The sequence below is a fragment of the Mobula hypostoma genome, chromosome 10 (assembly GCF_963921235.1).
Source record: "Mobula hypostoma chromosome 10, sMobHyp1.1, whole genome shotgun sequence".
NCBI classification, from domain to species: domain Eukaryota; kingdom Metazoa; phylum Chordata; class Chondrichthyes; order Myliobatiformes; family Myliobatidae; genus Mobula; species Mobula hypostoma.
This window is the reverse complement of record NC_086106.1, coordinates 40,608,455-40,852,587: the sequence shown is the minus strand read 5'-3', so window position 1 is coordinate 40,852,587 and position 244,133 is coordinate 40,608,455. Positions and strand designations below refer to the sequence as shown.

Sequence of the window (244,133 nt, the reverse complement as noted above, 5' to 3'; positions counted from 1 at the left end):
TGCTACAGTGATCCTTGTAAATGTGCTCAATGGAGAGAGGGCTTTTCTTGTGATGGACTGGGCCGTGTCCACCACTTTCTGTTGAGTATGCTGTTCCTGAGCATTATCCAATATCAGGCTGTGATCCAATCACTGCTGATGCTCTCTACTGTGCAACTATAGAAGTTGTGAAAGTTTTAGGTGACTTTCCAAATCTACACAAACTTGTAAGAAAGCAGAGGCCTGTCATCCCTCATTTGTGCTGGCATATGTGCTGGTCCCAGGACAGATCCTCTGAAATGCTAATGCCAAGGAATTTAATGTTCCTGACCCTCGCTACCTCTGATCCCCTAACGAGGGCTGCTCATGGCCTTCTGGCTTCTCCCTCCTGTAGTCGATAATCAGCTCTTTGGTTTGTTGGGTGAGAGGTTGTTGTTGTGGTACCATTAAACCAGATTTTCAATCTCCCTCCTATACACTGAGTCGTTACCATCTTTGATTCCAACAGTTGAAATTTAGGCAACATTTTTAACGTAGCAGAAAGGGTCAGGCCACTTAATAAGACATTCACAAATAAGTATTTTGATACTGAACTATTGAGGACAGATTCTGCTGATGTTTGAAATCCAGAGCAACGCTTACAAAATGCTGGACGAATTCAGCAGGTCAGGCAGTATCTATGGAGGTGAATAAACAGTTGATATTTCAGGCCCAGACCTTTCAAGCAACATTACAGGAAAGACTGAGGTGGAGAGGAGGAAAGGTTCAGTAGGGAAATTCTATGGCCTGTGTACACATCTCCTGATAAGGCAGCTGATGAGTTTAAAGTTTCAGTGTGATCATTAAAATGCACATTTTATGTTACTGTGCTGCATAATATGAAGTGCAAATTTATTTGTACTTATATTGCAGATCTGCACGGCTGCCATTTTTCTCATGTATTAGTGGGAACTCTTTTGTGAATTCTTCATCACCAAGTGCATTTTGTGCCTTTTTTTTTCTGCTTCCTTCTTTCTTATTCAAGTCAGAGCTGGAAATCCTGGTTTGGGCCAATGTTGCAATCAGCTAGATCAGGTCACAGCAGCCCAGGACACCTTGTCATTCAAACATTACATCACATACCTTCCACCACCCTGAATTACATCACATACATGCATTGCTAGTGACATTAAATAAAGAGAAAATTCTGCAAGTAGACAACAATTGGCAAAGCATCTGTGAACATACTACAATTATAAAGGACACACAAGGGACTGCAAAAACTCAGCAGGTCGAGCAGTATTTATAGAGCCCCAGACTGCAAGTACATGCTCTCACACCAGAACCAATAACGAACAAGAGAAAATCTGCATATGCTAGAAACACAAAATGCTGGAGGAACTCAGCAAGCCAGCAGCATCGATGGAAAAGAATCAACAGTTGACGTTTCGCCTGAGACTCCTCAGTAGGATTAATAAAGTTGATTTCGTTGGGTCTGCCGTAAGGGATTTTGGGCGATGTAGTTTATTGACGGCACCTGTATCCGTAAGGCATGCGCAGTGCGACGAGGCTGCCGTTTGGCACATGCGCATTGTGATGATGCAAGTCAAGTGATGTATGCGTGGTGCCGCTGAGGCCGAGTTTGGTGTGAATTGCGGTTGGGATTGTGCTGTAGGCCCCGAAATGGCAGCGGCTGCGCCGGCCGCTGATAGCGGCTCCTCCCGCCGTTGCCTCGCCACACAATACTTCAACGAGGAAGAGAATAATGCGATCGAGAGTCTGACAACCAGTGAGAGGGTGAGGAGGCAGAGGGTTGGGGGCCATGGCCGAGATGGGATGGTATGCGGTAATGGAAAAAGATGGGATGAATTGGTCAGGGATCTTGAGGTGGGAAGTGGCTCGAAGGTGCAAGGACGGAGCTCTGGGGAATGAAATTGACGAGAAATTTGGATTCAGCTGGTGGAGTGACAGGGATGAAGGGGATGGGAGATTTGATGTAGTGGTGGATGGGGGGGGGCGGGGAACGAATTATGTGGCCAAATATCCAAGTCTTGTAATATTTCACCCCTACGTCAATCTTCTCCAAGTCCTCTTTGGTACGGTGCAGTCATAAAACAAGATCCTTTGACCCATGATGTGCTGAACAAATTAAATTAATCCCTTCTGGCTGCACATGATCAATGTTCTTTTAGAGAGGGCGTATAAATCCTAGTATATAATAGGATTAGGAAACTTTATAAAAATCAACAAGGTAACTAAGAAAAAGCCATAAGGAGGGAAAAGTTGGAAGGTAAGCTAGTCAGTAATATCAAAGAGGATACCAAAGATTCTTTCAGATATATAAAAAGTAAAGGTGAGAGTAGTTGTTGGACTGTTGGAAAATGGCACCGGAGAGGAAGTTATGGGAGGGAAAGGAATGGTGGGCAAACTGAATAAATATTTTACATCAGTCTTCACTATGGAAGACACTAGCAGTATGCTGGAAGTTTGATAGTGTCAGGGGTCGGAAGTGAGTGCAATTGCTATTACTAAGGAGGAGGTGCTTGTGAAGCTAAGAGGTCTGAAGGAGGTAGCTGCAGAGATTGTGGAGGCATTAGTTATGATCTTTCAAGAATCACTAGATTCTAGAATGGTTCTGGAGGACTGGAAATTTGCAATTGTGACTCCACTCTTCAAGAAGGGGAGGAGGCAGCAGAAAGGAAGTTATAGGCCAGTGAGCCTGACCTCATTGGTTTGGAAGATGTTGGAGTCAGTTGTTAAGGATGTAGTTTAGGGGTACTTGGAGGCACATGGTAAAGTAGGCCAAAGGCAGTATGGTTTCCTTGAGGGGAAATTTGCTTGACAAATCCTTTAGAGTTCTTTCAGGAAATAACAAGTAGGATAGACAAAGGGGATTCAGTGGATGTTGTGTTCTTGGATTTTCAGAATGCATTTGACAAGGTTTCGCACATGAGGCTGGTTAACAAGATAAGAGCCCATGGTATTACAGGAAAGATATTTGCATGGATAGAGCATTGGCTGATTGGGAGGCGGCAAAGAGTGGGAATAAAGGGAGCTTTTTCTGCTTGGTTGCTGGTGACTAGTGTGGTTCCATAGAGGTCTGTGTTGGGACTGTTTCTTTTTTCATTGTATGTCAATGATTTGGATGACAGAATTGATGGTTTTGTGGCCAAGTCTGCGGATGATATGAAGATAGGTGGAGGGGCAGATAGTGTTGAGGAAGCAGGGAGGCCACAGGAGGATTTGGATAGATTAGGAGAATGGACAAAGAAGTGGCAGATGGAATACAGTGTCAGGCAGTGTATGGTCATCCATTTTGATTGAAGAATGAAAGGGTTGACAATTTCTAATTTGGAGAGAAAGTTCAAAAAGCGGAGGTGCAAAGAGACTTGGGAGTCCTGCAGGATTCCAAAAAGATTAATTTGCAGTTAGAGTCGGTGGTAAGGAAGGTAAATGTGATATTAGCATTCACGTTGAGAGGACTGGAACATAAAAGCAAGGATATAATGTTGAGGGTTTATAAGGCACTGGTGAGGACTAGCTTGGAGTATTGTGAGCAGTTTTGGGCCCCTTATTTAAGAAGGGATGTGCTGACATTGGAGAGGGTTCAGAGTAGGTTCATGACAATGTTTCGAGGAATAAAAGGCTTATCATATGAGGAGTGATTGATGATTCTGGACCTTTACTCACTGGAATTCAGAAGAATGGGGGAGGGTATCTCTTTGAAAGCTATCGAATATTGAAAGGCCTCGATAGAGTGGATCTGAAGAGGATGTTTCCTATGATGGGGGAGTCCAGGACCTCTGGTCACAACCTCAGAATAGAGGGGTATCCATTTAGAACGAAGATGAGGAGGAATTTCTTTAGCCACAGGGTGGTGAATGTGTGGAATTCTTTGCCACAACCAGCTGTGGATGCCAGGTCATTGGGTGTATTTAAGGTGGACGTTGATAAATTCTTGATTATACCAGGCGTAAAAGGTTACAGGGAGAAGGCAGGAGAATGGGGTTGAGGGGGAAATGGATTAGCCATAGCAGAACAGACTTGATGGGTTGGATGGCCTCTTTGTGTTCTTATTTCTTATGCTCTGCATTTATTTCTGTGTCTATCAAAAAAACTGTAGTTATACAATAGTTTGAAAGAGCATGTTTATTAATAATGCTGTTTGAGATGAGCTAAATCTCATGACCGGTCTCACAGTAAACAGCATTGTCAGCAAAGAGAGTCCAATTAAAGAGCGGAGAAAATAAAACCCTTTTAGGCATCTTAACGGATCATCGCTCATCTTCTTTGCTGCATGTGTGATAGATATATTCTGGATTCTGCTTAGCTGGGACAGCTGCTTATTTGGGACAACTCTTAAACAAGAAAAAGTAATGGGGCAGGATATTGTGCTGAACAATTTCTAACTAGCATCAGTTGTGTGGCTTTGAGACACTACATTGTGCTTGGAGTGAACGGTTTTTAAGTAGCATCGGTTGCATGTGTTTGTTCAAAAATCAGTGATTTTTTTCACTGATAGGTGAGAAATAAGCAGTAAGACAATTCACAACTATTGCTCACTGTGGTTTCAAGTATTCAGGGTTAGGGATGCAAGAAACGGTCTGAAAATGAATTGATTTCACTACTTCAGCAAATTAGGAACTACGGAGAATGTAAAGTTATTGCCAATTATCATGAATGTTAGAATGAGAATGAAGATTTGGAGGATGTAATCATCGAAAGCATTATATGAAGACAGTCCATTATCTACAAGGGGTGTCTACTTTGATTTTGTTCATGTACAGCATACACTGGATGAATTTCTTTATCATTGATAACTCTGAAACTTTGGTTAATTGGGGAAGCCACTTAACTGGGCCAGAATGTACTGATTCCCAGTGTATCCCAATTAACTGGAATCCACTGTATAAACGACTCATAATATGAATCAAATTGTCGATGGGTAGGTTTGTAGGTTTTCAGATGATATGAAGATTGGTGGTAATGTAGATGGTGTAGAAATCTGCAAAGGATACAGCAGAATGGTGTACAGAGTTGCTGCTCTGGGTGGAGAACTGGCAGTGAGGTGTTGCTATCGTAAGTGATGTTACTCTTGATGGAAGGAGTCTTAAAAATGTTGATGTACAAAGGAATCTTGGAGTCCACGTCCATAATCCCCCGAGTGGCAAAGAAGGCTTATGGTATGCCTTTATTACATAGAATAGTACAGCACATTACAGGCCCTTTGGCGCACAATGAATTAGTTGAGGTATTGAGTTTAAGAGTTGGAGCTTTATAAAACTCTAGTTAAGTTGCATGTGGAGTATGGCATTCAGTTGTCACTGACACATTTTAGGAAGAACGTGGAGGCTTTGGAGAGGATGCAGAAGAGGTTTTCTAGATACTGCTTGGATTGGGGAGAGGTGAGACAAACCTCAATTGTTTTCTCTGGAGTGGTGGAGGTTGAGGGGGGAGACCTGATAGTTTATAAGGTTATGAGAGGCATAGATAGACAGCTGGGATCTCTCTCTTGGGGTTAAGATGTCTAATACTGAAGGACATTAATTTATGGGGACGGGGTAAATTCATAGGAGATGTGCGGATGATTTTTTTTCTGCACCCTCTCTCTTTATCTCCCCTACCTGCTTCTCCCCTGCCCCAATGAGGAAAGAGGCTAGAGTGGGGAATAGACGGGGTTTTCCTGGCAGGAGAAATCAGTGCTCATGCCTTTATGCAAGTTTATGTATCCTGGCCTCAGGCTGACGCTTCTTATTATACTTGTAATTCGAAAACAACTAATGTTTCTGTTATCTGTGATAAAATTAGGGAATAATCAATAGACTTTTTATTTTGCAGGTAGTGGATCTGCTGAATCAGGCTGCTCTCATTGTTACCGACAACAAAATCACAATTCTCAAACAGGTCAGTAAACCAGGAGAGACTACAAAGCAGGTTTTTATTTTAACCGATTTTTAGTGTTTATCTAAACACTATCCCAGTGCATCACTGGCACCAGTTGACTTGCCATCAAGGATGTATATACAGGGAGGTCAGTAACATCATGATGGATCCCAACAATCGTGCTCAGAATCAGGTTTATTATCACCGGCATTTGATGTGAAATTTGTTAACTTAGCAGCATCAGTTCAATGCAATACATAATCTAAAAGAGAAAATAATAATAATAATAATAGACAAGTATTTTGAATAGATTTTTTAAGAAGTGCAAAAATCAGAAATACTATATATTTAAAAAAGTGAGGTAGTGTCCAAGGATTCAATGTCCATTTAGGAATCGGGTGGCAGAGGGGAAGAAGCTGTTCCTGAATTGCTGAGTGTGTGTCTTCAGGCTTCTGTACCTCCTACCTGATGGTAGCAGTGAGAAAAGGGCATGCCCTGGGTGCTGGAGGTCCTTAATAATGGACGCTGCCTTTCTGAGACACTGCTCACTGAAGATGCCCTGGGTACTTTGTAGGCTAGTACCCAAGATGGAGCTGACTAGATTTACAACCCTCTGCAGCTTCTTTCGGTCCTGTGCAGTAGCCTCCCCATACCAGACAGTGATGCAGCCTGTCAGAATGTTCTCCACAGAACATCTATAGAAGTTTGAGTGTATTTGTTGACATGCCAAATCTCTTCAAACTCCTAATGAAGTATAGCTGCTGTCTTGCCTTCTTTATAACTACATTGATATGTTGGGACCAGATTAGGTCCTCCGAGATCTTGACACCCAGGAACTTGAAACTGCTCTGTCTCCACTTCTGATCCTTCTATGAGGCTTGGTATGTGTTTCTTCGTCTTACCCTTCCTGAAGTCCACAATCAACTCTTTGGTCTTACTGACATTGACTGCCAAGTTGTTGCTGTGGCACCACTCCACTAGTTGGTATATCTCACTCCTGTACGCCCTCTCGTCGCTACCTGAGATTCTACCAACAATGGTTGTATTGTCAGCAAATTTATAGATGGTATTTGAGCTATGCCTAGCCACACAATCGTGTATACAGAGAGTAGAGCAGTAGGCCAAGCACATACCCCTGAGGTGCGCCAATGTTGATCGTCAGCGAGGAGGATATGTTATCAACAATCTGCACAGATTGTAGTCTTCCGGTTAGGAAGTTGAAGATCCTATTGCAGAGGGAGGTACAGAGGCCCAGGTTCTGCAACTTCTCAATCAGGATTGTGGGAATGATGGTATTAAATGCTGAACTATAGTTGATGAACAGCATCCTGACGTAGGTGTTTGTGTTGTCCAGGTGGTCTAAAGCCGTGTGAAGAGCCATTGAGATTGCGTCTGCTGTTGACCTATTGTGGCAATAGTCAAATTGCAATGGGTCCAGGTCCTTGCTGAGGCAGGAGTTCAGTCTAGTCATGACCAGCCTCTCAAAGCATTTCATCACTGTCGATGTGAGTGCCACCAGGCAACAGTCATTAAGGCAGCCCACATTATTCTTCTTAGACACTGGTATGATTGTTGCCTTTTTGAAGCAAGTGGGAGCTTCTGCCTGTAGCAGTGAGAGGTTGAAAATATCCTTGAATACTCCAGCCAGTTGATTGGCACAGGTTTGCAGAGCCTTACCAGGTATCCTATCGAGATCTTCTGCCTTGTGAGAGTTCACTCTCTTTAAAGACAGCCTAACATCGGCCTCTGAGACGGAGATCATAGGGTCATCAGATACAGCAAGGATCTTCACAGCTGTAGTTATGTTCTCCCTTTCAAAGCAGGCGTAGAAGGCATTGAGTTCATAGTCAGTTTGTCCCACTTTCCCACTCCATTCAGGAAGGAGGTAACACAGCATCCATGCCAAGACCAGCAGACTCATTAATATTACTTTCCACAAACAGTATTTTTGATCAGTACCTCAACCCACTAACCCACACCCCCAACCACCACTTCTTTATTACTTCCCATCAATCATATGTACATACACTGCTGTACATACATAGAAACATAGAAAATAGGTGCAGGAGTAGGCCATTCGGCCCTTCGAGCCTGCACCGCCATTTATTATGATCATGGCTGATCATCCAACTCAGAACCCTGCACCAGCCTTCCCTCCATACCCCCTGACCCCTGTAGCCACAAGGGCCATATCTAACTCCCTCTTAAATATAGCCAATGAACTGGCCTCAACTGTTTCCTGTGGCAGAGAATTCCACAGATTCACCACTCTCTGTGTGAAGAAGTTTTTCCTAATCTCGGTCCTAAAAGGCTTCCCCTTTATCCTCAAACTGTGACCCCTCGTTCTGGACTTCCCCAACATCGGGAACAATCTTCCTGCATCTAGCCTGTCCAATCCCTTTAGGATTTTATACGTTTCAATCAGATCCCCCCTCAATCTTCTAAATTCCAACGAGTACAAGCCCAGTTCATCCAGTCTTTCTTCATATGAAAGTCCTGCCATCCCAGGAATCAATCTGGTGAACCTTCTTTGTACTCCCTCTATGGCAAGGATGTCCTTCCTCAGATTAGGGGACCAAAACTGCAATCAATCTATGTCTATAAGCAATCTAGCATATTTGTATTTATTGTGGCTTTATTATTATTGTGCTGTTTGTCTTATTTTGGTTTGTTTGGGCTGCTTCCAGAGTAACAATTATTTTGTTTTTTACACTTGTGTATTGGAAATGATATTAAATAATCTTGAATTCTGAATCCCTGGTGCTACTTGGTAGTTCAATAATATACTGCTTTCCAAAGCAGTTGTGATACTGCACACTATTTAACAGAGGTGGTTTGTTAAACTTGTCTCTTTAACATTGCTTACTACTTACCAGATGTGCAATCACAATTAATTTAACATTGCCATGAGGTTAGGATAGATATCCAAAAGACTGGTCATTGAAATAGGTTTTAGTGTCTTGAAGAAAGAGTGGCTGAGATTATAGAGGGAATTTTTAAAATCAAGATGCTCTGGAATCCTGAATTGTATCTACAGTAACTTAAGGGTTAGAGCAGCAGAGGAGAGAGAGTCCATGGAGAGATTTGAAAGCAAGGCTGAAAATTTAAAAAAACTGCTTAACCAAACAAAGTTCAACAGCTAGCATAATTTGATTTTGAATAAAATTGGAGCTCATGAAATTGGGCTTAGTTTATTGATCTCAGTACAAGCAGTGGGTAGACATCACCAGCTCAGGTAGACATCACCAGCTCAGTTACATCAAGCAGCGGGTAGACATCACCAGGTCAAGTAGACATCACCAGCTCAGTTACAGCAAGCAGCGGGTAGACGTCACCAGCTCAGTTACATCAAGCAGCGGGTAGCCATCACCGGCTCAGTTACATCAAGCAGTGGGTAGACATCACCAGGTCAAGTAGACATCACCAGCTCAGTTACAGCAAGCAGCGGGTAGACGTCACCAGCTCAGTTACATCAAGCAGCGGGTAGCCATCACCGGCTCAGTTACATCAAGCAGCGGGTAGACATCACCGGCTCAGTTACATCAAGCAGCGGGTAGACATTACCAGCTCAGGTACAGCAAGCGCGGGTAGACATCACCAGCTCAGGTACGGCAAGCGGTGGGTAGACATCACCAGCTCAGTTACATCAAGCAGCAGGTAGACATCACCAGCTCAGGTACAGCAAGCAGCAGGTAGACATCACCAGCTTGGGTAGACAGCACAAGCTCAGTTACATCAAGCAGCAGGTAGACATCACCAGATCATTTACATCAAGCAGCGGGTAGACATCACCAGCTTGGGTAGACATCACCAGATCAGTTACATCAAGCAGCGGGTAGACATCACCAGATCATTTACATCAAGCAGCGGGTAGACATCACCAGATCATTTACATCAAGCAGCGGGTAGACATCACCAGCTCGGGTAGACTTCACCAGCTCAGTTACAGCAAGCAGCAGGTAGACATCACCAGCTCAGTTACATCAAGCAGCGGGTAGACCTCACCAGCTTGGGTAGACATCACCAGCTCAGTTACATCAAGCAGCAGGTAGACATCACCAGCTCAGTTACATCAAGCAGCGGGTAGACATCACCAGCTCAGTTACATCAAGCAGCGGGTAGATATCACCAGCTCGGGTAGACATCACCAGCTCAGTTACATCAAGCAGCGGGTAGACATCACCAGCTCAGTTACATCCAGCTTGGGTAGACATCACCAGCTCAGTTACATCAAGCAGCAGGTAGACATCACCAGCTCAGTTACATCAAGCAGCGGGTAGACCTCACCAGCTTGGGTAGACATCACCAGCTCAGTTACATCAAGCAGCAGGTAGACATCACCAGCTCAGTTACATCAAGCAGCGGGTAGATATCACCAGCTCAGGTAGACATCACCAGCTCAGTTACATCAAGCAGCAGGTAGACATCACCAGCTCAGTTACATCAAGCAGCGGGTAGACATCACCAGCTCAGTTACATCAAGCAGCAGGTAGACATCACCAGCTCAGTTACATCAAGCAGCGGGTAGACATCACCAGCTCAGGGTTACATCCAGCAGCAGGTAGACATCACCAGCTCAGTTACATCACCAGTTCAGTTACATCAAGCCGCAGGTAGACATCACCAGCTCAGGTACAGCAAGCAGCAAGTAGACATCACCAGCTCAGTTACATCAAGCAGCGGGTAGACATCACCAGCTCAGTTAGATCAAGCAGTGGGTAGACCTCACCAGCTTGGGTAGACTTCACCAGATCAGTTACATCAAGCAGCGGGTAGATATCACCAGCTCGGGTAGACATCACCAGCTCAGTTACATCAAGCAGCAGGTAGACATCACCAGCTCAGTTACATCAAGCAGCAGGTAGACATCACCAGCTCAGTTACATCAAGCAGCGGGTAGACATCACCAGCTCAGGGTTACATCCAGCAGCAGGTAGACATCACCAGATCAGTTACATCACCAGCTCAGTTACATCAAGCCGCAGGTAGACATCACCAGCTCAGGTACAGCAAGCAGCAAGTAGACATCACCAGCTCAGTTACATCAAGCAGCGGGTAGACATCACCAGCTCAGTTAGATCAAGCAGTGGGTAGACCTCACCAGCTTGGGTAGACTTCACCAGCTCAGTTACATTACGCAGCGGGAAGACATCACCAGCTCAGTTACATCTGCAGCTCGGGTAGACATCACCAGCTCAGTTACAGCAAGCAGCTGGTAGACATCACCAGCTCGAATACTTTATACTTTATTGTCACCAAAACAATTGGTACTAGAACGTACAGTCATCACAGCGATATTTGATTCTGTGCTTCCCACTCCCTGGATTACAAATATTAAATACTAAAAATTAAAAATAGTAAAAATTAGTAAATATTAAAAATTTAAATTGTAAGTCATAAATAGAAAAATGGAAAGTAAGGTAGTGCAAAAAAACCAAGAGGCAGGTCCGGATATTTGGAGGGTATGTCCCTAATCCGGGTCAGGATTCGTTCAGCAGTCTTATCACAGTTGGAAAGAAACTGTTCCCAAATCTGGCTGTAGGAGTCTTCAAGCTCCTGAGCCTTCTCCCAGAATGAAGACGGATGAAAAGTGTGTTGGCTGGGTGAGTCGTGTCCTTGATTATCCTGGCAGTGCTGCTCTAACAGCGTGCAGTGTAAAGTGAGTCCACGGATGGAAGATTGGTTTGTGTGATGTGCTGTGCTGTGTTCACGATCTTCTGCAGCTTCTTTCGGTCTTGGACAGGACAACTTCCATACCAGGTTGTGATGCACCCTAGAAGAATGCTTACTCTGCTGTATCTATAAAAATTAGTGAGGGTTTTAGGGGACAGGCCAAATTTCGTTAGTTTTCTCAGGAAGTAAAGGCGCTGGTGGTCCTTCTTGGCAGTGAACTCTGCTTGGTTGGACCAAGTCAGGTCATTTGTGATATTGACCCCAAGGAACTTAAAGCTTTTGACCTGTTCCACTTGCGCACCACCGATGTAAATTGGGTCGTGCGGTCGGCTACTCCTGAAGTCAACAACCAATTCCTTCATCTTCCTGACGTTGAGGGATAGGTTATTGTCTTCGCACCATGCCACCAGGTTCTTAATTTCCTCTCTGTACTCAAACTCATCATTACCCGAGATACAGCCTACAACTGTGTCATCAGCAAACTTATATATTGAGTTTGATGGAAACTTGGCTACACAATCATGGGTGTACAGTGAGAACAGCAGGGGGCTGAGTACACAGCTCAGAGTGATTGTAGAGGCGAGCTTGTCCCCTATTTTTACAGTTGGGTCCTGTCTGTGAGGAAGTTGAAGATCCAGCTGCAGATCTGAGTGCTAAGGTCCAGGTTCCTGAGTTTAGGAATCAGTTTATTTGGAACGATGGTATTAAAGGCGGAGCTGTAGTCAATGAAAAGGAGCCTTATGTATATGTCTTTATTCTCCAGGTGTTGACCTGTTGCTCTGGTATGCGAATTGCAAAGCATCGAGGTTGACTGGTAGGCTGTGGTTGATGTGTGCCATAACCAGTCTCTCGAAGCACTTCATAGCAATTGATGTCAGAGCCACAGGTTGATAGTCATTCAGCCATGCCACCTTGCTCTTTTTCGGCACTGGGATTATCGTTGCCTTCTTAAAACACAAGGGGATCTTAGACTGAAGCAAGGAGCAGTTGAAGATGTCAGCAAACGCTCCAGCTAGCTCGCTTGCATAGGCCCAGCGACCCCATCCTGGGATGCCATCTGGGCCCGTTGCCTTCCTTGGATTTATCTTCAGGAAGGCCCTTGTAACGTCCTCCTCGGTGACGATGAATCTCGATGCCACCAGGTCCGGTTCATCCGGAGGGAGCAGGATGCTCCTCTTCTGTTCGAATCTTGCGTAGAATACGTTAAGTTCATCAGGAAGAGAAGCACCACAGTTATTGATATTCCCAGCCTTTTCTTTGTGCCCAGTGATTTCATTTAGACCTTGCCATAGTCTACTGGCATCCCTTTGGTTAGCCTGGGTTTCTAACTTGGCTCGATATTGCCTCTTGGCACCCTTAATGGCTTTCTGGAGTTCATGCCTGGATTCCGTGCAGCGACTGGTATCCCTGGAAATAAAAGCAGCAGTTCTAGCCTTTAAAAGGGACTTGACCTCATAATTCATTCAAGGTTTCTGGTTAGGGAATACCCAGATCGTCTTGCGAGACACACAGTCCTCCGTGCATTTCCAAATAAAGTCCGTGACAGCTGAGGCATACTCATCGAGGTTAGCTGCCGAGTCCTTGAATACTAACCAGTCCACCGATTCAAAGCAGTCACGGAGGACCTCATCCGTTTCCTCCTTCCAACGTGACACTACTTTTGACACCGTGACTTCCCGCTTCAGTTTCTGTTTGTAAGCCAGGAGGAGGAGTATGGCCTGATGGTCCGATTTTCCGAAGTGAAGTCGTGGGACGGAATGGTAGGCATCCTTGACTGCTGTGTAACATTGGTCAAGTATATTCGGGCCTCTAGTGGGGCAGGAGACATGTTGGTATAACTTTGGCAGCGCCTTTCTGAGGTTGGCCTGGTTGAAGTCCCCGGCTGTAATGAGCAAAGCCTCCGGATACCTGGTCTGAAGTTCACTGATGTTGGCATACAGTATGTTCAGAGCACACTCCACATCCGCCTGGGGGGGGAATGTAGACCGCTGTCAGTATGACCGAGGTGAATTCCCGTGGCAGATAGTAGGGACGACACATCACTGACAGGTGTTCCAGGTCCGGGCCGCAGGAGCTTGTCAGTGCCACTGTGTCCGAGCACCATCCAGTGTTGATCAGTAGGCAGACACCACCTCCCCTCGTCTTGCTTGAAGACGCCGTGCAGTCCATCCGATGGATCGAAAATCCCTCCAGTTGGATGGCACAGTCGGGGCTGGCAGGGGAGAGCCAGGTCTCGGTGAAACAGAATACGCAGCAGTTCTGCATCTCCCTGCAGTAGGTGAGTCTCCCTTTAAGATCATCCACCTTGTTCTCTATGGCTTGCACATTAGCTAGTAAGATGGTGGGCATAGGGACCCTGGAGCCCCTCAGCTTCAATCTGACCAGCAGCCCAGCTCTTTTCCCACGCTTCCTCGGTAAATAGTGCATCTTTCCAGGTTTCCATTGATGCAGTGTTTTGTTGTCAGCTCTTTGATGTTGGTGGACACGTCCTGCAGGAATCGATCGACGGGTCGCGTCGTTGTGCGCTCCGGGTCGGGCCGAGTAACGGGGGAGGCTCCGCTGCCACTTCCAGCTGCCGGGGGCCCGGGCTGTCGATTGGGTTGGGCCCCGAAGCTGACACTTAATCCCGGATGGCCGGGCTCCTGGCTGAAACAAGTCCTTAAGCTGAGTCACGGTTGCGGAGGCCTCTGCTCCAGCCGAACCTCGGGCTTGATTTCCGAGGTCGGTGGCGGAGGCCTCATTTCCGGCAGCTGTGGATGGCCACCAACGGGGCTTTACGGTGGTCACTCCGGGGAAGCGTCTGGGGCACCTTGAGGTCTCTGCCGTCACTTCTGTGTGGTCGTCTGCTCCGGAGAGGCGCTGGTCGAAATGGGTCGTGTCTCCAAGCGCTCCGGCACGGTAGCAGACCACGGGTCTCCGGGAACGTTGGTCGGGTCCAGGTGTGGTCCAGAGTTTAAGAAGCAGTTCTGGATCGGTGGTCTCCAGCTGGGTCAGTAGCTTCACCTGGGTGTTGTTGATCTTGATCTTGCTAAATTGGAGGTTTAGAAGGGTTTCTCGGGTATAGGATAGTGGAGAGGGCAGTTTGCTTGGGAGAGCACGCGCAAAGTTGCCAGTTACCGGCGCCATCTTTAACAGATTATTCACCAGCTCAGTTACATCAAGCAGCAGGTAGACATCACCAGCTCAGTTACATCAAGCAGCAGGTAGACATCACCAGCTCAGTTACATCAAGCAGCAGGTAGACATCACCAGCTCAGTTACTGCATGCAGCCAGTAGACATCACCAGCTCAGGTCGACATCACCAATGGATGTAAAATGAAACTGAGGAATATTGGAATACTGGGGAGTGTAGGGTTGGGGTGACATGGTACTGTAGCGGTTAGTGCAACGTTATTACAACTCTGGGCGTCAGAGTTCAATTCCAATGGCATCTGTAAGGAATTTGTGTATTCTCCTTATGGAATGTGTGTGTTTAACCAAGTATTCTGGTTTCCTCCCACAGTCTAAAGACAGACTGGTTAGTAGGTTAATTTGTAAGTTGCCCCATGATTAGGCTAGGTTTAATTCAGGGGATGCTGGGTGGCATGTCTCGAGGGGCCGTAAGGGTTTATTCTGAGCTGTACGTCAATAAGTAAATATATAATTATATAGGTCAAGCTACATCTATGGTAAGAGAAGCAGGCCTAGTGTTTTGGGTTAAAGATTTTTGTCAGAACTAGAAAGGTGACAGAGGCTTGTTTAAGTGGTGGCAAGGCAGTTGTTGCTGATGAGGTAAAGCTGGAAATACCACAGGGATAAACTGTAAACACACTTGTCATCTCGAAGAATGAATGGATGCAGTTTGAGAGTGAGAACAGAAACTAAAGAATGTGAGACTTGGAAGAGTCTTCAACCTGAAATACTAACCCTTGTTTCTCTTCTCAGTCTACTCTGGTATCTACTTCTAATATCTTCAGTTCTTACTTTAGATCTCCAGCACCTGAAAATCAAAAATATCTGCCTCCTTGAACAATTGGCCTTTTGTTTATTGCAGGGAACTGTACATTTTATTCTAATCTTTGTTTCTTCCTTCTCTAGGTTCAGGAGCTGATTGTCAATAAGGATCCCACACTCCTTGACAACTTCCTAGATGTGAGTAATCTTGTGCTTCCCAGAAGACAGAGAATTTTCCAATGGTATTGCTTGAACAGCAGTGCTCTCTCATGACTGGAGAGAAATGGGAATGGGGTTTGCAAATCCGTTCTGAATATGTAGGCCTGGTGTTGGTGTTGAAGGGTGAAGGGTGACGGGCTGGAGATGTGTCTCTACCAAAGGAGGTGCTAGTTTGCAGGTCTGCCTTGGGCAAAGTGTAGCACTGCTTATTACCCCCCCCCCCCCCCAAATCAGGGAGCCATGGGAGCAGGTGGTGGACGGTTGTATGAGCATATCACAAGTCCTGGTTGTGTGACCACTGATGCCAGGCAGACAGTCTCTGAAGAGTTTGATAATGGCTAGGGTCATGTGTCTTTTAAAGACACTGTTTGGAAGAAAGCAATGGTTTTGAGCTAGTGTTTGGAAATGTGAATGGAGTCTGCATCCCTTATAGTTTTAGGTATTGAGTTCCACAGTTTAGGAGTGTAGTTTAAAAAAGCCGACCTGCCAATTATCTTTTGAGGGAGATTATTTAAATTTAAGAAGGCCCAAGAGCTCAAGCAGGATTATAAAACGGAAGGATTCTATGATGTACTACGGTTCCAGACCATTGAGAGTTTGAGAACTTTAAAATTAATTCTAAAAGATACAGGAAGCCAATACACCATAGCTAGGATGGGAGTGATGAGCTCCCTCATTCTGGTTTTAATTAAAAGTCTAGCAGTGGTGTTTTGAATGAGTTGAATCTTGTTAACAGATTACTTTGGAAGGCCAGTAAAAAGTACATTTCAGTAATCTAGTCTATTCAATATAAAGGTATGTACTAGTTTTTCAGCATCATTGTGACAAAAACAGATGTACCTTTTCAATATTTCCTAAGTGTAAAAATGCCTGCTCTGGTCACTTTTTTTATGTGGGATTTTAAAATTCAAATCTCAATCAAGGATAAGACCCAATATTTCTGTTGCTTCGCTGCGCCTGGGACAATCTTCAATCTCTTTCCCTGTCCAAGGAGTCTTGGTGAGTTGCTGTAATGTATATCCACAGCATAAGATTCAAAAAGGTAGCTCACCACCACCTTTTCAAGCAACTAGGGATGAGCATTCAAGCCCGTGTAGCCCACATCTCTTCACTGAATATATTAAAAACTAAGTGACTACTCAGCTCAGTCAGAGTCCATTAGTATCTGTAATGTTAGGTGGAATCACGTTTTGTATCCATAACTAAGTTGCTCTTATTCCAAAAATGCTATAAAGTCGGTTTAACTTCTCATTTGGAAGACAACACTGCTAGTGCAGTGGAGTGTCAGCCCAGGCTTAATGTTCCAGTCTCTGAATCAGGGGTTGAACCTAGAACCTGAGTGCAAGATGAGAATGGCGGTCCACAACCACACCTTGTGAATATTTCACAGTCCACTCAGAGTGCCCACTAATCAAGGTTTTCAAATAAATACAGTGGATTCCAATGAATTGGGACATGCCAGGACCAGTACATTTGGCCCAGTTAAGCGGCTGCCCCAATTAGCCCCAGTTTCATGGAAATAAAAGACAAACTATTGTTTATCTGAGTAGCATTTTACATATTTAAATGAAATACACAACAAATTAGAACTCTACCAATAGTAGTGCAGTACTATAAAACTGTACTAGTACCTAATAGCTATTGACGGATGAATTAATCTGCCATGTTCTTTTGAATGACTAAATAAGCAAAATCAGCAGACAACTCGTGTAGATAGTGGACTACCTTTATACAATGCTATCGACAATTGCGTCCTCTAAATCTTCATTTTTCTTGTAACATTCAAGATTATTGTCGATACCTTCATAATTCCTAACTTGTTGAAGTAGTGAAATTGTTTCATTTTCACTTTTGGCTGTTTCTGGTATTTCTATGCCTGAATGCTTGAAAGCGCAGTGATTTAAACAGTTCTGAATTACTGCTTATTTCTTGCAAAATGTCAGTGACAAAAATCAATGCTTTTTGAACACAAACACATGCAACTGACACTATTTAAAGCTGATTGCTCTAAGCATGGTGTAGTGTCTGATAGCCATGACTGGCACTAGTCAGAAACTGTTTAGTATTGATCTCCCGCCTCAATTCAGTGGCAGAGTGTCCCAATTAAATGAAGTGAATCCCGGCTATTTCCTTGATTTAGTTTTTGTGTCATTTGACCTAGTACGTGTGTACGGTTGAATGACATTAACCTGACCTTGAACTTGAGAACACTTGACAATGAACCTAGTACATAGATGGTGTGATTGCTTATTGCTGTAATACTGGTAACTAACAAATCCATGTAATTGTTTTTAGGAAATGATTGCATTTCAGTCAGATAAGTGGATTGATGTTCGTAAATTTGTGATTGGATTCATGGAGGAGGCATGGTTAGTACACCTTCTACTATTTTAAAACTCCTCTTCCTACTTTTAAAATTGACTTCATTGCTGACCCTGTCTCCACCCTGTCTTCATCTCCCCCCCCCCAGTAAGCGTGACAATGAGCTGCTGCCGAAACTAATTGCCAACCTCAACATGTTGCTGAAGGATGAGAACGTCAATGTGGTGAAGAAGGTCATTTTGACCATGACACAGCTGTACAAGGTGGCACTGCAGGTAAGCAATACATGTGTCATCATGTTTCAACCTTTGTGTCTCAGCCACAGAAAGTTTCAGTATCGAGAGCTGCTCTTCTGTTAAATCAGTAGCAAGAATGTGACTATGTTCTGACTGACTAAAACTGAAACACATGGGAGCTGCAACCAGGAAATATAAAAGTCTTTATTCATACAGCAGAAAAATGGTGGGGGGGAGAGGGAGGGAGGGAGGGAGAGAGAGAGAGAGAAATAGAATGAGAATGAATCCTACTCACCCGACTTACAGTTTAGACCATAAGACATAGAAGAAGAATTAGGCCATTTGGCCCATCAAGTCTGCTCTGCCATTCAGTCATGACTGATCCTTTTCTCCCCTCCTCAGCCCCACTCCCCTGTCTTCTCCCTGTAACCTTTTGATGCTGTGTCCAATCAAGTACCTATCCAGCTCAGCCTTAAATAAATCCAACAACCTGGCTTCTGCAGCTGCCTGTGGTAACAAATTCCACAAATTTACCACCCTCTGGCGAAAGAAATTTCTTTGCATCTGTTTCTGTTTTAAATGAACACCCCTCTATCCTGAGGCTGTGCCCTTGTCTTAGACTCCCCCACCATGGGAAATATCCTTTCTACATCTACTCTCTCTTGGCCTTTCAATATTCAAAAGGTTTCAATGAGATCCCCTCTCATCCTTCTAAATTCCTGCGAGTACAGACCCAGAGCCATCAAACATTCCTCGTATGATAAGCCTTTCATTCCCACAATCATATAACCATATAACAATTACTGCACGGAGCAGGCCATCTCGGCCCTTCTAGTCCGTGCCGAACTCTCACCTAGTCCCACCAACCTCCACTCAGCCCATAACCCTCCATTCCTTTCCTGTCCATATAGCTGTCCAGTTTAACTTTAAATGACAACATCGAACCTGCCTCAACCACTTCTGCTGGAAGCTCGTTCCACACAGCTACCACTCTCTGAGTAAAGAAGTTCCCCCTCATGTTACCCCTAAACTTTTGCCCTTTAACTCTCAACTCATGTCCTCTTGTTTGAATCTCCCCCATTCTCAATGGAAAAAGCCTATCCACGTATCTATCAATCCCCCTCATAATTTTGAACACCTTTATCAAGTACCCCTTCAAACTTCTACGCTCCAAAGAATAAAGACCTAACTTGTTCAACCTTTCTCTGTAACTTAGGAGATGAAACCCAGGCAATATTTTAGTAAACCTCCTCTGTACGCTCTCAATTTTATTGACTTCTTTCCTATAATTCGGTGACCAGAACTGTACAGAATACTCCAAATTTGGCCTTACCAATGCCTTATACAATTTCAACATTATGTCCCAACTCCTATACTCAATGTTCTGATTAATAAGGGCCAGCATACCAAAAGCTTTCTTCACCACCCTATCCACATGAGATTCCTCCTTCAGGGAACTATGCACCATTATTCCTAGATCCCTCTGTACAATGCCCTACCATCATCCTTGTGAACAGCCTCTGGGCCTTCTCTTCTAAGATGAGGAACCCGAAACTGTTCACAATACTCAAGGTGAGGCCTTAACGGTGCCTTATAAAGCCTCAGTGTCACATCCCTGTTCATGTATTCCAGACCTCTTGAAGTGGAAATGAATGCTAACATTGCATTTGCCTTCCTCACCACCAACTCAACCTGCAAGTTAACCATCAGAGTGTTCTGCACAAGGACTCCCAAGTCCTTTGCATCTCAGGTTTTTGGATTTTCTCCCTGTTTAGAAAATAGTCTGCACATTACTACCAAGGTGCATGAACGTGCATTTTTTAACATTGTATTTCATTTGCCACGTTCTTATCTATTCTCCTACTCTGTCTAAGTCTTTCTGCAGCCTACCTGTTTCCTCAACATTACCTGCCCCTCCGCCAATCTTCATATCATCTGCAAACTTGTCAACAAAGCCATGTATTCCAGCATCTAAGTCATTGATACACCACATGAAAGGAAGTGGTCCCAACACCGAACCCTGCAGAAAGCCGCTAGTCACTGGCCGCCAACCAGAAAAGAATCCTTTTATTCCCACTCACTGCCTCCTACTAATTAGCCAATGCTCTAACCATGCTAGTAACTTTCCAGTAATACCATGAGTTCTAACTTGGTAAGCAGCCTCACATTGGGCACTTTGTCAAAGGTCTTCTGTAATCTCCTCAAAGAATTCCAACAGTTTTGTCAAGCAAGATTTTCCCTAAAGGAAACCATGCTGACTTAGTTCTATCTTGTTCTATGTCACCAAGTACTCCATAACCTCATCCTTAACAATTGACTCCAACATCTTTCCAACCACTGAGGTCAGCCTAACTGGTCTATAATTTTCTTTTGTGCTGCCTTCCTCCTTAAAAAGTGGAGTGACATTTGCAATTTTCCAGTCCTCTGGCACCATGCCACAGTCCATTGACTTTTAAAAGATCATTGCTAATGCCTCCACAATCTCTGTCATTACCTCTTTCAGAACCTTAGGGTGCAGTTCATCTGGTCTGAGTGACTTATGTACCCGTTGCGTCTTTCAGCTTTTTGAGCACCTTCTCTCTTGTAATAGTAACTGGACTCACTTCTCTTCCTTCATACATTACAACATCTGGCACATTGCTTGTGTCTTCCACAGTGAAGACTGATGCAAAGTACTCATTTAGTTCATCAGCCTTCTTGCCCCCATTATTATTTGTCAGGCCTCATTTTCGAGTGGTCCTGTATCCATTCTCATCTCTTATTTTTTCCATACTTGAAAAGCTTTTGCTATCCACTTTGAAAATGTTTGCTAGCTTGCTTCATATTTCATCGTTTCCCTTCTAATGATTCTTTTAGTTGCTCTCTGTAAGTTTTCAAAAGCCTCAAAATCTTCTATTTTCCTGCTAATTTTTGCTTTGTTATATGCCCTCTCTTTTGTCTTTATATTAGCTTTGACTTCCCTTGTCAGCCACGGTTGTACTGTTTTTCCATTTGAGTATTTCTTCATTTCTGGAATACATCTGTTTTGCACTTTCCTCATTTTTCCCAGAAACTCATGCCATTACTGCTCTGCTGACATCTCTGCCAGCAGCTCCTTCCAATTTATTTGGCCAACTCCTCTCTCATACCACTGTAATTTCCTTTATTCCACCAAAATACTGCTACGTCAGACTTTACTTTCTGCCCATCAGATTTCAATCATATGGTTGAACTCAATCATATTGTGATCCCATGCTCCTAGGGGCTCTTGTACCTTCAGCTCCCTAATTCATTACAGAATGTCCTATCCAGTACAGCTGATCTCCTGCTAGGCTCAATGACAAACTGCTTTAAAAAGTCATCTTGTAGGCATTCAAGTAGCTCACTCTCTTGAGATCCATTACCAACCTGATATCCCCCAATGGTCCTGCATGTTAAAATCTCCCATGACTATCCTTTTACACACACCTTTTCTATTTCCTGTTGTAATCTGTGGTCCACATTGCAGTTACATTTGGAGGTCTGTATATAACTGCCATCAGCATCCTTTTACCCTTGCAGTTTCTTAACTCAACCCACAAGGATTCAGCATCTTCTTCTGATCCTATGTCACATTTTTCAACTGATTTGATGCTGTTCTTTACCAGAAGGGCCTTGCCACCCCCTCTGCCAATCTTTCTATCCCTCCAATACAACCTTGGACGTAATATTTATACTACTTCTGCACGAAGATAACAAACTATTAATTACAGTTTCTGAGGAGGCTGAAGAAAGCTAGATTTTGCACATCTATACTCAAGTAATTGTACAGGTCCACAGTAGACAGCAACTTAACAAGCTGCATCACTGCTTGGTACAGAAACTGCACTGCAGAAAGACTCTATAACGGGTAGTCAAAACTGCCCAACACATCATTGGCACCAGCCCACCTGCCATCAAAGACAAAATGAGAAAGGTGCCAGAAAAGGGCCAGTAAGATTCCCACCTACCCAGCTTGTTGACCGTTTGTCCAACGGGGAGGAGGCTAGGATTAACAGACCCAAAAACAGCTTCTTTCCCCAAGTAGTAAGGCTGATCAACAACTCCACTCACTACTTCACCAAGACTTTATTATTCCCATCAGTCACCTGATGTACAGCCTAGTGTCACTTTATGGGCACACAATCAATCTATCTTATGTAATTGTATTTATTGTATGTTTATTATTATTATTGTGTTCTTTATCTTTTGTGTTTTATTTTCTGTGCTGCATCAGATCCAGAGTAACAATAACAGTTATTTTGTTCTTAATACACTTGTGCACAGGAAATGACATTAAACAATCTTGAATCTTAAATTGCTTTAGTCACCTACATTAATGTTTTGATTATAGTCAAGTAAACTTACAGAATGACATACTTACAATGGTAGCACATCTTGACTAACAGAAGCCCTTTGAATGGTGTCTTGCAAAAGCAGCCAAAGTATACCCCTTTTGTTACAGCGTCGAGGGATGGCTCCGTGAATATACAACTAACCAGAAGGTTAAGTGACAAACAAATTTGTACTGAACTGTGCATTAAGTCGCAAGATATATCTTTAACAATGCGCTAACAGGAAAAATTCATCTGGGGCGTGTGGTAGCATAGCGGTTAGCATAATCCTATTACAGCATCCACAACCCAAAGAAGTTTTTTATGTTCTCCCCTTGACTGCCTTGACTGTGTGTTTTCTCCGGGTGCTCTGATTTCCTCCCACGTTCCAAAGATGTATGGTCAGCTAGGTATAATTGTGCAGCTCCAGCTCGTTGGGCCAGAAGGACCTGTTATTGTGCTGTATCTCTAAATAAATACATGTGTCTTCCCCTATGTAATTTCAATGAGACAATCAGAATGTCCCATATCAAATGATAGCTTTCAGTAGCTACAAGTTATCAGTTGGAAGTTGCACTACGTCAGGTATTATTTCCTGAAGACGGTTACTCATTTTAATTAATCCATAAATTCACAATATGGATTAACTCACAAGTTCCATAATCCACAAGTTTGTGAGTACCATGGTAGTATTGTGATTAGCGCAATGTTTTTACAGTTCGTACATGGAGTGTGTGGATTTCTTCCTGGCACTTTAGTTTCCTTTCACAGTCCAAAGATGTTCAAGTTAGTAGGTTAATTAGTCATTGTAAATGGTTGCGTGATTAGGCGAAGGTTAATTCAGTTGCTAGATGGCACAGATCGAAGAGCTGGAAAAGCTATTATCTCTGAATAAAATAAAAATAAATAATAATAATGCTATCCATAAATGCCGTAACTCCAGAATGATTCCTAGTAGTGTTCTTTTGCATAGCAAAAAAAAGTCTATCTGAGAGTGTAAATAATTAGTGAATGTTGTTGAAGGGAGGATGTCAGCTAGCGGGTGCAAATGTATGTAATATTAGACTCAGAGGTCTGAAAAATTTGTTAGCAAGTTCAATAATAATTTTCAAAGTTGTATAAGAACTTAAATGAGTGAAACTTTGTGGAGTTCAGGGGGAGGAAAAGAAGTTCAGGCTACTTGGATATCTTATCCAAGTGCCAACAAAGACAAAATTCATTGAAGAGCCTGTTCCTGCACTGGAAAACCTTGGCTCAGGCGCATATCAGGGTATTTACTTTTTCTTCAGGTCACTTTGAATTCCATCCAGCATGTTTTATTTTCTAATTCTTTAGGCTGTACTTGATCTTTCTTCCCTTTTGTTTTGTGCTTTTGTCATTCTCTGAATTTGCTAAATTAGAAAAGGTGACATTTGCAGATGTGGGACAATAGACAATAGGTGCAGGAGTAGGCCATTCGGCCCTTCGAGCCAGCACCGCCATTCACTGTGATCATGGCTGATCATCCACAATCAGTATCCAGTTCCTGCCTTATCCCCATAACCTTTGATTCCGCTATCTTTAAGAGCTCTATCCATCTCTTTCTTGAAAGCATCCAGAGACTTGGCCTCCACAGCCTTCTGGGGCAGAGCATTCCATACATCCACCACTCTCTGGGTGAAAAAGTTTTTCCTCAACTCCATTCTAAATGGCCTACCCCTTATTCTTAAACTGTGGCCTCTGGTTCTGGACTCACCCATCAGCGGGAACATGCTTCCTGCCTTCAGCGTGTCCAGTCCCTTAATAATCTTAGATGTTTCAATAAGATCCCCTCTCAGCCTTCTAAATTCCAGAGTATACAAGCCCAGTCGCTCCAATCTTTCGACATATAACAGTCCTGCCATCCTGGGAATTAACCTTGTGAACCTACGCTGCACTCCCTCAATAGCAAGAATGTTCTTCCTCAAATTTGGAGACCAAAACTGCACATAGTACTCCAGGTGTGGTTTCACCAGGGCCCTGTACAGCTGAAGAAGGACCTCTTTGCTCTTATACTCAATTCCCCTTGTTGTGAAGGCCAGCATGCCATTAGCTTTCTTCACAGCCTGCTGTACTTGCATACTTGCTTTCGGTGACTGATGTACAAGAACACCTAGATCTCGTTGTACTTCCCCTTTTCCTTTCTTGACTCCATTTAAATAATAATCTGCCTCCCTGTTCATACCACCAAAGTGGATAACCTCACATTTATCCACATTAAACTGCATTTGCCATGCATCTGCCCACTCACCCAGCCTCTCCAAGTCACCCTGCATTCTCATAACATGCTCCTCACATTTCACACTGCCACCCAGCTTTGTGTCATTGGCAAATTTGCTAATGTTACTTTTAATTCCCTCATCTAAATTATTAATTTATATTGTAAACAGCTGCGGTCCCAGCACTGAACCCTGCGGTACCCCACTGGTCACTGCCTGCCATTCCGAAAGGGACCCATTAATTGCTACTCCTTGTTTTCTGTCAGCCAGCCAATTTTCAATCCATGTCAGTACTCTGCCCCCAATACCATGTGCCCTAATTTTGCCCACTAATCTCCTATGTGGGACTTTATCAAAGGCTTTCTGAAAGTCCAGGTACACTACATCTACTGGCTGTCCCTTGTCCATTTTCATAGTTACATCCTCAAAAAATTCCAGAAGATTAGTCAAGCACGATTTCCCCCTTTTAAATCCATGCTGACTCGGACCGATCCTGTTACTGCTGTCCAAATGTGTCGTAATTTCATCTTTTATAATTGACTCCAGCATCTTTCCCACCACTGGAAACTGTTCTATAATTCCCTGTTTTCTGTCTTCCTCCCTTCTTGAAGAGAGGGACAACATTAGCCACCCTCCAATCCATAGGAACTGATCCGGAATCTATAGAACATTGGAAAATGATTACCAATGCGTCCACGATTTCTAAAGCCACCTCCTTAAGTACCCTGGGATGCAGACCATCAGGTCCCAGGGACTTATTAGCCTTCAGACCCAACAGTCTATCCAACACCATTTCCTGCCTAATATAAATTTCCTTCAATTCATCCATTACCCTAGGTCCTTTGGCCACTATTATATCTGGGAGATTGTTTGTGTCTTCCCTAGTGAAGACAGATCCAAAGTACCTGTTCAACTCATCTGCCATTTCCTTGTTCCCCATAATAAATTCACCTGTTTCTGTCTTCAAGGGCCCAATTTTGGTCTTAATTATTTTTTTCCTTTTCACATACCTAAAGAAGCTTTTACTATCCTCCTTTACATTCTTGGCTAGTTTACCTTCGTACCTCATTTTTTCTCCACGTATTGCCTTTTTAGTTACCTTCTGTTGCTCTTCAAAAGTTTCCCAACTCACCGGTTTCCCACTTGTCTTTACTATGTTATACTTCTCTTTTATTTTTATACTGTCCATTACTTCCTTTGTCAGCCATGGCCTCCCCTTACTCCCCTTAGGATCTTTCTTCCCCTTTGGAACGAACTGATCCTGCACCTTCCGCATTATTCCCAGAAACACTTGCCATTGCTGTTCCACTGTCATCCCTGCTAGGGTATTGTTCCATTGAACTTTGGCCAGCTCCTCCCTCATAGCACCATAGTTCCCTTTGTTCAACTCTAATAGTGACACTTCCAAGTTTCCCTTCTCCCTCTCAAATTGTAGATTAAAACTTATATTATGGTCACTACCTCCTAATGGCTCCTTTACCTCGAGGTCCCTGATCAAATCCGGTTCATTGCACAACACTAAATCTAGAATTGCGTTCTCTCTGGTAGGCTCCAGTACAAGCTGTTCTAAGAATCCATCTCGGAGGGCCTCCACAAACTCCCTTTCTTGGAGTCCAGTACCACCCTGATTCCTCCAGTCTACCTGAATGTTGAAATCCCCCATAACAAGGGAGTATCGCAGAGCAAAGAGCTAGCACAGTGTGATGGACAATGGCCATCCTTATTTATTTTATGGAGAATCATTGAGGGTAGGCACCAAAATTCAAGTTTATTTGTCACGTGTACATTGAAATATACAGTGAAATGTATCTTTTGCATTGACAACCGACACATTTGATGTGCTGGGGGCACCCTGCAAGTATTGCCACTCATTCCTGTGCCTACATAGCATGCTCACAATGCTTGGAAGAACACAACAAGCAACAGTAAAACCAGCCCCATTTCTCCCTCCCACTTATGTACATATTCAGTCCTTTAACCCCCGGAATGGCCTCTAGCCTCTAACGGACTTGGACTGCAGAAACTGGGCTTTGACCTCCTCAGCTGTCAAACTAAACCAAAGGGAAGGAATTCCTAAGAGACTGAAAGTATAGAAGTGGGGTTCAGATCTAGAGTAGTAAAAATGCCAAGTGCTTTTGAGTGGTGTGGAGGAGAGTAGCAAAGGAAGTGGTGATCCTGAGATGAATTTGAACTGGAGTTTAATAATCCAAATGGGATGGCCGCCTTGGTTCATTCTGTAGTTGTGTCTAGATACCCTCTGGATTGGAAGGAAAAGTGAATTTACACAAAGGTAAACATGATGAACATGAACATGTGGCAAAAAGTAGCACAGATGGCTTGAGACTGACATGGTTCATTGCTCTTCCCCTTACTTCTTAATCACAAAAAGTTGCAAAGCTTGCAAGAAATCACCTAGTATCTGTGTTCGACAGAAGGATCATGCATTCTGCCTTCCACCAGTGTGCCTGCTGCTGCTTTAGTTATACTGATAGAGTGATTATGCGGTTACTGCTTGAAACCGCTTCAGTGTTTCTGTGCAACACGCATAAAAGTTGCTGGTGAACGCAGCAGGCCAGGCAGCATCTCGAGGAAGAGGTGCAGTTGACATTTCAGGCCGAGACCCTTCGTCAGGACTAACTGAAGGAAGAGTGAGTAAGGGATTTGAAAGTTGGAGGGGGAGGGGGAGATCCAAAATGATAGGAGAAGACAGGAGGGGGAGGGATGAAGCCAAGAGCTGGACAGGTGATAGGCAAAAGGGATACGAGAGGATCATGGGACAGGAGGTCCGGGAAGAAAGACAAGGGGGGGGGTGGACCCAGAGGATGGGCAAGGGGTATATTCAGAGGGACAGAGGGAGAAAAAGGAGAGTGAGAGAAAGAATGTGTGTATAAAAATAAGTAACAGATGGGGTACGAGGGGGAGGTGGGGCATTAGTGGAAGTTAGAGAAGTCGATGTTCATGCCATCAGGTTGGAGGCTACCCAGACGGAATATAAGGTGTTGTTCCTCCAACCTGAGTGTGGCTTCATCTTTACAGTAGAGGAGGCCGTGGATAGACATGTCAGAATGGGAATGGGATGTGGAATTAAAATGTGTGGCCACTGGGAGATCCTGCTTTCTCTGGCGGACAGAGCGTAGATGTTCAGCAAAGCGGTTTCCCAGTCTGCGTCGGGTCTCACCAATATATAAAAGGCCACATCGGGAGCACCGGACGCAGTATATCACCCCAGCCGACTAATAGGTGAAGTGTTGCCTCACTTGGAAGGACTGTTTGGGGCCCTGAATGGTGGTAAGGGAGGAAGTGTAAGGGCATGTGTAGCACTTGTTCCGCTTACACGGGTAAGTGCCAGGAGGGAGATCAGTGGGGAGGGATGGGGGGGACGAATGGACAAGGGAGTTTTCCAGCATCTGCAGAATTCCTGTTGTCAGTGTTTCTGTGACAATTTTTGCTATGCAAAAATTTCTTGTGCTTCACTGATTCTTCACACTATGTTCCATTGGCAGTCATTTGCACTCTGAGGTGCTGAGCTTTTTAATTCAACTGCTGAAATTTTTCTGTCCCTCTCTCCCACTCCTCAGCACTTTTTTCCCAATGTTTCGGTCACCTGCTCTTTTCTTTATGGCAGTCTTCATTCCCTTTATTAGCATGTTAATCCCTGGAGTATAGAAGAACGAGAGAAGATTTGATGGTGGTAGACAAAATATTGAGGGGCATAGAAAGGGTAAATGCAAGCAGGCTTTTTCCACTGAGTTTGAGTGAGACGAGAGTCAGAGATCATGGTTAAGGGTGAAAGCTGAAATGCTTAAGGAGAACATGAGGGAGAACTTTATTCAGAGGGTGGTGAGTGTGTGTAGTGAGCTGCCAACGGAAGTGGTTTGATTTCAACATTCAAGAGAAATTTGGATAGCTAAGTGATAGGAGGGGAATGGAGGGCTATGGTCCAGGCGCAGATCGGTGGGACTAGGCAGATTACTAGTTTGGCATGCCTAGATGGGCTGAAGGTCCTTTTTCGATGCTGTACTGTTCTATGACTGGCTGTGTCTGTTAAATTCCAATTGTTTTTGTATTTGTGCTCCCTTACCATGTTAACAATGTAAGTTATGTTCAGAGCATTGACTACACGTTATAAATGCCTTGTGATTTATTTGCCAAGAATATTTTAACACCTGTTTTGTTTTAATCAGTGGATAGTAAAGTCAAAAATCATCAGTGAAATGGAGGAGGCATGCTGGGATATGGTTAGCGCCATGAAAGATGACATCGTCATGATGCTGGATTCTGATAATGATGGAATCCGGACTCACGCCATCAAGTTCATTGAGAGTTTGATCATCACCCTGTCACCTCGCACACCTGATTCTGATGTTCCACGACGGCAGGAGAATGACATTAGTCTGGATCGCATTGTGAAAGACCACCCTTTCATTAAAGCATGTGGGTATCTGAAGAGCAATTTGCTACCTGTTGTAGAGTGGTAAGGATAAAACTAGATTATGGCTTTTCTGCAGCTCTGAACTGTTCCCTCATCAAGCCTGTGTGCTTTGTGTCAATTTGTTAGCTTGACAGAATCTGAATCAGGTTTAATCTTACTAGCATATGTCATGACATTTGTTGTTTTGCAGCAGCAGTGCATTGCAATATATAATAACAAAAAGTACAAATTATATCAAATAGTATACATATTAGGTAAATATATATATGAATGTATGTTTGTACATACAGTGGCATGCAAAAGTTTGGGCACCCTGGTCAAAATTTCTGTTACTGTGAACAGTTAAGTCAGCAGAAGATGAACTGATCTCCAAAAGTCATTAAGTTAAAGATGAAACATTCTTCTCAACATTTTGAGCAGGATTAACATTATTATTGTTTTGCACAATTTTAGAGAAAAAAAAGGAAAGGAGCACCATGCAAAGGTTTGTGCACCCCAAGAGATTTGAGCTCTCAGATGACTTTTATCAAGGTCTCAAGCCTTAATTAGCTTGTTAGAACATAGAACATAGAATAGTACAGCACATTACGGGCCCTTCGGCCCACAATATTGTGCTGACCCTCAAACCCTGCCTCCCATATAATCCCCCACCTTAAATTCCTCCATATACCTGTCTAGTAGTCTCTTAAACTTCACCAGTGTATCTGCCTCCACCACTGACTCAGACAGTGCATTCCACGCACCAACCACTCTCTGAGTAAAAAAAAACCTTCCTCTAATATCCCCCTTGAACTTCCCACCCCTTACCTTAAAGCCATGTCCTCTTGTATTGAGCAGTGGTGCCCTGGGGAAGAGGCACTGGCTATCCACTCTATCTATTCCTCTTATTATCTTGTACACCTCTATCATGTCTCCTCTCATCCTCCTTCTCTCCAAAGAATAAAGCCCTAGCTCCCTTAATCTCTGATCATAATCCATACTCTCTAAACCAGACAGCATCCTGGTAGATCTGCTCTGTACCCTTTCCAATACTTCCACATCCTTCCTATAGTGAGGCAAGCAGAACTGGACACAGTATTCCGAGTGTGGCCTAACCAGAGTTTTATAGAGCTGCATCACTACATCGCGACTCTTAAACTCTACTCCTCGACTTATGAAAGCTAACACCCCATAAGCTTTCTTAACTACCCTATCTACCTGTGAGGCACCTTTCAGGGATCTGTGGACATGTACCCTGAGATCCCTCTGCTCCTCCACACTACCAAGTATTCTGCCATTTACTTTGTACTCTGCCTTGGAGTTTGTTTTTCCAAAGTGTACCACCTCACACTTCTCCGGGCTGAACTCCATCTGCCACTTCTCAGCCCACTTCTGCATCCTATCAATGTCTCTCTGCAATCTTTGACAATCCTCTGCACTATCTACAACAGCACCAACCTTTGTGTCATCTGCAAACTTGCCAACCCACCCTTCTACCCCCACATCCAGGTTGTTAATAAAAATCACGAAAAGTAGAGGTCCCAGAACAGATCCTTGTGGGACACCACTAGTCACAATTCTCCAAACTGAATGTACTCCCTCCACCACGATCCTCTGTCTTCTGCAGGCAAGTCAATTTTGAATCCAGCTGGCCAAACTTCCCTGGATCCCATGCCTTCTAACTTTCTGAATAAGCCTACTGATATAGATCACATCCATATCACATCGATCCCTGCGGAATGCGGGGGGGGGGAGGGAAAGATGTGCTTAGTGGTGGGATCCCATTGGAGGTGGCGGAAGTTACGGAGAATAATATGTTGGACCCGGAGGCTGATGGGGTGCATTCCGCAGGGATCGCTCTCTACGCAACTCCCCTGTCCATTCGTCCCCCCCATCCCTCCCCACTGATCTCCCTCCTGGCACTTATCCGTGTAAGCGGAACAAGTGCTGCACATGCCCTTATACTTCCTCCCTTACCACCATTCAGGGCCCCAAACAGTCCTTCCAGGTGAGGCGACACTTCACCTATGAGTCGGCTGGGGTGATATACTGTGTCCGGTGCTCCCCATGTGGCCTTCTATATATTGGCGAGACCCGACGCAGACTGGGAGACCGCTTTGCTGAACATCTACGCTCTGTCAGCCAGAGAAAGCAGGATCTCCCAGTGGCCACACATTTTAATTCCACATCCCATTCCCATTCTGACATGTCTATCCACGGCCTCCTCTACTGTAAAGATGAAGCCACACTCAGGTTGGAGGAACAACGTCTTATATCCCGTCTGGGTAGCCTCCAACCTGATGGCATGAACATCGACTTCTCTAACTTTCGCTAATGCCCCATCTCCCCCTCGTACCCCATCTGTTATCTATTTTTATACACATATTCTTTCTCTCACTCTCCTTTTTCTCCCTCTGTCCCTCTGAATATACCCCTTGCCCATCCTCTGGGTCCCCCCACCTCCTTGTCTTTCTTCCCGGACTTCCTGTCCCATGATCTTCTCGTATCCCCTTTTGCCTATCACCTGTCCAGCTCTCGGCTCCATTCCTCCCCCTCCTGTCTTCTCCTATCATTTTACATCTCCCCCTCCCCCTCCAACTTTCAAATCCCTTACTCACTCTTCCTTCAGTTAGTCCTGACGAAGGGTCTCGGCCTGAAACGTTGACTGCACCTCTTCCTAGAGATGCTGCCTGGCCTGCTGCGTTCACCAGCAACTTTTATGTGTGTTGCTTGAATTTCCAGCATCTGCAGAATTCCTGTTGAGAGCGTTTACAAGTTGTGATAGCCATAGTCATACTTTATTGATCCCGGGGGAAATTGGTTTTCGTTACAGTTGCACCATAAATAATAAATAGGAATAGAACTATAAATAGTTAAATAGTAATATGTAAATTATGCCAGTAAATTATGAAATTAGTCCAGGACCAGCCTATTGGTTCAGGGTGTCTGACCCTCCAAGGGAGGAGTTGTAAAGTTTGATGGCCACAGGCAGGAATGACTTCCTATGACGCTCAGTGTTGCATCTCAGTGGAATGAGTCTCTGGCTGAATGTACTCCTGTGCCCACCCAGTACATTATGTAGTGGATGGGAGACATTGTCCAAGATGGCATGTAACTTAGACAGCATCCTCTTTTCAGACACCACCGTCAGAGAGTCCAGTTCCATCCCCACAACATCACTGGCCTTACGAATGAGTTTGTTGATTCTGTTGGTGTCTGCTACCCTCAGCCTGCTGCCCCAGCACACAGCAGCAAACATGATAGCACTGGCCACCACAGACTCGTAGAACATCCTCAGCATCGTCCGGCAGACGTTAAAGGACCTCAGTCTCCTCAAGAAATAGATACGGCTCTGACCCTTCTTGTAGACAGCCTCAGTGTTCTTTGACCAGTCCAGTTTATTGTCAGTTTATTGTGATGAACTGAGATCTTGGATACATACATGGAATTATGATGTAGTGGCCATTACAGAGACTTGGCTGGCACCAGGGCAGAAATGGATTCTCAATATTCCTGGATTTCAGTGCTTTAAAAGGGATAGAGAGGGCAGAAAAAGGGGAGGAGGGGTGGCATTACTGGTCAGGGATACTATTACAGCTACAGAAATGGTGGGTAATGTAGTAGGATCCTCTTTTGAGTCAATATGGGTGGAAGTCAGGAACAGGAAGGGAGCAGTGACTCTACTGGGGGTATTCTGTAGACCCCCTGGTAGCAGCAGAGATACAGAGGAGCAGATTGGGAGGCAGATTTTGGAATGGTGCAAAAATAACAGGATTGTTATCATGGGTGACTTTAACTTCCCTAATATTGATTGGCACCTGATTAGTTCCAAGGGTTTAGATGGGGCAGAGTTTGTTAATTGTGCCCAGGATGGATTCCTGTCACAGTATGTGGACAGGCCGACCGGGGGAATGCCATACTAGATCTAGTACTCGGTAATGAACCGGGTCAGGTCACAGATCTCTCAGTGGGTGAGCATCTGGGGGACAGTGACCACCGCTCCCTGGCCTTTATAATTATCATGGAAAAGGATAGACTCAAAGAGGACAGGAAAATTTTTAATTGGGGAAAGGCAAATTATGAGGCTATAAGGCTAGAACTTGTGGGTGTGAATTGGGATGATGTTTTTGCAGGGAAATGTACTATGGACATGTGGTTGATGTTTAGAGATCTCTTGCGGGATGTAAGGGATAAATTTGTCCCGGCGAGGAAGATAAAGAATGGTAGGGTGAAGGAACCATGGGTGACAAGTGAGGTGGAAAATCTAGTCAGGTGGAAGAAGGCAGCATACATGAGGTTTAGGAAGCAGGGATCAGATGGGTCTATTGAGGAATATAGGGAAGCAAGAAAGGAGCTTAAGAAGGGGCTGAGAAGAGCAAGAAGGGGGCATGAGAAGGCCTTGGTGAGTAGAGTAAAGGAAAACCCCAAGGCACTCTTCAATTATGTGAAGAAAAAAAGGATGACAGGAGTGAAGGTAGGACCGATTAGAGATAAAGGTGGGAAGATGTGCCTGGAGGCTGTGGAAGTGAGCGAGGTCCTCAATGAGTACTTCTCTTCGGTATTCACCAATGAGAGGAAACTTGATGATGGTGAGGACAATATGAGTGAGGTTAATGTTCTGGAGCATTGTTGTTATTAAGGGAGAGGAGGAGTTGGAAATGTTAAAATACATTAGGACAGATAAGTCCCTGGGGCCTGACGGAATATTCCCCAGGCTGCTCCATGAGGCGAGAGAAGAGATTGCTGAGCCTCTGGCTAGGATCCTCGTTGTCCACGGGAATGGTATCGGAGGATTGGAGGGAGGCGAATGTTGTTCCCTTGTTCAAAAAAGGTAGTAGGGATAGTTCGGGTAGTTATAGACCAGTGAGCCTTACGTCTGTGGTGGGAAAGCTGTTGGAAAAGATTCTTAGAGATAGGATCTATAGGCATTTAGAGAATCATGGTCTGATCAGGGACAGTCAGCATGGCTTTGTGAAGGGCAGATCGTGTCTAACAAGCCTGATAGAGTTCTTTGAGGAGGTGACCAGGCATATAGATGAGGGTTGTGCAGTGGATGTGATCTATATAGATTTTAGTAAGGTATTTGACAAGGTTCCACACAGTAGGCTTATTCAGAAAGTTAGAAGGCATGGGATCTAGGGAAGTTTTGCCAGGTGGATTCAGAATTGGCCTGCCTGCAGAAGGCAGAGGGTGGTGGTGGAGGGAGTACATTGAGATTGGAGGATTGTGACTAGTGGTGTCCCACAAGGATCTGTTCTGGGACCTCTACTTTTCGTGATTTCTATGAACGACCTGGATGTGGGGGTTGAAGGGTGGGTTAGCAAGTGTGTAGAAGACACAAAGGTTGGTGGTGTTGTAGATAGTGTAGAGGATTGTCAAAGATTGCAGGGAGACATTGATAGGATGCAGAAGTAGGCTGAGAAATGGCAGATAGAGTTCAACCTGGAGAAGGACAAACTCCAAGGCAGAGTACAAAGTAAATGTCAGGATACTTGGTAGTGTGAAGGAGCAGAGGGATCTGGGGGTACATGTCCACAGATCCCTGAAAGTTGCCTCACAGGTGGATAGGGTAGTTAAGAAATCTTATGGGGTGTTAGCTTTCATAAGTCGAGGGATAGAGTTTAAGAGTCGCGATGTAATGATGCAACTCTATATAACTCTGGTTAGGCCACACTCGGAGTACTGTGTCCAGTTCTGGCACCTCACTATAGGAAGGATGTGGAAGCATTGGAAAGGGTACAGAGGAGATTTACCAGGATGCTGCCTGGTTTAGAAAGTATGCATGATGATCCGAGATTAAGGGAGCTAGGTCTTTACTCTTTGGAGAGAAGGAGGATGAGAAGAGACATGATTGAGGTGTACAAGATAATAAGAGGAATAGATAGAGTGGATAGCCAGCGCCTCTTCCCCAGGGCACCACTGCTCAATACAAGAGGACATGGCTTTAAGGTAAGGGGTGGGAAGTTCAAGCGGGATATTAGAGGAAAGCTTTTTACTCAGAGAGTGGTTGGTGCGTGGAATGCACTGTCTGAGTCAGTGGTGGAGGCAGATACACTAGTGAAGTTTCAGAGACTACTAGACAGGTATATGGAGGAATCTAAGGTGGGGGCTTATATGGGAGGCAGGGTTTGAGGGTCGGCACCTATGTTCTATGTATCCCCAGGTATCTGTAATCCTCCACCATGTCCACACTGACCCCCTGGATGGAAACAGGGGTCACCGGTACCTTAGCTCTCCTCAGGTCTACCACCATCTCCTTAGTCTCTTTCAAATTGAGCTGCAGATAATTCTGCTCACACCATGTGACGAAGTTTCCTACCATAGCCCTGTACTCAGCCTCGCCTCCCTTGCTGACGCATCCAACTATGGCAAAGTCATCCGAAAACTTCTGAAGATGACAAGACTCTGTGCAGTAGTTGATGTCTGAGGTATAAATGGTGAAGAGAAAGGGAGACAAGACAGTCCCCTGTGGAGACCCAGTGCTGCTGATCACTCTGTCGGACACACAGTGTTGCAAGCACACGTACTTGTGGTCTGCCAGTCAGGTAATCAAGAATCCATGATGCCTGGGAAGCATCCACCTGCATCGCTGTCAGCTTCTTCCCCAGCAGAGCAGGGTGGATGCTGTTGAACGCACTGGAGAAGTCAAAAAACATGACCCTCACAGTTCTCGCTGGCTTGTGCAGGTGGGCGTAGACAGGGTTCAGCAGGTAGACGATGGCATCCTCAACTCCTAGTCGGGGCTCGTAGGCGAACTGGAGGGGATCCAAGTGTGGCTTGACCATAGGCTGGAGCAGCTCCAGAACAAGTCTCTCCAGGGTCTTCATGATGTGGGAGGTCAATGCCACCGGTCTGTAGTCATTGAGGCCGCTGGGGCGCGGTGTCTTCGGCACAGGGACGAGGCAGGACGTCTTCCACAGCACAGGAACCCTCTGGAGCCTCGGAGCCTCAGGCTCACGTTGAATACATGGCGAAGTACTCCCCATAGCTGAGGGGCACAGGCTTTGAGCACCCTGGTACTGACACGATCCGGTCCTGCAGCCTTGCTTGGGTTGAGCCATTTCAGTTGTCTTCTCACCTGTTCAGCTGTGAACCCCACCGTGGTGGTTTCGTGTGGGGAAGGGGTATAGTCATGAGAGCAGGGTGGGGGACTGTGAGGAGGGGTAGGAGGGGAGAGTGGAATATGATACTTGCCAAAGGGGGTGTTACTAAGTACTGACCGTGCAGAGTGCCGAAACTTTTGCTTAGGGCCCTTTTCCTTTTTTGTTAATTTGAGGCTGTAAAAGATGGAAATAAAAAAAAGTAAACACGAGGAATTCTGCAGATGCTGGAAATTCAAGCAACACACATCAGAGTTGCTGGTGAACGCAGTATATCACCCCAGCCGACTGCAGGTGAAGTGGCAGTAGACGCAGTATATCACTCCAGCCGACTCACAGGTGAAGTGATATACTGCGTCCGGTGCTCCCGATGTGGCCTTCTATATATTGGCGAGACCCGACGCAGACTGGGAGATCGTTTTGCTGAACACCTGCGCTCTGTCCGCCAGAGAAAGCAGGATCTCCCAGTGGCCACACGTTGTAATTCCACATCCCATTCCCATTTTGACATGTCTATTCACGGCCTCCTCTACTGTAAAGATGAAACCACACTCAGGTTGGAGGAACAACACCTTATATTCTGTCTTGGTAGCCTCCAACCTGATGGCATGAACATTGACTTCTCTAACTTCCGCTAATGCCCCACCTCCCCCTTGTACCCCATCTGTTATTTATTTATATACACACATTCTTTCACTCTCCTTTTTCTCCCTCTGTCCCTCTGACTATACCCCTTGCCCATCCTCAGGGTTTTTCCCCCCCTCCCCCTTTTCCTTCTCCCTGGGCCTCCTGTCTCATGATCCTCTCATATCCCTTCTGGCAATCACCTGTCCAGCTCTTGGCTCCATCTCTCCCCCTCCAACTTTCAAATCTCTTACTAACTCTTCCTTCAGTTAGTCCTGACGAAGGATCTTAGCCCGAAACATCGACTGTACCTCTTCCTAGAGATGCTGCCCGGCCTGCTGCGTTCACCAGCAACTTTGATGTGTGTTGCGTTCATTAAAAAAAAAGTAATCTTGCTTAACATATTAAAGAAAAGTGTCATCTTTAACTTCATGCTTTTTGGAAATCAGGTCATCTTTTACTCGCTTAGCTATTCACAGTAACAGAAATTTTGACCAGGGGTGCCCAAACTTTTGCATGCCTGTGTGTGTGTGTGTGTGTGTGTGTGTGTGTTATATAAAATTAAATAAGCAGTGCAGAAACAGAGAAAATCTGTGAGGTGATGTTCAATGCCCAATCAGAAACCTGGTGGTGGAGGGGAAGAAACTGTTCCCCAAACATTGAGTGTATCTCTTCAGGCTCCTGTGCCACCTCCGTGATGGTAGATTTAAATGCATTTAGTTGAAATCTTATTATTAATTGCACTGGTGCATTTACCATTGGATTTGAGCCTTACAAATTCATATTTTTCACTTGCATGTTTATAATACAATAAGCATTTATTGACATTATTCCCTAATCCCAATCAGTCTACTAAAGTTCAAAGTAAATTTATTGTCAACGTTCTTGTGTATATTAAGTACAGTGTCCATAAAAAGTGTTCTCCCCCCTCCCAGAAGATTTCATTTTTATTGTTTTGCAACATTGAATCACAGTGGATCTAAGTTGGCTTTTTTGACATTGTTCAACAGAAAAAGACTCTTTAACATGAAAGTGAAAACAAATCTCTACAAAGTGATCTAAATTAATTACAAATTAATTTGGTTAATTTGGCTCCTCTGGTTCGGGAGCCTGATGCTTGAGGGGTAATAACTGCTCTTGAACCTGATGGTGTGGGGCTGAGGCTCCTGTATCACCTCCCTGATGACAGCAGTGAGAAGATGGTGGGGGTCCTTGATGATGGATGATGCTTTCCTGTGATAGCGCTCCGTGTTGATGTGCTCAGTGGTGGGGGAGGGCTTTACTAGGAATGTAGTCACATGGATTGCTTATTATCTGCATCTTTTTCCAGGTGCACTTCAGGAAGAAGGCAAAATGGCACTGGATCACCTCTTGAAATTTATGGTTCACCCTGCCATCTCCAGTATCAACCTTACAGCTGCCCTGGGTTCTTTGGCAACCATTGCTCGGCAACGGCCCATGTACATGTCTGAAGTGATTCAAGCATACGAGACTCTTCATGGTGAGGATGTGAGAAAAAAGATGGTTCCTGTCATGATATTTCTGATGAGTCATTCTTGCACAAGTCAGCTCACAGTGATTTGTGAACACAGTGTGTAGTTTATCCAGAGGTTGGTGAATCTGTGGAATTCATTACCACAGATGGTTGTGGAGGCCAAGTCATTGAGCATACTTAAAGCGAAGGTTGATAGGTTCTTGATTAGTCTGGGTGTCAAAGGTTACATGGAGAAGTCAGCAGTACGGTGATGAAAGGAATAATAAATCAGCCATGATGGGCAAACCTGATGGGCTGAATGACCTAATTCTGCTCCTATGTCTTATGGTTTTATGGTCTTGCAGAACTCAGGTTGTGGCAGGGTTCTTTTTCCTTAGTAACTGAAACTGTTCACGAGGTGGAACTGGACAGACAGCTGTGATAGGAGAGCAAGCAGCCGGATGGCCAGATGAACTGATCAAAATCAAAATAAGAATAACTGCAGATGTTCGATATTCAAAAAAAAGCAGAAAATTTTGGAAATACTCAGATCAGTTAATTTTTATGGAGGGAAGAACAGAGTTTAATGATTTTGGTCAATGTTGGTTGAAGAATTCTTCTCCAAGAGATCCTTTATAGTTCAGCTATAGGGGCCTAGTTCAGCATCAGTCCAAAGAGCAGAATATCTGAGAATACGATTCCTTCAGTAGAATCCTCCAACTCTACATTGGAGAGGGTCCAGGGAAGGTTCATGAGAATGATCCCAGTAATGAAAAAGTTAATGTATGATGACTGTTTGGCTCTGGGCCTGTATGAGCTGAAGTTTAGAAGAATAAGGGGGAGTCCTAATTGAAACCTACCAAATATTGAAAGGCCTGGGCAGAGTGGACATAGAGCGGATATACAGTGGGGGAGTCTCACAGCCGCCGAATAGGACATCCCTTTAAAACAACAAGAAGGAATTTCTTTTAGTCACAGGGTGGTAAATCTGTGGAATTCATTGCCACAGATGGTTACGGAGGCATTTGAGGCCACTGCTGCCACTGCCTGGAGTGTCCATGACCCTCAACACTCACTTTGAGGATTACTGAATCATGTGATAATATAAGAATTAAAAGAAGCATGGTCTGTGAACCCCTAACTCTCACTGGACCATTCAGTAAGACATCAGCTTATTTATTTTTAGAGCCTCAGTGTCACTCGTGCTTCATAAAACTGGGCATCAAGTAGTCTCTGTTTTGAGTATTCTTGGAGACTGAGCACCCTTGTGAGTAAAGAATTCACAAAATTCACCACCATAATGTTCAACTTCCAAGTATTTGGGAAATTTAGCAAAGCTCCAAATTTCGTGGTTGGTCTGGATTTTAATGGCTTTTCTTCTGAAAGTTAACAAATGTAACAGGATGTTGAGAAAGTTTTGGTACAACAGTACAAGATGTTGGTGAGACTGCACTTGGAGTACTGTGTGCTGTTCTGGTCGCCTAACTAAAAAGATGGCATTAAGTTGGAATGAGTACAGAAAAGATTGACAAGCATATCACTGAGATTGGAGGACTTGAGATATGAAGACAGAATGATGGGCTGGGACTGTTTTCCTTGGAGCTTAGCAGGTTGAGGCTGAGGTTTACAAAATCATGAGGCACTCAGTTAGGGGAAATGTTCTTTTTCCCAGGGAGGGGGAGTTGAAAAGGGAAACCAGAGGGAATATGATGTGAGATGAAAAATTATAGGGAACCTGAGGGGCAAGTTTTTCCCATGTGGGGTGGTACGTATATGGAATGAACTGCTAGAGGTATTGGTAGTGGCAGTTACAATTACTATGTATAAAATACATTTGGATAGGAAAGATTTAGAGGGATATGGGCCAAGTACAAGGAAAATAGGATTAGCTCAGGTATACAACGAGGTTGGCACAGATGAGCTGGGTGAGGGGCCTCTTTCTGCGGTGTATAACTCTGGTAGTTTACAAGCTTGTGTTCAGTAAGTTTTGCTGAATTTACTGTGGTTACTCAACTTGTGTTTAGTGTGATTTGCCCTAGCTACTGATGACTGGCACATCTCCACAGCTAGCTTCAGTGCCAATTGTTTATGATTCAAGCCTGTTCCTTCCCAGTCTCCTAGGTTTGATAAGCATAGCTGATTGTGGGGCTTGTGTGATAAGCTGCTCTCCTGGTTGTGAGGGAGGAGTTTGTGCTGTGCAGGTGTCACATCTTTCACACCTGATTTCTGGTTCCAGCCAACCTGCCGCCGACGCTGGCGAAGTCGCAGGTCAGCAGTGTACGAAAGAACTTGAAGCTGCACTTACTGAGCGTCCTTAAGCATCCATCCTCTGTTGAATTCCATGCACAAATCACTACGCTTCTGCTGGACCTCGGCACACAGCAGCAGGAGATCGCTCGCAACATGCCCAACCTGAAAGATATGCGGAAACGTCACCGCGAGGAGACTGACCAGGGCCTCAAGAAAATCAAAATAGGTAAGAGGGCTGTCATCCAAATTCATGAACTCGCTGTGCTTCTGTTCAGCCTGGGGAAGAGGTTGAGGTAGTAAACTGTGATTCAAAAACAATTAGTGATGCAGAAAATCTGCATTTAGTGTGACAGTTGCTTTATAAATGCTGCTTTAGGTCTGCTTTTTATTAAATCCTTGAGAGATGTTCTTACACTGAAATATTTCTAACTTTGAATTCTTTGAAATTACCTATTTGATCTTGGTATTTTTAATCTTTTTAATCAGTTTTTACGGAGAAGGATTTCTTTTGTGAAACCATTTCATTTAATGAATTGCACCAATTATTCAAACTGGTGTTTGAATTCAGTAAAGTATGAGAATGCATTTGAAGAGGAACAAAGTGAGTGTGCGTCCAAGGGTCCTTCAAGAATTCATTCGTTTATTAGCCAAGGTATAGAATATACCTCCTCCTTCCCCTTCTCCCACGGCCCACTCTCTTCTATCAGATTCCTTCTTCTCCAGCCCTTCATCTCTTCCACCCATCTTGTCCTCATCATCGCTCCACCTTTTTATCCTGGCGTCCTTCCCCATTCCTTTTACTAGTCTTGAAGGACCTCAGTTCACAATGTTAACTGTTTTATTCAGTTTCATAGCTGCTGTCTGACTTGAGTTCAAGCATTTTGTGTGTGTTTCTCAGCTGAACCTCTTGTGTTTATAAAAGCAAGTAGTTGAGTTAAGATTGTTTTAGACCATGGCTGACCACTGCTTGCAGGCCTGGTCACTTTACAACAAGGCTTTTATTACACTGGAGAGGATGTAATGCAGCTATACAGGAATGGAACATAATATGAAAACAGCTTGTGTAAGCTAGGATTAGTTTCTGTATAACAGAAGATACTAAAAGGAAATCTGAATTCAAAGTTGAGGAGCCAAAATAAATTTCTTTTAAGAGTGGTCAAAAACTAAGAGGCATAAATTTAAAGTAATTGATGTTGTTGAGATAAAAACAAACCTTTTCAGGGAGTGTGGGTCTCGAAGACTATAGAGGTAGAATCCTCCATATTGATGTATGCTTGAGCACTGATAGTCAGGACTGTGAATGTAATGTTGAAAGATGAAAGTCTGGTAAAGGCAAAATGTGCTGTGTAGCCCTAGAACAACTGAGCACAGAACAGCATGGCACAGGATAGGCCATTCTGCCCACGATGTGCCAATTGTGATAGAGTCATTGTGAAGTACAACACAGAAACAGCCCCTTCAAGCTAACTAGTCCAAAACCACTTTCACTGCCTACTCCATCAACCTGCCCTGACCATAGCCCTCCATACCCCTACTGTCCACCTACCTATCCAAACCTCTTAAATGTTGAAATCGAGCTATTGCGCACCACGTGCTGGCAGCTCAATCCACACTCTCGCAACCCTCTGAGTGAAGAAGTTACTCTGGATGCTGCTCTCTTGTGACAGTGCTCCACGTAAATGTCATTTATCTGTCTAAAAGCCCTGAAATCCACCAAGCTACCTACTTCCGCTGCTGACCATGATGACCCGTTCTGCCCCACATGTCACCTTTAAACACTTCCCACTCCCACCCTGCATACTCAACACACATCCCCTGGTGCTTGCCATTTCTACCCAGGGAAAAAGATTCTGTCTATCCTATCTGTTCCTCTCATCTTTTTCAAAACTTCTATCTGATCTCCCCTCAGCTTTTTACACCCTCTCCACCGTCTCAACGTCCTTCCAATAATGGGGTGACCAGAATCGCAAACAATACTCAAAGTGTGGTCTCATTAAGGTTTTATGTAGCTGCAGTATGACTTCAGAATCAGGTTTAATGTCACTGGCACGTAGTGAAACCTATTGTTTCGTGACAGCAGTACTTTGCAATATACAATAATAAAAACTACATACATACATCCATCCATCCATTCAGAAATCTGATGGCGGAGGGGAAGAAGCTTTTTCCTGAAATGTGTGTGTGTGTGTGTGTCTTCAGAGTCCTGTACTACCTCCTTGATGGTAGTAATGTGAAGATGGCATGTCCTGGGTGATGGGGCTCCTTAATGACGGATGCTTTTTTTCTGAGGCACTGTCTTTTGAAGGTGTCTTTGATGTTAGGAGGTCCAGTGCCCATAATGGAGATGGCTGAATTCACAACTTCCAGCAGCCTTTTCTCTCTTTAAATCTTTTTATTGAATAAGTATACAAAAAGGTAAGCCATATAGACACTAATACACTGTTAGAATATAATAAAATTACAGAAGATATTAATACAAAAAAAATACTACAAACAATGTAATTTAAACATAACATACCAAGGTAACATAATAGTATACTAATTTTTATATATCTATCAATAGAGAAAAGGAAAAAAAACCCCCCCCAAAAAAAACCCACCGTGCAACTAACTAAAAGCAAAGCAAAGCAATGGGCTAACTTGAAACCAAACAGAGTTAAAAAACTTAAAATCACGTCCTCAATCCCGACCTCCATTAAAAACAGTAAAAAAAAACAAGAAGGGTATATATTACATTAAATGAAAATATTGAATAAAAGATCTCCAAGTCTGTTCAAATTTAAATGAGGAGTCATAAAGATTGCTTCTAATTTTCTCCAAATTCAAGCATAATATCATCTGAGAAAACCAAAAGAAAGGTAGTTGGAGCATTAAGCTCTTTCCAATGTTGTAAGATACATCTTTTCGCCATTAAAGTAAGAAATGCAATCATTCTACGGGCTGAAGGGGAAAGATTACTGGAAATTTTAGGTAGTCCAAAGATAGCAGTAATAGGGTGAGGAGAGATATCTATATTCAATACCTTGGAGATAATATTAAAAATGTCTCTCCAAAAAGTTTCCAGAGTAGGGTAGGACCAAAACATATGAGTTAAAGAGGCTATCTGCCCCGGACATCTATCACAAAAAGGATTAATATGAGAATAAAAGCGCGCTAACTTATCTTTGGACATATGTGCTCTATGAACAACTTTAAATTGAATTAGGGAATGTTTAGCACAGATAGAGGAAGTATTGACTAATTGTAAAATCTGCCCCCAGTCATCCACGGAAATGATAAACCCCAATTCCTGTTCCCAATCTACCCTAATCTTATCAAATGGAGCTTTCCTAAGTTTCATAATAATATTATAAATCATAGCCGATGCACCTTTCTGACATGGATTAAGGTTAATTATAGTTTCTAAAATGTATGTAGGAGGAAGCATTGGAAAGGAAGAAAGTATAGTACTTAGGAAATTTCTAACTTGTAGATATCTAAAAAAATGTATTCTTGATAAGTTATATTTATTAGATAATTGTTCAAAAGACATAAGGGAACCATCTAAAAATAAATCCAAAAACCGTGAAATACCCTTAGTCTTCCAAATTTGAAAAGCACGATCCGTAAAAGAGGGAGGAAAAAATATGTTACCTAAAATAGGAATCGCTAACCCAAATTGATTAAGATCAAAAAATTTTCTGAATTGAAACCAAATACGTAAGGTATATTTAACTATCGGGTTAGACACCTGTTTAAGGCGTTTCAAATCAAAAGGAAGAGAGGAACCTAAAATAAAGCCAAGTGTAAAACCCTGAACAGATTGTAATTCCAATGCTACCCATTTAGGAATGGATAGTATATCCTGGTCAAGTAACCAGAATTTCATATGTCGAATATTAATTGCCCAATAATAAAATCTAAAGTTAGGTAATGCTAAACCTCCATCTCTCTTAGCTTTCTGTAAATGTATTTTACCCAGTCTCGGGTTTTTATTCTGCCAAATAAATGAAGAAATTTTAGAGTCGACTTTGTCAAAAAAAGATTTTGGAACAAAGATTGGTAATGCCTGAAATATATATAAAAATTTTGGCAAAAAAAACATCTTAACTGCATTAATACGACCAATCAAAGTTAAATATAAAGGAAACCATTTAGATGAAAGTTGAATAATATGGTCTATTAATGGTAAAAAGTTAGTGTTAAATAAATCTTTGTATTTACAAGTAATTTTAATCCCAAGATATGAAAAATAATTATTAATCAATTTAAATGGAAATTTATAATATAAGGGAAGTTGTTTATTAATTGGAAAGAGTTCACTCTTACTAAGATTTAATTTATAACCTGAAAAAAGACCAAATTGTGCTAATAGCTCTAAAACAGCCGGGATGGATTTTTGGGGATCAGAAATATATAAAAGTAAATCATCAGCATAGAGTGATATTTTATGGGACTTTAAGCCCCGAGTTATCCCAGTAATATTTGGAGATTCTCGAATGGCAATTGCAAGAGGTTCTAATGCAATATCAAATAATAAGGGACTAAGAGGACAACCTTGTCGAGTACCTCGAAAAAGAGGGAAAAAAGGTGAACTTAAAGAGTTAGTACGGACTGAGGCCACAGGAGAATGATATAACAGTTTAATCCAGGATATAAATTTCGAGCTAAAATTAAACATTTCAAGCACCTTAAATAAATAAGGCCATTCTACTCTATCAAAAGCTTTCTCAGCATCTAAAGAGATAACACACTCAGGAACATTTTGTGAGGGAGTATAAACAATATTTAACAGTGTGCGAATATTATAAAAAGAGTAACGACCTTTAATAAAACCCGTTTGGTCTTCCGAAATAATAGAAGGAAGTATTTTTTCTAATCTATTTGCTAATAACTTAGAAAAAACTTTAGAATCAACATTTAATAAAGATATTGGTCTATAAGATGCACATTGAGCAGGATCTTTATCCTTCTTTAATATTAGAGAAATTGGCGCTCTATTGAAAGATTCAGGAAGTTTACCAAGTTTTAATGAAGCCTCAAAGACCCTACAGAACCAAGGGATTAATGAAGGGATTAATGAATTTATAAAATTCTACGGTAAACCCATCAGGGCCAGGAGCTTTCCCCAAATTCATAGAGAAAATAACATTCTTAATCTCATCCGTGGTAATGGGAGTATCTAACATAGAAGACATATCCTGTGAAATCTCAGGGAAGTCTAAATTATCTAAAAAATCATTCATATATTTAGAATCTCGAGGAGACTCTGATTGATATAAGGAAGAGTAAAAATCACAGAAGGTTTGATTAATCCCCACATGATCAAGTATCAGTCGATCATTTTGGTTATAAATCTGATTAATTTGAGATTTAGCATAATTTGACTTCAGTTGATGAGCCAACAGTTTGCCAATTTTGTCACTGTGTACATAAAATTCACTTCTTGTTTTCTTTAATTGGTTTACAATCGAGGACGAGAGTAATAAACTGTGTTCCATTTGAAGTTCAGTTCTTTGTTTATATAACTCCTCAGAAGGAGCTATAACATATTTCTTATCAATTTCCTTAATCTTGTCAACAATTACCAACTCCTCCTGCTTCAGCTTCTTCCTCAAAGCAGCAGAATACGAGATAATCTGACCACGAATATAAGCTTTAAAAGTGTCCCAAAGAATGTTGACAGAAATATCCTCTGTATAGTTAATTGTAAAAAAAAAAGGTCAATCTGTTCATTCATAAAGTTAACAAAGTCCGAGTCCTGAAGCAACAGCGAATTAAAACGCCATTGTCTATTATTTTGTATATTGGCCAGAATTTTAATAGAAAGCTTAAGTGGAGCATGATCCGAAATGGTTATAGAGTCATAATCACATTTAATCACTGAGGAAATAAGACGAGAATCAATAAAGAAATAATCAATTCTTGAATAGGAATGATGAACATGTGAAAAAAAAGAAAAATCTTTTTCCTGAGGATGCAAAAAATGCCAAATGTCCGTCGACCCAGAATCAGAAAGGAATGAATTAATCAAAGTTGCAGATTTATTAGGTAAGGTCTGTAGAGGAGCCGGACGGTCCAAAGCTGGAGACAAACAGGTATTAAGATCTCCGCCCCAGATCAATGAAAACTCATTCAAATTCGGAAACTGATTAAATAATGATTTATAAAATTCCGGACAGTCCATATTAGGAGCATAAACATTAACCAAAACTACTTTTTTATTAAATAGTAAACCACTAACCAATAGAAATCTACCATTCGGATCAGAAATAATATCATGTTGTATAAAAGTAACTGAGGAGTCTATAAAAATAGAGACGCCTCGAATCTTAGCATTGGAGTTCGAATGAAACTGTTGTTCCTTCCAGAATTTAAAAAAACGTAGTCTGTCCCTCCTCCGCACATGGGTCTCTTGTAAAAATAAAATTTGTGCTTTAAGTCTCCGGAACATTTAAAAAACTTTTTCCCTTTTAATAGGATGATTAAGACCATTAGTATTCCAGGAGACAAAATTAATAATAGACTCCATAAACCCTAAAGTCAACCCGCAACAAGGAGGATTGACGATAGGCTCGACCCACGAACCCGGAAAGGGAACAGAACATACAAGAGATACCGGGAAGAAGAACGCAACCAATACTTCAATAATGTATATAGCCCAAGAAGAAAGAGACTAAAACGTGAAGCCCCTCCCACCACCCTCCACCCCATGACCCCAAGGCTAAATCTAACGCAGACCAGCCCGAAAGAAGCAAGCACTAAAACTACCCCCATGACTTCCGGTATACGCTCCCTAAAAAAAGTGTAAATATAAAAAAAGATCAGCTGATTATAAAACAGTAAAAGAATAAAAAAAAGATAACTCAATTAAAATAAACACATAACAGAATAAAAGCCAGAAAATATAAAAAAAAGCGCAATAAACCCCAGACCCATGAGTAAACAAAACAACAAAAATAATGAGATTATTAACATAAACTAGTTATAAAAACCTACAAAACAAAATAGATTTTAAAAAAACTACAAAATTTAAGGCCACAAAGGAAATACGTAAAATGACGATGAGGAAGTAACCACCCAGAATCCCCTGGGAAAAAGAAAGAAATGACGCAGTTAAAAAAAAAGTTTAGCAACCATATTAAATAATGAAAAATAAACTTTTCTGCCCAAATAGGGCAAAAAAAAATTAAGACCGACAAATTCACAGCCTCCGATCAACGGAGATAGTTAAAATATTACGATTAAGATGTTGAAGGTGAAAATTGATTCAGATAACTCTGGGCATCCGATGGAGATTCAAAAAAACGGAGGGCTCCTTCCAGCGTACGAATCCTTAAACGTGCAGGGTGAAGCAGCGCTGGTTTTAAATCCATCTTGTAGAGTTCCGACATCACAGATCTGTAACGAACCTGTTGATCCCGGATTGGTTTACTGAAATCCTCCACGAATCGGAACTTAAGATCCAGAAAATCAATGTAACCTTTAGATCGAACGAAACGAAACCGTTTCTCCTTGTCTTGAAAGTAATGAAAACGTAAAATGACATGTCTAGGTTTATCTGACCTAGGCGAGTATGATGAAACTCTGTGAACACGATCCAATAACGGTGGTTGGTCAGGAAATACAGTAGGAAATGCATCTTTTAAAAGTTGAGAAAAATACTTCATAGGGTTATCGGATTCAACAGCTTCACGCACCCCAATCATTCGAAGATTCTGCCGTCGCATTCTAGATTCTAAGTCAGAGTTTTTAAAGGTCAGAAAGTCGAGTTTCTTCTTCATTACATTAATTGTTTCTTCGATTTTCTCCATCTTGAGCTCACTTTGTTGCGTGGATTTTTGAAGATCAAATATAGCCGACCGATGTTCCGTAATAGATATCTGTATCTTCTCGATTGAATCGGCAACTTTCTGGAAACTAGTTGAAATTTCCGCATGAATCAGCTCCGTAACAGAGGTTGAAATTTCCCTTTGAATTAGCTCCGATATAGCTTTCAAAGTCACCGGTGGTTCACTCGGAGGGAAATCAGTACTTTTCGGTCTAACCGGAGGTTTGCCATCCTTCCCATTTTTTCCATTCTTAGACGTAGCAGACCTTAAACGCATCCAATTATCGGAGAGCCCAATTTATTTCAAAGTATTGTAAAAGTTGATGCCTTAATGGTTAATTAAATTATAGCTGATCATAAGAAGAAAAACTCAGAGGTAATGGAGCGAGTCAAGAACGCGACTTCACTCCATGAGCGCTACCGGAAGTCCCCGCAGCCTTTTCTAATCCTGTGCAGTGACTCCTTCGTAGCAGATAGTGATGCAACCATCTAGAATGCTCTCCACGGTACATCTGTAGAAATTTGCGAGTGTCTTTGATGATATACCAATTCCCCTCAGGCTCCTAATGAGATTTAGCTGCTGTCGGGACTTCCTTTCTCTTGTACTCAACACCTCCTATTTTGCACTTTTTCCGTGATTTCTTGAATGTGACACAACTGGGATGGGTTAAAAGAGCAGAGGTTTACTGAGAGTTGAGCAGAACTATGCATCGTGTGCAGTGTTACCCAGGGGCAGCTAACAATATATTTTCCATCGGAAAGTAGTTATGTTGAGTTTTCAAAAATGGTGGCAGGAGCTTCGGTAGTTTTACAGCTTAGAGGAGGAAGCTGTTTCCCATCCTAACAGTTCTTGTCTTAATGCTACAGTACCTGCTACCTGATGGTAGGGTGTCAAGGAGATTGTTGGATATTGACAATGCTAAGGCTCTTGGGTAGAAATTGATAACAGCTTGTTTTGTGTTCTTAGTCTGAGCAGAAAGTTGGTAATTTATTTATAATTAGGTCTGATATGAATTTTAAAACCTTGGAGAACTCATTCTGTATCTAGATCAGCAAGTGCATTATTAAAATAGACTTCACAGACCCTATATCCCAATGATTTTGGCAGGCAAATAATCAGCGGAGAGGTTGGGAATTTGCTGAGGCCATCACAGTAAGGGAAAAAGATGTTTAATAATGTCATGAAGTTAATCGGAGCTCTTATCTAGAGGAACACTGGTCAAAACATACTTCTGTGTTTTTCCGGGACATTATGGAATTTAGTTCAAGTGATGTTGAGCAAGAATCTGACTTGGTGTCTCAGTAATTGAAAGTGGGGGAAAATGCATATGGTGGACAGCTGAAATAAAAACAGGAAAATGTTGGTTGGTGAATTAATTGGGCACTGTTAAATTACCCTTAGTGTGTGGGTGAGTGACAGAATCTGGCTGGGGAGGAAGGTATGGAGTGCATAGGATTGGAAAAAGCTACAGAGAGTTGTAAGCAACATGCACAAAATGCTGGAGAAACTCAGCAGGCCAGGCAGCATCTGTGGGTGGAGAAAAGCACAGTCAGTCTTTTGGGCTGAGACCCTTCAGCAGTTGTAAAATGCCTCAAGAAGAAGGCATCCATCATCAAGGATCGCCATCACCCGGGACATGCCCTTTTCTCATTGCTACCATCAAGGAGGAGGTACAGGAGCCTGAAGACACACTTAATGTTTCAGGAACAGCTTCTTCCCCTCCACCATCAGGTTCTTAAACCTGATTCTAATTCTGCTGGGAACATGGAGAACAAAATGGGTTGGGTGAAAGTTAGGATTAACGAAAGTGAGCTCTTGTTGTTTGGCAAGGTAGGCTGTAGGGCCTTTTTTTGTGCAATATTACTCTGAAAGTAGAAAAAGATTCAGGATTCCTTCAAGGATTACTATGGGGAGAAACACGTGGAAAATAGAAGTTAATGTTTTGGATTGTCAAATGAATTTGGTTTCCACAGATGCTGCTCTGGGATTTCTTATTTGATATCACTGCACCTTTCATTGTGGTGCCCAAGGATGTACTGAGCAGCCATTCTGTTCCATGGTCTTGCCTGCAAACCTGAAATTTCAAAAGCCTAGGCACCCCAGTGGAGTATATTGCTGCATTCTATAATGTATATAATGCTTATATAATGCATTCTATAAGCAAGGGAGGGATTCACTGAGCCAAAGTTGATGCATAGCTGCCCTTTGCCCCAGCTTCACAAGAATTTGTGCATATTGTAAGTGGTAATTGTGTTCCTGACAGAACCTTTAGGAGAAGATGATGAAGACAAAGATCTTGAGCAAGCGTCAGTTTCCACTGTTAAACCGTCATCGTCCCAGAACACACAGTCTGCCATTGACGTCACGGCACAGTTTCTCATGCCTCTACTCTCGCCAGAGAATGTGGCGAATTTGGTGAGTGCAAAGTTACCAAAGATCCTCCCCTCCGTGGTCTCTGTCTATACTACTTATTGCCTCAGTAAAGGCACCGGTATAATCAACCTGCCCAGACATTCTCTCTTCTCCATTCTCCCATTGGGCAGAAGGTGCAAAACCTTAAAGCACATATTCAGGATGTGCTCAAGCTCAACGATGGCTACCCCACTGATATCAGAGTCTCGTATGATAAGATTGACTTTGAGTAGTTGTATTTCAAGGCTTTATTTGGGGTAAAGGCGATGTGGAATGTACAGGATATGTTTATCAATTCCTGTGACAAAATATGGTAGCCATGTTAGCATAGCAGTTAGAGTGATGCTATTATAGCTTGGGGCATCGAAGTTCAATCCTGACATCTTCTGCAAAGAGTCCGTATTATGCCCTCCCCATGGCCACGTGGGTTTTCCCCAGGCACTTCGGTTTCCTGCCACACTCCAAAGATGTACCGGTTAGTGGGTTAATTGGTCATTGTAAATTGTCCCGTGATTAGTCTAGAATTATATTGGGGGTTGCTGTGCTGTGTGGCTACTTTCAGGGTACCAGAGGGGCCTACTTCGTGCTGAATCTCATCAATAAATAAATAATGTTTAGGATTTTTCGGGTATAATACCAAGTACAGTAGATGCCATAATGAAGCCCTTGCTCTTTGTTTCAGGTTCTGATCAGCATGGTTTATTTACCTGATGTGATGCCAGCCTCCTTCCAGGCTACCTATACCCCTGTGGAGTCAGCAGGAACAGATGCACAGATTAAACATTTAGCCCGACTCATGGCCACACAGATGACATCAGCAGGCCTTGGTCCAGGTAATGAGAAAGTGCTTGGACTTTTCATGGATTTTGTTAGCACAAGGCCGGCATTCATTCATTGCTTTGTGCTCACATTTTTATTTAGATGACGTTGCTGTAAATACTACCAGCAGTAATTGATACATTAAATTGAGAACATAAGAAATAGAATCATAAGAGAGGCACCAAGTCCTTTGTGCTTGTTTTTCAGTGAGGTCACGATCTTTTACCTCTGCAATGTTTCTGTACCAATCTCAAATTCCTTGATAACCTTAATATCATAAGATGTAGAAGCAGAATTAGGCCATTTGGCCTGTCATGTCTTCTCTAGCATAAAATCATGACTGATCTATTATTCCTGTCAACCTCATTCTTCTGCCTCCTCTCCTTAACCTTTGATGCCCTGACTAATCAAGAATTTATCAACCTCCACTTTAAGTATACCCAATAACTTCGCCTCCACAGCTGCCTGTGGCAAGGAATTCCACAGATTCACCACCCTGTGGTTCAAGAAGTTCCTTATTGCTTATCTAAAGGGATGTCGTTTTCTGATGTTGTGCCCTCTTAATTTTATGATGTCATACCACTTGGCGACAGCTGTGAAGGGACAGGATTCGTATTCTGGAGATGGAAAGAACAACCAGAAGACAGCAGAAGAGAGCCAGGAGAAATGCAGCCATGGTTGCCATGTCCCACCTGCAATAGAGCTTGTAGGTCCAGAATAGGATTGTATAGTCATGAAAGACTCACTGTTAAAGGAGTGGACGTCATCATCAGATTTCGATGGACAACCAAAGAAGAAGAAGCCCTCTTAATATCTAAAATCTCGCTGACAGCATCTCCATTGGCTTCTTGGGAAGTAATTTTCAAGGTTTTCCATGCTGTGGGTGAAGATATTTCTTTTCATCTCTTGTTGTGATTCAGGAGTCAGTAGTACTGGACAATTCTTTCAGAGCCAATTAGCACAGAATCCCAATCATGCTGGGTCCAGTGGGTTGTAAAACACAAACTGATGAAGGAACTCAGTGATGGCCTAATGCAGGGTCCTGACCTGAAACATCACTTATCTCTTTACGTCAGATCCTGATTGACCTGCTGAATTCCTGCAGCGGTTTGTTTGTTTATTGCTTCAGGTTCCAGCATCTTATCTCCTTGGGCTTCTGTTCATTCACTATCAAACAGGAGAGGATTCTTTACAACAGATGGTGATGGTCACTGGTTCAGACATATATGTTGGCCGCTGATTTTAGATTTTAACTGTCCGTCTTGTATTGCACCAACCCATTATGTACCAGTGTTGTACGTAGGACCAACCAGAAAAAAGTAATTTTACATTTGGTGCTCTGAATTTTATTTGGAAAGATTCCATCATGATCAAAATTCAAAGTAAAAATTTATTATCAGAGTACATGCATGTCACCATAAACAACCCTTAGATTCTTTTTCCTGCAGGCGTAGTAACTGTAACAGGATCAATGAACAACAAACTGTGAAAATGCAAATATAAATAACAAGTATGAAGTAAAAAGATAGAGTCTTTGAAGTGAGACCATCGGTGTGGGAATGCCAGGAATAGAATGAGTGTATTCATCCCCTTTTGTTCAAGAGCCTATTGGTTGGGGAAAATAGTAATTGTTCTTGAACCTGTTGGTGCGAGTCCTGAGGCCCTTGTATCTTCTACCTGATGCCAGCAGTGAGAAAAGGGCATGGCCTGGATGGTGAGGATCTTTGAAGGATGCTGCTTTTCTATGGCAACGTTTCACGTAGATGTGCTCAATGGTTGGGAGGGCTTTACCTGTAATGTACTTCCTTTTGTAGGATTTTCTGCCCAAAGGCACCGGTGTTCCCAAGCCAGGCCGTAATGCAGCCAGTTAGCACAGTTTCCACCACACATCTATAGAAGTTTTGCCAAGGTTTTTGATGATATGCCAAATCTCCACAGACTCCTGAGGAAGCAGAGGTACAGTCGTGCTTTCTTTGCAATAGTGTTTATATGATGGGTCCAGGACTTAGTTACTGATCCTCTCCACTTTTGATCCTCCAATGGTTACTGGCTCATGGACCTCTGGTTTCCCTTTCCTGACGTCTACGAGCAGTTCCTTGCCCTTACTGACGTTGAGTGAGAGTTGTTGTTATGACACCACTCAGCCAAGTTTTCACTCTCCCTCCTGTATGCAGTTCCTCCCACCTTTGATACGGCCCACAATAGTGGTGTCATTAACAAACTTGCATATAGTGTTGAGCTGTACTTAGTCACACGGTCATGGGTATAAAGCGAGCAGAGCAGGGGCTGAGCACACATCCTTGTGGTGCTCCTGTGCTGATGGAGATTGTGGTGGAGATGTTTTTGTCAATCCGAACTTTCTAGGTGAGTAAATCTGCGATCCAACTGCACAAAGGAGTACTGAGGCCCAGGCCTTGGAGTTTACTGATTAGTTTTGAGAGGATGATGGTGTTAAATGCCGAGCTGTAATTGATAAAGAGCATTCTGATGTAGGCATCTTTGCTGTTTCAAGGTTGTGTGAAGAGCCAATGAGATGGCATCTGCTGTGGACGTGTTGCTACAGTAGGCAAATTGGAGTAGATCCAGTTGCCATTCATACAGGAGCTGGTATGCTTCAAAACTAACCTCTCAAAACACTGTGGCAGGTTACCATGCTCTTCTAAGGCACTGGTATGATTGAAGCTTGCTTGAAGCATGTGGGTACCGCTCGCTGCTGGAGCGAGAAGTTGAAGATATCCATGAACACACCAGCCAATTAGTCAGCACAAGTCTTCAATACTTGACTAGGTACTCCATCAGGACCGGATGCTTTCCTTGGACTCACTTTGTTGAAGGAAGCCGGCACATCATCTTCAGATACCGCGACCAAAGGATCATTGGGAGACACGAGTGTGCGAAGGTTCCTCTCTGTTCTGGTGCTCAAAGTGAGAATAGGAGGCTTTGATCTCACTCAGAAGTGAAGCTATGCCATCTTCTATATCACAAGATGTAACTTTGTAGGAGGTTATGGTATTCAAACCCTGCCACAGCTGTCGAGCATCCCTTATTGATTCTAGTCTAGTCCAGAATCTCCACTTTGCCTTTGAGAAGGTTTTCCAGAGATCATACCTGCACCTCTTGTAGCATTCTTGATCTCCAGACATGAATGCCTCTGATCTGACTCTCAGCGAATTCCAGATTTCATGGTTCAGCCAGGGCATCTGATTGGGTTAAATCCTGACCGACAAACTCATCCACAGCTGTTTTAATAAAGTCTTCTATGACCCTTCTGTAGTCATTCAGGTCCTCAAATGTATTCTTGAACATGGCCCAGTCCACTGACTCAAGGCAATCCTATAACCATTCCTCTGTCTCCCGCGACCACCTGACCAGTTGCCCTGATCTCTGGAGCCTTCCTTTTCAGGCTCTATTTATGTAGGTAGTCAAATAACACCGTGGGGATTTCTTGCAGTAACCTGAGGGAGTCTCAGTTTAACTGGTGACTGAACACAGCTCACTCAGTATTACAGTGAAATGTCAGGTTGCAATTGTGCTGATGTTTCTGCAGAGAGTACAAGCTGCCTGTCATTGACCATGCTGCTTTTGTCATTGCTATTTGGTTTGATCTGGAGGTAAAATGTCAGCCTTCTCTCTCTAGAATGTGGTTGTTCTTACTGGCCAAACGTTTTTTTCCTTAGGTGTTGACCAGATAAAACTTCAGGCAGATGAAGACATGAAACAAGGGAAAGATGGTAAATCTGACATTAGACGACGTTACTCCATGATGCGGGGGCAAGGCCAAGCTATCTCTGTTGTTGGGGCACCTGTTCACTTCTCACAAGAGGAGACGCAAACAAAGAGACGACCAGAGCCTATTATGCCTTCAAATCAGTCCAGGTAATTGGTCAATGCACCGATTTGGGGAAATCAGTGTTCATATGGGTTTGTTGCACAGGATTCAAAGATACATTTAATGTCAGAGAAATGTATACAATATGCATCCTGAAATGCTTTTTCTTTGCAACCATCCACGAAAATAGCGGAGTGCCCCGAAAGAATGAATGACAGTTAAATACTAAAACCCCAAAGTCCCCCCCAGCTTCCCTCTCTCCCACACGTAAACGGCAACAAGCAACAATCCCCCCCCTCCCCCCATTGACAAAAAAAGCATGGAGGACTCAAGCGTGAGCAAAGCAACAGCAAAGACACAGACCTGCAGTACCTCAAAGACTACTTGTTCACCCGGTATTCGACATACCACAGGCTGTCTCTCTCCCTAATAAGGGAGAAAGAGGTGTCTCTGTTTTCACATCGAGAGGGGAGACATAAACAACTCGCTGGGTTACGATGTTAAAAGTCCGTCGCCTTGCCTTTTCCAAGCTCTGTGCCCAAAGATTTCGGGTCTCTGGGCACACAGCCGTAGGTCTTCCAACTCTTCCGATAACACACTGATCTGCCATGACACTGACCTTCGATCCGCCCGTCTCCAGAGCCACAAGATCCCGGTTCTCCCAAGGCGAGCTGAGCTCTTAGGCAAAGCCCTTGGTGTGCCGAGAAATGGCCAGTTGTGAAACCCTGAGGGCGTGTCCCATTCCCTCAAAGAACCGTAGTCAGCATGTAACTTCAGGTCATGGTCTTCAAAAGAACCCTGAAAGGGAAAAATAGCGATATTAAAGATGGGAAATAGAGCTGTTTCTGAAGATGCAAGCAAAGGAGTTGCTGTTAGGTGCTTTTAATCGTCCTAAGCTCCTCCATGTCTTCCTATCCTTTGGTTACACTATCAGGCTGATCTGAGGCTGTGTACTTGGAATGTGTCAAGCTGCATCTCAAGTTTGTAATCTGACACAATTTGATACTGAGCCACATAGAACTGTTAGGACTGGTGACGAATGGCTGGACCAAGATGTATTTTAGTGAGTGACAGCAATTTCGGGAGGGAATTCCAGAGCTTGGGTATGCTTGCTGTAACCATGATTGCCAACAGTAGTGCGGGGCTTTTGAGATCTCTCGAGATTATCAACCAGAAATGAAGACAGCACTATTAAACTAACTCACAACCCTAGCAAAGATCTGCAATCAATTGGGATTTTGTCAAGAGATTGAGAGTTTATTTTGACATGCAATTTCTTAAGTGGAGCTAGGAACCGAAATATTTAGTCACCTCAAGACATGCTACTTGATGTTTTACAAACAGTAATGTTCTGCAACCTCAGTCCTGACTCTCCAAGACAAATGCCTCTTTCTTCCATCAACTCAGCTGGTTGACCAACATTAGCTCCTGTTAACAAACTCAGGTTTGAAGTTTTTATTCTTGTTTTCAAATCACTACATGGCTTTCTTTAGTAGTGCACATAAAATGCTGGTGGAACTCAGCAGGTCAGGCAGCACCAATGGAAAGGACATTTTGGGCCGAGTCTCTTCAGGATGAAAAGGAAGAAGCCAGAATAAGGTGGTGGGGGAGAGGGGAGGACAATCTAGAAAGGTGATAGTTGAAGCCAGTTGGGTGGGAGGGAGTGATAAAGTAAGAAGCTGGGAGGTGACAGTGAAAAAGGCAAAAGGCTGGAGAAGGAGGAATCGGATAGGAGAGGAGAGTGGATCATCGGAGAAGAAGGAGGAGGGGCATCAGAGGGATAGACAGGTGAGGAGTAGAGGTAAGAGGCCAGAGTGGGGAAAATGAAGACAAGGGAAGTGGGTGAGAGAATAAAAATTCCAGAAGTTGTACAAATTGATGTTCATGCCATTAGGTTGGAGGCTGCCTAGAAGGAATATGCAGCGTTACTCCTCCAACCTGAGAGTGGCCTCATTGTGACAGAAGACGCGGCCATGAACCAACATGTTGGAACAGGAATGGGTATAGGAATTGAAATGATTGGCCACTAGGAAATTCCGCTTTTTGGGTCCTCCTCCCCCTCCCCTTTCTTCTTCCCTCTTTCTTTCCAGTCCCGATGAAGGGTCTCAACCTAAAATGTCGACTGTTTATTTGTGTGTAGTGCTCTGGGTTTCCAGAATCTGCCGGATTTCATGTGTTCATGATGTGATGCCCATCTTTATCCTTTAATCTCTTTCAACCCTCAGTGTTCCATTTCCAATCTTTGGATCAGCATTCAGTCACAAGACATTTAGCTCCAGAATCCCCTCCTCCATCCACTTTGAAAATGCTCCTCGAAGCTATCCTTTTTGACCAAGCCGTCTGTTGTCTCCATGTGTGGTTCAGTGTCAAATTCTGTGTCGTGCTCCTGTGTGAAATCTTGGTATGTTTTGTTGCAATAAAGATGCTACAAAAGCACGCAATTTTATTTTTGTTTTTTTTTGTAATTTATTTTTTATTGAATTTCATCATCAAACAAACATTTCCATAAGATGTACTTCAGATACTGTACATATATATCATAGAAACATAGAAAATAGGTGCAGGAGTAGGCCATTCGGCCCTTCGAACCTGCACCACCATTTATTATGATCATGGCTGATCATCCAACTCAGAACCCCACCCCAGCCTTCCCTCCATACCCCCTGACCCCCGTAGCCACAAGGGCCATATCTAACTCCCTCTTAAATATAGCCAATGTACTGGCCTCAACTGTTTCCTGTGGCAGAGAATTCCACAGATTCACCACTCTCTGTGTGAAGAAGTTTTTCGTAATCTCGGTCCTAAAAGGCTTCCCCTCTATCCTCAAACTGTGGCCCCTCGTTCTTGACTTCCCCAACATCGGGAACAATCTTCCTGCATCGAGCCTGTCCAATCCCTTTAGGATTTTATACGTTTCAATCAGATCCCCCCTCAATCTTCTAAATTCCAACGAGTACAATCTAGCCCAGTTCATCCAGTCTTTCTTCATATGAAAGTCCTGCCATCCCAGGAATCAATCTGGTGAACCTTCTTTGTACTCCCTCTATGGCAAGAATGTCTTTCCTCAGATTAGGGGACCAAAACTGCACACAATACTCCAGGTGTGGTCTCACCAAGGCCTTGTACAACTGCAGTAGTACCCCCTGCTCCTGTACTCGAATCCTCTCGCTATAAATGCCAGCATACCATTCGCCTTTTTCACCGCCTGCTGTACCTGCATGCCCACTTTCAATGACTGGTGTATAATGACACCCAGGTCTCGTTGCACCTCCCCTTTTCCTAATCGGCCACCATTCAGATAATAATCGGTTTTCCTATTTTTGCCACCAAAGTGGATAACTTCACATTTATCCACATTAAATTGCATCTGCCATGAATTTGCCCACTCACCCAACCTATCCAAGTCACCCTGCATCCTCTTAGCATCCTCCTCACAGCTAACACTGACACCCAGCTTCGTGTCATCCGCAAACTTGGAGATGCTGCATTCAATTCCCTCATCTAAGTCATTAATATATATTGTAAACAACTGGGGTCCCAGCACTGAGCCTTGCGGTACCCCACTGGTCGCCGCCTGCCATTCTGAAAAGGTCCCGTTTATTCCCACTCTTTGCTTCCTGTCTGCTAACCAATTCTCCACCCACACCAATACCTTACCCCCAATATCATACAAACATATTTGTCACAAATCTCCACATAATATTTATCTGAGGTATACACTTATAAAAAAGGAGAGGAAAGAAAGAACAATCAAAAGAAGAAAACTATGTGCAGAGTAGAAAGTGATTGTTTTTTACAATGTATTCATTGACTTGTGAGAGTAAAATCAGACCTATGAGGTGTTATGTAGTTAAACCATTTTTCCCAGTATGTATAAAATTGTTCCAACGTATGATTAACAGATGCCGTTATCTTCTCCATTTTATGTGTCCATTGTAATTTCCATCCATACATTTAAAGTTGGGCTCTCCTGTGATAACCATTTCCTGGTAAGGGTCTTTTTACCAGCCACCAGCAGTATATTCATTAAATATTTGTCTCTTTTCAACCATTCTTGAGGTATATACCCAAAATATATGGTCTTACTCTCTAAGGGTATTTCACATTTAAAGATGTCTTGTTGGGCATTATGTATCCCACTCCAATAGTCTTTGATAACGGGGCATTCCCAGAAAATATGATAATGGTTTGCAATTTGATTTCCACAATTTCTCCAGCAAATGGGGCGGGGGGGTGTCGGTGGTTACTATGATAATGGGATTTCTGAGAGGGTGTAATAAAATATCTTACCAAGTTTTTCCACCCGAACTCCCTCCATTTCTGTGAACTGGTACACTTCCATTGATACCTCCATATTATTGTCCAGTCTTCCTCAGGAATTATTATCCCTCCTTCCTTCTCCCATTTTGTTTTAATGCATGAAGTTGAACGTGTTTTAAGATTTGACAAACCCTTATACATGCTTGAAATTATTCTACTACTGTTGTCTGAATTGTATGCTTTTCTAAATAGCTCTATCAGACATGTACTTGCCTTGGTTATATTTTTAACCGTCCTATTAACATACTGTTGCATCTGTAAATACCGGTAAAAGTCTTGTTTTTCTAATAAGTGTTTCTCTTTGATCATTTCAAAACTGAACAGTGTTCCTTCTTTCATTATATTGCAAGTCGCTGTTATTCCTTTAGCTGTCCAGTCCTTAAATCTAGCACCCAGTTTATTCAGCATAAAAATCCGAGTCATATGCACATCATTTAAGAATTGCAATGTCTCTCTCTAGTTTATATTCTTTTACAATAGTTTTCCATATTTTAAGAGCCCATTTCACCCACTGGTTGTCAATATTATTTATGTAACTTTGTTGGTTATTATCAGCCAAAATTGCCTGTATGGGATGGAAAGTATCCTCTCTTCAATGTTTTTCTATTGAGCGTTATATGATGGGTTGCACCAGCACATCACGGCTCTCAACTGTGCTGCAAAATAATAATCTCTAAGAGAAGGTAGGCCCCATCCCCCCTTTTCCTTGGCTAATTGCAAAGTTTTGAGACGAACCCTAGGCCTTTCACCTTGCCATATATATCTTGATTGCATCTTGTTCCATTCATTGAATTGATTTTGGTTAATCTCTATTGGTAGGGTCTGAAAGAGATACAGTAGTCTGGGCAGTATATTCATTTTAATAGATTCAATCCTTGAACTGAGACCAAGAAAAGGAATTGGGTTCCATCTTGTTATATCTTTCTTAATTTTTTTATATATAGGCTGATAATTGCATTCTGATAATTTTGCCAAATCTTTTGGCATAATGATGCTGAAATATTTGATGGACTCTGTTTTCCATGCCCAAGGATATCTACCTTCAATTTCTCTTGGTGGGCTATAGGTATATGAAAGTAGTTGGGTTTTATCTATGTTGATCTTGTATCCTGATAATTGGCCATATTGTTCAAAGGATTGCATCAATTTAGGTAAAGAGTATGTTGGTTGCCCTAGATCAAAATGTCATCCGCGTAACAGTCCAATTTATGCTCTGTCCCTTTAATAGTAATTCCCCTGTTATCTTCATTTTGTCTGATGTATTGAGCTAATGGTTCCAGATATAATTGGAAGAGTAGCGGTGACCATGCACAACCCTGTCTCATTCCCCTTTCTAGGGTAAAACTATTAGATAAATATCCATTGATTTTAATCCTAGCAGTAGGATTGTCATATAGTGCCTGTATAGTTTTAATAATTGTGTCATGTAGACCAAGTCTATGTAAAACTCTGTAAAGAAAATTCCAAATAACTGAATCAGATGCCTTTTCAGTGTCCACACTTATCACTATTGCTTCAATTTCATTTTTTAAAATATGATCCATAATGTGAAGTGTCCTTCGTATATTGTTTTGTGTTTGGCATCGTTGTATAAAACCTGTCTGATCATTATGTATCAGTGTGGATAGAAACTCTTCTAATCGTTTGGCCATGATGGAGGTAAATATTCTATAATCCACAGTAAAAACAGATATTGGTCTAAATGACCCACATTCCATTTTATCCTTGTCTTCTTTCGGTATAGCTGAGATTATTGCCTCCTTCCAGCTGGGAGGCATTTGCGCCTTTCTTCGGGCCCAGTTCAGTATGGGGAGTAAAACAGGAATTAACTCACTTCTAAACTCTTTATACCACTCTGCCGTATATCCATCTGATCCTGGTGACTTGCTTAATTTAAGCCTACTAATTGCAGTTTTTAGTTCAGCTTCAGTTATGTCAGCAGTCATCGTTCTATTTTGTTCTTTGCTTAAAGTGGGTAACTCTAAAGAATTCAGAGAGGTGTCAACTTGGGTTATGCTTCACCCGGAACTTTGAAATATAGAGTTTTGTAAAACATTTCAAAAACTTCTTGAATTTCACTTAGCTTATTTTTTATCACTTTTGTTCTTGAATCCCTAATTCTATGAATTGTATTTCTGCTGTCTTTTTTTTCAGTTTCCACGCCAGTATTTTCATAGATTTAGATCCACTTTCATAGTGTCTTGTTTCAGAAACATTAATTTTTTTCTAATTTCTTGTGTAGCCAAACTATTAATTTCATTCCTAATTTTTAAAATTTCCTCTAGTGTATCCTGTGCCAAACTCAATTTGTGTTTTTTTGAATTCCTTCAGCTTATTTTGTAATTCCTCTAATGTTTTATTCCTTATTTTTTATTCTTTTTTTGGCGTGTGCCTGCATGCGTGCGAGTCTGTGCATGCGCGCCTGTGTGTCCGTGCGTGCATTCGTGTTGATGTCTTTTTCATGGCTTTTACAAGGCGTGGAGCGAGAGAGAGAGACTGTGTGGCGCACCACTCCACACACAGACATTTTCGCAGTATTTTCCCTTTATTTTACGAGATCGAGTTGCGTTCTCGACACTCAACCTGGCACGGATGGAAAGTGTGCTCGGGGGCGGACCCTTCTAGTTTCAAACCCGGGAACCTCTGCTCCTGGGTCCGGCGCCGATGTTGTTGCACCACCAGCTGGCCCCCTTATTTTTTTTCTTATATGAAGATATCGCTATAATTTTCACTCTTAAGACAACCTTCAGAGTATCCCAAAAAATGGGAGGTGAAACCTCTCTATTATCATTGAATTCTAAGTAAAGACCAATTTCTTTTTTAATTTGTTCCTTAAAATAGGGATCATTGAGCAGACTTGAAGTTGGTTTCCAAATAGTATTCTTTGGTTGTAGGTCAAAATCAACGGATAAATATATAGGTGCATGGTCACTTACATCTATTGTCCCAATTCCACAGGTGATTATTTTGTCTCTATCTTTTCCAAATGTTATGAAATAATCTATTCTTGTATATATGGAATGGGGGGCAGAATAATGAGTGTAATCCCTTCTGTTGAGGAAAAGGTCCCAACATATATCAGTTAGACTAACATACTCAAAAAGAGTGTTAACTTTCTTATGTAAGGACTTTGTTTCAGAAGTTTTTCTATTGGAAGAGTCTAACTTTGGTTGTAATAATAAATTTAAGTCTCCCCCACATATCAAGAGACCTTCTGTTTCTGCTACCATAATATTAGTAATTTTCTGGAAAAAAATAATATCACTTCCGGGGGGTGTGTACATATTCAATAAAGTAACTGGATTTCCATCTATATTCCCCCTTACCAGAATATATCTGCCCTCCTTATCTCCCATTTCGAATACTTTTTCAAAATTTAGCTTGCTTGGGATGAGAATAGCAACTCCTCTTCTATGTCCTGATTTATATGAGGAGAAAAACAAATTAGTGAAGCCCATTCTCTTTAATTTTCCATGCTCATTATCACTAAGTGAGTTTCCTGTAAATATACCACATGGGCTTGTTCTTTTTTCATTTTTGATAGAATTTTACTGCGCTTGACTGGATTCAACAGCCCATTGACATTAAAAGAAATGAATTTTACTTTGTCCTTAGCCATGTGTATTTATCTGTTAGTATATCATTGAAATTTGCAGAATATAACTTAATCAATCTACTCCCTGAACAAATAAGAGCCAGGAAATGTGAATATTAAAAAAAAAGGTAACGAAAGTGTGATTCCAAGGCTGGAGTCTCCAGATGACCCTGGGTTGGGCTAGAAGAAAAGTCTAGCCGTGGGGGATAGCCCCTCCTACCTGTGAATTGAGGGCCCCTGCTGCAGTACCTATAAAAGTAAGTAGAAAAAAATCTATATCCATTACACAGAAATTATTTCCCTGTGTATTCCTCCCATGTACATATTCTCATTTAGGTGGGGAAAAAGGAAAGAATGAATGAATTAAAAAAAATTGAGTAATATAAAATCCACACTATAATACCCATTTCTCGAGATAGGTATATCACCGTCTATTTTTGCTTCTGTTTAGTTTATCAGCACTTTCAAAGTTAGCCGAACCTTATGGCTCTTCTGGAGGAGGTGAGGGCTGTCCTCTGAGAACTCACAGTCTCTTCCTAATATCTTTCTCTTGTCCTGCTGCTGTCCCCTGCTGTCCCCTGCTTTCTCGGTTTTCTTACTATTTTCCAAGCAGATCGGGATAGCTGCTCAGCCAGACTTTCCCTTGGTTTGACCACGCTCATGGGCTGTCCTCTGTTGTTCATGTCTGTGGTCGCCTCTTCCACTGTCGATGTAATCGTATCTCTCCCTTCTTGGTAAAATACCCTCAGTTTAGCAGGGTACGGGGTTTGGAATTTAATCTTTTCTTGCTTTAATATTCGTTTTGCTTCAGAATATTCCTTCCGTTTCTGTAGGACCGCTGGGGGGTAATCATGGTCGCAGTATATTAACTTCCCGTTCCAAAAAAACCCTCTTCTTACTCCAGGCCCTTTGTGGAATCTCCACCTTGCTCTTGAATCGAAGGAATTTAAGTGCTATTGAGCGCGGCTTACTTTCTATGTCTCCAGAGGGCCGCGGGACGAGCGAACAATGGGTCCTCTCAAATTCAATCTTCATAGTCGGGGGAATCTCCAGCGCGTCCCGTAGCAGCTTTTCTACAAAGTCTATCATTGACAATCCCTCCGCTCCTTCGGGAACATTATAAATCCTGATATTTTTCTGTCGCGATCTTCCCTCCTGGTCAAGCAATTTACTTTCCTATTGATTTAATATTTTTATTGTCTTACTTAGTATCTGTCCCACGTTTTGCACCCAATCTTCCACCTTCTCAATTCAAGTCTCTGCCACCGTTATTTTCTGATTGACGTTGGCGAGCTCTGACTTTATATCCTTGAGTTGCTGTTTTATATCTTTTTGGACTTCCCTTATCTCTTCCAGAATCTTTATCATATTTGTCGCTTCGCCTGAACGAGGCCCAGCGTCAGCTTCGCCACCATGCGCACGTGTAGGAGAGCCGCTCATTGTACCTCTCTCTTCCGTAGGCTCTGCAGTGGTGCTTTTTTATCTCCATTCTTTTCCCCCATTCTTGCCCCCCTTATCAATTCAGATATTTCGAAAGATCTTATATTTGACGGATTAACGGGGTAAAATATGCGTTTTTCCAGAGGAGCTTTTGATTTAAACAGCCATTCTGAACGATGATGTCATCGGAACCGCAATTTTATTTTGGGTTTAGAGCAAGTTGGGTCCTTTCCAATTGTTGATCGGTTTCTCTATCAGTTTCAGGCCGATGGGACAGAGTGGGCGAAAGAAGGTTTTTCGTCTGGGTGACGTGGTGCAGCAATTGCCTGCAGATAAGATAGATAAGCTGAAAATTGGTGCCCTGAAGCGCATCCTGAACTCTGAGAAAGCAGTGGCACGAGGTGGAGCTGGTCCGGTATGTATAACATGAAAGCAACTGCCTTCACCTATCACCTTCTAGCTTGTCTTCCTTTCCCTCCTCCCATCTTTTTATTTTGGCATCTTCTCCCTTCCTTTACAGTCCAAAACATCAAAGATTCAAAGTACACTTATTATCAAAGCATGTATGCAGTATACAACCCTGAAATTCGTCTTCCTCACAGACAGTCATGAAACAATGAAGAACCATGGAACCAACCCGTTCGAAGAGAAATATCAAACATCAAACCCCCTCCCCTACATGCAAAAAAATTGTGCAAACAGCAACAGAAAACATGAGTGAAAACACAGAATATTAGAACGCACAATCAAAAGGCTCAGTTCAGCTCAGTGTTCATTATCTGCAGGCCATCCTGATTCAAAAATCACCCAAAGCTAGTAACAAAAAAGAGCGACCAGAAATAGAAACTATAGCATATCATAAATCTGAATTAATCCAAATCTACAATCCACGTTGACTAAACCTTGCTCCGTCGACTGTTTATTTATTTCCATAGATGTTACTTGACTTGCTGAGTTCCTTCAGCATTGTAATGCAGTCCTGATCAGGTAGCTGAGCAGCATTTTAAAAGGTGTGCAGTCGTAACCACATACTGAAGGAGGCTAAGCGAGTTTCCTGCTGCGTAGCTGGACTGCACAGTAGTTTAATGATTAATTCCACGCTTTGCAGTGCCAGCTGGATCGGGATTCAATTCCTGCCATTATCTGTAAGGAGTTTGTACAGTCTCCCTGTGACTGTTTGGCTTTCCTTTGGATGCTCGGGTTTCCTCCCACATTCTAAAGGCATGTGGAATGAGGTTAGTAAATTGTGGGCATGCTATGTTCTGCCGGAAGCACGGTGACACTTGTGGGTTGCTTCTAGCACATCCTCAACAGAAATGACTCATTTCTCTGTGTGTTTTGATGTACATGTGACAAATAAAGTTGATCTTAATTGTTGGATATAACCAAGATTGGAGACTTGTATATAATGCAGAGAAGCAAATTTTCATCAAAAGTTTTGCGATGCTTTCCCTTCCGCTGACTGCATGTGAAGTTTATTGATTAATTTTTTACCCAGATCCGTGTGAAGATCCTGGCACGTCTTGTGACGCAGTTTGATGGGAGAATGAAAGTCGAGATGCTGGATTTCATCCTTGAGGATATCCGAAACCGTGTCGACCTTGCATTTGCATGGCTTTACCAAGAGTATAACCTGTATCTCAGCCAATGGCCCAGTGGCAGTCTTGAGAATTATGATGAGTGTCTGACTAGCCTATTGTCCGGCCTGCAGGAGAAACCAGACCAGAAGGACGGGTCAGTAGGAGTGGCAGTGGGAAATTTGCTTGCTTACTTGCTGTTTGTGTTGCTTGTTCAGCTTTCTCCTTGCATCTCTCAATGGGTTAGATCACTGGTTGTTTGAACTTGATTCCAGTATTCTGATCACAACTAAGAACACTGACTTGTGCCAGGCTAAGAAGCAAAACTGTATAGAAAAATGAAGGATTTTTAAAATTCTGGTTGGTTACACCATCTTCCATTCTACTCCATTTGGTTCTCTAATAACATATCTTTATTGCTGTCTTCTTTATTGTACCAAATGTCAATTTATCCAATGGGTGACCTTGAATCATTTTTACTGATCCACACTATTTAAAAATAGGCAGTGAACCAAACAAAAAAAAACTTCTTATAGTTTTGCTGCCAATGAAATACTTAATATAGGAGACAACTGCAAATTGTCTCCTATATTATTGACAGCAAAATTTGTGAAAAGTGCTATGTAAATACATTTCATTCCTCAAAGATGATTCTAATGGAAAAGCTTACAGTTTATTTTGTCATTCTGACTTAGCTGCGTGACTGCAGTTTTGGGTAAAGAGTCCCAGAGAAGTTCAGCACAGAAACAGGCCCTTCAGCCCAGGAAGTTCATACCGTAATTTTTTAAGCTGCCTCCTTCCAAAGACCTGCACCTGGACCGTAGACCTCCATATCCCTATCCAAACTTCTCTTAAACAAAATTGAACTCATATGTGCTGGCAGCTCATTCCACACTTTCACGACCCTCTGAGTGAAGAGGTTTCCCCTTGTGTTCCCCATAAACTTTTCACCTTTCACCCTTAAGCCACGATCTCTGGTTGTAGTCCCACCCAACCTCTGGAAGAAGCTTGCTTGCATTTACCCATCTGTAACCCTCATAATTTTGTATACTTCTATCAAACCTCCTCTCAATCTTCTACATTCTGAAGAATACAGTCCTAACCTATGCAATCTTTTCAAATGTAAACTCAGTAGTAATTTCAGCATACTATATGAATAGCAATTTGGCAAGCTTTGTTGGGCTGAATGGCCTGTTCCTGTCAAAAACTTTCCAATATCATATAACTTGGGTCCTCCAGACCTGGCAACATCTTCGTAAATTTTCCCTGTACTCTTTTAACCTTGTTTACATCTTTCTTGTAGGTAGGTGACCAAAACTGGACACAGTACTGCAAATTTGGCCTGGCCTATGCCTTACAGCGCATCAACATAACATCCCATCTTCTGTACTCAATACTTTGATTTATGAAGATCAATGTACCAAAAATGTTCTTTACGACCCCATCTACCTCTGATGCCACTTACAACAAGTTATGTATCTGTATTCCCAGATCCCTTTGTTCTACCACACTCCTCAGCGCCCTACCATTTACTGTGTAAGACCTATCCTTTTTGGTCCTACTAAAATGCAAAACCTTGCACTTGTCTGTATTAAATTCCATCTGCCATTTTTCAGCCCATTTTTCGAGCTGATGCAGATCTCTCTGCAAACCATGCAAGCCTTACTCACTGTCTACTACATCCCCCATCTTGGTGTCATCTGCAAATTTGCTGTTCCAGTTAACCATGGTACCATCCAGATCATTGATGTAGATGACAAACAACAGTGGACTCAGCACCGATCCCTGCGGCACTCCAGTAGTCACAGGCCTTCAGTCACAGAGGCAACCCTCAACTACAGCACTCTGGCTTCTCCCACAAAGCCAATGTCTGCCTCACCCTGGAATGCCATGTGGGACCTTGTCAAATGCCTTACTAACATCCATGTAGATAACATTCATTTTCCTGGTAACTTCCTTGAAAAACTTTATAAGATCGATTAGACGTGACCATGTGACACAAAGCCATGCTGACTATCCTCAAGCCCATGTCTATCCAAATACTTGTATATTCGATCCCTTAGAATACCTTGCAATAACTTCCCCACAATTGATGTCAGGCTCGCCAGCATATAATTTCCTGGTTTCGGCTTTTTTAAATAGCGGAACAACATTTCCTGTTGCTAAGGATATTTTAAATAACTCTGCTGGGGCCCCAGCAAATTCTGCACGTGCCTGACAAGGGAACACCTTGTCAGGCCCTGGGGATTTATCTCCTTCTTCTCTTAAACAGGGCCTCAATATCTCTTGAAAACCAAGGTTCACTACACTTGTTATCTTTACCTTTTATTCTTACAGGCACATACAAGTTTTGTACTCTCAAAATATTGTTTTTGAAGGCCTCTGACTTTCCAAGTGCACCTTTGCCAGCAGACGGCCTGTTTCTCATACACACTTGCCACATTTCTGATGCTATCAAAATTAGCCTTTCTCCAATTTTGGGAAGAGCTGTTCATTCTGCCGTACATTCTCTAAAGTAGAGGCCACGTAAAATACTGCTGTCTGTACCCTTGTTCTTCACTAAGTGCTGTGCACTCTGAAACTCTAATCATACTGGCTCCCATGGTAGCATTGTGGTTAGCACAATGTTGTTATAGCTTTGGGTGTCAGAGCTCAGGGTTCAATAGTGACGTCCTCTAAGAAGTCCGTGTTTTCTCCAAGCCCTCGGAAAATGTTTCAAGTCAGGCAACATCTGCGGAGAGAGAAAGTTAACCTTTCAGGTCTATTATCTCTATTTAGAGCCTTGGGATGTTTTGCCCTACACAAAAGGCACTATTTAAATGCAGGTTGGTGGTTTTTATATTCATAAGCTTTAGGTCTTATAATTCATCTGCAGACTCTCCTTTAATCAGTTGGAATGTTTCCTGTAATTTCTTTGGTGTTTTTTAATTGTACATCTGCTCTCATTAGGCTGTTTACAAAGCTGGTCCTGGAGGCTCCATCTATAACTGACAATGCATTAGAAGTGATCCGGAGGTATTGTGAGGATGAGGTAAGTCGCAGCTCATTGTTCTGTGGCTGCTGGCCACGTTGTTTAACCTGTTCCAATGAGAAGCTGACTTTGGTCTCCTCACTACCTTTCCTTAGACTCGGATCTACCTGGGAATGTCGACACTGAGAGATCTGGTCTTCAAACGCCCCTCGAAACAGCTACAGTACCTTCATGTGCTACTTGATCTGAGCTCCCACGAGAAGGACAAGGTGAAGTCACAAGAAACAGCTGTTTTCAGCTTTCTGTGGGGTTTTGGGTGGAGTATGGGAGGAATGGACCAGGGATCTGTTTCCCACTTTAAACCCTTAACAATTAAGTGCTTTCTTTTAGTACTCAATTTACTTCCAGATCTCTTTTCTGAAGACTGGAGTCGTTCTAGGTGTGAGTAGGTAATGGGACTCCTTTTCTGGAAATTCATGAGCTGACTTTCTTGGTGTCATGCATGGTTCAGAGGATAAACATGAGATTCCGCAGGTGCTGATGAAGGGTCTCGGCCTGAAACGCCGACTGTTTATTCCTCTCCATAGATGCTGCCTGACCTGCTGAGTTCCTCCAGCATTCTTTATGTGTTGCTATAGTTCAGAGGGTGACATTGTTATCGTCTCTTGTAAGGTGTGGATTTGTCCCATTCCAAGTAATCTGTGTGGCATCGTCTGTGGAGCCAGTTTTGATCCTGATCTTGGGTGGAGTTTGCCTGTTCGCCCTGTGATCTCGTGGATTTCTTGTGTTCCAGTTTCCTCCCACTTAAGATTGCACGAGTTGGTAGGTCAATTGGCCATGGTAAATTACTCTTCATGTATAGGTGAGTGGTTGAAGATGGAAGGAATTGATTGGAATATGGTAAAAATGAAATGGGATTTGTGTAAATGGGTAAAAGACGGCTGTAGAAGCAGTGGGCCGAAGGATGTTGTTTTGCGGTATAATTATTCTTAGGATTGCTCTAAACCCTAAACACAATCCAGGCTAGTGCTTAGGTGTTAAATGAGTTTTCCTCGGTATCTACTTCTCAACTAATGTAATTTGGATCATTAATTAGTTTTTAGTGTGAGATGTGAGCACATCATCTCCAGTACATTGCAAAGTGGCTGCACTTCAGAAATGCTTCATTGGCAGTGAAAGCTTTGAGACCAGCCCAAGGTTGTGAATGACCAGAATTAGATTTATGACCACTGACTGATAAGATGTGAAATTTATTGTTTTGCTGCAGTAGTATTGTTTAAAGACATAGAAGTGACAAAAGTAAATAAATACCTCAGGAAATCAGAAAGTGAAGGGGAAAAAGTTGTTTCTGAATTAGGAGTGTGTCTTCAGGCCTCTGTATCTCCTCCCTGATGGTGGAAACGAGAAATGCGCGTGTCTTAGACGGTGAGGGTCCTTAATAACGAATACCACCTTCTTGAGGCCTTTCCTGCCCTCTTGAAGATGTCCTTGATGGTGAGGAGGGTTGTGCCCACACAGGAGCTGGCTGGGTCTACAATCGTGTGCTCCATACCAGGCGGTGATGAAACCAGTCAGAATGCTCACAACTGCACTATGTCAAAATGCAAATTTACTCTTCTGACTTGGCATTCGCTAACTTGGCAGCTGACATTGGGTAAATCTGCAGACATGGAGGAAGATGTGGAGTCTTTCTGACCTCTGCCTAGAGTGGTGATCCATTTTCCCCTTCAAAATCAGCTTGTTTATGTGCTTTAGGCATCCAGTAGCGATAGCACGCTCCTAGTGATACTCGGTTTTGTCTCTAGGTCCGTTCACAGGCATTGATGTTCATTAAAAGAATGTATGAGAAAGAGCAGCTGCGTGACTACATTGAGAAGTTTGCCCTGAATTATTTGCAACTGCTGGTGCACCCCAATCCGCCTTCCATTCTCTTTGGGGCTGACAAAGATACAGGTGAGAGCTCTGTGTTCACTCTGTCATTCTGGACTCTTTGAGGTTGAAATAAAGAAGGCAGTTTGCCTGTAGTGAGCAGATCTTAAATGTGCAACTCCAGGACATGTTAACGTAGATGGGTGAGAAACTTTGCGGTAGTCTTGCTAGGGTTTTACTGTTTCTTATGGATGGATGAATGTCAAAAGAAATGTTGCATCTTTATGAAATTACAGTTGGGCTGCATCTGGAATATTACATTTAATAGAAGAATTTAAGAGGCTGTTAGGCATGTGAATGCAGAGAATGGAGGGATATGGACTTTTGTAGGTATAAGGGCCTTTTTTAATTAGTTCTGCATAACATCTAGGGTCAAAGGGTCTGTTCCTGTGCCATACTGTTCTATGTTATACCCTATACCCTCCCCACCATCAAGGCCAGTTCATTGGCTATATTTAAGAGGGAGTTAGATATGGCCCTTGTGGCTAAAGGGATCGGGGGTATGGAGGGAAGGCTGGTACAGGGTTCTGAGTTGGATGATCAGCCATGATCATACTGAATGGCGGTGCAGGCCCGAAGGGCCAAATGGCCTACTCCTGCACCTAATTTCTATGTTTCTATGTTCTAGTTTTGGTCACTCCCACTATAGGAAGGATGTGAAGGCTTTGGAGGGGGTGTAGAAGAGGTTTACCAGGATGCTACCTGGATTAGAGGGCATGTGCTCTGTAGAGAGGTTAGACAAATTTATGTTATTTCCTCTGGATTGGCTGAGGGGAGACCTTTCAGTTTATAAGATTATGAAAAGTTTAGAGGTTAGAGGGTATTTAAGTAAGAAAGGGTAAGTCCAAAGTAGATGTTTGGCCAAGTTATTTTACACTGAGTGGTGGGTACCTGGAATGTGCTGTCAGGGGTGGTGATGGAGGCAAATGTGATAGAGGAATTTAAGAGAGTCAGGTTTAATATCATACGACATACCATTTGGCCCATCATCTCCATCATTCCATCATGGTTGATTTATTATCCCTCTCAACACCATTCTTTTGCCTTCTCCCCGTAACCTTTGATGTCCTGATTAATCAACAATCTAACAACCTCCACCTTAAGTATAGCCTATGAACTGGCCTGCCACAAATTCATTAACATCTGGCTAAAGAAATCTTTGTTCTATATGGAAGTCCCTCAATTCTGAAGCTGTGCCCTCTGATCCTAGACTCCCTCATTACAGGAAGCATCCTCACCACATCCACTCTATCTGGGCCTTTCAGTATTCGAAAGGTTTCAGTGAGATTCCCCCCTCATTCTCCTAAACTCCAGTAAGTACAAGTCCAGAAATATTAAGTGCCTCTTATATGTAAACACTTTCATATCCAGGATAATTCTCTGACCCTCCTCGACCCTCTCCAATGTCAGCACATTTTTCCTTAGATAAGGGGCCCAAAACAGCTCTCAAATCTCCAAGTGCAATCTGATCAATGCTTTATAAAGCTTCAGATTTACATCCTTGCTCTTATATTCTAGTCCACTTAAAATGAATGCTAGCATTGTACAAATGTTTGTATATTCCTTCCTTACCGCCGACTCACTCTATAAGTTAGCATTTAGTAAATCCTGCACGAGGACTCCCAAGTGGTTTTGCACCTCTGATTTTTGCACTTTCTCCCCATTTAGAACGTAGACCTTGCTTTTATTCCTTCTGCCAAAGTTCATGACTTCCTTACACGATATTCAATCTGCCGCTTCTTTGCCCATTCCCTAATCTGTTCAAGTTCTGCAGACACTCTGCTACCAACCCCTCCATCTATCTTTGTACTGTCCACAAAGCCACCAATTCCTTCATCCAAATCATTGACATATAATATGAAAAGAAATGGTCCTAACACTGACCCCTGCTCCACAACAGTAGTCACCGTCAGCCAACCAGAAAAACCCCCTTTAATCCTACTCTTTGCCTCATGCCTGTCAGCCAATCTTCTGTCCATGCTAGTACCTTTCCTGTAATGCCATGGGCTCTTAGTAAGCAGCCTCATGTCAAAGGTATTTTGAAAATCTAAATAAACAACATCAACTGATTCTCCTTTGTCTTTTCCACCTGTTATTTCCTCAAAGAATTCCAAAAATTCTGTCAGGCAAGATTTCCCCAAGAGAAAATCATACTGACTGGCTGGCCTATTTTATCGTATGCCTCCAAGTACCCTGAAACCTCATCCTTAATAATAGTTTACAACATCTTTCAGACCACTAAGGTCAGACCTTTAATTTCAATTCTTCTGCCTCCCTCTTGGAATGGCATTTGCAATTTTCCAGTCCTCTGGAACCATTCCAGAATTGAGTGATTCTGGAAAGATCATTACTAATGCTTCCACAATCTCTCCAGCTACCTCCTTCAGAACACAGGTATCGAACATTAGGTCCGGGTGACTTGTGTACCCTCAGACTTTCTAGCTTCAGAAGCGCCTTCTCCTTACTAGAACAACAATGCTTCTGCCCTGACACTCTGCTTGTGTCTGTCATATGAAGACTTCCACAAAATACTTATTAAGTTCATCCATCATTTCTTTGTCCCCCATTGCTACCTCTCCAGAATTATCTTCCAATGATCTGATATCCACTCTCGTATCTCTTTTACTCTTCGTGTCAGCCACAGTTTTCTCATCCTCCCTTTAAAATACTACTACATCTTTATGTGGCATCATTCCTGTGCCTTCCAAATTTCCCCAAGAAACACCAGCCAATGCTGTTCTATCATCATCCCTGCTAGTGTCCCCTTCCAATCAACTTTGGCCAGTTCCTCTTTCATGCATATGTAATTCCCTTTACTCCATTGTAATATTGATATATCTGATTTTATCTTCTCAAAAGTGCAGGGTGAATTCTACAATATTATGAATACTACCTCTCAAGGGCTCCTTTACCTTAAGTTCCCTAATCAAATCTGGGTTATTACATAGCCCTCAAGCCATAAGACCATAAGATATAGGAGCAGAAGTAGGCCATTCAGCCCATTGTGTCTGCTCTGTTATTCAGTCATGGGCTGATCCAATTCTTCCAGTCATCCCCACTCCCTGCTTTCACCTCATACCCTTTGATGCCTGGCTAATCAAGAACCTATCTATCTCTGTCTTAAATACACCCAATGACTTGGCCTCCACAGCCGCTCCTGGCAGCAAATTTCACAAATTTACCACCATCTGACTAAATTAATTTCTCTGCATCTCAGTTCTAAAAGGACGTCCTTCAATCCTGAAGTCGTGCCCTCTTGTCCTAGAATCCCCTACCATGGGAAATAACTTTGCCATATCTAATCTGTTCAGGCCTTTTAACATTTGGAATGACGCCACCCCCCACCCCCCGTTCTCCTGAACTCCAGAGAATACAGCCCAAGAGCTGCCAGACGTTCCTCATATGGTAATCTTTTCATTCCTGGAATCATTCTCGTGAATCTTCTCTGAACCCTCTCCAATGTCAGTGTATCCTTTCTAAAATAAGGAGCCCAAACCTGCACAGAATACTCCAAGAAACATACATCAAAGTTGCTGGTGAACGCAGCAGGCCAAGCAGCATCTGTAGGTAGAGGTGCAGTCGACGTTTCAGGCCGAGACCCTTCGTCAGGACTAACTGAAGGAAGAGTGAGTAAGGGATTTGAAAGCTGGAGGGGGAGGGGGAGATCCAAAACGATAGGAGAAGACAGGAGGGGGAGGGATAGAGCCGAGAGCTGGACAGGTGATAGGCAAAAGGGGATACGAGAGGATCATGGGACAGGAGGTCCGGGAAGAAAGACGGGGGGGGGGTGACCCAGAGGATGGGCAAGAGGTATATTCAGAGGGACAGAGGGAGAAAAAGGAGAGTGAGAGAAAGAATGTGTGCGTAAAAATGAGTAACAGATGGGGTACGAGGGGGAGGTGGGGCATTAGCGGAAGTTAGAGAAGTCGATGTTCATGCCACCAGGTTGGAGGCTACCCAGACGGAATATAAGGTGTTGTTCCTCCAACCTGAGTGTGGCTTCATCTTTACAGTAGAGGAGGCCGTGGATAGACATGTCAGAATGGGAATGGGATATGGAATTAAAATGTGTGGCCACTGGGCGATCCTGCTTTCTCTGGCGGACAGAGCGTAGATGTTCAGCAAAGCAGTCTCCCAGTCTGCGTCGGGTCTCGCCAATATATAAAAGGCCACATCGGGAGCACCGGACGCAATATATCACCCCAGTCGACTCACAGGTGAAGTGATGCCTCACCTGGAAGGACTGTTTGGGCCCTGAATGGTGGTAAGGGAGGAAGTGTAAGGGCATGTGTAGCACTTGTTCCGCTTACACGGATAAGTGCCAGGAGGGAGATCAGTGGGGAGAGATGGGGGGGACGAATGGACAAGGGAGTTGTGTAGGGAGCGATCCCTGCAGAATGCAGAGAGAGTGGGGGAGGGAAAGATGTGCTTAGTGGTGGGATCCCGTTGGAGGTGGCGGAAGTTACGGAGAATAATATGTTGGACCCGGAGGCTGGTGGGGTGGTAGGTGAGGACCAGGGGAACCCTATTCCTAGTGGGGTGGTGGGAGGATGGAGTGAGAGCAGATGTACGTGAGCAGAATACTCCAAGTGTGGTCTCACGAGTGCCTTATAGAGCCTCAACACCACATCCCTGCTCTTATATTCTGTACCTCTGGAAATGAATGCCAACAGTGCATTCGCCTTCTTCACAACTGACTCAACCTGGAAGTTAACCTTTAGGGTATCTTGCACAAGGACTCCCAAATCTCTTTGCATCTCTGCATTTTGAATTTTATCCCCATCTAAATAATAGTCTGCCCGTTTATTTCTTCCACCAAAGCATATGACTGTACACTTTCCAACATTGTATTTCATTTGCCATTTCTTTGCCCATTCCCCTAAACTATTGAAGTCTCTCTGCAGACTCTGTTTCATCAACACTACCCGCTCCTCCACCTTTTCTTTGTATCATCAACAAATTTAGCCACAAATCGTTAATACTGTAGTCCAAATCATTGACATACAGCGTGAAAAGCAGCGGTCCCAACACTGACCCTTGTGGAACTCCACTGGTAACCGGCAGCCAGCCAGAATAGGATCCCTTTATTCCCACTCTCTGTTTTCTGCCGACCAACCAGTGCTCCACCCACGCTAGTAACTCCCCTGTAATTTCATGGGCTCTTATCTTGCTAAGCAGCCTCATGTGCGGCACCTTGTCAAAGGCCTTCTGAAAATCCAAGTACACCACGTCTACTGTGTCTCCTTTGTCTACCCTGCTTGTAATTTCCTCAAAGAATTGCAGTAGGTTTGTCAGTCGGGATTTTCCTTTCAGGAGATCATGCTGGCTTTGACCAATCATGTCATGTGCTTCTAGGTACTCCGTAATCTTGTCCTTAACAATCAATTCCAGCAACTTCCTAACCACTGATATCAGACTAACAGGTCCATAGTTTCCTTTCTGCTGCCTCCCACCCTTCTTAAATAGTGGAGTAACATTTACAATTTTCCAGTCATCCAGTACAATGCCAGAATCTATCGATTCTTGAAAGATCATCATTAATGCCTCCGCAATCTCTCCAGCTACTTCCTTCAGAACCCTAGGGTGCATTCCACCAGGTCCAGGAGAATTATCCACCCTCAGACCATTCAGCTTCCTGAGCACCTTCTCAGTCGTAATTTTCACTGCACAAACTTCACTTCCCTGACACTCTTGAATGTCCAGTATACTGCAAACGTCTTCCACTGTGAAGACTGATGCAAAATACACATTCAGTTCCTCTGCCATCTCTGCATCTCTCATTACAATATCTCCAGCGTCATTTTGTATTGGTCCAAAATCTACCCTCAACTCTCTTTTACCCTTTATCTACTTAAAAAAGCTTTTCGTATCTTCTTTGATATTAGTTGCCAGCTTCCTCTCATAATTCATCTTTTCCTTCCGAATGACCTTTTTAGTTTCCTTCTGCAAGTTTTTAAAAGCTTCCCAATCCTCTATCTTCCCACTAGCTCTGGCTTCCTTGTGTGCCCTCTCTTTTGCTTTTATTTTGGCTCTGACTTTACTTGTCAGCCACGGTAGTGTCTTTCTTTCATTTGAAAATTTCTTCTTATTTGGAATATATCTGTCTTGTACTTACCGTATTTTTTGCAGAAACTCCAGCCAATGCTGCTCTGCTGTCTTTACTACAAATGTCCCTTTCCAGATCACTATCCTGGAGGTCCTGCTTTTCAGTTTTCTGCTTCATTCCTCTCTCTCTCTCTCTCTCTCTCTCTCTCTCTCCTCCCCTCTCTCTCTCCTCCCCTCTCCCTCTCCCTCTCCCTCCCCCTCTCCCTCCCCCTCTCCCTCCCCCTCTCCCTCCCCCTCTCCCTCCCCCTCCTCCCCCCCCTCCCTCTCTCCCTCCCCCTCTCCCTCCCCCTCTCCCTCCCCCTCTCCCTCCCCCTCTCCCTCCCCCTCTCCCTCCCCCTCTCCCTCCCCCTCTCCCTCCCCCTCTCCCTCCCCCTCTCCCTCCCCTCTCCCTCCCCTCTCCCTCCCCCTCTCCCTCCCCCTCTCCCTCCCCCTCCCCCTCTCCCTCCCCCTCTCCCTCCCCCTCTCCCTCCCCCTCTCCCTCCCCCTCTCCCTCCCCCTCTCCCTCCCCCTCTCCCTCCCCCTCTCCCTCCCCCTCTCCCTCCCCCTCTCCCTCCCCCTCTCCCTCCCCCTCTCCCTCCCCCTCTCCCTCTCCCTCTCCCTCTCCCCCTCCCCCTCCCCAGTACCTCCGCCCTTTCTTACCTGTGTTGTTGGTACCAATATGCACCACAACTTCTGCCTGTTCACCCTCCCCATTTAGAATATTGTGGACCCAATCTGAGACATCCCTGACCATGGCACCTGGGTCATGACATACCATTGAGTTATCTTTTGCACATGTACAGAATCTGCTTTCTGCTCCTCTAACTATGGAATTCTCTATCACTACTGCACTCCTTTTCTTCCTCCTTCCCTTCTGAGGCACAGAGCCAGATGCTGTGGCTTCCCCCAATTAGGCTACAGGGGTACTCTGCACTGGCAGCCTATTCCCTTTCCTGACATTCACCTAAGTTGCAGGAGGTTGGTACCTGGGTGACTGCCCCCACTGCCCCGTAGTTCCTGTCTATCACCTCCTCAGTTTCCCCTGTGACCCGAAGGTCGTCCAGCTGTGTGACTGCTCCCCCAGCCGCCCCGTCACTCCTCAGTTGCCCCTCTGACCTGAAGGTTGTCCCGCTGCAGCTCCATTTACTGAACACGGTCTCTAAGGAGCTGCACCTGGACGTAGTGCACTTCACACAGTTATCAGGGAGACTGGAGGTCTCCCAGAGTTCACACATCTCACACAAAGAACGTGTTGCTAGCTCCGAAGCCAGTATGCAATGTCACTGGCATATGTTGTGGGGTGTGTTGTTTAGCGGTAGTAGTACTTTACAATATGTAATAATATAAAACTATAAATTATGGTGTGACCTCTATATTAAAAAATTAAATAAGTGCAAAAAGAGGGGGGAAAAGATAGAGGTAGTATTTATGGGTTCATTGTCCATTCAGAAATCTGATGGCAGAAGGAAAGAAGCTGTTCCTGAAATATTGAGTGTGTCTCTTCAGACTCCTGTACCTCCCTGATGAGAAGAAGGCATGCCCTGGGTGATGGGGTAATAGATGCTGCCTTTTTGTTTGAATCCTCTCCACTGTACATCTGTAGAAATTTGCAAGTATTTTTGGTGGAATCGCAATTGGATAGGCATATTAATGTGCAGGAAATGGGGTGAACTGGACATTGTATAGACAGAAGGGACTAATTTAGTGCGGTTTTAATTAGTTTAATTAGTTTGGCACAACATAGTGGGCTAAAAGGCTGGTTCTTGTGCTGTACTGTTCTAAATCGATGAAATTACTCTTAAGAGAGGGAGAAGCTCAGCTGTCTATATGCAGGAGTGATGGGTTAGTATCTGCTGTCTATATGCAGGAGTGATGGGTTAGCATCTGCTGTCTATATCCAGGACTGATGGGTTAGTATCTGCTGTCTATATGCAGGAGTGATGGGTTAGTATCTGCTGTCTATATCCAGGACTGATGGGTTAGCGTCTGCTGTCTATATGCAGGAGTAACGGGTTAGTGTCTGCTGTCTATATGCAGGAGTAACGGGTTAGCGTCTGCTGTCTATATGCAGGAGTGATGGGTTAGTATCTGCTGTCTATATGCAGGAGTGATGGGTTAGTACCTGCTGTCTGAATGGTGTGCTGTTTTTACCTGCTGACTTTGTTTTTAATTTCTTTCGATATGACAGAGGTGGCAGCTCCTTGGACAGAAGAGACGGTGAAACAGTGCCTGTATTTGTACCTTGCTTTACTTCCCCAGAACCATAAACTCATCCACGAGCTTGCTGCTGTCTACACAGAGGCCATTGCTGACATCAAGCGCACTGTACTGCGTGTCATTGAGCAACCGGTAAGCCCAAGCCTGAGTTCAGAAAGAAGTGCACTTTCCTCTGAATTAGCCCTCTGTCTAATGCTGAGATCTGGCTTTAATGACACCAGTGCTTCTACTGCTTTTCTCAGGGAGGGGGAGGGCTGGTTCTAACTGGGACTTTGTGTGGTCTTCGGGTGGGTGTGATGGATTGGGGAATGTGAGGTTAGTGCAGATGGCAACGCTGAGGTGCACTAAATCTCAAGTTGCTGACAAAACAGGCCCTTTGACTTACTGAGGTTTCACCAACCACTGTCCACCCATTTACTCTTCGCCAATGCAAACCTATTTTATTCTCATTAAACTCCTCCCTCTGCCCACTCTATCATTCACCTGCACATTAAGGAGAATTAATAAACTAACTTGCCTGACTGGGATGTGGGTGGAAACAGGAAGCCCACTTTGTCACAGGGAGAGCGTGCAAACTCCACACAGGTGATACTTGAGGTCAGGGTTGTAGGAGCTGAGAGGCAACAGTACAGCTACACCAGTGTGTCCTCCATCTGCAAACTTGCCATTCACATACTCCTGATGTGTTGCTGCAAAGCCCTCTGCTGTGAACATGTTTGCTGAGAGGGCTGCACTTGATGCTTTGTGCTGGCAGGTGGTGACATATCAGTGATTGGTATCTGATGGGGCTGGGATCAGGAATGCTGGGCTGTTCGGAGCATGGGTGCAATGTACAACCGAGGCCAAGATCCCTTGTGCTTGATATGACAAGCTGAAGCTTACCTAAAGGTTATTATTGCACGGACAGTTTTAACCACCGCTCGTCATTTCAGTCTAAAAATCATTGTCACTGCCAAGCTGATATCTGCAGCACATCAGTAAGAAGCAGGAGCAGAATTATGTCATTTGACTCGCTGAGTTTTTTTCCACCATTGGCTCATGGTTGATTTATTATTCCTCTCAACACCAGACTCTTGCCTTCTCTCTGAAACCTTAATGATCAAGGATGTATCACAACAAATTTCATGACATATGCTGGTGATATTAAACCTGATTGTGATTCAGCTTCTATTTAAATATAACCAATGACTTGAATGTTGCAGCAATCTCTGGTAATGAATTCTACAGATTCACCATCCTCTGGCTTAAGAAATTCCTCATCACCTCATCTCTGTACTAAAAGGATGTCCTTCTATTGAGGCTTAACCCTCTTCTCCTTGACTCTCCCACTATTTGAAATATTCTCTCCTCTTCCACTCCATCAAGGCCTTTCAATATTTGATAAATTTTAATGTGATCCCCCTCATTCTTCTAAACTCCAGCGAATAAAGGACTGGGCCATCAAACCCTCTTCATATGTTAAACCCTTTCATTCTCAGGATTATTCTCATGAACCTCCTGTGAACCCAGCTCATCCTTCCTTAGATATGGCGCCTAAAACTCCTCACAGTGCTCTAAACGTGGTCTGACCAATGCCTTATAAAACCTCAGCATTACATTCTTGCTTTTATATTCTGGTCCTTTTGAAATGAATGCTAACATTGCACTTACCTTTCTTACTACTGTCTCAACCTGCAATTTAACTTGAGTGAGACCTGCACTAGGGCTCCCAAGTCCCTTTGCATCTCCATTTTCTGAATTCACCACACTCTTTTAGAACACGTGAGAAGGACACCCGCATGGTTTGTTGCCTCCCGGATGCCAGGGTCCGGGATGTCTCTGACTGGGTGCATGACATCCTGGTACGAGAGGGAAAGCAACCAGAAGTCGTGATACATGTTGGGACCAACGACATAGGCAGGAAGAGGGATGAGGTCCTGAAGTGTGAGTTTTGGGAATTAGGCAGAAGGCTGAAGAACAAGACCTCAAGGGTGACGTTCTCAGGATTGCTGCCAGTGCTACGTGACAGTGATGGTAAGAATTGGAGGAGATGGCAGTTGAATACGTGGCTGAGGAGTTGGTGCAGGGAGCAGGGTTTTAGATTTTTAGATCATTGGGATCTCCTCTGGGGAAGGTGGGACCTGTACAGATTGGATGGGTTGTACCTGAACTCGAGGGGGAGCAATATCCTTGCAGGTAGGTTTGCTAGCATGGTTCGGGAGGGTTTAAACTAATTTGCAAGGGGGATGGGACCCAGAGCGATAGAGCAGTGAAAGAAGTGCATGGAGTAAAGCCAGATCTAACATACAGAGAGGCTTTGAGGAAAGAGAAGCAGAATAAATGGTGTAAAGACAGTAAGGTAGAAGGGCTGAAATGTGTGTACCTCAATGCAAGAAGCATCAGGAACAAAGGTGATGAACTGAGAGCTTGGATACATACATGGAATTATGATGTAGTGGCCATTACAGAGACTTGGCTGGCACCAGGGCAGGAATGGATTCTCAATATTCCTGGATTTCAGTGCTTTAAAAGAGATAGAGAGGGCGGGAAAAAGGGGAGGAGGGGTGGCATTACTGGTCAGGGATACTATTACAGCTACAGAAAGGGTGGGTAATGTAGCAGGATCCTCTTTTGAGTCAATACGGGTGGAAGTCAGGAACAGGAAGGGAGCAGTTACTCCACTGGGGGTATTCTATAGGCCCCCTGGTAGCAGCAGAGATACAGAGGAGCAGATTGGGAGGCAGATTTTGGAAAGGTGCAAGAATAACAGGGTTGTTATCATGGGTGACTTTAACTTCCCTAATATTGATTGGCACCTGATTAGTTCCAAGGGTTTAGATGGGGCAGAGTTTGTTAAGTGTGCCCAGGATGGATTCCTGTCACAGTATGTGGACAGGCTGACCAGGGGGAATGCCATACTAGATCTAGTACTAGGTAATGAACCGGGTCAGGTCACAGATCTCTCAGTGGGTGAGCATCTGGGGGACAGTGACCACCGCTCCCTGGCCTTTATAATTATCATGGAAAAGGATAGACTCAAAGAGGACAGGAAAATTTTTAATTGGGGAAAGGCAAATTATGAGGCTATAAGGCTAGAACTTGTGGGTGTGAATTGGGATGATGTTTTTGCAGGGAAATGTACTATGGACATGTGGTCGATGTTTAGAGATCTCTTGCGGGATGTAAGGCATAAATTTGTCCTGGTGAGGAAGATAAAGAATGGTAGGGTGAAGGAACCATAGGTGACAAGTGAGGTGGAAAATCTAGTCAGGTGGAAGAAGGCAGCATACATGAGGTTTAGGAAGCAGGGATCAGGTGGGTCTATTGAGGAATATAGGGAAGCAAGAAAGGAGCTTAAGAAGGGGCTGAGAAGAGCAAGAAGGGGGCATGAGAACGCCTTGGCAAGTAGGGTAAAGGAAAACCCCAGGGTATTCTTCAATTATGTGAAGAAAAAAAGGATGACAGGAGTGAAGGTAGGACCGATTAGAGATAAAGGTGGGAAGATGTGCCTGGAGGCTGTGGAAGTGAGCGAGGTCCTTGGTACTTCTCTTCGGTATTCACCAATGAGAGGGAACTTGATGATGGTGAGGACAGCATGAGTGAGGTTGATGTTCTGGAGCATGTTGATATTAAGGGAGAGGAGGTGTTGGAGTTGTTAAAATACATTAGGACAGATAAGTCCCCGGGGCCTGACGGAATATTCCCCAGGCTGCTCCATGAGGCGAGGGAAGAGATTGCTGAGCCTCTGGCTAGGATCTTTATGTCCTCGTTGTCCACGGGAATGGTACTGGAGGATTGGAGTGAGGCGAGTGTTGTTCCCTTGTTCAAAAAAGGTAGTAGGGATAGTCCCAGTAATTATAGACCAGTGAGCCTTATGTCTGTGGTGGGAAAGCTGTTGGAAAAGATTCTTAGAGATAGGATCTATAGGTATTTAGAGAATCATGGTCTGATCAGGGACAGTCAGCATGGCTTTGTGAAGGGCAGATCGTGTCTAACAACCCTGATAGAGTTCTTTGAGGAGGTGACCAGGCATATAGATGAGGGTAGTGCAGTGGATGTGATCTGTATGGAGTTAGAAGGCATGGGATCCAGGGAAGTTTGGCCAGGTGGATTCAGAATTGGCTTGCCTGCAGAAGGCAGAGGATAGTGGTGGAGGGAGTACATTCAGATGGAAGGGTTGTGACTAGTGGTGTCCCACAAGGATCTGTTCTGGGACCTCTACTTTTCGTGATTTTTATTAACGACCTGGATGTAGGGGTAGAAGGGTGGGTTGGCAAGTTTGCAGACGACACAAAGGTTGGTGGTGTTGTAGATAGTGTAGAGAATTGTCAAAGATTGCAGGGAGACATTGATAGGGTGCAGAAGTGGGCTGAGAAATGGCAGATGGAGTTCAACCCGGAGAAGTGTGAGGTGGTACACTTTGGAAAAACAAACTCCAAGGCAGAGTACAAAGTAAATGTCAGGATACTTGGTAGTGTGGAGGAGCAGAGGGATCTTGGGGTACATGTCCACAGATCCCTGAAAGTTGCCTCACAGGTGGATAGGGTAGATAAGAAAGCTTATGGGGTGTTAGCTTTCATAAGTCGAGGGATAGAGTTTAAGAGTCGCGATGTAATGATGCAGCTCTATAAAACTCTGGTTAGGCCACACTTGGAGTACTGTGTCCAGTTCCGGTCACCTCACTATAGGAAGGATGTGGATGCATTATGATCAGAGATTAAGGGAGCTAGGGCTTTACTCTTTGGAGAGAAGGAGGATGAGAGGAGACATGATAGAGGTGTACAAGATAATAAGAGGAATAGATAGAATGGATAGCCAGCGCCTCTTCCCCAGGGCACCACTGCTCAATACAAGAGGACATGGCTTTAAGGTAAGGTGCGGGAAGTTCAAAGGGGATATTAGAGGAAGGTTTTTTACTCAGAGAGTGGTTGGTGCGTGGAATGCACTGCCTGAGTCAGTGGTGGAGGCAGATACACTAGTGAAGTTTCAGAGACTACTAGACAGGTACATAGAGGAATCTAAGGTGGGGGCTTATATGGGAGGCAAGGTTTGAGGGTCGGCACAACATTGTGGGCCGAAGGGCCTGTACTGTGCTGTACTATTCTATATTCTATGTTCTATAACATAGCCTTTATTCCTTCTGCCAAAGTGCATGATCATACACTTCCCTGCACTGATGGGAAGTCTGTACATAATTCCTTTGTGAATAAGGATGACTGAGTACAAAAGATCAGCAAAGGGGACCCAAATGGTTACTCCTTTTCAAGTTCTGATGTTTTAGAGAAGATTGAGACTGAGGGGTGATTGATAAGTTCGTGGCCTAAGGTAGAAAGAGTCAAGAAAACCTAGTGCATTTATTTTTCAACATAGTCCCTTCCTACGTGTGCACACTTAGTCCAGCGGTCGTAGAGCATAGGGATCCCTTCTTTGTAGAAGTGGTCCACAGCAGGGATGATTGATAAGTTTGTGGCCTAAGGTAGAAGGAGATGAGTTATTAGCTTCACACTTTCTGCATTATCACTCAAAGAGTTGAACTGCACGTGCATGTAATGAGAACGTCTTGGACCTCCAGGTGGTCCACAGCAGGGGTGATTGATAAGTTTGTGGTCTTGGGTAGAAGGAGATGAGTTATACAGCTCTTGTTCAAGGGTTCAGTGTCCATTTAGAAATTGGATGGCAGAGGGGAAGGAGCTCTTCCTGAATCACTGAGTGTGTGTCTTCAGGCTTCTGTACCTCCTACTCGATGGCAACAGTGAGAGAAGGGCATGCCCTGGGTGCTGGAGGTCCTTAATCATGGACGCTGCCTTTCTGAGACACTGCTCCTTGAAGATTTCATGGCTACTTCGTAGGCTAGTACCATAACGGAGCTGACTAGATTTATAACCCTCTGCAGCTTCTTTCAGTCCTATGCAGCACCCCCCCAGTTACATATTGTTGTAACTGCATCAATATGTTGGGACCAGGTTAGATCCTCAGAGATCATGACACCCAGGAACTTGAAACTGCTCACTCTCTCTACTTCTGATCCCTATCTGAGAATTGGCATGTGTTCCTTCTTCTTACCCTTCCTGAAGTCCACAATTAGCTCTTTCGTCATACTGACGTTGAGTGTCAGTTTGTTGCTGCAGTACCACTCCACTAGTTGGCATATCTCGCTCGTGTACGCTCTCTCGTCACCACCTGAGATTCTACCAACAATGGTTGTATCGTCAGTAAATTTATAGATTGTATTTGAGCTATGCCTTTCCGCACAGTCATGAGTATATAGAGAGTATAGCAGTGGGCAAAGCACACATCCCTGAGGTGCACCAGTGTTGATCGTCAGTGAGGAAGAAATGTTATCACCGATCCGCACAGACTGTGGTCTTCCAGTTAGGAAGTTGAGGATCCAATTTCAGGGGGAAGTACAGAGGCCTAGGTTCTGCAACTTCTCAGTCAGGATTGTGGAAATGATGGTATTAAATGCTGAGCTTCATTCTAGTCATGACCAACCTCTCAAAGCATTTCATCAGTGTAGATGTGAGTGCTATTGGGTGATAGCCATTAAGGCAGCTTACATTATTCTTCTAGCAGACAAATAGTTTGCTTGCTAGAACAGTTAATGTCGCATGTAGTCGTGCTACTGTGGGTAAGGATTATATTTAGTGTGACCAGATAAGGACAGCGCTTTTCCTTCCTGAAATAATACTATTAGTGCAACAGGTGTTTTTTTACAAAAAACTATTGGGTTGTCTGTTGACAGCACTGATTTCATATCTTCATTTAAGTTCTTCACCTGCCATGGTGGGATTTGAACTTGTGTCTCTGGGTCACTGGTCCAGCATAAGTCAAAGAGTTTAATGCTGCAGGTACACTACCATTCTTAGAATTGGGTGTGTATGGCAGGCCAGACAGACATGCACTCCTTCCCCTCCCCTCAACTTCCTATTTTGACTTCTTCCTCCTTCCTTCCTGATGAAGGGACTCATCCTGAAATGGCAATTGTTTATTCCCCTCCACAGATGCTGCCTGACCTGAGTTCCTGCTTCATTTTGTTTGTGTTACGTTACTTTAATAATGGAATGGTGTTGAAGCAAAACTGAGAACTTTGGACCACCAAGTTTCCATCTCAATGCTGTTGGTGTTGTTTCAGATTCGAGGAATGGGAATGAATTCTCCTGAGCTTCTACTGTTGGTGGAGAACTGTCCCAAAGGTGCTGAAACCCTTGTGACCCGCTGCCTGCACATTTTAACAGACAAAGGTAATCACTGGGATATGTAATCATTTGACATAATTGTCTACAGACTGCAGAATTTATCTGGATCATAAGTAACGTGGGAAATATTTGCTCCTGAGCCGTGAGCACAGGGAGGAATTATACGAAATAAATCTCTGCTCTCCGGCTGTGTTGAGCATTTGGGCATGAAGACAATTACATAACTATATTTTAGAAAATTAAAGCTTAGAGTTCGCTCTATAGTTCCTGATACAGTTTTCTGATAATGCAGAATATACAGTACATCACAGGATATACACTTGATGGCCACTTCATTGGGCACAGGATTGGAACATGGCGTGGTCTTCTGCTGCTGTAGCCCATCCACTTCAAGGTTGGATGTGTTGTGCATTCAGAGATGCTCCTCTGCACAGCACTGTTGCAACACGTGGGTAGTTGAGTTCCTGTCGCCTTCTTGTCAGCTTGAACAAGCCCGGCTATTCTCCGACCAAAAAGGGCATTTTTATCCACAGACTGGATGAGTTTTGTTTTTTGCACCATTCTCTGTAAGCTCTCGAGATTGTTGTGTGTGAAAACCACCCTATCTAGCACCAACAATCATTCCTCGTTCACTTAGACCACATTTCTTCCCCATTCTGATGTTTGGTCTGATCAAAACTCTTGACAATGTCTGCATGGCTTTATGCATTGAGTTGCTGCCAATGATTGCCTGATTAGATATTTGCATTAACAAGCAGTTGTACCTAATAAAATGGCCACTCAATGTATGTTTCATGTTGTTGAGTACTTTGTTTCATTGGCCAACATAAATATCTGCCATATTGTAGTTTTGTCAAGGTACTTCTGTTCTCTGCTGGATTTTCCTTTCCTAGGGTCAAACACTGAGCTATTGAATTCAGTTTCACAGTTGGATTTGGGGCAACTTTGAAGGCTCAGTGTAGCAAAGGGATCCTGGTGGGGACGGAATATTTATCCACCATGACATGCTTGTCCTTTTCCTTCATTGGCTTGTTACAAGGATTCTTTCTCTATAATAATGATCAGTTCGGCACAGAATATTTATTTATGGGCAAGTACCTTTATTGTCTCAAATAACAAGCATGTGAACTTACAAATTAAATACACCAGGTTTCCCTGACCCTCCATGATCAGTCAAAGAGAAAAGGTTGGTCTCCACAGAGTTCTCACTGATTTTGCTTTTAAAATCCATCGTTTTATTCTTTTCCTTATCAATCAATCTATGATATTTCAATTCTGTTGGCTCAAGGCCATCTGACTGACCTGTGTCAGTTCTCAATGGATATAGCCGGAGCTATAAGCGGTATTGTTTTATGGCTGTTTCCTTTAGTATTGTGGCTTGCGGGATTTCTTTTGTTCAACTCAGACTGGTTCAGATCAGGTCAACCAAACACTGGATCTAGATGACCAGATCACATGTTGTTCCTTCTATAAGCTGCATTTTACGTAATGAAAATCTGCTTGACTGAAAATGGTCTCTAAAGGAAACTCATTGTATCCATATTCAGTTGCTCTGATTAAGTTATCACTGAGCAAGAATCAGTTCACCAAACAGTTAACAAAATGGTAGTTGCAAGGACAGTCTCTCAAAATGGCCGTGTCTTCGTGTAACAACATGGCAAGAACAAAGACTTCAGCATTGTCTGTTTCCACCTGCCTCATTCTTATTCACTGATTTGTAGTTTGCAGTTCTTTCTGGCTGATAGACTCCAGTATAAAACTGTTAATAGAGCTTGAATGTTATCCAGTAACAATCCAATATAATTTCAGTTCCTCCGTCACCGGAGCTGGTGAAACGAGTCCGTGATCTCTACCACAAGAGGGTTCCAGATGTCAGATTTCTGATCCCGGTGCTGAATGGCCTTGAGAAGGTACTGTAATATTTTCAGACTGAAGTTATGGCAAAGATGGCTCCTAGTAGGAAAATGAGTAACAATGGAGGGGCAGAGTGTTGGAAGGAGGGGGAGGGTAGCGTGTCAAGTGAGTGAATCCAGTCCCGATGGATATGAAATAGCAAGAGGCTCCCATTGAAGTTCTAGTTCAGTTTATTGTTATTCAAGTGTATGCATGTATACCGTCAAAGGAGGGGTTTCTCTAGACCAAGGTGCACAACACAGTACATAGAACCCAAACACAACACAAAGTAATATTACCACAAATAAATTCACAAATAATAAGATGCATATACGATACAAGTTTGAAAGAAAACAGTTTTAACACGACTGGCACTTCATACATGATGAGTCGCGGGTGGTGGAAGGGGTTCAGTAGTCTTATGGCCAGGGGAAGAAGTTGTTTCTCATCCGAACAGTTCTTGTCGAAATGCTATGGTACCTCCTGCCTGGTGGTAGGGGGTCAAGGAGGTTGTAGGATGGATGGGAGGGACCATTGACAATGCTAAGGGCCCTGAGTACACATCACTCCTGATAAATATCTCAGACAGGTGGAAGAGAGACTCTTACGATCCTCTCAGTCTTTTGTAGGGACTTGCGGTCAGATGCCTTGCAAATGTCGTACCAGATGGCGATGCCGCTGGTCAGGACAATCAATCGTCCTCCTGTAAGCAGGGGTACAGGGAGAAGAGCCTCCCTCACCTCAGTCTTCTAAGAAAGTGGAGATGCTGTTGTGCTTTCTTGACCAAAGAAGGACCAGGTGAGCTCGCCTATTATGTGCACTCCCAGAAACTAGGTTCTCCTAACTCTCCGTAGTGGAGCCATGGATGTGCAGTGAGGAGTGGTCAACCTGTGCATTCCTAAAGTCAGCAATCATCTCTTTGGTCATGTCTGCGTTGAGATTCAAGTTGTTATGCTCACTCCATTCTACCAGCCGCTCTACTTCCTCTCTTGGCATCAGTGAACTTAATTCAGTTTCAGCTGAATCTAGAATGCAGCCATAACTCAGTAGTGGGAACAGCAGCAGGCTCTGGGGAGTACTGGTGTTCAGCGTGATGGAGCTAGAGGTGTTTCTGCCACAATGGACTTTCTGTCAAGAAGTTCAGGATCCAGTTACGGGGAGAAGTGTTGAGACCCACAAGGACAGTTTTCTTTCTAGTCTCTGAAGGATGGTGGTATTAAACCCTGAGCTCCTGCACCTTCTGCTGGCTGCAACGAGAGGGAGACTGGTCAAGCACAGGCAGACGGCACTGAACACGTTGGTTTTCTGCTCGTGTCCTCATCATTTTTAATCTTTCTCAACGCTTTAATCAGAGGAGTGTAATGGACCCGACCACAGGTTTCTGTTCTGCTATTAGGGATCGATGGCCTTCACATCTGTCTGTCACCATATCCCCAAGGAGATCGCAAAAGCACCAGCTCATTTAGTTGGCTCAAAAACACATCCTCAAATGGAAATCGATCGCAGTACAGGAGAAGTATATTTCAAAGCGGAAAAGTGTCTAGTAATTTCATGAGCTTTCTGCAGGATGTCACAGTTGGTGTTGGCACCATCTTACAACCAAATAATATCTTAAGAATGTCTTATGTCACTAGTGTGTCAGCCTTCAACAACACTCCTGACAATGTCCCTCTACTTTCATCCAGACACATTAAAATTATGCCCACTCATATTAGTCTTTTCTGCTCTTGGTGTCCGCTGGATCTATGCCTCTTAACACCTTGTACACTTTTCCACTTTTTTGCTTCCTTTCTGACTGCTTTGCCTTGCTTTACTTTACCTATAGAACCTTCTGTGCCCAAACCTGTTGACATTATTGGTTAATTTAATATGATGGACAAAGGAGAGACAGTGGATGTCATTTACTTGGATTTTCAGAAGGTGTTTGATAAGGTGCCACACGAGGCTTCTTAACAAGATGAAATCCTATGGCGTTACAGGAAAAATACTGGCATGGATGGAGGAATGGCTGACAAACCAGTCACTTGTCTGTGACTGGGAATAAAAAGGGTCTTTTCTGGTTGGCTGCCAGTGACTAGAGGTGTTCCTCAGGGGTCAGTATTGGGACCGCTGCTTTTCACATTATTTGTCAGTGACTTGGATGATGGAATTGATGGCTTTGTGGCAAATTTTGTGGATGATACGAAGATAGGTAGGGGTAGGTAGTGCTGAGGAGGCAATGCGATTGCAGCAAGACTTAGACAAATTCGAAGAAGGTGCAAAAAAGTGGCAGTTGGAATACAATGGTGGGAAATGTGTGATAATGCATTTCAGTAAAAGGAACAATATCTGCGCTATTGTTCCTTTTACTGAAATGCATTATCATGCATTATCTAAATGGGGAGAAGGTTCAAACATCAGAGGTGCAGAGGGACTCATGCAAGGCTTCCAGAAGGTTAATTTATTGAGTCTGTGGTAAAGAAGGCAAATGCAATGTTGACATTTATGTCAAGGGGAGATAATGCTGAGCCTTTTTAAGACACTAGTCAAGCCACCCTTGGAGTATTGTTAACAATTTTGGGCATCATATCTCAGAAAAGATATGTTGTCATTGGAGAGAGTCCAGAGGAGGTTCATGAGGATGATTCTGAGAATGAAGGGTTAACATATGATGAGTATTTGGCAGCTTTGGGCCTTTACTCACTGGAATTTAGAAGAATGCAAGGGGATCTTATTGAAACCTACCAAATGTTGAAAGGACTAGATAGGGTGGATGTTGACAGGATATTTCGTACGGTATGGGTATCCAGAACTAGAGGGCACAGCCTCACAATCGAGGGGCGACCCTTTAGAACAGAGTAAGGAGGAATTTTTGTAGCCAGGTAGTAGTAAGCCTGTGGAATGCTCTGCCACAGACTGCACTGGAGGCCAAGTCCAGCATGTATTTAAGGCAGAAATTGATCGTTTCCTGATTAGTCAGGGCATCAACGGATATGGCGAGAAGGCAGTTGTATGGGGTTGAGTGGTATCCGGGATCAGCCATGATGGAATGGTAGAGCATACTTGATGGGCTGAATGGCCTAATTCTGCTCCTGTGTCTTATGGTCTTAAGGACCTTGCATGAAAACTCAATTCTCCTTTTGAGCAAGGGTCATCTAAAAAGAGGATCTAAGATAAGTGCTAACATACAGTACATCAGGGGTCGTTGTGGTCAGCTTGCTGATTTGAAAATAGCTAGTGTCCAAGTCTAAATGTTATGCAACCTCTAAACTCTCTTGAGTTTTAAAGCTAATTTCAGTGTCCTTCCCTCAACAGTAGAGCAACAGAAGTTCCCTGATAGAGCAGCGAGTGTCACGTGTGAAGTTGCTTCAGTATGTTTCTGGAATAATAAGTAACCTTGTACTAACTCTTTTACAGAAAGAAGTAATCCAGGCACTGCCCAAATTAATCAAACTGAATCCCATTGTGGTGAAGGAGGTCTTTAACCGGCTTCTGGGAACTACACACAGTGAGTCATGGTGATGTTTGTGGGGTGGGGAGGGGGTGGTAACGGAGGAGAAATTGTGTGCTGTGGTGGGAAGTGAAGGAATTTGCCTGCGTATGATGGGAGGTTGTAGGTTCTTTCATTTTCAGTGTCTTGTAAGTGCACCCTGGAATTGTACACTGCCTTTTACCAGCCTCCTTTACATTGACTCTGGCCACTCTTCCCGCTGCCTTGGGGAAGTAGGCATCCCACCTTCCATCACCCGACTCCCACTCTGGTCAAGGATGCTTCTCACCCTATCTTCTCAGGAGAGGAGAGAAGATAGAATGTCTAAGGTGGAAGCATCCTTGACCAGAGTGGGAACACATACCACCACGGTCAAGGACAGCTTCTATATCACTAATATCAATCTTCCTGCACTGCAATTTCTCAGTAGCTTTTATTTCAAATTAACTTTTCTTTTTATACCTTGATATTCATATATACGGCATGATCTGTCTGAATGACATGCAAAAAAAAAAGCGCTTTTCTGTATCTCGGTACCCGTGACAATAATAATAAAGCAAGCCAAATCTTTAGGGCGGCATGGTAGTGTAGTGGCTGGTGTAATGCATTACAGCCCTAGTGACCCGGGTGCACTGTCTGTGAGAAGTTTGTACATTCTGTCTGTGATTGAGTGGGTGCTCTGGTGTCCTTCCACGGTCCAAAGACATATGGTTTAGTGCGTTCATTGTTCACGTGGGTGGAACTGGGCCATATTAAATGATGGGAGCTGCCCAGAATTTCATTGGATGGGAATAAGGTGGAGATAATTTTTTGTGGTGGAATTTTACTTGCTGGAGGTGATTTGCTGTTACTGAGCATAAGACGGGGTGTACGTGAATGCTACCTTCTCTGCAAGACTTTGAAGACTGAATAATGTAATATTTCTTCTTCTCTTCTAGTGGGTGAGGGAGGCTCAGCAGCTATTTCTCCGTTGACCCCTGGTGATCTTCTCATTGCTCTGCACAACATAGACTCTACGAAATGTGACATGAAGTCAATAATCAAAGGTAACTAATACCCATAATCTTCATATTTCCTCCTTATCCCTCACTGCACCCCCCCCCCCCCGCTGATTGCAGGGCCCTGGCAAGGAACCCAATACTCTCATTGATGAATCTCATGTCCTGAGGTCAACTACATTAAACATGGGATGGTCTGAGAAAGCTGATTTTGAGTTAAATGCTTATTCCCATTTCTCTCAGGAAAATAAGCTGAGCTGTCTGCTTTTGCTATGGGATGTCGGTTTACATAATTATATAGCATGGAAATGGATTGCAGAGCATAGAACAGTACAACCCAGGAACAGGCCCTTCAGCCCTTAATGTCTGTGCTGAACATGATACCAAATTAAACTAAATCTCTTCGGCCTGCATGTGGTCCATATTCCTCCATTTCCTGCAGAGTCATATGTCTAACAGTCTCTTTCTGCTTCCATCGCTACCCCTGACAGCCCATTCCAGGCACCAATCACTCTCTGTGTAAAATAAAACTTGCCTTGCACATTTCCTTTAAAGTTTCCCCATCTCACCTTAAATCATATCTTCTAGTATTTGATAATTATAACGTGGGAAAAAGATTCTGACTGACTGCCCTATCTGTGCCTCTCTTAATTCCATAGACTTGTATCAGGTCTCCTCTCAGCCTTCAGTGCTCCAGAGAAAATAAGCCAAGTTTGGCCAACCTCTCCTTGTAGCTCAGACCCTCTAATACAGGGAGCATCCTGGTGAACCTCTTCTGCACCCTTTCCAAAGACTTCACATCCTTGTAATGGGGCAGCTAGAATTATGGATCTTCTGCTCAATGAGCATCTAAGACCAATGATATACAATAAGGCCATTTATACCAGTCAGTTGACCTCCTTCCTGATGGTAGTAATGAAAGGAGGGCATGCTGTGGGGTAGTGAAGGCCCTTGATGTTAGACACTGCCTTTTGAAGATGTTCTCAATGATGGGGAGCTGAGGCCCGTGAGTCTACAGGCTGAGCCAATAACTGTCTGCAGCTTTTTCTAAACCTGTCAATTGTTTTCTAAAAGTTCTTATTAGTCCCATTTCCAATTAATTTCACTAACAAGCTGTTTATGCCCACTCTGTGGAATTTTATTTTTCGTTTTTGCACCATTCTCCAAAAATTCTAGAGATTGTTGTGTGCAAAAATCCCAGAAGATCAGCAATTTCTGACATACACAAACTGCGCCTTCTGGCACCAACAATCATTCCATGATCAAGGTCGCTTAGATCATATTTCTTCTCTAGTCTGAACAACAACTGAACCACTTACGTGTTTTTGTGCATTGAGCTGCTGCCACGTGATTGGATATTTCCGTTAATGAGCAGATGTACAGGCATACTTAATAAAGTGGCCACTTAGTGTATATGTCAATGAGCTACACTTTGTAGATGAGCATTCTGGATGGTGCTTTAGTGACCTGTACTTTTCCTAATTCCCTTCACCTCTTCATTCTCCCTAACCCTCTTCCTTCAGTTAGTCCTGACGAAGGGGCTCGGCCTGAAACGTCGACTGCGCCTCTTCCTATAGATGCTGCTTGGCCTGCTGCGTTCACCAGCAACTTTGATGTAGGTTGCTTGAATTTCCAGCATCTGCAGAATTCCTGTTGTTTGCATTCTCCCTAATACCTAGTTTTTCTGCTGTTCTCTCCAAATGATTCCTATCATCTGGGGGTTGAGTGGCTTCAGAAAGGCAACAATTATACCAGTGCCTAAGAAGAACAATGAGAGCTGCCTTAATGACTATCGCCTGGTAGCACTCACATTGACAGTGATGAAATGCTTTGAGAGGTTGGTCATGACTAGACTGAACTCTGCAATTGGATCCTCAACATCTCCTCCTCGCTGACGATCAACACTGGTGCACCTCAGGGATGTGTGCTCAGCCCACTGCCCTACTCTCTACACATGACTGTGTGGCTAGGCGTAGCTCAAGTACCATCTATAAGTTTGCTGACGATACAACTATTGTTGGTAGAATCTCAGATGGTAACAGGAGCAAGATTTACCAACTCGTGGAGGGGTGTCACAGCAGTAACCTGGCATTCAACGTCAATAAGATGAAAGAGCTGATTGTGGACTTCAGGAAGGGTAAGACAAAGGAACACATACCAATCCTTATAGAGGGATCAGAAGTGGAGTGAGTTAGCAGTTTCAAGTTCCTGGGTGTCAAGATCTCTGAGGATCTAATCTGGGCCCAACATATCGATGCAGTTATAAAGAAGGCAAGACAGCGACTATAGAAACATAGAAACATAGAAAATAGGTGCAGTAGGCCATTCGGCCCTTTGAGCCTGCACCGCCATTTATTATGATCATGGCTGATCATCCAACTCAGAACCCTGCACCAGCCTTCCCTCCATACCCCCTGACCCCCGTAGCCACAAGGGCCATATCTAACTCCCTCTTAAATATAGCCAATGAACTGGCCTCAACAGTTTCCTGTGGCAGAGAATTCCACAGATTCACCACTCTCTGTGTGAAGAAGTTTTTCTTAATATCGGTCCTAAAAGGCTTCCCCTCTATCCTCAAACGGTGACCCCTCGTTCTGGACTTCCCCAACATCGGGAACAATCTTCCTGCATCTAGCCTGTCCAATCCCTTTAGGATCTTATACGTTTCAATCAGATCCCCCCTCAATCTTCTAAATTCCAACGAGTACAAGCCTAGTTCATCCAGTCTTTCTTCATATGAAAGTCCTGCCATCCCAGGAATCAATCTGGTGAACCTTCTTTGTACTCCCTCTATGGCAAGAATGTCTTTCCTCAGATTAGGGGACCAAAACTGCACACAATACTCCAGGTGTGGTCTCACCAAGGCCTTGTACAACTGCAGTAGTACCTCCCTGCTCCTGTACTCGAATCCTCTCGCTATAAATGCCAGCATACCATTCGCCTTTTTCACCGCCTGCTGTACCTGCATGCCCACTTTCAATGACTGGTGTATAATGACACCCAGGTCTCGCTGCATCTCCCCTTTTCCTAATCGGCCACCATTCAGATAATAATCTGTTTTCCTATTTTTGCCACCAAAGTGGATAACTTCACATTTATCCACATTAAATTGCATCTGCCATGAATTTGCCCACTCACCCAGCCTATCCAAGTCACCCTGCATCCTCTTAGCATCCTCCTCACTGCTAACACTGCCACTCAGCTTCGTGTCATCCGCAAACTTGGAGATGCTGCATTTAATTCCCTCATCCAAGTCATTAATATGTATTGTAAACAACTGGGGTCCCAGCACTGAGCCTTGCGGTACCCCACTAGTCACCGCCTGCCATACTTCATTAGGAGTTTGAAGAGATTTGGTATGTCAACAAATACACTCAAAACTTCTATAGATGTACTGTGGAGAACATTCTGACAGGCTGCATCCCTGTCTAGTATGGTGGGGGGGGGGGGTGCTACTGCACAGGACCGAAAGAAGCTGCAGAGGGTTGTAAATTTAGTTGGCTCCATCTTGGGCACTTACAAAGTACTCATGACATCTTCAAGGAGCGGTGTCTCAGAAAGGCAGCGTCCATTATTAAGGACCTCAAGCACCCAGGGCGTGCCCTTTTTTCACTGATACCATCAGGTCACTGAGTTTCTAAATCTTTGGTTTATAGTAATAAAGTCAATTTGATTTCTGGTGTTATCACCTGGATTTTTCCAGATCCACAAGCATCTTGGATGGTTTTTAAAGTAGGTATTCATAATGACCTGATTATTCATCTAGCACCATTCTACCCATTTCTTGCCTCTTTCATTTCTTTCCCCTAGTCCAAATTTTCCTGTGGTATCTTGATCAGCACCTTGTCCTACTTTAGCATTTAGATCTCCCATGACAATAACAATATCTTGAGATTTGCATCCATTCTTTGCTTGTTCAAGCTCTTCATAGAATTTATCTATATCCTCATTTGTTCCATCTGTTGTTGGTGCATATCCCTGTATAATTTCTAAACCAAATGGTTGTCCTCTGAATCTAACAAGGAGCACTCTTTCTGATACTGCCCAATGCCCTAAAACACTTTTGTTTGTTTGTTTTATCGGCTACACAAAATTATTTGATAAAGTGAAGCACAATAAATTATTTGAAATATTACAAGAAACTCTTGATCTAGATTCGAAAGACCTCCACCTAATCAGAAATCTATACTGGGAACAAACAGCCGCTGTAAGAATAGATGGAGAAGTGAGTCAGTTTACGAAAATCAAGAGAGGTGTTAGACAAGGGTGTGTTTTCTCCCCTGATTTGTTTAATGTGTACAGTGAAACAAATATTACGAAAAATAAGAGACATATTGGGATTCAAAGTTGGCGGTGAAAACATAAATAATTTCAGATATGGAGATGACACTGTGTTAATTGCAAGTACGGAGGAAGAACTACAAAACTTAATTGATATAGTTGTTGAAGAAAGTGCAAAAATGGTTCTATCAATTGCAAAAAGACAGAATGTAGGATGATATCCAAAAAGAAGGAGAATCCTATCTGCAGGCTGAGAATAAATGGGGAAGACATAAAACAAGTACAGAACTTTTGCTACTTAGGAAGCTGGCTGACATCAGATGGCAGGTGCGACATGGATATCAAAAGAAGAATAGGGATGGCAAAAGGACCTTTATGAGAATAAAGAGTATACAGACCAACATTAAACTAGACATGACAACCCGCCTCAGAGTACTGAAATGTTACGTTTATCCAGTTATGTTATATGGCTCAGAATGTTGGACAATATCTAGTAACATGAGGAAACGAACTGAAGCAGCAGAGATGTGGTTTTTGAGGAGGATGCAAAGAATATCATGGATGAAGCGAATATCTAACGAGAATGTCATGAACAGAGCAAGCTCAAAAAGAGAAATGTATGAGATCATGAAAAGGCAATGTAACTTCATTGGACATGTGATTAGGAAAGAGGAGTTAGAATGCACAGTATGGGAAAGGTTGAAGGGAAGAAAGCAAGAGAAAGGCAAAGACAAATGATGGAGATAGCAGCCAGAGAATTGGAAAAGAATACCAATGAATTGATCCGCTTTGACCCGAAACAGGAGCGTGTGGGCCATGGCAGTCAAAACTCAAACTGGGCATGGCACCTGATGATGATGATGACCATCAGGTAGGATGTACCTGAAGGCACACGCTCAGTGATTCAGGAACAGCTTTTTATTTTATTTCTTTTTTCTTTTTTTTTTATTATGTATTGCATTGAACTGCTACTGCTAAGTTAACAAATTTCACAATGCATGCTGGTGATAATTAAGGTTCGTCCATCGATCGTCATCGACGAAGACCTTGACACCATTAGTACTTTTTACGAGGTCAGGTTGCTAGCTCAACACTCAACCTGGCACAGATGTCAAGCGTGCCCGGGAGCGGCTTGACTGGATTCGAACTCGGGAACCTTTGCTCCTGGAGTCTGGCGCTGATGTCACTGCGCCACCAACTGGCTTGATGGTGCCGAGACTAGTGCTTGACTTGGATTTAAGTGAGGTAGAGTTGTGCAGCGTCAGCCTCACTCTCTCTTCCCAAATCCCATCTGGATCCAGTGGCAAGGGAAGAGTCGAGACGGCTGGAGATGGGACTAGGCGCGGTGGATGACCAGGATATCTTCTGTGCCTCGTCCTGCTCTACACGTTCCACGACGCTTGCAGAGACCGCCTTCTTGACCGTTGGACCTTCCATTGGTCTCGTCTGCTCAATCTGCCGGAGTCTATCTTCACATGCTGAGATAGACAACTCCCTATCTCACCGAGGGGTTGAGACCCATCGGCTACCCTCACCTGGTGTAGCCGGCTTGTCAAAGCCGTTGCCCGGGGTGTGGCTGCTGTCGCAACTATGGGGAGCCACAGGTGAGAGCTGAGTTCGAGGTGGGGACCAAAGGTGGACAAACCACCCTGCAAAAGATGCAACATGTTCCCCCACCAGAATTACTACCCCTCCCTGACACCCCATACTCTCCAATGTGGTGATATTAAGAAACTTAAAAACATAGAAAACCTATAGCACAATACAGGTCCTTCGGCCCACAAAGCTGTGCCAAGCATGTCCTTACCTTAGAACTACCTAGGCTTTACCCATAGCCCTCTATTTTTCTGAGCTCCATGTACCTATTCAGGAGTCTCTTAAAAGACCCTATTGTTTCTGCCTCCACCACCGTTGCCGGCAGCCCATACCACGCACTCACTGCTCTCTGAGTAAAAACAACAACAACTGACCCCTGACATCTCTGTGCCTACTTCCAAGCATCTTAAAACTGTGCCCTCTCGTGTTAGCCATTTCAGCCCTGGGAAAAAGCCTCTGACTATCCACACAATCAATGCCTCTCATCATCTTGTACACCCTATCAGGTCACCTCTCATCCTCCGTCGCTCCAAGGAGAAAAGGCCGTGTTCACTCAACCTATTCTCATAAGGCATGCTCCCCAGTCCAGGCAACAAAAAAAATATGGAATGCTTCATGAATTTGCGTGAACCTGATTCTGATTCTATTCTGTGAAAGGTTGGGACACTTTTCTAACTCTAAGGTTCTTGTATAAATAGATATTGTTTTCCCTTCAGAGTTGAAAGTAAGTATTGTTCCCACAACCTATGGATTCACTTTCAAGGATTCTCCATCTCACGTTCTCTATTTATTGCTTATCTATTATTATTTATTTTTTCTTTTTGTGTTTGCACAGTTTGTTGTCTTTTGCACATTGGTTGTTTGTGTATCCTTTTTGGTATGATTTTTCAGTGATTCTCTTGTGTTTCGTGCATTTACTATGACTACCCGCAGGAAAATGAACCTCATGGTTATATATGGTGTACATGTACTTTGATAATAAATTTGCTTCAAACTGCTTATGATTTTTTTCCTTTTAAGCTACAAACCTGTGCTTTGCGGAGAGGAATGTGTACACGTCAGAGGTCCTTGCTGTTGTGATGCAGCAGCTGATGGAACAGAGCCCACTGCCGATGCTGCTAATGAGAACAGTCATTCAGTCCCTCACCATGTATCCACGTCTTGGGGGTTTTGTTATGAACATCCTGTCCCGCCTCATAATGAAGCAGGTAATGGGAGAAGGAGGTGAATTTGACTTTTCTTTGGCAATGGAATGAGTATGTCACTGAGTTGCATTCAATTCCCTGCAAGGTTATGTTTTATTTTTTTTAAAATTTACTTAGAGATCCAGCACAGAACGGATCCTTCTAGCCCTTCGAGCCACACCGTCCAGCAACCCCCAACAACCCTGATTTAATCCTAATCTAATCATGGGATAGTTTACAGTGACCAATCAACCTGCTCGGTCTGTCTTTGGACTGTGGGAGGACCTGGAGAAAACTCATGCATTCCACAGAGGCTGCTTGCAGAGGGTGCAGAATTGAACTCCAACACCTCGATCTGTAATAGTGTTGCACTAGCCGCTATGCTATCTTAAGTTTTTTTAATTCCCCTTCCAAGATGCTCAAACTTCTTAAACTCTGGCTTCCTGATCATCCCCAAATTTAACTGGCGGCAATATCTTCAGCTTTCAATCCTTCGAGGTTGATAAGTTCCTGATTAGTAAAGGAATCAACGTTTATGAGGAGAAGATGGGATAATGGGGTTGAGAGAGAAAATAAATCAGCCATGATTGAATGGCAGAGTAGGGTTGATGGGCCAAATGGCCTAATTCTGCTCCTATGTCTTATAGGCTTAAGCCTCCTCTCTGTTTTCTGCTTAAGCCTGTGACCTGTTTTTCTCTTTAACCAAATATTTATTCCTCTGCAGTAACACACACAAAGTGCTGGAGAAACCTATGGAAATGAGCAAATAGTCAACGTTTCGGGTGGAGTCTGTTCATCAAGATTTGAAAGGAAGGGGAAGAAGCCAGAATAAAGAGGTGGAGGAAGGAGCACAAGTTAGAAGGCGATAGGTGAAGCCAGGTGGGTGGGGAGGGGAGATGAAGTAAGAAGCTGGGAGGTGATAAGTGGAAAAGGCAAAGGGCTGGAAAAGAAGGAATCTGATGGGAGAATGGGAGGGAGGAGGGGAACCAGGGGGAAATTTCAGGCAGGTGAGGAGAAGAGGAAAGAGGCCAAAGTGGAGAAATTGAGAAGAAAGAACGATTGTGTGTGTGTGTGTGGGGGGGGGGGGCGCAATAACTCCAGAAGTTGGAGAAATCAATGTTCATGCCACCAGGTTGGAGATCACCAATGGAATATGAGGTATTGCTCCTTCAGCCTGAGAGTGCCTCATCATGGCAGAATAGAAGGCCATGGACTGACTTGTCAGAGCAGGAATGGGGATAAGAATTGAAATGGTTGGCCACCAGAAAAACTTTGCATGTTGTGAATGGAGCTGAAGCACTCAATAAAGTGGTCCCCCAGTCTATGTCGGGTCTCACCAACGTTAAAGTTCCAGTACTGATGGTCCTGATAAAGGTTCTTGGCCCGAAACGTTGACTGTTTATTCCTCTCAATAGATGCAAGAGTTCCTCCCACATTTTGTTAGTGTTAATCTGGATTTTCAGCATCTGCAGAATGTCATGTTTATTTATTCATCTGCCCCAGTATCTCCTCATGAGATGGTATCAGTTTTAGTTTGTAACAGAGCCCTTGGGTTGTTTTGTTATATTTATTGTACTGTACTGTATAAATACCAGTTGACTGGCGATGTTGGGGTACTTGGAACCTGGTTATTGAGCTGGAGCTTCTCTGTGCTGATACAGGTTTGGAAGTATCCCAAGGTGTGGGAAGGCTTCATTAAGTGCTGCCAACGAACAAAGCCTCAGTCTTTCCAGGTGCTGTTGCAGCTTCCACCCACCCAACTCGCCAACGTTTTCGAGAAATGCCCAGAACTCCGAGAACCACTCCTGACACATGTGCGTTCTTTCACACCACATCAGGTAAGTATATGCCATTTGGGTTGTAAAGAGTTGCTTTCCTGTAACTCTCAGCTTTTTTTAAGATCCAACAAACAATACCTCTACTGTTTCCGAGTAGCTTAGTGGCTGAATATGATTGACACCAACAGAGTTAATCAGAGTAGCACTGTACAATGCCATTGGAAATTAGGAGAAGAGGAGTGGAGAGAGCCGTTACTAGTGTCTTCAATAGCTTTATAGCTTGCTATCTATCCCTGTGTTGATAAGTTAATTGCAACAGGCTCTTCTGGCCTAATAAGCCTGTGACACCCACTTACACCCATGGAACTGATTATCCACTAACTAACCAGTACAACTTTGGAATGTGGGGGGAAACTGGAACATATGGAGGAAACACGTGGTCATGGTGAGAAGGTATAAACTCTTTACAGGCTGCAGTGGAACTGAACCTGGCCGCTGGCACTGTGATAGTGTTATACTAACCGCTATTTTACTGTGCTGCCTCTCCATGAGCCTTATCTGTGTCATAAACGTTTTAGTACAACATTAATGTTCCATTTAAAAATCTACACTACATCTATAGGACCCTTTATCCACTTTGGACTACCACTACTGTGATCCTGCCATTCCTTTGTATTTCTTTCTTTAATTCCTCTTCAAATCTAATACAGTTTGATCACCACGATCAAATAGATGTGGTGTTTTACCAAGGGAAGCTAATCACCATACAGTAGATTCAAGTTTACTAGGACACATAAGGACCAATGCACTTGACTCAACTGAGAGGCTGAATTTTCATGGAAATAGTTAGGATCATATATTTAAAAAAAGACACACTGAGGTAAAAATTACATATTTCAATGTCACAAAGAACAAATTAGAACACTACCAAAATTACTACAGTACTATAAAACTGTATTTCCTGATATTTATCAACGGAGAGATTCGTCTAGTGTAAGCAAGGAACAAAATCAGTGCAGACACCTATTGTAGATAATGGACTGCCTTCATACAATGCCATCGATGATTGCATCCTCCGAATTTTCATTTTCATTCTAACATTCAAGCTGATTTTGATACCTTTAAATTCCTCATAGTTCCTAACTTGTTGAAGTTGTGAAGTTGTCTCATTTTCAGTCTTAGCTGTTTCTGGCATCTCCAAGCCTGAAAGCTTGAAACTGCAGTGAACAAAACAGTTCTGAATTGTCGTGTTGCTTACTTCTTACCAATTATCAGTGACAAAATTCATAGCTTTTTGAACACAAATACACTCAACAGACGCTATTTAAAAACTGTTCACTATAAACACAGTGAAGTGTCTAACAGCCAAGCAAGGGCTGCTCGCAACTGACACTAGTTAGAAACTGTTTGGCAACAGTCACCTGGCCTAATTAAGCAGCACAGTGTTAACAAAGGGTATCCCGGCAATTTTCTCAATTAATTTTTGCTCTTTTAACAGTTACCCCAAATAAGCAGCTGTCCTGATTAATGATGGCCTAATTAACCGGAATCCACTGTATTTGTGTACGATTTGTTTAATAAGACAGAATATCATACATTCATGTTTACTATGACATATTAGAACACTGTAAAAGCAAGATATAGAATACAAAGAAACATTGGCTAAAAGTGTGGCAAATGGAAGAAAGTGCTTTATGGTGATAAAAAAGCATTGAAGACTTCTTTCTAAATAGTAAAAAAGCTACAAGCAGTGAAACAGGTGAATCTTTAAAATATCTTGTACTAAAGGAATGGACTTGGGGAAAAAGAATGAGGCCGGGTTAGGCTCTTCTTTACTATTTTGATTTGTGGTGACAACAAAGAAAAAAAAGTGGGTTTTGGGAGGAATGCAGCATACATTTATCAAAATATATCTGGTATTGAAGGTTCAGTTTACAAAGTGTTGGATCCCGATGGTTTTTCAACCCATGGTTCTTTGGATGTCAAGAATGAAGCTAAAAATTGTTGCTTACGGTCGTTTATTAAGGGTTACAAGAGCAAGGAAGTACGAGGGGAAAGGAAGATAGCAAAGAGCAGAGCCTAGTGGCAAAGGAAGGAGCAAAGACATAGAGAGTTTGGTCCTCTTGAACCAGATTGCTAATGGCACACAAACCAAATATCATCACTTACATCAATCAATAAGATAGGCCTTATGTAGTATCCACTACTGAAACTGAGAAGTTTCCAGAAAGGCAACTGCAATTATGAAAAACACACTGAGCAGTTACATGTACATAGATAATTATGTACAAATTCAAACAAAAATAAGGAAGCTGAACTACAAGGAAAATAGCAATTGTGTCCAAACCAACAAAAGAGACACAGAATGTAAGATGGTATTGCTGTAATTTAAAATTTTCAAACTACTTAAACAAACTAATATAGAGTGGATTGAGAAGAGCCATTTCCTGTATTGTTTAGATTTAGGGGGCACCATTTCAGAATAGAGCCAGGCTTTTCAGGACTGGAGTTAGGAAACACTTCTACACAATTCCAGAAATATCCTGCACATCCTCAAACAGCAATTCCTGCTAAGTCGATTGCTAATTTTAAACCTGAGATTGGTACATTTAGAATGAAAAGACGTGTATATTGATTGGGGTCACCAAGGAGCATGTTCAGTGTTGCTAAAGGTCTGAGAGACTAAATGCTACCATTCAGTGTTCAATCAGTTGACACGGTGAAGGTACTTAATGGTAAGGAGTCTAGAATTTTGATGCAGCATTGATGAAGAATGGTGTTTGAACCGGAGAGGGGGTTTAACTGTAGTTTCCAAGTGCCTGCTCACCTAGTCTTTTGAATTGACATATTTGTTAGTCTGTACAATGTTTCCAGTGATAACAGGATGTGCAACTTGTTCAGAATTTACTGATCAATGGAAGAATTAGATAGAAACACGGGTTGAAAGGTATTGTAGACCTTGGAATTAGTCAGTTATTGGAAATAAGCCTGCAGTTGTAGCTCCATTTGCCAATTATGCGGTGTGCTGCTGCCAGAGAAATCATCATTCACTATTTTAACTTTACTTGCAGCAAAATCACATTCCAAAATCCATAATGATTGTGCTGGAGGCCAATTCGAAGTCAGAAGTGGAACCAATGGAAGCTAAACCCATAAATGAGGTGAGTGTCACTGAACGCTACCATGGATTGAATTTTATTAGCTGGGCCTGAACTCCTTCACATAATGAAATAAGAAATCAGATTCTTAAATCCACATCTTTAACCTTATCACCCCTACAGCAGCTTGCTAAAATCCTCCCCTGGGCCAGTTCTCAAGTTATCCCAGGTATAGCCCGTCTTTTTTCTTCTTCCCCGGGATAAGGTGTTTGGAGCTTCTGTTGGCATTTCTCTAACCACTGGGTTTTGATGGAATGGGGTTGCTCGCCCCATGCCCAACCCTCCTCCTTTCGCAGCTGGGCTTCGACTGTGGCGGAGTTCCTAAATCCACATACCCCTTGTATAGTTCAGTGTCCAATGGTTCCTACTTCGTTTATCCTGTCCATGGAACTTGGGCAGCTCAGATGTGCAATAATTAGTGGTGCTTCAGTGATCCAAATTTGATCCTGACCTGTCTCTAGAATTTGTGTCTTTTCCCTTGGTGCTATGGTTTCCTCCCACCTCTAATTACACAGTGGGTTAATTGGTTATTGTGAATTGTCCCAGGTAGGGGAAATCGGATCAATGGAATTGCCCTGAGAGCTGACATCGACTAGATAGATGGAGTGGTTGCATTCAGTCACTATTTTATGACAAAGATAAGTACTAAAATTGTACTTTGAGGAATTATTATGGATATATTGTTGTAGCACAGAGCTGTATCCAAGGTTTTTGCACTATTGAGAGACTAAAGTTCTGCTAACCCAACTGGCTTGTTCCATGATCCATTTAAGCCACAATTACATACAAAATAGGACGGACACAATTACATACAAAATAGTGTTGGCGTGTGGCCAAGCGGTTAAGGCGTCGGTCTAGTGATCTGAAGGTCACTAGTTCGAGCCTCAGCTGAGGCAGTGTGTCTGTCCTTGAGCAAGGCACTTAATCACACATTGCTCTGCGACGACACCGGTGCCAAGCTGTATCGGCCCTAGTGCCCTTCCCTTGGACAACATCGGTGGTGTGGAGAGGGTTGACTTGCAGCATGGGCAACTACCAGTCTTTCATACAACCTTGCCCAGGTCTGCGCCCTTGAAACCTTCCAAAGCGCAAATACATGGTCTCACAAGACTAACGGATGCCTAAAGAAAAAAGGATGGACACAGGATGAAGGGTCTTGATGAAAGGTCTCTGCCCAAAACATCACCTGTTCATTCCTCTCTATTGATACTGCTTGACCTGCTGAATTCCTATAGCATTTTGCATGTATTCTGGATTCCTAACATCTGCAAAATCTCTAATGTTCAAGACACTATCTCTTTCTCACTAGATCAGTTGAATTACTGACTTGTTCAGCTGTTTTAGATGCTGTATTTTAAATTCCTGTGATTTTCAATGTAATGATTCTGTTTTGTGCAAGGTTTTGTTCACTCAATATACGAAGGATTTTGTATTCAAAGTGGCTAAAAGTTTCAAGCTCTGTTTATGAGGAACTTTGGTTCACAGTTTGGAACTGAAAGGTGCTGGGTATTGAGAAAGGACTTGCAGTTATAGATATCCTTTGGTTATGTTTCTCTAGCCGTCACAAAATGATTCGCAACAACATAATTACTTATGGAGACAACCCACAATATCATCATCTGTTCTTAAGCTTGTTACCCTATTGGGGGCGTAGCCTTCCGACAGCAGCTTGACAGAGTCCTCAGGCGTAGCCCATCTGTACATCTTCCAGGCGAAGGTCCTTTCTCTCCCCAGAAAGAGGCCTTTGAAGCTTTTGCTGGCTTTTCTCTAGCTCTGTGTTTTTACGTTATGGCGTTGCTAGCCCCATGTCCAATCCTCCTCCTTTTGCCACCGGGCGTAGGATTATCCATGACCTTCAGTATACAAACAAAAAGTCGAAATCCAGAAAATATTGGAAACACTCAGGGTTGGGCGGGGGGGTGGTCAGGCAGTATCTGTGGAAAGAGAGACAGAGTTAACATTTCAGGTTGTTGTCATCGTGTCTATCCCTCGAGGTCGAGAATGATGGTCTTCGTTCTGAAGAAGTGGCCCACAGAGTGAAGATGCCTGTGCATGTATTTGTTTAACGTGTACTTGATGTTGCACTCCAAGAAGCACACGATACTTCACAAATCAACCAACTGATTCCAGTGACATGGAAACCACGACGATTGGAGCTGATGGATTTATTGCAGCCTTCATCCACCTTCACAGCCGCGAAGTAACTTTGGCCGCCTGTTCCACCGTTGAGGTCTTGGTTGGATTGTTCTTTGTCAGGGACCTCACCCTCGACCTTACTGCCATGGGTGACCCTACCAGGAGCATAGCTCCAGACGGTATTGCTCTCAGGATCACAGGACCACACACGCTTCTCCACCACAACAAGGTGACAATCTACAGAGAAGTTTTCAGGTTGAAGACCTTTGGTCATGGTGCTTGACATATAGCCAGCAACAAAGAAGCAGACCCTTTGGCCCACAGAGTCCATGCTAACCGCCATGCACCATTTACACTGATGCCATTTATTTTTACTTATCTGTATTCCATCACCTCTGCTACTCATCTACATATTAGGAGTTAGTTACAGTGGTCAATCAACTTGTCACCCCTGCATATCTTTAGGATATGGGAAGAAGCTGGAGCACCCAGAGGAATCCACAGAGTCATAGAGAACGTGCAAACTCCACACCGAGAGCATCATAAGTCAGGTTGTTGGAGTTATGATGCCGTAGTTTTACCTGCTGCTCTAATGTGCCTCCCAAGTATTTAAAGTATTTTCTGTTAAAAACATAAGAGTTTCTGCAGATGCTGGAAATCCAGAGCAGTACACATAAAACTCCAGCAATATATAGAACGAAAACTGCCAGATGTACAAGCTGGTTTTAGAAGAGGCAGAGAGAGGCACCAGAGACCAAATTGCTGACCTACGCTGGATAACGGAGAAATCGAGGGAATTCCTGAAAAGTATTTATCTATGTTTTATTGACTACTCTAAAGCCTTCAACAGTGTGGATCATAATAAACTATGGCAAATTCTTAAAGAAATGGGGATACGTGGGCATCTGATCTGCCTTATGAGAAACTTGTACGAAGATCAAGAAGCAACAGAACTGAATGTGGAACAACAAACTGGTTCAGGATTGGGAAAGGAGTACGACAAGGCTGCATACAGTCACCCTACTTATTTAATCTATATGCTGAACACATCATGGGGAATGCTGGTCTAGAGGACTCAAATGTTGGAATCAAAATTACCGGATGAAATATTAACAACCTCAGATATGCAGACGATACTGCTGTAATGGCTGAAAGTGAGGACAATCTGAGGAAGCTTCTAATCAAAGTGAAAGAAGAAAGTGTAAAAGCTGGCTTGTTGCTCAATATTAAGAAAACCAAGATGATGTCAACCAGCCCTATTTACTCTGTGGTAATAAATGAAAAGGAAGTGGAAGCAGTGATGGATTTTGTCGTCTTCAGTTCAAAGATGGTAATTGAAACCATGAAATTAAATGGCACTTACTTCTGGGGAGGGCAGCAATAGCAAATTTAGATAAAATACTGAAGGGCAGAGACATAACTTTGTCTATGAAGATCTGTATCGTCAAGTCTATGGTATTTCCAGTTGTGATGTATGGCTGTGAGAGCTGGACTGTTAGTAAGGTTGAGTACAAAAGAGGCAACACCTTTGAACTTAGATACTGGAGGAAAGTGTTAAGAAGATCCAACAAGTCAGTACTTGAAGAAATATAGCTGGACTGCTCACTAGGAGGCTTGATTATGAGAAAAAGCTCAAAAGTATTGGCCACATCATGAGAAGACAGGATTCCTTGGGGAAGACTCTCATGTTAGGTAAAACAGAAGGTAAAAGGAGGAGAGGACGACAGAGGCTACGATGGATAGATAATATTACTCAGACAATGCGTATGACCATGGGAGATCTTAGAGAGGCAGTTTCCAACAAGAAGGCTTGGTGTGCAGGAGTCCATGAGGTCATGAAGAGTCGGACTCGATTTAACGACTGAACAACAACACAAGATGCTGGAGGAACCCAGCATGTCAGGCAGCATCTATGAAAATAGATGAATGGTCAATATTTTGGGCCGAGGCCCTTCTTCAGAACTGGAAACGAAGGAGGAAGGTGGTCTTGTGTTATGTTCCAGATTTTCAGCTTTTGAATTTCTACACAAAAAATACCAAATTTCCTTTCTATTTGGTTTATTCCACACAGCTGTGAAGCCTGTTAACTGCATTGTCTTGCTCTCCACATCTTCGGGGGAGATGGGGGCCAGGGAGATTTTAAATAAAACAATAGTCAATTCTGGGAGGTGTGGGCAGTTGGTTTAGCATTTTGGGAAATTCCTATCCAATCCATGTAGTTGAAATTAACCTGGGATATCCCCCTGGCATTGAATTCCCTTTGTGCAGCTCATGCTTTGAGGCAGAATCGGGTTTAATATCACTGGCTTGTCATGAAATTTGTCGTTTGTGGCAGTAATACATTGCAATAATAAAAACTAACTGTGAATTACAGTAAGTACTGTATATAAAAAATTAAATACGTAGTGCAAAAAGAGCGGGGGAAAAATAGGTAGTGCTCATGGTATAAGGATTACCCCTTTGTAAAAATGATCAGTTAGTCACAGTGAGAATTTGTATTTACTGACAAGTACCCTTATTGGCTCAGTTCACAAGTATGTGAATTTACACAACCTACTATGTGCACATGACTCCCCTTTGAACAAAGAATAAGTAATATCCAGGAAAGGGCTCTACATTGGTCAGGTGTTCCTCATGTTCCTGATCTAATCTCCAAGTTCGAGATTGAAAAAGCAAAGCTTTACGGCAGATTTCCCTACGTTGGACAATCAACGTCAGGGCTGCATAGAAAGGGTGGCCTTTTAATCAGAACAGCAATTAAGGCTTTTAAAGGCAGAGTTTTGCAGCAGTTTCTCTGAGTTGAGGAGTGACCAATCAGCAACAGGAATTCATTAGAAAGAGCCAATAAAAATAACTCTAGTGCAAGCAGAATGACCACCCTTCTGAGTGTGCCAGTCTTTCGAGTGGCTCTGGCTCATCAGGCTTGGGCAAGATCAGCCTTGGGTGAGGTAAGGTATCTTGCAAGTTGCTCTCTCTCTCTTCTTATTTGTTCAGCCCTCATCTGTTAGGGCATAGGAATTAGTGAGAGTAGCTCCAGGCTCAGACCTACAGTCTCCCAGATAAATACCGAGTTGCGGCTCCTGAGAGAATGTGTTAAGGAACTGGAGCTTCAGCTCAATGTCCTTTGATTCATATGGGAGAATGAGGAGGTGACAGCCAGGAGCTTTAGGGAGGTAGTCATCTCTAGATTGCAGGAGACAGGTAACTGAGTGACTGTCAGAGGAAAGAGGGGAAATGCACAGCCAGTGCAGAGTACTCACGTGGCCATTCCCCCCAGTAATAATTATACAACTTTAGATAGTATTGAGGGGGACGACCACTGGGGTAGCCACAGTGATGGGGTCTCTGCTGTTGTGGCTCAGAAGAGCAGAGGGATGAAGAGAAGTGGAGTGTTAACAGGAGATTGCTTAGTCAGAGGGACAGAGATGAGGTTCTGTGGGCAGGATGGAGACACCCAGATGGTATGTTCCTGCCAGGATTGGGGATGTCTCAGATCGGGTCCATGGCATTCTCAAGGACGAGGGTGAGAAGCCAGAAGTCTTGGTACATATTGGCACCAATGACATAGGTAGATAAGGTGAGAAGGTCCTGAGGAGAGATTTTAGAAAACTAGGATGAAAGTTGAAAAGCAGGAGCTGCAGGGTAGTGATCTATGGATTGCTGCACATGCCAAGTGCCAGTAATATCCAATATCCTTGCGGGCAGGTTGGCCAGGGTTTTCAGGTGGGTTTAAACTAATTTGGCAGGGGATGGGAACTGGAGTGATAGTGCTGAAGATGAGATAGTTGATTTACAAACAGAGGCAATGTGTAGTGAGACTCTTTGCAAGGAAAGGCTGATGATAGGGCAAAATTGCAGTCAACAAGGTGAATTACAACATAAAAGGAGACAAAATCGAAAAGGGCGAATCCCAGATTGAAGGTGTTATAATGTATGCGTGCAGTATACGGAATAAGGTACAGGAACTTGTAGCCCAGTTGTATATTGGTATGCTTGATGTTGTAGACATCACTGAATCATGGTTGAAGTAAGATTATAGCAGGGAGCTTAATGTCCAAGGATACACATTGTTTCAAAAGGGCAGGCAGGAAGGCAGAAGGTGTGGTGTTGCTCTGTTGGTTTAAAAAAAAATGAAATCTAATAATTAGCAAGAGGTGACATAGGGTTGGAAAGTGTTGAATCATTGTGGATAGGGGTAAGGGGCTACAAAGATAAAAAGACCCTTGAGTTATATATAGACACCAAAACAGTAGTATTGATGTGGTCTACAAATTATAACAATTTGTAATTACAAATTAGTGCTTGCCAAAAGGACAATGTTACAATAGTCATGGGGATTTCAATATGCAGGTAGATTGGGAAAATCAGGTTGATGCAAGATTCCAGGAGAGGGAATTTCTAGAATGCCTATGAGGTGGCTTTTTAGAGCAGCTTTTGATTGAGCCAACAAGAGGATCAGCTATTCTGGATTGGGTTTAGTTCAACGAACCAGAATTGATTAGAGATCAATTAGGTAAAAGGAATCTTTGGGGGCCAGTGATCATAATATAATCAAATTCGCCTTGAAATTTGAGAAGGAGAAGCTAAAGTCAGATGTATCAACATTACAGTGGAGTAAAGGGACTTACAGAGGCATGAGGGAGTGTGTGTGTATGTATTATAGAAATTATAGGCCAGTTAGTCTGACCTCAATGGTTGGGAAGATGTTGGAGTCGATTTTTAAGGATGTGGTTTCGGCATACTTGGCACATGATAAAATAGGCTGTAGTCAGCTTGGTTTCCACAAGAGAAAATCTTACCTGACAAATGTGTTGGAATTAGAACCATAGAACCAATGAAATTGCAGCACAGAAACAGGCCTTTTGGCCCTTCTTGGCTGTGCCGAACCATTTTCTGCCTAGTCCCACTGACCTGCACACGGACCATATCCCTCCATACACCTCCCATCCATGTATCTGTCCAATTTATTCTTAAATGTTAAAAAAGAACCCGCATTTACCACCTGGTCTGGCAGCTCATTCCATACTCCCACCACTCTCTGTGTGAAGAAGCCCCCCCCAATGTTCCCTTTAAACTTTTCCCCCCTAACCCTTAACCCATGTCCTCTGGTTTTTTTCTCCCCTTGCCTCAGTGGAAAACGCCTGCTTGCATTCACTCTATCTATACCCATCATAATTTTACATACCTCTATCAAATCTCCCCTCATTCTTCTACGCTCCAGGGAATAAAGTCCTAACCTATTCAACCTTTGTGCAGGAAGATTGTTCCCGATGTCGGGGAAGTCCAGAACGAGGGGTCACAGTTTGAGGATAAAGGGGAAGCCTTTTAGGACCGAGGTTAGAAAAACTTCTTCACACAGAGAGTGGAGAATCTGTGGAATTCTCTGCCACAGGAAACAGTTGAGGCCAGTTCATTGGCTATATTTAAGAGGGAGTTAGATATGGCCCTTGTGGCTAAAGGGATCAGGGGGTATGGAGGGAAGGCTGGTACAGGGTTCTGAGTTGGATGATCAGCCATGATCATACTGAATGGCGGTGCAGGCTCGAAGGGCTGAATGGCCTACTCCTGCACCTATTTTCTATGTTTCTCTGTAACTGAGTTTCTCAAGTCCCGGCAACATCCTTGTAAACCTTCTCTGCACTCTTTCAACCTTATTTATATCCTTCCTGTAATTTGGTGACCAAAACTGAACACAATACTCCAGATTCGGCCTCACCAATGCCTTATACAACCTCATCATAACATTCCAGCTCTTATACTCAATACTTTGATTAATAAAGGCCAATGTACCAAAAGCTCTCTTTACGACCCTATCTACCTGTGACGCCACTTTTAGGGAATTTTCTATCTGTATTCCCAGATCCCTCTGTTCCACTGCACTCCTCAGTGCCTTACCATTAACCCTGTATGTTCTACCTTGGTTTGTCCTTCCAACGTGCAATACCTCACACTTGTCTGTATTAAACTCCATCTGCCATTTTTCAGCCCATTTTTCCCGCTGGTCCAAGTCCCTCTGCAGGCTCTGAAAACCTTCCTCACTGTCTACTACAGCTCCAAACTTTGTATCATCAGCAAATTTGCTGATCCAATTTACCACATTATCATCCAGATCATTGATATAGATGACAAATAACAATGGACCCAGCACTGATCCCTGTGGCACACCACTAGTCACAGGCCTCCACTCAGAGAAGCAATTCTCTACTACCCACTCTTTGGCTTCTTCCATTGAGCCAATGTCTAATCCAATTTACCACCTCTCCATGTATACCTAGCGACTGAATTTTCCTAACTACCCTCCCATGCGGAACCTTGTCAAAGGCCTTACTGAAGTCCATGTGGACAATATCCACTGCCTTCCCTTCATCCACTTTCCTGGTGACCTCCTCGAAAAACTCCAACAGATTGGTCAAACATGACCTACCACGCACAAAGCCATGTTGACTCTCCCTAATAAGTCCCTTAGTACTCCCTCCAATAATTTACCTACTACTGACGTTAAACTTACTGGCCTATAATTTCCCGGATTACTTTTCGATCCGTTTTTCAACAACGGAACAACATGAGCCACTCTCCAATCCTCCGGCACCTCACCTGTAGACAGCGACATTTTAAATATTTCTTCCAGGGCCCCTGCAATTTCAACACTAGTCTCCTTCAAGGTCCGAGGGAACTCCCTGTCAGATCCCGGGGATTTATCCACTTCAATTTTCCTCAAGACCTCCTCCTTTTCGATCTGTACAGTTTCCATGATCTCAGTACTTGTTTCCCTTAATTCCATAGACTTCATGCCAGTTTCCTTAGTAAATGCAGACGCAAAATACCTATTTAAGATCTCCCCCATTTCCTTTGGTTCCGCACATAGCCGACCACTCTGATCTTCAAAAGGACCGATTTTATCCCTTACAATCCTTTTGCTCTTAATATACCTGTAAAAGCTCTTTGGATTATCCTTCACTTTGACTGCCAAGGCAACCTCATGTCTTCTTTTAGCCCTCCTGATTTCTTTCTTAAGTATTTTCTTGCACTTCTTATACTCCTCAAGCACCTTATTTACTCCCTGCTTCCTATACATGTCATACAACTCCCTCTTCTTCTTTATCAGAGTTGCAATATCCCTTGAGAACCAAGGTTCCTTATTCCTATTCACTTTGCCTTTAATCCTGACAGGAACATACAAATTCTGCACTCTCAAAATTTCCCCTTTGAAGGCTTCCCACCTACCGATCACATCTTTGTCAGAGAACAACCTGTCCCAATCCACGCTCTTTAGATCCTTTCTCATTTCTTCAAATTTGGCCTTCTTCCAGTTCAGAACCTCAACCCCGGGACCAGATCTATCCTTGTCCATGATCAAGCTGAAACTAATGGTGTTATGATCACTGGAACCAAAGTGCTCCCCTACACAGACTTCTGTCACTTGTCCTAACTCGTTTCCTAACAGGAGATCCAATATTGCATCCCCTTTAGTTGGTCCCTCTATATATTGATTTAGAAAACTTTCCTGAACACATTTTACAAACTCTAAACCATCTAGACCCCTAACAGTATGGGAGTCCCAATCAATATATGGAAAATTAAAATCCCCTACCACCACAACTTTATGTTTCCTGCAGTTGCCTGCTACCTCTCTGCAGATTTGCTCTTCCAATTCTCGTTGACTATTGGGTGGTGTGTAATACAATCCCACTAATGTGGCCATACCTTTCCTGTTTCTCAGCTCCACCCATAAGGACTCGGTAGACAAGCCCTCTAAATCTGTCCTGCCTGAGCACTGCTGTAATATTTTCCCTAACAAGCAATGCTACTCCCTCACCTTTCATTCCTCTGCCTCGATCACATCTGAAACATCGGAACCCTGGAATATTAAGCTGCCAGTCCTGCCCCTCCTGTAGCCAAGTTTCACTAATTGCTATAACATCATAATTCCACGTGTCAATCCACGCCCTCAACTCGTCTGCCTTCCCCGCAATACTCCTAGCATTGAAATATATACACCTCAGAAGATTTTTACCACCACTCACAACCTTTCTATTGGCGGATTTGCTTGAACTTTTAACATCATTTATTTTCACCCCAGCCACACTGTCAGCTCTGGCACTCTGGTTCCCATCCCCCTGCAAATCTAGTTTAAAGCCTCCCCAATAGCACTAACAAACCTCCCTGAAAGGATATTGGTCCCCCTGTAGTTCAAGTGTAACCCGTCTCTCTTGTACAGGTCCCACCTGCCCCAGAAGAGGTCCCAATGATCCTGAAATCTGAAACCCTGCCCCCTACACCAGTTCCTCAGCCACTTGTTCATCCTCCAGAGCATCCTATTCCTACCCTCACTGGCACCTAGCACAGGTAGCAATCCTGAGATTACCACCCTCGAGGTCCTGCTTTTCAACTTCCTACCAAGCTCTCTATACTCACTCTCCAGGACCTCCTCACTCTTCCTTGCTATGTCATTGGTACCGATGTACACCACGACATCTGGCTGGTCACCCTCCCACTTCAGAATGTCATGCAATCGATCAGAGACATGCTTGACCCTGGTACCCGGGAGGCAACAAACCATCCTGGATTCTCTGTCACGACCACAGAACCTCCTATCTGCACCTGTAACTATCAAGTCCCCTATCAGTACCACTCTCCTCTTTCTCCCCCCTCCCTACTGCACTGCAGAGCCAGACTCAGTGCCAGAGATCCGGCTACTGCAGCTTGTCTCAGGTAAGTCATCCCCCCCAACAGTATCCAATGCGGTATACTTGTTGAGGGGAATGGCCACAGGGGAACCCTGCTCTGCCTGCCCTTTCCTCTTCCCTCGCCTGACAGTGACCCAATTTCCCGTCCTCTGCTCCTTTGGGATAACTACCTCCCTGTAGCTTCTATCTATAATTTCCTCATTCTCCCGAATGATCCGGAGGTCATCCAGCTCCTGCTCCAGTTCCCTAATGCGGTTTGTTAGGAGCTGCAGCTGGATGCACTTCTTGCAGGTGTCGTTGTCAGGGACACTGGAGGGCTCCTTGACTTCCCACATCCTGCAAGAGGAGCATTCCAACATCCTGCCTGGCATTCTCTCTACTCTAAACAATCTGAACAAAAAAACTTAACGGAACCTACCCTGGCCTTTGCCTGTTCTCGCCGAAGCCTGTTTGAGCCAAAGCCGTCCCACTCTGACTCAGTCCACTCCGACGATGGCCGCTACAACGATGGCTGCTGTATATGGCAGTCTGCTTTTAAACTTTGGCGCGCTACGTCACGCGCCTGCGCAGTGCAGACCCTTCTCCTCGAGCAATAACAAGTAGGGTAGATGGAGGAGAATGGATTGATGTTCCGTACTTGGATTTTCAGAAGGCCTTTGACAAGGTTCCACACATGACTCTGCTTAAGCTATGAGCCCATGGTATTAAAGGAAAGATTCTAGTAGGGATAAAATGGTGACTGATTGGCAGGAGGCAAAGAGTGGGAATAAAGGGAGCCTTTTCTGACTGGCTGCCGGTGATTAGTGGTGTCCCACTGCGGTCTGTGTTGGGACCAATTCTTTTTTTCACTATATGTCAATGATTTGGATGATAGAATTGATGGCTTTGTTGCAAAGTTTGCAGGTGATACAAAGATAGGTGGAGGGGTAGGTAGTTTTGAGAAAGTAGAGAAGCTGCAGAAGGACATGGATAGATTAGGTGAATGGGTAAAAAAGTGGCAGATAGCAAACAGTGTCATGAAGTGTATGGTCATGCGCTTTGGTAGAAGCAATGAGCTAGAGAGAAAATACAAAAACCTGAGGCACAGATGGGCTTGGAAGTCCTTGTGCAGGATTCCCTGAAATTTTCAGGTGAGGAAGGCAAATGCAATGTTAGTATTCGTTTCAAGAAGACTAGAATATAAAAGCAAGAATGTAATGTTCAGACTTTATAAAGCACTGGTGAGGCCTTACTTGGAGTATTGTGAGCAATTTTGGGCCCCTTACCTTACAAAGGATGTGCTAAAACTGGAGAGGGTTCAAAGGAGGTCGATGAAAATGGTTCCAGGAGTGAACAGCTTGTCATACCTAGAGCCTTTGACTCTAGGTCTGTATTCACTAGAATTCAGAAGAATGAGTATTGACCAAATTGAAACTTTTTGAATGGAGAAAGGCCTTGATAGACTGGATGTGGAGAGTATGTTTCCTCTGGTGGGAGAGCTAAGACCAGAGGACATAGCCCCAAAATAGAGGAGTGTCCTTTTAGCACAGAGATGAGGAGGAATTTCTTTGGCCACAGAGTAGTCAATCTGTGGAATTCGTTGCCACAGGCAGCTTTGGAGGCCAAGTCTTTATGTACATTTAAGGCATAGGTTTATAGTTTCTTAATTGGTCAGAGCATGAAGGGATATGAGGGGAAGGCAGGGGATTGAGGCTGAGAGGACAAAAGGATCAGCCATGATGAAATAGCAGAGCAGACGATCGGTCAGATGGCATAATTCTGGTCTTGTGGTCTTGCGTCTGTGAGTCCTCCACATCTGTGATGGTTACTTTCTGGAGAGTTGTCGCCCCCTTGTATTCGAGTTCCTTACTTTTAAACAGTTGAAATGTCACATTTTCATCTTGTGGCTCGAGGTCACCGAACCCACCTCGGTCACCTTATTGGTTCCGGTGCAGTTACAACCAGCATTGCTCTGTGGTCTTTTCCCTCAGCCTCGTGCCTTTTGTTCTTTTCAACTCTGACTGGTTCAAACCAGGTTACTCAGACACACAGCCTCCTCCCCTCCCTGTGTTACTAAGGGGTAAATCCTTGTAACAATGGATACACTGTCCATTTAGAAATTTGATGATGGAGGGAAAACACTGCGCTCCTTGAGATGAATCTGCGCTGAACTCTATAGCAGGACGAATTCATGAACTTCTAAGACGTAAACCAACACTTAGACACCACTCAAGCCAATACTGTAAGGTGTAATAGTTGGCACGTGTGAGAATCTGTAATAATTATTGTTGCTTAGTCTAGTAACTGTGTGTTTGTTGTTCCTTGGTTGGGTGCTGGAAGTCATAGAATGAATACAGACCTTTCATCCCATTGAGTCGGCACTTGCTATTAACACTAATGCCACATTAACCTCATATGGGTAAACTTAAATGTTCAGATGATTCTTTCAGAAAAAGTCTGCAGATGCTGGAAATCTAAAACATAAACAGAAGAATATTGAAAACAATGTTGTTTCTCTCTCCCTTGACGCTATTTGACCTGCTGAGTGTTTCCAGTATTTTATTGTTATTTTAGAGATTCAGATATCTATTATTTTTTTATTTAGAGATACAGCACAGAAACTGGCCCTTACAGTCCAGTGAACCCATGCTGTGCAGTTACTCCTGTGTAACCAGTTAATCTGTATACTCCTGGAATGTGGGAGGAAACTAGTCATGGAGAGGACACGTAAACTTCTAGAGAGTCGCAGAATTGAACCTATGTCGCTGGTGCTGTAATAGTGTTAGGCTAACTGCTATAATAGTGTTAGGCTAACTGCTATGCTACCGTGTCGCCTCCAGCCTGCGTTGTTCGTGTGCTTGCTAGAATAAGGAAATTACCATGCTTCAAAAAAGCAGCATCCATCATTAAGAACCCCCATCACCCAGGACATGACCTCATCTCATTGCTACCATGAAGAAGATGGTACAGGAGCCTGAAGACACAAACAGCATTCCAGGAACAGCTTCTTCCCCTCTGCCATCAGATTTCTGAATGGACAGTGAACCCATGAACACTGTCTCAGTATGCCTATTTAATTTAAATATATAGTTTTCACTATTATGTATTGCAGTGTACTGCTGCCACAAAACAACAAATTTCATGACATTTGCCAGTGATTTTAAACCTGATTGCGATAGTGATGTATGTGTCGTCCCCCTAATGACTCACTGGGTTGTTGATCAAAAACTTCTTTAGTTCTAGTTCTGCAAGTTGTGTTCTATAAATCTGCTAATTTGGGGACTGAAAACAGTAGCTCTAAAGCTACCTCAGAGCTAGCTCCCTCATTGATGACGGTTTGGACTGTTTCCCATTGCTTTGTAGGAAGAGCTGCAGCACCTGACCGTTGCTCACACGCAGAAGGATATGATCACTATGCGCCTGGCTCAAGAAAAAGCCCTCAAGAGGAAGCTGGAGGAAGAGCAGAAGTTCAAGCAGATGGCAGCCCAATTACACCCCCATCATGCTGCCCTCACTCCACCAAAGCTTGGAGTTTTGAAGTCCCCTGGACAGACTGCCTCCACCTCCCCAAGCCTGAAGCCTCCCACCCAAGCTCCGAGCCCTGCTGTACAGGTTCCATCAAGCTCCCCTATCCAGAGTGTGCCAAATGCCCCTGCTCAGGCTCCTCCAGACTCTTCCAGTAAGCCTGCTGCCAGCCCACCTGTAGAGACCTCCCAAGCCCCTGCCAGCCAGCCTGCTGTCAGCCCTGTGGTAGAGATGGCCCCGAACACGGTCGACCAGGCTGTGCGTGCTCCGCCCAGTCTGGTGGCTGCGTCCTCCACAGTGCCACCAAAGGACGAGCCGATGGAAGTTGGCGACAGTGTCAGTGATCCTGAAGGTATTGGAGACACCTCACAACCGACGATCATCATAAACGTGAAGGAGGAAGAGGAGAGGCCGATGGCGTTGGATGAACCATCCCAGGGAGTAGTTGTCATGGAGACTGGACGTGAAGGACAGATTGTACTCAAGGTAAGAGAACTTAATTATAAGCCTATAGCTACACAATGTAATACATAGTCATACAACATTGGAATCAGGCCCTTTGGCCCATTGAGTGTGTGCTGACCATCAACCTCCCAATGACACAAATCCCCCTTTATTCTCCCCACTTTCCCATCAAATTACCCTGAATTTTACCCACACACTAGGTGGCCACTGACCCACATTCCTTTGGGAGGTGGGAGGAGAGTGTAGCACCTAGGGGTAATCCTTATGATTAGACCACAGAGACAGCATCCAAGATTCAAGATCGTTTCATGTCATTTCCTGTACGTATGTGTACAAGGGAACAAAATAATTGTTACTCCAGATCTGATGCAGCACAAAAATATCACAGAAGATGAAGGACACAATATTAAAACAAACAAATTATACATAGATTTGTTGTATGACCATAAAGTGACTCTAGTCTGTACATAAGGTGATTGACAAGAAAAATACAGTAGTGGAGGAGTTAGTGATTGAAGGTTTTGATCAGCCTTGCTGCTTGGAGAAAGTAGCTGTTTTTAACCTTGGTAGTGCTGGCATGGATGCTACGTGGTCTCCTCCCTAATGGGAATGGGACAGACTAGACTGTTCACGAGTAATATATTGGTAGGATCTTTCATGATGTTACTGCCCCTCTTCCGGCACCTTTCTGTGTCTAGGTCCCTGATTGTGAATAGGCCAAGGTCAGGAGCGAACCAGTCTCTTGTGCTTTGAGGCAGCGGCTCTACCCACTGTGTCACCCACACACCGTCTGGAGTGTTAGAGTTGCAGTGTGCTGGTGATCAGCGGGGCAACTGAATCTGCATTGTTCTACCTGCTGACCATCTGAGTTGCAGGCAAGATAAAATCTGCAGATGCTGGAAATCCGAGCAACACACACTAAAAGTGACTGGAGGAACTCAGCAGGCCAGGCAGCATCATCGAGAACCGTCGACGTTTTGGGCCGAAACCCAAAGGAGAAAAAAGCTGAGGAGTAGATTTTAAAAGGTGGGGGAGGGGAAAGAGGAATACAAAATGATAGGGGGAAGGATGAAGTAAAGAGCTGGGAGATTGGTGAAAGAGACAGAAGGCCATGGAAGAAAGAAAAGGAGGAGGAGCATACTTCTGATTTTATTTATTAATTGAAGGGTGTAATGAAATACAGTACAACATGTTTCATAAAATTTTCTCATCTGTTTTACAAATCCATTGTCTATAAACACTGTACAGATTAATTGCACATCCAGATGAAAGATGCATCTTAATTGTCATTAGATCATCCAAATGTTCCACTTCTAGTCTGTTTCTGGATTAACATTTAAATGAATCACTAAGATTGAATTCACATTCGCAGTCAGCGCTAGGAAATGTTCTGACAGTCAACAAGAATTGATGGTTCAAATTCTTCCTCATAGCTCAACATATCAACATCTTAATTGAACCAGTGTTAACTTTCTCAGAAATGATAAATTTGAAACCACAATATTGTTAGGATATTTTTGAGGCAATGCTTTCGTCGTAGTTCGTAATAGTAGCTGAGTATTATTTTGTCAGTTGTACAACATTCTCTTTTCCAAATTCAAAATTGGTTTCATTTGTAATAGCAACAGGGTCTAAAGCTTGCCGGCCATTGTCAGGAGATCTATTATCCAAGTGGTTACACATACTTTGAATGAATTGATGCACAGACATGCAAACTATTCTGTAGAAATGAAATTTTACCTTGTTCTAACAGTTTTTAATTTAAAAATTTGTATCAGATTATGATTTTTTTTAAAGATGCTGATCTAAAATATCAGAATATAGGATTTTTCACATCAAACAAACACATACTCACAAGTAAATGATGTCAGGCAGTCAAAACAACTGACAGGCGCAATGGCAAAAAAAATGTTTTGCCTAGATGGTGTTGGCGCTCAATGCTTTTTTTTAGCAGAGCTATCGAATTCCATTCTGTGTTTATTGTTGCAATTTGTAACAGTTTTATAACTTGAAACATTGATAATGTAACAACATCGAAGTGCTAAAATGTTTCAAAGTAAAGGTTGGATTAATTGCAGGATATTTCGTAATTATATTAGCATAATTTCAAAATTATGTTAACATATGGAAAGAAAATTCTAGCTATGTGTGTGGGAGCGTTTTAGTTCTTGCGCAGCTGTGCACCCACGCAGCTTGAACAGTGAGCCAGGAGATGGTGAATCTTTATAATTCATTTCCACAAATGGCTGTGGAGAACAAGTCATTGGGTATATTTAAAGTGGAGGTTGATAGGTTCTTGATTAGGAAGGATATCAAAGGTTATGGGGAAGAGGCAGGAGAATGGAGTTGAGGGAAAATAAATCAGCCTTGATGGAATGGTGGAGCAGACTAGATGAACCACATGGTCTCATCCTGCTCCTTTGTCTTATTGGTCAATCTCTGGAAGGTGTGGGTGGAGCTAGACTGTTGGGGGTGTGGTGGAGGGAGGAGAGGAGATGGGGGTGAGGGAGGTGGTTGGGGTGAGGAAAGGGGTGGGGTGTGAGGGATATGGGGTTAAGTGGTGGTGGTGGGCGGAGAGAGGGAGGGAGTTGTGGGGAAGGGGGTGACGGAGGCGGTGTGGTTGGAGGGAGAGGGTAGTGGGGTATGAGGAGGTGGTAGGGAGTGGGGGGTGTGCATTGGAAGAAGGGAGGGTATGCTGCAGTGTGGAAAGAGGGTGGCGGGGATGGGCGTGTTGGTGGGACATTATGCTAAGCCTGGTCTGCACTGTTGTTGTCCTAAACAAGCTGTTTCTGGTGATTGGGGAGTTGAGGTGTGGGTGATGGTGGTGGTGGTTGAACAAGCTGCCCTTTGACTGGCATCTGTCTAATTTGATTTTGGAACAGGATCCAAAAGCCAGCGAACAAACCGGTCAACAGCCACTGCTCCACGAAGTGGGACAGCTGGTAGCACCAGATGTCACGGAGCAGGTGATCCTGGTCCGCGATGACCCACCGGTGGCAGAGGAGGAGCCAACGTCCGGCGGCGGGCAATCAGCCAGCCTCCCAGAACAGGCAAACGGGCAGGGCTTGTCCAGTGCGGCTCTTGAGAAGAATGGCGAGGGGGCTGAGAAGAGCCAGGCAGCAGGAGACAGCGATCAACAGCCCATCACCAAACGCAAATCTGCTGTGAGGAAAATCAGTTAAGAGCGATTCGTGGTACATATCCATGTTATGCAAGCTGATTATTAACAAAATACAAGCTTAAAAGGACAAATAAAAGTTTCACACTTCAAAGGAAAGTGAAAGATGTAGTTTGTCACTGAACTTTCCTGTTCCAGGAGTTGTGCCAGGGATCTGATTTGATTTTTATTTTTTTAAAGTCCAGTTAGGTCCATATTGGGCTGTAATTGAATAACCAGTCACTGTTTAGATAGTAATGGTTGAAGAAAGAGCAGTGGTTGGATACCTTGCTCTTCTTTGACCAGTAGCTCCAGTACACATCAGTTGTGCTAGCTCTCTGTATTGTCATTTCCAACTGTCGGACGTGCCCAGAATTGGGATTGAACCCACATCTTTTACTTCACTCTGCCCAGCTGCTGAACTCAAGTTCCCGATATTATCCAAGCATGCCAAGCAGATTCTGAACACTGGTAATATCCAACTCATCCCATTTTCTGGCACCTCATGTAAAGCGCCACTGATGTGATGGGGGAGAAGGAAGACTACCTATTCTACTTGTATTTATGCAACAAAGAAAGTGGAGCCTACCTTGGAATCGGAGATGAATTTGGAAGGAGCTGTCTTCAGAATTCCTTATGTTTACTGTGTGTTCAGAGACTTGAACTTATTTCTTAAGCAATTGCACCAATGTAATAGACTTAATTTCATTCTGATTGATGTTCATTTGGCAAAACCTGTTCATATTTCCTTTGAAATTCTACAAAGAATGTTTTTTTATTTCGAAGTGTTTTAAGTATGGCTCTTTGACCTTGTGTAATGTGACTGTGTCATGTGCAGTGGGCCGGCTGCTGGGGAGTTTTACATCTGAAGCTGTAAGAATGTGAAATGAATAAAAGTTTGGAGAGTTGGCAACATGTATATAAAAGTTAGTGTCTGTATTTAAACTCAGATTGAGAGGGAGTTACTTAGTGCAGCTCTGGGTCTGTACAGACACAACTGTGATGTTACACTCAGTGGCTACTTTATTAGGTATAGGAGTGTACCTAATAAAGTGGCCACAGGATTGGAACCCGGTGTCATCTCCTGCTGTAGCACGTTCAAAGGTCAAGTTTAATGTCAGAGAAATGTATACAATATACATCCTGAAATGCTTTTTCTTCACAAAATATCCACGAAAACAGAGAAGTGCCCCAAAGAATGAACGACAGTTAAATGTGAGAACCCCAAAGTACCCCCCAGCTCCCCCCTCCAGCGTGCGAGCAACGATTCCCCCTCCACCCACCAGCAAAAATAAACGTGCATCAGTACAATCACCAAGCCCAAGTGTGTGCTAAGCGATAGCAAAGACATAGACCTTGCACTTACCTCAAAAGCTTCGCATTTCATCCAAATTCGACAACCCACAGGTTCTGTTTCTCCCTGGCAAGGTAGAGGGAGGTGTCCCCCATTTTCACAGCGAGTGGGAGACATAACAACAACCTGCTGGTTTACAATCTTAAAAGTCTGTTTTGTTGCTTTTTTTGAGCCCTGTGTCCGAAGATCGTAAAGACCTCGGGTCTTCGGGCCCACAGCAAAAGATTTTCCAGCCTCCCCGATGACACACAAGTTTCCGGCCGTGACACTGACCCTTGATCCACCCGTCTCCAGAGCTCCGAGATCTTGGGCTTCCGAACACGATCGAGATTCTCAGGCATGTCAAATAGCGGCCAGTCGTGGAACCCCGAGAACGGGTCCTTTTCCTGCAGAGAACCGAAGCCTGTGTGTAGCTCCAGGTCAGGGTCTTCAAAAGAACCCAGAAAGGAAAAAATAAAGATATTAAAGGCAGAAATAGAGCTGTTTTCGAAGATGCAAGCAAAGGAGTCGCCACTAGGCGCCATCATCCCTCCTAAGCTTCACCCCCACTTCAAGATTCCGCATGTTCATTCAGAGATACTCTTCTGCACACCACTGTTGTGACGTAGTTATCTGAGTCACTGTCATCTTGCTGTCAGTCTGGCCATATCCCCCGACCTCTCATTAACAAGGCGCTTTCACCCACAGAACTGCTGCTCGCTGGATGATGTTTTTGTTTTTGGCACCATTCTCTGTAAACTGTTAGAGACTGTTGTACAAGAAAATCCCAGGAGATGAGAGCTATACAGTGACACTCAAAGGTTTGGGCACCCTGGTCAAAATTTCTGTTACTGTGAATAGCTAAGCGTGTAAAAGATGAACTGATTTCCAAAAGGCATAAGGTTAAAGATGACACTTTTCTTTAACACCTTAAGCAAGAAAACTTTTTTATTTCCATCTTTTACAGTTTCAAAATAACAAAAAAGGAAAAGGGCCCGAAGCAAAAGATTGGGCACCCTGCACGGCAGTACTTAGTAACATCCCCTTTGGCAAGTATTAGAGCTTGTAAATGCTTTTTGTAGTAGCTAAGAGTCTTTCAATTCTTGTTTGGGGGATTTTTGCCCATTCTTCCTTGCAAAAGGCTTCTAGTTCTGTGAGATTCTTGGGCCGTCTTGCATGCAGTGCTCTTTTGAGGTCTATCCACAGATTCTCGATGGTGTTTAGGTCAGGGGACTGTGAGGGCCATGGCAAAACCTTCAGCTTGCACCTCTTGAGGTAGTCCATTGTGGATTTTGAGGTGTGTTTAGGTTCATTATCCTGTTGTAGAAGCCATCCTCTTTTCATCTTTGGCTTTTTTACAGACGGTGTGATGTTTGCTTCCAGAATTTGCTGGTATTTAATTGAATTCATTCTTCCCTCTACCAGTAAATGTTCCCCATGCCACTGGCTGCAACACAAGCCCAAGGCATGATCGATCCACCCCTGTGCTTAACAGTTGGAGAGGGATTCCTTTCATGAAATTCTGCACCCTTTTTTCTCCAAACATACCTTTGCTCATTGCGGCCAAAAAGTTCTATTCAGAAGGTTCAAAGGAGCATCTAAACAAGCCTGATGCATTTTGGAAACAAGTCCTCTGGAGTGATGAAGTTAAAATAGAACTTTTTGGCTGCAATAAGCAAAGATATGTCTTAAGTACAGCCATGCAGGGTGCCCAACCTTCTGCTTTGGGCCTTTCTCCTTTTTTGTTCTGTTGAAACTGTAAAAGATATAAAGAAGTTTTCTTGTTTAAAATATTAAAGAAATGTGTCATCTTTAACTTTATGCCTTTTGGAAATCAGCTCATCTTCTACTTGCTTAGCTATTCACAGTAACAGCAATTTTGACCAGGGGTGCCCAAACTTTTGCATGCCACTGTATACAGGCCCCTGAACAGTACCCAGGAAGTGGGATATAATTTTCGTTGGGAAACAGAAAAGGCAATGTTATGATTGTCATGGGGGATTTCAATATGTAGGTGGATTAGGAAAACCAGGTTAAGAGGGAATTTGTAGAATACCTATGAGATGGCTTTTTAGAATAGCTTGTGGTTGAGCTCACTATGGGATGGGTAATTCTGGATTGGGTGTTGCAGGTTTGATTAGGGAGCTTAAGGTAAGGGAACCCTTGGGAGACAGTGATCATAATATCATAGAATTCACCCGGCAATTTGAGAGGGAGTAGCTAAAGTCGGATGTATTACAGTAGAGTAAAGGGAATTGCAGAGGAACGAGAGAGGAGCTGGCTAAAGTAGATTTGAAGGGGACACCAGCAGGGATGACAGCAGAACAACAATGGCTGGAGTTTACGGAGGCAGTTCGGAAGGCACCGGATAGCTACATCCCAAAGGTGGAGTATTCTAAAGGAAGGGTTCCCAACCTGGGCTCCATTGTGCCCTTGCTTAATGCCCATGGTCCATGGCATAAAGATGGGAACCCCTGTTCTAAAGGGAGGATGAGGAAACTGTGGACGACAGTGAAGTCAAAGACAGCATAAAAGCCAAAGAGAGGGCATATAATAGAGGAAAAAAATAGTGGAACGTTGGATGGAGGATTGGGAAGTTTGAAAACCCAACAAAATAACCAGGAGAGAAAAATGAAATATGAAGGTAGCTACCCAAAAATATCAGAGAATACAGAAGTTTTATCAGATACATTAGGAATAAAAGAAAGGTGAGAGTTGATAATGGACTGCTACAAAATGATACTGGAGAGGTAGTAATGGGGCATAAAGAAACGGCAGATGAACTTAATAAATATTTTGCGTTCAGTCTTCACTGTGAAAGACACTGTGGTATGCCAGAAGTTCAGAAGTGTCAGGACAGAAGTGAGTGTAGTTGCTTGGGAACCTGAAAGATCTGAAGTTAGGTAAGTTACCTGGACCTGGGACTACACCTCTGAAAGATGTAGCTGAAGAGATTGTGTAATGATCTGAGTTCTTGAATGGTTCTGGAGGCCTGGAAAATTGCAAATGTCACGTTAAGGAGGGAAGCAGAAGAAAGCAAATTATAGGCCAGTTAGCCTGACTTCAGTGGTTGGGAAGATATTGGAGTCCATTATTAAGGATGAGTTTTCAGCGATCTTGGAGGCACATGATAAAATAGGCCAAAGTCAGCATGACTTGTTTTGGGAAACTTGCCTGACAAATCTGTTGGAATTCTTTGAGAAAATAATAAGCAGGATAGAGAAAGGAGAGTCAGTGGATCTTGTTTCCTTGGATTTTCAAAAGATCTTTGACAAAGTGCCACACATGAGCTGTTTAACAAGGGCCCATGGTATTAAGGGAAAGGTATGAGCATGGACACATGATTGGCAAGAGGCACAGAGTTGGAATAAAAGGGGCCTATTCTGGTTGGCTGCTGGTGACAAGTGGGGTTCCACAGGGGTCTATATTGGGGTCGCTTCTTTTCATATTGCATGTCAATGATTTGGATGATAGAATTGATGACTTTGTGGCCAGGTTTGCAGGTGATATGAAGTTGGGTGGAAGGGCAGGTGCTGTTGAGGTAGGAATTTTGCAGAAGAATTTGAACAGATTGGGATAATGGGCAAAGAAGTGGGAGATAGAATATTGTGTAGGGAGTGTATGATTATGCACTTTAGTAGAAGGAGTTAAGGTGTGGACTATTTTCTAATCTACAGAGGGAGAAATTTCAAAAATCAGAGCTACAAAAGAATTTTAGGAACTCTCTAAAGCGTAAAGTGCAGCTTGAGCCAGTGGTAAGGAAGGGAAATGAAATCTTAGCATTTATTTCGAGAGGACTAAAATAGAAGAACAAAGATGAGACTTCATAGGGCTTTGGTCAGACTGCTCTTGGAGTATTGTGAGGACGTTTGGGCTTCTTATCTAAGAAAAAATGTGCTATTGGAGAGGGACCAGAGGAGTTTCACAAGAATGATTCTGGGAATGCAAGGGTTAACATATGAGAAGTGTTTCATGGCCCTGCACATGTACACACTGGAGTTTAGAAGAATGAAAGAATCGGGGGAGGGGGGGTCTCATTGAAACCTAATGAATATTGAAAGACCCAGTGGAATAGAAGAGGATGTTTCCTATAGTGGGTGAGTCAAGAACAGAGAGTTCAGCCTCAGAACAGAGGGACATTCATTTAGAATAGAGATAAGGAATTTCTTTAGCTAGGGCCGGTGAATCTTTGGAATTCATTGCCACAGATGACTGTGGAGGCCAAATCATTAAACCAGAATTTGATAGGTTCTTGGTTAGTCAGTGTCATATATTATGGGGAGAAAGCAGGAGAATGGAGTTGAAAGCCATATTGGAATAGTACTGCAGACTCTGGGCTGAGTGGCCTAATTCTCCTCCCATGTCTTATGAAAATCACCTGTTTCTGAGATGCTCAAACCATCTCGTCTGGCACCAACACTTCATTTCATGGTCAAAGTCACTTAGGTCATACTTCTCCCCATTCTGATGTTTGGTCTGAACAACTGAATCTCTTGACCATGTCTACATGCTTTTATGCTGTCACTTAATTGGCTGATTAAATATTTGCAGTAACAAGCAGATGTACTTATTAAAGTGGCCTCTGAGTGTTTATTCCAGACCAAGATCAGGTCTGGTTGACTTCATTCTTCCTCCTCCCACCCCATTGTCAGCTCCTTCAGCCCCACTCTCGGTTCCTTCTCTTGCTAACATTATCTCCTTACCCCCCCCCCCCCCAATCCACCATATTCTCTCGCCTCTTATATCTGGTTATGGATGATGTTTCACCATATTTATTGAGTATTTTGAATTTTGTGCTTTCAGTTAAGTTATACAAATCTCATTACAGCGCAGAATGGACTAAGCAAATGGCTACACCTCAAATTCTCCAGCTTGAATTCCTTTAGTTAAGGGAAATATGATTATTTAGTAAATCAGTTAAGTTTCCCGATCTGTGAATTTCTGGATCCTGAAAATTAAATGACATGTTGGATACCTAAAATTAAACCGGGAAACACTGGAAAACGACCAAAGGTCTTCAGCCTCAAACACGAACTGTTTCTCTCTCCAGAGACGGATCTGCTCAGTTTTTTTTGGTTTAATTTCTGGATTTTGTCATATATCTGATTTAACTCTAAAGGATTTTCCATTCAAGACCTTTTGGGACTTTCATGGGATGATCAGGTGCAAGTTTGATAGAGGGAATCTCAAGTCCTAGTGTGCATTATTTATCTGGCGATTTACCAGATTGAACGGTTACCAAAGTCCCAAGACTAAAATTAGTTGCTGAGGCCTTGAATAGTGTAATTTGAAGATTTACACAAAAACTTGAGTATTGTGCTTGAAATAAAAAGTGTTAGAAATTCTCAGCAGGTCAGGCAGATGAGAAGTTGAATGTTTCAGGTGGAAGAGCCTTCATTAAAACCTGGAAATAAGTTTTAACTTGCAGTGAGTACAAAGTACACTTATTATCAAATTATATATGTCACCACATACAACCCTGCAATTCATTTTCTTGCAGGCATTCACAGTAAATACAATGAAACAGAATAGAATCAATTAAAATTTCACACAAGTGACCAACAAGCAGCCTGTGCAGATACAAAAAGTAGATAAATAAGCAGTAAATATTGAGAATATGAGTTGAAGAGTCCTAGAATGTGAGTCCAAAGATCGTAGGATCAGTTCAGTTTTGGGGTGAATGAAGTTGCCCCTCTGGTTCAACTCTGATGGTTCCAGAATAACTGTTCCTGAACCTGGTGGTGTGGGTCCTGAGGCTCCTGAACCTTCTTCCTGATGCCAGCAGTGAGAAGAGAGCATTGCCTGGATGGCGGGGGTCCTTGATGATGGATGCTGCAACAGTGCTCGTTGTAGATATTGTCAATGATGGGGAGGACTTCACCTATTATGGACTAGGCTGTATCCACCATTTTTGTAGACTTTGTTCAAGAGCATTGCTGTTTCCAGACCAGATGTGATGCAACCAGTCAATATTCTACAGAAGTTTGTCAAAGTTTTAGCTGTCATGCTGAATCTTCACAAACATCTCAGGAAGTGGAGCCTCTGCTGTGCTTACTTGGTAATGGCACTTAAGTGCTGGACCCAGGACAGCTCCTCTGAAATGATAATAAGTCATAGAAAAGTACAGCACAGAAACAAGGCCTTTGGCTATTCCTATCGACCTGCATCCATGTACCTACCCAAAATGACCTTAAACGTTGAAATCAAGTTTGCATGCACCACTTGTGCTGGCAGCACGTTTCACACTTTCACCCCCCTCTGAGTGAAGAAATTTCCCCTCATGTTCCTCTTAAACTTCTCACCTTTCACCATAATGTTGCAGAATTTAAAGCTGCTGACCCTCTCCACCTCTGATCCCCTGATGAGGAAAGGCTCGTGGACCTCTGGTTTCCTCCTCCTGAAATCAACCATCTGCTTACTGGTCTTGCTGATATTGAGTGAAAGGCTGTTGTGTTGTTTCAATCTCCCTCCTTTATTCTGATTTGTCACCTTTGATTTGGCCAACAGCATTGGTGTCAATCAGGAAACTTAAATGTGGCAATAGAGCTGTGCTTAGCCTCTCAGTCATGAGTATAAAGCCAGTAGAGTAGGGGGCTAAGCATATAGCCTCATGTGTGGATGGAGATTGTGGAGGAGATACTGCCAATCTGAACTGACTGTGGTCTGCAAGTGAGAAAATTGAGGATTCAATTACACAAGGACTTGAGGCCGAAGTCTTGAAGTTTATCGATTATTTTTGAGGGGATGATGGTATTGAATACCAGGTTATGGTCAATGAAGAGCTTCCTAATGTATTATGCATCTTCGCTGTCCAGATGTTCAAGGGTTGAGTGAAGAGCCAATGAAATGATACCTGCTGTGGCCTACATGAAATAAATCTGCTAATGGGGATTGGGCGAAATGTTTGTGGGTGTGGCATGCTGAACCACAAGTTGCTTTGAGCGTTTTGGAAAGGATTTATTAGGCAAACCTGTACACTTCTGCCCCTTCCAGCCATGCTGTGCAGTCCCTGACAAACCTGATTAACGGGACAATTTACAATAACCAATTAATCTCCCCTTACCTTTTTTAATCCCCCTGCCCCATCTTGTATCTCCTGTGATATTCCTTCACCCTGTCTTCCTTTACACCTTCGCCCATTACATTCCAATCGTTTCTGCTCCTCCACCTTCTCCGTAAGCTTGATGACGTAGATTGTGGAACGCTCACCTTGAGGCTAATCGGTCGTTCGCTGTACGCCGCGATGACGTCGGGCGTACGTTATGGCATGCTCACCTTGACGGCGTTGAGACCTTCGCTGTCGTCCGCAATGACGTAAGACGTACAGCTCACCTTGACGCCCAGCAGTAAGCTCCAAAGATGTAAGACGTAGGTAATTGCACGCTCACCTTGACGTCGGCTGTCCTTCAGTGAGTCGTGATGACGCAAGACGTTCGTACTGGAACGCTCTCCCTAGCAGCGAAGCATTGGCGTTGTTTGGTTTCACCTAGCAACGCATCGAATGACAGCAACCGTCGCCCTGGAGATTGGTAGGCCCGGCCTGCCTGGGCCTTGGAGTAGAAGAAAAATAGGGTGGTGACGGGAGGAGGGAGGGAGTTCATTATAGGGTGAAAAGAGTGTCAATTTTTAAAAAAAAGGTATTAAACGGGAGCATTTTGTTACTGAGAGGAGAGGCTAACAGGTGAACACACTCTGATGTAATCGAGTTGTAGGGGTTTAAGTGATAGATAATTGGAAGTGTGATTAAAGAGAACGGATCTGTATTGCAGTGTATTGGAAAGATAGGTGAAAAGTAAAATAGTGGGAGAGTACAATAAAGTAGCGAAATAGAAGCAGAATTATATGGAAATAATGGCAATGGAGAAAATAAATTGAAGGAAAAGACAAATTAGAGAAGCAGAAGGTGTCAGAGGGAAAAGAGGGGAAGGAAATTACAGGCAGCTAAAGAGGATACAAAAATGACAGAGACTACAGGTAAAGTGGCTAGCCCAAAGCGGAGAGAGTCAGCGCGACAGAGCGAAGCGCCCAGCGCCGAAAACAGCGAGGAGAAGCTGGTGCAAACGGAGCCTGATCTAAAGCTGGATTTTGCAAGTCAAACTATGATCCGAAATGCAAAGGCTTATTTTTTACAGAAAAGCACTATATCTAATCTGAATCTGTGAGTACTTAAATGTAAAGCTTGAATTACCAAATGTCACTTTTGTTCATTTCTTCACCTACCCTGCCATCTCCCCTTCCTTTATTATTATTGTTTTATAATTGATATACAGCGTGAAGTAGACCCTTCAGGTTCTTCGAGCCACCCAATTCTAGCCATGTCACAATTTACAATGACCAATTAACCTAACAACCGGTATGTCTTTGGGACGTGGGAGAAAACCGGAGCACCGGGAAGGAAGCCACAGGGATACAGGGAGAGCGTACAAGCTCCTTACAGGCAGCAGTGGGAAGTGAACCTGGACTGTACCTCTTCCTAGAGATGCTGCCTGGCCTGCTGCGTTCACCAGCAACTTTGATGTGTGTTGCTCACCTGTACTTTAGCCTCATTACTTCTTAGACCATGACATAGGAACAGAATTAGGCCATTCAGCCCATTAAGTCTGCTCTGGCATTCCATCATGGCTGATCCTGGATCTCACTCATTCCCAAACACCTACCTTCTTGCCATATCTATTTATGCTCTGACTGATTAGGAAACAATCAACTTCTGCCATGGATTTGGCCTCCACCGCAGTCTGTGGCATTCTGCAGATTCACTACTCTCTGGCTAAAATAATTCCTCCTTACCTCTGTTCTAAAAGGTCACCCCTCAATTTTGAGGCTGTGCCCTCTAATTCTAGATACCCCCTCCCCCACCATAGGAAATATTCTCTCTACATTCACCCTATCTAGTCCTTTCAACATTCAGTAGGTTTCAATGAGATCCCCACACATTCTTCTAAATTCAGTACAGGCCCAAAGCTGCCAAACACTCCTCATATGATAACCCCAAAATCCTCCTCGTGAACCTCCTCTGGACTCTTTCCAATGACAACACATCCTTTCTGAAATATGGGGTTGAAAACTGTTGACAATAATCCAAGAGTGGCCTGATCAGTGTCTTATAAATCCTCAGCATTATCTCCTTGCTTCTATATTCTATTCCCCTTGAAATAAATGCAAACATTGCATTGCCTTTCCTACTACAGACTCAACCTGTAAGTTAATCTTCTGGGAGTCTTTCATGAGAACTCTTTTCCCTATTGTATCACACATCTATACCTCATTTCTCCTCAGCCATTTTCCTCAATATCACTCCTAATAAATTCCCATGTCTTCATCTTGCTCTGTCCCCATGACGGAATTTGGGTACAATGAGAGAATCACAATGTCATACACTGTACAATGGAAACAGTCTCTTCAGTTCACTGGCTCGGTGTTAATCATCAAACATCTACTTACACTGGTTCCATATTACTCTCCCCATCAACTCCCCCTTGATTCCACCCCTTTATAAGTGGCAAAATAATCCACATTCCTGCAGGTATTTTGGATGTGGGTGGAAACACTGAGAATGTGCAGACAACAATGGTCAGGATTGAGCTTGGGTGTACTGGAGCTGTGTGTCAGCGGCACAACCCCATATCATTGTGCTTGTACATTATCTACTTTACTTCAACTTCCAATTCATTGTCATTCAACTGCACACATGTATATCTGCAAATGAGGCCATGTTTCTTCAAAGCAATGGACACAACACAGTGCATATAACTCACACATAACATATACTTTATTGTTGCCAAACAATTGATACTAGAGCGTACAATCATCACAGCGATATTTGATTCTGTGCTTCGCGCTCCCTGGAGTACAAATCGCTAGTAAATATTAAAAAATCTAAATTATAAATCATAAATAGAAAAGGAAAAGTAAGGTAGTGCAAAATAACCGAGAGGCAGGTCCGAATATTTGGAGGGTACAGCCCAGATCCGGGTCAGGATCCGTTCAGCAGTCTTATCACAGTTGGAAAGAAGCTGTTCCCAAATCTGGCCGTATGAGTCTTCAAGCTCCTGAGCCTTCTCCCGGAGGGAAGAGGGACGAAAAGTGTGTTGGCTGCGTGGGTCATGTCCTTGATTATCCTGGCAGTACTGCTCCAACAGCGTACGGTGTAAAGTGAGTCCAAGGATGGAAGATTGGTTTGTGTGATGTGCTGGGCTGTATTCATGACCTTCTGCAGCTTCTTCCGGTCTTGGACAGGACAGCTTCCATACCAGGTTGTGATGCACCCTAGAAGAATGCTTTCTACAGTGCATCTATAAAAATTAGTGAGGGTTTTAGGGGACGGGCCAAATTTCTTCTGCCTTCTCAGGAAGTAAAGGTGCTGGTGGGCCTTCTTGGCAGTGGACCAAGTCAGGTCATTTGTGATATTGACCCCGAGGAACTTAAAGCTTTTGACCTGTTCCATTTGCGCACCACCCATGTAAATTGGGCCGTGTGGTCCGGTACTCCTTCTGAAGTCAACAACCAATTCCTTCGTCTTGCTGACGTTGAGGGATAGGTTATTGTCTTCGCACCATGCCACCAGGTTCTTAATTTCCTCACTGTACTCAAACTCATCATTACCCGAGATACGGCCTACAATTGTGGTGTCATCAGCAAACTTACATATTGAGTTTGATGGAAACTTGGCTACACAATCATGGGTGTACAGTGAGTACAGCAGGGGGCTGAGTACACAGCCTTGTGGGGCACCGGTGCTCAGAGTGATTGTAGAGGAGAGCTTGTCCCCCATTTTTACAGCCTGGGTCCTGTAATATTACCACAAATAGATTAACAAATAATAAGATGCATATACAATACAAGTTTAAAAAGTAAACAGTATAATGCTACCCCTGATTCCTATGTGATGAGACCTGCATGGTGGCAATAGTCTTATGGCTTGGGGGAATAAGCTGCTTCCCATCCTAATAGTTTTTGTCCCAATGCAATTGGCCCTCGAAACCACACTCGAAAGAAGATCTTAGTGCTTTTCTTATTAGCATCTGCAGCTGTTGAGTTGGGTGGTCACCCACTCAAAGATTTCCTTCTTTGCAGTTGGCATTGATATCTTTAGTCCAAAATAGCCCTCCTTAACACAAACAACAGGAATTCTGCAGATGCTGGAAATTCAAGCAACACACATAAAAGTTGCTGGTGAACACAGCAGGCCAGGCAGCATCTCTAGGAAGAGGTGCAGTCGACGTTTCAGGCCGAGACGAAGGGCCTGCTGTGTTCACCAGCAACTTTTATGTGTGTTCCTCCTTAACACAAAGCTCTTTGACCAGGCTGTTCATTACCTATGCAAACAGCTTCTGTGGCTCACTGTTGAGCCCTGCTGTGGCTGTTTCGCCATGTTAAAGGAGTGATTCAAATGTCAGCTGTTGTACTAGTAGGACCTCCAGCACTCAGTGTCAATTATCAGCTGTTCTCCCTCCAGCATTCAGTGTCAATTGCACCAGTTCCCCGCCACAGTGTTAATTTGGTCTTTTGCTATGAGCTGTTGCTTCTTTGCACTTTGGACCACATAGCCAAATGTGCTCATGTTATTCTTATTTCCTCATGCAAGAGAGGCCATTCATCCCATCAAGTTCATTCAACTTATTTTCCCCATTTATTTCCCTTTAACCTGCTTTGCTCCCATACCCATTTACTCCCCCCGATTCAATTAATATTCCAACCAGCACGACTTCTAGGTGTGGAAGGAAACTGGAGTAGCTCTAATATCCAAAAGGCAAGTGCAGCTCAACTTTATCATCCACAGATGAGTTGTAAGTGGGCCAGATAGTCTTTCCAGATGGTGAATTTTGATTCATAACTCAGCCACCTGCTATGATTTTACAATTTCCTTTGTCATTTATCCCAGCTAACTGGCACTCTTGCTATCAGATCCCATGTTTTTAATTCTCCATTTGAGCTGTGGGCAAAGGTTTCCGTGATGGTTTTTTTTGTTATATCTTTTGATCTGTAAGAAGTTTTCCAATTAACATCTAGAATGTAATTTTCTTTTACTCCACATTTAAAGCAGTTTTGCTGGCCTTTACTCAAAAAGGAGGGTTCTTTGTAACACAATTAGTGAGAGGGAGACTGTTCCCATTCAAGGGAGAGTTGAGAACTAGGGGGTGGGGGGTTGTTTAAGTTGATTAGAGGAAGTACCAAAGGTGACATTGAGGGAAAACATGCTTTGCCTAACAGGATTGTAGTGAAAGAATCAAATGTGACTTTGGAGGGGAAAAAAAGAACATGGTATGGGTGAGGATGGGCAATTAACTATTGCCCTTACAGCAGGCAAGTACAGACATAGGGCTGAATGGTTACCTACTGTTCCATTATCATACTATGAAAGTCCTTTTATAATTTCTCTGACTCTTCCTTTTTATCTGTTCGGTCCTGATGGTACAATCATTCATTATCACAAGGACTTAGTCAACAGTTGTGGCTTAGATTGCTTCATCAAGGTCCCCTTCCATCCAGGTCATTCTCTCTTCTCACTGCTGCCATCAGGAGTACAGGCGCCTCAGGACCCGCACCACCAGGTTCAGGAACAATTATTCACCCGTCAGTCTCCTCACCAGCACGGACAACTTCGCACACCTCCACACTGGGCTGGCTCACTTTCAAAGACTCTACAATTCATGTTCTCAGTATTATTTATTTATTATTATCTGTGTTGTATTTGCACAGTTTATCTTTTCCACATTGGTTGTTTGTCAGTCTTTGTTCATTGATTTGATTCTATATCTTTGTTCTCCCATGAATGCCACAAGTAAATGAAACTCAGCATGACACATTGATAATTAATTTACTTTGAACTTTCAGCTTTGACTTTCATTACTCCTTTTGCTGAACTTCCACTGTCTGTTGAACTGTCATTTTCAGATCACCAGGGATGTGCCTAAACTCAGTCCTTCCATAGAGCATTGATCTAGGATGGCTTGGTCTTCTAGTTCAGCGATTCTTTCACAAACAGTACTACAGTTCCTGAAAACACGTACCATCAGGTTCAAGATCAGTTTCTAACCGGCTGTTATAAGACTATTAAATGGTTTTCTGGTATGATGAGATGGACGCTTGACCTCACAATTTACCTTGTTATGATCTTGCACTTTACTGCTAACCTGCACTGCAATTTCTCTGTAGCTTTTACACTTTACTCTGCATTGTTATTGTTTTGCCTTATTCAACCTCAATGCACTGTGTAATGAATTAATCTGATTGAACAGTATGCAAAACTTTTCACTGTTCTTTGGTACATGTGCCAATAATAAACCAATTCCATTTCTGGTATGCCATAGGTGGTATATTTTTGGTCCATTTTTTTTAGATTATGAGGACACTCAGTCCTCGTTTATTGTCATTTACAAATGCATGCATGCTTTAAGAAATGATACAATGTTCCTCCAGAGTGATATCACAAAAAAAACAGGACAAACCAAAGACTAACACTGACAAGACCACATAATTGTAACATATAGTTACAGCAGTGCAAAACAATACCATAACTTGATAAAGAGCAGACCATGGGAATGGTAAAAAAAAGTCTCAAAGTTCCGATCGACTCCCGATAGTCCCCAATAGCAGGCATCAGAAGGGAGAAACCTCTGCCATAAACCTCCAGGCACCGACAACTGTCGATGCATTGGAAGCACCCGACCATAGCCAACATTGAGTCTGTCCCAAAACCTCCGGCCAGCCCTTCGACACCGAGCACCATCTCTGCTGAGCGCTTTGACTCCGTCCCGGCCGCTGAGCAACAAGCAAAGCTGAGGATTTGGGGCCTTCCCCTCTGGAGATTCAGGATCACACAGTAACAACGGCAATTGATTGACCTTGTGAAACTTCTATCCATATATCTTTTTGCTCCAGAGAGGCTCTGTTTCCCTTATAGTCAGAACCAAGGCCTTTGTATTTTAGTGGAAATTGCAGATTCTCCATTGATGGTCCCAAATGCCACCCCGTTTGTATCCTCATACAATAATCTGCTGTTTCTTTCTCTCTCTTCTGTTTTCTCATAGAAACGTGCTGACTTCAGAGAGAAAGGGCAATTGCATTGAGATAGTGGCAGCAATATTAAAGTCTATGACATAGAAGCCGAAAAAGGCCACTTAGCCCACTGAATCTGCTCTGCCATTCCATCATGGCTGATTTATTATTCCTCTCAACACATTCTTCCCGTAACTTTTCACGCCCTTTCTAGGCATTTCAATACTCGATAGGTTTCAATGAAATCCCCCCCCCCCATTCTTCTAAATTCCAGCAAGTACAGGCCTAGAGCTATCAAACATTCCTCATACATTAACCCTTTCATTCCCAGGATCATTTTCATAAACCTCCTGTGGACCTTCTCCAGAGGGGGTTCGTGAAGTAATTGTGTCAGGGGCCAGCCATTGTCAGTGAATGGGAGAAGTTGGAGGAGTGATGGATTGTTTGAAGAGGTTTTGGAGAGTTGTCTGTGACTTGAGCAGTGAGTGGGCCAGTGGGATGTGCTCCTGAGTCATGTTGGGGGCCTGTGAGAGGGAGTGGATTCACCGATTCTCCTTGCATCCAGGGCTAACTGGCTGAATGCTCACTGCTGCAGAAAAACAGCTGAAAAAGGAGAACAGTTGGTTCCCAATGCAGCCACAAGACAACAAAAATATTTATGTGCTTTTCCCCTGCAACTGAATATACCCATTGAATTTTATTAACATTACCACTATTAATAAAAAGTCAATATTAGTTTTCCACAGTTTTCTCCATCTTGTCTGCAACCTAGTCTCAATTTTATGGAACCCAGCATAGTTTGAGTAGATACCTTACTTTTCCTCAGTAGCTCTTTAGAAACACTAAATTAAAGTTACATACAATAGAGTTTAAGAATAGAGCTTCATCAAAGAGGGGCCCACCTGGCACTCCAGGGTTCAGGAGCCTCCTCCTACCCTCTTTTATCTAACTCTCTGCATATAGTAAATCCTCAGTTTACAACTGTTTGACTTAAAGGTTGATTATTTGGGATACATGTATTTTATTTGCAAAGCTAATTTTTACTGTAACAAATAGCATGCCCCTTTTTGTACAGAGAAGTAGATGAAAACTCTTTTAATCTGACATGGTGGTGTCAGCAGATTTTCTGAACTATCTAATAATACTTTTTAATGAAGTAGAACAATAGATTTTCCAGTGAATTTGCTCATCTTAATTGTAATGTGAAAAACAGAACCAGGAGAGTGGGAACTAGGGCCCTGGTGTGTGGAAAGGAGCTCAGCAATTGAGACTCAGTCCCTGGAAGGAAGCACAGGGAGCCAGGCACTGGTGATCAGAAGGATTGGATTAGATTAGATTAGATTATGAGGACACGCATTCCTCGTTTATCGTCATTTAGTAATGCATGCATTAAGAAATTATACAATGTTCCTCCAGTATGATATCACAGAAACACAAGACAGACCAAGACTAAAAAACTGACAAAAACCACATAATTATAACATATAGTTACAACAGTGCAAAGCAATACTGTAATTTGATAAAGAACAGACCATGGGCATGGTAAAAAAGAAGTCTCAAGTCCTTTTGAGACTTGCTGATTGAGAAGGCTGGTTTTCGTCCTTTTGTTCCCATGTCTGTGTGTAATCCAAGGTATGGTAGCTTCCTTCCTTCTGACCCCATGTCCCTGTGTAAACTAAGGAATGTGGTTTCTGTCCTTTTGTCCCCATGTCTGTGTGTAATTTTTAACTTAACTGCCCCTACCTTACCCTTGTGCTCCTTTTGATGTCAAACATGTCACTCTCAATGACATTCTCCTGAGACCGCTTTCTCGAGCACTTCTGTTCTGTCCACCAAAGTGGAATTTCCCTGTGGCCCACTATTTTAATTCCTGCCTCCATTCCCATTTTTGACATGTCAGTCCTCTTCTGCCATGATGAGGCTTCTTTCAGTGTGCAGGAGCGAAAACTTGTGTTCTGTCTAGGTAGCCTCCAACCTGATGACAGGAACGTCAATTTTTCCTCCTCCTTCTTTTCTGTTTTTTTTCTTCTCCCCTCTCCGTTCCCTCTTCTTCTATTCCCCACTCTGGCTTCTCACCTCTTCCCCTTACCTACCTTCACTTCCCCTGTTGCCCCACTCTCTTCCCTTTCTCCCTCTCCTATCAGATTCTTTCTTCTCCAGCCCTTTACCTTTCCCAGGCACCTGGCTTGACATATCAGCTTCCAGCTTGTCCTCCTTCAGCTCCCCCTGCCCTTATATTCTGGCATCTTTCCCCTTCTTTCCAGTCCTAATGATGAGTCTCAGCTCAAAACGTAGACTGTTTGTTCATTTTCATTGACCTGAGTTCCGCCAACATTTTGTGTGTGTTACTCTGGATTTCCAGCATCTAAAGAATTTCTTTTGTTTATGTCTTCTGTAAACCAAGGAATGGTGGTTCCTTCTTCTGTCCTATGTCTCTACTTAAATGCATCTACCCATGTTGACAAATACCATGTTCTTATCAGTCTTGGGCAGCAACATCGTCCTGAATTCAGTAAAGTATTTGCTTAATCTGTGACATTGATTCCTACTCCAGTGTGTGGGGAAGTTATAGGATTTACGGTGTTCTTTGGTAGTATAAAATATATAACAAGAAACCTTACTTTAACCTCCAAAGTTTCTTTTATGTGCTATCTTTCCTGTGAATGTATGTAGCTAACAGCTATTCTTCCAGAGTTTTGATCTTTGTTCTAACTACATTGACATCATTCTACATGTGCTTCCTACCAATACACACTACCCACTGTCCTTCCCAGAATCTCAACATAGTGGGTGAGACTCTTCATCCATGCAGCCTTCCTGAAAGGCAATGACTGCTCACGGCTTGGTTGATACCTTGCACTGATTCCTGTGCAATGTATGAATTTTAATCTGCACTACTGAATAAGAGATAGAAAGCCCCAAGATTTAATTTCTAAGAATCAATCTGCAGGCAGTGAGTATCGGTGTTTATAGTCCCCCTCCAATTGACCTTGAGAAGATGGTGCTTATCAGCTTATTTGGACTGCTGCAACCCATATTGAAGTTACAGACTAAGGTTTATAATGAGGTCATAGTGTGTAAAACTGCACTGTTCCCACTTCAGCTGCTTTGACCACTGTACAAACTAGGGGGAGAAACTGCATGTCAGGCAGCATCTGCAGAGGAAGAGGGATGGTCGAGATTTTGGGTCAGACCCTGTGTCAGAACCAAGAGTGTGCAGGATAGTTAACTAGTACAAAGAGATGGGCGGGGGGGGGATGGGGCGTGGTGAGGTGAAGATTGATGGGCAGATGGAGTGAAGAAGGAGAGGGGCGGAGTTAGAGATCATGGCTGTTGGGTCATAGGTGAAATCGGGTAAGGTGTGGGATGATGAGCTACTGGAGGAGAAGTTAGAGATTGTGGTTGGTGATAGGCAGAAACAGCAAAGGAAAAATACATAAACCCAAGGTTTCTGCAGATGCTGAGAAGTATCATACCCACGTCCGAAAATCGTGCTCAATAGTTCCTAGCTTCATTTCCAAGCTTCCTAGTTTAGAGCCAATGAGGATCACAGGTACCTGTGTTTGATTTTGTAGAGTTCCTTTAGCATTTTATGCATGTTTTTCAAGAAAACATATGTATATATTAGGCAGATATTCCAGAGGGAGAAAGAAAGCAAGAAAACGGAAGGGAAGGTTTAAAAGAAGTAAAAAGAAGGTATCCGGTAGGAGGTAACATGAAATTCTTTAATCTCTTTGTTACTTCCCTTTTAGCTATGATCATCTCTCTGAGTTGATAACCAAGGTGCTGGATGAAAGGCCTGTCAATGCTGTGGATATCATCGAAGATATCAGCAGAAGAATCAAGAAGTTACAGTTCTTCAAGAAGATAGACACGCTGCGAGATGAATATGAAATTTCATTGGCATACAGTTTAGCAGAAGTTCAGAAATCCCTCTTTATCAAGGCAGTGGAGGAAGAAGAGGGAGTGGATCATGAGGAAGAAGTGGTAAATACCGTTTTCCTGATCAAGTGATTTAGAGTCTTTGGTGATAATTTAGCCCAGAAATTCCTGGAAATGTTCTGCCCACAAATTACTTTTATTTACACAACACTAGTCTTCGTTATTCCCTTTTCTGTCCTCTTCACTAAATTGTCACTAAGTAGATATAACAAATTGGGAAGACAGCAGATGCCAGGTATTGTGGAACAGAGATGTACAGAGGCTGAATGAGTGGTGTAGCGTGGAGGATCAACAGTAGGTACCAACAGCTCACTTATGACTCATTTGTATATCACACCAGGGAGTTCATTCCTGTACTCTAGTATCCTGACCAGTTGCATCACAAGCTGGTATGGAAGCACCAAAGCCTATGAATGGAAAAGTCCAGTCCATCACAGGCAAAGTGCTCCCCAGCACTGAGCACATCTACAAGGAGTGCTGCCACAAAGAGGCAGCATTCATCATCAAGGACCCCCACCATCCAGGCCATGCTCTTTTCTTACTGCTGCCATCAGGAAGAAGGTACAGGGGCCTCAAGTCCCACATCAGCAGGTTCAGGAACAGTTATGAACCCTCAACTATCAGGCTCCTGAACCACTGTAGATAACTTCACTCATCTCAACCCTAAACTGATTCCACAACTTTTGAGCTTCCTTTCAAGGACTCAATAACTTATGTTATCATAACAAGACAGTTTGCATTGGTTGTTTGTTGTGTGTGTAGTTTTTCATTGATTCTGTTGTATTTCTCTGTTCTACTGTTAATGCCTGCAAAACAATGAACTTTTTTGAAATTTGAGTCAACTGATTAATGTCAGGGTAATCAAACAAGAACAATTAGTTAAGGGTAAAAGGACCTTGATGGCAGTTATATACAGGCATGCAACAGTAGCTGGGATGTGGACCACAGATTACAACAGGAAATAGAAAAGGTGTATCGAAAGGGCAGTATTATGATAATCATGGAAGATTTCAACATGTTGATTGGGAAAATCAGATTGGAAATAGATCTCAAGAGAGTGAGTTTGTTGAATGCCTATGAAATGGCTTTTTAGAGCAGTTTGATGTTGAGCCTACTAGGAGATCAGCTATAGTGGAGTGGGTGTTATGTAATGAACCAGAGGTGATTAGGGAGCTCAAGATAAAAGAACCCATAGGAGACAGTGATCACAATATGACTGAAATTTTATAGGGAAAAAGTAAAGTCTGACATAGTGGTGTTTCAGTGGAGTGAAGGAAATTACAGTGGTATGAGAGAGCAGTTGGCAAAAGTAAACTGGAAGGAGATGCTGGCAGGGCAGCAATGACGTGAGATTCTGGGAAAAATCAGGACAGATGCATTCCAAAAATGAAGAAATACTCAAATGGCAAAATAGTACAACTGTGACAGACAAGGGAAGTCAAAGCTAATGTAAAAGCAAAAGAGAGGGCATCCAACAAATCTAAAATTAGCAGGAAAACAGAGGATTGGGAAGCTTTTAAAACCCAACATAAAAGAATTATGAGGGAAAAGATTAAATATTAAAGCAAGCTTGCAAACAACATCAAAGTGGATAGTAAAAACTTTTTAAGTATATATATATAAAAAAATAAGAGCGATGAGAGTGGGTTTAGGACTGTTAGACAATGAAGCCAGAGAAATAATAACGGGGGCCAAAGAGATGGAAGATGAACTAGATGAGTATTTTGCATCAGTCTTCACTGTGGAAGACACTAGCAGTGTGCCAGATGTTGAAGGGTGTGAGGGAAGAGAAGTGGGTGCAGTTACTATTACAAGGGAAAAGGTGATCAAAAAGCTGAAAGACCTAAGGGTACATAAGTCACCCAGACCAGATGAACTGTACCCTAGGGTTCTGAAAGAGGTAGCAGAGGAGACTGTGGAGGCATTAGTAATGATCCTTCAAAAATTCATTGGACCCTGGTATAGTGCCAGAGAACTGGAAAATTACAAATGTAACTCCACTATTCAAGAAAGGAAAGTGGCAGAAGAAAATAAATTATAGACCAGTTAGCCTGACCTCATGGTTGGGAAGATGTTCGAGTCAATTGTTAAGGATGAGGTAATGGAGTACTTGGTGACACAGGACAAGATAAAGCAAAGTCAGCATGGTTTCCTTAAGGGAAAATCTTGCCTGATGAACCTGTTGGAATTTTTTGAGGAGACTACACGTAGGATAGATAATGGGGATGCAATGGATGTTGTATATTTGGACTGTCAGAAGACCTTTGACAAGGTGCCACAGATGAGGCTGCTTACCAAGTTCAGAGCCCATGGTATTACAGCAAAGCTAATGGCATGGTTAGAGCATTGGCTGATTAGTAGGAGGCAGCGAGTGGGAATAAAAGGATCCTTTTCTGGTTGGCTGCCAGTGACTAGTGGCGTTCCGCAGGGTTCGGTGTTGCGACTGCTTCTTTTTATGCTGTATATCAATGATGGAATAGATGGCTTTGTTGCCAAGTTTGCAGATGATACGAAGATTAGTGAAGGAGCAAGTAGTGTTGAGGAACCAGGTAGGCTGCAGAAGGACTTAGACAGATTAGGAGAATGCCAAATGAAATTCAATGTTGGAAAATTCTTGGTCATGTACTTTGGTAATAGAAATAAATATGTAGACAATTTTCTAAACAGGGAGAAAATCTAAACATCTGAAATGCATAAGACTTGGGAGTCTTTGTGTAGACACCCTAAAGGTTAACTTGCAGGCAGAGTTGGTGGTGAGAAATACAATGCAATGTAGCATTAATTTCAAGAGGTCTAGCATACAAGAGCAGGGATGTGATGCTGAGGCTTTATAAGGCACTGATGAGGCCTCACTTTAAGTATTGTGAACAGTTTTGGCCTCCTCATCTAAGAAAAGATGTGCTGGCATTGGAGAGGGTTCAAAGGAGTTTCACAAGGATGATTCTGGGAATGAAAGGGTTATCATACGAGGAACGTTTGATGGCTCTGGTTCTGTATTCACTGGAATTTAGAAACCTTTTGAATGTTGAAAGGCCTAGACAGAGTAGATGTGGAAAGGATGTTTCACATGGTGGGGGAGTCTAGGACAAAGGGCACAGCCTCAGGATAGAGAGGCATCTATTTAAAACAAAGATGAAAAGAAATTTCTTTAACAAGAGGGTGGTGGATTTGTGGAATTTGTTTCCACATGCAGCTGTGGAGGCCAGGTCGTTGGGTGTATTTAAGGCAGAGATTGATAGGTTCTTGACTGGATATGGCATTAAAGGTTACGGGGAGAAGGCTGGGAACTGGGGTTGAGGAGGAGACAAAAAAAAGAATCAGTCATGATTGAATGACTCAATGGGCCAAATGGCCGAATTCTGCTCCTATGTCTTATGGTTTTACGGTCTAATTGCCCTCAGCTCTCGGGCTGCTCAGAAGTGCTTCTCACTGACATCTCCTAAGAAGTTTCAGAAGGGGTTGTACAGGCCATTGATTTTTCTTTCCTGTTGCAGTCTACAATAATTTTGGGAATTATCTTGCAACTATGATTAGTGCCCATTCTACCATTTTCTCCTTGTATTTACAGCTAAAACCATTCAAGGTTTTGAGCACCACCTTATGTTCTCTACTGAAAGCATTCTAAAACTACTGTCAAGTAGTAGAGGACATGCATTTTAGGCTGAGAGGAGGAACTTTTAAATGAGATGTGTAGGGCAGGTTTTTTGATACCCAGAGTAGTAAGTGCCTTGAAGGGGCTGCAAGGCTGCAAAGGTGGCTGTAGATATGATAGTGGTGTTTAAGAGACTGTTAGACAAGGAATGGAGGGATATCGATCATTTATGAGCAGAAGAGTTTGGCATTGTGGGCTTAATGGCCTGTAACTTTGCTGTACTGTTCTATGTATTCTCTGCTTCTCCATCTTTTCCATATACTGTAACTCACATCTTTCATACCTGATACCATTGAAGAAAACATCTACATCTTCCCCAAGCCCAGAACAGTACTCCATCTGAAGTCTAACCAGTTATATGAAAAGTTCAAAGTAAATTTATTATCAAAGTAAAGTTATTATGAACAATTGGAGACACAAGAGACTGAAAATGCTGGTCTCTGGAGCAAGATAATAAAGTGCTGGAGGAACTCAATGCATCAGGCAACATCTGTGGAGGGAATGGACAGTTGACATTTCTGGTCAAGTCTCGACACCAGTCTGTTAATCTCAATCAAGAGAAAATCTGCAGATGCTGGAAATCCAAGTAAACACACACAAGATGCTGGAGGAATTCAGCAGGCCAGGCAGCATCTATTGGAAAAGAGTAAATTGCTGAGACCCTTCTTCAGAACTGGAGAAAAAGATGAGAATTCAGAGTAAGAAGGTGGGGGGAAGGGGAGGAAGAAATACAAAATTGGTAGATAAGTGAAATCAGGAGGATGGAGGGGTGAAATAAAGAGCTGGGAAGTTGCTTGGTGAAAGATTGGGTTGGAAAAGGGAGAATCTGATAGGAGAAAACAGAAGGCCACGGAGGAAAGGGGAGGAGCACTGGAGGGTGATGGGCAGGTAAGGAGAGGGAAATGGGGATGGGGAATGATGAAGGAAAGGGGGAGGGGGCCATTATTGGAAGTTTGAGAAATTACTGGATGTTCATGCCATCAGTTTGGAGGATACCCAGATGCAATATAAGGTGTTGCTCCTCCAACCTGATTGTGGCCTCATCATGGCAGCAGAGGAAGCCATGGACTGATATGTTGGAATGGGAATGGGAAGTGGAATTATAATGGGTGGCCACTGGGAGATCCCACTTTTTCTGGTGGATGGAGCATAGATGCTCGGTGAAATGGTCTCCCGATCTACGTTGAAACTCACCAATATACAGTGGGCCACGCCGGGAGCACCAGATACACTAGGTGACCCCAACAGACTCTCAGGTGAAGTGTTGCCTCACCTGGACGGACTGTTTGGGGTCCTGAATGGTAGTGAGGGAGGAGGTGTAGGGGCAGGTGTAGTACCAGGAGGGAGATCAGTGGGGAGGGAGGAATAAACAAGGGAGTCACGTAGGGAGCAATCCCTGAGGAAAGCAGCAAGTGTGGGGAGAGAAGGATATGCTTGGTGGTGGGATCCCATTGGAGATGGCGGAAGTTATGGAGGATTACACACTTTTCGTCCCTCTTCCCTCCAGGAGAAAGTTCAGGAGCTTGAAGACTCATACGGCCAGATTTGGGAACAGCTTCTTTCCAACTGTGATAAGACTGCTGAACAGATCTTGACCTGGATCTGGGCTGTACCCTCCAAATATCCAGACCTGCCTCTCAGTTTTTTTGCACTACCTTACTTCCCATTTTTCTATTTTCTATTTATGATTTATAATTTAATGTTTTAATATTTACTAATTTTAACTATTTTTAATATTTTTAATATTTGTAGTCCAGGGAGTGTGAAGCGCAGAATCAAATATCGCCGTGATGATTGTGCGTTCTAGTACCAATTGTTTGGCGACAATAAAATATAAAGTTTTTTTTAACTGTTATGTGCTGCACGCAGAGGCTGGAGGAGTGATAGGTTCTTCAAGAGCCTTGTGTGCTATATGGAGGCTTCTTTTGTTGCCACCAGTGTTTTTTAGAATTTGTTTTGCCACTTTCAAAGATTGGAGTGTACATTTCACCATCTTTATCTGTCCTTGAAACACCTTTAAAATGGTACAATTTTGTTTGTATTGCTGTTTCCGCTGAAATTACCTTGCCATAGTTCTCTGCACTATTAAATTTCACCTGTGATCAATTAATCTATTTAAATCCTTCTGTTTACTATGTTTCCAGATTCATTGCTATTTGAAAAGTTACTCAATGTACAAAAATTCAGGTTGTTAATTTATTTCAGACTAGAAGGTCCAATACTGACCTCTGGTGGAAGCCATTGCAGACTTTCCTTTGGACTCAAAAAAACTGGAGAACCTGAAAGTAAATTTATTATGAAAGTATGCAAATATAATCATATACCACCTTAAGATTAATTTTCTTGCAGACATTCACAGTAGATGACAGAAATACAACAGAATCACTGGAAAACTACAGACAAAAACTGACAATCAACGTGCAAGAGACAAATAGTGCAAATACAAACAAAGCAAATAAAAAAAAATAAAAAAATAAGTAATATTGAGAGCAGGAATTATAGAGACCTTGAAAGTGAGTGTATAAATTGTGGAATCACTTCAGTGCTAAGTGGAGTTAACCCCTCTGATGCAAAAGGCTGATGGGGTTAAGGGTAACAACTGTTTCTGAACCTGCTGGTATGGGTCCTGAGGCCCCTGTTCCTTCTTCCTGATGGCAACAGTGAGAAGATCGCATGGCCTGGCTGGCGGAGATTCCATGATGATAGAAGCTGCTTTCTTGTGGCAGTGCCCCTCGTAGATTGTTCATTATTATTTTCTCCTCCTGCCTTTAGCCAGTTTGGTATTAAACAGTTACAATCTCATTAACCTCATCAGCTTCAGTTTTGCTAAAAATCTATCATACTTTAACAAGTAAACAACAGGAATTCTGCAGATGCCGGAAATTCAAGCAACATACATCAAAGTTGCTGGTGAACGCAGCAGGCCAAGCAGCATCTATAGGAAGAGGCGCAGTCGACGTTTCAGGCCGAGACGAAGGGCCTGCTGTGTTCACCAGCAACTTTGATGTGTGATACTTTAACAAGTACATAGCATTGACTGCTCTGTCATTCTATAATTGATTGATAATAGTGAACCCAGACATTCTGAGCCTCAGTACTTTGAGCCTTCTTCATGCCTCTTTAGTATCAGTACGGACACAGTTGTGCTAGTAGGTTAACTGGCATATGAATTTACTCTTAATTTAGGTATATGGAAACTGAGGCATTAATGGGCGTGTGACAGAAAATAAATTGCAAAGCTACAGGGGGATAATTAGGGGTGGGGTGGGGGGTGGAATAAGACTGATGCAGCTGCTGGGTGAGAAGCCGGCATGGATCCAATGGGCCAAATAGTAATTCTCATGAATCGGAAGGGACTTGAGCAGTGAATCTCAGCTGACGCTCCAGTACAAAGTGATGGGGTTCCACACTATCAGAGATACCGTCTTTTACTAGGGACAGTAAACCCCTTTATTTTTACTTAGTATGGAAGAGGCCCTTCTGGTCCAACAAGCAGTACCTGCTAGCAACCCACTTATTTAACCCTAGCATAATCACAAGATGATTTACAATGACCAATTAACCTTCTAACCAGGCAGTTCATTGGGAGGGACGTGCATACTCCTTACCATATGATGTCAGAGTTCAACTCTGAACTCCGATGCCACGAGCAGTAATAGTGTCACGCTGATCACTACACTACCGTAGTTCCTTCAGGTGAATGCCATAAATCCAACAGTGCTGTTTAGATGAAGAGGTAGCAGTTTTCTGCCTTGTGTCCTAATGAGTAATTATTTTTCAGTAACATCTCTAAGATGAATAATATTGTTATTCTTGTATGGGGAAACTTACTGCATTGTAAATGACTATAATGTCTCCTAGAATCAGAATCAGGTTTATTAGCACTGATATATGTCATTAAATTTATTGTTTAGTGGCAGCCGTACAGTGCAAGTTAAAAAAATTACTGTAAGTCACAGTAAAAGTAAATAGTGCAAAAGAGGAATAGTGAGGTAGTGTTCATATTCGTGGGGTCACTGATTGCTCAGTAATCTGTTGACAGAGGCAAAGAAGCTGTTTCTAAAAAGATGAGTGCACATCTTTAGGCTCGTGTTACTCCTCCATAATGGTAGTGATGGATCGAATGGCCTAATTCTGTCCCAATGTCTTATGGTAATGAGAAGAGGGTGTGTCTTGGATGATGAGGGTCTTTAATAAGACCAAAAGACATAGGAGTGGAATTAGGCTATCTGGCCAATTGAGTCTGTTCCACCATTCAATCATGGCTGATCCCTTTTTTTTCTCCTCCCCAACCCCAGTTCCCGGCCTTCTCCCCGTAACCTTTGATGCCATATCTAATCAAGAATCTATCAATCTCTGCCTTAAATACACCCAGCGACCTGGCCTCCACAGCTGCCTGTGGCAACAGATTCCACAAATTCATCATCCTTTGGCTCAAGAAATTTTTCTGCATCTCATTTTTGAAAGGACGCTCCTCTATCCTGAGGCTGTGCCCTCTTGTCCTAGACTCTCCCACCATGGGAAACATCCTTTCCACATCTACTCTGTCTAGGCCTTTCAACATTCAAAAGATTTCAATGAGATCCCCCCCTCATCCTTCTGAATTCCAGCGAGTACAGACCCAGAACCATCAAACGTTCCTAATATGATAACCCTTTCATTCCTGGAACCATCTTTGTGAACCTCCTCTGAATCCTCTTCAATGCCAGCACATCTTTTCTAAGATGAGGGGCCCAAAACTCTTCACAGTACTCAGTTAGAGGCCTCACCAGTGCCTTATAAAGCCTCAGCATCACATCCTTGCTGTTGTATTCTAGACCTCTTGAAATGAATGCTAACGTGGCATTTGCTTTCCTCACCACCGACTCAACTTGCTAGTTAACCTTTAGGGTGTTCTGTACAGACTCCCAAGTCCATCTGCATCTCAGTTTCCTGGATTTTTTTCCCCATTTAGAAAATAGTCCACACATTTATTCTACTACCAAAGTGCATGACCTTGTATTTTCCAACATTGTATTTCATTTGCCACTTTCTTGCCTATTCTCCTAATCTGTCTAAGTCCTTCTGCATTCTACCTGTTTCCTCAACACTACCTGCCCCTCCACCAATCTTCGTATCGCCTGCAAACTTAGCAACAAAGTAATCTATTCCTTCACCTAAATCATTTATATACCGCATAAAAAGAAGTGGTCCCAACACCAACCCCTGGGAAACACCACTAGTCACTGACGGCCAACCAGCAAAGGATCCTTTTATTTCCACTCGCTACCTCCTACCAATCAGCCAATGCTCTAACCATGTTAGTAACTTTCCTGTAATACCATGGGCTCTTAACTTGGTAAACAGCCTCATGTGCGGCACCTTGTCAAAGGCCTTCTGAAAGTCCAAATATACAACGTCTAATGCATCCCCTTTATCTATCCTACTTGTAATCTCGTCAAAGAATTCCAACAGATTTGTCAGGCAGGATTTTCCCTGAAGGAAAAGATGCTGACTTTGTTCTATCTTGTCCTGTGTCATCAAGTATTCCATCACCTCATCCTTAACAATTGACTCTTAACATCTTCCCAACCACTGAGGTCAGGCTAACTGGTCTATAATTTCCTTTCTGCTGCCTTCTTCCTTTCTTAAAGGGTGGAGTGACATTTTCAATTTTCCAGTCCTCTGGCACCACACTAGAGTCCAATAATTTTTGAAATATCATTACTAATGCCACCACAATCTCCAACGCTACCTCTTTCAGAACCCTAGGGTGCAGTTCATCTTGCCCAGGTGACTTATATACCTTTAGGTCTTTCAGCTTTTTGAGCACATTGACCCTGGCACCTGGGAGGCAGCTTACCATCCGGGTGTCCCGTTCATGTCCACGTTATGCAGAAATCACGCCTGAAAAATGCATTAGCTCTCAAATGATCTGAGATGTTCTGTGGTTGTGAAAATTTCTGCAAAAACTTAGTGAGCATTTTTTCTCTCTTTTGGTACATTCTTGTCTATATTCTTCTTCTTGTGTCTTTTCCAGCAGCTGGAGACTCCTCTCCCAAACGTGATGGAAATGGCCTTTTACTTTGAGCAGGCAGGAGTGGGCCTCAGCAAGAACGAGATGTATCGCATTTTCCTGGCACTAAAGCAGCTAGTAGACACACAGCCACTGCAGAAATGCCGGTTCTGGGGTAAAATCATGGGACTCAAAGGGAATTACATCGTAGCAGAGGTGGAGTTCCGGGAAGGGGAGGAAGACACAGAGGAAATGTTAGAAGAGGATAAAGAAGAGGAAGAGGCGAAGGAGGACTCTGAGCAAGATACAGAGGAAGAGGGAGAGGTAGTGGAAGACAAGCCCCCAGCATCAACATATAAACCACCACCAATTATCCCAAAGGAGGACAACCGCTCTGGCACAAACAAATATACGTATTTTGTTTGTAGTAAACCAGGCAAGGTTTGGACCAAACTACCTCCGGTTACACCGGCCCAAATCACAGTAGCCAGGAAGATCAAGAAGTTTTTCACTGGCGGCTTGGATGCTCCTGTCATCAGTTACCCACCTTTTCCAGGGAATGAGATTAACTACTTGAGGGCACAGATTGCCCGGATATCTGCTGGTACTCAGATCAGCCCACTGGGATTCTATCAGTTTGGAGAAGAGGAGGAGGAGGAAGAGGAAGGGCTGGTGAGGGAGAACTACGAAGAGAATTCAGAATTTGAAGGAATTCCAGTACCAGAGCTCTTGGACAACCTGGCGAATTGGGTCCATCATACACAGCACATCCTTCCACAGGTGTGATATTGACACTTGCAAGTTGTGATTTATCTCAATATTGTGTTATCTTCATCCTTCATGCATATACACTGTGCCCCAGTGAAAAGAGGTTTTGCTATGCATATGGAAAGTACTAATTTTATGATCAATGTTTAAATAATACAGAGCATGCTGTGAATTGAGCTCGGTGTCCCACTCTGTCAATCTGGTGCATTTAAAGATTCATGTGCATGGCATACCTAAGGATCTGTAAGAGCGATGCAGTTGGCTGGAGTGAGACAGTCTGACCTGCATGGTGATTGTAGAAGCATAGAGAGCCAAGAATCATTTGAAATGCAATGTTATTGCTGAGACTGAGACTTGAATGTCAAAGAAACCAACAGGGTTGTTTACCATTGGGTTGGTGCCTCAACTGCAGAAACATTATTAATATAATATGTTGTGAAATTTATTTTTTGTGGCAGCAGTACAATACAATATATTAAAATCTATATATTACAATAACGGTCAGAATCAGAAACAGAATCAGGTTTATTATGTGTCGTGAAATTTGTTAAGTTAACAAAATAAAAGTAAATCAATTACACTAAATGTATAGAGTAAAACAGAAATAAGTGAGGTAGTGTTCACGGGTTCAATGTCCATTTAGGAATTGTATGGCAGAGGGGAAGAAGCTGTTCCTGAATTGTTGAGTGTGTGCCTTCAGGCTTCTGTACCTCCTTCCTGATGGGAACAGTGAGACGAGGGCATGCCCTGGGTGATCAACACTGGTGCACCTCAGGGGTGTGTGCTTAGCCCACTGCTCTACATGACTGTGTGGCTAGGCATAGCTCAAGTATCATCTATAAACTTGCTGACAATACAGCCATTGTTGGGAGAATCTCAGGTGGTGATGAGAGGCCGTACAGGAGTGAGATATGCCAACTAGTGGAATGGTGCCACAGCAACAACCTGGCACAATGTCAGGAAGACGGAAGAGCTGATTGTGAACTTCAGGATGGGTAAGACGAAGGAACACATACCAATCCTTATAGAGGGATCAGAAGTGGAGAGAGTGAGCAGTTTCAAGTTCCTGGGTGTCAAGATCTCTGAGGATCTAATCTGGTCCCAACATATCATTGTAGTTATAAAGAAGGCAAGACTGCGACTATACTTCATTAGGAATTTGAAGAGATGTGGCATGTCAACAAATACACTCAAAAATTTCTATAAATGTACCTTGGAGAGCATTCTGACAGGCTGCATCACTGTCTGGTATGGAGGGGCTACTGCACAGGACCAAAAGAAGCTGCAGAGGGTGGTAAATCTAGGCAGCTCCATCTTGGGTACCAGCCTACAAAGTACCCAGGACATCTTCAGGAAGCGTTATCTCAGAAAGGCAGTGTCCATTATTAAGGACCTCCAGCACCCAGGGCATGCCCTTTTCTCATTGTTACCATCAGGTAGGAGGTACAGAAGCCTGAAGACACACACTCAGCGATTCAGGAACAGCTTCTTCCCCTCTGCCATCCGATTCCTACCTCACTTTTTAAGTATAAATGATTTCTGGTTTTTTTGCACAATGTTTAATCTATTCAATATCTGTATACCGTAATTGATTGATTGATTTATTTATTTTCCCCTTCTATATTACGTATTGTATTGAACTGCTGCTGCTGAGTTAACAAATTCCACATCACATGCCAGTGATAATAAACCTAATTCTGATTCTGATGGGATCCTTAACAATGGATGCTTCCTTTTTGAAGCACTGGTCCTTGAAAATGTCTTAGATATTATGGAAGCTAGTACCCAAGATAGAGCTGACTAATTTTACAACTTTCTGTAGCTTCTTTCAGTCCCATGCAGTAGCCTCCCACCTGCCCATACCAGCCTGTCAGAATGCCCTCCACAGTACCTATAGAAGTTTTTGGGTGTTTTAGGGTGACAAACCAAATCTCTTCAAACTCCTAATAAAATATAACTGCTGTCCTTCCTCCTTTGTAACTGCATCAATATGCTGGTACCAGGTTAGATCCTCAGAGATCTTAACATCAGGAACATGAAATTGCTCACTCTCTCTAGTTCTGATCTCTCTATGAGGATTGGTTCGTGTTCCCTTATCTTACCCTTCCTAAAGTCCAGTCAGCTCTTTCATCTTACTGACATTGAGTGCAATGTTTTTGCTGTGACACCACTCAACCTGCTGGTATATCTCACTCCTGTACGCCCTCTCATCTCCAGCTGAGATTCTACCAATAAGGTATACATATGTAAAATTAAATAAAATAACTGGTGTAAAAAGAGAGTAAAAATACTGAGATAGTGTTCATTGATTGGTTCATTGTCCATTCAGAAATCTAATGGTGGAGGAGAAGAAGCTGTTCCTGAAACATTGAGTGCGTATCTTCCTCTCTTATGGTAGTATGTCCTGGGTGGTGGGCGTCCTTAATGCTGCCTTTTTGAGGCATTGCCTTTTGAAGATATCCTCATTAATGTTGCTCTGCCCATATATGTAGCTGGGACAAACTCCATTTTCATCACTTTGCTCATTGTTAATCTCATAGAGTCATTCAGCATGGGAGCAGGCACTTTGTTCCAACAATCCTTGCCGACCAATATTCCTATCTATGCTAATGCCATTTAGATTAGATTATGAGGACACTCAGTCCTCGTTTATTGACATTTAGTAATGTATGCATTAAGAAATGATGCAATGTTCTTCCAGTATGATATCACAGAAACACAAGACAGACCAAGACTAAAACTGACAAAAACCACATAATTATAACATATAGTTACAACAGTGCAAAGCAATACCGTAATTTGATAAAGAGCAGACCATGGGCACAGTAAGAAAAGAAGTCTCAAAGTCTCTCGAAAGTCCCAACATCTCACGCAGACGGTAGAAGGAAGAAAAAAAACTCTTCCTGCCATGAGCCTCCAGTGCTGCAAACTTGCCGGTGCAGCACCCTGGAAGCACCCGACCACAGCCAACTCTGAGCCCGTCTGAAAACTTCGAGCCTCCGACACTGAGCACCGGCACTATCTCTGCCGAGTGCTTTGACCCCGGCCCTGGCCGCCAAGCAGCAGGCAAAGCCGAAGATTCGGGGCCTTCCCCTCTGGAGATTCTTTATCGCACAGTAGCAGCGGCAGCGAAACAGGCATTTCAGAAGTTTCACCAGATATTCCTCTGTGCTTCTCATGTCCATCTCCATCAAATCAGGATTGTGCATGGCATCCTACTTGACAAATAACAGATATTCATCCCGGAATGGCCTCTGCACGCTGTGTCGCGCCGCCATCTTGACACGCCTTTTACCTGAATTTGGCCCATCTCCCTCTAAACCCCTTTTCATCAGAATTTCCAGATGCCCTTTAAATGTTGCTCAAAGGTTCATTTATTATCCTATCTATTTATTGCACCTATCACAATCACCTCAATCACCAGTTTACTGTAATTAACAGCATTATTTCCCACAGACCACACTGCAGTCATTTGGAGTGGAGTGTATCAGAACAGGAGAGCATAGGACAGTATGCTTCAATCCACTGTACAGCATATCTTTTGATGGGCAGACTAGTTGTATCATTCCCCCTATCCTTTTCCACATTGCCATAACTCTCATACCCCTTAAAATATTTTTTTAGCTTTCTCTTGCACACCACAAACAATTCATAGCCCATCACCCTAACAGGCAGTGCTTTCCAGATACTAGGTACTTATTGTGCAAAAAAAGTATTTAATCTTTTCGCCATTGGCTGTTTCTTGTGTTCATTCACGGGCTGTGGGCTTCACAGGCTGAGCCAGCGTTTAAATTACCCATCCCATATCCCATAGGGATTACTGCCTGTGCCACGCGACAGTGAGAGTAGGAATGCGATGAGGTGGAGGATAAATGCGTGGCTGAGGGATTGGAGCAGGGGGCAGGGATTCAAGTTTTTGGATCATTGGGACCTCTTTTGGCGCAGGCGTGACCTGTACAAAAAGGACGGGTTACACTTGAATCCTAGGGGGACCAATATCCTGGCAGGGAGATTAGCGGGGGCTACTGAGGTGACTTTAAACTAGAATGGTTGGGGGGTGGGAATCAAATTAAAGAGGCTAGGCGTGAGGAGGTTAGTTCACAACAGAGGGATGGGAACCAGTGCAGAGAGACAGAGCGGTGTAAAGTGAGGGTAGAAGCAAAAAGTACAAAGGAGAAAAGTAAAAGTGGCAGGCCGACAAATCCAGGGCAAGCATTAAAAAGGGCCACTTTTCAACATAATTGTATAAGGGCTAAGAGAGTTGTAAAAGAGCGCCTGAAGGCTTTATGTGTCAATGCAAGGAGCATTCATAATAAGGTGGATGAATTGAAAGTGCAGATTGTTATTAATGATTATGATATAGTTGGGATCACAGAGACATGGCTCCAGGGTGACCAGGGATGGGAGCTCAACATTCAGGGATATTCAATATTCAGGAGGGATAGACATGAAGGAAGGGGAGGTGGGGTGGCGTTGCTGGTTAAAGAAGAGATTAACGCAATAGAAAGGAAGGACATAAGCCGGGAAGATGTGGAATCGATATGGGTAGAGCTGCGTAACACCAAGGGGCAGAAGACGCTGGTGGGAGTTGTGTACAGGCCACCTAACAGTAGTAGTGAGGTCGGAGATGGTATTAAACAGGAAATTAGAAATGTGTGCAATAAAGGAACAGCAGTTATAATGGGTGACTTCAATCTACATGTAGACTGGGTGAACCAAATTGGTAAAGGTGCTGAGGAAGAGGATTTCTTGGAATGTATGCGGGATGGTTTTTTGAACCAACATGTCGAGGAACCAACTAGAGAGCAGGCTATTCTGGACTGGGTTTTGAGCAATGAGGAAGGGTTAATTAGCGATCTTGTCGTGAGAGGCCCCTTGGGTAAGAGTGACCATAATATGGTGGAATTCTTCATTAAGATGGAGAGTGACATAGTTAATTCAGAAACAAAGGTTCTGAACTTAAAGAGGGGTAACTTTGAAGGTATGAGACGTGAATTAGCTAAGATAGACTGGCAAATGACACTTAAAGGATTGACGGTGGATATGCAATGGCAAGCATTTAAAGGTTGCATGGATGAACTACAACAATTGTTCATCCCAGTTTGGCAAAAGAATAAATCAAGGAAGGTAGTGCACCCGTGGCTGACAAGAGAAATTAGGGATAGTATCAATTCCAAAGAAGAAGCATACAAATTAGCCAGAGAAAGTGGCTCACCTGAGGACTGGGAGAAATTCAGAGTTCAGCAGAGGAGGACAAAGGGCTTAATTAGGAAGGGGAAAAAAGATTATGAGAGAAAACTGGCAGAGAACATAAAAACTGACTGTAAAAGCTTTTATAGATATGTAAAAAGGAAAAGACTGGTAAAGACAAATGTAGGTCCTCTGCAGACAGAAACAGGTGAATTGATTATGGGGAGCAAGGACATGGCAGACCAATTGAATAATTACTTTGGTTCTGTCTTCACTAAGGAGGACATAAATAATCTTCCAGAAATAGTAAGGGACAGAGGGTCCAGTGAGATGGAGGAACTGAGTGAAATACATGTTAGTAGGGAAGTGGTGTTAGGTAAATTGAAGGGATTGAAGGCAGATAAATCCCCAGGGCCAGATGGTCTGCATCCTAGAGTGCATAAAGAAGTAGCCCAAGAAATAGTGGATGCATTAGTGACAATTTTTCAAAACTCGTTAGATTCTGGACTAGTTCCTGAGGATTGGAGGGTGGCTAATGTAATCCCACTTTTTAAAAAAGGAGGGAGAGAGAAACCGGGGAATTATAGACCGGTTAGCCTAACGTTGGTGGTGGGGAAACTGCTGGAGTCAGTTATCAAGGATGTGATAACAGCACATTTGGAAAGCGGTGAAATGATCGGACAAAGTCAGCATGGATTTGTGAAAGGAAAATCATGTCTGACGAATCTCATAGAATTTTTTGAGGATGTAACTAGTAGAGTGGATAGGGGAGAACCAGTGGATGTGGTATATTTGGATTTTCAAAAGGCTTTTGACAAGGTCCCACACAGGAGATTAGTGTGCAAACTTAAAGCACACGGTATTGGGGGTAAGGTATTGGTGTGGGTGGAGAATTGGTTAGCAGACAGGAAGCAAAGAGTGGGAATAAATGGGACCTTTTCAGAATGGCAGGCGGCGACCAGTGGGGTACCGCAAGGCTCCGTGCTGGAACCCCAGTTGTTTACAATATATATTAATGACTTGGATGAGGGAATTAAATGCAGCATCTCCAAGTTTGCGGATGACACGAAGCTGGGTGGCAGTGTTAGCAGTGAGGAGGATGCTAAGAGGATGCAGGGTGACTTGGATAGGTTGGGTGAGTGGGCAAATTCATGGCAGATGCAATTTAATGTGGATAAATGTGAAGTTATCCACTTTGGTGGCAAAAATAGGAAAACCGATTATTATCTGAATGGTGGCCGATTAGGAAAAGGGGAGGTGCAACGAGACCTGGGTGTCATTATACACCAGTCATTGAAAGTGGGCATGCAGGTACAGCAGGCGGTGAAAAAGGCGAATGGTATGCTGGTACTTATAGCGAGAGGATTCGAGTACAGGAGCAGGGAGGTACTACTGCAGTTGTACAAGGCCTTGGTGAGACCACACCTGGAGTATTGTGTGCAGTTTTGGTCCCCTAATCTGAGGAAAGACATCTTTGCCATAGAGGGAGTACAAAGAAGGTTCACCAGATTGATTCCTGGGATGGCAGGACTTTCATATGAAGAAAGACTGGATGAATTGGGCTTGTACTCGTTGGAATTTAGAAGATTGAGGGGGGATCTGATTGAAACGTATAAGATCCTAAAGGGATTGGACAGGCTAGATGCAGGAAGATTGTTCCCGATGTTGGGGAAGTCCAGAACGAGGGGTCACAGTTTGAGGATAGAGGGGAAGCCTTTTAGGACCGAGATGAGGAAAAACTTCTTCACACAGAGAGTGGTGAATCTGTGGAATTCTCTGCCACAGGAAACAGTTGAGGCCAGTTCATTGGGTATATTTAAGAGGGAGTTAGATATGGCCCTTGTGGCTATGGGGGTCAGAGGGTATGGAGGGAAGGCTGGGGCGGGGTTCTGAGTTGGATGATCAGCCATGATCATAATAAATGACGGTGCAGGCTTGAAGGGCTGAATGGCCTACTCCTGCACCTATTTTCTATGTTTCTATATCATCCTTGAGAGGGTGGTGGTGAGTTACCTCCTTGAGCAGCTGCAGACTTTACTTAAGGTTGGGTATACTAAAATACCGTTAAGGAGGGCATTCCAGGAATTTGACCCATCGATGGTGATGGATTGGTGATATTTTCCCAAGTCAGGATGGTGTGAGGCTTGGAGGGCAACTTCCAGGGGTGATGTTCTTCATGCTTTTGCACATGGAGCAGACGGCTGCTGTGTTTCAGTGGTGGAGTAAGTGAATAATCGTAAATGGAGTGCCTTTCAGCTATGTATTTTATGCTGTCAAACTTCTTGAGTGTTGTTGAAGCTGCACGCACCCAGGCAAGTGGAGAGTGTTCCATTACACTCCTGACTTGAGCCTTCTAGATGATGGACTGTCCCTTTGAGTCTGTGCCTCTTGTTGTCAACCCATCAGCTATTGGAAGCTTCTTCTTAATTTATTCTCTCCCAGTGGCTGAGTGACCTGGTTCCAATGTAATCCACCACTCAACCCCTACCAACACAAGGGAAGTTTGTCAGTTATCCAGGACATCTTCAAGGAGCAGTGCCTCAAAAAGGCAACGTCCATCATTAAGGACCCATATGCAGGACATGTTACCATCAGGTAGGAGGTACAGGAGCCTAAACATTCACACTCAGCAATTCAGGAAAGCTTCTTTCCCTCTGCCATCCAACTTCTGAATGGACATTGAACCCATGAACACTGCCTCACTAATTTATTTATTTTCTTTTTGCACTACTTATTTAACTTAACTATTTAATATATATACTTACTGTAATTCACAGGTTTTTTCTCTCTATTGTATATTGCAGTGTACTGCTGCCTGAAAGTTAACAAATTTCATGACATATGCAGATGATATTAAACCCAATTCTGATTCTGATAATAAGCATTCCTAAGCAAAGGCCCAACATGTGAACTTTTGGGAGAGTTCGTGAGATGTTGTCAGTCTCTGCCACTTACAATATTTCCAGCAGAGAAAATTCTGTTTCCTTTTTCAGCACAGAAAAATAGAAGTACTACTTCTATCTTCAACACTGAAGGTGGATGACTCACAGGAACACCATTTGAGCACATTAAGTTTATGGTAGACGTCACCATTCTGTATGTCTTCCTAGCTCCATGTCTCAGTCACCTCCTCCTGGCTTCTTCCAGCATGCCTTCAACAGTCAAATCCCAAGGCTGTGGAATTTCCTACATAAACTTGTATTACTTTCTTTTCCCCTCCCTCTTCCCCACCCCGCTCTTTATAAATATTACTGTTTCTGTTGCAAAGAAAAACCTCATTGGTTCTTGAGAATTTTGGTTCTCTAAATTGAGTTGTTCTCTCCCGTTGCAGGGCAGATGTGTCTGGTTCAATGCTGTTCAGAAAAAGGAGGAGGAATTGGAGGAGGAAGAGGAGGAGGAGGAAGAGGTGCCAGATGAGCCTGAGCCAGAGGTGGGACCTCCCCTCCTTACTCCATTGTCAGAGGATGCAGGTAGTCATCTGAATGAACCCCATACTGCTTGCACTCCCACTAACACTTTGGGATTTTCCTAATATAGTTTTTGCAAAATTTCCTTCCACTGACTTGGGAATGTTTAGGAAAAGAACAAGGCCATTGGGCCACTTCCCATAGATTTAATCCCTGAATACCTTCCTCTTTACTTCTCAGAAGCTATCCATCCCTTCAAGTACAACACTTGTTACCAACTATTCAGTCTTGCGCTTGATCGCATCTCCTCCCCTCTTGCAACAACACTCAAGTCAAAGGTTCTATTTCCCACAAACTCTCCAAAGTCCCACGCTTTGGTTAGTTCCATTTTCTCACTAATCTGAAGTCGCATAGAACCATTGCAAGGGGCACAGGAAAAGAGAAAATCATGGAAGAACGCCTCCACGGCATTCCTTTTACAATTCTTCAAATGCTTTCTTTCTGCTCTTTTTCCCCTCCCTAGAAGTCAATGGCATTCCTCCTTGGACAATGAGGGCTTCATCCAGTCTGATTCCTCAATATGCCGTTGCTGTAGTCCGGTCCAATCTCTGGCCAGGAGCATGGACTTTCGCGATTGGGAAGTGAGTACCCAGTGTTCCAGGAAAGGTTTTCTAGACTCAGACGAGTTGGCCAGGCTGCTCCTTCTTCCAGTAAGACTGTGTTAGGTTTGCCATAGGTGCAGCTACTGCCTCAGAGGTTTAACCCTGACCTCTGGTGCTATCTGTGTGAGTTTGCACATTCTCCTGTGACCATGCAGCTTTCCCTAGGGTGCTCTGGGTTTCTTACCAAAGATTTTATTTCAAGATACAATATAGAATAGGCCCATCCAGCCCTTTGAGTTGCACCACCCAGCAATACCCGATTTAACCATAGCTTAATCACGAGACAATTCACAATGACTTGCTAGCTGGTACGTCTTTGGACTGTGGGAACCGGAGCAACCAGAGAAACCTACATGTTCATGGGGAGGAATGTACAAACTCCTTGAATATGCTGGGATTGAACTCTGAGCTATAAGAGCATTGTGCTAACCACTGTGCTATATGGTGCCTACAAACATGGATGATGGGAGACCCGTCTTCAGCAAGTAAAACCTGAACTCCGAACTCCGATGCCCTGAGCTGTATAGTGTCGCACTAACTCTACACTAACATAAGAACATAAGAAATAGGAGCATGAGTAGACCATCTGGCCCATCGAGGCTGCTCTGCCATTCAATAAGATCATGGCTGATCTGGCCATGGACTCATCTCCACCTACCTGCCTTTTCCTCGTAACCCTTAATTCCAGAATGAGTGTAAAGTGGCAGTCGAAGGTCAGCACTGAAGGGTCTGTTTCTGTTCTCTGCCTCTACGTAGAGAAGGACGGAACTGATGAAGTAGGAAACTCAACAGCTGGAAGACCTCTGCTGGTGGATATCATGAACACAGCAATGGTATCTCTACCAGCAGTAACTCAGTCAACTTTCCAACCCTGAAACTGAACCATCTATTTTAAAAAATTAATGTTTATAAAGATAAAGATAAACTTGTCACACATACATCGAAATATTCAGTGAAACGCATTATTTATGTCAAATCAAATAATTTAGGATTGTGTTGCAGGCAGCCTGCAAGTGGTGCCACACGTCTGGTGCCAATGTAGCAGGACTGCAACTCACGAGCCTTCACTGTACGTCTGTTTGGAATGTGGGAGAGTCACAGGGAGAATGTATAAACTCCTTACAGAGATAACAGGAATTAAACCCTGACTGGTGAGAGCTGGTACTGTAAGTCAGTTCCTCTCACTGCTACACTGCTGTGTCACCCAGTGTCTCAGTAAATCATCTCGCACAACCTAACCCATTATGGGTTGGTCCCCAGTGTCCCAAGTATAGCGTTTCTTGGACAGGGTGAATAAAACTGCTCATGATAGCCTACGTATGGTTTTGCTGTGACTGTGTGAGTTTCCTCCCACATTCCAAAGATTTAGGGTTAGGGAGTTATGGCCATGCCCTGTTGCCCCCGGAAGTGTGGCGATACCTGCAGGCTACCTCCAGCTCAATCCTTGCATTTTGCTGTATGTTTCGAATTCTTTAGCCTGGTATCCCTTTGTATATTTTGACAGGAAGTTTGAGAATATTTACTTGGGCTGGGGCCACAAGTACAGCCCAGAGAACTACAGCCCACCCACAGCCCCACCAGTGCAGGCGGAGTACACCAGCGGCCCTGATACTACAGAGGTGGATGACCCAACGGTGGAGGAAGAGCAGGCACTCCGCACTGCCATCGAGGAGCGGCTGGCAGCTGCAGAGCAGGCGGAGGAAGAGGAAGAAGAGGAAGAGGAGGAGGACGACGATGAGAACTGACCTATAAGAGATTTCTTCACAAATATTAGAACTTTTCTTTTTACTTTGTTTTTAAGTATTAAATTCAAATTATTCTATTTACCCTGGACCAATATTTCACCTTCAATTAACTAAATCTGTAAATGATTTGTTTTCTATAAATAGTAGATAATAAAAGCTCTTGTAAAGGTAAATGCAAGGAAACATTGTTGAAAAGTCATCAAGTAAAAGCGCGTGCACGCACACATGCACACACTTTGGAAACATTAATAGGCGTATCAATTGTACACATATCTTTTGTCTGAGAATGAATGATGGAAAAGCATTGGGAGGATAAGGTGGGAAGGAGAGCTTGGGGTGTGAGGAGGAGGAGGGGATGGTGTGAAGGGGAGGGAAGGAGCAATCAGTGCAAGAGAGGGAGGGGGCAAAGGGGGGGAGCAAGAGTAAAATCTGAGGAGGAGCAGAATATGAGGGGGAAAGAATGGAAGTAGTGGAACAATAAAGAGATGGGAGTAGAATATGAAGACGAGGAGGGAAGAGAGAACGGGACAAAGAGTGAGGAGAGAAGGAGTTGAGAGTGAGGGGGAGCAGAATGAGGTGTGAGAATGAAGAATCAGAGAGCATGAGAGGGTGATGGGAATGCAATGAGAATGAGAGAGCCAGGCAGGGACGTGTGAAGGAGAAAGATAGCGTGAATGATTATTCTTTGTGCTTATTCCACCACAGGAGGCAATGCAGACATTTTACACCAGGTAGAGACTCAGTGAGACCTGTGGTGGTGTGGAGTAAATCTTCAGGACTGAACAGTCCCAGACTGTGCAAGAAACATACAGGTTCAGGAGCTATAGCCACCTCTTGTCCACCAGGGCACTGAAAAAGCTTATAATGTCACTTAATAAGAACATCTTTGTCATGAATGAAGTTTGCTGTTCAATTTTCCCAATTTTTTTTAGTTTGTGTGAATAATTGAGGTTTTTATTTAGAGAGCTGTGAAATGTTTTGACTGTAATTTAGAGTTTTGGCATGTCCCAAAGCAATTTTGATTGTAATGTTGGATAATTGCAATTAAAAAATGATGTCTTTCTCGCTGCTTTAGCGCAGAATATCAGTACAAAATTGGGAGCAACTCCCTTACTTTGAGAAGGCAGACGGTGCCTTGAAAATTGTAAGGAACCACAAGATTAATAAAAAGGAAATGTACAGGGCCTTAGTGAGACCACACCTGGAGTAAATTTAGAAACATAGAAATCCTACAGTACAATACAGGCCTTTCAGCCCACAAAGCTGTGCCGAACATGTCCTTACCGTAGAAATTACCTAGGGTTACCCATAGCCCTTTATTTTTCTGAGGCCCATGTACCTGTCCAGGAGTCTCTTAAAAGACCCTATAGTATCCGCCTCCACCACCGTTGTCGGCAGCCCATTCCATGCACTCACCACTCTCTGCTTAAAGAACTTACCCCCTGACATCTCCTCTGTACCTACTTCCAAGCACCTTAAAACTGTGCCCTCTTGTGTTAGCCATTCCAGCCCTGGGAAAAAGCCTCTGACTATCCACACGATCAATGCCTCTCATCATCTTATACACCTCTATCAGGTCCCCTCTCATCCTCTGTCGCTCCAAGGAGAAAAGGCTGAGTTCACTCAACCTATTCTCATAAAGCATGACCAATCTAATCAACGTCCTTGTAAATCTCCTCTGCACCCTTTCTGTGGTTTGAACATCCTTCCTATAGTGAGGTGACCAGAAATGAGTACGGTACTCCAAGTGGGGTCTGATCGGGGTCCTATATAGCTGCAATATTACCTCTTGGTTCCTAACCTCAATACCACAATTGATGAAGGCCAATGCACCGTATGCCTTCTTAACCACAGAGTCAACCTGCGCAGCAGCTTTGAGTATCCTATGGACTCGGATCCCAAGATCCCTCTGATCCTCGGCACTGCCAGGAGTCTTACCATTAATACTATATTCTGTCTATATGCTGACTATTCCTAATCACATTATGCCCCTCCAAATGTTCATAAATCAACTTACTAACCACTGAAGTAATATTCACTGGCCTATAATTTCCTGGGCTATCTCTACTCCCTTTCTTGAATAAGGGAACAACATCCGCAACCCTTCAATCCTCCGGAACCTCTCCCGTCAACATTGATGATGCAAAGATCATCACCAGAGGCTCAGCAAACTCCTCCCTCACCTCCCACAGTAGCCTAGGGTACATCTCATCCGGTCCCGGTGACTTATCTAACTTGATGCTTTCCAAAAGCTCCACCACAGACTTGTGGAACATCCTTTAACATCTGCCGGATGATGCTGAGGATGTCCTACGAGTCTGTGGTGGCCAGTGCGATCATGTTTTCTGTTGTGTGCTGGGGCAGCAGGCTGAGAATAGCAGACACCAACAGAATTAACAAACTCATTCGTAAGGCCAGTGATATTGTGGGGATGGAACTGCTCTGACGGTGGTGTCTGAAAAGAGGATGCTGTCCAAGTTGCATGCCATATTGGACAATGTCTCCCATCCACTACATAATGTACTGGTTGGGCACAGGAGTACATTCAGCCAGAGACTCATTCCACCAAGATGCAATACAGAGCGTCATAGGAAGTTATTCCTGCCTGTGGCCATCAAACTTTACAGCGCCTCCCTTGGAGGGTCAGACACCCTGAGCCAATAGACTGGTCCTGGACTTATTTCCTGGCATAATTTACATATTACTATTTAATTATTTATGGTTTACTACTACTTAATTATTTATCGTGCAACTGTAATGAAAACCAGTTTCTCCCGGGATCAATAAAGTATGACTATGACTATGACTACATCCTCTTTCTTAATATCTACATGCTCAAGCTTTTCAGTCCACTGTAAGTCATCCCTACAATCGCCAAGATCCTTTTCCGTAGTGAATACTGAAGCAAAGTACTCATTAAGTACCTCTGCTATCTCCTCTGTTTCCATACACACTTTTCCACTGTCACACTTGATTGGTCCTATTCTCTCACATCTTATCCTCTTGCTCTTCACATACCTGTAGAATGCCTTGGGGTTTTCCTTATTCCTGTCCGCCAATACCTTCCCATGGCCCCTTCTGGCTCTCCTAATTTATTTCTTAAGCTCCTTCCTGCTAGCCTTATATTCTTCTAGATCTCTATAATTACCTAGTTTTTTTGAACCTTTCATAAGCTCTTCTTTTCTTCTTGACTAGATTTACACCATGGTTCCTGTACCCTACCATCCTTTCCCTGTCTCATTGGAACGTACCTATGCAGAACTTGATGCAAATATCCCCTGAACGTTCTTCCGCACATTTCCCAGAGAACATCTGTTGCCAATTTATGCTTCCAAGTTCCTGCCTGATAGCCTCACATTTCCCCCACTCCAATTAAATGCTTTCCTAACTTGTCTGTTCCTAGCCCTTTCCAATGCTATGGTAAAGGAGATGGAATTGTGATCACTATCTCCAAAATGCTCTCCCACTGAGAGACCTGACACCTGACCAGGTTCATTTCCCAATAAGTACAGCCTCCCATATTGTGTCAAGAAACACCCAACAAACTCCATCCCATCTAAACCCCTCACTCTAGGGACATGCCAATCGATATTTGGGAAATTAAAATCTCCCACCACGACAACCCTGTTATTATTACACCCTTCCAAAATCTGTTTCCCTATCTGCTCCTCAGTGTCCCTGTTACAATTGGGTGGTCTATAAGAAACACCCAGTAGAGTTATTGACACCTTCCTGTTCCTAACTTCCACCCACTGGGACTCCGTAGACAATCCCTCCATGTCCTCTTCCTTTTCTGCTGCCATAACACTATCTCTGATCAACAGTGCCATGCCCCCACCTCTTTTGCCTCCCTCCCTGTCCTTTCTGAAACATCTAAAGGCTGGTACTCGAAGTAACCAATCCTACCCCTGAGCCATCCAAGTTTCTGTAATGGCCACATCATAGTTCCAAGTACTGATCCACACTCTAAGCTCATCCGGTTTGTTCATAATACTCCTTGCATTAAAATAGACACATCTCAAGCCATCGGTCTGAGCGCATCCCTTCTCTATCACCTGCCTATCCTCCCTCTCGCACTGTCTCCAAGCTTTCTCTATTTGTGAGCCAACCACCCCTTCTTCCGTCTCTCCAGTTTGGTTCCCACCCCCAAGAATCCGAGTTTAATCTCTCCTCATAGCCTTAGCCTCTCCCCAATATCCGCCAGGATATTGGTTCCCCTGGGATTCAAGTGCAACCCGTCCTTTTTGTACAACAGCCCCAAAAAAAGTCCCAATGATCCAGGGATCTGAATCCCTGCCCCCTGCTCCAATCCCTCAGTACCCATATGTACCATGACCTCTGGCTGTTCTTCTTCCCACTTCAGGATATCTTGTACGTGATCAGAAACATCCTGGCACCTTGAGGCAAACTACCATTCATGCTTCTTCCCTGCGTCCACAGACCCGCCTGTCTGACCCCACAACTATAGAGTCCCCTAAGTTCCCTGGCCCCCACCGCTTTATTTTCACCATAGATGTCCAGTCCCTATATACTTCCATCCCCTATCAGGAAGGTCTCAAAGCTCTATGCTTCTTTTTGGATTCCAGACCTAATCAGTTCCCCTCTACCACCACTCTGCTCCGAATAGCGGAATTAGTCCTCACTCTTAATAATTTCTCCTTTGGCTCCTCCCACTTCCTCCAGACTAAAGGTGTAGCTATGGGCACCCGTATGGGACCTAGCTATGCCTGCCTTTTTGTTGGCTTTGTGGAACAATCTATATTCCGTGCCTATTCTGGTATCTGTCCCCCACTTTTCCTTCGCTACATCGACGACTATTGGCGCTGCTTCCTGCAAGCATGCTGAGCTCGTTGACTTTATTAACTTTGCCTCCAACTTTCACCCTGCCCTCAAGTTTACCTGGTCCATTTCCGACACCTCCCTCCCCTTTCTAGATCTTTCTGTCTCTGTCTCTGGAGACAGCTTATCCACTGATGTCTACTATAAGCCTACTGACTCTCACAGCTATCTGGACTATTCCTCTTCTCACCCTGTCTCTTGCAAAAACGCCATCCCCTTCTCGCAATTCCTCCGTCTCCGCCGCATCTGCTCTCAGGATGAGGCTTTTCATTCTAGGACGAGGGAGATGTCCTCCTTTTTTAAAGAAAAGGGCTTCCCTTCCTCCACTATCAACACTGCTCTTAAACGCATCTCCCCCATTTCACGTACATCTGCTCTCACTCCATCCTCCCGCCACCCCACTAGGAATAGGGTTCCCCTGGTCCTCACCTACCACCCCACCAGCCTCCGGGTCCAACATATTATTCTCCGTAACTTCCGCCACCTCCAACGGGATCCCACCACTAAGCACATCTTTCCCTCCCCGCCCCCTGCATTCCGCAGGGATCGCTCCCTACGCGACTCCCTTATTCATTCGTTCCCCCCTTCCCTTCCCACTGATCTCCCTCCTGGCACTTATCCGTGTAAGCGGAACAAGTGCTACAAATGCCCTTACACTTCTTCCCTTACCACCATTCAGGGCCCCAAACAGTCCTTCCAGGTGAGGCAACACTTCACCTGTGAGTCGGTTGGGGTGATATACTGCGTCCGGTGCTCCCGATGTGGCCTTCTGTATATTGGCGAGACCCAACGCAGACTGGGAGACCGCTTTGCTGAACACCTACGTTCTGTCTGCCAGAGAAAGCAGGATCTTCCAGTGGCCACACATTTTAATTCCACATCCCATTCCCATTCTGACATGTCTATCCACGGCCTCCTCTACTGTAAAGATGAAGCCACACTCAGGTTGGAGGAACAACACCTTATATTCCGTCTGGGTAGCCTCCAACCTGATGGCATGAACATCGACTTCTCTAACTTCTGCTAATGCCCCACCTCCCCTTCGTACCCCATCTGTTACTTATTTTTATACACACATTCTTTCTCTCACTCTCCTTTTTCTCCCTCTGTCCCTCTGAATATACCCCTTGCCCATCCTCTGGGTTCCCTCCCCACCCCCCTGTCTTTCTTCCCGGACCTCCTGTCCCATGATCCTCTCGTATCCCTTTTGCCAATCACCTGTCCAGCTCTTGGCTCCATCCCTCCCCCTCCTGTCTTCTCCTATCATTTTCGATCTCCCCCTCCCCCTCCCACTTTCAAATCTCTTACTAACTCTTCCTTCAGTTAGTCCTGACGAAGGGTCTCAGCCTGAAACGTCGACTGCACCTCTTCCTAGAGATGCTGCCTGGCCTGCTGCGTTCACCAGCAACTTTGATGTGTGTTGCTTGAATTTCCAGCATCTGCAGAATTCCTGTTATAGAGTCCCCTATCACTGTTGCTATCCTCTTCCTTTCCCTACCCTTCTGAGCCACCGGACCAGACTCTGTGCCAGAGGCCCAGCCACTGTTGCTTCCCCCAGGTAGGCCGTCCTCCTCAACAGTACTCAAACAAGAGTACTTATTGTTAAGGGGGGACAGCCACTGGGGTACTCTCTAGCCTCTGACTCCTGCCCTTCCCTCTCCTGACTGTTACCCACTTCTCTGTCTCCCCAGGCCCTGGAGTGACTACTTGCTTATAGCTTCTGTCTGTCACCTCCTCACTCTCCCTGACCAGGCGAAGGTCATCGAGCTGCATCTCCAGTTCGCTAACCCGGTCCCTAAAGAGCTGCAGCTTGATGTGCCTGGTGGAGATATGGCCGCCTGGGAGACTGGGAGTCTGCCGGATTTCCCACATCTGACACCGAGCACAGAGCAACGGCCTCATTCCTGTCTGTAATCCACACAGATAACCTACCTCACCTCGACCCATTATCGCCAAAGCCCTGTTGAGCCAAAGCATTCCTACTCTGTCTCCCTCGGCGGGAGGAGAAGACAGACATCCCACCCTGCAAAAACTCATTTCAGAGAGGTAGCACCCCTGCCCCCCGCAACCCCATATCCACCCCACCCCTGTCGACCTCCAAGGTTGTATGTTATACTTTGTTTAGTGATTTTGTCTAATGTGTAAACCAAGTTGGGTATATGCAGCAAATGTGACATTAAAATATGTACTTATATTATATTATATTATATTATCATGTTTATTCTATTACAACTTTAAGCAACTCTGCAGGGAGTTTGGCCTCATCACGTAGGACATCAATAAAGTAGCTCCTTAGCAGCTGGCCAGCTAGTTTAAATAACGTTAGCTATGCTAATGAATGAATGACACTTGTTAAACTCATGTCTTTTACATTTTAACCCACCATGGGCAACAGAAAAGTCACTGTTGCAAACAGTGCAGCGAGCAGGTCTCGGCCTGTAACGTCGACTGCACCTCTTCCTACAGATGCTGCTTGGCCTGCTGCGTTCACCAGCAACTTTGATGTGTGTTGCTTGAATTTCCAGCATCTGCAGAATTCCTGTTGTTCTCATTATTTTTGAAGTCGACTGTAAAGACCCCCCCACAGAGAAAACAGATAGGTCTACTTAGCAGGGGTCCCCAACCACTTTTGCACCGTGGACCGGTTTAATATTGACAATATTCTTGCGGATCAGCTGACCAGAGGGGGAGGTGTTAATCACCACTGGAATATAGGTGATAAGTGAACTATAAGTCACTTATAAGTGACTAATACACTCATTTCATTTCTAAAAGGGTTTACCTAATGAATTTAATATTAAACACAGCGCATATTTTCCTCGCATGAATATAGTGATAAGTCAATTATAAGTCACTTATAAGTCAATAGCATCATATCATTTTAAGTAACGTTTGGATATTAAACACACAGCGCATGTATGAACATATAAAGTCATTGCAACACATCAATATCGCTGAATCAGTGGGAGCCCTGGGCATCGAGGGCTGATAGGAGACAGCGATACTCGAAGGGGGTTCCTTATGTTCAGTCTATTCCGCAATTTAGTTTTCGTTGCATTCATTGCAGGAAACCCTGCTTTGTAGATATATGATGTTGGAAATGGAAGCAACGTTTTCAGTGCTTTCGTGGCTATCTCAGGATATTCAGCCTTGTCTTTGATCCATAATGCCGGCAGAGATGTTATGTCAAACATACTTTTCAGCCCACCGTCATTTGCAAGCTCGAGGAGTTGATCTCCTTCCCGCACTGACATGGATAACACATGGGTAATGACCTTGCGTGCGTTCAAGTTCAACAGTGGGCATGACAGGGAATGAGGAAAGGTGCAGCTGACTCATATCATTTCATATCGCCAAATCATATTGTTTCCTCGTGGCCTGGTGGCTGAGGACCACTCTTAGCACGAAGAGAGACCAATCAGGATGCTCGCTCTTGCTCTCCCTCTCAAAAAAATTGATTTCCGGGATATTGTATATAATTTACGGGCGTCAGGGAGCTGCTATCAATATGCGGGAGACACTTGAAACTTTCAGGAGAGGTGGGATGTCTGAGAAGATGGTGGCGTGACACAGCTCGCAGCGGCCACTCTGGTGGTGATGTCTGTTATTTGTCAAGTAGGGTGCTGTCACAATCCTGACTTGATGGAGATGGACGTGAGAGCACAGAGGAACATCTGGTGAAACTTCTGAAATGCCTGCTTCGCTGCTGCTGCTTCTGTATGATCCAGAATCTCCGGAGGGGAAGGCCCCGAGTCCTTGGCTTTGCTTGTTGCTCGGCGGCCGGGGCGGGGTCAAAGCGCTCAGCAGAGGAGGGTGCTCAGTGTCGAAGGGCTGGTTGGAGGCTCGAAGTTTTCGGACGGACTCAGAGTCCACTGAGGTTGGATGCTTCCAATGGTGCTGCATTGGCAAACTGGCGGCGCTTGGAGGTTCATGGCAGGGAGAGTTTCTCCCTTCTACTGTCTGCGTGGGATGATGAGTCTATCGGGACTTTGAGACTTTTTTTTACCGTGCCCATGGTCTGCTCTTTATCAAATTATGGTATTGCTTTGCACTTTTGTAACTATATGTTATAATTACGTGGTTTTGTCAGTTTTATTCTTGGTTTGTCCTGTGTTTTCTTGTGATATCATTCTGGAGGAACATTGTATCATTTTTTAATGCATACATTTCTAAATGACAATAAACGAGGATGGAATGTCCTCATAATCTCATCTAATCTACTTCTCCAACGGCCACTCTATAAAGCTGTCTCCTTTTAAACTCTTCTCGCTGTTCTCACTGGCTGATGTCCATGCGCTTGCGCAGTCGTGCCCCGATCTGAATATCTCTTCAAATATATTGTTTGAAGGGGCACGTCTGTCGATGCAGGACCCCCTCCCTCTCTGCAGGACTAGTCTGGAAACTAGTTTGGAAACATTAATAGGAGTATCAATTGAAAGTTTGGCCTTTAAAGCCTGCTCCATTATTCCATACCAGCATAGTAATCTTTTATCTTGATACCAGGCCCCAGCTCTCTCTCCATTGCACTTTTGATGACTTTTCTCTGGGTGCTCTGGTTTCCTCCCACAGTCCAAAGACATACCAATTCATCGATTAATTGGTCATTGTAAATGGTCTTGTGATTAGGTTAGGTTACATCGGGGATTGATGCTGGGTGGCAGAGTGCAGAGGGTTGGAAGGGCCTAGTCCATGCTGTATCTGGAAATAAATAAATGTATCTACCTTCTTAAATATACTCAGCAACTTGATTAGATTCCACTGCTTTACCTCCCTGTGAGTGAAGACATTTCTCCTCAGTTCCATATCCTGTGACTGTGACTTTTTCATTCTGGACCCTCATTGAGGGAAAGCCTTGTGTTTGAATCTAGCCTTGACAGAATTTTGTATACTTCAATGAGATCCCATCTCATACTTCTAAACTCCAGTGAATACAGATCTGGTCGACCCAATCTCTCCTCAGGCATCAGTCCCACTATCTCAGTAATCATTCTGGTGAACCTTTGGTACAAGTGTATCCTTTCTTGGTTAGAGTGAATGTTTCTGATCACGTCCACAATATCTTGAAGTGGGAAGGAGAACAGCCAGAGATCGTGGTACATATTGGTAGCAACGATATAGGTAGGAAAAGGGAGGAGGTCCTGAAAACAGACAACAGAGAGTTAGGAAGTTAGTCGAGCAGTAGGACCTCAAAGGTCGTAATCTTGGGATTACTGCCTGTGCCACGTGACAGTGAGTATAGGAATAGAATGAGGTGGAGGATAAATGCGTGGCTGAGGGATTGGAGCAGGGGGCAGGGATTTGGAATTTCTGGATCACTGGGACCTCTTTTGGGGCAGGTGTGACCTGTACAAAAAGGATGGGTTGCACTTGAATCTGAGGGGGACCAATATCCTGGCGGGGAGGTTTGCTAAGGCTATTAGAGAGAGTTTAAACTAGAATTGCTGAGGGGTGGGAACTGAACTGAAGAGACTGGGGAAAAGGAGGTTGGCTCACAAATAGAGAAAGCTTGGAGACAGTGAGAAAGGGAGGATAGACAAGTGATAGAGAAGGGACGTGCTCAGATTGACGGTTTGAGATGTGTCTACCTTAAAGCAAGAAGTATTATGAACAAAGCGGATGAGCTTAGAGCATGGATCAGTACTTGGAGTTATGATGCTGTGGCCATTACAGAGACTTGGATGGCTCAGGGGCAGGAATTGCTACTTCAAGTGCTAGGCTTTAGATGTTTCAGAAAGGACAGGGATGGAGGCAAAAGAGGTGGGGGCATGGCACTGTTGCATAGTGTCATGGCTGCAGAAAAGGAGGAAGTCATGGAGGGGTTATCTACAGAGTCTCTGTGGGTGAAAGTTAGGAATAGGAAGGGGTCAATAACTCTGCTGGGTGTTTTTTATAGACCACCCAACAGCAACAGGGACATCGAGGCACAGATACGAAGACAGATTCTGGAAAGGAGTAATCATTGTTGTTGTTGTGGTGGGGGATTTTAATTTCCAAAATATTGATTGTCATCCCCCTAGAGTGAGGAGTTTAGATGGGGTGGAGTTTGTTAGGTGTGTTCAGGAAGGTTTCTTGACACAATATGTAGATAAGCCTACAAGAGAAAAGGGTGTACTTGATCTGGTATTGGGAAATGAACTTGGTCAGGTGTCAGGTCTCTCAGTGGGAGAGCATTTTGGAGATATGATCACAATTCTATCTCCTTTACCATAGCATTAGAGAGGGAAACGTTTAATTGGAGTAAGAGGAACTATGAGGCTATCAGGCAGGAACCTGGAAGCATAAATTGGAAACAGATGTTCTCAGGGAAACGTATGGAAGGAATGTGACAAATATTCAGGGGATATTTGCGTGGGGTTCTGCATAGATATGTTCAAATAAGACAGGAAAGGATGGTAGGGTTCAGGAGCCGTGGTGTACAAAGGCTGTTGTAAATCTAGTCAAGAAGAAAGGAAGAGCTTACAAAAGGTTCAAAAAATCAGGTAATGATAGAGATCTAGAAGATTATAAGGCTAGCAGGAAGAAGCTTAAAAATGAAATTAGGAGAGCCAGAAGGGGCCATGAGAAGGTCTTGGTGGACAGGGTTAAGGAAACACCAAGGCATTCTTCAAGTATGTGAAGAGCAAGAGGATAAGACATGAGAGAATAGGACCAATCAAGTGTGACAGTGGAAAAGTGTGTATGGAACCGGAGGAGATGGCAGAGGTACTTAATGAATACTTTGCTTCAGTATTCACTACGGAAATGGATCTTGGCAATTGCGGGGTTGACTTGCAGAAGACTGAAAAGCTTGAACATGTAGATATTAAGGAAGAGGATGTGCTGGAGCTTTTGGAAAGCACCAAGTTAGCTAAATCACCGGGACTGGTTGGGATGTACCCTAAGCTACCGCGGGAAACGAGGGAGGAGATTGCTGAGCCTCTGGCAATGATCATCATCAATGAGGACGGGAGAGGTTCCGGAAGATTAGAGGGTTGTGGATGTTGTTCCCTTATTCAAGAAAGGGAGTAGGAATAGCCCAGGAAATTATAGACCAGTGAGTCTTACTTCAGTTGTTAGTAAGTTGATGGAGAAGATACTGGGAGGCAGGATTTATGAACATTTGGAGAGGCATAATATGATTAGGAATAGTCAGCATGACTTTGTCAAAGGCAGGTCGTGCCTTATGAGCCTGACTGAATTTTTTGAGGATGTGACTAAACACATTGATGAAGGTAGAGCCGTAGATGTAGTGTATATGGATTTTAAAAAGGCATTTGATAAGGTACCCCATGCAAGGCTTAATGAGAAAGTAAGGAGGCATGGGATCCAAGAGGACATTGCTTTGTGGATCCAGAACTGGCTTGCCCACAGAAGGCAAAGAGTGGTTGTAGGTGGGTCATATTCTGCATGGAGGCTGGTGACCAGTGGTGTGCCTCAGGGATCTGTTCTGGGACCCCTATTCTTTGCGATTTTTATAAATGACCTGGATGAGGAACTGGAGGGATGGGTCAGTAAATTTACTGATGACACAAAGGTTGGGGGTGTTGTGGATAGTGTGGAGGGCTATCAGAGGTTAAAGCAGGTCATTGATAGGATGCAAAACTGGGCTGAGAAGTGGCAGATGGAGTTCAACCCAAATAAGTGTGAGGTGGTTCATTCTGGTAGGTCAAATATGATGGCAGAATATAGTATTAATGGTAAGACTCTTGGCAGTGCGGAGGATCAGAGGAATCTTGGGGTCCGAGTCCATAGGACACTCAAAGCTCTCCCACTGAGAGACCTGACACCTGACCAAGTTCATTTCCCAATACCAGATCAAGTACACCCTTTTCTCTTGTAGGCTTATCTACATATTGTGTCAAGAAACCTTCCTGAACACACCTAACAAACTCCACCCCATCTAAACCCCTCACTCTAGGGGGATGCCAATCAATATTTTGGTTAAGAAAGCATACAGTGTATTGGCCTTCATCAATCATGGGACTGAGTTTATGAGCCGAGAGGTAATGTTGCAGCTATATAGGACCCTGGTCAGATCCCACTTAGAGTACTGTACTCAGTTCTGGTCACCTCACTACAGGAAGGATGTTGGAACTATAGAAAGGGTGCAGAGAGATTTACAAGGATGTTGCCTGGATTGGGGAGCGTGCCTCATGAGAATAGGTTTAGTGAACTCGGCTTTTTCTCCTTGGAGTGACCGAGGATGAGAGCTGACCTGATAGAGGTATATAAGATGATGAGAGGCATTGATTGTGTGGATAGTCTGAGGCTTTTTCCCAGGGCTGAAATGGCTAGCATGAGAGGGCACAGTTTTAAGATGCTTGGAAGAAGGTACAGAGGAGATGTCAGGGGTAAGTTTTACGCAGAGAGTGGTGAGTGCGTGGAATGGGCTGCCGGTGGCGGTGGTGGAAAAAGATATGATAAGGTCTTTTAAGATTCTCCTGGATAGGTACATGGAGCTCAGAAAAATAGAGGGCTGTGTGGGTAACCCTACGTAATTTCTAAGGTAAGGACATGTTCAGCACAGCTTTGTGGGCCGAAGGGCCTGTATTGTGCAGTAGGTTTCTATGTTTCTATTTCCTTTTCACCAGACTCTTGGTTCCGTACAATTCACAGTGAAGTCAAACTGAAATACTTGCTTGCTCCTCATTACAAGTCCTCCCACTTCTCACTGTAGAGGATCGACATTTGTCTTCACTAATCTTTTGTTTCTTTTCCACATTCGTAAGAATATTTGCATTCTACTTTTATGTTCCTTGTAAATTTTATTTTGTAATTTGTCTATTATGTTCTTGTAAGTTTTCAGTCTACCTCTTAATCAAGTTCAGTTCAAGTTTAGTTGTCATTCAACCATACACATGATACAGCCAAATGAAACAGTGTTCCTCGGGGGGCCAAGGAGCAAAACACAGAACCAGCAGTCACACAGCACATGTAGGGCCCGTCCCCAGCACAACCTAGTTCTAAACTGTTCCCAAACTCCAGTTCTTCGAGCAACCTTATCTGTTCCTTTGGGATCTAATACTCGCCCTGTGAGCGATAGTTACGTTGCTTACTTTATGTTTAAGCCCTTAAAGGAATGTATGTTGCAGTTCTTGCATTCATTGGTTAAATTCTAACCATTACCCCCCCCATACACTGTCATCCTTTTAATGAAGTACCCCAATCTCTTAGCCCTACCCCTAACTTTAACTCACTCTGTACCATAAGGCCATGAAACACAGGAGGAAAATCACTGAATCTTCCATCAGGGCTGATTTATTATCCCTCTCAATCCATTCTCCTCCTTCTCCCCGTAATCTTTGATACCTGTACTAATCAAGAATCTAGCAACCTGTGCCATAAATATGCCCAGTGACTTGGCCTCCACAACTGTTTGTAACAATGAATTCCACAGATCACTGTCCTCTGGCTAAAGAAATTTCTCCTCATCTCTATTCCAGCCCTGAAGCTGTGTCCCCTGGTTTTTGACTCACCCACGAAAGGAAACATCCTCTCTACATCCACTCTAAAAAACCATATGGGAATGATATATAGGCCTATAAATAGTAGCCAAGATGTGGGGTTGAGATTGCAAAAGGAGCTGGAAAGGGCATGTAATAAGGTTAATGTCACAATTGTAATGGGGGACTTCAATATGCAAGGGGATTCGGAAATCAGGTTGATGTCAGATTGCAAGAGGGAATTTGTTGAATGCCTACGAGGTGGCTTTTCAGAGCAGCTTGTGCACAAGCCTACTTGGGGAAAGGCTATTTTAGATTAGGTGTTGTGTAATAATCCAGATCTTATGAGGGAGATTAACCTAAAGGAACCCTGAGGAGGCATTGACCATAATATGATTGAATTCATGTGCATTTTGAGAGGGTGAAGCATGACTCACATGTATCAGTGTTACAATGGAATAAAGGGAATTACAGAGGCATGAGAGAGGAGCTTGACTGGGTGGATTGGATTGGTGGCGGGAACAACAGCAGAGCCGAGGTGGCTGAAGTTTCCAGAACAGCAGGATAGGTATATCCGATAGAAGTTGTTCTCAAATGGCAGGGGCAGGCAACCATGACTGACAAAGGAAGTTAAGGACTGCATAAAAGCCAAGGAAAGGGCATATGAGGTAGCAAAACTAAGTGGGAATTTGGATGATGGGAAAGCTTTTAAAATACAACAAAAGGCAACTAAAAAGCGATAAGAAGTGAAAAGATGAAATATGAGGACAAACTAGCCAACAATATAAAGCAGGATACAAAAAGTTTTTTCAGTTATATAAAGAATAAAAGGGAGTTGATATTGAACCACTGGAAAATGATGCTGATGAGGTAGTAATAGAACACAGAACATAGAATAGTACAGCACAGTACGGGCCCTTCGGCCCACAATGTTGTGTCGACCCTCAAACCCTGCCTCCCATATAACTCCCCACCTTAAATTCCTCCATATACCTGTCTGGGAGTCTCTTAAACTTCACGACTGTATCTGCCTCCACCACTGACTCAGGCAGTGCATTCCACACACCAACCACTCTCTGCATAAAAAACCTTCCTCTAATATCCCCCTTGAACTTCCCACCCCCGTCCCTCGCCTCATGGAGCAGCCTGGGGAATATTCCGTCAGGCCCCGGGGACTTATCCGTCCTAATGTATTTTAACAACTCCAACACCTCCTCTCCCTTAATATCAACATGCTCCAGAACATCAACCTCACTCATATTGTCCTCACCATCATCAAGTTCCCTCTCACTGGTGAATACCGAAGAGAAGTATTCATTGAGGACCTCGCTCACTTCACAGCCTCCAGGCACATCTTCCCACCTTTATCTCTAATCGGTCCTACCTTCACTCCTGTCATCCTTTTGTTCTTCACATAATTGAAGAATGCCTTGGGGTTTTCCTTTACCCTACTCGCCAAGGCCTTCTCAAGCCCCCTTCTTGCTCTCCTCAGCCCCTTCTTAATTTCCTTTCTTGCTTCCTTATATTCCTCAATAGACCCATCTGATCCTTGCTTCCTAAACCTCATGTATGCTGCCTTCTTCCACCTGACTAGATTTTCCACCTCACTTGTCACCCATGGTTCCTTCACCCTACCATTCTTTATCTTCCTCACCGGGACAAATTTATCCCTAACATCCCGCAAGAGATCTCTAAACATCGACTACATGTCCATAGTACATTTCCCTGTAAAAACACCATCCCAATTCACACCTGCAAGTTCCAGCCTTATAGCCTCATAATTTGCCCTTCCCCAATTAAAAATTTTCCTGTCCTCTCTGATTCTATCCTTTTCCATGATAATGCTAAAGGCCAGGGAGTGGTCACTGTCCCCCAGATGCTCACCCACTGAGAGATCTGTGACCTGACCTGGTTTGTTACCTAGTACTAGATCTAGTATGGCATTCCCCCTAGTCGGACTGTCCACATAATGTGACAGGAATCTGTCCTGGACACACATAACATACTCTGCCCTGTCTAAACCCTTGGAACTAATCAGGTGCCAATCAATATTAGGGAAGTTAAAGTCACCCATGATAACAATCCTGTTATTTTTGCACCTTTCCAAAATCTGCCTCCCAATCTGCTCCTCTGTATCTCTGCTGCTACCAGGGGGCCTATAGAATACCCCCAATAGAGTAACTGCTCCCTTCCTGTTTCTGACTTCCACCCATACTGACTCAAAAGAGGATCCTGCTACAGTACCCACCCTTTCTGTAGCTGTAATAGTATCCCTGACCAGTAATGCCACCCCTCCTCCCCTTTTCCCCCCTCTCTATCCCTTCTAAAGCACTGAAATCCAGGAATATTGAGAATCCATTCCTGCCCTGGTGCCAGCCAAGTCTCTGTAATGGCCACTACATCATAATTCCATGTATGTATCCAAGCTCTCAGTTCATCACCTTTGTTCCTGATACTTTTTGCATTGAGGTACACACGTTTCAGCCCTTCTACCTTACTGTCTTTACACCGTTTATTCTGCTTCTCTTTCCTCAAAGCCTCTCTGTATGTTAGATCTGGCTTTACTCCAATCACTTCTTTCACTGCTCTATCGCTCTGGGTCCCATCCCCCTCGCAAATTAGTTTAAACCCTCCCGAACCATGCTAGCAAACCTACCTGCAAGGATATTGCTCCCCCTCGAGTTCAGGTGCAACCCATCCAATCTGTACAGATCCCACCTTCCCCAGAGGAGATCCCAATGATCTAAAAATCTAAAACCCTGCTCCCTGCACCAACTCCTCAGCCACGCATTCAACTGCCATCTCCTCCAATTCTTACCATCACTGTCACGTAGCACTGGCAGCAATCCTGAGAACGTCACACTTGAGGTCCTGTTCTTCAGCCTTCTGCCTAGTTCTCAAAACTCACACTTCAGGACCTCATCCCTCTTCCTGCCTATGTCATTGGTACCAACATGTATCACGACTTCTGGTTGCTTTCCCTCTCGTACCAGGATGTCATGCACCTGGTCAGAGACATCCCGGACCCTGGCACCCGGGAGGCAACAAACCATGCGGGTGCCCTTCTCACGTCCGTAAAATCTCCTGTCTGCTCCCCTGACTATAGAGTCTCCAATGACGACAGCTCTCTACTCCGTCCCACCCTTCTGCACCACTGGGTCAGACTCAGTGCCGGAGGCCCTGCCACCGTGGCTCACACCTGGTCGGTCGTTCCCGCCAACAGTATCCAGGATGGTAAACTTATTATTCTGCACTACCTGTCTGCTCACCTTCGCTTTCCCCCCTCTGACTGTCACCCAACAACCTGCTTCCGACAGCCTAGGTGTGACTACCTCCCTGTAGCTCTCATCTATGACTGCCTCATTCTCCCTTATGAGTCGAAGGTCATCCAGCTGCTGCTCCAGATTCCTTACATGGTCTTCTATGTGGGGGACAAAGAAATGGTAGATGAACTTAATGGATACCTTACATCTGTCTTCACTGTGGAAGGCACTAGCAGGTCCGTGAGTATCAGGGAATAGGAGTGAGTGCCATTGCTATTACAAAGGAAAAAGTGCTAGGTAAACTCAAAGGTCTTAAGATGGTTAAGTCGCCTGGGTCAGATGGACTACATCCTAGATTCCTGAGAGAGGTTGCTGACAAGATAATGGATGCATTGGTCATGATCTTCCAAAAATCACTTGTATTTGGCATAGTCCCAGAGGACTGGAAAATTGCAAATATCACTCCAGTTTTTGAGAGGCAAGTGAGACAAAAATGAGGAAATTATAGGCAGTTAGCCAAACCTCAGTGGTTGGGAAAGTGTTGGGGTCCATTACTAAGGATGTGGTTTCAGGGTACTTGGAGACTAATGATAAAAATAGTCAAAGTTACAATGGTTTTTGTAAAGAGAATTCTTGCCTGACAAATCTATTAGAGTTCTTCAAAGAAGTTACATGCAGTGTGGACAAAGCAGAATCAGGATGGATTTTCAGAAGGCCTTTGACAGAGTGAAGTTGCTCAAGAAGATAAAATCCTTTGGTGTTATGGGAAATATATTGGCATGAATAGAGGAATTGCTGATAGGCAGGAGGCAGTGAGTGGGAATAAAGGGGGTCTTTTCTGGTTGGCTGCCAGTGACTAAAGGTGTTCCTCAGGGGTCAGTATTGGGACCCCTGTATTTCACATTGATTTGGATAGTGGAATCGATGGCTTTGTGGCAAAGTTTGCAGATGATACAAAGATAGGTGAAGGGGTAGGTAGTACTGAGGAAGCAATGCGATTGCAGCAGGATTTAGACAAATTGGAAGAATGGGCATATAAGTGGCAGATGGAATACGGTGTTGGGACATTTCGGTATAAGGAGCAATAGTGCAGACTATGTTTCTAAATGGGGATAAAATTCAGACATTAAAGGTGCAAAGGAATTTAGGAGTCCTCATACAAGACTCCGAGAAGGTTAATTCACAGGTTGAGTGTGATAAAGAAGGCAAGTGCAATGTTGGCATTTATTTCAACGGGAACAGAATATAAAAACAAAGAGATGATGCTGAAGCTTTATAAGACAGTAGTGAGGCCACACTTGGAGTATTGTCAACAGTTTTGGAACCCTTATCTCAGAAGGGAGATATTATCATTGGAGAGGGTCCAGAGAAGATTCACAAGGATGATTCCAGGAATGAAGTGGTTAACGTATGAGGAATGTTTGGCAGCTTTGGGCCTGTACTCTCCGGAACTTAGAAGAATGCATGAAGATCTCATTGAAATCCATTACTGTTGAAAGGACTAGATAAGCTAGATGTGGAGAGGATGTTTCCGATGGTAGGGGTATCCAGAACTAGAAGGCACAACCTCAAAATTGAGGGGCGACCTTTTAGAACAGAGGTAAGGAGGAATTTTTTTTAGCCAAAGTGTGGTGAATCTGTGGAATGTTTTGCCACAGACTGTGGCTGAGACCAAGTCTGTGGGTATATTTAAAGCAGAAGTTGATAGATTCCTGAGTGGTCAGGGCATCAAAGGATTTGGTGAGAGGGCAGGTGTAAGGGACTGAATGGGATCCGTGATCAGCTGTGATGAAATGGTGGAGTGGATTTGATGGGCTGAATGGCCTAATTCTTCTTCTATGTCTTATGGCCTGGGCTTTTCAATATTCAATAGGTTTCAATTCATTCCTCCCCCCAAAGGTAAAGGTATAAATGAGATAGAAACACAGAAAATAGGTGCAGGAGTAGGCCATTCGGTCCTTCGAGCCTGCACCGCCATTCAGTATGATCATGGCTGATCATCCAACTCAGAACCCTGTACCTGCCTTCTCTCCATACCCCCTGATCCCTTTAGCCACAAGGGCCATATCTAACTCCCTCTTAAATATAGCCAATGAACTGGCCTCAACTGTTTCCTGTGGCAGAGAATTCCACAGAGTCACCACTCTCTGTGTCAAGAAGTTTTTCCTAATCTCGGTCCTAAAAGGCTTCCCCTTTATCCTCAAACTGTGACCCTTCATTCTAGACTTCCCCAACACCGGGAACAACCTTCCTGCATCTAGCCTGTCCAATCCCTTTAGGATTTTAAACGTTTCAATAAGATCCCCCCTCGATCTTCTAAATTTCAATGAGTATAAGCCTAGTCGATCCAGTCTTTCATCACATGAAAGTCCTGCCATCCCAGGAATCAATCTGGTGAAACTTCTTTGTACTCCGTCTATGGCAAGGATGTCTTTCCTCAGATTAGGGGACCAAAACTGCACACAATACTCCAGGTGTGGTCTCACCAAGGCCTTGTACAACTGCAGTATTACCTCCCTGCTCCTGTACTTGAATCCTCTTGCTGTGAATGCCAGCATACCATTCGCCTTTTTCACCACCTGCTGTACATGCATGCCCACTTTCAATGACACCCAGGTCTCGTTGCACCTCCCCTTTTTCTAATCGGCCACCATTCAGATAATAATCTGTTTTCCTGTTTTTGCCACCAAAGTGGGTAACCTCACATTTATCCACATTAAATTGCATCTGCCATGAATTTGCCCACTAACCTAACCTATCCAAGTCACCCTGCATCCTCTTAGCATCCTCCTCACAGCTAACACTGCCGCCCAGCTTCATGTCATCTGCAAACTTGGAGATACTGCATTTAATTCCTTCACCTAAGTCATTAATATATATTGTAAACAACTGGGGTCCCAGCACTGAGCTTTGCGGTACCCCACTAGTCTCTGCCTGCCATTCTGAAAAGGTCCCATTTATTCCCACTCTTTGCTTCCTGTCTGCCAACCAATTCTACATCCACAACAATACCATACCCCCAATACCGTGTGCCTTAAGTTTGCACACTAATCTCCTGTGTGGGACCTTGTCAAAAGCCTTTTGAAAATCCAAATATACCACATCCACTGGTTCTCCCCTATCCACTCTACTAGTTACAACTTCAAAAAATTCTATGAGATTCGTCAGACATGATTTACCTTTCACAAATCCATGTTGACTTTGTCCGACGATTTCGTCACTTTCCAAATGTGCTGATATCACATCTTTGATAACTGACTCTAGCATTTTCCCTATCACCGATGTTAGGCTAACCGGCCTATAATTCCCTGGTTTCTCTCTCCTTCCTTTTTTAAAAAGCGGGGTTACATTAGCCACCCTCCAATCCTCAGGAACTAGTCCAGAATCTAAAGAGTTTTGAAAAATTATCACTAATGCATCCACTATTTCTTGGGCTACTTCCTTAAGCACTCTGGCATGCAGGCCATCTGGCCCTGGGGATTTATCTGCCTTAAATCCCTTCAATTTATCTAACACCACTTCCCTACTAACATGTATTTCCCTCAGTTCCTCCATCTCACTAGACCCTCTGTCCCCTACTATTTCTGGAAGATTATTTATGTCCTCCTTAGTGAAGACAGAACCAAAGTAGTTATTCAATTGGTCTGCCATGTCCTTGTTCCCCATGATCAATTCATCTGTTTCTGTCTGTAGGGGACCTACATTTGTCTTAACCAATCTTTTTCTTTTCACATATCTATAAAAGCTTTTACAGTCAGTTTTTATGTTCTCTGCTAGTTTTCTCTCATAATGTCTTTTCCCTTTCCTAATTAAGCCCTTTGTCCTCCTCTGCTGGACTCTAAATTTCTCCCAGCCCTCAGGTGAGCCACTTTTTCTGGCTAATTTGTATGCTACTTCTTTGGAATTGATACTATCCCTAATTTCCCTTGTCAGCCACAGGTGCACCACCTTCCTTGATTTATTCTTTTGCCAAACTGGGATGAACAATTGTTGCAGTTCATCCATGCAATCTTTAAATGCTTGCCATTGCATATCCACCGTCAATCCTTTAAGTGTCATTTGCCAGTCTATCTTAGCTAATTCACGTCTCATACCTTCAAAGTTACCCCTCTTTAAGTTCAGAACCTTTGTTTCTGAATTAACTATGTCACTCTCCACCTTAATGAAGAATTCCACCATATTATGGTCACTCTTACCCAAGGGGCCTCTCATGACAAGATTGCTAATTAACCCTTCCTCATTGCTCAATACCCAGTCTAGAATGGCCTGCTCTCTAGTTGGTTCCTCGACATGTTGGTTCAAAAAACCATCCCACATACATTCCAAGAAATCTTCTTCCTCAGCACCCTTACCAATTTGGTTCACCCAATCTATATGTAGATTGAAGTCACCCATTACAACTGCTGTTCCTTTATTGCACGCATTTCTAATTTCCTGTTTAATACCATCCCCAACCTCACTATAACTGTTAGGTGGCCTGTACACAACTCCCACCAGCGTTTTCTGCCCCTTAGTGTTATGCAGCTCTACCCATATCGATTCTACATCCTCCCAGCTAATGTCCTTCCTTTCTATTGCGTTAATCTCCTCTCTAACCAGCAATGCTATCCCACCTCCTTTTCCTTCATGTCTATCCCTCCTGAATATTGAATATCCCTGAATGTTGAGCTCCCATCCTTGGTCACCTTGAAGCCTCTGTGATCCCAACTATATCATATTCATTAATAAATATCTGCACTTTTTAAATTCATCCATCTTGTTATGAATGCTCCTTGCATTGACACACAAAGCTTTCAGGCGCTCTTTTACAACACTCTTAGCCCTTATGCAATTATGTTGAAAAGTGGCCCTTTTTGATTTTTGCCCTGGATTTGCCGGCCTGCCACTCTTACTTTTCACCTTACTACTTTTTGCTTTTAACCTCATTTTACACCCCTCTGTCTCTTCTGCGCTTGTTCCCATCCCCCTGTTGTGCACTAACGTCCTCTCTCCTAGTCTCTTTAATTTGATTCCCACCCCCCAACCATCCTAGTTTAAAGTCACCTCAGTAGCCCTCGCAAATCTCCCTGCCAGGATATTGGTCCCCCTAGGATTCAAGTGTAACCCATCCTTTTTGTACAGGTCATACCTGTGCCAAAAGAGGTCCCAATGATCCAAAAACTTGAATCCCTGCCCCCTGCTCCAATCCCTCAGCCACGCATTTATCCTCCACCTCATTGCATTCCTACTCTCACTGTCGCATCGCACAGGCAGTAATCCCGAGATTACTACCTTTGCAGTCCTGTTTCTCAACTCTCTTCCCAACTCCCTATATTCTCCTTTCAGGACCTCTGCCCTTTTCCTGCCTATGTCATTGGTACCTATATGTACCACAACCTCTGGCTCCTCACCCTCCCATTTCACGATATCTTGGACGCGATCAGAAATATCCCGGACCCTGGCACCAGGGAGGCAAACTACCATCCGGGTCTCTGGACTGCATCCACAGAATCGCCTATCTGACCCCCTTACTATCGAGTCCCCTATTGCAACTGCCCTCCTCTTCCTTTCCCTACCCTTCTGAGCTACAGGGCCGGACTCTATGCCGGAGGCACAGCCACCGTTGCTTCCCCCAGGTAAGCTGTCCCCCCCAACAGTACTCAAACAGGAGTACTTATTGTCAAGGGGCACAGCCACCATGGTACTCTCTGTTACCTGACCCTTCCCCTTCCCCCTCCTAACCGTGACCCACTTGTCTGCCTACTGTGGCCCCGGTGTGACCACCTCCCTGTAACTCCTCTCTATCAACTCCTCACTCTCCCTGACCAGACAAAGGTCATTGAGCTGCAGCTCCAGTTCCCTAACGCGGTCCCTTAGGAGCTGCATCTCGGTGCACCTGGCGCAGATGTGGACGTCCGGGAGGCTTGGAGACTCCAGGGCCTCCCACATCCGGCACCGAGAACAACAAACTGCCCTCACACTCATACTGCCCCTCTCCTCAAATAACAACAAAAAATGAATACCAAACCCTCCTCGCCTCGCCCATTTCTGCCTAAGCCCGTTGAGCCGAAGCCCTTAAGCCTTCACTCTGCTCCCGGCTCACTCCGCAGCCCGCAAACTCCACTGCCCGCTGTATAAGCCTCTATTCCTTTTAACTCTTCCGCACTTCACTGCCCGACGTCACACGCCTGCGCAGTCCTGCCTTTCTGAACGCCGATGGAAAAAAACTGAAAAATTCAAAAATGGCTTCCTCTGCACTCCTGCTCCGATTCTCAGACTTCCTTCTCCGAGATACCTTTATAGTTTCTTTTGTTTAAATTTAAGACTCTTGCTTTCCATCTCAATGAAGATTCTATCGTTCTATGAAGCTAGCGGTATGGCATGGAAAAAGGGGCCTTCAGCCCACTAAAACTGTGTTGACCACCAACCACCCATTTACACTGATCTCATTTGATTCTCCCGCATTCCCATAAACCCCTCACTGAAGGAAATTTACAGCAACCAATTAATCCACCAACCCAGGTGTCTTTGGGATGTGGAAGCATCTGGGGAGAATGTGAAAACTCTGTACAGACAGCTCTGCCAGTCAGAGCTGAACCTCCGATGCTCACTCAGTAAACAAGCTGGACCAGAACAATGCCACTCAGGAACTTGGGCTATATATATTTTTTTCTTCTTTGTGACTGTATTTTTTTTCTGAAATTGTAGCCATTTGTGCTATTTGTGCTACGTGCAGTGTGCTGCTGGTAATGTGTTTTTCACCTTGGACCCGGAGGAAAGCTGTTTCGTTTGGCTAGAAACATGTATGGTTGAATAATAATTAAATTGAACTTGAAATCTCTGGCACTGTGTTGTGTATCTCTTCCCTAAAGGAACTGAAAAAAAAAGTTGTAACTATTTCTCATTACACAGTATCTAATCTAGTGAAACCTATTCCTGAACTGGCTTGACTAAACCTCATACACACTCCAGGTATTTGTTCATCAAAGTATCATTGCTATTGATTTGTTTTGGCCAGCTTCCAAAATTAGTTACCAATTTTTGCTGTTGATCTTGTATGCGTTATTTCCCATTGAAACTTGCTCTCACACCACCACTACTGTTTGCAGGTTGAAGAGCTGCTCCCGGCACTGGTTAGTGTTCCTCACTGCTCCTCAGCTCCACTGAGGATTTAGAGCACATTTTCGATTTTAGTACAGCCCAGAAACAGGCCTTTTGGCTCATGTCAAACGAGACTGTTTCTCTTCTGCCAGTGTGGGGTCTATGTCCCTGCATTCGCTGCATGTTCATGGTCCTTTAACACCACAACCAAACCTGTGGAGCAGACCCAATGGGCCAAATGGTCTCATTCTGCTCCTGTATCTTATGGTCTTCACCCACCACTTTCTGTGTGTAAAAATAAATACTTGCCTCTTTAAACTTTACAACTCTCACTTTGAACAAATGTCCTTTGTCTAACTCACTTTCATTTTCACCAACAACTTGTTTTCCTTCCCTTCCCCCCACCTTGTTATTCCATCATCTTTCTCTTTCCTTTCCAGTCCTGATGAAGGGCCTCAGCCTTAAACGTCGATGATTCATTAATTTCTATAGAGGCTGCCTGATCTGCTGAGTTCCTCCAGCACTTTGTACGTGGCTCTTCTCTTTCTCTTTTGTTCAAGTTCAAGTTTATTGTCATCTGACTGTACATATATACAACCAAATGAAACAATGATCCTCTGGACCACAGTGCATGCACAGAACAAATGTCACACCCAGCACATAAACCCAAATATTACCAGAAATCAGTTTATAAAATATAATTCAAAATGCATGCAGAGCACAGCAGAGGAAAACAGCTAACAGCTGGCTGTCCTGGTGGTGAGACATCAGTGATGGCACCGTCTCACAGCCTGAGGGAAGACGTTGTTACACAATCTGGCAGTCATAGTCCGGATGTTCCTGTACCTCGTTCCTTCTGGTAGTGGGTCAGAGATTGTGGGATGGGTGGTAGGGATCCTTCACAATGTTTTTGGCCCTTCATCCACAAATGTGGTAGATGTTAATTAGTTAGATAGTTAATTTAGTTAATTCAGAAACAAAGGTTCTGAACTTAAAGAGGGGTAACTTTGAAGGTATGAGACGTGAATTAGCTAAGATAGACTGGCAAATGACACTTAAAGGATTGACGGTGGATATGCAATGGCAAGCATTTAAAGATCGCATGGATGAACTACAACAATTGTTCATCCCAGTTTGGCAAAAGAATAAATCAAGGAAGGTAGTGCACCCGTGGCTGACAAGAGAAATTAGGGATAGTATCAATTCCAAAGAAGAAGCATACAAATTAGCCAGAGAAAGTGGCTCACCTGAGGACTGGGAGAAATTCAGAGTTCAGCAGAGGAGGACAAAGGGCTTAATTAGGAAGGGGAAAAAAGATTATGAGAGAAAACTGGCGGGGAACATAAAAACGGACTGTAAAAGCTTTTATAGATATGTAAAAAGGAAAAGACTGGTAAAGACAAATGTAGGTCCCCTGCAGACAGAAACAGGTGAATTGATTATGGGGAGCAAGGACATGGCAGACCAATTGAATAATTACTTTGGTTCTGTCTTCACTAAGGAGGACATAAATAATCTTCCAGAAATAGTAAGGGACAGAGGGTCCAGTGAGATGGAGGAACTGAGTGAAATACATGTTAGTAGGGAAGTGGTGTTAGGAAATTGAAGGGATTGAAGGCAGATAAATCCCCAGGGCCAGATGGTCTGCATCCTAGAGTGCTTAAGGAAGTAGCCCAAGAAATAGTGGATGCATTAGTGATAATTTTTCAAAACTCGTTAGATTCTGGACTAGTTCCTGAGGATTGGAGGGTGGCTAATGTAACCCCACTTTTTAAAAAAAGGAGGGAGAGAGAAACCGGGGAATTATAGACCGGTTAGCCTAACGTCGGTGGTGGGGAAACTGCTGGAGTCAGTTATCAAGGATGTGATAACAGCACATTTGGAAAGCGGTGAAATGATCGGACAAAGTCAGCATGGATTTGTGAAAGGAAAATCATGTCTGACGAATCTCATAGAATTTTTTGAGGATGTAACTAGTAGAGTGGATAGGGGAGAACCAGTGGATGTGGTATATTTGGATTTTCAAAAGGCTTTTGACAAGGTCCCACACAGGAGATTAGTGTGCAAACTTAAAGCACACGGTATTGGGGGTAAGGTATTGGTGTGGGTGGAGAATTGGTTAGCAGACAGGAAGCAAAGAGTGGGAATAAACGGGACCTTTTCAGAATGGCAGGTGGTGACTAGTGGGGTACTGCAAGGCTCAGTGCTGGGACCCCAGTTGTTTACAATATATATTAATGACTTGGATGAGGGAATTCAATGCAGCATCTCCAAGTTTGCGGATGACACGAAGCTGGGTGGCAGTGTTAGCAGTGAGGAGAATGCGAAGAGGATGCAGGGTGACTTGGATAGCTTGGGTGAGTGGGCAAACTCATGGCAGATGCAATTTAATGTGGATAAATGTGAAGTTATCCACTTTTGTGGCAAAAATAGGAAAACCGATTATTATCTGAATGGTGGCCGATTAGGAAAAGGGGAGGTGCAACGAGACCTGGGTGTCATTGTACACCAGTCATTGAAAGTGGGCATGCAGGTACAGCAGGCAGTGAAAAAGGCGAATGGTATGCTGGCATTTATAGCGAGAGGATTCGAGTACAGGAGCAGGGAGGTACTACTGCAGTTGTACAAGGCCTTGGTGAGACCACACCTGGAGTATTGTGTGCAGTTTTGGTCCCCTAATCTGAGGAAAGACATCTTTGCCATAGAGGGAGTACAAAGAAGGTTCACCAGATTGATTCCTGGGATGGCAGGACTTTCATATGAAGAAAGACTGGATGAACTGGGCTTGTACTCGTTGGAATTTAGAAGATTGAGGGGGGATCTGATTGAAACGTATAAGATCCTAAAGGGATTGGACAGGCTAGATGCAGGAAGATTGTTCCCGATGTTGGGGAAGTCCAGAACGAGAGGTCACAGTTTGAGGATAGAGGGGAAACCTTTTAGGACCGAGATGAGGAAAAACTTCTTCACACAGAGAGTGGTGAATCTGTGGAATTCTCTGCCACAGGAAACAGTTGAGGCCAGTTCATTGGGTATATTTAAGAGGGAGTTAGATATGGCCCTTGTGGCTACAGGGGTCAGGGGGTATGGAGGGAAGGCTGGTGCAGGGTTCTGAGTTGGATGATCAGCCATGATCATAATAAATGGCAGTGCAGGCTCGAAGGGCCGAATGGCCTACTCCTGCACCTATTTTCTATGTTTCTATGTTTCTATGTTTCTATGTCACAGATAATGGGGAGGGAGACACTGGTGATCCAGTTTAAACTCTGCTCTGTGGGGTCTTGCAGTCTGATGCCTTGCAGTTTCTGTACCACTCAATGATGCAGCCAGACAGGAGACTCTCGATGGTGCTCCTGTAGAAAGTTGTTAGAATGGGGGCAGGGAGCCTTGCACAGCTCAACCTCCCCAGAAAGTGTTGGCACTGCTGTGCCTCTTTGACTCATGGGGTGGTGTTGAGGGTCTAGGTTAGATTGTCCATTATGTGCACACCAAGAAACCTCATGCTCTCTCCATGGCAGAGCCACTGATATGCAATGGAGAGAGGTTGACCTGTGCCTTCTTGAAGTTCACAATTATCTCTTCTGTCTTGTCCACGTTGAGACTCACGTTGTTCCTCTCACATTATTTGACAAGCTTCTCTGTATGCCGACTCTTTGTTGTTGCTGATGAGGCCAACCACTGTAGTACCTTCAGCAAACTTGATGCGGTTTGAGCTGGATTTGGCAGTGCAGTTGTGAGTCTGCAGTGAAATGTACACACAGTGCTGAGGGCACCAGTGTTCAACATGATGGAGCTTGAGATGTCGCTGCCAACTTGAAGTCTGCAGGGACAGAGGGCTGTTTCAAAGAGATATTAAAGACATCCGTTAAGACCTGTGTTCTGTTGGCCACACTGTCCCTCAGCACTTGACCAGGTACGTCGTCTGGCCCAGTAGCTTTGTGTGGGTTTACCTTGGCTAGGGTCCTCCTCACTGTGACTGAGGTCAGAGTGGATGCCTGTTCCTCGATGTCACAAGATTTAGTACATCACATTGTACACAGATGGGAGGTGTCACTGTAGTTGGTGCGCATGGTGGACTTTGCTTCTTAATTAAGGAATATGTTTAAATATTCAGCCCAGTCTCTCTAATGGTATCTCTGATAGTCTGCTGATGGATTCTTTGGAAATCCTCATCTGAGTCACCAGAGAACGTTTTCACATTCCTTTCCCAGTCACCGGGATTGTTATCCTTGCTCTCCTTTTAAACTTGCTCAGTGCATTGGAAAATGTATTATCAAACTGTAAAATATCATTATAGACAAAAATGAATTAAAGTTGTGCTGAAATGTTAATAAAGAATAACATCCAACAATCTAGGAAAGCTGCCAGTCAGCACCAGCTCAGTCCCAAACACACCAGAATAAAAGAGTTATGCTTTCTATCGTATTAGTGACATCAAGTCATGCTGTTAATTGGTCTCTCATATTCAGGCATTCAGATTTGACTTTAAAACATCTTTTTCTGCTGTGCCATTTTACAATTCTTTCTTACCCAGATGCTGTTAAACACAAGAGGTATTGCAGTTGCTGGAAATCCAGAGGAACACACAAAATGCTGCAGGGAAAGGTAGCATTTATTGAGAGGAATGAAGACCATCAGACATCAGATACAAGAGCAGAATTAGGCCCATCAAGTCTGATCTAACGTTCATTGCACACTTCCCTCTCTTGTGCACCCGTCGCACACTCCCCTCTCCTAGGCACCCATCGCACACTCCCCTCTCCTAGGCACCCATCGCACACTCCCCTCTCCTGTACACACTGTCACAATGGGGCATTGGTGGCGGGCCCAAATGCAAGACACAGACACTGAAGTACAAGGAACAGGAGTTGACTAGAGTAGGGATGTGACAGTATACAGACAAGGAGCAGGGACAAGAACGCAGACTTGGGCTTGGACCTGGAACCAGAGACTGGACAAGGACCCAGAACCTAGGTCTTGCCTCGGGCTTGGGCCCCAGAACCAGACAAGGACATGACATGACTGCAGGACTGGAGGCTGGGGTCTTGGGGCTTGGAATGCGGAAGCTGATAACTCGGAAGCTGGAGCTCAGAGACAGACTGGGAACTGTACATCAACATAGAGCCAGGTCTTATCCTTTGAAAATCTGGGACTCATCTTTAACATGACACCAACATGAGACTGGACAGAACATAGACATAGAGCTGGGACTTATACTTAGACAAGCCGGGACTCAACTTCATCTCCACATCAAAGTGAGAAAGGTCCCTCCAGCGGGTAACGGCTGAACAGCCTGACTTACCCAACAGAGGCAAAGACTAGACAAGACAGATCCCCCCACAGAGCAATGGCAGAACGGCCTGACTCACCCCATGGAAGCGAGAAAAAGAAGAGACAAACATCGAAGAACGACAGACAGTTCTATCTCTGCTTCGGAGTTGCTCTGAGCAGCAGTTACAGCCAGTGACCTTGCTGGCTACGGAAACAGCTGGATCCCTACCTAGCTCGGAGTGGCTGACGGCCACTCAGCTGGCCCGGGAAACAGCTGAATCCATACTGTAAAGACAGCTCAGACTACTGACAGCAAGGCTCCATGAGGGGATGGTTCCCCAACGCAGCCTAAAGATGGCAAGTGACCGCTCAAGCCTTCGACCGGCAGGTTGCTCCCAGGGGGTCTTGATACTCGACCCCAAGGCCACTTATATTCCAAGCCGCAAGATGGGAAGCAGGTACTCAACCAAAACAAGGGACAGCTGGAAGATCCGGAGTCCTGAGTCCATGGACCGGTCCGTGAACCAGAATGCAGACTTCACAGACCGGACCATACACATACGTCACACACATCCCTCTCCTGTGCACATGTCGCACACCTCCCTCTCCCGTACACACAGTCACACACATCCCTCGTCTGTACACACGTCACATACTTCCCTCTCCTGTACACACGTCACACACATCCCTCTCCTGTACACACAGTCACACATATCCCTCTCCTGTACATACGTCACACACATCCCTCTCCTGTACACACAGTCACACATATCCCTCTCCTGTACACACGTCACACACTTCCGTCTCCTGTACACACATCACACACTTCCCTCGTCTGTACACACGTCACACACTTCCCTCGTCTGTACACACGTCACACACTTCCCTCTCCTGTACACATGTCACATACTTCCCTCTCCTGTGCACATGTCGCACACCTCCCTCTCCTGTACACACGTCACACACTTCCCTCTCCTGTACACACAGTCACACACTTCCCTCTCCTGTACACACGTCACACACTTCCCTCTCCTGTACACACATCACACACTTCCCTCTCCTGTACACACGTCACACACTTCCCTCTCCTGTACACACGTCACACACTTCCCTCTCCTGTACACACGTCACACACTTCCCTCTCCTGTACACACGTCACACACTTCCCTCGTCTGTACACATGGCACACGCTTCCCTCGTCTGTACACACGTCACACACTTCCCTCTCCTGTACACACGCAGAAACACACGGTTACCCGCGGGAAACATACTGTCACCTGTTGAAACACACGGATCACCTGGGGGAAACACACGGTCACCTGGGGGAAACACACGGTCACCTGGAGAAACACATGGTTACCTGGGGGAAACGCATGGTCACCTGGGGGAAACAAACAGGTCACCTGCGAGAAACACACGGTCACCTGGGAGAAACACACGGGTCACCTGGGAGAAACACACTGTTACCTGGGAGTAACACACTGTCACCTTGGTGAAAATGCACTGTTGGCTGGGGGAAACACACGGATCAGCTGGGGGAAACACACCAGTCACCTGGGGGAAACACACTGTCACCTGGGGGAATCACACCATCACCTGGGGGAAACACTCTGTCACCTAGGGGAAACTCCCGGTCACCTGGGGGAAACACAGTGTCAAGTGGGAGAAACACACGTTCACCTGGGAGAAACACATGGTCACCTGAGAGAAGCACACTGTCACCTGGGGGAAACACACGGATCACCTGGGAGAACACACTGTCACCTGGGGGAAATACAGTGTCACGTGGGAGAAACGCACGTTCACCTGGGAGAAACACACGGGTCACCTGGGAGAAACACACAGGTCATCTGGGAGAAACACAAGGTCATTTGGGAGAAACACACGGGTCACCTGGGTGAAACACACGGTTACCTGGGAGAAAAGCACTGTCATCTGGGGGAAACACACGCTCACCTGGGAGAAAAACATGGCTACCTGGGAGAAACACGCTGTCAGCTGGGGAAAACACACGTTCACCTGTGAGAAACACACGGTCACCTGGGGAAACACACAGTCACCTGGGAGAAAAACACTGTCACATGGGGGAAAGACACGGGTCGCCCAAGGAATCACAGGGTCACCTGGGAGAACCACTAGGAGAAACACACGGGTCACCTGAGGGAAACACATGGTCACCTGGGGAAACACATCATCACCTGCAAGAAACACACTGTCACCTGGGACAAACACACGGGTCACCTGGGAGATTAACACAGGTCACCTGGGAGAATCTCATGGTCACCCGGGGGAAACTCATGGATCAGCTGGGAGAAACACAGGAGTCACCTGGGTGAAACACACGGTCACTTGTGGGAAACACACGGATCACCTAGGAGAAACACACTGTCACCTGGGGGAAACACAGGGATCACCAGGGGGATACACACTGTCACCTGGGAGAAACACATGGATAATCTGGGGGAAAAAAAAATAACCTGAGGGAAATACAGGTCACCTGGGAGAAACACATGTGTCACCTGGGGGAAACACACAGTCAGCTGGGAGAATCACATAGTCACCTGGGAGAAACACGCGGTCACCCCGAGAAATACACGGTTACCTGGGGGAAATACAGTGTCACGTGGGAGAAACGCACGTTCACCTGGGAGAAACACACGGGTCACCTGGGAGAAACACACAGGTCATCTGGGAGAAACACAAGGTCATTTGGGAGAAACACACGGGTCACCTGGGTGAAACACACGGTTACCTGGGAGAAAAGCACTGTCATCTGGGGGAAACACACGCTCACCTGGGAGAAAAACATGGCTACCTGGGAGAAACACGCTGTCAGCTGGGGAAAACACACGTTCACCTGTGAGAAACACACGGTCACCTGGGGAAACACACAGTCACCTGGGAGAAAAACACTGTCACATGGGGGAAAGACACGGGTCGCCCAAGGAATCACAGGGTCACCTGGGAGAACCACTAGGAGAAACACACGGGTCACCTGAGGGAAACACATGGTCACCTGGGGAAACACATCATCACCTGCAAGAAACACACTGTCACCTGGGACAAACACACGGGTCACCTGGGAGATTAACACAGGTCACCTGGGAGAATCTCATGGTCACCCGGGGGAAACTCATGGATCAGCTGGGAGAAACACAGGAGTCACCTGGGTGAAACACACGGTCACTTGTGGGAAACACACGGATCACCTAGGAGAAACACACTGTCACCTGGGGGAAACACACGGATCACCAGGGGGATACACACTGTCACCTGGGAGAAACACATGGATAATCTGGGGGAAAAAAAAATAACCTGAGGGAAATACAGGTCACCTGGGAGAAACACATGTGTCACCTGGGGGAAACACACAGTCAGCTGGGAGAATCACATAGTCACCTGGGAGAAACACGCGGTCACCCCGAGAAATACACGGTTACCTGGGGGAAATACAGGGTCACCTGGGGGAAACACATGGTCACCTGCGAGAAACACACTGTCACCTGGGACAAACACATGGGTCACCTGGGAGAAAAACACAGGTCACCTGGGAGAATCACATGGTCAACTGGGGGAAACACACTGTCACCTGGGGGAAACACACGGTCACCTGTAAGAAACACACTGTCACCTGGGAGAAAACACACTGTCACCTGGGGGAAACACATGGATCAGCTGGGAGAAACACACGGGTCACCTGGGTGAAACACACGGTCACCTGGGGGAAACACACAGGTCACCTGGGACAAACACACTGTCACTTGGGAGAAACACACCGTCACCTGGGGGAAACACACCGTCACCTGGAGAAACACATGGTTACCTGTGGGAAACACACGGTCACCTGCGAGAAACACAGGGTCACCTGGGAGAAACACACTGTTATCTGGGAGTAACACACTGTCACCTCGGTGAAAATACACTGTCGGCTGGGGGAAACACACGGATCAGCTGGGAGAAACACACGGATCACCTGGGAGAAACACACTGTCACCTGGGGGAAACACACGGATCACCTGGGAGAAACACACTGTCACCTGGGGGAAACGCCCAGTCATCTGGGGGAAACACAGTGTCACGTGGGAGAAACGCACGTTCACCTGGGAGAAACACACGGGTCACCTGGGAGAAACACACGTTCACCTGGGAGAAACACACGGGTCACCTGGGGGAAACACACGGGTCACCTGGGGGAAGCAGACGGGTTACCTGGGAGAAACACACTGTCACCTGGGAGAAACACACATTCACCTGGGAGAAACACACGGGTCACCTGAGGGAAACAGACTGGTCACCTGGGGGGAACACACTGTCACCTGGGAGAAACACACATTCACCTGGGAGAAACACACGGGTCACCTGAGGGAAACAGACTGGTCACCTGGGGGGAACACACTGGTTACCTGGGGGAAACACTCCGGTCACCTGGGGGAAACACACGGGTTACCTGGGAGAAACACACGGGTCACCTGAGGGAAACAGACTGGTCACCTGGGGGGAACACACTGGTTACCTGGGGGAAACACTCCGGTCACCTGGGGGAAACACACGGGTTACCTGGGAGAAACACATGGGTCACCTGGGAGAAATACACCGATCACTTGGGGGAAACACACGGTCACCTGGTGGAAACACAGGTTCACCTGGGGGAAAAACACAGGTCACCTGGGGGAAACAAACGTTTACCTGGGGGAAAAACACAGTCACCAAGGGGAAACACACAGTCACCTGGGAGAAACAAATGTGTCACCTGGGAGAAACACATGATCACCTGGAGGAAACACAGGTCACCTGGGAGAAACACACGGGTCACCTGGGGGAAACACACGGGTCACCTGGGGGAAACACACTGTCACCAGGGGGAAACACACGGGTCACCTGGGAAAATTCATCAGTCACCTGGGAGAAACACTCCGGTCACCTGGGAGAAACACATTGGTCACCTGGGAGAAACAAATGGTAACCTGGGAGAAACAGACCAATCACCAGGGGGAAACACATGTTTACCTGTGGGAAACACATGGTCACCTGGGGGAAAAACATCATCACCTGGGAGAATTCATACCTGCGTCTGTCACCTGCGGGAAACAGACGGGTCACCTGGCGGTAACACAAGGGTCACCTGGGGGAAACACACTGGTTACCTGGGGGAAACACTTCGGTCACCTGGGGGAAACACACAGTCACCTGGGAGAATCACACGGGTTACCCGGGAGAAACACACCGATCACTTGGGGGAAACACACGATCACCTAAGAGAAATACACGGGTCACCTGGGGGAAAACACACGGATCACCTGGGAGAAACACATTGTCACCTGGGCAAACACATGGTCACCTGGGGGAAACACACTGTCACCTGGGGGAAACACACCGTCACCTGGGGCAAACACTCGGATCACCTGGAGGAAACACACTCACCTGGGACAAACACACAGGTCACCTGGGAGAAACACACGGATCACCTGGGGGAAACACACTGGTTACCTGGGGGAAACACACGTTTATTTGTGGGAAACACACGGTCACCTGTGGGAAACACACAGTCACCTGGGGAAACACAGCATCGCCTGGGTGAAACACACGGGTCACCTGGGAGAAACACATGGGTCACCTGGGGGAAACATACCGTCACCTGGGGGAAACACTCGAATCACCTGGGGGAAACATACTGTCACCTGGGAGATACACACGTTCACCTGGGGGAAACACACGGGTCACCTGGAGGAAACAGACTGGTCACCTGGGGATAACACAAGGGTCACCTGGGGAAAACACACTAGTTACCTGGGGGAAACACACGGACACTTGAGGGAAACACACGTTCACCTGGGAGAAACACACAGTCACCTGGAGGAAACACACTGTCACCTGGGGGAAACACATGGGTCACTTGGGGGAAATACACTGTCACCTGGGAGAAACAGACTGGTCACCTCTGGGAAACACATGGGTCACCTGGGAGAAACACACGGTTACCTGGGGGAAATACACGGTCACCTGGGTGAACAACACAGTCACCTGGGGGAAGCACATGGGTCACTTGGGGGAATCATACGGTCACCTGGGGGAAACACACAGTCATCTGGGAGAAACACATGGATCACCTGGGAGAAACACATGGATCACCTGGGGGAAACACACAGTCACCTGGGGGAAACACAGGTTCACCTGGGGGAAACACACGGGTCACCTGGGGGAAACACACGTTTACCTGTGGGAAACACACGGTCACCTGGGGGAAACACACAGTTACCTCGGGAAACACATCATCACCTGGGGAAACACATGGTCACCTGGGAGAAACACACGGTCACCTGGGAGATACATACGTTCACCTGGGAGAATTCATACTGTCACCTGGGGGAAACACACGTTCACCTGGGAGAAACACACCGGTCACCTGGGAGAAACACACGGATCAACTGGGGGAAACACACGGTCACCTGGGGGAAGCACACGGGTCACTTGGGGGAATCATACGGTCATCTGGGAGAAACACACGGTTACCTGGGGGAAACACACTGTCACCTGGGGAAAACACACTGGTTACCTGGGGGAAACACACGTTTATCTGTGGGAAACACACGGTCACCTGTGGGAAACACACAGTCACCTGGGGAAACACAGCATCACCTGGGTGAAACACATGGGTCACCTGGGAGAAACACACGATCACCTGGGAGAAACACACCATCACCTGGGAGAAACACACAGGTCAACTGGGAGAAACACATGGGTCACACTGGGGGAAACACACCGTCACCTGTGGGAAACACTCGGATCACCTGGGGGAAACATACTGTCCCCTGGGAGATACACACGTTCACCTGGGAGAAACACACGGGTCACCTGGGGGAAAACACACGGATCACCTGGGAGAAACAAACGGTAACCTGGGAGAAACAGACCGGTCACCTAGGGGAAACACGTGGGTCACCTGGAAGAAACACACGGTTACCTGGGAGAAAATACATGGTCACCTGGGTGAACAACACGGTCATCTGGGGGAAGCACATGGGTCACCTGGGGGGAATCAGTCACCTAGGAGAAACACACGGGTCACCTGGGGGAAACACATCATCACCTGGGGAAACACATGGTCACCTGGGAGAATTCATACCATCACCTGGGGGAAACACACGTTCACCTGGGACAATTTATACCGTCACCTGGGAGAAACACACGGGTCACCTGGGGGAAACATACTGTCACCTGGGAGGAAAACACGGTTACCTGGGTGAACAACACGGTCACCTAGGGGAAACACACAGTCACCTGGGAGAAACAAATGTGTCACCTGGGAGAAACACATGATCACCTGGAGGAAACACAGGTCACCTGGGAGAAACACACGGGTCACCTGGGGGAAACACACGGGTCACCTGGGGGAAACACACTGTCACCAGGGGGAAACACACGGGTCACCTGGGAAAATTCATCAGTCACCTGGGAGAAACACTCCGGTCACCTGGGAGAAACACATTGGTCACCTGGGAGAAACAAATGGTAACCTGGGAGAAACAGACCAATCACCGGGGGAAACACATGTTTACCTGTGGGAAACACATGGTCACCTGGGGGAAAAACATCATCACCTGGGAGAATTCATACCTGCGTCTGTCACCTGCGGGAAACAGACGGGTCACCTGGGGGAAACACACTGGTTACCTGGGGGAAACACTTCGGTCACCTGGGGGAAACACACAGTCACCTGGGAGAATCACACGGGTTACCCGGGAGAAACACACCGATCACTTGGGGGAAACACACGATCACCTAAGAGAAATACACGGGTCACCTGGGGGAAAACACACGGATCACCTGGGAGAAACACATTGTCACCTGGGCAAACACATGGTCACCTGGGGGAAACACACTGTCACCTGGGGGAAACACACCGTCACCTGGGGCAAACACTCGGATCACCTGGAGGAAACACACTCACCTGGGACAAACACACAGGTCACCTGGGAGAAACACACGGATCACCTGGGGGAAACACACTGGTTACCTGGGGGAAACACACGTTTATTTGTGGGAAACACACAGTCACCTGGGGAAACACAGCATCGCCTGGGTGAAACACACGGGTCACCTGGGAGAAACACATGGGTCACCTGGGGGAAACATACCGTCACCTGGGGGAAACACTCGAATCACCTGGGGGAAACATACTGTCACCTGGGAGATACACACGTTCACCTGGGGGAAACACACGGGTCACCTGGAGGAAACAGACTGGTCACCTGGGGATAACACAAGGGTCACCTGGGGAAAACACACTAGTTACCTGGGGGAAACACACGGACACTTGAGGGAAACACACGTTCACCTGGGAGAAACACACAGTCACCTGGAGGAAACACACTGTCACCTGGGGGAAACACACGGGTCACTTGGGGGAAATACACTGTCACCTGGGAGAAACAGACTGGTCACCTCTGGGAAACACATGGGTCACCTGGGAGAAACACACGGTTACCTGGGGGAAATACACGGTCACCTGGGTGAACAACACAGTCACCTGGGGGAAGCACATGGGTCACTTGGGGGAATCATACGGTCACCTGGGGGAAACACACAGTCATCTGGGAGAAACACATGGATCACCTGGGAGAAACACATGGATCACCTGGGGGAAACACACAGTCACCTGGGGGAAACACAGGTTCACCTGGGGGAAACACACGGGTCACCTGGGGGAAACACACGTTTACCTGTGGGAAACACACGGTCACCTGGGGGAAACACACAGTTACCTCGGGAAACACATCATCACCTGGGGAAACACATGGTCACCTGGGAGAAACACACGGTCACCTGGGAGATACATACGTTCACCTGGGAGAATTCATACTGTCACCTGGGGGAAACACACGTTCACCTGGGAGAAACACACCGGTCACCTGGGAGAAACACACGGATCAACTGGGGGAAACACATGGTCACCTGGGGGAAGCACACGGGTCACTTGGGGGAATCATACGGTCATCTGGGAGAAACACACGGTTACCTGGGGGAAACACACTGTCACCTGGGGAAAACACACTGGTTACCTGGGGGAAACACACGTTTATCTGTGGGAAACACACGGTCACCTGTGGGAAACACACAGTCACCTGGGGAAACACAGCATCACCTGGGTGAAACACATGGGTCACCTGGGAGAAACACACGATCACCTGGGAGAAACACACCATCACCTGGGAGAAACACACAGGTCAACTGGGAGAAACACATGGGTCACACTGGGGGAAACACACCGTCACCTGTGGGAAACACTCGGATCACCTGGGGGAAACATACTGTCCCCTGGGAGATACACACGTTCACCTGGGAGAAACACACGGGTCACCTGGGGGAAAACACACGGATCACCTGGGAGAAACAAACGGTAACCTGGGAGAAACAGACCGGTCACCTAGGGGAAACACATGGGTCACCTGGAAGAAACACACGGTTACCTGGGAGAAAATACATGGTCACCTGGGTGAACAACACGGTCATCTGGGGGAAGCACATGGGTCACCTGGGGGGAATCAGTCACCTAGGAGAAACACACGGGTCACCTGGGGGAAACACATCATCACCTGGGGAAACACATGGTCACCTGGGAGAATTCATACCATCACCTGGGGGAAACACACGTTCACCTGGGACAATTTATACCGTCACCTGGGAGAAACACACGGGTCACCTGGGGGAAACAGACTGGTCACCTGGCGGTAACACTAGGGTCACCTGGGGGAAACACACTGGCTACCTGGGGGAAACACTCCGGTCACCTGGGGAAAACACACAGTCACCTGGGAGAAACACACGGGTTACCTGGGGGAAAACAGACGGTTACCTGGGAGAAACACATGGGTCACCTGGGAGAAACACACCGATCACTTGGGGGAAACACACAATCACCTGGGGGAAACACAAGGGTCACCTGGGGGAAACACACTGGTTACCTGGGGGAAACACACGGACACCTGAGGGAAACAAATGTTCACCTGGGAGAAACACACTGGTTACCTGGGAGAAACACACGGTCACCTGGGGGAAACACACAGTCATCTGGGAGAAACACATGGGTCACCTGGGAGAAACACACGGATCAGTTGGGGGAAACACACGGGTCACCTGGGTGAAACACATCATCACCTGGGGAAACACACGGTCACCTGGGAGAATTCATACCATCACCTGGGGGAAACACACGTTCACCTGGGACAATTCATACCGTCACCTGGAAGAAACAGACTGGTCACCTGGCGGTAACACTAGGGTCACCTGGGGGAAACACACTGGCTACCTGGGGGAAACACTCCGGTCACCTGGGGAAAACACACAGTCACCTGGGAGAAACACACGGGTTACCTGGGGGAAACACAAGGGTCACCTGGGGGAAACACACTGGTTACCTGGGGGAAACACACGGACACCTGAGGGAAACAAACGTTCACCTGGGAGAAACACACTGTCACCTGGGGGAAACACACGGGTTACCTGGGGGAAAACAGACGGTTACCTGGGAGAAACACATGGGTCACCTGGGAGAAACACACCGATCACTTGGGGGAAACACACAATCACCTGGGGGAAACACAAGGGTCACCTGGGGGAAACACACTGGTTACCTGGGGGAAACACACGGACACCTGAGGGAAACAAATGTTCACCTGGGAGAAACACACTGTCACCTGGGGGAAACACACGGGTCACCTGGGGGAAACAGACTGGTCACCTGGCGGTAACACAAGGGTCACCTGGGAGAAACACACTGGTTACCTGGGAGAAACACACGGTCACCTGGGGGAAACACACAGTCATCCGGGAGAAACACATGGATCACCTGGGAGAAACACACGGATCAGTTGGGGGAAACACACGGGTCACCTGGGGGAAACACATCATCACCTGGGGAAACACACGGTCACCTGGGAGAATTCATATCATCACCTGGGGGAAACACACGTTCACCTGGGACAATTCATACCGTCACCTGGGAGAAACACACGGGTCACCTGGGGGAAACAGACTGGTCACTTGGCGGTAACACTAGGGTCACCTGGGGGAAACACACTGGCTACCTGGGGGAAACACTCCGGTCACCTGGGGAAAACACACAGTCACCTGGGAGAAACACACGGGTTACCTGGGGGAAAACAGACGGTTACCTGGGAGAAACACATGGGTCACCTGGGAGAAACACACTGATCACTTGGGGGAAACACACAATCACCTGGGAGAAACACACAGTCACCTGGGGGAAAACAGACGGTTACCTGGGAGAAACACATGGGTCACCTGGGAGAAACACACTGATCACTTGGGGGAAACACACAATCACCTGGAAGAAACACACAGTCACCTGGGGGAAACACACGGTCACCTGGGGGAAACACACTGTCACCTGGGGGAAAAACCCCGTCACCTGGGGGAAACACACTGTCACCTGGGAGAAACCTTGGTGAGACCACACCTGGAGTATTGTGTGCAGTTTTGGTCCCCTAATCTGAGGAAAGACATCTTTGCCATAGAGGGAGTACAAAGAAGGTTCACCAGATTGATTCCTGGGATGGCAGGTCTTTCATATGAAGAAAGACTGGATGAACTGGGCTTGTACTCGTTGGAATTTAGAAGATTGAGGGGGGATCTGATTGAAACGTATAAGATCCTAAAGGGATTGGACAGGCTAGATGCGGGAAGATTGTTCCCGATGTTGGGGAGGTCCAGAACGAGGGGTCACAGTTTGAGGATAGAGGGGAAGCCTTTTAGGACCGAGATTAGGAAAAACTTCTTCACACAGAGAGTGGTGAATCTGTGGAATTCTCTGCCACAGCAAACTGTTGAGGCCAGTTCATTGGCTGTGTTTAAGAGGAAGTTAGATATGGCCCTTGTGGCTACAGGGGTCAGGGGGTATGGAGGGAAGGCTGGGTTCTGAGTTGGATGATCAGCCATGATCATAATAAATGGCGGTGCAGGCTCGAAGGGCCGAATGGCCTACTCCTGCACCTATTTTCTATGTTTCTATGTTTCTAAACACATGATTCATCTGCGTGAAACACATGGTTACCTGGGGGAAACACAGGTTCACCTGGGGGAAACAGAAGGGTCACCTGGGGGAAAACAGACGGTTACCTGGGAGAAACACATGGGTCACCTGGGAGAAACACACCGATCACTTGGGGGAAACACACAATCACCTGGGGGAAACACAAGGGTCACCTGGGGGAAACACACTGGTTACCTGGGGAAAACACACGGACACCTGAGGGAAACAAATATTCACCTGGGAGAAACACACTGGTTACCTGGGAGAAACACATGGTCACCTGGGGGAAACACACAGTCATCTGGGAGAAACACATGGGTCACCTGGGAGAAACACACGGATCAGTTGGGGGAAACACATGGGTCACCTGGGTGAAACACATCATCACCTGGGGAAACACACGGTCACCTGGGAGAATTCATACCATCACCTGGGGGAAACACACGTTCACCTGGGACAATTCATACCATCACCTGGGAGAAACAGACTGGTCACCTGGCGGTAACACTAGGGTCACCTGGGGGAAACACACTGGCTACCTGGGGGAAACACTCCGGTCACCTGGGGAAAACACACAGTCACCTGGGAGAAACACACGGGTTACCTGGGGGAAACACACAATCACCTGGGGGAAACACAAGGGTCACCTGGGGGAAACACACTGGTTACCTGGGGGAAACACACGGACACCTGAGGGAAACAAACGTTCACCTGGGAGAAACACACTGTCACCTGGGGGAAACACACGGGTCACCTGGGGGAAACAGACTGGTCACCTGGCGGTAACACAAGGGTCACCTGGGAGAAACACACTGGTTACCTGGGGGAAATACACGGACATCTGGGGAAAACACACAGTCACCAGGGAGACTCACACGGTTCACCCGGGGCAAACGCACAGTCACCTGGGAGAATCACATGGTCAGCTGGGAAAAACACATGGTCACTTGGGGGAAACACTCCGTCACCTGGGAGAAACACACAGGTCACCTGGGGGAAACACACTGTCACCTGGGGGAAACACACAATCACCTGGGAGAAAAACATGGGTTACCGGGGGGGAAAACACATGGATCACCTGGGAGAAACACACTGTCACCTGGGGGAAACACACAATCACCTGGGAGAAAAACATGGGTTACCTGGGGGAAAACACACGGATCACCTGGGAGAAACACACGGTCACCTGGGGGAAACAGACTGGCCACCTGGCGTTAACACAAGGGTCACCTGGGAGAATCACACTGGTTAGCTGGGGGAAACACACAGTCAGCTGGGAGAAACACACGGGTTACCTGGGGGAAAACAGACTGTTACCTGGGAGAAACACACCGATCACTTGGGGGAAACACATGGTCACCTGGGGGAAACACAGGTTCACCTGGGTGAAACACACGGGTCACTTGGAGGAAACAAACATTTACCTGGGGGAAACACAGGTTCACCTGGGGGAAACACACATTTACCTGGGAGAAACACACAATCACCTGGGGGAAACACACGGTCACCTGGGGGAAACACACAGTCACCTGGGGAAACACACCGTCATCTGGGGGAAAGACTCGGATCACCTGGGGGAAACACACTGTCACCTGGGGGAAACACCCCGTCACCTGGGGGAAACACACTGTCACCTGGGAGAAACACACGATTCATCTGCGTGAAACACATGGTTACCTGGGGGAAACACAGGTTCACCTGGGGGAAACAGAAGGGTCACCTGGGGGAAACACACATTTACCTGTGGGAAACACATGGTCACCTGGGGGAAACACACAGTCACCTGGGGAAACACAGCATCACCAGGGGGAAACACACGGGTCACCTGGGAGAATCACACGATCACTTGGGAGAAACACACAGGTGACCTGGGAGAAACACATGGGTCACCTGGTAGAAACACATGATCACCTGGGAGAAACACACCGTCACCTGCGAGAAACACACAGGTCACCTGGGGGAAACAGACTGGTCACCTGGCGGTAACACAAGAGTCACCTGGGGGAAACACTCCGGTCACCTGGGGGAAACACACAGTCACCTGGGAGAATCACACGGGTTACCTGGGGGAAAACAGACGGGTACATGGGAGAAACACATGGGTCACCTGGGAGAAACACACCGATAACTTGGGGGAAACACACGGTCACCTGGGGGAAACACATGGGTCACCTGGGGGAAACACATGTTCACCTGGGGGAAACACACGGGTCACCTGAGGGAAACACACATTTACCTGGGGGAAACACACCATCACCTGGAGCAAACACTCGGATCACCTGGGGGAAACACCCGGTCACCTGGGGGAAACACACTGTCACCTGGAACAAACACATGGGTCACCTGGGAGAAACACACCGTCACCTGCGCGAAACACACAGGTCACCTGGGAGAAACACATGAGTCACCTGGGGCAAACAGACTGGTCACCTGGCGGTAACACAAGGGTCACCTGGGGGAAACACACTGGTTACCTGGGGGAAACACTCCGGTCACCTGGGGGAAACACACAGTCACCTGGGAGAATCACACAGGTTACCTGCCGGAAAACAGATGGGTACATGGGAGAAACACATGGGTCACCTGGGGGAAACAAATGTTTACCTGGGGGAAACACACAGTCACCTGGGGGAAACACATGGTCACCTGGGGGAAACACACGGGTCACCTGAGGGAAACACACATTTACCTGGGGGAAAAACACAGTCGCCTGGGGGAAACACACGGTCACCTGGGGGAAACACATCGTCACCTGGGGGAAACACCCGGTCACCTGGGGGAAACACACTGTCACCTGGGACAAACACATGGGTCACCTGGGAGAAACACACCGTCACCTGCGAGAAACACACAGGTCACCTGGGAGAAACACATGGGTCACCTGGGGCAAACAGACTGGTCACCTGGCGGTAACACAAGGGTCACCTGGGGGAAACACACTGGTTACCTGGGGGAAACACTCCGGTCACCTGGGGGAAACACACAGTCACCTGGGAGAATCACACGGGTTACCTGCGGGAAAACAGATGGGTACATGGGAGAAACACATGGGTCACCTGGGAGAAACACACGGGTTACCTAGGGGAAAACAGACGGTTACCTGGGAGAAACACACTGGTTACCTGGGGGAAACACACGGACATCTGGGGAAAACACACAGTCACCAGGGAGACTCACACGGTTCACCCGGGGCAAACGCATGGTCACCTGGGAGAATCACATGGTCAGCTGGGAAAAACACATGGTCACTTGGAGGAAACACTCCGTCACCTGGGAGAAACACACAGGTCACCTGGGGGAAACACACTGTCACCTGGGGGAAAACACACGGATCACCTGGGAGAAACACACTGTCACCTGGGGGAAACACACAATCACCTGGGAGAAAAACATGGGTTACCTGGGGGAAAACACACGGATCACCTGGGAGAAACACACGGTCATCTGGGGGAAACAGACTGGTCACCTGGCGTTAACACAAGGGTCACCTGGGAGAATCACACTGGTTAGCTGGGGGAAACACACAGTCAGCTGGGAGTAACACACGGGTTACCTGGGGGAAAACAGACTGTTACCTGGGAGAAACACACCGATCACTTGGGGGAAACACATGGTCACCTGGGGGATACACAGGTTCACCTGGGTGAAACACATGGGTCACTTGGAGGAAACAAACGTTTACCTGGGAGAAACACACAGTCACCTGGGGGAAACACACAGTCACCTGGGGAAACACACCGTCATCTGGGGGAAAGACACTGTCACCTGGGTGAAACACACGATTCATCTGCGTGAAACACATGGTTACCTGGGGGAAACACAGGTTCACCTGGGGAAAACAGAAGGGTCACCTGGGGGAAACACACATTTACCTGTGGGAAACACATGGTCACCTGGGGGAAACACACAGTCACCTGGGGAAACACAGCATCACCAGGGGGAAACACACGGGTCACCTGGGAGAATCACACGATCACCTGGGAGAAACACACCGTCACCTGGGAGAAACACACAGGTGACCTGGGAGAAACACATGGGTCACCTGGTAGAAACACATGATCACCTAGGAGAAACACACCGTCACCTGCGAGAAACACACAGGTCACCTGGGAGAAACACATGGGTCACCTGGGGGAAACAGACTGGTCACCTGGCGGTAACACAAGAGTCACCTGAGGGAAACACACTGGCTACCTGGGGGAAACACTCTGGTCATCTGGGGGAAACACACAGTCACCTGGGAGAATCACACGGGTTACCTGGGGGTAAACAGACGGGTACATGGGAGAAACACATGGGTCACCTGGGAGAAACACACCAATAACATGGGGGAAACACACGGTCACCTGGGGGAAACACATGGGTCACCTGGGGGAAACAAATGTTTACCTGGGGGAAACACACAGTCACCTGGGAGAATCACACGGGTTACCTGCGGGAAAACAGATGGGTACATGGGAGAAACACATGGGTCACCTGGGGGAAACAAATGTTTACCTGGGGGAAACACACGTTCACCTGGGGGAAACACAGGTTCACCTGGGGGAAACACACATTTACCTGGGAGAAACACACAGTCACCTGGGGGAAACACACAGTCACCTGGGGAAACACACCGTCATCTGGGGGAAAGACACTGTCACCTGGGTGAAACACACGATTCATCTGCGTGAAACACATGGTTACCTGGGGGAAACACAGGTTCACCTGGGGGAAACAGAAGGGTCACCTGGGGGAAACACACATTTACCTGTGGGAAACACATGGTCACCTGGGGGAAACACACAGTCACCTGGGGAAACACAGCATCACCAGGGGGAAACACACGGGTCACCTGGGAGAATCACACGATCACCTGGGAGAAACACACCGTCACCTGGGAGAAACACACAGGTGACCTGGGAGAAACACATGGGTCACCTGGTAGAAACACATGATCACCTAGGAGAAACACACCGTCACCTGCGAGAAACACACAGGTCACCTGGGAGAAACACATGGGTCACCTGGGGGAAACAGACTGGTCACCTGGCGGTAACACAAGAGTCACCTGAGGGAAACACACTGGCTACCTGGGGGAAACACTCTGGTCACCTGGGGGAAACACACAGTCACCTGGGAGAATCACACGGATTACCTGGGGGTAAACAGACGGGTACATGGGAGAAACACATGGGTCACCTGGGAGAAACACACCAAAAACATGGGGGAAACACACGGTCACCTGGGGGAAACACATGGGTCACCTGGGGGAAACAAATGTTTACCTGGGGGAAACACACAGTCACCTGGGAGAATCACACGGGTTACCTGCGGGAAAACAGATGGGTACATGGGAGAAACACATGGGTCACCTGGGGGAAACAAATGTTTACCTGGGGGAAACACACGTTCACCTGGGGGAAACACATGGGTCACCTGAGGGAAACACACATTTACCTGGGGGAAAAACACAGTCGCCTGGGGGAAACACACGGTCACCTGAGGGAAACACATCGTCACCTGGGGAAACACACCATCACCTGGAGCAAACACTCGGATCACCTGGGGGAAACACTCTGTCACCTGGGGGAAACACCCGGTCACCTGGGGGAAACACACTGTCACCTGGGAGAAACACATGGGTCATCAGGGAGAAAAACACAGGTCACCTGGGAGAAACACACGGATCACCTGGGGGACACACACGGTCACTTGGGGGAAACACAGGTTCACCTGGGGGAAACACATGTTTACCTTTTGGAAACACACAGTCACCTGGGGGAAACACGCAGTCACCTGGGGAAACACACGGTCACCTGGGGGAAACACTCGGGTCACCTCGGAGAAACACACAATCACCTGGGAGAAACACACCGTCACCTGGGAGAAACACACAGGTCACCTGGGAGAAACACACAGGTCACCTGGGGGAAACACACCATCACCTGGGAGAAACACACGGATCACCTGGGGGAAACACACGATCACCTGGGGGAAACACAGGTCACCTGGCGGTAATACAAAGGTCACCTGGGGAAACACATTAGTTACCTGGGGAAAACACTCTGGTCACCTGGGGGAAACACACAGTCACCTGGGGGAAACAAACACTTACCTAGGGGAAACACACAGTCACCTGGGGGAAACACACGGTCACCTGGGGGAAACACAGGTTCACATGGGGGAAACACTCGGGTCACCTGGGGGAAACATACGTTTACCTGGGGGAAACACACAGTCACCTGGGAGAAACACACAGATCACCTGGGGGAAACACACGATCACCTGGGGGAAACACAGGTCACCTGGGAGAAACACACGGGTCACCTGGGGAAAACAGACTGGTCACCTGGTGGTAACACAAGGGTCACCTGGGGGAAACACACAGTCAACTGGGAGAAACACACGGTTTACCTGGGGGAAAACAGACGGTTACCTGGGAGAAACACATGGGTCACCAGTGAGAAACACACCAATCACTTGGGGGAAACACAGGTTCACCTGGGGGAAACACACGGGTCACCTGGGGGAAACACACGATCACCTGGGAGAAACACAGGGGTCACGTGGGAGAAAAACATGGGTCACCTGGGGGAAACACATGATCACCTGGGGAAACACATGGTCACCTGGAGGAAACACACTGTCACCTGGGGGAAACACATCGTCACCTGGGGCAAAGACTCGGATCACCTGGGGGTAACATACTGTCACCTGGGATAAACACACAGTTACCTGGGGGAAATACACGGTCACCTGGGTGAACCACACGGACACCTGGGGGAAGCACATGGGTCACCTGGGGAAATGATATGGTCACCTGGGGGAAACAGACGGTTACCTGGGAGAAACACATGGGTCACCAGTGAGAAACACACCAATCACTTGGGGGAAACACACGGTCACCTGGGGGGAAACACAGCTTCACCTGGGGGAAACAAATGTTTACCTGGGGGAAATACACAGTCACCTGGGGGAAACACACGCTCACCTGTGGAAACACAAACCTCACTTGGGGGAAACACACGATCACCTGGGAGAAACACAAGGGTCACCTGGGAGAAAGACATGGGTCATCTGGGGGAAACACATGATCACCTGGGGAAACACATGGTCACCTGGGGGAAACACACTGTCACCTGGGGGAACACACCGTCACCTGGGGCAAAGACTCGGATCACCTGGGGGAAGCACTCTGTCACCTGGGGGAAACACCCGGTCACCTGGGGGAAACACACTGTCACCTGGGAGAAACACATGGGTCACCTGGGAGAAAAACACAGGTCACCTGGGAGAAACGTACGGATCACCTGGGGGAAACACATGGGTCACCTGGGGGAAACACATGATCACCTGGGGAAACACATGGTCACCTGGGGGAAACACACTGTCACCTGGGGGAAACACACCGTCACCTGGGGCAAAGACTCGGATCACCTGTGGGTAACATACTGTCACCTGGGAGAAACACACAGTTACCTGGGGGAAATACACGGTCACCTGGGTGAACAACACGGACACCTGGGGGAAGCACATGGGTCACCTGGGGGAATGATATGGTCACCTGGGAGAAACACACGTTCACCTGGGGGAAACAGACTGGTCACCTGGGGTTAACAGAAGGGTCACCTGGGGGAAACACACTGGTTAGCTGGGGGAAACACACGGACACCTGAGGGAAACACACGTTCACCTTGGAGAAACACACAGTCACCTGGGGGAAACACACAGAAACCTGGGGAAAACACACGGTCACCAGGGAGACTCACACGATTCACCTGGGGGAAACACACGGTCACCTGGGAGAATCACATGGTCAGCTGGGAGAAATTCACGGTCACTTAGGGGAAACACTCCGTCACCTGGGAGAAACACACTGTCACCTGGGGGAAACACACAGTCAGCTGGGAGAAACACACGGGTTACCTGGTGGAAAACACACGGATCACCTGGAGGAAATACATGGGTCACCTGGGAGAAACACACGGTTACCTGGAGGAAATACACTGTCATCTGGGTGAACAACACGGTCACCTGGGGGAAGCACACGGGTCACCTGGGAGAAACACATGGGTCACCTGGGAGAAACACATGGATCACCTGGGGGAAACACACTGTCACCTGGGGGAAACACAGGTTCACCTTGGGGAAACACACGGGTCACCTGGGGGAAACACACGTTTACCTGTGGGAAACACACGGACACCTGGGGGAAACACACAGTCATCTGGGGAAACACACCGTCATCTGGGGGAAACACACGATCACCTGGGAGAAGCACATGGGTCACCTGGGGGTAACACACCGTCACCTGGGAGAAACACACGGATCACCTGGGGGAAACACACGATCACCTGGGGGAAACACAGGTCACCTGGGAGAAACACACGGGTCACCTGGGGGAAACAGACTGGTCACCTGACAGTAACACAAGGGTCACCTGGGGGAAACAAACTGATTACTTGGGGGAAACTCTCTGGTCACCTGGGGGAAACGCAGGTTCATATGGGGGAAACACATGGGTCACCTGGGGGAAACACACGTTTACCTGGGGGAAACACACAGTCACCTAGGGGAAACACACAGTCACCTGGGGAAACACACCGTCACCTGGGGGAAACACACGGGTCACCTGGTAGGAAGACATGGGTCACCTGGGGGAAACACATCATCACCTGGGGAAACACATGGTCACCTGGGGGAAACACATGGGTCACCTGGGAGAAAAACACAGGTCACCTGGGAGAAACACACGGATCATCTGGGGAAACATACGGTCACCTGGGGGAAACACAGGTTCACCTGGGGGAAATACACGGGTCACCTGGGGGAAACACACGATCACCTGGGAGAAACACACCGTCACCTGGGAGAAACACACAGGTCACCTGGGAGAAACACATGGGTCACCTGGGTGAACAACACGGTCACCTGGGGGATGCACACGGGTCACCTGGTAGAATCATATGGTCACCTGGGAGAAACACACGGTCACCTAGGGGCAAGACACAGTCATCTGGGAGAAACAAATGGGTCACCTGGGAGAAACACACGGATCACCTGGGGGAAAAACAGGTTCACCTGGGGGAAACACACAGGTCACCTGGGGGAAACACACAGTTACCTGGGAGAAAAACACAGGTCACCTGGGGGAAACAGACTGGTCACCTGGGGGTAACACAAGGGTCACCTGGGCGTAACTCACTGGTTACCTGGGGGAAACATACGTATCAGCTCAGAGAAAAACACTGTCACCTGGGAGAAACACACAGCTCACCTGGGGGAAAGACACGGTCACCTGGGAGAAGCATATTGTCACCTGGGGGAAACACATGGATCACCTGGGGGAAACACTCTGTCACTGGGGAAACACACTGTCTCCTGGGGGAAACACTCGGATCACCTGGGGGAATCACTCTGTCACCTGGGGGAAACACCTGGTCACCTGGGGGAAACATACGGATCACCTAGGGGAAATACACGATCACCTGGGGGAAACACAGGTCACCTGGGAGAAACACACGGGTCACCTGGGGGAAACAGACTGGTCACCTGGGGGCAACACAAGGGTCACTTGGGGGAAACACGCTGGTTACCTGGGGAAAACACAGATTCACCTGGGAGAAACACATGGTCACCTGGGGGAAACACACGGGTTACCTGGGAGAAATACACGGTTACCTGGGAGAAACACATTGTCACCTGGGGGAAACACACGGTTACCTGGGGGAAACACACATTCACCTGGGGGGAACACACGGTTACCTGGGGGAAACACACTGTCACCTGGCAGAAGCACATGGTCACCTGGGAGAAGCACACTGTCACCTGGGAGAAACACATGGTCACCTGGGAGAAGCACACGCGTCACCTGGGAGAAACACATGGGTCACCTGCAGCTCACAAACCTCTGTTGAAATTCTGCTTATATGAAGAGCGGTTGGTAGGACAGTTGAGAAACCGGCTGTCGGTTTTCCTCAAAGATGATGACACATCACACCAGTAATAAAGGCGGGGGACAGTGCAGCAGTGATGAGCCTTGTGTTCCGAGCCTCTGGACCCTGACTGCGGTCTGCAAAGGACCTCGTGGTGGCCACCCATACATCAGCCCCTCATGTTAAACAGAGTCAAGCACTAACTTTCTCCATTAAGAGATCCACCCACTCATACCTTGTCCTGTGGTGATCGGCAAGTGGCGAAGGGGGCAGGATTGTGAGGTCCGGTTGTTCCCCAGAAATGTGGATCCTGAATCAGCCTCTACAGCCTCCTGAGGAGCTGTCAATGGACAGTCCTTTGGGTGAGCGTCATTGAAGCCTCGAGAGATTGCACTATTTCTGTATCGGTTGATCATTGACTCCTCGAGCCTAACCGAGCCTACCTGTTATGTGCCTTCTTCAGCCGTGCCTGAGGATCGAGAATGACTTGCTGCTGGTTGAGCTTTGTTGCTTGTGAGGTGGTTGATGGAGCCTTACTAGGATCCGGACACCATTCCACTGGTGGGGCAGGAGTGCCTGACTAGTTCGTTGGTTATCTGTCTCCAAGCTGAAGCCTTACAAAGTGTTGATTTTGGAATTTTGTGAGCAATTCCGGGCCCCGTATTGAAGGGAAAATGTGCTGATCCCGGAGGGCCCAGAGGAAGCTCGCTGCAATGATTCCATTAATCCATTAAGACAAGTTGATGTACTTGATGGAGTTCAAAGGGGGGGGGGCGGATGGAATCTCATTGAATACGACTAGATACCAAAAGGCCTGGATGAAGTGGATGTGAACAGGATGTTTCCATTAGTGGGAGAGTCTAAAACCTAAGGGCACAGCCTCACAATAAAGGGGCGGGCATCTTTTTAAAACTGAGATGAGGAGGAATTTCTTCAGCCAGAGAGTGGTGAATTGGAGTTCGGAGTTCATTTCTGGTGCCATCTTTGAGTTTCTATGCCCACCCTGAGTGAGTTCCCTTCAGGTGCTCCGGTTTTGTCCTACTGTTCAAAGTTGTACTAGTTAGTAGGTCAGTTGGTCATTGTGACAGTGAAGTAGGGAGGTTGCTGGCTGGTGCGGCTCAAGGGCCAAAAGAGTCTGGGCTGTAAACCTAAATGAAATCAATGCACCTTTTGTGGTCTTCCGGCCGCAGCAAATGCCGATCCACCAGCAGGTGTCACTGTTTTCACACCGCACAGACACCAACAGGGGCTCGGCACGGTCTGCAGTCTACGCCAACACATGCAAAATGTTTTCACAAACTTCAGCATGGTGTCTGTTGCCATGGGAATTATTCCAGGAACATCGGCTACCCAAACACACAGCTACATTTTAATAAAAACAGATTAAGCCGTTAAGACTCAGTAAGTCACGCAGCATCCTTGGAGAGAGGGAACGTAAACATTCCAGGTCGGTTACATTTTGTCAGACCAGACAATGCAAAAGGTTTAAATCTGCTGCGCTGGAAAAATACAGCATTACGGCGACAGAATGGAAAGCAGGAGAGGTTAAACAACATGGTGGAATTATAGCACATGCCAAAAATGTGGGTAACCCAGCAAGAAGAGGAACAAAAGTTGGATCTGAGCAAGGTGTGTAGGGAATATCCACATAGATATACTGGCCATCAAAAATTATGGGAACACGAGGAAATCTGCAGATGCTGGAATTTCAAGTAACACACATAAAAGTTGCTGCATTCACCAAAAATAATGGGACCTGGGTTCTAATAGGAAATTGGTGAGTTCAGAAGGTTGCAATGAAAGACGAGTTGATATAACCAGACCTACTGTTAGAACTATAGAGAGATACAACATGGACATCGGCCATTCAGCCCGAGTCTGTGCTGACCCGTCAACATTTATTTTCCCCTGGATTATATCCCCACACACTAGGGCAACTTACTGCAGCCAATGATTCAGTAACCGGGAGGAAAGCGATGTGCCCGGGGGAAACCCACACAGGCACAAGGAGAGGTGTAAACTCTACACACGTATCAGGATTGATCCCGGGACTCTGGCACTGTGAGAGCCTGTGTGTCAAGGCTAAGGTCTGAGGACAAACCGGTGTTGGGCTCACCGCTCTGAATTACTTGCCTCAGTGCTGAATGGTTTCCTTAGCTGTGGCCTGCAGCCACTGGATCTCGCTAAACGGTCTCACTTTTGGGGAGTCTGCCGTTCATGTTTTCTATGTTACTTGTTTACTTTTTTACTGTTTACATAGTTTGTTCTTTTTCCCACATCGGGTGTTTGATGGTCGCTGCTGAGTGGGCTTTTTCTAGTGGATTGCATTATGTGTCTTTGTTTCGGGGCTGCCTGTAAGGCGATGAATCTGAAGGTAGTACATGGTATACACACATTGATAATAAATTACTCTGAACTTTGAAGCTTGCAGTCCAAAGTTGTCACCTTATCTACATCAGGAGGTGGGAACAGGAGGAAGGAAGATTATTGTGCTGGTCAGCACAATGGTGCCACTGCCTCCTGGCACTAGAGCCTGGGTTTGATCCTGACCTGACCTCTGTGTGGAGTTTGCACGTTCTCCCTGTGAGACCGTGTGCGTTTCCTCCCATATTTCAACGATGTGCTGATGGCAGGTTAATTGAGGACTGTAAGTGGTGGGAAAAACAAAAAATCCTCCAGTGAGCAGCAGTTAAGTAGATGAAATTGCCTTGTCAATGAGAGAAGTCAGAGGAGAATAGTCAGACTGGTTCAAGCTAACAGAAAGGTGACAGTAACTCAGATAATCACATGTTACAACAGCGGTGTGCAGAAGAGCATCTCTGAACACACAGCACATCGAAACTCGACATGGCTGGGCGGCCGCAGCTGGAGACCACAAACGTACACTCAGTAGGTATCAAAGAGGCCACTAAGAGTATGTCCCTCCTCAGGTAGGGAGATTCATCTGTCAAGGAAGGCAGGTGGTAATGTGGAGAAGGTGAAAGAAGAGTGGAAGGTGGAGGTGAAGTTGCTTAAATTTTACAGTGGGAAGAGGAGGAAACACAACTGAATAAAGAGATGAAGGGGAGAACGTGACTGCAACAGGAGCTGAGAATGTCCCACCTATTCCAGGAAGGGATAGACATAGTGAAACCTGAACACATTCCCATGGCAACAGCTGTGATTTGGAGGAAGTGAGTGGAGTCAAAGGAGAAGTTGTTCAGTGTGAGAACACAAGCAGAATAAGGTGATGAAGGAACAGGTTGGGCATTCATTGCAGAGGGCCTTAGGCCATCCTGATGAGGCAAGGGGCCTGTGGAGGGATGCAGAGAGGAAGCATCCAGACAGAAGAAGAGGAAAAATAAAGCGGAGACAGGAAGAAGTTGATTCTATAAAGTAGGAGGAAGCTGAAATGATGGAGGTTGGGGAGGAGGGAGAAGGGTGGAGGAAGCGGTGGCCTGATTCAGGTGAGGGGGAAAGCAGAAACACAGGAAAGGAGAGTTCCAAAAATGAGGGCAATGGCCATTTAGGGACGGACTGCTTGATGTTTGGAGGTGGGGTGCTGGTCCATGTGAGGAGGGAATGTTGGGTAGGAGATGCAGAAGTACTGCAGTTCAGCCTTAGAATTAGGCCATTCAGCCCATCAAGTCTGCTCTGCCGTATAATGATAGCTCAACCCTATTCTCCTTAACATCCCCAGTAATCAAGGACCTATCAATCTCCACTTTAAATATACCCAATGACTTGGCCTCCACGGCCATTTATAAACACAAGAGATTCTGCAGACGCTGGAAATCTTGAGCAACTCACACAAAATGCTGCAGGAACTCAGCAGGTCGGGCAACATCCATGGAGAGAAACAGTTTGTATTTTGGGCCGTGAACCTTCATTAGCACTAGAAAGGAATGAGGCAGAAGCCAGAGTAAGAGGGTGGTGCTGGGGTGGGGAGGAATGTATACCCTTCATCAGGACATAATATAAATAGTCCCACAGGCTGCAGACAACTACTCAGGACTGGTTTATGCTTGAACTGCAGACCTTACCCTTTCCGATGCTAAAGGGGCCTGCTACATTTTCCACTTGTCCTATAATTAAAATCACTGCATAATCTGCTGGTCAGTTTTATAAAAAAAAAGCTCTAATAAAATAAATAAGAGTGTTTCTGTAGATAACTCTGAGCTGACTGTACTCTCTGAGGTGAGGGGGCTGGGAGTTCTCCAGGAAGTCTGATCAATAGACACATTGAGCAGGCTGTGTGGGTACAGTCGAGGTACATAGTGCTGTGTGTTCATTATTTAAACTAGGGAGGAAGTCTGACTGGCCGAGAATGAATTTAGTCACTGAAATGCAGCATTTTCTAATGTTTTTTTAATCCTTGGCTACTCCACACGCAGACTATTTTTGAACATCTTTATTTGTTAACTGTAGCGATCTGTCCTGGACTCCCAGGGAAAGACAGAGAGGCGGGTGAGCAGGATGGAGGTTCAATCGTACAGGAGGTGTTTATCTGTTCTGTGTTGCCCCACAAGACAGGGGCGGGATTTTAGTCATTTGGCTGCAGTCCGTGCACAGTCGGTTTAACCCACTGTGTGCTAGGTACACTTACCCCTGGGTCTGCTTAACCTGCATATGAAAGTAGGATGCAGAAGTTGATATGGGGGGTGGGAACACGGTTAGCAACGCCCTCCTGCAGTGCCAGGGTCCTGGGTTCACCCCCCACCACTGTCTGTAAGGAGTTTATACGGCCACCAGCATTTCCTCTGGGGGTTCTGGTTTCCTCTCACAGTCCAAAGATTTTTGGTCACATGGGTGTAACTGGGTGGTGAGCTGGAAGGACCTGCTACCGTGTTGTATCTCTAAATAATCACCATCCCTTGCACACAATAGTGTGTATCACAGCACTTGTGAACACTGGTGTGTAGTAATCTCAGTATTTACATGCTGTGGAACGTAAGTAGTGTACCTGTGTGCAGTAGTACATACGTACACTGCTCTTGTGTGCAGTAGTGTGTAATCTCGATGCCCTTGTGTGCAGTAGTGTGTAATCTCGATGCCCTTGTGTGCAGTAGTGTGTAATCTCGATGCCCTTGTGTGCAGTAGTGTGTAATCTCGATGCCCTTGTGTGCAGTATAGTAAATGCTCAGCTACACAGAGGTGTGCATTCAGAGATCACTTTACTAGTTAGCCGCTCGTTAATTCAATTATCCGATCAGCCAATCATGTGGCAACTACTCTGTGCATGAAAGCATGCAGACATGGTCAAGAGATCCATTTGTTGTTCAGAAATGTGATCTAAGTGACTTTTTAGATTAAAGTCTGTCCCGAGCCTTGTGGCCCATCAGGCCAGTGCTTATGCTGGTTTCCGAGGTGTGAAGCGACCGAGGGTACGAGACCCCCCCCCGTATAGGACACCAGTCTATCGCGAGGTTAACCCCCAGCATTTTTGCTGGTACCCATTCTCATAGACTGGAGCATTGTGTGGTTAAGTGCCTTGCTCAAGGACACACACGCTGCCTCAGCCGAGGCTCGAACCCACGACCTTCAGATCGCTAGTCCAACACCCTAACCACTTGGCCATGCGCCACTTTATCTAAGTGACTTTGACAGTGGAATAAATGTTGGTGCCAGACAGGGTGGTTTGAGTATCTCAGAAACTGCTGATCTCCTGGGGTTTTCACACACAACAGTTTAAGATAGCGCTACTGAAGGCACGCGACAATTTACTGGTAGTTTGAAAGGTAAGAAATTCAACTAATACGTTACTTATAATGCCTTTACAGAAGCAAAATGCGGTGGACTCTCACTGCAGACAGTGAGGAGACAGGTGGTGGCGAGACTCGTTCGGTGAATGAGCCGTGCGAGGTGCATGTGTTCAAGCCGAGGGTGCAGATGGAGTTGGTATCACTGTTAGAGATGGAGTGAATGACTTGGAAGGGAGTTGATGTGGAAGAGCTTTGATGACCACCTATCTAAACTGGGTGTGAGGTTGGATCACCCCAAGTGCCGAGGCGGTTTGTTGAGATTGAGAATGGCTTTGGGCTGGGTGGCTCCAGTGTGTCATAATATTGGGATCCAGGTCCTAGAGCGAGGCACTACCCAGTGCCTGAGCAATTTAAACACAGATGGACTGGAAGCCCAAGTGAGGCAAGGGTCAGGCTGATTTTGTGCGCTCTCCTGTGAATGTTCATTCCTCTCTCCGCGGCGCCGAGGCTCCGAACTGATGCGGCTGCTGTCCAATTTTGACCTGCTGGTGTGATGAACCAGGACGGAGGCTTGGCTTACTCTGATTGCTCTGGGACTCAGTCTGCTGCTGGCTTGCTTCTGTTGTTCACATGATTTGTGTTCTCTCTCTCTCCCTGCGCAGTGATTTTAGGTCATACTTTGTTTTAATTGGGATATTCAGGATTCTTGCTTTGTGGCTGACTGTAAACAAACAAATCTTAAGATGTATAACTTATACATTCTTTGATAATAAATGTACAGTCCCTAGAGTTTACAGAGAATGGTGTGAAAAACAAAGAAAAACACCCACTGGGGAAAAGCACCTTGTTAATGAGAGAGGTCAGAGGGGAAAGGCCAGACTGCTGCAAGCTGAGAGGAAGGCGACAGGAACTCAGATAACCACATGTGGATAGTCAGAGGCTTTTTCCCAGGGGTGAAGTGGCTAACACGGGAGGGCACAGTTTTAAGGTGCTTGGAAGTAGGTACAAAGGAGATGTCAGAGGTAAGTTTTTTACACAGAGAGTGGCGAGTACGTGGAATGGGCTGCCAGCGACGGTGGAGGAGGCGGATACGATAGGGTCTTTTAAGAGACTCCTGGATAGGTAAACATAGAAACATAGAAAACCTACAGCACAATACAGGCCCTTTGGCCCACAAAGCTGTGCCGAGTATGTCCTTACCTGAGAAATTACCTGGGGTTACCCAAAGACCTCTATTTTTCTGAGCTCCATATACCTGATCGAAACATATAAGATTATTAAGGGATTGGACACGCTAGAGACAGGAAACATGTTTCCGATGTTGGGGGAGTCCAGAACCAGAGGCCACAACTTGAGAATAAGGGGTAGGCCATTTAGAACGGAGTTGAGGAAAAACTTTTTCACCTAGAGAGTTGTGGATCTGTGGAATGCTCTGCCTCAGAAGGCTGTGGAGGCCAATTCTCTGGATGCTTTCAAGAAAGAGTTAGATAGAGCTCTTAATGATAGCAGAGTCAAGGGATATGGGGAGAAGGCAGGAACGGGGTACTGATTGTGGATAATCAGCCATGATCACAGCGAATGGTGGTGCTGGCTCGAAGGGCCGAATGGCCTACTCCTGCACCTATTGTCTATTGTCCAGGAGTCTCTTAAAAGACCCTATTGTATCCGTCTCCACCACCATCGCCATGCACTCACCACTCTCTGAGTAAAAAACTTACCCCTGATATCTCCTCTGTACCTATTTCCAAGCACCTTAAAACTGTGCCATCTCGTGCTAGCCATTTCAGCCCTGGGAAAAAGCCTCTGACTATCCACACGATCAATGCCTCTCATCATCTTATACACCTCTATCAGGTCACCTCTCATCCTCCATCACTTCAAGGGAAAAAGGCCGAGTTCCCTCAACCTATTCTCATAAGGTATGCTTACCAATCCAGGCAACATCCTTGTAAATCTCCTCTGCACACTTTCTATGGTTTCCGCATCCTTCCTGTAGTGAGGCGACCAGAACAGAGCACTGTATTCCAAGTGGGGTCTGACCAGGGTCCTTTATAGCTGCAACATTACCTCTCGGCTCCTAAACTCAGTGTCATGATTGACGAAGGCCAATGCACCGTTTGCCTTCTTAAACACAGAGTAGCAGCTTTGCATGTCCTATGGACTCGGACCCCAAGATCCCTCTAATCCTCCACACTGCCAAGAGTCTTACCATTAATACTATATTCTGTCATCATATTTGACCTACCAAAATGAACCACCTCACACTTATCTGGGTTGAACTCCATCTGTCACTTCTCAGCCCAGTTTTGCATCCTATCAATGTCCCGCTGTAACCTCTGACAGCCCTCCACGCTATCCACAACACCCCCAACCTTTGTGTCATCTGCAAATTTACTAACCCATCAATCCACTTCTTCATCTAAGTCATTTATAAAAATCACGAAGAGTAGGGGTCCCAGAACAGATCCCTGAGGCACTCCACTGGTGACTGACCTCCATGCAGAATATGACCCGTCTACAACTACTCTTTGTCATCTGTGGGCAAGCCAGTTCTGGATCCACAAAGCAATGTCCCCTTGGATCCCATGCCTCCTTACTTTCTCAATAAGCCTTGCATGGGGTACCTTGTCAAATGTCTTGCTGAAATCCATGTACACTACATCTATGGCTCTACCTTCATCAATGTGTTTAGTCACATCCTCAAAAAATTCAATCAGGCTCGTAAGGCATGACCTGCCTTTGACAAAGTCATGCTGACTATTATGTATATTATATTATATAATCATATTATGCCTCTCCAAATGTTCATATATCCTGCCTCTCAGGATCTTCTCCATCAGGGAGGGGGGAGGGAACATCGACTCAGATCATGAGAGGCCTGCGTCGGGCATTTTCATGCCTTACGAGGCACAGATTGGATGCCTGTGTGGGGTGCCATCAACTTACCAACCATTGAAGTAAGACTCACTGGTCTATAATTTCCTAGGCTTTCTCTATTCCCTTTCTTGAATAATGAAACAACATCCGCAAACCTCCAATCCTCCGGAACCTCTCCCGTCCCCATTGATGATGCAAAGATCATCGCCAGAGGCTCAGTAATCTCCTCCCTTGCCTCCTACAGTAGCCACAGGTACATGGAGCTTAGAAAAATGGAGGGTTATGGGTAACCCTAGGTTACTTCTCAAGTAAGTACATGTTCGGCACAGCATTGTGGGTTAAAGGGCCTGTATTGTGCTGTAGGTATTGTGCAGTGGTGTGCAGAAGAACATCTCTGAATGCACAACATGTTGAACCTTGAAGTGGATGGGCTACAGAAGACCACAAACATACACTCAATGGCCACTTTATTAGGTGATGGGAGATGTCTAATAAAGTGGCCACTGAAGGTATATACAAAGTGTTCCTGTATAAAAGTGTGCAATCATGGGGCATTTTTACAGAGTCATAGAGATGGAAACTGGTCTTACAGCCAACAGTGTCGTCAAGCAGCCAATATCACTGATTTTACTGTAATAAGACCATAAGACATTGAAGCAGAATTAGGCCATTTGACCCATCAAATCTGCTCTGCAATTCCATCATGGCTAATTTATTATCCTTCTCAATCCCATTCTCCCTCCTTCCCATCGTAACCTTTGATGCCCTGATTATCAACCTCCACCTCAAACATACCCAATGACTTGGCCTCCACAGCCACCTGTGGCAACGAATTCCACAGCTTCACCACCCTCTGGCTAAATAATTTTTTTCCTCATCTCTGTTCTAAGTGGACTTCCCTAAATTCTGAGGCCGTGCCCTCTGGTCCTAGACTCCCCCACTATAGGAAACATTCTCTCTACATCCACCCTATCCAGACCTTGCAATATTCATTGAGTTTCAATGAGATCCCCTTCATTCTTCTAAACTCCAGTGAGTTGAGGCCAAGAGCCATAAAATGGTCCTCATTACCCCGGGATCATTGTCATGAGCCTTCTCTGGACTCTCTCCAATGCCAGCACATCTTTTGTTAGATAAGGTGCCCAAAACTGATCACAATATTCTAAGTACAGTCTGGCCAATGCCTTATAAAACCTCAGCATTACATCCTTGCTTTTGTATTCTAGTCCTCTTGAAATGAATGTTAACATTGCATTTGCCTTCCTCACCAGTGACTCAACCTGCAAGTTAACCTTTAGAGAATCCTGCATGAGGACTCCCAAGTCCACTTGCACTTTGGATTTTGAATTTTCTCCTCATTTAGAAAATAGACCACGCTTTTGTTCCTTCTGCCATCATCCTTGCTAATGTCCCCCTCCAATCAGCTTTGGCTAGCTCCTCTCCCATGGCTCTGTACTGCAAGTGTTTATTTTAAGATCCCTATTCAAATCTGAGCCAATACATAACACCAAATCCAGAATTTCTGTTCCCCTAGTGAGCTCAACCATTCCCTTGTGGCCTCAACCACAAGCTGCTCTATTCCATCTCTGTAAATTCCCTCTCTGGGGACCCAGCACCAGCCCGATTTTCCCAATCTCCCTGCGCATTGAAATCACCCTTGCTTATCACAGCATTGCCCTTTTTACATGCCTTTTCTATCTCCTGTTGTAATTTGTAACCGCATCCTGGCTATTGTTCGGAGGCCTGTATATAACTCACATCAGGAAATTTTTTACCTTTGCAGATTCTTAACTCTACCCACAAGGATTCTACATCTTCTAATCCAATGTCATCTCTTCCTAAGGATTTGACTTCATTTTTTACCAACCACCCCCTCTGCCTACCTGCCTATCCTTTCGATACGATGTTGGATGTTAAGCTCCCAACTATGATCTTCTTTCAGCCATGACTCAGTGATACCCACAACATCATACCTGCCCACCTTTAACTGCACTACGAGAGAGGAAGGCCTACTAGATGGCTTTTCAGAGCAGCTTGTGCTTGAGTCTATTCAGAGAAGTGCTATTTTAGATTAGGTGTTGTGTAATAACCCAGATCTTATTAGGGAGGTTAATGTAAAGAAACCCTTAGGAAAAGTGATCATAATATGATTCAATTCATTCTGCATTTTGAGAGGGAGAAGCATAACTCACATGTATCATTATCACAATGGAATAAAGGGAATTACAGAGGCACGAGAGAGGAGCTTGCCCAGGTGGATTGGAGGAGGATACTGGCAGGGATGACGGCAGAAAAGAGATGGCTGAAGTTTCTGGGAATAGTTCACAGGGCGCAGGTTAGATATGTCCCACAGAAGAAGTTGTTCTCAAATGCCAGGGGTAGGCAACCATGGCTGACAAGGGAAGTTAAGGACTGCATAAAAGCCAAGGGCATATTAGGTAGCAAAAGTGAATGGGAAGTTGGATGATTGGGAAGCTTTTAAAATCCAACAAAAGACAACTAAGAAGCTATAAGAAGGGAAAAGAAGAAATATGAGGGCAAACTAGTTGATGATATAAAGCAGGATACTAACCAATGAGATATCCAGACAGGATATACACCGGGCACTATGGGAAGTGAGGGAGGAGATTGCTGAGCCTCTGACGATGATCTTTGCATCATCAAAAGGGACAGGAGAATTACCAGAGGATTGGAAAGTTGCAAATATTATTCCCTTGTTCAAGAAAGGGTGTAGAGATAACCCAGGAAATTATAGACCAGTGAGTCTTACACCAGTGATGGGCAAGTTGTTGGAGAAGATCCTGAGAGGCAGAATTTATGAGCATTTGGAGAGACAAATCTGATGAGGGATAGCATGGCTTTGTCAAGGGCAGGTCATGCCTTACGAGCCTGATTGAATTCTTTGAGGATGTAACAAAACACATTGATGAAGGTAGAGAAGTAGATGTAGTGTATATGAATTTCAGTAAGGCATTTGATAAGGTTTCCCCGTGCAAGGCTCATTCAGAAAGTAAGGAGACATGGGACCCAAGGAGACCTGGCTTTGTGGATCCAGAATTGGCTTTCCCACAGAAGGCAAAGGGTGGTTGTAGATGGTTCACATTCTGCATGGAGGTCGGTGACCAGTGGTGTTCTGCAAGGATCTGTCCTGGAACCCCTCCTCTTTGTGATATTTATAAATGACCTAGATGAAGAAGTAGAAGGGTGGGTTAGCAAGTTCGCTGAGGACACAGAAGTTGGGGGTGTTGTGGATAGTCTGGAGGGTTGTTAGAGGTTACAGCGGGACATCGATAGGATGCAGAACTGGGCAGACGGAGTTCAACCCAGATAAGTGTGAACTGGTTCATTTTGGTAGGTCAAATTTGAAGACAGAACATAATATTAAAGATAAGACTCTTGGCAGTGTGGAGGATCAGAGAAATCTTGGAGTCCGTGTCCATAGGACACTCAAAGCTGCTACACAGGTTGACAGTTTTGTTAAGAAGGCATATGGTGTGTTGGCCTTCATCAGCCTTGGGATTGAGTTCAAGAGCTATGAGGTAATGTTACAGTTATATAAGACCTTAGTTAGACCCCACATGGAGTACTGTGCTCAGTTCTGGTCACCTCACTAGAGGAAGGATGTGGATACTATAGAAAGAGTGCAAAGGAGATTTACAAGGATACTGTCTGGATTGGAGAGCATGTCGGATGGTAGTTTGTCTCCCTGGTGCCAGGGTCCGGGATATTTCTGATCGTGTCCAAGATACCCTGAAGTGGGAGGGTGAGGAGCCCGAGGTCGTGGTACATATAGGTACCAATGACATATGTAGGAAAAGGGAAGAGCTCCTGAAAGGAGAATATAGGGAGTTGGGAAGGGAGTTGAGAAAAAGGACCGCAAAGGTAGTAATCTGGGGATTACTGCCTGTGCCACGCGACAGTGAGAGTAGGAATGCAATGAGGTGGAGGATAAATGTGTGGCTGAGAGATTGAAGCAGGGGGCAGGGATTCAAGTTTTTGGATCATTGGGACCTCTTTTGGCGCAGGTGTGACCTGTACAAAAAGGATGGGTTACACTTGAATCCTAGGGGGACCAATATCCTGGTGGGGAGATTTGCGAGGGCTACTGAGGTGACTTTAAACTAGAATGGTTGGGGGGTGGGAATCAAATTAAAGAGACTAGGAGAGAGGAGGTTAGTTCACAACAGGGGGATGGGAACCAGTGCAGAGAAACAGAGGGGTGTAAAATGAGGTTAGAAGCAAAAAGTAGTAAGGTGAAAAGTAAAAGTGGCAGGCCAGCAAATCCAGGGCAAAAATCAAAAAGGGCCACTTTTCAACATAATTGTATAAGGGCAAAGAGTGTTGTAAAAGCGCGCCTGAAGGCTTTGTGTGTCAATGCAAGGAGCATTCGTAACAAGGTGGATGAATTAAAAGTGCAGATTGTTATTAATGATTATGACATAGTTGGGATCACAGAGACATGGCTCCAGGGTGACCAAGGATGGGAGCTCAACATTCAGGGATAGTCAATGTTCAGGAGGGATAGACATGAAAGAAAAGGAGGTGGGGTAGCATTGCTAGTTAGAGAGGAGATTAACGCAATAGAAAGGAAGGACATTAGCCAGAAGGATATGGAATCAATATGGGTAGAGCTGCATAACACTAAGGGGCATAAAACGCTGGTGGGAGTTGTGTACAGGCCACCTAACAGTAGTAGTGAGGTTGGGGATGGTATTAAACAGGAAATTAGAAATGTGTGCAATAAAAGAACAGCAGTTATAATGGGTGACTTCAATCTACATATGGATTGGGTGAACCAAGTTGGTAAAGGTGCTGAGGAAGAGGATTTCTTGGAATGTATGCCGGATGGTTTTTTGAACCAACATGTCGAGGAATCAACTAGAGAGCAGGCTATTCTAGACTGGGTATTGAGCAATGAGGAAGGGTTAATTAGCAATCTTGTCGTGAGAGGCCCCTTGGGTAAGAGTGACCATAATATGGTGGAATTCTTCATTAAGATGGAGAGTGACATAGTTAATTCAGAAACAAAGGTTCTGAACTTAAGGGTAACTTTGAAGGTTTGAGACGTGAATTAGCTAAGATAGACTGGCAAATGACACTTAAAGGATTGACGGTGGATATGCAATGGCAAGCATTTAAAGATCGCATGGATGAACTATAACAATTGTTCATCCCAGTTTGGCAAAAGAATAAATCAAGGAAGGTGGTGAACCTGTGGCGGACAAGGGAAATTAGGGATAGTATCAATTCCAAAGAAGTAGCATACAAATTAGCCAGAAAAAGTGGCTCACCTGAGGGCTGGGAGAAATTTAGAGTCCAGCAGAGGAGGACAAAGGGCTTAATTAGGAAGGGGAAAAAAGATTATGAGAGAAAGCTGGCAGGAAACATAAAAACTGACTGTAAAATCTTTTATAGATATGTGAAAAGAAAAAGATTGGTTAAGACAAATGTAGGTCCCCTACAGACAGAAACAGGTGAATTGATTATGGGGAGCAAGGACATGGCAGACCAATTGAATAATTACTTTGGTTCTGTCTTCACTAAGGAGGACATAAATAATCTTCTGGAAAAAGTAGGGGACAGAGGGTCCAGTGAGATGGAGGAACTGAGGGAAATACATGTTAGTAGGGAAGTGGTGTTAGGTAAATTGAAGGGATTAAAGGCAGATAAATCCCCAGGGCCAGATGGTCTGCATCCCAGAGTGCTTAAGGAAGTAGCCCAAGAAATAGTGGATGCATTAGTGGATAATTTTTCAAAACTCTTTAGATTCTGGACTAGTTCCTGAGGATTGGAGGGTGGCTAATGTAACCCCACTTTTTAAAAAAGGAGGGAGAGAGAAACCGGGGAATTATAGACCGGTTAGCCAAACATCGGTGGTGGGGAAAATGCTAGAGTCAGTTATCAAAGATGTGATAACAGCACATTTGGAAAGCGGTGAAATCATCGGACAAAGCCAGCATGGATTTGTGAAAGGAAAATCATGTCTGTCGAATCTCATAGAAATTTTTGAGGATATAACTGGTAGAGTGGATAGGGGAGAACCAGTGGATGTGATATATTTGGATTTTCAAAAGGCTTTTGACAAGGTCCCACACAGGAGATTAGTGTGCAAACTTAAAGCACATGGTATTGGGGGTAAGGTATTGTTGTGGCTGGAGAATTGGTTAGCAGATAGGAAGCAAAGAGTGGGAATAAACGGGACCTTTTCAGAATGGCAGGCAGCGACTAGTGGGGTACCGCAAGGCTCAGTGCTGGGAACCCAGTTGATTACAATATATATTAATGACTTAGATGAGGGAATTAAATGCAGCATCTCCAAGTTTGCGGATGACACGAAGCTGGGCAGCAGTGTTAGCTGTGAGGAGGATGCGAGGAGGATGCTAAGAGGATGCAGGGTGACTTGGATAGGTTAGGTGAGTGGGCAAATTCATGGCAGATGCATTTTAATGTGGATAAATGTGAGGTTATCCACTTTGGTGGCAAAAATAGGAAAACAGATTATTATCTGAATGGTGGCTGATTAGGAAAAGGGGAGGTGCATCGAGACCTGGGTGTCATTATACACCAGTCATTGAAAGTGGGCATGCAGGTACAGCAGGCGGTGAAAAAGGCGTATGGTATGCTGGCATTCATAGCAAGAGGATTTGAGTACAGGAGCAGGGAGGTACTACTGCAGTTGTACAAGGCCTTGGTGAGACCACACCTGGAGTATTGTGTGCAGTTTTGGTCCCCTATCTGAGGAAAGACATCCTTGCCATAGAGGGAGTATAAAGAAGGTTCACCAGATTGATTCCTGGGATGGCAGGACTTTCATATGATGAAAGACTGGATGAACTGGGCTTATACTCGTTGGAATTTAGAAGATTGAGGGGGGATCTTATTGAAATGTATAAAATCCTAAAGGGATTGGACAGGCTAGATGCAGGAAGATTGTTCCCAATGTTGGGAGGGTCCAGAACGAGGGGTCACAGTTTGAGGATAAAGGGGAAGCCTTTTAGGACCGAGATTAGGAAAAACTTCTTGACACAGAGAGTGGTGACTCTGTGGAATTCTCTGCCACAGGAAACAGTTGAGGCCAGTTCATTGGCTATATTTAAGAGGGAGTTAAATATGGCCCTTGTGGCTAAAGGGATCAGGGGATATGGGGGGAAGGCTGGTACAGGGTTCTGAGTTGGATGATCAGCCATGATCATACTGAATGGCGGTGCAGGCTCGAAGGGCCGAATGGCCTACTTCTGCACCTATTTTCTATGTTTCTATGTTTCTGTGCCTTCTGAGAATAGGTTGAGTAAACTTGGGCTTTTCTCCTTGGAGCGACGGAGGATAAGAGGTGACCTGATAGATGATGAGAGGCATTGATTGTGTGGATAGCCAGAGGCTTTGTCCCAGGGCTGAAGTAGCTAACATGTGGGGGACAGCTTTAAGATGTTTGGAAATAGGTACAGAGGGAATGTCAGGGGTAAGTTTTTCACACACAGAGTGGTGGGTGCATGGAATGCACTGCCAGCGAAGGTGGTGGAAGTGGATACAATACGATCTTTTAAGAGATTCTTAGATAGGTACATGGAGCTTAGCAAAATAGAGGGCTATACGGTAGGGAAATTCTCTAGAGTAGGTTACATGGTTGGCACAACATTGTGGGCTGAAGGGCCTGTAACGTGCTGTAGATTTCTATGTTCTGTGACCTAAAAGTTTTTTTCAGTTATACAAAGAGTGAAAGAGAGCTGAGAGTTGATATTGGACCACTGGAAAATGATGCTGGTGAGGTAGTAATGGGGGACAAAGAAATGGCAGATGAACTTAATGGGTTTTCACTGTGGAAGACACTAGCAGTGTGCCAGAGGCCTGTGAGTGTCAGGGAGCAGGAGTGAGTTGCATTGCTATTACAAAGGAAAAAGTGCAAGGCAAACTAAAAGGTCTTAAGGTGCATAAGTCACCTGGACCAGATGGACTACATCCCAGAGTCCTGAGAGAGGTTGCTGAAGAGATAACGGATGCATTGGTCATGATCTTTCAAGAATCACTTGATTCTGGCATGGTCCCGGAGGACTGGAAGATTGCAAATGCCACTGCACTCTTTAAGAAGGGAGGAAGGCAAAAGAAAGAAAATTATAGGCCAGTTGGCCTAACCTCAGTGCCTGGGAAAGTGTTGGGGTCTATTATTAAGGATGAGGTTTTGGGATACTTCGAGACTAATGATAAAATAAGTCAAAGTTAGCATGATTTCTGTGAAGGGAAATCTTGCCTGACAAATCAGTTAGAGCTCTTCGAGGAAATAACAAGCAGGGTGGACAAAGGAGAGGCAGCGGATTGATCTGGATTTTCAGGAAGTGTTTGATAAGGTGCAAACATGAGGCTGCTTAACAAGATAAAATCCCATGGCGTTACAGGAAAGATACTGGCATGGATAGAGGAACGGCTGACAGGCCGGAGGCAGCGAGTGCGAATAAAAAGGGCCTTTTCTGGTTGGTTGCTGGTGACCTGTGGTGTTCCTCAGGGGTCAGTATTGGGACTGCTGCTTTTCATATTGTTTGTCAGTGATTCAGATAATAGAATGGTTGGCTTTGTGACAAAGTTTGTGGATGATATGAAGATAGTTGAAAGATAGGTGGAGGAGAGGTAGAGCAATGTGATAGCAGCAGGACTTAGACAAATTGGAAGAATGGGCAAAAAAGCAGCAGATGGAATACAGTGTTGGGAAAGGATGATAATACATTTTGGTGAAAGGAACAATATTATCTAAATGGGGAGAAGGTTCAAACATCAGATGTGTAAAGGGACTTAGGATTCCTTGTGCAAGACTCCCAGAAGGTTAACTTACAGGTTGAGTCTGTGGTAAAGAAGGCAAATGCAATGATGGCATTAATTTCAAGGGGAATAGAATATAAAGATAAGGAGATAATGTTGAGTCTTTATAAGACACTGGTCAGGCTGCAGTTGGGGTATTGTCAACAGTTTTGGGCCCCATATCTCAGAAAGGATGTGTTGTCATTGGAGAGAGTCCAGAGGAGGTTCACGAAGATGATTACAGGAATGAAGTGGTTAACATATGAAGAGTGTTTGGCAGCTTTGGGCCTGTACTCACTGGAATTGAGAAGAATGCATGGGGATCAGAGTTGAAGCTGGGCTCCACTCACTGTGTATAATTATTGATTGAGATACAGCACAATATTTTGAGCTGCGCCGCCCAGCATCTACTGTTTCAACCTAACCACAGGATAACCTACAATGACCAATTAACCTTCCAACTGCTATGTCTTTGGACTGTGGGAGGAAACTGGAGCACCGGGAGGAAACCCACGCAGTCACAGGGAGAACGTACATATTCCTTACAGGCAGTAGTGGGAATTGAACCCAGGTCACCTGTACTGTAAAGTGTTGTGCTAATCACTACACTACTGTGCCAACCCTGACTCTCGGTATGCAGTAGTATGTGAACACTTGTGTGGAGCAACATGTGCCTGTCACTACTGACTCAAACCCCTCCTTACCCTTCCTCCCCCCCATCATCCAGCCTGCCCAGAGTGTGTCCATCAATCAGATCCCAGCCTGTAATCCCTGTACCCCAGTTACCTCCCCTCCCATCTCCATACCTGTCCCTGTACCCCAGTTACCTCCCCTCCCATCCCCATCCTCCAGTTTGCCCAGAATGTGTCCATCAGATCCCAGCCTGTGATCCCTGTACCCCAGTTACCTCCCCTCCCATCCCCATTCCTGTCTCTGAACCCCAGTTACCTCCCCTCCCCACTCATCCCCGTCCCCATCCTCCAGCCTGGCCCAGAGTGTGTCCATATAACCATATAACAATTACAGCATGGAAACAGGCCATCTCGGCCCTTCTAGTCCATGCTGAACTCTTACTCTCACCTAGTCCCACCGACCTGCACTCAGCCCATAACTCTCCATTCCTTTCCTGTCCATATAGCTGTCCAATTTAACTTTAAACAACAACATCCATCAGATCCCAGCCTGTGATCCCTATACTCCAATTACCTCCCCTCCCCTCCCATCCCCGTCCCCATCCTCCAGCCTGGCCCAGAGTTTGTCCATCACATCCCAGCCTGTGATCCCTGTACTGCAGCTCTGAATGAGTCATGGAATCTTCCTGAGTCCTAGTGGTAAATCCAATGTTTTATGTTGCTCGTTCGATCGCTCTGAAGCACCTTCAATAACTCCAAAAGACTGAAGTAGGGTAAATACTGAAAGGCTTTTATTCGCAGTAAAATATGACTTCCATGCTGAGTGTCTGCCCCCGGACTGAGGGGGAGGGGCAAGGCGAAATCACCTTTATTCAGGACTCTGTGGGAGGAGCCACAGGGACAGTCAGCAGAAGGGCATGTCCAGACAGGTAACCCAGTTACCACATTCACCCCTCCTTTTTTAAAAAGAGTCCCGCGGGGTGAAGTGACTGACAATATTTACAAGAAGTATATTTACAGGTTAAGTCTATCAGGCGGTCGAGTCCGTCGCTGTGATCGACGTAGCACCAGCGGTGATTGCACCGGCGATGGCGGTTGTGCTGGCTCCGGCCTGACGTGAGATGCCAGCACGTTAGGCGTTGGTAATCCCTCGTGCGTGTGCGTCGCGCCCAGTATGGGAGAGTCGTGTGGTGTCTGTGTAGGGTTCGGGGTGCACGGTGTCTCGTGGGTACATACATCGGTGCGTACGGGGTTAGTAGTCACCACGGAGTGTTCAGGGTAGGGGCCCGGAGCTCCTGCGGGCGCCAAGTCGCAGATGGAGACCGTGTCCTCCCGCCCATCAGGTAAAACCACGTAGGCATACTGAGGGTTCGCATGAAGTAGGTGAACCCTCTCGACCATCGGGGAGTATTTATGGCTCCTCGCATGTTTCCGGAGCAGTACTGGCCCCGGGGACGTCAGCCAAGTTGGTAGGGTGGTCCCAGTGGTTGATTTTCTGGGAAACGAAAAGAGCCGCTCATGAGGGGTGGCATTGGTGGCCGTGCATAACAGGGAGCAGATGGAGTGGAGTGCCTCGGGAAGGACCTCCTGCCAGCGGGAGACCAGCAGTCCCTTTGACCTGAGGGCTAAGAGTGTGGCTTTCCACACTGTGCCATTCTCCTTCTCTACCTGTCCATTCCCCCGGGGATTATAGCTCGTGGTCCTACTGGTTGCAATTCCCCTAGCCAGTAGATATTGGCGCAGCGCGTCACTCATAAACGAGGACCCTCTGTCACTGTGGATATAGCATGGGTATCCGAGCAGAGTGAAGAGCTTGCGCAGGGCTTTTATAACTGATGTGGTAGTGGTGTCAGGGCAAGGGATGGCGAAGGGGAACCGCGAGTACTTGTCGATAACGTTAAGAAAGTACACATTGCGGTCGGTGGAGGGAAGGGGGCCCTTAAAGTCAACACTCAGTCGCTCAAAGGGGCGGGTGGCCTTGATGAGTGGTGCCTTTTCGGGTCGGTAGAAGTGCGGTTTGCACTCTGCGCAGACTTGGCAGTCCCTGGTCATCGTCCTGATCTCCTCAAGGGAGTAAGGCAGGTTCCGGGCTTTCACGAAGTGGAAAAGCCGGGTGACCCCCGGGTGGCAAAGGTCTACATGTAGGGCGTATAGCCGGTCGATCTGCGCGCTGGCGCACGTTCCCCGGGATAGGGCATCGGAGGGCTCGTTGAGCTTCCCAGGCCTGTACATGATATCATAGTTGTAGGTGGAGAGTTCGATTCTCCACCTCAGAATTTGATCGTTTTTGATTTTGCCCCGCTGTTGGTTATTAAACATGAATGGGACTGAGCGCTGGTCAGTTAGCAGGGTGAACCTTTTGCCGGTGAGATAGTGCCTCCAGTGCCTAATAGCTTCCACTATGGGGCCTGGGCCTCTTTCTCCACCGTGGAGTGCCAAATTTCAGAGCCTTGAAGGGTACGGGAGGAGAACGCCACTGGTCTTCCCACCTGGTTGAGGGTAGCAGCCAGCGCAAAGTCGGAGGCGTCACTCTCCACTTGGAAGGGAATGGCCTCATCCACCGCATGCATTGCTGCCTTGGCAATGTCCCCTTTTTAAGCGGCTGAAGGCCACGCGGGCCTCGGCTGAGAGGAGGAATGTGGTGGACTTGTCTGCGTAATTAGAGACCCATTGGGCGTAATATGAAAAGAAGCCCAGGCACCTTTTGAGGGCTCTGAGGGTGTTGTGAAGAGGGAGTTCCAGCAGGGGGCGCATACGGTCGGGGTCAGGGCCAATGACTCCATTCTCCACGACACACCCAAGAATAGGAAGTCGGGTGGTCCCAAACACACACTTGTCCTTGTTATAGGTGAGATTGAAAGCTTCGGCCGCTTGGAGAAATTTTTGGAGGTTGTTGTCGTGATCCTGCCGGTCGTGACCGCAGATGGTGATGTTATCCAGATATGGGAAAGTGGCCTTCAGTTGGCACTGGTCCACCATCCGGTCCGTTTCCCTCTGGAAGACAGATACACCATTCGTGACACCGAAGGGGACGCGCAGGAATTGATAAAGCCTGCCATCTGCCTCGAGGGCAGTGTAAGGGTGGTCCTCCCGGCGGATGGGGAGCTGATGGTGAGCGGATTTTAGGTCTATGGTCGAGTACACCCTGTACTGTGCTACCTGATTGACCAGTGCCACACGTAGACGGTGTTTACTGGCCGCAGGTATTGTCCTTTGAGGGCGCTCATCGCGCCGTCGTAGCTCGGCTGGTCTCTGATCATCGAGTAGTCACGTGGACTGACCCTGGAGAGTAGAATTCTGTGCTTCGCTGTGGGGTTGGTCGCTTTAATCTCCTCTAGGTACGATTCGAAGCAGGCCAGCCAGAGTTCGAAAGCGTTTCCAGCTTCAGGTGTTTGCGGGTCGGGGTCTAACTTGTCGGGTCTCAGAGACGTTCCATGCTTTAAAATTACTGCGAATAAAATTGATGCACCATCAGTAACTCCAAAAGACTGGAAGTAGAGTAAATACTGAAAGGCTTTTATTCGCAGTAAAATATGACATTCATGCTGAGTGTCTGCCCCTGGACTGATGGGGAGGAGCAAGGCGAAATCACCTTTATTCAGGGGTCTGTGGGAGGAGCCACAGGGGCAGTCAGCAGAGGGGCGTGTCCAGACAGGTAACCCAGTTACAACATATATATATGGTTTACCACACATTCATCCCTTACTGACAGTTTACAACTCTCTTTCATGGGCTAGGCCCTCTTTTTCATACTGGAATCTGAAGCCTGTTTTGCTCAGTTGTGACAGTTCCAGGACTTGGATCCAGATATTTATTCAAACATGTTAATTTTCTGAAACGCTCAAGTCATTGTAACAGAAGTGAGACAGCCACAAGGGATTGTGCAGATGCTAAAAATCCAGACACACATAAAATGCCGGAGGAACTCAGCAGGTGAGACAGCATCTATGGAGAGGAATAAACAGTTGACATTTCAGGCTAAGACCCTTCTTCAGCACTGGAAAGGAAGGGGAAAGTCGTCAGAGTAAAAAGGGGGGGAGGGGAAGGAGGGGGAAGATGCCAGGGTAAAAAAGGGGGAGGGGAAGGAGGGGAAGATGCCAGAGTAAAAGGGAGGGGGGAGGGGAAAGGAAGGGGGAACACCAGGTAAAAAAGGTTTGGGGAGGGGAAGGAGGATAACTGAAAGGTGATAGATGAAGCTAGGTGGGTGTGAAAGGTAAGGGCTGGAGCAAATGGAGTTAGGAAGGAAGTTGAGAAGCAGGACCACAAAGGTAGTAATCTCGGGATTACTGCCTGTGCCACATGATAGTGAGTATAGGATTAGAATGAGGTGGAGGATAAATGCGTGGCTGAGGGATTGGAGCAGGGGGCAGGGATTCAGACTTCTGGATCATTGGGACCTCTTTTAAGGCAGGTGTGATCTGTACAAAAAGGATGAGTTGCACTTGAATCCCAGGGGGACCAATATTCTGGTGGGGAGGTTTACTCAAACTACTGGGGAGTGTTTAAACGAGAATTGCTGGGGGGTGGGAACCAAACTGAAGAGACAGAAGAAGAGGCAGTTGGCTCAGAAATAGAGAAAGCTTGGAGACAGTGCGAGAGTGAGGATAGGCAGGTGATAGAGAAGGGACGTGCTCAGACCAATGGTTTGAGATATGTCTATTTTAATGCAAGGAGCATTGTGAACAAAGCGGATGAGCTTAGAGCATGGATCAGTACTTGGAGCCAATACAGAGACTTGGATGGCTCAGAGGCAGAAATGGTGACTTCGAGTGCCAGGCTTTAGATTTTTCCGAAAGGACAAGGAGGGAGGCAAAGGAGGTGGGGGTGTGGCACTGCTGATCAGAGATAGTGTCACAGCTGCAGAAAAGGAGGAAGTCATGGAGGGATTGTCTACGGAGTGTCTGTGGATGGAAGTTAGGAGCAGGAAGGGGCCAATAATTCTACTGGGTGTTTTTTATAGACCTCCCAATAGTAACAGGGACATCGAGGAGCAGATAGAGAGACAGATTCGGGAAAAGTGTAGAAATAACAGGGTTGCCGTGGTGGGAGATTTGAATTTCCCAAATATCGATTGGCATGTCCCTAGTGTGAGGGGTTTAGATGGGGTGGAGTTAGTTAGGTTTTGTTCAGGAAGGTTTCTTGACACAATATGTAGATAAGCCTACAAGAGGAGAGGCTGTACTTGATCTGGTATTGGGAAATGAACCTGGCCAGGTGTCAGATCTCTCAGTGGGAGAGCATTTTAGAGATAGTGATCACAATTCTATCTCCTTTACCATAACATTTTAACAGACAAATTAGGAAAGCGTTTAATTGGAGTAAGGGGAAATATGAAGCTATCAAGCAGGAACTTGGAAGCATAAATTGGAAACAGATGTTCTCAGGAAAATATACAGGAGAAATGTGGCAAATGTTCAGGGGATATTTGCGTAGAGTTCTGCATAGGTATGTTCCAATGAGACAGGGAAAGGATGGTAGGGTACGGGAACCGTGGTGTACAAAGTCTGTTGTAAATCTAGTCAAGGAGAAAAGAAGAGCTTACAAAAGGTTCAAAAAACTAGGCAATGATAGAGATCTAGAAAATTAAAAGGCTTGCAGGAAGGAGCTTAAGAAAGAAATTAGGAGAGCCAGAAGGAGCCATGAGAAGACCTTGGTGGACAGGATTAAGGAAAACCACAAGGCATTCTACAAATATGTGAAGAGCAAGAGGATAAGATGTGAAAGAATAGGACCAATCAAGTGTGACAGTGGAAAAGTGTATATGGAACTGGAGGAGATAGCAGAGGTACTTAATGAATACCTTTCTTCAGTATTCACTACGGAAAAGGATCTTGGCAATTGTAGGGATGACTTACAGTGGACTGAAAAGCTTGAGCATGTAGATATTGTCATGTGTGATGCCAAGCAGAGCTACCGGACGGATGATACTAATGAGAGCGATAACAGAAGACAACGGAGAAACATTCAAAAATGCTAATGAGAGAGAAGAGAGAGATTAGCGAGCCAGAACCACAATTCAGATATTGACAGACCGGTTGCTTTGAACCTGAACTGTTTGAAGTTTGATGGACAGGTGATACCCCAGCGGGGGGATAAAAAGAGCAGGTTTGCTAAGGCACGAGACACGCCATGAGACCCCTGGAAAGAGCAGTGTGTCCCCACAAGTTGGTGGGAGTGTGGAGGACCGGTTCGCGGGAACCGATCAGAGGCTCAAAGGGTGTAAAGGTACGATCGGTGGGAACCTGGGGTGTGTGTCCGCCCTTGCCTGGGTGCCGAGTTCACCGCGGAAGAACGGTCGTATCCGGAACGGAGGGGTCACAGTCGGTGACCACAGCGAGATTAGAAGACATCAAAAGGTCTGCCCAAAACCAGCTGCGAAGACATCAGAAGGTCTGCCTGAAACCAACTGCATCTCCCTCTCTCTCTCTCTCTCCCCAACGGTACAACAACAGCGATTACTTTGAACTGCACTAAACTGATCTGAACTCTGCTTCACTTAAGACTGATCATTTTACCCGTAGACTGCGATAGAGCTTGATTGATTCCTATTACCCTCTTTCTGTGTATATGTGTGTATTATCATTGCTAACCTGTTACATTTATATCTTTGCGATTAGTGTGCTGCATTACTTATTTCTTTAATAAAACTTTATTAGTTCCTAGTAATCACAGACTCCAACGAGCGTTCCATTTCTGCTGGTTTGGAAACTCTGTTACGGGGTACGTAACAATATTAAGCAAGAGGATGTGCTGGAGCTTTTGGAAAACATCAAGTTGGATAAGTCACTGGAACCGGACAAGATGTACCCCAGGCTACTGTGGGAGGCAAGGGAGGGGATTACTGAGCCTCCGGTGCTGATCTGGGGATGGGAGAGGTTTCGGAGGATTGGAGGGATGTGGATGTTGTTCCATTATTCAAGAAAGGGAGTAGAGATAGCCCATGAAATTATAGACCAGTGAGTCTTACTTCAGTGATTGGTAAGTTGATGGAGAAGATCCTGAAAGGCAGGATTTATGAATATTTGGAGAGGTATGATATGATTAGGAATAGGCTTTGAAAGGCAGATCATGCCTTACGAGCCTGATTGAATTTTTTGAGGATGTGTCTAAACAGATTGATGAAGGTAGAGCAGTAGATGTAGTGTATATGGATTTCAGCAAGACATTTGACAAGGTACCCCATGCAAGGCTTATTCAGAAAGTAGGGAGGCATGGGATCCAAGGGGACATTGCTTTGTGGATCCAGAATTGGCTTGCCCACAGAAGGCAGAGTGGTTGTAGACGGTCCATATTCTGCATGGAGGTTAGTGACCAGAGGTGTGCCTCAGGGATCTGTTCTGGGACCCCTACTCTTCGTGATTTTTATAAATGATCTAGATGAGGAAGTGGAGGGATGAGTTAGTAAATTTGCTGATGACACAAATGTGTTGTGGATGGTGTGGAGGGCTGTCAGAGGTTGCAGCGGGACATGGATAGGATGTAAATCTGGGCTGAGAAGTGGCAGATGGAGTTCAACACAGATAAGTGTGAAGTGGGTCAAATATGATGGCAGAATATAGTATTAATGGTAAGACTCTTTGCAGTATGGAGGATCAGGGGGATCTTGGGTATGATAGGGTCTTTTAAGAGACTTTTGGATAGGTACAAGGCTATGGGTAAGCACAGTAATTTCTAAGGTAGGGCCATGTTCGGCACAGCTTTGTGGGCCGAGGGGCCTGTATTGTGCTGTAGGTTTTCGATGTTTCTTCCTTCTCAATCCTATTCTCCTGCCTTCTACCTGTAACTTTTGACACCCTGACTAATAAAAAAAATCACCCTCTGCTTTAAATATCTCCATTGACTTGGCCTCCACAGCTGTGTAATGGTTGTTTGCCATGTACTGTACCCTAGATGTGTATGCCTCCGGTATTAGACTTGACAATAAACTTGATCTTGAACTATTGAGGACTTTTCCCCTGGCTTTTGGCAACAATGAGTACACAGCATGCCTGGCATCATGCCAGCTAGCTATGGTCACTGATTGTCATATGGGCCCTGAGTTATCAGGGAATGATTTTTTGTAAAAATGCCATTCTGGTCCTTATCTTCAGAAGACTGCACGTCCTTGGCCCACACCTGTTATTGCGCCTCACCCTCCATCAATCATTAACAAGAACTTCCTGCCCGCGAAAGTAAAGTCAGAGAAGAACTCTCCAGTCTAAAACCCAAACTAGTCAAAAGACCCAGATCTATTCATTAAAACTCCTAAACCTAGTCACTAAATACAAACCTGTTACTAAAGCACTGCAGACTCATTCAGTCAAATAATCGATTCATTCATTAAAACCCTAGAACCCGAAACCAATTGGCTATAACACACCAACTCATTAACTAAAATATACACAGACCCATTGCTAACACAGAACTCCATTCACTAAAATGCAAACCCATTCATTAAAGCATACAGACATAAATATTTATAAAAGCACATTTACTAATGGACCCATTCACCAAATCTCACTGCTCATTCATTTAAACCCTGAACGTCATTCACTAAAATATACAGGCCCTTTGCTAAAATATGAAGACCTATTCACTAAAATACACAGGTCCATCCAATTATAAACACAAGAGATTCTGCGAATGCTGGAATTCCAGAGTAACACACATAAAATGCTGGAGGAAATCTCCAGGTTGGACAGCATCTATAGAGAGGAATAAACGTTTGATGTTTCAGGCTGAGGCTCGTTGACTATTTATTCCCCTCCATGGATGCTGCCTGACCTGCTGAGCTCGTCATTTATTCACTGAGAACAGTTACTTATTCACTAATGTGGATAGACCTCCAGTGAAGTAGAGAACCTGCTCTAACATACTGATTCATAATTCAGTATAATAAAGGCCAATTCACAAGTTCTTGCTCAGTTGGTTCAAGTACAGTGACTTTATGTCTCCTGAATGTTTATGTGACATTTTACAAGAACACACATCACAGGAGCTAACTAAGAATGCACCGGTGAAAGATGCAGAGAAAGCTAGCCCACAAGTTCAGTGAGTCCAAGCTTTAATGGATAAACTAAAACTCAAGGCAGAGTCCTGAACAAAAAAAAAGGTAAAGATGCCTCTTATGGGATATTAGTCATGAGTACTTACCTATTCAGTCCGGGGTTGGCACTATACACTGACCTTCCTGTCTCAGGAGCAATAATCAGATCAACCTGGGACCCATATAATACCAAAACAATCAACGTAACACACTTCTCCTTGTCTTTCCTGAAGCCCCCGACCAAAACAGGCAAAGTAACACACTTCTCCTTGTCTTTCCTGGGCTTTAGTGTACTTTCCAGCCTCCAATAAAGAATCTACTTTGTAGTTAAGCCTTTGCAGTGCAGCCTAGCTCATTGGGAAATATCAGAAGAAGTGAAACTTTTCTACATAGATATAGGTTATTGCTGGGATTGGGACCATGGACGGTTGAGCTTGGCTGTGAAGAGAAGAGAGTTGGGCATGGGGCTAGCAACCACATCCCATAAAAACCCAGGGAGCAGCACGACCTGTCCCAGGTAAGGGAATCTAACCCAGGAATGACTGTGAGAGAGCAGCACGACCTATCCCAGGTAAGGAAATCTAACCCAGAATGGTCTGTGAGAGAGCAGGACGACTTGTCTCAGGTAATGGAATATAACCCGGGTTAGACAGTGAGAGAGATGCACGACCTGTCCCAGGTAGGGGAATATAACCCAGAATATAACCCAGGGACATTAGCGGGGGCTACTGAGGTGACTTTAAACTAGAATGGTTGGGGGGTGGGAATCAAATTAAAGAGGCTAGGCGTGAGGAGGTTAGTTCACAACAGAGGGATGGGAACCAGTGCAGAGAGACAGAGGGGTGTAAAGTGAGGGTAGAAGCAAAAAGTACAAAGGAGAAAAGTAAAAGTGGCAGGCCGACAAATCCAGGGCAAGCATTAAAAAGGGCTAAGAGAGTTGTAAAAGAGCGCCTGAAGGCTTTATGTGTCAATGCAAGGAGCATTCGTAATAAGGTGGATGAATTGGAAGTGCAGATTGTTATTAATGATTATGATATAGTTGGGATCACAGAGACATGGCTCCAGGGTGACCAGGGATGGGAGCTCAACGTTCAGGGATATTCAATATTCAGGAGGGATAGACATGAAGGAAGGGGAGGTGGGGTGGCGTTGCTGGTTAAAAAAGAGATTAACGCAATAGAAAGGAAGGACATAAGCCGGGAAGATGTGGAATCGATATGGGTAGAACTGCGTAACACTAAGGGGCAGAAGACGCTGGTGGGAGTTGTGTACAGGCCACCTAACAGTAGTAGTGAGGTCGGAGATGGTATTAAACAGGAAATTAGAAATGTGTGCAATAAAGGAACAGCAGTTATAATGGGTGACTTCAATCTACATGTAGACTGGGTGAACCAAATTGGTAAAGGTGCTGAGGAAGAGGATTTCTTGGAATGTATGCGGGATGGTTTTTTGAACCAACAT

The 244,133-nt window shown here is 44.9% G+C and overlaps 2 protein-coding genes across 3 annotated transcripts; both read left to right on the top strand.

Annotated features, from left to right (window-relative positions):
• Window positions 1–1,564: 1,564 nt before the first annotated feature.
• sympk (symplekin) lies at window positions 1,565–123,945 on the top strand. The gene is made up of 26 exons (XM_063060383.1): window positions 1,565–1,755; window positions 5,797–5,862; window positions 15,593–15,646; window positions 17,963–18,036; window positions 18,138–18,264; window positions 28,978–29,227; window positions 38,259–38,429; window positions 40,639–40,878; window positions 50,727–50,878; window positions 51,558–51,708; window positions 55,372–55,570; window positions 65,137–65,293; window positions 66,377–66,612; window positions 69,405–69,486; window positions 69,582–69,695; window positions 71,232–71,379; window positions 79,628–79,788; window positions 86,768–86,876; window positions 88,641–88,741; window positions 92,121–92,211; window positions 93,132–93,239; window positions 100,089–100,276; window positions 101,914–102,090; window positions 105,102–105,191; window positions 119,354–120,001; window positions 122,863–123,945. The coding sequence occupies exons 1-26, from the start codon at window positions 1,576–1,578 to the stop codon at window positions 123,160–123,162; spliced, it is 4,374 nt and encodes a 1,457-aa protein (XP_062916453.1). The 5' UTR covers window positions 1,565–1,575; the 3' UTR covers window positions 123,163–123,945.
• Window positions 123,946–132,087: 8,142 nt separating this feature from the next.
• On the top strand, window positions 132,088–164,150 carry rsph4a (radial spoke head component 4A). Of its 2 annotated transcripts, none has more exons than XM_063061324.1 (6): window positions 132,088–132,628; window positions 142,221–142,455; window positions 152,085–152,837; window positions 161,347–161,485; window positions 161,946–162,063; window positions 163,589–164,150. In XM_063061324.1, the coding sequence occupies exons 1-6, from the start codon at window positions 132,429–132,431 to the stop codon at window positions 163,827–163,829; spliced, it is 1,686 nt and encodes a 561-aa protein (XP_062917394.1). In that variant the 5' UTR covers window positions 132,088–132,428; the 3' UTR covers window positions 163,830–164,150. The 2 variants fall into 2 exon arrangements, with proteins under 2 accessions (XP_062917394.1, XP_062917393.1); XM_063061323.1 differs by having other exon boundaries at window positions 152,082–152,837.
• The last annotated feature ends 79,983 nt before the right edge of the window (window positions 164,151–244,133 follow it).

Bases quoted from the DNA above. Each gene is read 5' to 3' on its own strand.
- sympk (XM_063060383.1), top strand. From the start codon at position 1,576: ATGCGTGGTGCCGCTGAGGCCGAGTTTGGTGTGAATTGCGGTTGGGAT. The intron at 15,647-17,962 runs GTGAGTAATCTT...AATTGTTTTTAG, and splicing joins TCCTTGACAACTTCCTAGAT to GAAATGATTGCATTTCAGTC. The intron at 29,228-38,258 runs GTGGGTATCTGA...ATCTTTTTCCAG, and splicing joins CCACCCTTTCATTAAAGCAT to GTGCACTTCAGGAAGAAGGC.
- rsph4a (XM_063061323.1), top strand. From the start codon at position 132,429: ATGACAGAGACTACAGGTAAAGTGGCTAGCCCAAAGCGGAGAGAGTCA. The intron at 142,456-152,081 runs GTAAATACCGTT...TGTCTTTTCCAG, and splicing joins TGGATCATGAGGAAGAAGTG to CAGCTGGAGACTCCTCTCCC. The intron at 152,838-161,346 runs GTGTGATATTGA...CTCCCGTTGCAG, and splicing joins CACAGCACATCCTTCCACAG to GGCAGATGTGTCTGGTTCAA.